The sequence below is a fragment of the Leuciscus leuciscus genome, assembly GCF_965113295.1.
Source record: "Leuciscus leuciscus genome assembly, chromosome: 23".
Taxonomy (NCBI): Eukaryota; Metazoa; Chordata; class Actinopteri; order Cypriniformes; family Leuciscidae; genus Leuciscus; species Leuciscus leuciscus.
The window spans coordinates 9,754,419-10,042,776 of NC_138747.1; the positions used below are offsets into that span (position 1 = coordinate 9,754,419).

A 288,358-nucleotide genomic window follows, 5' to 3' on the forward strand; every position below is an offset into this window, starting at 1 on the left:
CCTTTTGCACCTCGCAGAACGTTCAGCCAAGACAAACAGTGAAGTGCTGCAGTTTGTTTATTTATTTGCTGAGGGTAATGACAGTTTAACGGAAGGAGGCCAACGATCTATGTTTTGTTTTTCTTTTTAATGAGGTTGCATGAAGTTGTATCTCCATCCAGAGGGAGAGGCATTAAAACGTACTTGTATAGATCAGTACAATAAATTTTTATTTCACAGTTGTATGAACGATTCAGACAACATCTTCCCATTAACATACAGAATGCATTTTGTGTTTTAAAACACCCCTTAAAAAAGAAGTTTATTCAAGTGTGCCATCTTTTAAACTACAAATAAGAAAGTATATTTTCAGTCTACTTTTTATGTAGGCTACATCTCAGAAATATAAGTAAAATTACAATAAATTGACTTATACTAACAGAAAAGTCTAAGTATATTTGGCCTACTTGTTTTCAATATTTTGATCGAGTATTCAGATTTGGCTCGTTGTGTTTTCTTTTTTGATTGAGTAGCCTGTTAAATACTTTTTTTCCACATAATTTTACATAAAATTACATGTTTGGCATTCAATACAATAGATTTGTTTGAAAATATTGTTTGAAAATGATTTATAAAGAAACCAGATATTCTCCTAATTCTGGGTATGTGGATTTTTGTGTAGTCCACTGGTATACATAGAAATGTACTTCAAATCTACTTAAAGTGCAGTTAAATGTATATTTTAAGTATAAAAATGACCTAAATAGGAACATATACTTAAAGTGCAAAAATAACAAATAAATAGTAAACAATAAGTATGATGTTAAGTTCACTTAAAGAAAACTTACAAGTATACTTGCAGTAACTAGTTTAGAAAACATCTTCATCAGTTTCACAACACAAGTGACACAACCAGATGTCAATGCTAGAACAAAAATGAGATTTGTATGGTTTTTTTTGTGTAGACAAATGTAGTCATGTTATGTTTAAATAAGTTTCATAAGAAATTCTAGGTAATATAGGGTCCAAAGATGAGACGGCAAGTTTTAAAGTTGAGAAACTCACTCACAGATAACGCATATTTTAAAAACTGTTTTTGTATAAAATGTATGTATTTTTTAAACAGTTAGCCGATATCAACAGCAATAATAAGTTATTTCTGGTATTAACAGCTTTCTGCAGATGGACACCCTGCTACGTTGTTATGGGAACATCCCAGGTGAAAATAATGAGGAAATTACATTATCTTTTGTTGCTCCCTTCACCAAGTGCGATCCAAACTGTACATACATAATGGCACACAAGTGCCCTATACTCACTCCAAAGTGCCCACTTCAAGGGCTCTGCCGTCTGCCTTTCGAAGGGAGTAGTAGGGCATAGGGATGCTCACGAGCTATAAGCACGTCCCAGCCGGGTTCGTCACTTATTGGGGTCCCCTGGAAACATTTCCGTTGTGGTCTGTGCTATTTGCAGCGCGCCTCTGTATTTGGGTGGGTTGGGAACTTTTGCAGTGCGTTTCTGTATTTGGTTGTTTCGTGAGCATTTGGAACACACATGTGTTGTGAAACTGATGAAGATGTTTTCTTAATTTGCGGGTGTTTTTCTATTCAGTTGCAGTTCAGTATACTTCAGTTGCAGCGCGTTGAGCTCACTCGGGCACCATACTGACCACCTTAATTTATACCCTGTCTAAACTGACAAGGGAGTTCATTATTTCTGCATAGGCTAGCGAACACACAGAATAATTTATACAGCTTGTCATTTTCACATGTTCACTGCTTTATGCCAAAGTGCCAGTATACGAGGCCCTAATAATTATTAGTCAGTCTAACTAGGAGCACAAGCACAATGAACAGATTCAATGTTATAATTTGGTTAACAAGTTAGCCAACATGTACAAATTATATGTGAACTATGCAGTCTTCCTTCCTGTGTCAAAGTATTACTTTAAAAACATGAACACTGACATATTTAAGGTCTTTTTAGCCTACTCTTTTAGGCAATAGGCTGCGTTTTAGCTATGAACTAGTTTTTGCTAGTTGGTTGGTTACAAGTGTTATTAGGGAGAGGGACATTCTCTTTCTTGAAAGCATTTGATTGGTAAAAGTTGACATAGTGCAGAATGAGTCATCAGTATTTTTGGTCTGTTTCTTGGAAGAGGAAAACTGAATATTATATGTATGCATATGCTAAAAGTGAACATGGGAAACTTTTATGGCCTCAAAGCATGACACACAGACTAAAAGTCACAAAACTTACATTTTTATGTCATGGGATTTTTAAAAATAATGTGATGTAATCATTTATCAGGTTATCTCTAAAGGTGTTGGATGAGTTTTGGCCCACTTATCTTTACACATTTCTTCAGTTCATTGATATTTGAGGGCGGTCGTTCATGCCACTTATCAGTGGGTTTGAGGTTTGGACTTTGACATGGTCATTTGAAAACCGTCATTCTATTCTGTTCCAGCAATTGAGTTAATGTGCTTGTGCTCTTTCGGTCATTGACCTGTTGCTACTGCACAATTGCTACTGCAGCTGTAGGTGACCTGACCTTTCCCTGTATAAAGATGAGATCATGGTCCAATTGAGGACTGCAAGGTGATAGTTCCTCTGGCTGCAAAACAAGGCCAAATAATCACTTCTCCGCAAATGTGCTTGTTGGTTGACATGAGGTAATTGTGATAGTGTATTCAGTTTTGCCAAACATGCCATTTTGCACATTGACCAAACATCACCAATGTCTTGATTATTCAAAGTCTACAATTTTATTATTTTTCTTCACACTGCTGAATAATGGTCTTAAAATATTTCAGAAATGACATTATAGAGTGCTGAAATGGTGACATATGTTTCCCTCGACAAAAACCTAATAGGGTTTTTCCAGTTGGCTTTTGGATTGGGATTGTAGATAACAAGTGATAGCTTTAAAAAAAGGTGGTATTACCGATGTATTTATGTCATAGAATAAAATGTGAAAATAGAGCTTGTGTTAACCACCTTATTTCAGGCATTTAAAACACACACACACACACACACACACACACACACACACACACACACACACACACACACACACACACACACACACACACACTGACTTGCGATAGAACGTCATTCCTGCACCACTCTATAGTTTTTATTTAGGCATAGACACTCGATTGTGTTTTGGCCCTCATTTATTAGCTGTGCATTTGATACAAGCTGACATTTTTATTTATTGTTACTGGGAAACAATACTTTTGTAGAGTTCATTTCTAATAGATATTTCAAATTTTTATTAATTTTAGAATGATTTTTTCTGTTCATATGCATGATATGCATGAGTGAACCCATTCACTCTCTAGCTCTCACATCAGTAAAGCAGTTGTTTCTAATACAAAAAAAAAGTACTTTTTTTTAGGGCTTTTGTTGCACACACACCCTCGCTGGTGAGCAAGCACAGTAGTGTGTCAAATGAATTTCCTCTCCCATACCTTGTGGAGCCTCAGACAGAATGACAGAAGCCCTTGAGAAAAGGAGTATTCAATTTGTAACTCGCTTCGACACAAGGCCATTTCACTTTATGGGTAAAGTCACAGAGGCTGCAGGAAGAAATTTGAGGTAGTTACTATAGTAACAGACAGAACGTCTCCTAACACAACAAGGCAACAAGAACAATTTGGCCAAAAAGTTATTTTCTTATATATACACACACACATATATATAGGGGGGCTTTTATGCCTTTATTTGATAGGACAGCAGATCAACATAGGAAAGCAAGGGACGGTGAAAGGGAAATGGGATCGGGAAATGGGATTCAAACTGGGGTCGTCCACCAATTCCACCAATCAAATTCCACCAATATATATGTCTCTAATATGTAAGATATATATACATAGATGCCTCATTAGCATCCGTTTCAATGGGCCGCTATACATAAGCCATCCGCCATATTGGAGGGGTCCGTGAGTACTCGAGAGTGAGTTGACTGAGCGTCTGCAACCGTAGTAAGACGCATATTAATATCAATATATAAAATAGACTTCAGCAGATGATTTTGCTTAACTAACACAATACAAGACGAAGGCATCAGCTGATACGACATTAAAAAGTTACCAAAGTAAAAGTAAAAACGTTAAAAGTACCATAGTAAAAACTTGTAATATTGAGTTCACACATATAAAAACACAAACCAGCACATTCTCACCTGTGAAAGGTTATCCCATTTCTTCGGGAATTTAAATCTCGGTGGTTTCACAACCAGAAGCTGCACAATGTTACCCTGGTAATCCAGCTAGAAAGTTATTCTCACGAGAGCACAAGTTGAATTTGCTCAGCGAGTTACTCTGGTGTCGAGTAATGATGCTCATTAAATATGCCCCTCTATCTGAGCTGCACCAATCACTTCGGGTTATCTGATATAGGCGGGCCAGAGGCGAGATGACGACAGCACTGCGACGTCGAAGTCATTAGTAAACATTGCAAGATGGCTATGGATGAACACCATTTGTTTGAAACGGCTTTGGCCGCTACACTGAAAGATTTAGGCTTTTTCTCTAAAAGAGGAAAGAAGACAATGAAAAGGAAATAAGGAACACCAAGTTCGTTTTTTTCAAAAACGAGAACTTTTTTGGTGTCGGAACCGATAGCCTCGTTGGTAGCACTCCGACATATAGCCAAAGTCCCTTTAAGGCAAGTCATTTCACTTGGCAGCCATCGTTCCTTTGCACGATCGCAGGATCGTCCTGCGTTTTTGCTGTTTTGCGTAAGTCTACGGTAAGAGCGGTGGAATGTAAAAAATTAATTAAAAATGTATCCCTATGGGAGAAATGAAAAATACTGAAATGAAATGAAATGGAAAAAATACTTTATAAACAAAATTTATGAGACAGTTGTTGTCAATATTCAAATATGAAGCTTTGGAGAATTTGATATTTCCCCATTGAAAGAGATGCTGTACTTGCATGACTGAAACAGCTGCCTGAGGCCTGAGAAGTGTTTTAAAGATGGCTGCCAAGTGAAACGACTTGCCTTAAAGGGACTTTGGCTATATGTCGGAGTGCTGCCAACGAGGCTATCGGTTCCAACACCCAAAAAGTTTTCGTTTTTGAAAAAAATGAACTTGGTGTCCCTTATTTCCTTTTCATTGTCTATGAAATGACACAAGGCTACACTGTTTATGTTTTATCATTTATTATTTCATTTATATTATTGAACAAAATTGTTCAAAACAGTATTGAAAAAAAAGTCTACAGTTTTGCAAACAGAGGAAAAACGATAGAACAAGGATAAAGAAAGTATGTAAAGGCCTTTTTCATAGTCTTCAAGGTTGCTGTTGAGAAGTTGAGCCAAATTCTTATACTCATTGGGTCATGACAACCTGGTGGGCTGTTTCTGTGTTATGTTTATGCATGTCAGTAAAGGGAGGATGATTTACACTGAGACTGGATATAGTTACCAAAGACGTTTATGTAAACATTACTCTCTGTGCAGACTGCATGCATAAACCACTGACCATGGAAACATTTTCACATTTGAAAAATAATGTTGAAAATGTGAAAATACATAAATACAACACACACACATTAAAATAAAAACATTTAAAATCAAAATCTGAAATCAACGAACATGTAGTTGTGTTGACATTAGAGACATTGAAATTAAAATGCAAAAAACGAGTTTTTATGTTTGTTAATAAGGCTGACATGGTGGCAATGAAGTCCTGGAACTTTTTTAATTAAAAAGCAGATAAACAACATAATGAACTTGTTGGTGTTAAGTTCTGAAAATTCACTAATGCTAATCAACATCATATAGATATCAGTCCATGAAATTAGTCTATATAAGCACAAGCACAAATGTGGGCACACAGACACACAACCACACACGCACACACGCACACACACACACACACACACACAGACACACGCATGCACGCACACACGCACGCACACACACACACACACACACACACACACACACACACACACACACACACACACACACACACACACACACACACACACACACACACACACACACACACACACACACACACACACACACACACACACACACACACACACACCCCACACAAATCATCCAGCATGACCATGACCTTGCAATGAAGGGAGCCATGATTGGAAATGCAGTAACTCTGGCTTTTGATAAAATCGAAAATTCAAAAACAAGCAGGACACTTCAGATGGTCAGTCTTCAATTTGAGGTGTGCTGCATATAGGTGAAATTAAATATTAAGTCAGTTTCATTATTTTTCAAACCTGCATACTCATTTTTAGAAGTTCCTATAGGAAGCATGTCTGACAAGCTCCTAACAGGATAACTAAATAAATAAAAAACAGGTGTGCACCATATTCAAAGTTTGCTGAAGTCAAGTCACGCAATAGCTTTGTGTGAGAAAAAGACTGAAATTTAACTTATGCTTTGATAATTTTTTTCCTTCGCAGAAGCTTATAGCTTCTATGCTAATAGCTTAAATTGCATAGAGTTTTATACTGTGTGATGTCTGTATTTTCGTCCCAATTTGAGTAGTATAAATAGGGCGACGAGTGTAAGAAAAAGGGCACTTTAAAGTGTTAATTAAAATTCTAAAGTTTTGGATGTTTTGATGCGTCACAGTTTAATATGGAAGTTTGTTTCAGTCATGGAATAAAGAATAAAAAAGGTAACTGAGACTTTTTATCTCTCAAATGTGACTTTTCTTGCAATTGCATGTTTATATCTTCTCAGATTTGTAACTTTATATCTCGCAATTTTGAGAAAAAGTCAGAATTGAGAGATAAAGAATTGCAATTACCTTTATTATTATTATTTATTTATTTATTTATTTATTTTATTCTGTGGTGGGAGTGAACTTCCATAGTTTGACTTCTTGTCTAATTAATTACAAAAAAAAAAATCAAATAAAAATAAAGTCAGATAGCAAGTTGCATTCTATAATTTTATCACTTCCGCATATAGGTAGCTACTTAAAGGTCCCATGACATGCTACTTTTTGTAGGCTTTAATATAGGCCTTAGTGGTCCCTAGTACTGTATCTGAAATCTCTTTCCAAAAATTCAGCCTCGGTGCAGAATTATAGCCACTACAAGCCAGTCCCAGAATGAGCTTCCTTCAGACGGGCCGTTTCGGTGTCTGTAGCTTTAAATGATAATGAGGAGGAGAAAGGCGGCAAGATGGTCAAGGCCACACCCACCCTCCAACGGTACCGTGGCGTGCATGTTTATGGCACGAAGACACGCAGTCGTTCAAGCATTTCAGTTTGACCCAGAATCTGATCCGAATGGAGAAGCAACGGATGAAGAAGTTGCAACTCAGCGGCTCCAGCCGGATGTTTCCGAATGGTTAGTTTAAAATATTATGTCTGGATACGGTACTTTATTCGGATGGTTTACAGTTATCATGTAGCTAACGCTAACCTACTGTTGCCTTTTCATGAGAGATCTGTAACGTCTGTAATTTATCTTATTACAATTACATCAAGCTCTGCGATCTTGAAATGCGGATATCGCGCGCACCATATAACCAACAGGAAAACAGTTATCCAAATAACAAAGACGTGTACAACACTCGCGTTAAAGTGTGTGTATTCACACACATAAACTGCATAGCTGCATAGATAATGTTACAGCCACATTCTACGTGTAACAATCTAGGTAACCATAAACAGTAAAGCAACACACTTATATATCATTAGTTGACTTACTTGTCCGAGGTGTGTAACGTTAGCTGAGAAGAGATTGATCCAGACTTTAGTTTCAGACGTTCAGCAAGCCCGGCTCTGTATTGATCATATGGTGTTCATTTGTACATCCAATTATTGAGCAATTGTTATGCTTCGCTCGCTCAAAAGCCATGATATCTCTCGTGGACAAACTAAAATCGCGCGCGCATTCCTACTTCCTAGCTCATTTTCTCATGGGCGGAAAATATTCTCTGGGCGGGCAAAGCAGAGACAGGGGAGGTAACATTTCCTCCTTATGACGTCATAAGGAGGAGATTCAAGATCAGCGCGTATGAGCCTCCATTTTCTCAAAGGCAGAGAAAGATAGCAAAAGCTCGATTTACACCGATTGAAATTTCTAGAAACTTGGGGACCATATACAGGCTAGGGGAACTCATATTAATGTTAAAAAACCTCAGAAAGTGAAAATTTCATGTCATGGGACCTTTAAGAATGTTATTATTCTTCATTTAACAAGTGTAACTTCATCGATTTCCAACCCGCTTTGTATTGTTATAATATCGGTAGTAATATGTGTATATTTCACCTAAAACAGTTTGAAACGTTGACTACAAACACTGAGGTTTTTAATGTCTGTATGTAATGTGGTATGCACATTATGGGTGTTGAAGTTTTCCTACCTATTTGGCAAAAGGGAAGACAACAGCTTTTTTTCTCTGTTTTCTCTTGTGAGGTAGCACTAGTTTCAAAAATGTTTTCGCCTCTTTACTGTATATGCAGCCAAGTTTTATTGAAAGCCCCTTTAATGCTTACATTAGTAAGCTGGTTTGATCAGTGTTTGCTAAAAAAGTTGAAGGCTAGTCACTTTAGGGGTCAATGATCTTAAAATCATGTTTATATTCACACTAAACTCAGAGAGAACAAGCTTTGCACAGCAACCAAAGGATCAACATTCAGTTGGCAGTTCAGTTTAAATGTTCTCAGTTCATGACTGATGAAAATCTCTGCCCAAGTGAACAAGAAGAGGCTCTTGTTGCTATGTACATATAAACCATATGAATAGAATGAAATTCTGGCTGGTAAAAGATTATTACGATAATTCTATTCTGCACTTGAGAACGATTTTCAAAAATCAATGCAAGCATCTCATCGCATTGTAAGCTCAGACAGTACGTGCGAGTATTTTACATCATTATATTATCCTTGACGATTCTAAAATTAAACAGAGACATGTAAGCACTAGCCTTGTGATTATGTCATTATCTGGACCAACTCCTCAGATGTTCGTCCAACAGTAACTGAAAGACAAGCTGGGGATGTTGTTGACGTGTGCTTTGGCCCTCAAACTCACTAAACAGAACATAACTAAGAGCCTTCATTCAGGATACAGTCCCAGTTTCACAGATGAGGACAGGTAGGCGAAGAACATTTACACAAACTGGCGGTTAGACCTGCTGACCTTGAACAGATGCCGAGTTGGATCCAAAATTGTGTGTGAGTACATGTGCATGCGTATTGCTTCATTGGGAGGAGGGGGACAGGTGTTAGAGGAGGATGTGAAGGCTGTTTATTTGACATTGGCCTTGATGTAAATGGTAAAAAACATTTCTTTTTTTTTTAAATAGATCAATTGTGTGAGTTGTCTCACCACACAATATTCTAATGCTTTCATTACTTCCACCATGGCTTGTCCTTCGGCTATTCAGCATCAGGAGTGGCGCCTTGATGTGACTTTCCATACAGGCTGCAAATCAATATGCTTTTATTTTCTTCTTTAGGAGAGCAATGACATCAGTACACCCCCATCTGCCTCAGACAAACCCCGTAAACAGTGCATAATACAGATGACCCTGGACTTTAGTAACAAAACAAAAATGATAAATTATCACAAGGCATTTGGAGTAAAGGACACACACACACACACACACACACACACACACACACACACACACACACACACACACACACACACACACACACACACACACACACACACACACACACACACACACACGGGCTACAGTAAAATTGTCAAACCAGACAAGGCTAGTCTGGGACAGATGCCAATCTAGGAGGGAACATCTATGTCACCTCCCATACAGTAGTTCTCAGAAATGAATAGATAAATACCTTCAGGCAAAACATTGCCTGCAAACTTTGGTAATGCAGTCTGAAAACGGGCTAGTCGTTTTCTTGTACCATTGCATTTTACAGTAATTATTTTTACTACTATTATTGTTATTATTTATCGTATCTTTATATTTAGGAAAAGTGATTAAATGTGCTTTTTTTAAATTGTGATTAGATACATCAGATACTCAAATTAATAACATTACAATGGATATCATTTTGCATCATCATGAATAAATAAAAAGTCAAAAGGGATTAAATAAGAGATTAATCATGATTAGTTGTGTGTGTGTGTGTGTATATATATATGTGTGTGTGTGTGTGTGTGGCCACTTTACTCCAAAGATGTAATAATTTATTAGTTTTGTTTTGTTACTGAAGTCAAGGGTAATCTTTATATCAATGCAAGCATCTCTCTCTCACACACACACACACACACACACACACACACACACACACACACACACACACACACACACACACACACACACACACACACACACACACACACACACACACACACACACACACACACACACACACACACACACAATTAGTTTTACTGTTCATGTGAGGACATTTGGTGTCCATAATGTACATTAGGCAATACCTGATGAGGCAAAACCACACATCATACAAGATATATAGGGACTATAGCGCCCCCTATGTGTGCATCAGAGAGAGACAGTGGGAGGCGTCCAGTGCTCTTTAAAAACTCTAAACTATTTTGCATTTGGGTGGATGGTAACACAGAGACCTCAACTGTGCATGGACATCTCCAAGCGTAAAGCTCCTCATAGTTTCAGCAAGGAAACATAAGAGTTCCCGCAGCACCAGGAGGATGGCTTACTTCGACAGCAGCTGCCACTGCAGCAGTGAAAGACGACAGAACAGCATCTTGTACAGCATTTTAAAGAACGACAGTCAGTCTGCGCAACTTGGGAACCAGCCGAGGGCACCGAGACTCGCCGTGTCCATGCGCGCGTGTGCGTGCGGATCCAAGAGGAAGGTGTCTCTCCGTTCCCCTCAAACCACATGCAAAGCCGCCTCCGCGGTCCTGGTCAAGACCCTGAAGTTCGTGAAGAACGTCCCGTGTTTCCGAGAGCTGCCGGTGGATGACCAGCACACGCTGGTGCGGAGCAGCTGGGCGCCGCTGCTGGTGCTCGGCATGGCGCAGGACAGGATCGACTTCGAGACTTCGGAGACGCAGGAGCCCAGCATGTTGCAGCGGATTTTAACGAGCGGACAGGACAAGCAGGACAACCAGAGTAATAACAGTGGAGTGGCGTTGACCGACGTTCAGGGTATTAAAATGTTTCTGAGGAAATGCTGGGGACTGGACATAAGCACTAAGGAGTACGCATACTTGAAAGGGGCTATTCTGTTCAACCCAGGTGAGACATGCTGCACTGTCACACCTGAATTAGGACACACACTTCCTAACTGCCTGGTTTTAATACGAGTCACACTGTAATTATTAATATTCATAATAATACTGATAATAATATTAAAATAATAATTAAAATAACAAATACATGAATCAGGAAAGTTCATAGTTTGAAAGTAGGCTAATAATAGACAAAAGTAGAAAAATATTAATATTAAAAATCAGTGCTTTGTTTTCTGTATTATTAAAATCCTTGAATAATAAGAGTAGGCCTACACTTCTATTAATAATTATTGTCATTATTATATTAAACTAATAAAAGTAATATTTACTTGTTAAATTATTTAAAAGGACCAGTCAAACTATAAATAATATTCTTTGTCAAATAATCTAATTGTCAATTTAATCATAGTGATTTGATCCCTATAAGATTCCAAATTATGATGAAAATTCTACTAGCATTCCTATATTTAAAAAAAAGAAGATATTTTTTTTACTTTCTGGTACTTAGGTCAGTAGTTCAAATCATATTAAAATATGAATATATGACAATAGATGACTCAAAGTTTCAGAAACAGAGAATTATCCAATTATAGTCAAATATACAGGTAATCAAAAGGTATCTGTTTAGTGAGGGTAATTGAATGTTATTAAGGTGTTTCTGGTACAGGATATAACAAGTCTCTTTCCATCTCTTGTTCTCAGATGTTGTAGGGCTGCAATGTCAACATTACATCCAGGCCCTGCAGAGCGAGGCGAACCAGGCACTTAATGAATATGTCAAAATGATTCACCGCGGGGACAGTGCAAGATTCGCCAAACTCTTCCTCGCTCTCTCCATGCTGAGATCCATCAACGCCAACGTGGTGGCTGGTCTCTTCTTCAAACCGGTCATTGGAGCAGTCAACATGGAGGAACTTCTTCTGGAAATGTTTTATGGAAAATAAACTCTAATTCAAAAACCAGGACTGAATTATCAAAGTTGGAAAGAATGGCAGTCGGCAGTGGACGGACAGATATTGAAAATGACTGATTCCTTTTTACACATGCTATTTTTGTACAATATATGAGAGCTCTCTTTTTGCCTTCTGAGTTGAACTCATCGCTGAATCCAAAGTTGATGACAACGTTTTTCCCATTTGGGGAAAGAGCTTTATAACTTTTTTGTTTTTATGTTTTTGGTTACTTGCTTTTATGTGATGTTGTGCCGCCTTATTCTGGTTGACACTTTATAATAACTTTCATTAGGAGATCATTAACAAGCATTCATTTATATATGCATGGCATTTAATATATATTTTAAAATGTAATTATATTTGATGCAAAAATAATATATTACATCTAAAAATAGTGTTTCTCACTGTTTCATGACTATCAATTTGAATATATATATATATGAATTAATGATCTGTTTTGCATTACATAATGTAATAATTTTGGTTAGTATTGTTAATGAAAGTTATTATAAAGTTTAAACTGTATTTGAATATTAGAAAGTATTGTACATTTTTGTTATGCATTGACATAATAGAACATGGTTACACTCCTTCACATTTCCCACAACATAATGGACAGATATAGTTTTTTTTTTTTTTTTTTTTTGCATTACAGTAACAGTTACATATCGATAAACATGTCAACGGGTTGACAGACCTAAGCACAAATACAAAACAGTTATGAAAATAAAAATAATAATTAGGAAATCATTGTTGATGACATTGTTTCTTACCTCAATGTAGCAATATTGTTTACCTAACCTCTGCAGGCTACATAGACACGTCAGTAGGTGGCGACAAGGGACTGTCTTTATGAGTGAGTCGTTCAAAAACAAAACGATTCACTCAAACGATTCTTTCAATTACGCGACGCAGTTTTTGAAATATCACTAATTACACTAGGCCAACAGTTATATTTAAACATGTTTTACAGTATTCCGTTAAAGAAAGATACTCATTAGAGAATCATTTGGATGATCAAAACTAACAGAGCCAGACATAGGAAAACCACAAGGTTTACAAGTAGGCCTTCCAGGTAAGCATCTTTTACCTCTTCAACCACAGTAATGAGGAAGAATAACTAGGCGCATTGTGTGTAGCCTATTTATTTATGAAGACCTTAGTTCGGTAAGGAGAGATATTATAGGCCTATGAGTCATGACTGTTGTGAAAAGAGTTCTGAACTCAGTCCCTCCTCAATATTCGGTCACCAAATCAATTTTTCATGAGTCTGAACCTCCACGGTGTGAACTTGAAGGTCGCTGTGACCCCATTTCTTTCTCTGTATCTGTATAGCTGAGCACTCTTTCAGAAGTATTCACCTTGTGTATTGAGTTGTGGCTCCGTAGTTTCATTTTATACCACATTCTTAGTCTGGTATTAGTCAGCGCTGTTCTATTCATGCAGAAAATCATATAAAAAGAAATCTAAGAGGATGCATTGAATGGTCCTTGTACAAAAAGGTAGGGACAAGTGAGATATATAGAAGAAAGCTTGTTATTATAGGCAGTATATTATATTCTTACAATCACATACACTATCATTCAAAAGTTTGAGGTGAATTAATACTTTCATTGAGCAAGGATGCATTACGTTAACCGAAAGTGACAGTAAAGACAAAACATTTGTATTTCAAATAAATGCTGTTCTTTTGAACTTTGGAATTAAATGCAAAATACCAAGTCACAAACTAGTCTGTAAAACATTTTTTCACCATCCGATGCAATCGGTTTATAGCTAAGGTCCATTTGATTTGACACACTTAAAACATTATTCCATAAATACACCAAAACATATATTCCATTCATGTCCTTATTATTTTGAAGTTACTGGTATACCCCATGTTCATGTGTTGACATCTAGCACATGCTTGAAAGCACATGCCTCGTTTGTGGTCAGTGTTCACCATAATCCATACATGCAGCTCTATAGTGGCAGCTCTTTGCAGCAAGACGTTTCTGAAATATTTATCGGCTTTCCTTGCCAACAGAAGTCACTGCTCTTTAGTAGTGTCTCACCAGGCGGAAGGATAAGAGAGTCCCTGTCATAGACTGCTGAGCAACTCTTCTCATTGCAGCTGGTGGAAGAAATGACATGTCATTGTTATTGTTTTAACATTTGCACTTTGAGCTGTTAAACAGTAACATCAAGTACATCACCTGCGTTGTTCAGTAGTCATTGCATTGTCCTCACAGATTTTAACTATGGTGTCCATGCGATCATCCTCAGGCTTTTGAAACCTGTAAATACATCAACTATGTACTATTTAATGACTAAAATATTTAAAGGGATAGTTCACCCTAAAATGAAAATTCTGTCAGTAATTACTCACTCACATGTCGTTCTAAACCTCGTTTCAAGACTTTCATTTCATTTATCTTCGGAACACAAATGAAGATCTTTTTGTTGAATTCTGAGAGCTTTCTATCCAGCGACGCAACTACAACGTTGACACTTCAAAAACTTCATAAAGAGATCGTAAAACTATAAATTGAGCGCTTTATCGCTTTATTATGAACAGATTCAATTTAGGCTTTTGTTACATATAAACATTGATCAGCAAACATAAACAGAAGCACAACCGAACCTGCTTGACGCACGACAACAAACCTCATTGGTTCTTGTGGCAGCCTAAATGTACTGCGTAACACACGGGAATGAACCTGTATGAATAATGAGTAATGAATAAAAGCTCAAATTCAATCTATTCATCAAATAAAGCCTCTTCAGAAAATGTGGACTAAACCGCTTAATTCATATTAGTCTTACGATCTCTTTATGAACTTTTTGAAGCGTCAAATTGGTAGTTGGTAGCTGTCTAGAGACAGAAAGCTCTCAGATTTCATCAAAAAGATCTTCATTTGTGTTCCGCAGATGAACGAAAGTCTTGCGGGTTTGGAAAGACATGAAGGCGAGTAATTAATGAAAGAATTTTCATTTTTGGGTGAACTATCCCTTTAAATAGAGCTTGAGTGATCGAATGGAGCGTCACGTGTCTCATTACTCTGAGAACTAGCCTAACGTACGCCCGCTGGAGGAGACTGTAATCGGCAACACAGGATAGTTTATCTTACAGAAATATAATATATAAAACTGACATTTGGATATTTGACTCACCAGTGACTAAATGTTTAACTTACTGCACACGTGGTGTATTTTTAGTGCATACTGAGTGTCAGGATCCCACAATTTACCCATTGTTCCAGCCTGTATCCACTTTTATGTCCTCAAACGCTCGTTTTTTGGGGTCGACAGCTTATGAAAACTTATTTCTGGGTTTCTTAGCTTGTTTGCTGTACACCTTGTCACATAGCAGCTTTTAGGCATTATTCTGTCTTTTGTTAGAAGCAAGAAATGACAAGGAGGCAGCCTCTCGCAATGCAAAGTCAATGGAGACGGTTGGTTTGTTTTCTCCCTTGGTGGGCGTGGTCTTCAGATTATGACGCGTTGCGCTCTGTCTCTATAGAGCAGTGGATTCTGTATAGAATCTCTATGTACGTAATCATTGTATCTCCTTCTGTAAACATATGCTAAGAAACATTTGGTTATTAAAAGGCTTGGGGGATTTGTGTCTCAAGGATGTATCTCAAGCTGTCTAGTATGGCAGCTCGAGCACTTTAGAGCCTAAGTCTCTCGCCAAATCCAAAGATTGTCAATAAATTTCATTCTCAAAGTGGTACTGACTGAACTACCCATATTAAGCAAATGGAAAGCTGAAGTAAAATATATATAACATGAATATTTAAATATTAAAACAACCTGGGTTCAAGGCGCTCTTTCACTTTTGCAATTGATAAGATGTAGGGTCCAATTTGTCGTGTAATGGTTGTCAAGTAGGAATTTTCTTGCTTCAGCTGCAGAAGGTCATGAAGCTGTGCTGTAATTAGTAAATTAATTAGTTCACAAATTAATAGTTTAACTTGCATGATAAAATGAACCCTGAGGCATCACAGACAATTTGTTGTTTTTCCTCACCTTCATAGATCTCTTGCTCATTGGTTACTCTTTGAAAGGTCACATCCCATATCTAGAAACACAACCAAAATATTCTAAGGTGCACTGCTGTGTTTTGGAAAAAGAATATGTTTTTGCAGGAATTATAATTTAGCCTCACCTCCTGAAATACGGCCCTCTGGGTCTGCACGGCAGAGTACTGAGACGCGATCTGTTCATCAATGATTAGAGACCTTTCCAGGATCTTATCCATGGTGTCCGTGTTGATGAGAGAGTGATGTTTTGTCAGGTCTCTGTGCATCTCCTGAACCTCATCCTTCAGCCTCTGGACTTCTGTCTGAAGAACCTGGGGCATGAAATATTGGTCAAATAATACACATATAGCTACACAATTGTATTGTTTTTTGTTTTGTTTTTTTACCCAAAATACAAGAAAAGCATTGTTTTAATTTAGAGTACATGAATGGAATGAAAAGGCATTTGATTCTCTTGGTTTCAGCATTCTTGTGCAAAATTGTGAAATAATACAGTACAGAAGAGATTATTTAATGTATACAATATAATATACTTTGAAGTGTCTCTACACTCTTAGAAGAAAAGATTCTATAGAACCTTAAAGCGGTGGTTTACCCAAAAAGGAAAATTCGGTCATCATTTACTCACCCTCATGTTGTTTCTTTCTTTCTGTTGAACGCAAAATAAGATATTTTGAAGAACGTTGGTAACCAAAGAGTTGCTGGTCCCCACTGACTACCATTGTATGAAAAAAAAAAAATACTATGGAAGGCAATGGGAACCAACCATGTTGGTTACCAACATTCTTCAAAATATCTTATTTTTTTTGTTCAACAGAAAAAAAAAAGAAGGAAAAAAAAAACATACAGGTTTAGAACAACTTGAGGTACTTGAGACAACTTGACAGATTTGTCCTTTTTTTCTTTTTCTCTTTAATGCTTGTTTTGTCTTATTTAAATCATGACATCATCTTGAGGCCCCCTTTAAAGTTTGCTGAGGCCCCCAGTGGACCCTGGCCCCCTAGTAAAGAACCACTGCCTTAAAGGGTTCTGTCAGGCATTCATATATAGAACCTTTTAGGGATTCCCATCATGAGGTATTTCCATTTAAAACAGAATGATGAGGCTGACATATAATTTTTCTTTAATAGCAAAGAGAAGTTTTATTCTGTCCATGTTTAGGGGTGGACTAACGTATCAAAGAGGACTAATTCTCACCCTGTAGCTCTTCTCAAAGTTGCGGCAGTGCTCAGTAAAGGGTGACTCTCTGCCCTCGGCCAGCAGCACCTTGGTACAAATGTATCTGTGAAAGATGGGCCTGCGGCCAAACGGCATTTCACTGAGAGACGGAGACGGCCAAGACATAGACAGAGCTGACAGCCTGTGAACGGAAATGAGAGATCCTCAATTCATTCTTATTTTTCACCTGTAGTCAGAATTGTTTTTTAAAGGCAAAGATTGCTCTCGGTAAGATTTTAACCTGGCAGCTACTGACATAGAACGGACTTTAAGCCAATGGGAAAATCCTTAAAGATGCACATGATGCAAATACAAAAAAAAGGTACAAATTTTGTTACAAACAAAACAAAACATTATTTAAAAAAATTTTTTTTTTGCTAACACCTTATAGGATAAACAATCCTATTTATTTAATAAATACACATCTAAAGCAGAGTTGTCATTTATTAATATTTTTATGCTTTTAAAATGCTTTTGTCATTTGTATTAGTTTTTTTATATTTATTTTTAACTTTAATGGTAACACTTTACAATAAGGTTTAATTTGTTAACATTAGTTATTGTAATAATAACAAACATTAACAATGAACAAAACATTTGTTACAGTATTTATTCATCTTTGTTAATATTAGTTAATAAAAATACAGATGTTCATTCATTTTAGTTCTAATTAATGTTAACAAACACAACTTTTGATTTTAATAATGTATTAGTAAATGTTGAAATTAACAATAATTTAGATTTATATATGCTGTAAGTATTGTTCATTCTTAATTCATGTTAACTAAAGTAGGTAACTAATGTTATTTATTTAATGTTATTTAACTGTGATTTATGTAGTTTATAATTTGTATTTAATTTTAGTCATTTTATTTCAGCTTTATTTCAATTGACAAAAACTATTTTTAATAGTTAAAGTTTATGTTAACAATAACGACACTGACCTAAGCAACGTAATTCATATGGCTGAAGCAGAACATTAATATATTATGTAACAACTATCAAAACATTGACATTCAGACCTATTTTGGCTAAAATTAAACTGGTGCTTATCCATTTTCAGAGCTTGATGGACATTGATGGTCACTAGAATTAACGATGCACAGAAATGCAGCATTTCCACCTCAGTCCACAAACCTCAGCTGGAAATTCCTGAGGTTCAGGAACAAGAATTAAAAGATCAAGAATGAAAAGCCCTATTGAAAGCTCATGATGTTACTAAGAAAACAACAAGAATAAAGACAGTTACCTTAGTTTCAAAGCTCCTCTAATCTCTCTTCCCTAGTACTCTGGCGTTACAAGTCCCTCGAGTGAGTCTGGACAATGTATGTTCTCCGAGCCTAAGTGACAAGCGTCCCACCCCCCTACTTTTACCAATTTAAGATCCTGGCACCAACGGTGACATCAGCAGCTTTGGAACAAATCGCTTTGTGTGAACTCTGTGCAACGAGCAGAATCCGAAACACTTCTCTGAAATTCTGTTAAAAATAGTGAGAGAAGCCTGACGCCTGTACTGTACTGTCTGTTGTCATGGGGGCAGATGGGGGAGGACGTTTGTTTGGTGGAGGGCTTCACAAACCTGAAAACAGTAGGGATGATTGATGTGGAAAGTTGTCACAGGGACTTGCGTCATTGAACTCTCTATGGAGAGATGGAGGTTGTTGTGGTGGAATAGTTGTATACATTCTGATCTCTTGTTATCACCATGGGTATTCCATGTAGATGCATTGAGGCCGTAATGCCGGGTCTTTGAAAACTGAAAACGTGCAGGGCATATAGTGTGGCATGCATGACAATGGGAATTCAATATGGAAACTTTTAATCATGATAATAGCTTTAGAGGATTAGGACTGATATTGTGGAGTGGCTCCAACAAATATTTGGATGCTTAAGCCACATTGGAAAAATTTACAAATGCCACTGCATTATAACAAAATATCAAACCAACACATTCAATTTATTAATATTGACAGTAAAGACATTTATAATGTTACACACGATTTCTATTTCAAATAAATGCTGTTTTTTTTTTTTTTACTTTCCATTCATCAAAGGATCCTGAAAAATATTTTACGGTTTCCACAAAAATATTAAGCAGCACAACTGTTTTCAACATTGATAATAATAAGAAATATTTCTTATTAAACATTAAAGCATATTAGAATGATTTCTGAAGGATCATGTGACACTGAAGAAAGGAGTAATGGTGTTAAAAATTCAACTTTACTATCACAGGAAAAAAATCCATTTTAAAATATATTAAAATAGAAAACAGTTATAATATTTCACAATGTTACTGTTTTTACTGTATTTTTGAACCAAATAATTGTAGCCTTGGTGAGCATAAGAGACTTCTTTAAAAAAAAAACATTAACAAAATCTCTCCGATCTCAAACTTTTAGTGTAAATTAGAGTTGTCATGATGATACCAAAATGATGACTTTGATACAATTGAGTGACAGAACTTTAAATTCATTGTTGTATTAATTAATAAAAAATAAAAAAACCTCACTTGGCCAGCTTGTTGCTGCCCTGCTTTTCTACAATTCCTTCCCCTTTATTAAAAAACATAAAAAATGTACATGCCACAGTGTGAACGTTCTTATAGAGAGGTTTGCAACGATCACAATCATGTTATCAATCACTGTTGCTAATCTTTCACAATGCTGCACAGGTTGGGATAGGGGTGGGTAATGTGACCTATTCACTGATTCTTAATAAATAATAAAATAATAATCTAAAATAATCTAATAAAAATACTCAAATACTAATGTCCAAGTACATTTGGAAAAGGCAGAACTGCATAGCTAACATTTATCAGTCCTGAAAATAACTGCTACACTATGCAGATATACAGGAATATATGAAGGCACTAAGCGCATATTCCCACAACAAGCGCCTCCAGTTTCTCAGAAAAGTGCTTATAAAACTCCATATAGTTCACTCCATAGCAACAGGACTTGAACACAACCTAAAATTCTATGCAATGAGATCAGAGGTGGATTCGGAGAAAAGGAATTTAGGATCACATCCCTTTCTTTTGTAAGCTCTGTTCATATACGTAGATTTGCACTTATACCAGAACATGTTCACGTCTACTGCACTAATCTTACTGCAATCTAAAGAGCTAAACTGATCTGGAAACAGTACTCATATAAAGCTCTATATTATGAATAAGGCTCTGAAGTGGTCCGTCAGTGGCATAACTCTCTGAGCCCTTCTCCCGAAATGAGAGCTTTCCAGGAAGTCAGGCTCCCTGTGCCTCATGTTATCAGCTCCTGGCCCCTCACAGACACAAAACTAACTCTAGCTATAACAGGACAGTTGCCACCTGGTGCATTGTTAGGGAGAGTTATATAAATGATTTTCTGTTCTCTTTCATAGGTTCACTCAACGCTGCGGATAGCGCAGTGGGATATACTCTGAATGTGCCGATTGTCTGAAGCCCTATAGAATCACGCCAATTCATTGGCTGATGGCGCCCGCGCAGTCTGGCTCCGCCCCGACGCTCTTACGTCGCATCATTACATATTCGCGCGCGCGCCATCTGCTCCTCAGATTTCTCTGCCTTCAGAACGAAGCGGTCACGTTTGCCCTTCGCTCGTGATTTTTCTGAGCTCTAAAAATACGACTTCTGGATTATTCTCGGCGCTTCTGCGACTGTTCAAGCGGAACTCTGTTTCTCCTTACGGTGAAGTTGCCATGGAATACCGACGCTGTACTCCGCCATGTGCTCGTTACATCGCTAACGACGACCCACACAGTAAGTGTGTTAAATGTTTGGGTTTTTCACATGCGCGCGAGGCAGTCATAGGATCGTCTAAATGCAAATTCTGTGAAAATTTGTTGCTCAGAACCCTCAAATCGCGGCTCGCGGTTTTTGAGAGGGAATCATTCGTCTCCCCCTGTCGCGCTCCCGAGGCCGCTCGAGGATCCGCGACTTGGGGTTCGGATGTAGAGCTTGAGGATGTGGAGTTCGAGCAGACGAGCCCCGCTCTTTGTCTCCCTCCCTCCCCTCGGCACGCGCGAGGCATGCCAGTCGAATTTTCGCACGATTATTTGCGCCCCAGCCCGGGAGCACGCAACGCGGTTTCTTTCGGGCTGGAGGATGTACTTTTTACCGAGGCTTCCGACTCAGAGGATTTCGGGCCTTCTCTCACCGACGAGGTTATCCCGCCGAGCGGCCAGGAAGCGCGGCCTACGCGGAGCTCGTTGACGTACTTTCGCGCGCTACGGAGAAGCTCGCTATTGATTGGCCCGATGAGCCCCGCGAATCTCAGTCGTCGAAACTCGACGAGAGACTTCTCAGTGGCCCTAATTCTAGGCCTCAACGGAGAAAGCTGCCATTTTTCAGTGATCTGCATCACGAGATTTCCAGATCCTGGAAGCAGCCTTTCTCTGCGCGCCTCATTAATGCGGCAGCTGCTGATTTCACCAACCTAGTAGGTTCTGTGGAACAGGGCAATTCCGCCATTCCGACGATTGAGGAGACTTTAGCCGACCATCTTGCTCCGTCGTCTGCGCCATCCTGGAAGTCGCGCCCCCTCCTCCCCTCTAAAGCATGTAGGACTACTTCCTCTCTCATTGGGAAATCCTACATAGCGGCTGGGCAGGCAGGCATGACCCTGCACACTATGGCCATTCTTCAGGCCTACCAAGCGGACGTCCTGAAGGAAATGGACGAGGGCGACGGCGTGACCCCTGAAGCGGTCAAGGAGCTTCGTAAGGCTACAGATTTAGCCTTAAGAGCCACCAAACATACCGCACGCACCATAGGTCGCTCTATGGCTGGTTCCGTTGCGGTGGAACGCCACTTGTGGCTTAATCTCACGGAGATCCGTGACAAGGAGAAGGTTTTCCTCTTGGACGCCCCCATTTCTCAAACGGGGTTGTTTGGTGAGGCGGTCAACACAGTGGTTGAGAAATTCCGCTCCTCCAAATCCCAATCGGCCGCGTTCAGACAGTTCATGCCCAGGAGGGTTAGGGAACCTTCTGCTCCCTCCCCTGTTAGGCCCAGAGAACGTCCCTCTCATAGACCGGAGTTCTCTTCCAGGAGGAGCGAACCGGTGCATCCCCCACCTACACAGGTTTGGGGAGCCCGCGGTCGCCCATTTCCCCGTCAACGGCCTCACAAGCGCCTCCAGTTGAAGCGGTCCGACAAACCGACATTTCCGGCGGCCCAGAGCCGTTCCTGACCCTCCGGTCGGGAAAAGGAGAGCTCCTCTGCTTCCTCAAGGTTGGGACAGACCGCGCAAGCGTTTCTGCCCACCTCCCAGCTCTCCTTTCCTTGCCCTGTCACCTTCGCCACTCAGAGTGTCTCGAAGTGCAGGCCATTTTTCACCATCTCTACTCAGCCCGGCGTGGGAGGAAGGAGACGCTTTTTGCTTTCTCCCCTCACCCCCGACGCTCTCTATAACTGCCGGTCGCATCCTCGGAAGAACTTTTCGTTTTCCTCCGGAGCAGGCAGACCTGGTCACCATGACCCCAGCATCGATGCCTCCCATCACGTGCCAGGACGCCAAGGGCTCTCCTGCACAGTCAACTTCTCTACCCCACGAACGTCAACACGGCACCCTCACTCAGGTATGTCGTCTGCATTACAACATCCCTCTTCCTCTTTCACATTTCTTTCAAGAATGGGAGCGCTTACCAGGGGTATCGTCTTGGGTTCTTCGCACAGTTCGGTTCGTCTACACTCTTCAGTTTTGCTGCAATCCCCCCTGTTTTAACGGGGTCTTTCCTACTGTAGTGGACAGCGCCACTCAGGCTTCTGTACTTCAGCAGGAAATTTCATCCCTCCTTCTCAAAGGAGCAATAGAGGAGCTTCCTTCAGGGAAAACCGAACGGGGCTTTTACAGACGTTATTTCCTGGTCCCGAAGAAGGGCGGCGGTTTGCGTCCCATACTGGACCTCCGCCGACTGAACTTCGCCCTTTACAAAGGGAAATTCAAGATGTTGTCGCTGAAAGCTATCATATCTCAGATTCGGCCAGGGGATTGGTTCGTGACAGTGGACATAAAGGATGCTTACTTTCACATCCAGGTTGTACGGCGACACAGGCAGTTCCTCAGGTTCGCCTTTGGAGAAAGAGCGTTCCAGTACAGGGTCCTTCCCTTCGGCCTCTCTCTGGCCCCGAGGACATTCACGAAGTGTATGGATGCAGCTCTGGCCCCATTGCGGCTCCAGGGCATCCGTATTCTAAATTACCTGGACGATTGGCTCATTTTAGCCCAGTCCAGGGAACTAGTGACCCACCACAGAGACATCGTCCTGAGTCATATCCAGTCTCTCGGTTTGAGGTTGAACTCGGAGAAGAGTGTTCTTGCTCCGGCTCAAAGCACCGTTTTCTTGGGGGTGAACATGGATTCCGTTCTCATGCAGGCCCGCTTGGCTTCTGCACGGATTTCCAGCCTCACGACATGCTTGGCCCGTTTTTCGCTAGGCCATCATGTGTCTGTGGGCACTTGCCGCAGGATGCTGGGCCTAATGGCCGCGGCCTCCTCCGTGCTACCGCTGGGCCTGCTCCACATGAGACCCTTCATGTGGTGGATGAAGCTCTCAGGGGTTCGGCCCTCCTGGCCAACCCTTCGCCTACTGAAGGTATCGCGCAGTTGCTTTCGAGCCCTGTCAGTTTGGCGGGACCCTCTTTTTCTTCGGAAAGGGGTCAGCATGGGTACGGTATTTCGTCGCCAAATGATTACGACGGATGCCTCTCTCACCGGCTGGGGAGCAGTTTTCGAGGGCAGACCAGCGTGTGGGGTCTGGACTGGCAAGACTCTCTCTTGGCACATAAACTGCCTGGAGTTAAGAGCCGTTTTTCTGGCTCTGCATCATTTTCTCCCTCTTCTGGAAGGACACCATGTAATTGTCAGAACAGACAACATGGCAGTGGTGTCTCATGTGAACTGGCAGGGGGGTTCTCGGTCGCGCACCCTAGACAGGCATGCGCGTCACCTTCTCCTGTGGTCTCAGAGCAGATTCCTATCTCTGAGAGCAGTTCATGTCCCAGGGGTTCTGAACCTCGCAGCAGATTTTCTGTCGAGGCAGAAACTCAGATCGGGAGAATGGATGTTGAACCGCCAGACGGTGGCCCTGATATGGGAGGTTTTCGGAGAAGCGGAAGTGGACCTCTTTGCATGTCAAGAGTCGTCCCAATGCCCGCTTTGGTTCTCCCTGAGTCCCCTGGCTCCATTAGGAATAGATGCGTTTGCTCACCCTTGGCCAACGCAGAAACTCTATGCCTTCCCGCCCATCAAACTGATCCAGGCGGTCTTGGCCAGAGTGAGAGAGAGCGGAGTCCGCCTCCTCCTGGTAGCTCCGTTCTGGCCGTCTCAGCCATGGTTTTCGGAGCTAATTCCTCTGCTGGAATCTTCCCCCTGGAAGATCCCGGTCAGGGAAGACCTGCTGTCCCAACTGCAGGGCAGGATATGGCATCCTCGCCCAGACATATGGAAGCTGTATGTTTGGCCGATCAGAGGCCGTTAGCATTAAGTTCTGATCTCCCAACTGACGTTCAGGAGACCATTGCGAGTGCTAGAGCCCCTTCTACAAGGAGGCTATATTCTTCCAAATGGAAGGTTTTTGAGACATGGTGCTTAGCACATGATAGGAGCCCGGTTAACTGCCCTGTTGGTTCAGTACTGGAATTCCTGCAGGAGAAGTTTGCTTCTGGAGCAGCTGCTACCACTCTCAGAGTTTATGTCGCAGCTATTGCAGCACATAGGGAATCGGACGAGATTCCCCTGGGGAAACTAAGGTTAGTTTCGGCCTTCATGCGTGGGGTTAAGCGCCTGAAACCGGCTCGCTCCCCTAGAGTTCCCTCATGGGACCTTTCTATTGTCCTAGAGGGTTTGACGAAGGCCCCCTTTGAGCCCTTGGAGTCAGCTCCGGAGCGGATTCTGACTCTCAAGGTTTCTCTTTTGTTGGCCTTGTCCTCATTAAAGCGGGTAGGAGACTTACAAGCTCTTTCTGTTAGCGAGTCTTGCTTGGACTTTGCTCCTGGCTTGGTCAAGGTTTCCTTGAGGCCGAGACCAGGGTATGTCCCCAAAGTTCTTTCCACAACTTTCCGCTCGCAGGTGGTTAACCTTAACGCTTTCCACCCTCCTCCATTTTCTTCTGAGGAAGATAGGAAGCTTAACTTGCTCTGCCCAGTTCGTTCTCTTAAGATATATGTAGACCGCTCAGGCGGTTGGAGGAAATCTAACCAACTTCTGGTTTGCTTCGGTGCTGGCCGCCGTGGGCTTGCTGCATCAAAGCAGAGGATTTCTCACTGGGTCACAGAAGCTATCTCGTTGGCTTACGAGGTGCGTGGCTTGCCTTCACCTCTTAGCATTAGAGCACATTCCACCAGAAGTGTGGCATCTTCTCAAGCTCTTTTTAGAGGAGCACTTTTGGAGGACATTTGTGTTGCGGCAGGCTGGCCCTCTCCGCATACTTTTGTAAGGTTCTATAATTTGGATCTTGACATGACCCCGGGTTCCCAGGTTCTTTCTGTTTGAACTCATCTTGGTCGTTGTCTCATTTATGTACCAGTCATGGAAAGCGCTCTAGCTTGGCGAGTTTGGTAGTCCGTTCCCACTGCGCTATCCTTAGCGTTGAGTGAACCTATGAAAGAGAACGTCTCTGGTTACTTACGTAACCTATGTTCTCTGAATAGGGAACGAGACGCTGCGTTAGCTGCCAAGCTCCTCGCGCTGCTGACAGTTTTCTTTTCGGCAGAGAAATCTGAGGAGCAGATGGCGCGCGCGCGAATATGTAATGATGCGACGTAAGAGCGTCGGGGCGGAGCCAGACTGCGCGGGCGCCATCAGCCAATGAATTGGCGTGATTCTATAGGGCTTCAGACAATCGGCACATTCAGAGAATATCCCACTGCGCTATCCGCAGCGTCTCGTTCCCTATTCAGAGAACATAGGTTACGTAAGTAACCAGAGACGTTTTGGAGCTTAATAACCGGCTGAGAAAGCACCAGCTAGTGTCTCCTTTCTGTGTCATTAGACAGAATTCAGACAATTTGAGCAGTCCAAGTGCATAAAAAAATGGCATATCCGTGCATATTATAAATTATAATGAAAACAATTGTACTAATTGTGACAAAACTTTGGGGTTGTTGAGATTTGAGATTTGGTGAGACCACGACTGTATTTGTTTGATTATATGGTAAAAACAAACAGTTCAATATTATTAAAATAAATTTTTTTTATTTTAATATATTTTAAATGTAATGTATATCTGTGATGACAAAGCTGAATTTTCAGCATCATTACTCCAGTCTTCAGTGTCACATGATCCTTCAGAAATCATAATATGCTGATTTGGTGTTTAAGAAATTTTGCTTATTATTATCAATGTTGTGCTTCTTATTACTTTAGGGTAAACCATGATATATTTGGAATATAAATCTTTTGTATCGTTATATATGTCTTTACTGTCACTTTTGATCAATTTATTTGTCCTTTCTGAATAAAAGTATTAATTTATTTTAAAAAAGGATCGCAATCTCACTTACCGTAAACTTTTGAATGGTACTGTATATATCATATTATTAGATTTACATTATTATCTTATTTAAATTAAAATGGACTCCAGCTACCTAAAAAACATTGTTCTATTTATATATATTTTTTTACATTTAATGGGAAATCGATTTGCAGTTTGAATTTTTACAGTGTGGCCATTATTACTGCTCTAGTTATAAATATCACAACATCTGATTATAAAAATGAGATCAGATATATTTGCATGTCCTTTAATCACACCAACATACATTTATGTTTTTTCATAAGTACTTCAGCAAAGTAAGCAACACAGTCAGGTTGAATAACAGCGCAGTCATTTAATCGTTTTCATGCTGTACTTGGTAACATATAAACTGCTCAGTCACCTGTCACTCAAGGCAGTTCCTCCAGTCACAGAGCCCGGCCTCCGCTGGCCCATCATCAGAAGAGGCTCCAGACAGAGGGCAAACTCAGCATGGTAGTGTGTGTTTATCTGTAGAGTTGATACACACACTTTGTTAGTGTCAGAGGTCTGCAAAAAGGGCAGCAGAAGTTTGGTATTCAAACTCACCTTGCTACTCTGGACAGGGCGGAACTTGTGAGGTAGCGTTACAAAGAGTCTGTCCATCAACTGCTGTTAAGGGTCATAGGGCATACATTTAAACTTTTTTTCTTTTTCTTTGAGACATTATTTAAAGTGCCCCTATAATGCTTTTTCGAATATTACCTTTCATGTAGTGTAGAATATAGTTGTTTATGTAAAAGCTCTGCCAAGTTTAAAAAATCAGAGTGCACAAGTTATTGTTTTCCAAAAGAAAGAACCGATTCTGAACTACCTGAAACGAGTCGTCAGTAATTCCAGTCTTACTTCCTGCACAAACCTGCGTAAGTTCGTTACAAATTCGCATAATTCCAGCCTTTGGTCTTCATTGGCTGCCTGCGAACAGCGTCTAATTCGGCCCGCCCTCAAACACTTGTAGCTGAGGCCTCAATGTCGAGAAGACGCTGTTTTCTGTGCTGCGAAAGCAAACCACTTTGCATGTACTTCCAAAGGATGAGGACTCAAGCTTGAATTGATATGGTAAAACCGACGCCATTGTTACTGTTCTTGTCACTGTTTATGCTGAGGAAGCCTCCAGAGTTGAAATTTGACCTATGGTAATGACTATTTGGTTTCCAATATGCACTGCAAGCGGTAGACCAATCACAACAGACTGGGCCAACTGGACACTGTGAGAATAGAGGTGATGCTGCAATGTATACTGTGAGAAAATAAAAAAGTTTTTTTTTTAGGTACCTTTTTTTAAACAAAATTAGATACCTTTAAAATAGAACAATAGGGGCACGTTAAAAGTAATGCATAAAGGATAAATCTACTAACATATCCCATATCTAAGAACTCATCCTTATTGGCTGAGCCGAGAAAAGCGGAGCAGGTGACCAGGTGCACCTGGGAATAGAGATAATACATAAATCAGAGTATCTGCAGAGCTTTTAAAATCCCATTTAAGACTTTTAATTGACTTTTAAATACAACTAATACATAATACCGTATGTCCATACAGAACAAACCAATACAATCTTAAAATAAATCATGTATCTCAGATTTTACTTAATTAAACATGCTGTGGCAGGAAAACCAAGTTTAAATACTCAAGACGTGTTTTTTTTATTTTTTTTATTCGTATTGATATTGGTTTTATGTACTAATATATCAAATTAGAATTAAATTAATATTGGATTTTGCTGATACAATAATAATGTGTCCAAAAAAGCCAATAAACAGATTATTGTGCTGATACTAGTAAAAACCATATAATAAATGTGTTAAATAATGTTTTTAGCCTTTCCTTCCTTCCTGTATATAGATAAAGTGGGACTTTTAATTATAAACAAGCCAGTAAAATACTGAGACTCTTATTTGGAAATGTCTATGCTTTACTACTTTGATTCAAAAGGATGGATAAAAAGGAAAAAATAAACACTCTTGCGACCTACAACATATTACAATATAAACACCACAAAGTAAACATGATCATAATTCATCAACAGTTAATCATGAGCAATCACTTGGCATAAATAGGTGGTATTAGTTGATTGTATAGTGCCGTGTTTTTTATTTTTTACTTTGAACGTTCAGTGCTCACAAAAATGTTTGGCCTATTAAATCATCAGCTTTTTAATAATACATTATTTAATACCTCTTAAAATGATAATCAATACTTTTTTTTTTTTTTTATACCATTAAAGACATTTAATATATTTATGACCTTAAATTAGTAATGGGCCTACGGTTTGTGAACAACATGAGAGTAAATGATGACAGAAATCAAGTAGCATCAGTTCTGGCAGGTCACGTTAGTCAAGCTCGCATCAGCTGACTCATCACCACGTCTACCTATAGGAATACGACACCTGTATACATATATACTGTAAGCTCCTTCAGTATTATCAGCAGCTATCGCGTTTCTAAGGAGCTAATTACCCTCCTCCATCCCCAGCTCCTCCTCTCGCCCAGTCAGGATTTGGCATTCTGTTTCCCTTTGAATCAGAATAAATTCTCGAATTATGTTGTACTTTATAGTCTTGAATTAATGACATCTGCATACATTCATGTTGGTTCTGTTCTGTTTACCCTAAAGGGGGTTATTGCTGCTCTCCCTGCTCTTATCCATGCTAGGCTGCATGGATGCGCAAGGAGTTCTCGCCCAGAACGGAACCATACCGCCAATTCAAACTGTATGCTAATTGTCAATCGTATTTGACGATAGTGGTCCTGACAGAATTTAAATTTTTTGGCTAAACTATCCTTTCAAAATACCTGAAGGGTGGGCAGGAGGGTGGACAAGTGAGAAAGTTGTTCCTTGAGTGCCTTCTCCTTCTCTTCATGTTGACTGTTGAGAATTTATAGGTGAAAAAATATATTAGTACCCTCTGGGCCAATGTATACACAATGCATAGACCTTTCCAACACAAATACACTGTATGGGCCCTATTTTAACGATCTGAAACGCAAATATCAAACGGGAAACGCAAGTAACTTTGTGGGCGGATCTCTGGCGCTGTTGCTATTATACCGGCGGGATAAATTACTCTTGCGCCCGACGTAAATCTAAAATGGGTTGGTCTGAAGGAGCTACATTAGGTGTGGTTTGGGCGTAACATGAAATAAACCAATCAGAGCATCATCTCACATTCCCTTTAAAAGCAGGCGCGCTTGTTTTATGGCGGATTCCTATTATAACGGCGGATTTGCCAGGCGCATGCCAGGAGCGGTTCACAGCCGAGGAGACCGACGTTCTCGTCAGGGCCGTAAAAGACAGAGAAGTGACATTGTATGGGGATGGGAGAAACCCACCCAAATTAGCTTCGGTTAAACAGGCATATAATAATTTGGGCAAATGTGTAAGCTAGATTTATGCCTATTTTTTCACATCTTCATGGACACCACAGTGATTTCCCTCGTGTGGTAATATTTTTCCTTGTAATTATGTATGGTTTGCAAAAATGGCAACTGCTGCATCTGTGTAGAGTAGAGAAGCAAAGTGTATGCGCGTTGTGCACATTCTACATTATGGCCAAGCATGCGCCCTTAAAATAGCATCTGAATAATGTGCCACTGACTTTAGACTAGGTTTTTCCTGGTCTGTGGCGGAATTGTTTTCTGGAACTGCAAATTAGCACCAGGAAATGTTTGCGCCGGAACACGCCTCCTCTTTTCGCTGAATCGCCCCTGGGAGCGCAAGTTCATTCCCTAATTTAACGATGTGCGTCTGTGGAGGGAAAAGTCAGCTGTGCGTCGGGTGCAAAATAGGAATGATACATGCGTCGGTGTACAAAGTCAATTGCGCTGGTTGCAAGTTAGGGCCCCCAATGTCCATAAATCAGCCTGATTTTAACATTTCCTCCTTTTTTTGCTCTTGCATGTCCCTGATATAAAAACACAAACGCACACGCTGAGTCCTAGATTGCAGCTTGACATAAATAGCTTAATTCCTGGAAGACATCAAGCCAGCTTCCAGGCAATGATGGAAAGGGGACAGAGGAAAAAAAAACTCTTAACAAATAACAGGACTCATGAAACAAAACCAAAGCCACTGCTGTTCCAACATTGACCACAACTCTGTGCTCTGCCAAAGCCATGTGGATAAACTGGCACGGATAGACCATTTAGACTTACGGGATCTATTAGGACAATATTTACCTTTCCGCCGCTTTTAAGAGGTCCTTTTTTCTCTCTAAAAGTTTTTCCTGGGAAGAAAAGAACAGCTTGTACTTTTGGACTAAATACTATTTTGTATTCTCAACATTCAATTTTCAGTGATGCTTTGAGCACATATTTAGCCTGTTTAACTCAAATTACATTATCCTTAAATTGTATGGTTTGGGTCATGATCTTTGTCCAAGAATTCATCTCTGATGCTCACAAAGCTGCCCATTATTCTGGTCTGTGGTCACAGTGTGCCCCCTTCTGGTGTGTTACCTCACCTGAATACTGTTGAACTGAGTACAGATGGCACTTTCCTCCTCTTCTACATTTGTTCGCACTTCACCCAGCATGGCCTGAAGCAATACGATGGCCTCTCGCACTGACATCTGCAGCTCCTTCACCTCCTTCAGGGGTAAACAGGTCAGTACAAGATGCATCCACTTGTCGGTACTCCGCAATGAGGTTCAGTTGTACTTTTTGAACTAGATGTTGGTCGTTCACCTTAAGAGCTTCAGCTCTGTTCTAAATCTAACACATTATATTCTCCTATAATCACATACACTAATGTTAAAAAATGTGGGGTTGGTAATTTTTTTTCTCTAATAATCACCAAGGCTGAAATGATTTGATCAAACAAGTAAAATCAGTAATAAAGTGAAATATTATTACAATTTAAAATAATTGTATATAAAATATAATTTATTCCTGTTATGGCAAAGCTGAGTGTCACATGATTCATAAATCATTCTAATATGCTGATTTGGTGACCAAGAAACATATTGTTATCAATGTTGAAAACAGTTGTGCGTGTTTTTTTGTTGTTGATACATTTCTTAAGGATTTTTTGGGATGAATAGAAGGTTCAAAGAACAGCATTTATTTGAAACAGAAATCTTTTGTAACATTATGAATATTTTTTACTGTCACTTCTTATCAATTTAATTCATCCTTGTTAAATAAAGGTATTAATCACACTTTAGTTTAGGATACAATTCTCACTATTGACTAACTATTAACTACGACTTTTGCCTCAATAAACTCCTAATTACTGCTTATTAATAGTTAGTAAGGTAGTTGTTAAGGTTAGGTATGGGGTTAGATTAAGGGATGTAGAATATGGTCATGCAGAATAAGGCATTAATATGTGCTTTATAAGTACTAATAAACAGCCAATATCCTAGTAATATGCATTCTAACAAGCAAGTAGTTAATTGTGAGAATTGGACCCTAAACTAAATTGTTACCAAAAAATCATACTGACCCCAAACTGAACGTTTATTAATATATGTAACATCCACTGTACATGTGTACATTCTGTAGTATAAGATGATATGAAGCATTTATCATTTTCAGTTAATGCTTTAAATATTATAAGATTCTTGGAAGTTTCTGGAATTGAACAATCCCTACTTACTTATTACTTACTCACCAGAACAGCTTGATCCAGTATTTCACATCCCTGCCCATATGCAGTCTCAATGTCAATGCAGTGGGTGCGATTCTCACTATATCAAGAAATAATTTTTTTTTTGTCAGATTCATTTTATAAACATTTACAATTCAAATGGCAGCAGTCTTACTTTGGCATGTCTCTGAAACACTTGATGCACAGCATGGACTTTTTCTCTGTCGAAAACATGATGTACAGCTCTTCATGGAGCGCTGATAAGGAAATGTGAAACATCAGAATTTAGTCTGACTTTACACATGTTAATGGTATATGGAGGAATAAACTCACAGCACCTTCTTTGGTGCGTTTGGCCAGGGACACAATATCATGCTGGGAAAACATCCTGGCTTTGTGTGTGAGCTATCTGCACTCTCCACACAGTGGTTGGCTGCAAGTGTTAAAGTAATACATCACTCCAGCATCCATATGCACATATATACATGCACATTCAGTCAAAAAGATGTGCTGTTACTGCTGATGCCTGAAAATAAATGAATGCATATTTTTTCATGTACCTGTGCTTTGCATTCCTTATCACAGTTAGCACACTGTACTACACTGTCTGTCGAATTATCCACCAGAAACCCCAGCAAACGGTCCTCTGGGGGAAGTGCATTTGTGCCCATCACGACTGAGGGGTAGCCTGTAAGAGACAGGGGTTGCCAGGTTTGTACAATAAAAGCAGCCTAATGGCCAGTCAAATGTAGGCCAAAAATAGCCAATGCAATTTTCTCTGTCTGCGGTCAAATTCTCTTCGGAATTTGTACTTCTGGGGGGTGTTTTAGGGTGTTGAAGCACCGAAATCGTACGTACGAGGATGGAAATCAACCTGCAGGAAAAAAACTAACCCGCATGCATTTACATTTTGTAATGTAATAGCTACTCATTATGATGTTGTGAATATAATACATCGAATTATAACACATTAAATATGTTGGAATGAATGGAATAGGATAATTTCTTATTTAATTAATTTGTAATATTAATATTAAATATTATCATAATATTATAATATAACAAATTTAATGATCATGCTTTGAGAATGATCCAAAGTGCGTCATTGCAAACAAGAAAATGTGAAAGAAGTTAACATGGTCACAAATTTGCTTACATTCAACCAGCGACCTAGAAATAGTCCAGAAATGGTCCTAAAATCTTCTTGTTTCTTCATAACCTTTCTTTGTGATACTTTTTAAAAAAATTCTAAAAGTTCTTAGGGTAAAAGGAATAACAAATGTGTTCAGTGTGTTCTCAGACACAAATATGTTCATCCGTCAGTCTCCACATTTATCTTGTTTTCAGTATAACCAGCTTTTCTGTGCCAGTAATAGCATCAAAGTGGTGAATTCCTAGATTACACTGCATGAGGGAGTGTGTGGTACTGCAAAGTACAAAAGCTTCATTATCTGCAACTCATAAGTGACAAAGCTAGATCCCACACTCACGCTAAACTGAGAAAGATTACACCGCCACACTCACGTGCAAACAAATAGCCTACCATATAATAGAATCTAAGCAATGAAAAAGTTCTACAATTTGGGAAAGCACACTGCATTTCTTTTATGTTAGGCTGTGGTAATGGACTGCATTGTTGAAATGAGCTTTGCTTTTACCCACTGAACCACAGACTGTTGGCACTACTACACTGGTCTTATAAAGCCAGGCTACTTAGAGACCACAAATGCAAGTTTGCTGTGGGAAACAATGGATAAATATAGCAAGCTTTGCTGCTGTATCATTAGATACTTGGTGCTCAAAACATGGCTATTACAACAAGCTACACAATATATGTTTTTTTTTTCTAAAATAGTAGTTGGATCAGGACATATCATTGAGACCTGCTATATTAGGAAACAATTCAGAAAGTATTCAAAATACCTTAAGTTCAGTTTACACTTTTAGTGGTCAATAAGTATGGTTTTTATTAGCTGATGTTGATCTCGACAGGACACGATGCCAAATGGCCGATATAATGTTGATATACAGAAGCTTACAAAAGCTGAACTTTCTATTTCAAATAAATGCTGTTCTTTTGAATCCTGAAAAAAGTATCATCGTTTCCTCAAAAATAAGCATTAAGCATCACATCACTGATAATAATGAGAATCCTTCTTGAGAACCAAAATCTGAATGTTAGATTGATTTCTGAAGGATCATGTGACACTGAAGGCTGGAGTAATGAAGCTGAAATTTCAGCTTTGCATGCCATCACAGAAATAAATTACATTTTAAAATATATTCAATTAGAAAACTATTTTAATGTGCTATTTTAAAGGTTAAACTTTGATTTGAAGGTCTCTTTTTGGAGCCTGGCTGATATATAATCTCTGTCATGAGAACTCTGTTGTATCATGTGTTTGGCATGGTAATGGGTATGACAATGTTGATATGTTTAGTCTTGGTGGAATAGATCTGTTCTTTCCTGCTGCTGCAGAGTACAAGTACGAAGTAATAATACGGGACTTGCTACTGCCAATACACACATGACACACTGCTGTGAGCAAGCAAGACATGCTGCTGTTGTACAATATAGCATGCATGAATTACCCATAACAGATCTATACAGGCAGAGCTGGGGAAGGTGGAGGGTGCCAGAATTTCATGACAGAACTTTGTATCACTAATTATTTACTTTTGATTTGCCCTGCACATTGTAAAGAAACGCATAAAAATAGCAGATCTGTGAGTCATCTCGAAACAAGATTAAATAGGTCAGCACCAGATTGTGTGTAATTGCTATAAGCTGTGGGATCAATGCACGGAGAGCCCATCATGTGGAGTGCTTGTTGTGGTGCTAAAATCAGAATGCTGGGGTCGTCCTGCAGCTGTCCAAACAGCAACAACCCTGCGCTGCTCCTAACTGAACCTCACTGGCCTGGAAGAATGATGTTTCTTTGTTGCCTGTTGCATGAACTTGAAATTTAATTCAAGACCAAGAAATGATTGCAACAGCACATAAGACTAAGTTGTTATTGATCAACAAAGAGAAACTTTGAACCAAAGAAAGATAAATTGAAAATGATGAAATGTAGCATCAACCAATGAGAAGAACATTTGTTAGTCATCAAAACCTTGGAGAGCACTTCAAAACAGAAGACTTGATGGTTATATATACAGAGTGTAATGAGTGGGTGGGTATAGTACAAGAAAGATTACAGGAATCCAGGTTTGGCAAAGATTCATTTTGGAATTAACACAAGCTCCAGCTTGAAGAAAACTAGAATAAGTGGAGACCCAGATGTAACTTGGCTTCAGTTTGCTGTGGCTGGTTCTGATTGAACGCTTCTGTCATGATTTCCATTTCCTCACCCAATCCCCGAGGTAAAGGTTTCTGTATCTCAATAAAGCAATTTAAGTTTTTTCAGCATCTTGTCTACTTATGGTATTTAACTTTTAGTAGTATTTAAAATGTTTGCTATCAGAACAAATGTTCACATGAGGCAGATATGTCGCATTAATTGGTCAGGCATGATTCTTGCACACTTTTTGTATTTTCTTTACCACTTGTGTCTTTTACCTCCCCATATTTTTGTGCCTACCCACAGAGGGGGCAATTGAGGCGATTGTCATTGACTCTGCCACGCAGGCAGCTGGCACAGAAGATGTGGTAGCAGTCCAGAAGACATGGTTGGCTGTATTGCTCATGACACAGGTGACAGACGAGGGGATGGAGCCTGTAATAGTCTGGATCCCACTGGTCATCGTGAGAGAAGATGATTCCTCCTGCCATCTGTAAAAAAACTGCGAATACCTTTAAGTATTTGGGATAGTTCGAAATGAATATTACTATAATAATATCCAATGTCTCTGCTTTTTTTTAAAAAATCCGGAATTAGTTAAAAAAATGTTTAAAGAATTGCTATAATCTATAGTTTTGTGGGACATTATTATGTAAATACCAGTTTGATTTTTGTAAGCAATATGCTTTTCTGAATTTCTACAATAACATCAATTAAAACAAATAAAAATAAAATAATAATCTGCATTTCTTAAAATACTTTTTTTATTCAAACTAATTATTATAACATTAGAATCTTGTTCTCTCTCTGACAATTTGGGTTGGAAATAAAAACAAGACAAAAGGCAAATTGTCATAAATAAAAACACAATAAAACTAACAAATTAAATTCAGTAACCTGCAGTCAAATCTATAGACTAGTGTTCTAATATAATATATTCACTTTTAAATACAGTGGGTGATATAGAAAAATCAATCAATCAGTAAATAGTGCTATAAATTCTTCATGTAAATCCATCTTTCTCATGATTTTACTTCAAAATTAGTCTTTTATTGAAGCAAAGCAGTTCACATAACACTATATGCAATTTAAAAAAAAAGCCTTACCTGATCAAAAACAAACAAACAATGCGGTCCGATATTAGTTCACAAATTTGTTATTCCAAACATACTGCAAAAGTGGCATTATGAACTCCATAATGTGGCCGACAACAAGACAAATCTCTGTACTATGTCTCCCTGAGTGCTTGGGTGCATGTAAAGACAGTTCTCATTTCCTCTTCACAAGCAAAACGCAGTTGCTCACTCAGTAAATTTGGCTTGGTTCAGGAGGGGCCAGTGGATTAACACTATGGTCTTGACCACTATCTACAGCTGGAATGACAGTAATGCTGGGACTCTTCAACAGGAGCCTGATGCCAAGCAGCTGACTATGATGGAGGGGAGGGGAACTGAATGCAAAAGGAGAGACTAAGGGGGTTGCCAAAGGTAAAGCTGAACTGCAGTCTGACAATATGAGAAACCAGAGCCTGTGTACCCTGTAAGGGTATTAAATAATAATACTTTTATTTGTGGAATAGGATATCAATGGTCTCTTAAGTTATTGTTTTACTTTTACCAATAGTTTAATAGCCTATATGTTCATATTGTCTGTAGCCTATATGTCCATATTTGAGCTAGCTATATATCAAGTCTTTCCAATAAGCCATGTGAATTAGTAATCTCAGTAAGTACATATAAAAATAGTAAGTCTTGATAATTTTTTACAATTTATTTCGAGCGATTTTTCCACTTAACAACATACTTTAGACAAGGCAGTATATTAGGTACAAATAAATACAATAGCTATTTTCATGATCCAGTGGCTGTACTAATCAATCTCCGAATAACTGATTCTATCGATTGTGTTTGGAATAGATTATAACGGGAAGTTTTCAATGCGCATGCGCTCCCTCTCCTCTCTCTTTCTGCCAAACTGTCGGCCATGGCCCCGATTGTGAGTACGAGCAAATTTTCTGAGAAACGACAAAATACGTTTTGTCACGTCCCTCCAGGCTCGCAGAAATCAGTGAATATTAAAGGCGAATAATTGAGAGTTTGAGTAATTTGATTAACGAAAGAATGTGTGCATCAGTGTTGTTTTTAAAAGCGTTTGTTTACCGGAGGTCTGGAGGGAGGCCTGCTCGTGAGCAACCACGTTGTAGCAACCTCCAGTTAGCAGATTAGCATTTCTCATAGAACCGACACAGGATCTACTATAATACTGAGCGTTTCTCGAAAATACTGATGTATCGAAATGTAGATAGTTATATTTTTTGGTATTTAGTTTTTAAAGCAATTTTCTAGCCAAAGAATTAAAACCACGAAGCTAACTTAGCCAAAAATGATATGCCTGCGTTGGAGATTTATTTTCACGTTTGCCTCAACGTTTTTAAACTCATTTCGTTATTGCTTTGAAATATGTGTAACCGTAGGTCGTTGTCATATATGCTGTCAGATTCCCGTTTTGCTAGAACTATTTTTAATGAATGATCGGAGAAACGTGATTGATTCATGTAACTTAGATGTATTTACATGAATTCAGCCATCCAGTTCTTTTTTTATGGAAACACTGATCTCTATTGATTTCATCCTGTGTTTTTGATTGTGTCTCACAGAAAAAGCAGGTGACCAAGGGTGGGAAGAAGAAAAAGCAGGTCCTAAAGTTCACCTTGGACTGCACCCACCCTGTGGAGGATGGCATCATGGATGCTGCTAACTTTGTAAGTGTACACTGGTTTTCTGATGCATAGTGCACACAAAACTGGAAATCGCCAATCTTATTACCTGACTGACAAGCCATTTTGAGTGTTGTGTATGTTTTTAAAGTTTGCATGAAATGAAAATTCATCCCATCCATTTTAAATGCATGTTATATATCTTATTGTGAATATTTTATCTTTGCATACGTTTTATTTTTTCAACCTCATAATATTTAATCAAAATATCAGAACTGGATCTTTATGTAACGTTACACATGTAAAACTGCATTTCCTGCTTGTATCCATTTCAGGTAGATCTGCCCCTAAATGGCACATGAAACAAAAATATAATTTGTCTGTTATAGAGCTGCAACTAATGATTATTTTGATAATCGATTAAATCAATTATTTATTGGAGGAGAAATATAATTTATTATACATTCAAAGATATTTTTTAAATAGATTCATTTTAATCCACTATTTTAAACTATTGTGTTTATTAAACAATGTGTAATGTAAAGTCTATGAAAACAAATATAGTGAATGTATCTATGGCAAGGCTGTAGGCTCACACACATTCACTCATCTGAACATAGTAATTATATTACATAAATGGGCTACTCCAACAATATTTCCTTTACTGTTACTGATCTCATAAATGATTACTTGTTACATGTCGAATTTTAAAACTACACCTTCTTTCGAACTATTTTTATTTTAGCAGGGTGTCTGCAGGGTCTTAAAAAAGGTCTTAAAAGTTATTCAATTTAACTCTCATGATTCCTGAATATACCCTGTTTAGGCAGTATTAATGCACTCCTATTCTACTGCGCTCCGTCTGTTTGACGCGTATGTGCGCACCGGCGCTCGTTCATTGAAATCTGTGAAGAAAGACGCTCGTTGTCAGAATATGCAAAATGGCAATACTTTTTTACGTTTCGTCCATAGAAAGGGTTTTTTTCACTACTGTAAAGCGATGTGACTGGCTTATGGTTTCCCAGGCACAGCGCGCAGACGTGACTAATCGATAATCAAATTCATTGTCGATAATAACTGATTTTATCAATTAGTTGTTGCAGCCATAGTCTGTTAATGGCTTAAATAAGTGGCAAAGTGTACTTGTACTGATAGTTAAGTCTCTGTAATTGTCTAGTCTAATTTTTCATTCATTCTGTAAAATTGATTTTGATTTTATTTCATTTTCAAAATAACTGATGGATGTTTGTGCAGCTGTGATAAATGTGGGGACAAGGGTTGATGGCTTGCAGTTGTATTTCTGTATGATCTTATATGCATGTCTGTATGTCTCTCTCTTTAGGAACAGTTCCTTCAGGAGCGCATCAAAGTAAATGGGAAAGCTGGTAACTTGGGAGGTGGTGTGGTCTCCATCGAAAGGAGCAAAAGCAAAATCACAGTGACATCAGAGGTCCCCTTCTCTAAAAGGTGAGTCTGAGATTAGAGATCCACTTTCCTGAAGTTAAATGCTTAGGAAGGGATGCTAACTATTATCTTATTGATGTTATTACTCTGTGACCATTATGTTGAAAATTTAGATAAGTTACAACTAAAATGAGATGTAAAAGTAGTCAAGATAATGGATCTGAAAAATTCTGTACATATATTACCAAATGGCAAGAGTAAATTTGTGCACTTTATATGGTCTTTTGCCATTATCACTCTGTTGCTGTTATTTCCAATGCAATCCAATGTCCTTTATTAGTACATGTACAGTATTTATTATTAATCTTAGTTCATATTAATCTAAACATTTACTAATATATTTTTAACATCAAAAATTGTATCTGTTAACATTAATGCACTGCGAACCAACATAAACATGTTTATTACCTAACCTTAGCAAAGTAAAATGCTGTAAAAATGTATTAAAATATATTGCCTACTGTTAATGCAAGTTAATGCATTAATTTTAACAAATAAGACTTAATTGAAAAGTGATAACGAAATCTTATATTTCCTGCACCATGAATATGGTCATGCCTGTTTTTTCTGTTGATTGGTCAGGTAAGCTGTTGATAGAATGCTGTCGAGTAATTTTGTAAGATGTTTGATCATTTGTGGTTAACAAGGAGAATTGAAAGGTGCAATATATATATAAAACGCCGTTGTTGTGTAAATGAAATGCATAGTTTTCCGTTTTTAGATTAAAACGGTGTCGTGCAAACAGCCCCTTAGTCATCAAAACTGGATAGATGTCAATGAAAAAAAAATATTTCTCTGTAAATCAGTGTCCATTTTTCTCAGTTAGAATGTTGTCGAATCATAAGCGTACACATTTTGCAAACTCTGAACTGTAGCTTAAATGTAAATGTCGTCATTGACTAAACAGCCCATATTCTGCAAACTGCAAGTGTTGTGTACTGCCAGTTCAGTCACTGAGATGTTTTACATTCATCCTTGATTTATTTAATGACAAACTGAAGTATTGTGCTTGCATCTTGCCATCAAACGTGTATTTTAAGTGTAAGTGTAAGTACTGTCAAAATTCCTTTTTTCTATTATATATAGACTACAATCATGCATTTCTTTTGATGCGTCTGGATGCTGAATTCCAGCCTGTTTACTAGAAAAGGCTTTTCAGAAGAGCTGTTATAATATTAAAAACATAAAGCAACCCATACTGTGGCTTTAATGTCAGCTTTACCATTGTTAGTGTGTTGGATATACAGTATTAAATCATTTTGAGAGTGGTCATTAAATCACTTTTATTTTGCAGTGGCTTAGAAGTTAATTGTTTAATTGGTGTAATTCGGATACATTACTATGATCTTTGTGTAATGACTATTATTCCACTTATACTGTGAAAATTCAAGCAAGGCATTACATGAAGGATGCACCGATATTACAATTTTGGTCGATACGGATAATCCTATATATTTGTAATCTGGTAACCGATATATTGGCCAAAAATAAAGACTCCCCATTAAAATCCATGTCCCAAGCACACAATTATAATATTCTCATAATTCTATGTAGCCTATGTGACACTCGAGTTGCGCTTAACTGTTTTCCTTTTTTGAAGTGTTATTAAATCTTATTTCAAGCAAATAAAAACCATTATGGTGAACATCTGAAGTGTCTCAGTTGAAGGAAATAATCCATTATTTATCGGCTTCAATATATCTGCTAAATTTGCATATTGGGCCGATAACAAGAATAACTGACAAATGAACGTATATCGATATGGTAGCCGATATATCATGCATCCCTAAAATACATATTAATTATTGTATTGCTGCTGCTTTTTAAATATTGCATCACTTTTTTTCTTCTCTTTGTGGCATGTCATCTACGTCTTGTCCTTGTCAAATATATGTCTGGGAAGCAAGATCTGACTAAGACCTTTTTGATTACCATAGGGATTTTTTTTTTTTTTTTTTTTTCAGTAAAACAAATGGTGTGAATACAAAGTAGTTACTTATAAAACCTTAATCTATATTTATAAATAGATAAAAGATTAAAACATTCTAATCATATATATGTAGGGTTCTGATCCCCCCCCCCCCCCCCCCCCCCCCCCCGTCATTTGTGGTTATTTGAGAACCTGTATTTGTAGTTTTTAAATGCACATTGGAAAAGGCTGTAAACTCAGACTTCTTTAGTGTTTATGTCCATATTACCATATCATTTGAAACTCAATGCCATTTGTGAATGGTCACACTTAAGTGTTTATTTGTTGTCTTCAGGTACCTGAAGTATCTCACCAAGAAGTACCTCAAGAAGAACAACCTGCGTGACTGGCTGCGTGTAGTAGCGAACACCAAGGAGAGCTATGAACTGCGCTACTTCCAGATAAATCAGGATGAGGAGGAGGAAGACGATGAAGATTAAATAATTCCATGCCACTCTTTTGTAAATTCAATAAATTTTCAAAAGAAATCTGTTTCTTTGTGTCTGGTGTGCTCATTTCAGTATGTTCAACACATTGTGTCTTTTGCTCTGATGGTGCAAAAGTGCTGGCAAAATCCATTTGATTTATAATTATCCATTTTCTTTCTATTTTTAGAGCAACAGAAGTCTGTTCCTTTATGTTCCATTAAAGCATATAAAGACTCTTACCACCAGTCAGACAGGACCAATAATTTCCATAGCAACTGAAGTTTGTGCACTCACAGGGTTCAGAGAGTTCATTTATCAGGGAACAACTTAAAACCGGCATGAAATGGTTGATTGTTTAGCTGATTTCCCAAGCTTTTGCTCAACTCTTCGGACCAGTTGAAAAGTGTCTAAAACCACTCTAGACAGGGAGACCACAGCAAACCAGAAGTTGGTTTATGCTGGTTTCTACTCCGACGTTTTGAATTGTTCTTGATTGTTGCAGCTTCACAACATTATTTTAAATGTCTTGTTTTATTACGTAGAGCGTCTGGCAGCAGTATCCTTGACAACGGCTCATGATTCGCGGACTGTCCTGAAGGAGGTTCACAAGAATAAATTGAATATTTATTTGCTTTAAAAATATTAACATTTCGTTTAAATAACAGAAACCTGGTAATTTTTTGTTCACCCAAAATGCGAAAGCAGAATGACAGCCTCAGTCACCATTCACATTTATAGAATTGCAAGAAGATGCATTGAAAGCGAATGGTGCCCGAGACTTTTTATTTTTATTTTTTTTAGCGAACCGTCCCTTTAAAACGTCAATAAACTCCGGCGTCAGATTTTGTGCGTTCAGCCGTGACCTTGAATGTATAATTTGGTCGACCTAAATTTGTAAAATAAAAAAAAACAGGACAACTATTCAGCCCCCCCCCCAGCTCTTATTATGCGTTTCCCTCGCCTGACTGAAAAGGGATTGTGAGGGAACTTTCTCCCGTGTGTCTCCCTGTATAACCTCGCATTCCTCGAACTTGAGCGGGAAAAGGGCAATGCCAGCGCGAGACGGGTGCACGCGCCGCCACTCTCAGCACTAGTTAAGCTGGTTACCAGCAGAAAAGCACTAACTAGTTGTGTCGGGAAACTATGGGATGGATTGCCATGGCAACCGACCAGACGTCACAATCTGGGCATGTGTGTTCCATTTTTGTCTCTTTCTTATTTTCAGACTGGAGGATTTGGATAGAGAAGAGGGAGAAAGGGAAAGATGTTTTAAAACAGGGCAGCCATCTTTTATTTTATTGAGAGCATATTAAAAGAACATTTTTACCTCACCTTTAGTAGACGTCTCCTCTGAATCTGAAAATCTGGGCATTGAGAGGGTTAAGTTTCAGGACTTTATCCCTGTATCTCGGATGTGATTTTCTTGTTATGCGGTAAAGATGCCCGGATCGCTAAGCAATGAAGATGAGGGGCAAGACGATGTGGATTTTGAGGACGACGTGCCAGGTGAGGGGGTAAAGAGTCACAGGGGAGGGAGAGTTCTGCCCTTCACAACTGCGCTGCTACGCCTAGTTGAATGCGGAGGAAAAGGGGCTTGACGCGCGTGCGATTTATTATAGTCTCAGTAGCTTCTGTTCTCACACCGGACACTGTTCGTCCAAAAATAACGGTACACTGTCCGACTGTATTTGAGTCATTAAAGCGCGACTGTCCTCCAGCAGACCATCAGTCTGCGATTCTCATTTCTCAGCTATGTTCGTATTCCTTCATCCGGCGGGTTGTTTTTACAGGCGCATTTGTCTTTGCATATAAATGAGTTATGCATGCACCCACTGTCTTTTTTTCTTTCCAGTCTGGCTGCTCTGATATTGCACCCACTGTGCACAATGATATCTTATTGTAAAATATTGTAAAAATAGTATGCAAGACCGAGCTGTTGTGATTTATGCATCGTTTAGAGCTGATCTAAACACAAAAAAAGGGAGCATCATCAGTTTCCCAAAAAGGTGTTATGGTATTCCTCCGAGGAATATTTAAGGGCTGATGGTGACAAAGCTTCTCTGTGGTCACACTGTCTTGTAAAAGTAGTGCATGTGCTTGACAGAGCCACGTGTGACAGGAAAACATCAGCTACAATGATCCTCTGCCTCTGTGGTCTATTGGACACAGACTTTAGCCAAGACAGTCCACAGTATCTTATAAGAGTTTAATTTCTACACTGTAAAAATACAGTGGGGATTTTATAGGTTTGATGATTTTAGATTTTGCAGTTGGATTATATAATGATACAAACCTATTTGATTTATTATTAATCTGTTTGTTACTGTAAAATGTACTGATAATGATAGGCTACAGTTCATCAGAATTGGAATTACAGTGTAGACTTGTGGTGTTGCCTGAAAGAGGGGTATTTGCTTAATTTAAACGAATGTATGTAACAGATTTTTTGTGTGCAAAAGCTGCTTTACAGAAAATTGTTCTTCTTGTTGTTATTATCCTTCACGTTGATGCTGGGTATTTGGTTCTTTGGTAATATTCAAGGTTAACTCCAAAGCCAGCCTTATCCATGGGTTCATCACTGCTGTTGACAATCTCTGTTTGACTGTATTCTTATGATGTCACACTGTCTGTTTATGCTTCTTGTGTAGGTGGAAGGCATGCATCTTATTTAAAAAAAGACTCATAAATCTTTTTGGTTTTGTTTTATAGATTGGTCTCAAAAGCTATAGATTGTGAGAGTATGGTTCTCAGTGGTGTGATCGAGAAGCCGCGTAGTAAAGACCCAGTTCTGCCTGCATGCCTGCCTTTTATACATTCATGGCCCTCAGTTCAATAAAATCAATACATTTATAGTTTTTCGCTCACAGCTCGGTCTAGGCTGCCTCTGAATTAGTCACAAATTAATCACGTGACCGACCTGTGCACGACTATCTCATTTGCGCCCCAATCACGTATTTACCTTCTTTTTTTCTTTTTTTTTTTACTAGGCAGCAACATGCCAGAGATGAAGCTGCTGCGGGCTGCAAATGGTTTGAAATAATGTGCAGTATGCAGAAGAATTAATAATTGAGAAATAATTTATGAGCCAGCATGCTCTTTCCGTGTAGACAGTAAGCCCCCGCTATGTGCTAAAAATGAGAAATCTATGCAGTGCAGGACTAGCCAGGATTTTGGGTTATGCTGTTTAGTCCCATTCACTGTGATTGCTTTCATTGTGCAGGCCAGAACACGTTCACTGGTTCCTATTCTGAGTTGGCTGATGAATTTTTGGTGAGATTATTAAATACAACTTGAATTTAGCTATATTTAAGATGTGAAATGAGCTTTTTAATTAATTAGTTGCAAACCACTGCATAATAATTCCTGTACAATACGATTAGGCCTACATTCAAACAATTCATCTCTAGCTTCTCCGCAAAGAACCGTAAAGCATATTTTTCTTTATTTTGAATTCATTACAGTGAAGCTAAGATGCAGTAATGTGATAGGACTTATATTGAGAATGCAGTATAGTAGGCCATCGAAGTGAGATTTGCAAACAGTACTGTTGTGTTTACTGCACGATCCAAACACTGCAGAACACATGACTGGTGCCCACAGTAGGAGCAATGAAGTGATCACTGGTGCGTGCCCTAAACGCAGATACAAAGAAACAAACGGATGATTTATAAGAATGTTAAGAGAATGAAACGTGATAAAGAATTCAAAAGCAAGTTCAAAATTTGCATGCTATTTCACCTCCATCGGATTTGGTTAATGGATGTGCATCAGCTCTGTTAAGATATGTACATTTTAATCAGTTACTTTTAAATTGTTGCAACTTGACTCCACATTCCTCGTGTGCCACATCAGGAACAAAGGATGGAGCGGCTCCAGAGAGAAAGAGTGATTTTTCCCAGATTTCCAAAGGTTTGCAGTCTCAAAATTCGTTGCAAATTCAATGGATAATTTATCCACAAATTAAATTCTCTAATTTACTCGATCTCATGTCGTTCAAAACCTGTATGACTTTTCTGTAGATCGCAAAAAAGAAGATATTTTGAAAATATGTTTTGTTTTGTTTTTTTCATACAATGAAAATCAGTGGGGTCCAATGTTGTTTTGGACCCCATTGACTTTCATTATATGGGCAAAAACATTCTTTTGTGTACTGTTTAGAAGAAAGAAAGTCATGTAGGTTTGGAATGACATGAGGTGAGTAAAATGATGAGAAAAATAGATCATTTCCTGCTTTGTTCTTGTTAGCACTCTTTCATTTGTACGTCGTGCCCCAACAATGCTAGTTAGAGTTCTGTTTGTGGTGATTCTCATTAGGACGCATTAGGGTGAAACTGATCCAAAGTCATTTGAGTGTTTTTTGCCTCCTCTATTTCCTCCACTCACAGTCTGGTTTTCTTTTACATAGTCTTATCTTTGAAATTGAAAGATTATCATGAGCTTCCCTCTGCTCATCACTCTGATTGGTGGGGGTTATTTTTGGAAGCTGCGCTGTGAAAGCTGACACCCCTTCCTTCTTTGCTGGAGTTTGTGCATGCGTGTAAATCATTGTTGCATCACACACATATGTCTGTGTGTCATCAGTCTCTGCATCAGACTCCACAGTGTGTGTCAAATTAAAACATCTTATGAATTTTACCAACAAATTACTGAAGTATAGAATATGCATGCTGGAATAAAATAACTAGAGCATCTAAACTCAATTTCAGTGCCTTTGTTCTAGTTTTATGGGTTATTAGGACATTCATTTTAGACTACTTTGCTTGTGTACTTGCAAGTTTTGCCACTATGTATGTCTTTGCAAAGCAAAGCAAAGGATTGTGAATGAGCCTTGGACTTGGAGAAAGGATATAGTCTTCAGAAAGTAGAGATAGCGCCTATAAAAGTTGAAGGTCTCAATGAGGGGGTGTTCTAACCATGCTGTCTCATCACATTAACGGTGGGGGCACTATTAACATACACACTCTGTCAGACAGCTAATGCATTTTCCTGTAAACGTTCCCCTTCTTAACAGCGAGCCCGGCCTTGAATCCCATCTCTAATGGAGTGTGGCAATGACCCAGCCCTTGTTACAAGGTCAAAGTTACCCCAATGTCCGTGCTTAGCTGACACAGAAATGTATGGCTGCATGTCATGACATTTTCAGGCTTGGTACCAGTTAGCAAATGGCAGCAGCACAGCTTTTAAACACCTGGCGGTTCCTGGCCGAGGCTCTGTTTACCCGGGAACATTGCACAGAACGTGACCGCCTATTGCAGCAACTTCAGGATGCAAAAATAGCATTCTCTTTGCATATTAAATGGGAATTTAATAAAGTCTTAACATTGAAAAAAACACACACTTCAGCTTATTTGGATTGATATATTAATATTCACATTGGTTTGATTTATAAATGTGAATTTTCCCCTTAAAAGTCAGATGACAATGTAAAACCTTTGCCAGATATCCCCACTTCAAGAGTGCTGTGTTGCATCACCGCGACTGTAAGTGAGAAATGAATGAAGACGAGATGTGAGCTTGATGCGCCTGGCAGGCAGCAGACATATTCTGCCGACATGAAAGAGCCTCCCTGTGAGATGTACTGCAGACGCACTGCCCTAAATATCTGTCATCTCACAGGCAACTGCTCTGTTTATGTGCGGTAGAAGATTGAAATAAGAAAAAGCCTCCCAGCAGCTGACAGAAAGATGGTGAGCTTTGTATTTTACGTGAGTAAATACCCGAAATGCCCTGTAGGGCTGCAAGCTGGGCTTGAACCGCGTAGGGGCTGCTCTCACCGGAGCTGAAGTCCTCAAACAGTAGCAGCTAAATGAAGGTTAAGTGGATTTTGAGGATAGCATCCAAGAGGCTGGGAAAGCCCCATCTCTGGCAGCTCCCACGGGGCATGGTGGGCTGCGGGACAGGGCTTTAGCTGATTGACTCCACCACACGCGCTGCATATTTCATGGGCCGCCGTCTGAGCTGACGATAGACAGTCGGCAGGAGTCGTGCCGTAGAGTTTCGGTTGCAAAGGATGCCTCACTGATGTCTTTTTTTCCTTTTTCTTAGCTTAGCCTTTTTGACAGCGTGGCATTATTGAAGTGTTACAGTGAATGTGTGCTGCTAGACAGTAGTTTTTTTGTTTACAGTGAGAGATTCACAGTTCAGCAGGTGGCAGAGAGACCTCACCTCTCTATTTTCGCTCCCCTTTCAGTTTCAAATAAAATCTTTGCTTTTCCTCTAAAAGGAGTCTCCGCTTCACAGGCAAGCCCCCAGCAGAAGACAGACAGACAGACAGACAGACAGACAGATAGATAGATAGATAGATAGATAGATAGATAGATAGATAGATAGATAGATAGATAGATAGATAGATAGATAGATAGATAGATAGATAGATAGATAGATAGATTTCTTACTATTTCATATGAATTCACCAACTCATAATAAAGATAGATTTTGTATGAATTCATACATAATCGTAACATAGTTACTTTTTTCATGAGATTGGGATGGACGGATGGATAGATGGATGGAGAGATGGATAGATGGATGGATGGATGGATGGATGGTGGAGATGTGATGTGTCTTGTAACTAAACCTCCTCTGTTTTTTTCTCAGGGATGGACGGATGGATAGATGGATGGAGAGATGGATGGATGGATGGATGGTGGAGATGTGATGTGTCTTGTAACTAAACCTCCTCTGTTTTTTTCTCAGATGAGGATGAGGAAGGTGAACGTCAGAGCGTCCCCCTGTCGCCGCTAGAGAGATTCTTCTCTGAGGATGATTCGGTTAAACAGCATAAGAAGAAGAAACCCAGCAAGATAATGGAGGGAAAGGAGCCCAAAGTTAAGAAAAAGAAGAAGAAGGAGGTAAGAAACTTTATAAATGTTATCTGATTGTTTGAAGCATGGATGAAATATACAGTTTGTCATTATGTGACATAATCAGAATGCAATTTATTTTCATGTGTCGTACATTTGTTAAACCTGCAATTATGGTATTTATAGCATCTTTGTTTTTGAATGGCTTTAAATGTAATGATCAGTTACTATAAATGTGTCATCAGTGAGGTGACAAGATTTGTAATGGGAAAACCTGGGACAGTTCAAATGTAAAGTTCAGTCAGATACTACTAGTTTGGTCAAGTTATCATTAAAACTTTTATTTTTATGAAATAAAAAAATGGAACAATTCCAATTCAATGCACACTCAAGGGGATAATTCCCCCCAAAATCATTTACTCATCCTCATGTTGCTCCAAACTCCAAAGCTTTCTTTCTTCTATGGTTCATAAAAGATATATTGAAAAATGGTTGGGGCATGACGTACAAATTAAACAGTGTTAACAAGAACGGAGCAGGAAATATACTGGATGTTTTTCATCATGAATATATATTTTTTTCTCATCATTTACTCACCCTCATGTCATTCCAAACCTACATGACTTTCTTTCTTCTGAACAATACACAAAAGAGGATATTTTGAAGAATGTTTTTGTCCATAGCCATAAAATGAAAGTCAATGGGGTCCAAAACAACATTGAACCCCACATACTTTCATAGTATGATTTATTTTTTTTCTTCTGAACTATCCAAAAAAATATATCTTCTTTTGTATTCCACGGAAGACAAGGAACTAAAAATGGAAACTATCTTATGAAAAACAGGGTTTCTTCTCAGAAACGTTACGCTGACGTTATACCATCCATATAACAAGTGGCGCCCTGGTCTGACTTCAGCATACAAAACATAATAGCACTCATAAGAAAGGCCAGGTGCGCTATTGTCGACAAGGCTGTGGCATAAGCGCTGCTCTCATGAGGTGAATGATCAGTATGAAACGACTCTCCTGACCTCGGGGTATTTTGTTGTATTGTTTACCGATCAGCTTTTTTTCCTTCAGTCAGTCCTCCCTCAGTCAGTCCTCCCTCCGCGCCTTGGCGAGAGATAAAACGTTTGACAGGTCAGTCGGTCACAGTCCCCCCAGCTGACTGTGCTTACCATTGAGATAATGAGAGGGATTCCTCTCTTTCTCCGCCCTAACCCTCCCTCACTTTCTCTCTGCCTCCTTGCACAGATTCAGTCTTTCTCTCAACCCTCCCTCCTTCTCAGCAGTGTTAAATGTGCCGTGGAGAGGGCAGAGAGGTCTCCCCTCAGCAGCTAAGAGCCCCGCTTGGCGTCAGTCATGCTCTCCCTGCAGTGCCGTGTCAGACACAGGCTCAAATCAATGCGGGTCAAAACCTTCGCCTGCCCTTCTGCTGTCCGCAAATCTAACAGCTCAGCTCGCCAAAGCCGGCCACCTGCGCCGGAGCCTGATAGACTGTGGAGAGTCTGGGGATTGTAACAGGAGAGTGAGAACTGATGCTTTCTCAGATGTAAACAATGATAAGTGACATATCAGTTGTACAGATGAGTGTTTTTTTTCTTTTTCTGGTCTGGGTGTGTTGAAGATGAGGATGTTTTTGGAAACAATATCTCAAAGGAAAAAAGATCCTGAAGATGTCTGACACTATTATGCAGTGCATTCCCAAAGAAAATGCAGTATTTAAAGGCATATTTCACCCCAAAATGAAGATTCTTTCATCATTAGCTCACTCTCATGTCTTCCTAAACCCGTGTGACTTTCTTTTGCAGCAGTGTTCACGTTGCTTTTTTCTCTCTCCATACTTTCTATTAAAGTGAATAGTTACTGGGGCTGTCAATCTCCAAAAAGGACAAAAAAGTAGCACAGAAGTAACACTGCAAAATAATAATAAAATTTCATTAAATATTTGTATTATTGTGTTGTTTTCTAGAAAAAAAAAATCAAATGTCAAATAAAAGATGTTAAAACATCAATATTATAAGCATATAAACCTTAATAAATTTGGTTTGTTTTATGTTTAAAACAAGACAAAAGGTAACATTTTACAATAAGTCCCTTTTGTTAACATACGTTAACTACATCAGTAATTTTATTAACAATGAAAAGTACTTCTAAAGCATTTAATTAAAGCAACTGCAGTTAATGTTAATTTCAGCATTTGCTAATACATTATTATAATCAAAAGTTATATCTGTTAATATTATTTAATGGGCCTTGAACTTGAACTTGAACATGAATTTACAATGAACAGTTGTATAAATACTGTAATAAATGCTCATTGTTAGTTAATGCATTAACTAATAGGACCTTATTGTAGAATGTTAAAAAACAAAAATACAAATTGGGGTAAGTAAAATCAGATTAATTTAAGATATTTTCTCTGGAAATGTCTTAATGCAATATTGATTCAGGAATAAATGTGTTTTGTTTTATGTATGTTTAGTAAGTATATTTAAGTATAATTATATTTTTACTGTAAAATAAGATGAAAATACAGATTAATAAATTTTTTGTTTACGACTTGTGAAGCCATAAAATAATGTGGAAAAGTCTGAAATTGTATTTGTTTGTTCAATATCTTCCCATTTTCCATAGGTCACTAAACTAGATTTAACATTCAATGTATTGTTGATAGTCACAAGACACAAGAGCCGATGATGCCTGTAAAATGGCAAATCTGCCTCACATTTCTTTTTCGGGTTACACAGATGAAAGAAACTCAGGTTTGTAATAACATGAGGGTAAATAAATTATGACAGAATTTTCATTTTTAGCTGAACTATTCCTATAAAAGTACAGCATTTTCTATAGGGAAGAACTGCAGGATGGTGTCGGCCTGAAAACCTCTTTGTGGCACATTATTTACATTGGATCTTTTTTCCCTTTGTGGTACATTGTCAGATTATTGTGGTTTAGATTTTGGGAGACCTTTCAACTCCAGCTGTGGAGCTTTTTAGTGGTTCTAGTCTTTGCCTCTCGTACAAGCATCCCTCCTCTTTCCCTCTCTCACTTTCTCGCTCTCCCTCCCCCATATACGTGATTGAGATTTGTCTAGACGGGCCCTAGAACACAGGCACTGCAACCATGGGGACTCTTCATAACAAGCTCGTTATGCAAACGCATCTGATTGGATGGCGCTGTTCCATTGGCTGCTGCAGTGGAGAGAGCTCCCCCCCCCCCACACACCCAACACTGCACAGTTTGGTTTCCATGGCAACTCCGAACGGCTGCTGGTGGAGCTTGTGCGCTCTGCGGCAATGCCGGCCTACCCTGCACTGAGGAGACGTCTGCCAGCCAGTGCACAGCTGCAGCACAGCAACAGGCTTTCTCCAATCACACACACACACTCACACAGTAATTCACCCACAGAAACGTGCGTTCTCTAGCAGTATGATCATTTTGATTGGTTTCCCTGCTTCCAGATGTTACTAATAATAGTGTCGTAATGATCTGTTTTTTTCCTTTATTGAAAATGTGGAGTTGATTGTACATTTATCAATAGTTATGCCATAGTAAAAGCCTGTTTTTAATTAGGCCTAAAATCTATGGATGCAAGGTCTTTACCAGTTTAAAGGATCACTGTTTCAATGCTCCTTCAAAGTACTGAAGTTATATTTTTCCAGAGGCAAGACTTTTGTGCTCCTGAATACTTATATTGTCCATTATAAAGTTTATAGTGCTATTTTTAATAAGCCTGCATCAAAGTCGCTTTAGGACAAGTCAGTTGACTTGATAACTAGCTATTTTCTGTGTACAGTGGACATAAGCATACATAGCTACAATGAATGGGGTAATTCATATAATAATAATAATAATCATCATCATACAAAATTATAATTATTATTATTATGATCTCTTAGACAAATATATATATCACTATTGTAATACAACTGTACTGTAAAATAAATAAAGTATTTTATATTGTAATAATTATTTTACAGTAGTGAAATTACAATTCTTATGTCTTTATTTCTACACTTGCAAGAGTTAAATCTTGAACATTTATTTTGGCTTAAAACTGCCGGTAGACCTTTAAAGGGTTAGTTCACCCAGAAATGAAAATTCTGTCATCATTTACTCACCCTCATGTCGTTCCAAACCCATAAGACTTTCGTTTATCTTCAAAACACAAATCAAGATATTTTAATAAAATTTGAGAGATTTCTGACCCTCTATTGACAGTTCATGCAGCTACCACTTTGACCCTTCAAAAAGTTCATAAATCTAGTTAAGTCCAAATTTTCTGAAGAGACATGGTTGCTTTTTATGATGAACACATTTTATTTAGGCTTTTATTCACATATAAACATTAATCAACGCACACATCAGATATGGTAGCTTGACGTGCGAGAACCAATGAGGTTCGTTCTCGTGTTACGCAGCATGTTTGAGCTTCTGCAAGAACCAATAAGATTTGTTCTTACGCATCAATCACATACAGTTGAGCTTCTGTTCTGTTTATATTTGCTGATCAATGTTTATGTGAATAAAAGCCTAAATTCAATCTGTGAAAATTTGGACTAAACCGCTCGATACATATTTATTATTTTACAATCTCTTTATGAACAACCAAGCGACAAAGTGGTAGTTGTGTGGCCTGTCAATGTGGGGATGAACTTGCCCTTTCATTTTCTGTGACTACAGGTTGTCAAATGCTTCTCATTGCAAATTTAGTGAAAGGCTGTTTGGCCCATCTGGGAATTATGGTTTATTATGGGAATGTGAAAAGAAAGCATAACTGGCACACGTTGTGTTCCCAACTGCACATCACACAGCATCATCATGAGCTGTTCGTGTTTAAATGAACACAGTGCTGCGCTTTACTCTGAAACACGCAGCGCATCAGCGATTTTATAAGAGCACTGAGCCATATTGCTATTTCAGTGTTAGTTTGACAGATGCTTTGCTAAAGCAATGGCACAAAACATAACGGTAAAGATCTTTTATTTTATCATGAGAAGTATATTTTCGGTTAATTATGAATCATCTGGTTTGATTATCATTATGGTAATTAATGGGAAACACTGGCTACTTTGTTAAAGCTACACTGTGTAACTTTTTAAGTTGATTCTTAGCAAAAAACACTTTGTTCTATCAAAAGTATATGTGCTCATTCATGTGTAATTACTTCCACCAACTAATAAAGTATTCTCGTAAGCATAAAATCTGCCATTTATAATACATACAAGCGAGTCGCTCAAATGGCGGCAGCCATGTTGCGCCTCCATCTTGAAAATACATTTGCCAAAGAGGGACATACCTGGAAATGCAAGCTTCGCCTTTCGCGTTTTACACTCAGTGACACCGTGACGAATGCGAGGAGGAGATTACTCGCGACTGCTGGCAGATTTGAAAGATTGCTGAAGATGGAGGATCACGCCTATTTTCGAGGACATGTAGCAAGGAAGCGAAAGAGAGAATTAAAACGTCAACGTGACAGGCAAATCAGCAAGACCAAAGTCAATATTGGAGTAACTTTTCCCAGATGGAAAGAGCTCATGAGGAGCAAAGATTTTAAAAAGGACGCTGAGGTTGCCTGCTTTCTTCTCGACAGGTAATTCAGCCTATTTGTGTAAATTCGAAGTTTTATAGTTGCTTGTCTAACCAAACAAGTAACCTCATCACTTGAAGGAACACTCATGGACGAAGTCGAACTGGAAGCCATGTTAATCTTGGAATAATACGGCCACCGTAGGAGTTAAAACGCCCTCGGAATTGAAAGGAACAGAAACTAATATTCACTGGGTAGTCATATACAATTTCACTGCTAGATGGGGGAAAATATCACACAGTGTAGCTTTAAAACTGTTTGTTAAGATCATGTTCGAATCAGCAATAATTCAACAATGGTATCATAAATTGTGCTTCACACTAAAATCATGCTTAAACCTGAAAAGTATCTTTCAGGTGGGTCCGGGAAATGTATGTGTAAACTCCACTAAAAAGCAGATTGGCTCTTTTAACTGAAAAGCTAGACTGGACATTCATTCCTACAGCCGCCATATTGAGCATTACAATTTCTCCCATTAATGTCTGTGCTTGCACCCACAGGGGCTTCCTAGCGGGCTGGATGACATGTCAGATAGAGAGGATCGTGGTCACAGGTCGGGGAGTGAGAGCAGCACCTATAGCACCCTGAAGAAGAAAAAGAAGAAACCCAAAGAGAAGAAGGAGAGGAAAACAAAACAGCGAAAGAAAGAGGATGATGAGGACGATGATGAGGACGATGATGGAAACATGAAGGTTCTCACATAGAAATTCTCTATTATGCTCTATTAGCCAGGGGAATAAATGAATAACGGTTTCTCATGTGACACCAGGAACCAAAGTCATCCAGTCAGCTGATGCAAGAGTGGGGTCTCGAAGATGTGCAGTATGCCTTCTCAGAGGACGACTATAAAACCATCACCAACTACAAAGCCTTTAGCCAGTTTCTTAGGTAGGATTTTAAAGTCCTTCTGCTTGGACGTTCTAAAGCTCTGCTGTCGAGACGTTGTGTTCTATTTTAAAACATTCCTTCTGGCAAGTGCTAATGCCTGTATGAAGTAATTACATTATGATGACAGGTTTTCTAATAACAGGGATTGAAACAAGATGAGCTGTCAGACCCACACAATGCACGTCTATTGTAACCAGCATGATATTTGATGTGACACTTTTTTAGTATATATTTCCAATTTCTGATTCATACTTCCTGAGAACGTCCTTTACCTAGAGTAAAATCACCACAATTCATGGCATATTGAATAGGTTTTTCTTTGCCATTTTTCTTTGTGGTTAGGCCCCTCATTGCCAAGAAGAACCCCAAGATCCCCATGTCAAAAATGATGACAGTGCTTGGAGCAAAATGGAGAGAGTTCAGCGCGAACAACCCTTTCAAAGGCACCTCTGCAACTGCTGTGGCGGCTGCTGTGGCGGCTGCTGTGGAAACTGTCAATGTGGCTCCGCCCATTTGTATTAGAAGTATCCAACAGATCTCACCATCTGGGCCAATCAAAAAAGCCAAAACCAAAGAGGGAAAGGGTAACGTAATAATCGTTTTGTTTATCTAGGGTTGGATTTCTAAAGCAGTTAGTGGAGGTTTTTACATTGTTTACATATGTAACATGATTAATGATTGACATTTGGTAATTCTTTATCCAAATGTGCTTGCAACTTTAATCAGAATCAGAATCAGAATCAGAATCAGAAAGAGCTTTATTGCCAAGTATGCTTGCGCATACGAGGAATTTGTCTTGGTGACAGTAGCTTCCAGTACACATACAATATAAGGTGACAAGACAAGTGACAAGTAACATAGGTATAAATAAAATAAAAAAAATAGAAAAAATAAAAATAAAATAAAAATAAAAGATTATAAATTATAAATATATATAAAGTTATAAGGTGCTAGAGTGTGAAGAGTGAAGAGTGTAATTTCATCCTATGAATGGTTTATTTATATTTTACTGGATATTAAGCTGGGATAAGTGGAAGTATTTTAACATCGAAATATTAATTAATTAGTATAATTTAACTTTGTTGTATACATATATCATTTCAGCTTCTTTACAAAAATGCAGCTTTGCAAACGTAAAAATGTGTTTTATTTATGTCTGAAGAATGGAGTATTGTTTTCAGATCTCACAAAAAACTTTTCTGTTTTGTTTATCTCATCTGGACTGCATTGCAGGGCCTGGTGCAAAAAAAAAAAGTAAGTCAGTGAAAGAAACAAAAAAGAAAGGGAAACCGAAGAAGTCCAAATCGAAAGCAGGCCAGGGTGGAAAAAGGAAAAAAGGATCTTCGGTGAGTGCCTTTTCACTGTCTGAAAACTTACAAGGGCTTTACCTATATCACATGGAAAGATTCCCTAGGTTTTTTTTTTCCGTTCCTAATAGTTTCCACTTCCCAGAACAATTAATGAATTGTTGGTATAGATATACTTGCCTAGATTTCTGGTTCCACCCAGTTTTATTAGGTACTTTCTGCAGTTGCTTTTCATGTTGTGACCTTCTCATTTTTAGTAGCTTCTGATCTGAGACTTTTTAATGTTTCATTTCTTAGAGCGAGGAAGATTTCCTGGATGACTTTTCAGACTTTGATGACATCAGCATTCACAGTGCCTCGGTACTCTCTGACACTTCAGCGGCACCAAAAAAGAAGTCGACCCGCCGAGGGCGAAAAAAAAGAAAAAGTGAAGTGGTTTTACTATTTATAATAATAATTATAATAATTATAATTATAGTAATTTTGTAATTTTGTTATGTGCGTTTGTCATTATTGTTATTACTATTATTAAATATTTCTGAATAGTTTTTCTTGATTTCAGTTTCAGTTTATTTCAGTTTTAGTTTGTTTTATTTCAGTTTCTAATTTTAGTTTAGTTAAAATTTTTTATCTAATATTTATATTATATTTTATTTCAGATTTATTTCAAATAACAAAAAAGTTTTTTTTATGTATAGTTTTAGTTTTGGCTGCATTTTTTTTAATCAACAATGTAGTAATATCTGTATTATTGTGAAATATTATAATAATTTATTATATATTTTATATATTTTATAGAATATCATTCTAATAAGCTGATTTGATGCTCTAGAAACTTTTCTTATTATTATCAATATTGAAAACAGTTTTGCTGCTTAACATTTTTGTGGAAACTGATCAATTATTTTCAGTAGTCTTTAATGAATCGTCTCGGTTACATATGGTAACCCTCGTTCCCTGAGGGAGGGAACGGAGACGTACGTCGTGGTGAACGACGGATAGGAATCTCGCTAGAGAGGCCAATCTACTTCGAGTGAAACTAAAACAAGCCAATACACATTGGCGTGCAATCATTTGCATCAGCTGCGCAGCCTCGCAGCGCGGGTATTTAACGAGCAGCTGGTGTGATTGCACTTCAGTTTTTTGCTGAGGAGCCAAGCCTGAAAGCTGGTCGCCCCGGCGGGTAGCAGCAGATGTGGCGACGGGACGTACGTCTCCGTTCCCTCCCTCAGGGAACGAGGGTTACCATATGTAACCGAGACGTTCCCTATCGTCCGGTCACTACGACGTACGTCGTGGTGAACGATGAATAGGAATCCCTACCAAAGCGCCACAGCTGCTGCACCCCATCCAGCGCCCCGTGTAAGCCTCCACACCTTCTTGCCTGGAAGGACGATAGGAGAGGGCTTACGTCGAGAGTATCCGTCACTGTTGTTCCATGATAACCCATACAGTGAGATATTGGATAACACTGGGAAAGCGTGCCCGAACTGAGGGAGGGGAACGCTGCGGGAGCCACATTCTTAATGAGATTTATGTGGGAATGGACATATGGACTAACCCGAGGGTTGGACTGCATATGAGTAATGGGTGACTTAGCCCAAGGGAAAGACACGGGCTTCCATTTAGGAGCAGCGGTGGAGAATATACACATATGGGATCCCCGTAGGGTCACACATATGGGACCCAGCCTAGACCCGGTTCTCAAGGATTCAGCGGACAAAGGCCTGGCACCGGACACTCCGCCATGTCCGGGCCGAGGGTGTTTGGAGGACTCAACAGGTTTTGACTCTGGAGTAACAGTAGGATGCAGCAAGCCGACAGAGCCGGTACTCACAGTGCTTCTACCTGTTTAGGGTGAGAACACGGGAGGACACAGGATCTACACGTAGGCTATAGAATCTAGCGAACGTGTTAGGTGTCGCCCAGCCTGCAGCTCTACAGATATCTGTTAGCGAGGAGCCACGTGCCAACGCCCAGGAGGATGCAACGCCTCTCGTGGAGTGTGCATGCAACCTGAGCGGGCAGGGCATGCCTTGAGCTTGGTAAGCCAAGGCGATGGCATCCACTATCCAGTGGGCCATCCTCTGCTTGGAGACAGCCTTTCCCTTCTGCTGGCCTCTGAAACAGACAAAGAGCTGGTCTGAGGTCCTGATGCTTTTAGTTCTGTCCACGTACATACGCAGAGCGCGAACGGGACAGAGCAAAGCCAGGGCTGGGTCTGCTTCCTCCAGGGGCAGCACTTGCAGGTTCACTACCTGATCTCTAAAGGGAGTGGTAGGAACCTTGGGCACATAGCCAGGCCGGGGTCTCAGTACAACATGGTTGTCACCCGGCCCGAACTCTAGGCATGATTCGTCGACCGAAAATGCTTGCAGGTCCCCTACCCTCTTGATCGAGGCCAGTGCAATCAGCAACAAAGTCTTCAAGGAGAGAAGCTTTAAGTCTGCTGACTGCAAAGGCTCAAAGGGAGCATCCTGAAGTGCTCGAAGCACCAGGGAAAGGTCCCAAGAGGGTATGGAGGGAGGACGAGGAGGATTTAATCGTCTCGCCCCCCTAAGGAACCTGATGACCAGGTCGTGCTTTCCTTCTTTTTTGCAATCTATGTGGTCATGATATGCTGAAATAGCAGCAGCATGTACTTTAAGAGTGGAGGGAGACAGCCTTCGCTCCAACCCTTGCTGCAAGAAGGAAAGCACTGACCCTATCGAACATCTTCGGGGGTCCTCTCTACGGGAGGAACACCAATCGACGAACAGGTTCCACTTCAAGGCGTACACACGTCTCGTAGATGGCGCTCACGCAGAAGTGATGGTGTTAAGTACCTCTGGGGGTAAGTCACCTAGAACCTCCGCGTCCCGTCCAGGGACCAGACATGGAGTTTCCCGAGGTCCGGACGCGGGTGCCATAGGGTGCCCCGTCTCTGAGTCAGAAGATCCTTCCTCAGAGGAATGGGCCAGGGAGGGACTGTCACAAGGAGCATGAGTTCTGGGAACCAAGTCCGGGTGGGCCAATAGGGAGCCACCAGAAGGACCTGCTCCTCGTCCTCCCTGACTTTGCACAGGGTCTGTGCAAGTAGGTTCACTGGGGGAAATGCATATTTGCGGAGGCCCCAGGGCCAGCTGTGTGCCAGTGCATCCGTGCCGAGTGTTCCCTCGGTCAGGGAGTAAAACAACTGGCAGTGGGAGGTCTCTGAGGAGGCAAACAGGTCTACCTGAGCCTCTCCGAACTCTCTCCAGATAAGCTGAACCGCCTGGGGGTGGAGTCGCCATTCTCCCGGGAGCACAGCTCGTAATAGCTCGTCGGCCACACGGTTGAGCACACCGGGGACATACATGGCTCGAAGCGACCTCAGATGCTTCTGACTCCAAAGGAGGAGATGGCGGGCGAGTTGCGACATGCGACGGGAGCGTAGATCACCTTGACGGTTGATGTACGCAACGGTCGCAGTGTTGTCCGTACGGACCAGAACGTCTCTGCCCTGAAGAGGCCTTTTTAAGCGGCTCAGAGCGAGACGTACTGAGAGCAACTCGAGGCAGTTGATGTGCCAATGCAGTTGGGGGCCCGTCCACACCCCTGATACTGCATGCCCGTTGTACGTGGCACCTAGTGTTGTTTTTGGCGGCCTGTTTTAATTTTAGTTTTAGTCTAGTCTTTGTGTCAAGCTGTCGTTTTAGTTTTTATTAGTTTTAGTCACGTTCACACTCTTTTTAGTCTAGTCAAGTTTTAGTCGACGAAAACTGATGACATTTTAGTCTAGTTTTAGTCAACGAAAACTGATGACATTTTAGTCTAGTTTTAGTCAACGAAAACTGATGACATTTTAGTCTAGTTTTAGTCGCAAAAACTGATGACATTTAAGTCTAGTTTTAGTCAATGAAAATTGTATTTTAGTCTCTTTTAGTAATGCAATTCTATTTAACCCAGTCAATATAGAATTTCAAACAAGGTTATCTTATTATATTTAGTATATTTAGGGCTGTGACGGTGGCAGTTTTTTTTAGTTTTTTTTTACCACCGCGGTAATGGACCAACTACCGGCGGTGGTTGGGGGGTTATTTAAAAAATAAAAAATAAAAACTCGTTTTATATTTCCACACAAAGACGCGTGATATAGCCTATACTCTGCGCTCTGAGAGGGATGTGGGACACGAGCAGGAAAGAGACCATCGATCTCTTCATGATATCTTCGTGTTTTCTACTTGATGTGAATTGGTCTGAAGAGCGAATTTTATCCTCCACAAGGGCGAGATATTTAGGCTATGTTTGAGATTGCGCTGCCAGAGAAAGTGAAACTAAAAATCACCCGCGCGTGTGAAAGGCGTTTTACAACTAAACTTGACGCGCCCTGTCTAATATAACAAGCACAAACGGTGTTAAAAAGAATTTGACATGCAAGTACAAATGTAGGCTATCTGTCCTACAGCCTTTTTCTACTTTACCACAGTAAATAATACGAATATAATAGGCCTAATTAAATGCGAGCCAATGAAGAAACGTTTATAATCCCTTTAGAAAATGGGTGAGACGTGAGTGAAGATTTGGGAAAAGAAACAAGAGATTCCATGCAGGGATCAGTCACGATTTTTGGATATTCGATTAGTTTATTTAATTATAGAACATCGAATAGGTTGTGCGATTATTCTCTAAAATAAAATCTCCATGTTCTGGTGCTGATGCGGTGACGCGTTCATGTAACCAGAGACGCTGCCAATAACATACAGCTGTCACAAAGAACCGGCAAAAGTAATGATTATGAATGTGTCAAATATATCAATGAGACATTTTAATAGAATAACTAATGGAGTAATATTGTTAAATTCGCTGATAATCGGGTGACCAGGTCGCAAACCAGAATTTAAACCCGACAAAGCTATGGGTTCACGCACAACTCTCTCATTCGTCGTGACGTTATAACATTTCGTCTCGTCTCGTTTTGGTCAACGAAAATGAAGAAACATTTTAGCATAGTTTTTATTTTGTAAACCACATTTAGTCTCGTTTTTATTCGTCAACGATATTGCATTATACATGTATTTTAGTCATCGTCACATGACCAGCATTTACGTCTCGTCTCGTCTCGTTTTCGTCAGGTGATAACGGTTCGTTGACGACAATATTTCGTCATAATTTTCGTTGACGAAAGCAACACTAGTGGCACCCCAGCCGGTGGCAGAGGCATCTGTGAACACCACAGCATGCCTGGACACCTGTTCCAAGGGGACTCCTGCCCGAAGGAACGAGGGGTCTGACCGCGGACTGAAGGTCTGGCGGCACTCCGGTGTGATTGCCACCCGGTGAGTGCCGTGATGCCACGCCCATCTCGGGACTCGGCCGTGAAGCCAGTGCTGAAGCGGTCTCATATGAAGCAGCCCGAGCGGAGTTACCGCTGCTGCCGCTGCCATATGCCCCAGGAGCCTCTGAAAGAATTTCAGTGGGACCGCCGTCCTGCCTCTGAACGTGTTCAAGCAGTTCAGCACCGACTGAGCGCGTTGCTCTGTGAGGCGCGCTGTCTGTGCGACCGAATCCAACTCCATACCGAGAAAAGAGATCCTCTGCATGGGGGCAAGTTTGCTCTTTTCCCAGTTAACCTGAAGGCCCAGCTGGCTGAGGTGCCTGAGCACGAGGTCCCTGTGTTCGCATAACTGATCTCGAGAGTGTGCTAGTATGAGCCAGTCGTCGAGATAGTTGAGAATGCGAACGCCCTGTTCTCTCATGGGAACAAGGGCCCCCTCCGTGACTTTCGTGAAGACACGGGGAGACAGGGCCAGCCCGAAGGGCAGGACCTTGTACTGATATGCTCGACCCTCGAACGCAAAGCGCAGAAACGGCCTGTGTCGAGGAAGAATCGAGACATGGAAGTACGCGTCCTTCAGGTCGATCTTGGGGACGGATGCATTCGAAAATGCGTTTTTGCGTGAGCATTTTGAAGGGTAGCTTGTGAAGGCTCCGATTCAAAACTCGCAGGTCCAAAATCGGTCGTAACCCACTACCTTTCTTGGGTACAATGAAGTAGGGACTGTAGTGCCCTGACCTCATATCAGCTGGAGGGACCGGCTCTATCGCGTCCTTCGCCAGTAGGACTGCGATCTCCGCGCGCAAGACATGGGCATCGGTTGCTCTCACTGTAGTGGAGTGGATGGCCCGAAACTTGGGGGGACGCCGGGCGAGCTGAATCGCATAGCCGAGCCTGATGGTCCGAATGAGCCAGCGAGACGGACTGGGGAGCGCTAGCCAGGCTCGCAGAGATCGTACAAGCGGGACCAAAGGGACCGTAGGCGTACCCGGAGTGGGGCAGCGAGGTGGAACACAGGGGCTCGGCTCGGGAGGCTCTCTCTGGGAGGCGGCCCGTAGCGGAGTCTGAGTGTGCTGTGCAACACTTACCTGGTTCCACGAGGCCGGAGGTGCAGGAGTTGCGTTCTCGAACTGCACACTGCTGCCTGCTGGCGATAGAAGAGGCGGATGAAAGTGGTGAGGATTCTCTCCCCCCCACTGCTCTCCGGGCCCTCTTCGGACCCAGAGACGGAAGAAACTGCTCTTTTATTGAAAATTTGGGTACCGCTGGTTTTGAGGCCAGCGGCGGAACAAAAACAAAAGGAAACCAAGGATTTTCCACCCGGCCCTCTTCCGGGGGATGGAGCGATGCGGTCATCGTCTCCTGGAGAGCAGTCCCTGCCATCTCTGGGTCGCCTGTCCTAGGGCCGCTTGCTCCTGGCTTTGCCGCCCTTCTTTGCGGCCCGCCTGCGACTGGCTCCACGGCGCCGATTAGATGGAGGCTGCTGCGGCGGCGCGGGAGCAGGGGCAGACGCAGGAGGCCGCCCTCGGCGACGAGCAGACTGAGGGGCCGCAGGCGGTGGGGTGGGGGCAGCAGCTGGCCGCCGCGGCAGGATGTGTTTGATGGCCTCAGTCTGCTTTTGTACAGCCGAGAACTGCTGGGCGAAGTTCTCGACCGCGTCGCCGAAGAGGCCGGTCTGGGACACGGGGGAGTTAAGGAACCGGAGTTTGTCGGTCTCCCTCATGTCGGCCAGACACAGCCAGAGATGGCGTTCCTGGACCACCAAGGTGGACATCGCACGACCCACCGACCGCGCGGTCACCTTCGTCGCACGAAGCGCGAGGTCCGTCGCAATGCGAAGTTCCTGAAGAACTTGGGGATCGTGACCACCCTCGTGCAGGTCCTTCAGTGCCTTGGCCTGATGGACCTGCAGCAACGCCATAGCGTGCATGGCAGAGGCAGCTTCCCCACAGGCCTTGAAAGCCTTGCCGGTTAAATCCGACGAGTACTTACAGGCCCGGGAAGGAAGACACGGTTCTCCACGCCAAGTGGAGTTAGGGCACAGTTGCATCGCAACGGCCCGTTCCACTGGCGGGATACGCGTGTATCCCTTAGCCGCCCCGCCATCAAAGGTGGTGAGGGAGGAGGAGCCACCGGGACGGTTTCTGGCAGTGAAAGGTGCCGTCCATGTCCCTGTAAGCTCCTCATGCACTTCCGGGAAGAAAGGCACTGGGGTGGGTTGCTGAGAACCAGCACGCGCCACCCCGAGATACCAATCGTCCAACCTCGAGGGTTCGGGACACGGTGGAGGATTCCACACGAGCCCGACCCCGTTGGCGGCCCGGGAAAGCATGGCCATCATCTCCGGGTCCGTCTCAGGCACTGCTGGCACACCCGAAGGAGGCAGCGGTGCCGAGTCGTCATCCGCGGAGAAGTCTGACCCACCCTCCGATGCAGCGATCGACATCTGATCTTCACAGGGAGCCCCAAAGGAGACAACCGGTACACACCACGAGGATGGTCCAGCTTTCTCCAATGGGGGCTCAACTGGCTGCGGAGCGTGAGAGGGGTGAGGGCTCCTAGGGGGTTGGTTCCCCGAAGGAGACGCGCTCACCGTAATCCTCAGGTCACCCGTGTCACTGCCCGAAGCAACCCTCTGAGGAGGATTTGATCGAGGCAGAGGCACGGGGACTCCGCCCCTTTGCAGGAACGTGAGTCTCGACCGCAGCTCCGCGATGGTCATCTTCCCACAATGGGTACATGACTCATCCACAAACGCCGCCTTAGCGTGTTTAATGCCCAGACACACGAGGCAACGCATCCAAAAAACACACAGATAGAAAGTCATCTTTAAAAAGACGCTGTCTATCTGTGTAAGCTCTTTTAGGGACTGCTCTCACTGGTGCTGAAACACGCAGGGGAACAGTCACTGCGAACACAGACAGGAATGTGCACCTGTCTGTGCACTGTCTCTCTCTCTTGCTGGCTCTTACCAGCTGTAAGAACAGCTTTTGAGCGCTATAATGGCGCACCTTACCAGCTGTTATAACAGCTTTTTTGTTTGCTCAGTATGCAAAACAAAACAAAAAAGACAGAGAAAAAAGAAGAGAGAAAGAAAGAAGACTGCTCGCGCTGCCGTGCTGTAACGCCCGCACCGGGAAGGAGAGGTCCGAAAAGGCTCGTCTTTGAAGTCACTCTGTGTAGAACGCATCGAAGTGCTTGGCTCCGAAGCAAAAAGCTGAAGTGCAATCACACCAGCTGCTCGTTAAATACCCGCGCTGCGAGGCTGCGCAGCTGATGCAAATGATTGCACGCCAATGTGTATTGGCTTGTTTTAGTTTCACTCGAAGTAGATTGGCCTCTCTAGCGAGATTCCTATTCGTCGTTCACCACGACGTACGTCGTAGTGACCGGACTATAGGGAAAGAAAGTTCAAAAGAACAGAACTGATTTTAATTAGAAATCTTTTGTAGACATTTTGTATTTACTGCCACTTTTGATCTACTTTGATTCAATCCTTCCTTGCTGAATAAAACTAATCATTTCTTTCTTTCAAAAAAAGTCTTACTGACCCCAAACTTGAGCAGTAGTGTCTTAATGACAGAATCATTGTTGTACTGAAATATTGTTTTTAAAATTATAAAGTATTATGTGTTGAAATTGCACAATACTTATGTTCCATAAAACAATAACAGGTTTCTCATTAAACTGTATTCGTGTAGGAGAGGATGGAGATGGCTACGAGACAGACCATCAAGACTACTGTGAGGTTTGTCAGCAGGGAGGAGAGATCATTCTATGTGACACCTGTCCGAGAGCATATCACCTGGTGTGTCTGGATCCAGAACTGGAGAAAGCCCCAGAAGGCAAATGGAGCTGTCCCCACTGCGTGAGGAAATAGCTTCCTGCTTAACAACAAGCACACACATGCAAAACAATACATTCTAGTATATTCAAGGCCACAGAACCTGTGCTATTTGAATTGACAGTTTACCACCTCATCTCTCAGGAAAAAGAAGGCATTCAGTGGGAGGCCAAAGATGACGAGGAGGAGGAAGACGAGGTTGCAGGTGAGGAGGAAGATGACCACATGGAGTTCTGCAGAGTGTGTAAAGATGGAGGAGAGCTGCTGTGCTGTGATACCTGCCCTTCCTCTTACCACATCCACTGTCTCAACCCACCTCTTCCTGAGATTCCCAATGGAGAGTGGCTGTGTCCACGATGCATGGTGAGAAACGGATGCATGGATCAGTTCAGGTCAATGCAGTTGCAAAGCAATCATTTTCTCTGAGACAAATCGCAGTCTCTCGAGTAGCTGAAAATAAAACTTGCTCTGAAGATGATATGTGTGATATATTTCATGATAAGGTTTTTAAAAGTGTCCATTTTCATGATATCAAACATAAAAGTCACCATCAATTAAAAATATTTATTTTTTTATGTTTATTAGAAATTATTTATCTGTGCACACCATTATTATTACTATTTAAAAAAAAAATGTATTCATGTGCCCTCAAAAATAGCTAAATTAAAAAATATTATTACAATGTAAAATAACTATTATCTATTTTAATATTTTAATTTTTTCAGCAGCTATTACTCTTCAGTCTTCAGTGTCACAAATATTCTTCTTGATTTTAATATGCGGATTTGGTGATCAAGAAACATTTCTTATCAGTGTTGAAAAGAGTTGTGCTGCTTAATATTTTTGTGGAAACCATGATACATTTTTTCAGGATTCTTTGATGAATAGAATGTAAAAAAAAACTGCATAAGTATGACTTCACAAATGTTTATGTATATATATATATATATATATATTTTTTTTTTTGATATGCTTGAATGAAACACAAACCGCAAGTAAATATAGAAATTGTTTTGAACATTGTTTGCAGTTGAACAATATTCCTCATCCACATTTCCCCTAGTGCCCACCGCTAAAAGGGAAAGTCCAGAAGATTCTGCACTGGGCGTGGGGCGATCCTCCTCTACCACCTGAGGTTCCCCCTGGGCAGGATGGAGAGAAGGTGGATGGTTTGGCCAAAATACCATTGAAGGGCCGTCCAGAGAGGCAGCTGTTTGTGAAATGGGCTGGCCTGTCCTACTGGCACTGCTCCTGGGTCAGCGAACTTCAGGTGGGATTCCCACATTACCTCAGCAGAGCCAACGTTAATTAAATCATGAATGCTCTTTTGGCTTGTTCCTGTATCTCAGCTTAAGTTCTTTCCCTTGATGCAGTTGGAGCTATATCACACGGTAATGTACCGTAACTACCAGCGGAAGAACGACATGGACGAACCGCCACCGTACGACTATGGCTCTGGGGAGGAGGAGCTTAACAACGAGAAGAGGAGGAGCAAAGACCCTCAGTATGCAGCCATGGAGGAACAATTCTACCGCTACGGCATCAAGCCGGAATGGATGATCATTCACCGGATTCACAACCACAGGTACGGTGGGCCACAGTCACTTGTGCTAAAGCTACTCTGCTTTTCTTGCTGAAAATTCAGATTTATTTAAATGCTTTAAGACTGTGTTGTGTATGTTGAAGTTTTGATAAGGATGGAGATGTACACTACCTGATCAAGTGGAGAGATTTGCCATATGACCAGTGCACCTGGGAGACTGATGACTTCATTGTCCCAGATTATGACAGCTTTAAACAAGCCTACTGGGACCACAGGTAAGCCGTTTCAAGTTTGTATGTAGATTTAGATGGTACGTCAACATGAATGTAGAACTTTCCTGAAGAGGGTACTAAATATTGTATGGCCTGAAGCTCTTAATCATCAGCCTTAGAAATTCAAGCGAAATATTTTATATTTATAATGTTTTTTATTAAGTGGAACAGTAAAGAATATTTTTAGCTGAAACTGTGGTCCTTGGTGATTCATATAATGCAAGTTAATTTTATTTTATTTATTTTTATTTATTTATTTATTCATTTAGCTGACGCTTCTATCCAAAGCGACTTACAATTGCTATATATGTCAGAGGTCGCACGCCTCTGGAGCAACTAGGGGTTAAGTGTCTTGCTCAGGGACACATTGGTGTCTCACAGTGGATTCGAACCCGGGTCTCTCACACCAAAGGCATGTGTCTTATCCATTGCGCCACCACCCCTATAGCTACCATCACTTTGAGAGTTAAAAAACAAACATATATTGGCAAAACAAAGTTTATACCTGTAACTGAATATTATTACAATAACTTTGGTTGAATGGTTGAACTTTAGAAATGTAGTAAAAACTATAATGAATGGAAAAATTTACTTGTTTACTGGTCATGCTCTAGAAAGTATTTCATAGTATATATTTTTTAATTCAAATATTAATGTGTTATATTTTAATGGTAGTTTTGCTATTTAGAATTAGTTCTTTTTTTTTTACTACAATAACAATACAAATACATTTTTCGTTTTTTATACTGTAAACTACATATCAGTTAAATAGGTCAAAATTATGACATGGTTGAAAGACAAAAGGCAGAAATACAGATATTTGATGTGTTTAAAACTAAACTGTTTATGCTAGGTTCACTTTATGTTAAATCATATTTTATCTATATCTAATACGATAAACTTCTCACAATCATTATTTTATATATATATATTTTTTTATGCCTCTAATACTTAAAAAATAAAGTAATGGAACGCTATGTGTGAAAAGCACTTACACTCACACTTTTTCCAGGAATCAGGTGCTCGGTGAAAGTTATCACCCCCTGCTGTTTAGAAAGGGAAAGAGACTCAAAGAGGAAGGGAAGAGGAGAGAACCTCCACCAGACACTCCAGTTGTGGATGTGAGTTGCTATTTTGCTTAATGTATTTTTGCTACTTTTTCAGTTTTCACTTTTTTTGCGTAGATTGAATCCCATTATCACTCCCTCCCAAATGTATATGTCATTGGACACAGCCCACCATCAAGTTTGAACAGCAGACATGGTACATCGATGACACAGGGGGAACTTTGCACCCATACCAGCTGGAAGGCCTGAACTGGTTGCGCTTCTCTTGGGCCCAAGGAACCGACACAATCTTGGCTGATGAAATGGGCCTTGGCAAGACTGTGCAGACTATAGTGTTCCTGTACTCACTCTACAAAGAGGTCTGGGCGCCACTTGAACTTTCTTTCAGATGCACTTGAGAGTGGAAGGAAACAGAGTGTAACTGAGTTGCTTGTTTCAGGGTCACTCCAAAGGGCCGTTTCTGGTCAGTGCGCCACTCTCCACCATCATCAACTGGGAGAGAGAGTTCGAGATGTGGGCTCCGGATTTCTACGTGGTGACTTACACCGGGGACAAAGACAGCAGGGCCGTCATACGCGAGAATGAATTTACCTTCGAGGACAGCGCCGTCAAATCGGGTCGCAAGGTTTTTCGCATGAAGGTGAGAGAATATTGTTATTAACGTCAACCCGATGTTATAATTAATTCACAGTGAAACATTCTAATGCTTTTTACCATGTTCCAAACAAAACAATATTTGGCACCAAAACACTTTTTTGTTCACAAAATTCAAAGATGATTTTTACTGGTACCTGAGTACATTTTTCAGCATCCAAACAATTTACAAAGTATCCTAGCTTCTGAAAGGTTTAATTTAGAGATGCATTGTTTCTGATCAGAGTCAGTTGTTATATCGCACTTTTCCATCACAGAAGGACACGCCGATAAAGTTTCATGTCCTGCTGACATCATATGAACTGATCACCATTGATCAGGCCATACTTGGCTCTATTACCTGGGCATGTCTGGTTGTGGATGAAGCCCATCGACTGAAGAATAACCAGTCAAAGGTACAGAATTCAAGGAAAGATTTACATTTGCTTTGCTGACATCATCATAGTCATAACAATTGTAAAATGTAAAATAAAAATAATCTTTTTATTACTAATATTAAATATTTGATTTATAACCAGTTTACATATTGCATATTTAAATTTTTCATTTTACCTTAGTTGTACATTGTTTAAAATCCTAAAAAATTTATGTAATATAAACTAAAACATTTTCAGGTTTAAATTAGATTTTGAATAGCAGATTTTTCAGTGTCTCTGACTTTTGTGCCCCACTTTATATCGTAATATTATAATGTAAAGCTTTAGATATTTTTAAGGTTACTTAATAAATTATAATCAATAAATCAACGCTCAGTTTTTCAGAATTCTGAATGGCTACAAAATCTACTATAAGCTGCTCCTGACCGGAACCCCTTTGCAGAACAATCTCGAAGAGCTTTTTCACCTGCTCAACTTTCTCACCCCAGAGCGCTTCAAGTAAGATTGCAGACTGCATGATTCACCTGGTGATTCATACTGTAGATCCGCTCGTAGAATAATGATCCCCCGCAGAGCAATCTCAGGGCTTATAATGGAACATGTTTTTCATATTTTCAATTCTATCTTCCCTTATATCCAAATGAAAATGTTGCTGTGCGCAGTAACCTGGAGGGCTTTCTGGAGGAGTTTGCGGACATCTCGAAAGAGGACCAGATTAAAAAACTACATGACCTGCTGGGGCCACACATGCTCAGAAGACTGAAGGCAGATGTGTTTAAGAACATGCCGGCAAAAACCGAGCTCATAGTGCGAGTAGAGCTCAGCCCCATGCAGAAGTCAGTCATAGTTTGTCTCTTCCTAATGCTTAAGTTTTTTATTTATTTCCATTATTGTTCATTTATTTCAAGTAATACATAAAAAAAAAAAAAAAAATTATGGTTTTACTTTTCCATTAACTATAATACCCCTGTTTCACATGCAAGATCATTTAATATTTTTTCTCTCACAGAAAATACTACAAGTTCATTTTAACACGTAACTTTGAGGCATTGAATTCCAAGGGAGGAGGGAACCAGGTGTCCCTTCTTAACATCATGATGGACTTGAAGAAATGCTGCAACCATCCCTACTTGTTTCCAGTGGCTGCAGTGGTGAGGAGGGGAGGGGAGGAGAACATATGGAGGCCCCCAATTTATACCACTGCTGTTGTTTATTTTTAGCACATGTAATGGCAATACAGTTTCTGTTTTATAAGAGCTATTTAAAGGCTGTGAAGCTTTTGTTCAGGAGTGTATTGTTTCTTAGAGTCTGAAGCGAATTTGATGCATAATACTAGCCTTATATTACATTGTCAAGTCCAAGGACAAAAAGTTCTGGCATATTAAAGTTGTTTAGGTCACCTTTATTTATATAGTGCTATTATTCAAATCAGCTTCACAGTAATAAACAGGAGAATAACAGAATCAATGATGCAAACGTCATCAAATATGATCTTTAAATTAATTATTTTACTATCAGAAGTTAATATCAAATGTTACAAAAGATTTGTATGTGATATAAATGCTGTTTTTTCTTTTAAACGTTCTATTCATCAAAGAATCATGACAAAAAATAGATCACGGTTTCCACAAAAATGGTATTATTTTATATTATTTACTGTTATTATAATTTTATTGATAATAATAAGAAATGTTTCGTGAGCATCAAATCAACATATGAGAATGATTTTCTAAGGATGATGTGTTGGATCAAAAATTGTAAATGAAATAGAATTTAAATTGTAATATTTCATATTTAATGTGATATTTCTGGGGTTATTTTTTCATCAAATAAATGCAGCATTGGTCAGCATAAGATATGGCATTATGTTAAAATAGTGTTTAAAATACTTCATTTTTATGCATGCAGGAAGCTCCGGTCTTACCCAACGGTTCTTACGATGGTAACCTCCTGGTGAAATCCTCAGGGAAACTCACCCTGCTTCAGAAGATGCTAAAAAAACTCAAAGACGAAGGGCACAGGGTTCTTATCTTCTCTCAGGTATAGTGTGTGGTATTTATTCCCTCTTTTGAAGCTCAAAATGCCATGTGAATACGGACTTGCCTCTATTTCAATGGAAGATTAATTAGATGGTAAACTGTGAATAGAAAATAAAAGTGGAGCTCATTCATCTTTTAAATGGAGTTGACAAATGAAAAGGCGGAGCCTATATTTATCTCTGCTTTGTTGTTTAGTCCTCTGACTTTTTTCCCTCCCATTTTAAATTGCCTGTGGAATCAATGCATCCATTAATTTGATGAATGGCACAGGTAAAGGGGGGTTATCTCGATGAGACTTCATTTTTCCACCCTTTTCTTTTCTAAGTGCTTGAGAATAAACATACATATTAATGTTATAGTTGTTTCTTCGGTCTTTTAAGCTTGATTAAAGGGGAGTGTCGTACTTCTGTCCCCTCTTGTTGTTGTATTTTGCATGGATGGAATTAAGTATGAGCTGGCAAGCCAGGTTTGCTTTACATTGTGCTTAATGCTGCCATTTTTCCCTTTGTTGGATAACGGTATCTTTGTTTGTGTCTTATCCTGCACTGTTGATCCCTCTCTCAGATGACAAAGATGCTGGATTTGCTAGAGGACTTCCTGGAGTTTGAGGGGTATAAATATGAGCGTATTGACGGGGGCATCACAGGGGGGCTGCGACAGGAGGCCATCGATCGATTTAACGGTGAGGATGCCGGCAGTAAACCTGCAGTGATGTCTGTGCGTGTGTGGGATAGTGGATACTAAGGCACTCATACTGACTGTGTGTCACCCTGTGTGCAGCACCCGGGGCTCAGCAGTTCTGTTTTCTGCTCTCTACACGTGCTGGAGGATTGGGCATCAATCTGGCAACCGCAGACACCGTGATCATATATGACTCTGACTGGAACCCACACAATGATATTCAGGTAATGCAAACAACAGTGCTGGGGAAGTAAACTGTGTAGTTAAAATACTATTAAAAGTATTTAACTGCACTACAAGCTACTAGCAAAAACTGAAGCTATCTAAAGTGATCTATTATAATTTTTTTTATATATGAATTGTATAAAAAAAAAAAAAATGTTTATGTATATGAGATATTTTATATATATGTATATTAATATATATAGTATATATATAATTTTATTTTTTAAATTGGCAGTTTAATCTGGATGCTTAATGTTTACTGCTAGACAATATGAAAATAACAATAACTATATATATATATGTGTGTGTGTGTGTGTGTGTGTGTGTGTGTGTGTATATATTAAACATATAATATTGATATATTACATATTATGAAATCGTGTTTATCTATAGCTCTCCATTATTTAATTATCACTTATGTTTTTCTTGCTTGTGTTCTTCTTTCACTTTGTCTTCATCTATTCTCTTTGTCCATGCAGGCATTCAGCAGGGCACATCGTATCGGGCAAAATAAAAAGGTGATGATCTATCGCTTTGTAACTCGGGCATCCGTAGAGGAACGTATTACCCAGGTGGCCAAGCGAAAGATGATGCTGACCCACCTGGTGGTGCGTCCTGGCTTGGGCTCTAAGACAGGCTCCATGTCCAAACAGGAACTAGACGACATCCTCAAGTTTGGCACTGAGGAGCTTTTCAAAGACGATGTGGAAGCTGCCAGGACGATGGGTAAGCTGAAGTGGTTTAAGATAAATGCTTCTGCACTTTGTTTGTGGATTTGATGGATTCCAGTAGTTGACGTCCTAAATCTTTTTTTAGCAGGAGACAATAAAGAAGGAGAGGAGGGTAGTGTGATACACTATGACGATAACGCCATCTCTAAACTGCTGGATCGTAGTCAGGATGCCACTGAAGACACAGAAATCCAGAACATGAACGAGTACCTGAGCTCATTTAAGGTGGCTCAGTATGTGGTGAGAGAGGAGGATGGAGAGGTGAGATACAGATGCTTTACTGTCTGTTCCTCATGCCTCTTTTTTATTAAACAAGGGATCAAAGATGAATGGTAGCTCATCCTTTCAGAATGACTACCTTAGAAATGCTTTATTTATTTGACTCTTCTATGCTCAAGAGGGCATAGTTTTGCAAGTTGCAGCTTTTTCACAAAAGCCCCTTGGATTGTGGTTTGCTTATGGTTTTAGTATTATGTGGAGCAGCATTGTTCCTGCTGGGGAAAAAAAATCTGATTATTTGGCAACTCTGAATTGTTTTGTTTTTTTTGCAGTCTGAAAAGACAAAAAATTTGCAATGCAGTGTAAACGATGTTTACACCTGTTTCATAATTTTTTTTATTATTAAAATAATTTTTCTTTTCAATTAAACATTGGGTTGTAATTGTAAATCATTTTCTTTATTTTGTGACCTGACTGCCGGTCAGTTTTTTTTAATACTTCTATTTAACAAGGAGGGATTCAATTGATCTAAAGTGGCAGTAAAACATTTATAATGTTACAGAAGATTTCTGTTTCAAAAAAATGCTGTTCTTCTGAACTTTCTATTCATCAAAGAATTCAGCTTTGCCATCACAACAATAATTAAAAAATAAAAGAACAGTTTATTTTTTAAATTGTAATAATATTTCACAATATTACTGTTTGTACTGTATTTTTGATCAAATAAATGTAGCCGAGGTCTTAGGAAACTTCTTTCAAAAACATAAACAAAATGTCTATGTAATGTCACACAATGTACGCAGTATTTGGAGCTATGTTCGAATGCGCTCATTTGAACTCTCTCTGGCTTTTTTTCTATGTAGTGAATAGTCAATTGTGAGTAAGTGAGAAAGTCAGCAGTTTTAGACATGAATGTGGAAAATGTCAATTATTCTCTCATGTACCTATTGGGAGATGTCATGATAGAAAATTGTCCAGTTTTCCATCCTTTTCCACACTGACAGACAGCTACTATCAATTTGAGAAAGTTTTTGGGGATCATGCTGATGCTAACATCATTACTTTAGCAACCCACATATACACCGCTGTCTGAACGAAGGAATTTGATTTCAGCAAGAGATAAATGACAGTGCAGACAGTAAGTCCTAAATATACAGATTTGTGTGGATTTTCTACCTTGGAGTACCGTGGTATATGAATATGGTATTCATTCGGTACCTTGTTATCAAAGTACCATTAACCATACCTTCACTGTACCATGGTGCCAAAAACCTGTATTATGGAGGAAAGGCTTCATGTAGCTTAAGGGACTAAATAATACAAACACAATTATATTATCTCATATACAAATCCCAAATATTTAGGATTATTGTTAATCTATAATAATTATAATTATCTTAACTTAAGTCAATAAGAGGCTGTGATGTATGATCTGTATTTGTGTTGGTGTTCCTGCAGGAGGAGGTCCAGAGGGAGATTATTAAGCAGGAAGAGAATGTTGATCCAGACTACTGGGAGAAGCTCTTGAGGCACCATTACGAGCAGCAGCAGGAGGATCTGGCCAGGAACCTGGGCAAAGGGAAACGCATCCGCAAACAGGTCAACTATAATGACGCCTCTCAGGAGGATCAAGGTACCCAAACATAGATGCTGACAGTGCTATAACTCAGCATAAAACTGCATATATATGTGTACAAGAATTTCCGTCTCAATCCTGTTCTCAGAATGGCAGGATGATCTTTCAGATAATCAGTCAGAGTACTCTGTCGGGTCCGAGGATGAGGATGAAGATTTTGAGGAACGACCTGAAGGTAGGCGTCCTAATTTACACAGTTCTGTTCAAAAGTTTGGGATCAGTACGATTTTTTTTTTTAAAGAAATTAATAATTTTATTCAGCAAGGATGCATAAAATGTATCAAAAGTAACAGTTAAGATATTTCTAACATTACAAAAAGATTTCTATTTCAAATAAATGCTGTTCTTTTTAACTTTCTATTCATCAAAAAATCCCGGAAAAAAGTTTGGAAATCTCGGTTTCCATATAATATTAAGCAGCTCAACTGTTTTCAACATTTATAATAATAAAAATTGTTTCTTGAGCACCAAATCAGCATATTAGAATGATTTCTGAAGGATCATGTGACACTGTAGACTGGAGTAATGATCACAGGAATACATTTTAAAATATATTAAAATAGAAATAGTAATAAGTAGAAATGATTTGTTATTTTATTTATAAATAATTTCACAATAGATTAAATAAATGTAGCCTTGGTGAGCATAAGAGACTTCTTTCAAAAACATAAAAATACAAATCTGACCCCACATTTTTGGACAGTAGTGAATGCTTGATGGCAGACATCAACGTACTTGGAGACTTTCAGTCAGCTAAATGAGTTACTTTTCCTCCAGGAGGACGCAGACAATCTCGCAGACAGTTGAAGAGTGATCGGGACAAACCGTTGCCGCCGTTGCTGGCTAGAGTTGGTGGAAATATAGAGGTGAATCTTCTTACAATATTATGAAAAGTGTATTGTGTAATTCCTTTCATCAGGTGAAGCTTTGGCTATTTACCTTTGGGATTTTAGGTATTGGGATTTAACGCCCGGCAGCGGAAAGCCTTCCTGAATGCGATTATGCGCTGGGGAATGCCCCCACAAGATGCCTTCAACTCTCACTGGCTGGTCCGTGACCTGAGAGGGAAAAGTGAAAAGGAGTTCAGGTATGTGTGTGTCTCTGGGTCTCTGTTCATATTTTTTTCTGCATTTTCATTCGTTGGTCTTTATTCTTGTGTGTTTTTCAGGGCTTATGTGTCTCTGTTCATGAGGCACCTGTGTGAGCCGGGGGCAGATGGAGCAGAGACATTTGCAGATGGGGTCCCGAGGGAAGGCCTGTCCCGCCAACACGTTCTCACCCGGATCGGTGTCATGTCTCTGGTGCGCAAGAAGGTGATGAATTACTTACTGCATTTTATGTGCACTGTTTTGATGGAATTATTATATACTCCTGGGCAAAAAACAAAATGGGTCAAAATGGCTAAACACTAAGCTTTTAATTGTCTTAACCACAAATTATTGGCCAGGAAATTAACAAAATTTAAGCAAATGCACTACTTAAAAAAGCCACCCATAGAAAAATGTATTGCTCAGAGGTTGCTCTTTTTAAGCTCATGAGACTTAGTTGTGATTCTCGTATATCTCTTATTTTAGTATCAACAATGTCTCAGATGTTTCTCCTAAAATTACTTAGGATAAATAAAAGTAGACACAAATGAGACGAGGAATGTTTGAGAGAAAAAGAGCAAAAACTGAGAATGTGGTAGAAGAAACAGAACATCTCTTTATTGTCTTGCTGCAATCTCTTTCAAGACTCCATTATAGGAATATTTTATTGCTCAGATGTAGCTCTTTTTAAGCTTAGGAGACTTAGTTGTGATTCTCAAATATCTCTCATTTTAGTATCAACAGTGTCTCAGATGTTTCTCCTAAAGACATGAAAAAGTTCTGAGAAAAAGGAGTAACATGGGAGATCTCTTTATTGTCTTGCCAAGGTTGCTCTTTTTGTGTTATTATTATCATCATATTATTATTATTGTTATTATTGAGATTTTGTCTGAAACTTTGGAGGAGACAAATATGAGACCACCGGGGTCTTTAGTTTAGGAGAAAAATCTGAGCACATTGTGTGATATATTGAGGTCTCTTCTAAACTTTTAGAGACAGATATGAGAGCTCCAGTTTCTCTAGCTGAGGAGAAAAATATGAGCATAGTGTGTGATGTTGTTGAGATCTTGTCTGAAACTTTAAATGAGACAAATGTGAGCGATGCAGAGTCTCCAGCTAAGGAGAAAAATATGAGCAGTGTGTGATGATGATGAGATCTCTTCTAAAACTTTAAAGGAGACCAATATGAGAGTGTTAGAGTTTTTGTCTCAGGAGACAAGTGTGAGAAGCAGGAGACTCAAGCAAAAGTCTCCTTTTGATGTTAAATTAACCTCATTTTTGTCTAAGAGAAACATTTGAGATGTTAATGATCTCATTTTGTATTTGTATTTCCTCTGGGCATTGCTGTCTCAGAAAAACATTAAAGGCAGAATGAAGTTTTTGCAGATAATGGGAAATTGTGTGTGGAGTGATGAATCACAATGAAACACGAGTTGCATGGTGATGCTACAGAGCTGTGTCTTCAAAAATCTGCTGAGAAATATTATAATAAATGCATCTTTACCACAGTGAAGCATGGAGGAAGAGGTGTCATTGTGTGGGAGCCTTTTTATCTGCTGGTATTGGTGAGCTACTTCACTGTGAATAGTCATTTAATGGTTTGGAGTACAGGAGAATATTGCAGAATGGCTTGCTTCCCACAATTGATCAGATGTTATTTTTCAACAAGACAATGTTCGTGCAGTTATTTTATCTACAGTATTTGTGCTAATTTCCTGACCAGTGATTTGTGATTAAAATGGTTAAGCCCATTAAACTGTTGTAATTTAATGTAAATTTAGGTTGTATAAACACACACGAAGATTAAGATTAAGGCAAAAAGGTAATATTGTAATAAAGGGGACATATCATGAAAATCTGACTTTTTCCATGTTTAAGTGCTATAATTGGGTCCCCTGTGCATCTACCAACCCTGAAAATGTGAAAAGTGACAACCCAGTAACCCAGTTGTTTTGGCTAGCCTTTCTCTGCAAGCATGTCAAATAAGCCGATCAGATTTCGCTCCCCTTCTGACGTAGAAAGGGGATCTTATTATAATATTTCCACCCCTTAATCTGCATGTTTCCACCCACGGCGGCGCCATTTGGTTTATAACAGTGTAACCAGTTCTAACGCAATGGCAAAAGTTGGAGCAAAGCATGCAAACTGTTCTGTCGTTGCTGCACAGACGAGCACAGAACACTATTTGACCAAAAAATATCACAGCTGTCTTATAAAGACCTCAGGGAACTGTCAACTTGTGTAAAAGTTAAACATGACAGTACATGCAAGTCGATGAGATGAATCAATGTAACTCTACAACAACTACATAAATGTATCCACTAACCATTCAGAAACATCCAGGTGCTTCTAATAGTTGCAACCTCTTCCTGAGTGTCTCTGTAAGGCTGCACTACGCTACTGGTTATTTCTGAGATTTGACTGAAATTCGCTTTTGTTATTACCGGAGTATCCGAAGCTTGTACAAAGGATCAGCCCTCTTCTGAACAGAGGCGGGGAGCAGCAGCTCATTTGCATTTAAAGGGACACACACAAAAACGGCGCAATTTTGGTCACACCCAAAAAGGGGCAACTTTGTCAAGCTATAATAAATGATCTGGGGGGTATTTTTGAGCTGAAATTTCACAGACACATTCTGGGGACACCATAGATTTATAATACATCTTGTTAAAAGGGGCATAATATATCACCTTTAATAAATCCAACGGGTAATCCAAACAGGACCATAGCAACATACAATACATCCACTAAAGACAACACCAGACACTTAACTGACAGAGAACCGAACATACAGTACAGAATATACAGGTGATGATGATGATTGAGTTCACAGCTGAACATAATTCAGTGTTCGTGACAAAGGCAGAAGATGACGAAACACAACGAGTCCAAAGTAACGTGATTGTGACACCCAGGAGTGTATATGAACTGCATAAATATGTATTGTTAGCAAATTATTTTTAAATACCCTTAAAAACCCAGATTTTTTTTTCAAGCAATACATATTAAATATGCATCCAAATTAAGCAGGTCTTTAAAATTTAAATAAAATACATATTTAAAAATAAAATAAATTTTATTTTATTTTTAAATAAATTTGACAAACGAAAACTACTTACATTTTCTCTTGCTCTTGTTTTTGTTTTTGTTGTGTATGTAGGTTCATGAGTTTGAGCATGTAAATGGGAAGTTTAGTACACCAGATTTGATTCCTGTGGGATTGGAGCTGAAAAAACTCACTGAAAGTGTCTCATCGGACCCCAACACGCCTGTTCCTGCCAGTCCGGTTCCGACTCAACCCAGCACACCTGTTCCTTCAGGTGGGTGAGAGTGTATGTGTTCTATATAATGAAATGCTGGTGGTTTGTGGTTAATTAGACAGTAATATTTGCTTTTCGGTTTTTTTTAACAAAAAAGATAAGACGGAGTCGGTGTCTGGTTCTCAAGAAGACAAGGAGATTACAGAACCAGAGAGTACCAAATCGCTGGACCCTGAGGTCAGACTGAAGTCATCAAGAAATATCTCCTCTATCTCTCATTTCACTTGTCTTTATTGAAATGTATCTCTTCTCACATCAGCCAGTTATACCAGAACCCTCCCCTGCACCAGAGAAGACCAGTGAGGGAGAAGAGTCAAAGAGCGGCAGTCCTGAGGAGAAACGAATAGAAGAGAACGAGAAGAACGACACCCCTCCTGATCCTTCCGAGTCATCGTCCAATCAAGCACAGCCGCCCACTAAGCCCAGTGAGCAGTCAGCCAATCAGACACCTTTGGGTAAGGATTCTTCACCATGCATATAATGATTCTATGAAACATTTCTCTCAATAAATAAAATATTTAAATATTTTGTGTATTTAAGACTGCGGTAAAGGGAAAGAAACTTCTCCGGAGAGAGGGGAAAATAAACCCAGCCCAGTAAAATTAGACGAAAAGGAGCAAAAACCAGGTCAGTATTTGTGGCATTTGTTTATGATGCTAAAAAAAAAAAAAGAATAAAAGGGGTCACCGAGATTGCAGATCCATTTTATCCTCAAATTAGCATCTTAAAATGTGCACTTTCTACACAATAGGGCCTGAAACTTTTTTTTCAACCAATGGTCAGTAAAAAGAGGTGTCTTCAGATAGTTTGTCTCCCTCAGGAGGTCAAAATAAATATTACTTGTTTTATGTTCTATTCATTTTTTTTCTTTTTTTTCTTTTTGTGAAACCCTGCAACCAAAATGTCTGAATATTGTTTTAAACCCTGATTTGTGATTTTTGTATTTTTCTAGCATTACAAATTATACAGACATCCAAAATAAATAGACAACATTTGGAAAATAAATAAAATTAAAAATAGAATAAAATGAAATAAATTCAGACCAAGTATAAATTGGGACCCAATAGACTGGGACCAAATGTTGGTTTGTATTTATTGATAAATTTATATTTCCCATAAATAAAGGTAAATAAATAACTAAATATAGTTTTTCTGCTTGCTGAATTTGTATTTTATTTTTTGCAGCCATTCCTGATGATTTAAAGTCTGAAGAACAAATTGTGAACCAATTGAATGGAGAGAAAGATGCGAGGGACGACACAGACGAGAGCCACAGAGATGACAAGAACAGCGTCAAGACTCGGTTCATGTTCAACATCGCAGATGGAGGATTCACAGGTGAGTTGCAGTCTTATTGACGTCGTGTTGATTTGCTGTCTCGTGGACAGCGGATTCAGAATTCCATGTGAATTTTTGCAGAGATAAAGAATGCATGGATGTGCATGATTGTTTTTGTGTGTTCAGAATTACACACACTCTGGCAGAACGAGGAACGCGCAGCTGTGTCATCTGGCAAAATATACGACATCTGGCACCGTCGCCATGACTACTGGCTGCTGGCTGGCATCGTAACGTATCCTTACCTGTTCTTTCCATAGAGCTTTTGAGCTGTCTCGATATTGCTATAATAATGCATTTTAAAAGAAACTGCCATTTACACTGCCATTTTTTTGTTTTTGAAAGGTGTGTAATGCTCAAAGGCTGCATTTATTTGATCAAAAAGATATTAAAAACAGTTACAAATTTATAATTGTTCATTTATTTTAAAATCAATGTAATTTATTCCTGTTATGACAAAAGCTGAATTTTCAGCAGCCATTACTCCAGTTTTCAGTGTCACATGATCCTTAAGAAATCATTCTTATACAGTATGCTGATTTTGTGCTCCAAGAATCAATTCCTATTACTATGAATGTTAGAAACGGTTGAGCTGCTTAATATTTTTGTGGAATTCAAGAAACATTTTCAGCATTCTTTGATGAATAGAATGTTCAAAAGAACAACATTGATATGAAATAGTAATCTTATATAATATTATAATTATCTTTACGGTCACTGAACAATTTAATGCATTCTTGCTGATTGAAAGAATAAAACATAAATAAAATTAAAAAACTTTTACTGACCCGAAACGTTTTTTTTTGTCTTTTAAAATAGCTCACCCAACGTGTTCTTTAAAGTGCTGTTTTTCAATACACACACACACAAATCTTTACCACTTTGGGTTGTGTGCTTTATTGCAATTGTGCGTAAAACCTTTTTAGTGAATAAGGTAATCCTTAACCAGGTACTCTCAGACATGGCTATGCCCGCTGGCAGGACATTCAGAATGACCCACGGTACACCATTCTCAATGAGCCTTTCAAGACTGAAATGCACAAAGGGAACTACTTAGAAATGAAAAATAAATTTCTCGCCAGACGTTTTAAGGTACAAGTTATTATGTGTTTTATTTGAATTCAATAAAAAGAATCTATCATATTCACGTATTCTTCATTCACGTTTTAGCTCCTGGAGCAGGCTTTGGTAATCGAGGAGCAGCTACGGCGCGCAGCGTACCTGAATATGACTCAGGACCCCAGTCACCCTGCCATGGCCCTCAACACGCGTTTCGCAGAGGTGGAGTGCCTGGCTGAGTCCCATCAGCACCTCTCCAAAGAGTCCTTGGCTGGCAACAAGCCAGCCAATGCTGTGCTGCACAAAGGTGTTATTCTAAAAATAAAATTAACACGCTGATGCTTGGAAGCTTTATAAACCGAATAAAAAATAAATGTACACTACTGTTCAAAAGTTTGGGTTCAGTAAGATTTTTAATGTTTTTGAATTAAGTCTCTTAATATGCTCATCAAGACTACAGTTTAATTTTTTTTATTTATAATTATGTTTTTTGAATTTTCATTATAATACAAATATAACAAGACATCACAAAAAAACAACACAAAAAATACAATAAAATAAAATAAAGGAACACCAATAGCTCAGGTTTGATATAAAACAGGATTACACCATAATAAAACATTAGAAAATAAAACAAAACAATAACATATTTCAAAAAGATGCAGAAGAGGACAAAGGTTCAATGTCCAGAGAGTTATATAATTCCTTGTAATATGTTAGGGCAAATATGAGTTTCCAAATAGTCCAGATATGGGGTCCAGACTTTATAAAACTGGCATGTTTTTTTTAATACATAGGTAAGATGCTCCAGGGGAATCGACTAAAAAATTAGCTTATGACAACCTTTAAGAAATAGAGATTTATCACTGATCCAATTAAGTAAAATATATTAAAAAAAACAGAATATTATACAATGTCTTATTTGCAGATGAAACAATGCGTCCATCAGATATACCCAACACCAGTGACACTGGGTCAAAATCCAACTGAATATTAAAGATCTTTTCACATTTTAAAATGTAATGTCTTCTTGTGGTGGCAAAGCTGAATTTTCAGCAGCCATTACTCCCAATCTTCAGTGTCACATGATCCTTCAGAAATCATTCTAATATGCTGATTGTCACTTGTTGCCATGTAGTTAATGCAACCCTTAGGAAGATGCGTGACGCAGAATGAGCGATAATATCATACTTTTAATGAACATGATGAGAACTCAGGCACTACACGACCAACATAATGTTAACGAGAGACTCTGAATTGAGGAAGACAGAAGGCATAAATACACAGCGGAAGGTAATCAAAGGAACAAGGAGCAGGCGCTCAACTAATAAGAAACCATGACAACTAATGAAGAACTCGGGCAATGACAATGAAAAACCTAATATTTTCATTATTTGATGAATAGAAAAATGGTTCAAATTGTGATTTATTTAAAATAGAAATCTTTTGTAACATTATAAATGTCTTTACTGTCATTTTTGATCAATTTAATGCATCCTTGCTGAATAAAACTCTGTAACTCCAACTGTAAATTTCTTTGATAGTTTTATTTTATTATTATTATTTTGATATTCACTGGTGTTGTTTCAGTGTTGAATCAGCTGGAGGAGCTGTTAAGCGATATGAAGGCTGACGTGACGCGGTTGCCCTCCATGCTTTCGCGGGTCCCACCCGTGTCCGCCCGGCTCCAGATGTCAGAGCGGGGCATCCTCAGCAGGCTCACCAGCCGGGGCAACGAGCCGCCACCTCAGCAGGTGACACGTCTCTTGCCATATGTGTAGTCCGTACAATATGAATAATAAATGGGCCTTATGTGAATGAACCTTTATATTAGAATGTTCTGTTTCATCTCCCCTTAGCCTTTCCCTCAGGGCTCTTTCAGCTGTTCTCAGATGTATAATAGCAGTTTTGCCGGAGGGTTCCGTGGACCTGGAGGCACAGCGATGGTGAACTACAGCCAGATGCCCCTGGGGCCGTACGTCAGTGGTTAGTGGCCTACATTAGTCTTGAAATGAATATGTTGTTGCTTCATGCATTCAAAAGCTTCATGCATTCTAGCTTCATGCATTCTTTTTTTTAATCAACACTTGAATTGTAAGTTTAATTAAAACAGCAACATTTTAAACAAAACGAAAAAAAAAATTCCAAAGACTACAATGCTTTAATCGCTTGTTTATGCTCCTTTTATTCCTGTGTTTCGATCCGGAGATTCTTTACTCTTTCAGAAGATGCATAATAGCGTCCCCTACCGCATAACAGTGAAAGCGCGGAAAGCCGGAACATTTTGTAAATGGAGGGGAAGCGTTGTCTCAAAAATGAAGGAAAATTCTGTCAATGCCGGGGAAAGAGTTAATAATGTTTTCAATACGTTAGCACAAAAACATTATCTATACATCATTCATCTAACGTTTTTTTTAAACATTAAGACTTATCTAGTCTCCCTTAGCCAGACTTTTATGTCTTTGAATTCTTATTGCAGCATATTCTGTCCAAGAACCGCCTACTTGAAAAGGAAGAGATCACCTGACCGACATGTAAAGCAAGCAGCCACAGTTAGTCTTGTTTTTACATGCCTTTTACTTCTCTAAATTAATATCTACTTCACTACCAGTACCAAGTGAACTCCTTGAGATTACATTTTGTAACCTTGTAGTCAAGAAATCTGATAGGAGCTTGTGTTTTTCACAAGTGCCTTCCATTTTTGTGTACTAAATGCAGCTAACAGCCATGTTGTTAATGTAAACTAAAACTATTAAATATTAAGCTATAAAATATGAAATATATGAAATAAAATATAAATATTAGGAGGAAAAACTTTAAAAACTAAAATACGTATAATTCTGAAAAATGGTAAATAAAAATGTGAAATGTGAAATAAGTTGAAGTACTAAAATTACTAAAAAGCTATATAGAGATTTTTAAATTATGACGTAAGCACATAGCAAAATTACTAAAACAAATGAAAATAAAAAGATAAAAACTAATTCTATAATGACACTGATTTTGGGCATTTTTTCGGCAAGCAGTCTGAGAGTAAAGGCCCATTCACACCAAGAACAATAACTATAAAGATATTAGCGTCCACACCAAGCGTGCCGCACAAGCCCTGAAAAGTGAAGCCAAAACGTCTCGATCGCCCCCCGGTGACTGGTCCTAGTATAGGTCATAAGTCCCGCCTCCCCGTGTTTTTCAACGGGACGTGAGACCAACTAAACAATTAAATTACACTTCAAATATCTTTTTTCCAAAGGTGGTTTCTTTCATTTGCTGTCGTTTTTATCACGCTGATGTAAGTTCAAGTGTCTGTTTCAAAAATAAGTTGGTTTTTAGTTAGTTACGTGATGCGGTGGTGTAACGTCATGATTGACAGCTGTGATTGACAGGTTCTCTGAGCGAAGTAGTCACTGAAGCACCAACGGACATTTTTTTCGGGATCTTCGGAGGACTGAAAAAAAAAAAGTGTGCAGCATCCACTCTCCCTGAGTGCATTCTGCGAGAGTGAGGGCGGAGCGCTGATTTTGCGGCTTTACTTCCTGCTCACTACTGCGCAGGTCTGGTCCCGAGATCGCTACTGCGCAGACTCAAGTTCCAATATGTCAGCGCCATATCGGGACGCTGGCGGCTTCAGTTCTCATCAATGGAAGAGAGCAAAGGGGCGTCGTCCATCTTTTTTTACAGTCTATGCGGACGGTATCGTTTATTCTAAGCGTGTGCTTGTCCGCCGCTTCAAATGCTCGGGCTTGTTACAGCAGGATGGATTCTGATTGGCTGTCAATATTTTATTATTCATCAGCTGGATAAAAACGTTCTGAAAGTGATTCCAACTATATCGTTGCCGTTATCGTTAAAGCTGTGGTGTGAACTCTGCTATTCTTTAATATTGAGAACGATTTTTTAGAACTATATCTTTATCGTTCTCTTTATAGTTATCGTCCTTGGTGTGAACGGGCCTTAAGACTTACCTGGTGACCACTGAGAAAGTAATAACTAAAGGCAGTAACTAGGTTTAATATATGGAAGTATAATTCTGCTGTTTTCTTCTTAGCGTCCTCAAACGGACCTCCGGCACCAACCAGCTACTTGGAGAAGAAGTCCAGTGATGCTCTGCGAGATGTGGCCACCCCTGATTTGAAATCAGGCAAACCCAGCGATGTTATATGCATCGAGGACTAGCCCGCAGCCATTCCATCCTCTATCTGTACGACACAGACAGAACCGTGGAGAACTCCTCCAAACAACAAATATTAAACAGCGAACCTTATCAGTTGCACTTTTCGTCTTTCAGAATCTGTACTTGTATACGCCTACAAGTTTTATCCGGTAGAGTTCCGTTTCTCTTTCATTCTTTTTTAACTTCTGCGATACGAAAGTCTTGATCGATTAAGGAGAGACTGAGGACGCTTATGTAGAGGGCACCATTGTTCTGACAGTCCTTTGAGCTTTGTTTTTATATTATTATTTTTACATCATGATGTGTTTTTCTTGATGGCCATGAAGGACATTTTCATCTCTGCTAACATTGAGCCATCTGGAGGTGCTACTAGTTCCTGGCCTGCTCAAGGACCGGACGTCCCACCTCTGGGTTCATTTGCAGCCTCTGCTTTGCTCCTGGTTCTGCTCATGAATGGTGTGTTATTGCTGCCCCTGCAGGTTATTGCTGTGTAGTGCATCTAAAAACAGAATAGTGCAATGACTGTCATTTTTCTCTGGAATACTTAAGATGATTTTACAGTATGTCACCACTAATGTTTTTTTTTTTTTTAATTGTACTATATATATATATATATATATATATATATATATATTTTTTTTTTTTCAGTTTACATTTATTCTTTGAGAAGAAAAAGAGTGTTGACCCAGTTTAAATGGTGCTTTTATTGATTTTATTTCATAAAAAAAAATTTTTGCCCTAAGGAAATTAATAGTAGGCCTATTTTTAAAAAACAATTTAAAACAGTGTACACTCAAATGAATTAGCAGCCTAATACAAGCTTGGGATGCTTCATTCAAGATCACATGACCTGCTAAATAATACGCACTAAACAAAAAATTCAGATTGCACCTAAAAGCGGTAATAAATCAATGGCTAATGGAATGTTTTCGTGAACTGAGAGCTGATAGCTTTGAAAAATCAGAAAAACATCCCAATTGTGGTGTTTGCTGTCAAACATTAGAGCTTACCAACAACTTTAAAGGAATGTTTAATTTTAATTTTAAATGCAATGTGAACTCTATTGACATCATCTGTGGCAAGCGGTAGAATACCACAGAAATTATTTTGTCCCTCGGTTTGTAAAAAACAAAACAAAAGTATTTATAGTAATTCATTTGCAATGTAAGTCTATGGGGAAATTGTACAGGGTCAGAATAAATGTTAAAATGTACATTATCGTGACTTTTTACATGAAACAAACTCAGCCCATAATTCCATGTCTGGAAATGTTTTGGTAACATATAAAAGTAGTCTCACTTAAAAGGACAATTTATAGATTTAAATTTATTTAAATTTATGTAAATGTACATTTTTATTTATTACGTTTTTTATATTATTCATAAAATTATTCATGTAGGTGCTTATACAAAAATAAGTTCACGTTTTTGCTTTTAAACACTCTCAAACGATACAATGCATTTTTAAAGACCTTTGTAAAGACCTTTTGTTTGATTTTACAAATTGAGGGACAAGCCAAACTATATTCTGTAGTTATTAACAGCATGGCTGAAATATTTCTACAAGTTTTTAATTTCAAAGTGAATTCAGATCCACAGGAATATTTGTGCAGTGTTTCCAACTTGTTCCTGAATGGGCTCACATGCGGATACACTGAATTTGTAAACTTAATTACCCACATTTTGTATTATTATCATATTCTTTCTATTGTCAGATGCAGTTTGCTTGACATTTTGTAAAAACTTGGACCCCAAGTGCGTCGGTTTACTAAGCCGAGCTTATGGATAGTATTGACATGATTGTTCTGGTGCCATAAGTGGTGTGGATATGGATTTTTTTTTGTTTAAATCTGAAATGATATGCCTTGTGTAACTGTGTTTTAAGCAGCGCACTTTATATGGAGATCGGATGTGACCATAGAGATGACATCTCCTATGGGCCATTTCAAACGCAGTAGAAACCTCCTTCAATAACTCGTATACTCAGTTTCAGTCTGTGATAGTCATGTTAATTAATGTAGATGAAGTATTTTGTTTGTTTTCTGCATCTCAGCATCAATGTAAATGGCACTGAAGTGTCATGGCTGACCGTAAATGTGATCATAGTTTCTTTTGCAGTAGTTTTAACTTAAGGGGTTCAAGATGATGGGGTGTGTGTGTGTGTGTGTATGGGGTGGGGGGACCAATGAAATACAAAGGCAGCCTCAAGAGTCAAGGGAACTTAAACCCAAGGTTATAAAGAGAGAGCCAGCAGCATAAAATGTGTTGTGAAATTAAGTTTGGTTTTTATCCTGTGTGATGAGTTTACACCATTTCATTTATTCTTTTTTATAACAGTATTGATATTGACATTGAACTCCATTTAAATGCAATCAAACTGAAGCCAAAATGAATGTATGAAGTATTTAAAAAAAGCTTCAGTCTAATGTTAGAAGTCTCTTCATTCAAGTACATACTAGGCTTCAAAAGCTACCAAAAGATCCTGGTCAAGACACCTTTGTTGCAATGAACGCACTGCATGTGAGATGTCTTCAGATTCCTTTGGACCAGAGAGATCTTTGTCCTGGTTTCTAAACAGCTATGAGCAAAACAATATTGCTATTCTGCAGAGATAAGAATATGGAAAACACAAGTGAACTACCATCATTTCACTTTGTACTCAGTGTATTTGTTTAATGTGTTTTATTAAATTCTCTCCAATAAGATTCATGATCTGTTTCTTTTTAATTTCAATGTTTTCTTCTAATTCAAATGTGTGTGGATTATGGGGGAATAATATATATATATTTCTTTCATGTTTTAGCATTCTGGTGGGCACTCTGACCCCTTTCACTGCAGTGCCAGTTGTTGGAAGACTGCATGCATTTGGAAATCTAAGCAATTCATGCCGCTTGCCATTCTAAAGTAAAGGATTTAGATGCTGACTGGTGCTCTTTTGTCAATGACATTAATTAAACAGTGTTTACAAGGCAGATATCTGAAACTCATTTATTTGTTCACATTTGATGTAAATAAAACTGCACTTAGGTTGAACCCTCTGGGCCCTGGAGGTGTTCTGACATTTGTGCTTATTTCAGTTACTTGTAACACTTTCATGGCTAAACTCTTCTACAATATGTGAGCAGCATGTATGTAAAATGTTGTACTGTTGAGAAAATGACGTTTATGCGTGGTTTGTACAAAAACAAAAAGCTTTCCTCAAGTGGATTATGTTAAAATGGGCGGGTAAATGAACAGGCTTTTTCAGATCTTTCCGTCTAATTTCCGTCCGACAAAATAAGCTAATGCAATTCACACATGAACATTACCAGAGATGACCCAAAAAACAGCAGCAGGATTTGTTTCTGCCTTGACAGCTGCAAGAACATGTTGAAAAGTGAGCAAGTTAGAAATCAGGAATGGTAAGAACATCTTGGGTCTTCAGCCAACAAAGTTTAAATTCAAGCTGGCTAGCATGCTTCCCATAATGTTAATGCATTGGGTCAGTAGGTAGTCTTTTGTGACCGTTTGAATGCATTTGACCACACAAGCATTTACACTATGAAAGCAATCCAGTCAAATGCATTCAGCTACCTCTGGAAGATGTTGAAAGTGGTCAAGCTCAAAACATTTTAGACCCTGTATTTAACATCATCCACTTGTTCGATCTGATCAACCAAAACTCATCTTACCACCAGGTGTAAACGGGTTATAAGAGAACAAAGCAGATTATGTCAAACAAAAATTAGGTCACACTAATGCAGCACAAAAAATTAAAAATCCTAAAGACCATCATGGATCAAATACCTCTCTAGTAGACACTTGAGGTTACAAGTCTGTATTCTGTATTATGGAACACAGACTGGTAGCGGGCTTGTGCTGACTGCAGGCTAATGTGATGGACCACAGACTGGTTGTGGTCCTGTCCTGGTTTTTGGCCACTAGGCCAGACCACAGATTGGTATCTAGATTGTGCTAACTGCAGGCCACTGGACTCATCCACAGACTGTGAGCTGGCTTGTGCTGATGGCAGGCAACTAAGCTTGTACACAGACTGGTAAGAGGCTTGTGCTGACGGCAGGCCACTGGGCCGGGACACAGACTGGTAGCGGGCTAGTGATGAATGCAGGCCACTGGGCCGGGACACAGACTGGTAGCGGGCTAGTGATGAATGCAGGCCACTGGGCCGGGACACAGACTGGTAGCGGGCTTGTGATGACTGCAGGCCACTGGCCCGGGACACAGACTGGTAGTGGGCTAGTGATGAATGCAGGCCACTGGGCCGGGACACAGACTGGTAAGAGGCTTGTGCTGACGGCAGGCCACTGGGCCGGGACACAGACTGGTAAGAAGCTAGTGCTGACGGCAGGCCACTGGGCCAGGACACAGACTGGTAAGAGGCTTGTGCTGACGGCAGGCCACTGGGCCGGGACACAGACTGGTAGCAGGCCTGTCCTGGTTGTTGACCAATAGGCCAGACAACAGACTGGTATTTAGCTTGGCCTAACTGCAGGCCACTTGACTGGTCCACAGACAGGGAGCCAGATTGGGCTGGTTGGTTGATGCTGGACTGGTTCACAGACTGTGAGCTGGCAAGTGCTGACAGAAGGCCACTGGACAGATCAACAGATTGCAAGACAGTTTGGCCTGATTGTTGGATGCTGACTGGTCCACAGACTGTGAGCTCGGTTGTGATGACGGCAGGCCACTAGACTGGTCAACAGATAGTGGGCTGGTTTGGCCCGATTGTTGGATGCTTGACTGGTCCACAGACTGTGAGCTTGGTTGTGATGACAGCAGGCCACTAGACTGGTCCACAGACTGTGAGCTCGGTTGTGATGACGGCAGGCCACTAGACTGGTCCACAGATTGTGGGCTGGTTTGGCCCGATTGTTGAATTTTGACAACGTTGTCGCCTGTACGTTAAAAAACGCAAAGGACAAACCTTTCCGTTTTTAGTACATTGTTGTCATGTAAACGCACCCTAAGATGGGAAAACTGATGCATGGAAATGCGTATTTGAGATTGTGGGGATTCAAAGTAGGTTTAAATAATCGAAAAGTCTTTAGAATGAACTAATTACTTAAAGCAACAAAACGACATAAATCATTAAATGTATTATAAATGTATATTTTGATTAACTTACTAATATTTTTATAATAACTGTGAAGATTAAGTGCTGTTAGACCCTCTACAGATGCACATATTATGACAACCAACCATACAAATGCCCACAAGCGACATCAATGTATATCAAATAGCTACCTGTGTAGACAGACACATTCAAACAAATGGGGGAATGACTCTAAAAAAAGCTGCCAATTCATTCCAAAGCATTGTTGGATCTCCTGGTCAGTAAATGACTGTACTAGTAGACTACAAGTTTTGATTTGGAGCAGTTTATACTACTTACTAGTGATGTAGTACTCGAGTCCGGTCTCAAGACCGATTTCTGCTTTCTCGGACTCGACTCGGACTTGTTCTTTTAAAGACTCGGTCTTGACTCGGACTCAACCCTTCAAAGACTCGGTCTTGACTCGGACTCGGCATAGGCGGTCTCGTCCCCAATCACTAGTCCACTAGAATACACACTAGAAAATTTTAATTTGCTCTGCATGTCCTAACTATGATGAAAAAAGTCAGGGTGGGCTTAACATGTTGATGACAGAGCAGCACTGTTGAAGCAGTTTAGAAAAATAGGCAGAAGATGATGCATGTGGTAGGATTTTTTTAATGACAGTAAAAGCATAGTCCATATTAAGACGTTAAGACTGCTCCTCTAAACAATTCCCAATCTAGCTTAGTCTGTAGTCCTAACTGTTGATTATTAACTGGGGTGATTTTAAATCATGAATATGAAAACTGACATGTTTTTATGGTCTTGGTCTCGACTCCTAAAGACTCGGTCTCGACTCGGACTTGCTTCCTCAAAGACTCGGTCTTGACTCGGACTCGACTGAATTTGAAAACCAACGGACTCGGACTCGACCCTTCAAAGACTCGGTCTTGACTCGGACTCGGCATAGGCGGTCTCGTCCCCATCACTACTACTTACCACGATTAACCATGAAATAAGTTAAAATTTGGACCAAGAAGCTATGTATTGTTTTCATTCCTTGACCTAATCAGTTGTAATAAGTTCAATGGAATTACAGATGTGCCTATATAGACAGTAAACTTCGAAACCAATTATATAACATGAGACCGTTTACACATGGTATTAACATGCGTTTTGGTCGATCCGATCACAAGTTGACAAGGGAGACACATTCCCATTTACACCAGGTGTTTTAATCCGTCTCTTTTGTCCACTTTCAACCACTTCTGTCCTGATTTCTTTGAGGGGAGGGTCTATGGGTGCCACATCTAGTTTTGGTGTGGTTTCATGTTCATGTTTCATGTCTTGTTTTGTGGTTTTCCCAAGGTGTGTTGGATATTGGCAGCGGCTGGATGTAACTGATCAGCGAGAGTTGCCGTGTGCAGGTGGGGAGGAGCTGAAAACTGAGACGTGAAATCGGACACTTTCTGCTTCCCGTAATGACCGTCCACGTGGTGTTTGCATACTTTATCAAGCTGAGTTGAAATAAATGCAATATTTGTAAAATACAGATGCTTTCCATCTAATACTTTATTCTTGTACAAACAGACGCTGTATTAAAGGGGTGGTTAAGTATGATTTCACTTTTCTAACTCTACGTTAGTGTGTAATGTTGCTTTTTGAGCATAAACAACATCTGTCAAGTTACAACGCCCAAAGTTCAAAGCAAAGGGAGATATTTGCTTTTAAAGAAATCGTTTTTTAAGGACTACAACAAACACATGACATTCCTCCAGGGATTAGTGACATCACCAACCCTAAAATTTACATAAACCCCGCCCCCGGGAACATGCAGTCCATGTTGAGAAGAGGAAGAGTTGTAGTCAAGTACATTTGTGAGTCAGCTCAAACTGTAGCATCTGTCTTTTCACATGCAATAGAAAGTAACTCTGTGTGCATCTCATAACAGTTCCTATACGATTATCATGACAGAATATGCTAATTGAAGATAGTAAACTCCACATCAGCAACATAAATTCATCAACTAACCATTCAGAGACGTTCTGTTGCATTCTACGTGTTGTCACTTCTTCTTGAGTCTCTCCATCTTTGTCTGACTCCGTTTAAACATAAAAGGTAGAACAGTTTCTGTCATTTTAGTGTGTGTCTGCGTGAGGTAATCGAGCTGCTAACACACGAGCTCTTGAAACCCTGTCCTCTTTGCTGGGAGCAGCAGAATATTTGGATTTAAAGGGCCAGACACAAAACGGTGCGTTTTTGCTCACCCTCCAAAAGTGACAACTTTAACAAGCTATATAAAAATATCTGTGGGGTATTTTGAGCTAAAACTTCACACACACACTCTGGGGACATCAGAGATTTATTTTACATCTTGTGAAAAGGGCATTATACCACCCCTTTAAGCAGTACATATAGTTTAACATAAGCCAATACTATTTAAATACCAATGTAGTGGGGTCTACGTTTTTTTTTTATCAGTTTTATTTTGATAAACATGACTCAATATAATATCGCAACTACATAAAAAGAGATTTTACTGTTACAAAAAGGCTGATTTGTGAGCATTAGTGGAACTGAAGGTGTTCAAATAAACCCACTTGATCGTTGTCATGCAGTGAATCCGGCAAATCGTGAAACAGCTGGGACATCATAAGAGCTTGTGCAGCCGCTCTTGAGAAGCTGCATAGAATGAACCAGCCGGCTGCTCTCAAATCCCTTTAGTGTTTGTCTACCTCTGGAAATTGTTGAAAGTGGACAAGCTGAAAACATTTTAAACCACATTTTAACCTGTATTTAGCATCATCCACTTTTTTTTTATGTGATCAACCCCAGATTGGCCCCAGCCTGGCAGCAAATTTGTGCTGACTGGTGGCCACTGGATTGGGACAGCGACTGGTAGCTGGGCTGTCCTGGTTGTTGGCCACTGGGTTGGTGAACAGACTGGTCACTAGCTACTTTGATTTCTGAACAGAAAGACAGCACACAAAATACTTTTTGGGATGAATTAAAATACTTTATTTTTTATTTTTGTATTGAGAATAAATGTTAGCATTTAAGGGAACATATATAATTTATATGCTGACTGTTCAAAAGTCTTATAACATTGATTTGGTCAAGCAGCCGTATATATTTTTATATTAAAATCGAATTCATTCAATGATAACAGATGTTATAAATGTTTTTTTTCTCACAAATTTGTACTTATGGCTTTATGTTGTGTTAATAAATGTACAGTTCTGTAGAGTAACTTTAGGAGATACTATATTATCTGCAGTTCTCAAATGCAAAAATACAGATATTTTTCGTCTTTATTGAAATTGTGTAAAAACTAGAGCAAAGTGCACTGGTAATTTTAGTCCAGATTTGTTATGAGGAAATACATGCCAACAGAAAAATCTAGCAGGACTATTCCTGTGAGCTTTCCTGTGGTGAGAGCTGTTTTCAGATGAGACCCTCATCAGCTTATACTTTTGTATTCTGCTGAATGGACATTTTTATTACAGAGATGTCAACACTGTGCTTGGAGGTATCACTTGTCTTTATGGACTGATGGGGTGTGAGTCAGTCTGACTCAGGGGTGATTAATCTGACTCCAGTGAGTCATAGTAGCCACATTTTATATATGGCACGTTTATGAAAGTAAAATAAATAAATAAATACTGTGTGAATGACTGTATCCATTGAGGACAAGCCTGCATCCATTCCGTCTTCACATCAACATTCCTATGGAGAAAACTCTTGAAAAAAAGTTCAATGAGATTTGAGTTGGGTTTCTTATGATGTACCGTTATATAGGCCTTGTTCATACGTGGTGTCAAGACCTGTTTCAGGTGATCTAATTACATGTGTCCAAAACGTGTCTGTGATCGGATTTCAATCTCTGATTTCATCATTTTTACGAGCACATATAGCATGCACGTCAGTGTGTTACTGTTGGTTGATAAAGCAGAAATTGTGGATTGTTCTTCTAAATAAACTTCAATTCTAATCGAATCACAAGCATGATGCCTACTTTTTCCAAATGATTGGACTGGATGGTTATTTTTGTTTAAAGCTGCATGTAACCTTGTAAACTTTAAAAACTCCCTTCAGCTCAGTTTAGTGGATGATTGAGCAGTGAGTAGGTGGTCCTTCGCTGATGTAGTGGGAGGAAAATTAATATTCATGAAACAGGCGATCAAGAATATTAATATTTACATTTAAATTTAATCATTTAGCAGACGCTTTTATAAAAAAGCAACTTACAAATGGGGAGAACAAAAGAGCTTATACATAGCAATGCCATGACAGGTATAAAAGCGAGGCTGTGAAGGATAGACTTGCCATGTTTTCAATAGCATCCTCTGTAAAAAGCTGCAACCTCATAGATCACAGCTCATGTTGTCTGGAGTTTAAAAAAAAAAATTTATGAGGTTAAGTGCTCACAGAAGAGATGAGTTTTCAGTTGTCTTTTGAATGTTGTCAGGGATTCTGCATTCCGGATGAGGGTGAGGAGATCATTCCACCAGCATGGAACCGTGAATGAGAATGTTCTGGAGAGTGATTTTGTGGCTCTTTGTGATGGTACCACATCGCACGTTGACCGATTGTAGGCTTCTGGTAGTTTTGTCTACTGAAATTTCTTAGAAAGATAGTTTTGCAGTGTTTCGTCAGTAGAACATTCCAAAATCACATTAAATAACACTACAACCCTGAAAAGATGTGCCTATCCCTCACAGCCTCACTTTGATTCCCTTTAAAAATCAAAGATGATGCTGCTGTGAATGATGTGTATAGAAGCAATCGAACGAACAATAGATGACAACAACAATAGTCTATAATCGAAGCCACACTTATAGCAAGGTTTTTTTTTTTTATAGCTTTTTTAATATTTTTACAATAGATATAGTAAGTGTTAGTATTGATGGGTCATTTCTTATAAGTGGCTAAAGACTCCGGTTGAGTTAGGCAGGTCATTCCATCAGCTTGGAACACAGTCAAGGTATAATTGTCTGTGAAAGTGATTTTATGCCTCTTTGAGATGGCACCACAAGGTGCCGTTCATTTGCAGAACACAAGCTTCTGGAGGGCACATATGTCTGAAATATACACATTTTTAACATTTGTACAATTTGTTATAATTATTATATATAATAATTATAACAAATATATATATATATATATATATATTATTTTTTTTATAATAAGAAAACATGACTACTTACCCTTACAAAAAAAAAGTATACCTCAAGTTAATTTTATTAAGTATACTTAAGTAAAGTTTAAGTATATTTTAACATGTAGTAAGTATACTACTAGTAGGCTATTTGTAAGTGTATTACTATTTCAAGTATTCTTTTAAGTATACTTTAAGTGTACCAGTAGTAAAGTACTCTAGGACTCAAGTTTACAAATAAGCTTTTTGTTTGTACTGCAATATAGGCCTATTATGAATGAATGTATAGATATACTGATCATTTTAGTTAAAGGTATAGTGGAGGATTTTCTTTTTCCGGGTGGATCATCAAGACTATTGGTCCTCCTAATTGTCAATCATTCTGGTGATATGTTTACGTAAGGCCGTTGTACGTGCTCGTCCCTTGGTAGTTTTCGCTTTCTGCGCATGCGCACTTGCAGGTGTATATGCGTGGTGAACTACGGTTTCAGCCATTCATTGAAGCTCGCCGTTCTCACCGGGTTTTTTCAAAATGTCTGAGGGTCGCAAGAGAAAAAGTGTCTACGAATTGTATGACAAGAAGAGAAAGGCCTCTGAAGAAAGAAACAAGACCAGAGTATTTTTGGGAGAATATTTCACACGCTGGCCTGCGCTAAAAGCACAGGTTGGGCTTCCCACTGATGCCTCACTCGACAGGTAAAGTTTTGCATGCTATTTGGAGAAATCCATTTAAAATCACTGCTAGTAAAAGTTAAAGCTCCAATATGTAATATTTTTTCACCACAAGAGGGCGCAGTTTCCAACAATAACAAAGGCGAAGCTTGATGACGCTATGAAGGAGGTGACGATGGGAGATGTCGTTTTTAATGCGTTTTCACCATCTAGTGATGTATCTAAACGGAATTAATGAATCATGATCACGGATGAGGTAATTTATTCGTTTTTGTATTACCTGTATGTCTGATCGTATTATTTTATGTCATCATAATTAATGAACTGCAAGGAACGTGAAATGTTATGCTATATTATTACAGGCATGTGGTGTAGCCTAATTCATATCTATTAAAATCATCTTTACTGTAACTATTACGTTACTTGTACAATAATAAAAAAAAATATTTGCTTACCTGTCTATCAATACACTCGCGAGAGCAGAGTCTCTGTCAAGTCCAAGATTGTCGCGCAGCTCTCTCCATCTCGAAAACGCCTGGCGGATATTTATCCGGGTTTTATCCCTCCGTTTGTCACACAGTCTGCGTGTATCCGAATATGGACGCTTTCGTTTTGTTGTTTCAAATTGTCAAAATTTGAATCGTATAATAAAAAAAAATCTCTATATATATATATTGATCAAAATGTGAGAAATATATGAAATATTATCATTGGGGTGAAATAAAAAACATTTTTTGTCAGTTTTGTTACCTGACTCGATCATGTGGAAGGGAAGGCAGAGCTACTCGGTACTTTAACCTCGGTTCCCTGAGAGATAAGGGAACGAGTATTGCGTTGCAAACGCTATGAGAAAACTCCTTTTCTCGAGAAAATAACGACCATGGTGTGTAAAGCAGAAGCAGCCTGGCCAGCGGCGGAGTATGCACGATCCGCGAGTACTGAAGACGTTCTGCACGGCTTTGATGGGTGCGCAGGACACAAATGGGCGGCGACAGCTTCTTCCAGTGGCGGGAGCTTTTCCCTCAGCGCCGTCAACAGATAGAGCGTTAACTGTACGTACACACCGCCGCCGACTTGAGCTGCAAAAAAGCTCTGGCCGCCCTGTCAAGGACGCTTGTCAAAAAGTACGGGGAAGCTTGGCCGCTCTGAATAGTGAGTGAGTGCGCGCGCGCGACCGGGGCTCTCTCTCTCTGTGTGTGCTCATTCTTAGAGGCAGAAGAGCGCGTGCGCGCTTAAAATTTCATTTTTGGTAAGAACATTCACCCGCCAGTGTGGTGGATAGCCTTTTGAGATTTACTCGCCAAACAGAAAATCTACCCGCATTTGGCGCTTGGCGGGTGTTAATTTCGGACCCATAACCACCACTTCCGCATTTGACCATGTGATATTCTGGTGTGGTGGAATATCACATGGTCCACACCGGAAAAAAGCGGACATTGCGTCACTGAGAGGCGACATGTCTTTTCCGGGACGGCCAGTTATTTAAAATCGGAATTTCTCTGAAATAAAAAATCTTTGGAGACTTTTGAGATATTGTAAGTAAACAACTGGAGGAAATATATCACACTGTGCAAGTTATTTTCGGAAATTTTATTACAAAATTGTTACATATTGGAGCTTTAATGTAAGCTATGATTAGCGAAGCTAGCCCTGGCACAAGTCACACACCGCGCATGTGCATTTTTTCAAAAAGTGGAGAGGGCGGTTCTTTTCTAAAATTCTGGAAAATCCTCCACTATACTTTAAAGGAACCGGATGTAAGATTGTGGCCAAAACTGGTACTGCAATCACTTTCAAATTACTGTTGAGCGGTGTATCCCCTCCCCCTCCCCCTGACTCGAGGTTGCCAGTTAGGCTCCGGGATCCAGCAGGAACGTAGGCTGCTACAAGGAGCTTCCAATGGCAAGTGACGAGTCCTACACAGTAAGTTTTTTTTTCTGACTTTGTCACGACACGTTTTTTATCCGACACGTTTGTAGCTGCAGCTGTGGTAACTAGAACAGAGCTGGCAACCCGGATGCCGAAACACTACTGACTTCGTGATTGGTAGATAGGTGGAGGGTGGAGCATCAGGCCAAAACACAACATGACAACATCAACATCAGTTGAGGGCTGCAACTTCACTTTTAAATGACAATATCCTGGCCGGACTACTGTTGTCAGTGATATAAGTATTTGAAATGAACATGATTTCTTAATGTCTAGTGACATATCAGGGCCATTTTATGATTAATTGAAATACATTTCTTACTTCAAATGCTTGTAGCACATTATTTAGTTTATGAAAGGACATTTTGAAGTTTACTCTCAGCAAACTACTAGCTTAGTAGTTTTATACTGCAAGTATACTTGTAAGTTTTGTCATTATAAATCAAGCATACTTGTGCAATTTAAAGGTGCATTAAGCAACTTTTCATGTTAAAAATACCCGTTTTCTAACCCATACATGCTTAAACAATTGCCTGATGGGCTGAATGAGCCCTTCTCTGATCACTGAGATTGTCTCTATAATCCTGTAAAGTAAAATAAATAAGAGGGATTCGGGCCGGAATTTTAGACTGGGCGTGACGTCATGCGCGTTCACGGTACGCTCACCTGGCTGTCTGGCAGGTTTGTGTATTCGCCGCCATTCTCCGTAGAAGATGGATTCTAAGAGACCGGCTTGTAGTTCATTTCAAACACCAACGCAAACTCCACGTAAGATAAAAAAAAGAAAACTTTTGTCCGTGAGCGTGCACACTTCTGGTTGCAGTTTCGCTTGCCGCCAGAGGGGGCATAGTTCTGCAAAAACTCAGAGACTTGCGCAATGCACCTTTAAGAATATTTCTGAGATGTACATAAAGTAAATTTCCGAGAAGTAGTCTACATAAAAAGTAGACTGAAAGTAGACTTTCTTATTTTTAGTTTTTAAGAAGTACTCTAGCACACTTAAATGAATTTTTTGTAAGGGTATTGTATATCAGTGGAGAAAGATAATTGTGTAGTTGTGTATCTTTCCATTGAACTGAATGCAACAAATTACCTAAGAATTTAGGTACTGAAACGTTACATACCTTCTGCACAAAAATGGTGTGTGTGTGTGCCTATTGTGTTTTAATTAACCGAATCCAGCAAGGTTTAAACAATTTTTTTTACCATTAATTCTTAAATGTTTACAGAATCGTGGTGAAATTGGCAGCTTTTAAAATATTTCAAAATGTATATTTCAAAATGTTGTGTTTTTTAATCAGTTTATGTCTTAGCATTTTTTCCACATAAAGGGTTTTTTCTTAGAGGGGTTTTGCATTATAAATGCATGCCCTCACATTAAAGTCTGAAGTATGCGAGATGATTCCCATTGTCTTGCTGACTGCAAGACGAGCTAATTTCTTGGTCATTGATACATTTGTATAGCCTGGGAAAACCCAGACAACTTCCGGCAAATTTAGATTTGCTCTGCAAGTAGTCTGGCAAAGAGCTCATTCAATCCCATTTCTAATCCGTCGAAATCGCGGCACCAATCAGAAACGTTGGGGCGGGCTTTACACGATGACGATCGCTCTGATTGGTTTTAGGTCTATCCAAATGCGCCCAGAGGCATTTGAGCGACGTCCGTTGGTGAAGCGCACTTTTAAATGCATTATTATATTCAAATTGCAAACACATGAGGACAGTCTCCATGAGAGACCCACTGGCAGATGAATGTGCTACTACATTTCTCTCCGAAACGGTAGGAAATTAAATTAGATTTAATAGAGGATTTTAACTGTGACAAGATGATTGACAGGGCAGTTTACGTGACAGGATGCACGCGACAGATCCGTCCAATAAAGATGACGAAGTAGTATGTCCCAAAGCTTGCCTACTTTTTTGCTACACATTCAAAAGTAAATACCTTTTCTTCACAAAAAGAGTACATACTTTTATGGCGTAGTGTAACATGGCTTTACACGATGACGATCGCTCTGATTGGTTTTAGGTCTATCCAATTGCGCCCAGAGGCATTTGAGCGACGTCCGTTGGTGACACCCCTTTGGAAATGAGTTATTAATGAAGCTTTGCCAGACCATAACTCAGTTACTACTGAGAATGGTCTGGTTTTAACCAGGCTAACATTTGTAGGGACTGTGTTGAAAATGTGTATTTTTATATAATTTACGTATACATTTATAGAAGGGTAGAAATTAGTGTTTCCCACAGCATGTAATGTATCCTCAAAACTGACAAAAATCAATTAAAGAAATATGCTTTAATGCCATCACTGCACAATACTGAATGACCACCAACTCAGTTAATACTATTTACTCCACTTTTGCCCAGCTTGGAGATGCTGTAATCCCTGTGTCTGTTTCTGTCTTTCTCTCTCTCTCCCTCCCTCCTTCTCCAGACTTGTCTTACTCTTTTTTTCCCTTCTAGACTCTGCCCCTTGACCAACTAACCTGACTTTAATTGGACGACAAGTCTGCCGGCGGCTCAGCCATTGGTGGAGCTTAACAGCTATTATGCTTGTTCAGAAGAGCCTAACTGTCCAACAGCAGGGGAGGGAAGGAGCGAAAGAAAAGACGGGAGTGACAGAGGCCGGGGGAAGAGGGGGGCTCATTTAGCCTATGAAAGCAAGGAGGAGTGGAGCGGTTTGTGCGCAGAGTCGGGAACTTGCTGCCTGTGGGAAAGTAAACAGCAGTATTTGCCGCCTTCTCAGAGGCCTCAGTCCGACAGCAGCGGATAAACAGAGGATGAGGATGTGTTCAAGGAGACAGCTGATTTTATAGCAGGAAGTGCATGGGAGGTTGTTGGGATTAAAGACACTCTTGGGAGGTGCTGAAGCTTTCCTGTTGTAGTACTGAGAACAAAAAGGTGAGTTGGTCTGTTTATTGATCAATCTAACATTTTCTCTCACACACTAACATGCAACAAAGGCATGGGCACCATGAAAAGGGGTGTTTTCTGTAGAGTGGGGGTAGGAGAAGAGAAGACAGAAGAGGAGGGTGTGCACTCTTTCTAATTTCAGTGGCTCACTGGGGAACAGAGGGATCTTACAAAACTCACTCAACCCAAAGAGACCCTCTCACAGACAGTTAAAGCAATAGTTAACCCAAAAATGAATTTAAAATCCTGTCATCACTTACAGCATCACCCTAATGCTGTTCCAAAACTTGCCCTGAAATATATTTGGTGTAGAAACTATTTTCACTCAGATATTGTTTATAAAATTCCCAAACAATTACAAAGAAATTTAGAAAAACTGAAATAGTATTTTCCTGTAAAATATACTCCAATAATCTTTGTTTTGTTTACAACTTTGAAAAATATTGTATGACTTTTTGAGGAACAAAAAATATGATATTTTGAAAAATATAATTTGGGTCAAGTGCTGAGGCATTTTTAAATATATATATTTTTTTCTGTGTTTAACAGAGCAATAAAAGTCTTGCAGGTTTGGAACAGTACAAGGGTGCGTAAATGATGAAATATTCTTTTTTTATGGTGAACTTTCCCCTTAACCCAGTGTTATCCAGCAGAACTTCTAACACAGATGCAACTCTGAGGTGGTAAACGCAAACCACATATCTGATTTAAAGAGAAATTAGAGCAGATTTTTTCATGGACTAATTCCAATGTAAATTCCACAATCACACTTTGTGTAGTACTGAGGGGCCTCACAATCCTGGAACTCCTAATCTGCATCTAGCTGCCAGTCAACAATCACTGACTTCCTTTTGCATTTCCAGAATTAGATGGTTTAAAAATGGGCAGTGTTCCGTTTCCCTCCTTTTCTCTCTATGACAGTTAAGCATCATTAGCAGTCCATGCATGTCCGAGAGAGCGAGCTGCAGTACAAACACACTCTGTCAGTGGTCTCTCCAATCCGAAGGGACCCCAGCTGGGGCTTTTTGGGCCCTCTGGGATGACAAAGGCATATGTACGATTGCATGGGCCTCCCAGCGGATGTGATACTGGATATTGGGTGGAGGGAGCTCCATCCACATGTTAGCGAGAATTTGAAGGGTTCCTGCCTGACTCCCTGTGGAATGTGAGCTCTTCAAAAAGTGAAAGGTGTTGTATGAAGACCTCTGCTATTTTTGAGAACACATTACACAACAACATGAGAGAAATGAAATACTATACTGTATGTTTAGAAGGTGAAAGAGGAGCTTGTGCTTTTCATGTGATTCTTTCAATCGACGTAAAGGCAGAATTGAACAGATCTTTTGAATCTGTGCATGCCAAACCACATCATGCTTTGAAGGTTTGAAGATGTGAATGAACAATCTGAGTGAACAATGACCTGTTACATGACTCTCTTTGTTGTCGAGTTTTATGGCTATACCGTGTTTTGGCATCACTATTACCCGGTGGCCAATGGAATTCCTTGCTTCAGTCATTTACACGTTGATACTGCATTTTTATTGTGGTGCCAGATCTTTTCCTCTGTATTGTGACATACATCCAAGTTATAGGCTACAGATTATCAAAAAAGAAACAATTTAGGGCAAGTACTTGGTTCTATGCACCGATTGTTGATTGGATTTTGAGTTTCTCTCAGAAGTGGAGGCAAATGAACATGAGCTTGAACTGGTGGAGTTTAAGCTGACTAAATGATTGGAGAAGTCCTGCATACATCATCACAGAGATGTCTGTCATTTCCACTGGAAGGTCCAGTTATGACATTTTAAATGACAATTAATATTCAGTAATATTATCGATTTAACTGCTCTGACACTATATCGGATAGATGAGAACCAACAACACTATGTTGCTCTCTGGGAACAAAACTGAGCTGGATAATGACACTAACTTTGCTACATCGACACTGTTCTCTCTTTCTCTTTCTTTCTTAGCATTATTCCCTCTCAAAGTCCATGGTCCACTTCATACACACATGATATGGCACAGGTTTTACGTCGGATGCCCTTTCTGTCACAGCTACATCGACACTGTTATTTAACTGAATTGAAACAACACTGAAAATTTAGCAGAATAATGACACCGTTTTCTTAAGTAGAGCTGATTTAAAGCTGAAATTATGGTTTCATAATGGATTACATTTGCAACATTTACACTGTTATTTTCATGTTTATTAATGTATAGCTGCTTTGAAACAATCTCTGTTGTATAAAGGACTAAATTAATGTGACTTGACTTCAAACTATGAGGTCAAACCGTTAATAAAAAAACCCATATGCACAGATAAATTGTTCACAGCAAGATCTTTAACATACATTTAAGAAATAAATAGGCTTAATTTTCATTCCATGCCAACTTTAACGTTAATTTGGAAAAGTGCATTACAGACAACCCCCAGGATGATTAATGCATCCTTGGATGTCTGTGGTCTGCAAAATCAGCCATTGCTGAGGTGGCACATTTCGAGGATGTGTGCTTGTGACAATAGAGGACATGTAGAGGTGTGTACACAGCCATTCCACGGTTTAAGTAGAAGGTTAAGGTGCTGTTTCCATGGAACCTGCAATTAAGTCAGAATGCAGTGATGTTATTGTAAATACATCATGCTTTTTTTGTCTGTCATCTAAAATTGAAAAGCAGATTGTGCAAAAAATACACATACTGTAGCAACACACATTTAAAATTTGACACATTTTAAGATTTTGCTGTGCATTCATTCATCCTGAGCACGGGTCGGTTTAATACCCTGTGGGCAAGGATGACATCATCAATCTGAATGAATCACAGACAGCATATCTCTGAGCTGTCTTGCGATAACTCCAACTATTTCATGAGATGGACGCTTGGGACACTGATAAGAAGTGGAAAAGGAAGTTTCCTCCTTGTGTTGATACACTGCCCCCTCAATAAATTTATAGCATGAACCGGTAGTTGTCAACTGGTGGGTTGCGACTCAATGGGTTGCAGACTGCAGGAGAAAAAAAAAACTATACTAACTATGAATATGCAAGTTGCTTCAAAGTCTTGTATTAAAAGTGATACAGTACATTTGGCTTTATAGGATTAAAAATTAATCTTTCACTTACTGTAGTTGAAGCTAGGCAAATTAGGCATTTTTAGCAAATTAGGCCAAATTAGGCATTTAGTTGTAAACATAAGCAGATATTGATGCTGCAGGGAAGCTGAAGACAGAAGACTCAGGTTCACACACCACTAATACGTTTAATTCTTACTCAAAAAGCAAGTAAACAGGCAGTGCAAGCAAACACATCTCAACATAACAATGTACATATAAAACGTTTATCATAACATCTCTTCACACATGCACCCAATGAAGGATGCTACACTTTTTCAAGAGAATGAAAGCAGAACAACATGTACATAATGCTTTACATGAACAGCCAAACAGAACTTATGCTGGGTTGCGACAGGTACTATTCTCCCAAGTCCAGGTAAAAAACACAATTGACCTGCCCCTGAGGAAAATATTATTGGTTTCTCTTTCAAAATACAGTAGACTTCATGGAGTTCTCAGGTGTGTTTTAATATTAACTTTGCCTTTGATGCTTTGCCTAAAGCAATTAATTTGATAAATCTCCAATTATTCATTTCATCTCGTTGCTAAAACAACTACTATCTCTTTTGAAGTGTCTTTCCTATATGGGACTGACCACAACTGACATTAGTTTTGGACATCCATGCTCTGTGTTTTGAGTATGGATTCAGACTGACCTTTACTGCACAGTCAATGCCAGTCTGCATCATGTCAATCGTAATGCTGTATTGCATGAGCAAACCAGTTTGGTCTGCTTTATAAAAATATAAGTGCATTTTTGATTGTATGTGCTTGATCAGACAATAAATAAATAAATAAATAAGGTTCCTCCATGCAAACCTTCATTATATTGGTGTTGAGACCAAGGGGTGACGGTTTGGCTGTTATGCTGTAACTACAGCATCTGCAAGCCATTTACAGCCATTCAAAACTAGCTGTATTCTTGCTAAATAAGTATTTCTGAAAGCAACATAAATATATATATATATATCCGTAGTAGTCATTATTATTGTAAATGTTTTACCAGTGCCTGGTTATGTTTCCAGGACTATTGAAAGTGTGAAATGAACATATTTCCCCATATCTGCTGTCTTGGACATCACAACTCAGGATAGTCACTATTGAAGGGTTTGACTGCGCATATAGGTGCCATCAGCCAATCAGCATCGTCATGACATACATGTTCTGTGGCTCTCATTGGTTGAGATGCCATGTCATACATGTTATACAGGAATGGATAAAATATTGGAGACAGACAATCCTTTCTCTCCATTAGTGCTTGGTCCCACCATTTCACACATCACATAGCACTGATCTTTTGACTTGTGATCTAACAAACAGTCAGGGATTCCTCAGTGATGAATGCATCATGGCACTCTTGTCTGATCACAAGGGTGCCATTGTGTGTGGTCTAACATGAAGTGGGTTTGCTGGAGAAACTGTGTTTGTGGTCCACTGTAAGGGACAGAAGGACATCAGAATGGACATGAATAGTGTTTTTGAAAAACATGTCTGGAGTCATTCATGCTCCCTTCCTCACGTTAGCATTTTTGTAACTGATTCAGTATTAGAATAATAGGCAAATGTACCATTTGTGGTTAGTTCTTCAGAAACCCAGATCTTGACTCAAAGTGACGATGTCCATCATACACAAGACATATAATTAATTATTGAATATTCCAATGAGCCTGCCTAATGGGTTAAATTAGTGACATAGTATGCAAAGCAAACAAATAATTCTGGTGGTGCCTTTTACTTTAAACGATGTTTTTCATGCTTGTTCAATGAACTATAAACAATTACTGCACATGCATCTTTGGAACAGTCCTAAAGACACTAAGACACTAACAGTTTGCTGGAGGTAGACAATTAAAGTCACAGTTACAATAACTTGGGACATTGAAGAGACCATTCTACTGACTCTGAGAAAACACCAGGAAAAAGATGCCCAGAGTTCCTGATCATCTGTATGAACATGCCATAGTCCTGCTGCAGGAGTCATGAGGACTGCAGATGTGTCCAGAGAAGACCCTCTGCTTTAGAATGTAAAGCATACCCTTGATAGACCAATCTCTGTGTAACCAGTTATTAACACATCTACTCTTCATATCCTTCGAAATGATTATACCTAGATAAGTGACTTTATCTTTCACCGGGATGCCATCTATATTTGTCAAATGACAGTTTTTGATTGAAAATAACTCACATTTATTAATATTTAAGTGTAAGCCTGTTGCTCGAGAAAATAAAGTAAATACATTAATAACTAAAGCAACCTGAGCAGAGTTACTTTAAAAAAAATGTAGTATCATCCGCAAGTTGACTCAGTATAATTTGCCTGTCTGCAATATTAATGCATAAGAAGACATATCGGGTGCCAATTATCAAGAAAAATAACATCTTAATTGGGCTTTGAGAGTAATGTAATAAGGTCTGGTGTAAGTGTAGGTGGAATAGAGCCTTTTAAAATACTTTGTCTGAAATCTTGCAAAAGTAAAGGAGCTAATTGTTTTGCAAACAATCTGTAGAACTCAGAAGACAAACCATCCACCGATTTGTTAAGTTTAAGATGATTAATGGTTTCAGTGACCTCCTCTAAACAAAGAGCTTGGTCACACATGTTTCTATCTATCCCACTAATTTTACAACAACTAAGTAGTGAATTGAAAAAGCATGTAGATGATCCATGATCAAAAGAGGAACTATACAACGTCTTATAAAAATCATCACAAAATTTTGCAATTTCTCTTGGATTCTCAGATATATGTCCATTAATCTGTAATCTATGAATGGTATTATAATTATAATTACATCTCTCAAGTTTATAAAAGTAAGATGAATTTTGTTCTCCGTGCTCTGACCAACGCTGCCTAGATCTAATAAAAGCTCCTTCAGACTTGGTTCTATATATAACGCCTAGCCTACTCTGCAAATTATATAGTTCCACATTTTCATGGTCAGACAATGTTTCAATGGGTTTTTGGGAAAGAAATATTATTTTAGAAATGACATCATTTTCTTCAGATCTCTTCTTTCTAGCTAAATCACTACCATATCTTCTTAGATATTTTCCCACCTCAGATTTAAACGGTTCCCGATAAAGGCTAAAATTGTTCTGATTTGTAGCTTTATCTACATGAAAATCTGAAATGAAAGCTTCTAAACCAAGCTTAAAACAATCATGTTTCAGATGAGAGCTGTTCAATTTCCAGAATGATGCTCTGTAATTATAATCCTGAGTGAGGGACAAAAAAAAAAAAAAAAAATATATATATATATATATATATATATATATACATATATATATTTGTTATGTAGCTCTGTGATCAGTGAGAGGGGTCACTAAAATACCAACAGATGACCTTCTCAATAAGTTGTTTGGAAACTAACCAAAAATCAATATGAGACTTAAAGGTACAATATGTAAGAATTTTGCATTAAAATATCCCAAAATCTCAAGGCCAGTGTTATATATTTTGTTAAGTTGATTACTTACAATATCCCAAATGTTTCCAACTATTTTTAAATCGTGAGAAAATTGCGATTTTAACCAAGGAAACGGGGCGTTAGAGCAGGGGTGAGCTGGGAGTCGCCAGTCAATTGCGTCATATCCGCGTTACCCTCGGTTTCCGCTCGTACTGCGTGGAGTCCTGGACAAATGCGGAAGTTGTAACGTTAGCGTCTATCAAGCTACTACAAACTTTAGCTTGTTTCTTGCAGTCGTTATGGTACACAATTATTCTTTACCGATTGCAGCTGGTTCTGTCGACAAAGCATGCTTAATTTTATATTTTCCAAATGTAGCATTCGGTAATAGTTATGTTTATGTAAGGAAAGTATTATTGCTTTAGATTTGTGTTTAGTTTAAACATTGTTTATCACGTCTGGTGTTTATGGCCATGTAAATAAACATAGCATGTGTTATACATAAAGATTAATCAGTATTTTGGCAAATGATGTGGGTATGTTCGAATGTACTTTTACAACAATTGTTTAGAACACGTAAAACTGCGCAGCGTTATCACAACAACGAATTCAACAAATACAGTAACATCTATGATAACCAATGTTAAACCTTACTTTTCTTGTGGTTAATTCATTTTAATGAAATAAAAGTGTGATGAGGTTTAAGAGTCAGGAAGGAAGAAGACAGGGATCGGCGTGACTGGGACTCGTACTTTATTAAAATAAAGCAAAACAAACAAAAGCCGCGCACAACGCGCATTCACCGTGGCAACCGCGACGGCACAAAACAGTTCAAAAATGAGAGCTCGGATCCACCGGTTTTCTTCCTCTGCGTCCAGTTTTCTCTCCAGTCTCTCTCTCGTTCCAGCGCGGCTTATAAGCGGTCTCTCCACGCCAATAATACTGCAATAAGACACAGGTTCGTCATTTGCACTTGACCTACTTGCTCGTCTCTTCTCTCTCCCATCACAGACCGCGCTGAGCCACGCCCCCCTCGTCACAATAAGCATGTAATTAAACGCAACATTTATAAAAATAGAACTTAGCCTCATCCATGAACATGATTTTTCGATTCCCCTCTGACTGATTTACATCCAGGGTGGAGTCTAAAACGACAGTTCCCATCATTCCACGCTCCTTCACATCGTCATCAAGCTACGCCGTTGTTGTTGTTTGGAATGTAGCGCCCTCTAGCGGCAAAAAAATTCTTGCATATTGTACCTTTAAAAGAGTAATTTATTTTGCCATATATATTTATTTTAGAAGGAAATTTTTCCCTCCATCCAGAAGTTCAAATCGGTCCATAAATGCTTTATTAACACATAAAGCATTATTAAAACCTGGAGTAGACTGTGGAGATTGAAGGTTGAAATACATTTACATTTTTTGTAGTTAAATGAAGTTGACATAAGCAACACTAATGAGTTGACTGGCTTGCAATACTAGCTTTAAATAACATACACATTTCAATTTAAAAGGGTGGTATAATGCCCTTTTCACAAGATTTAAAATAAGTCTATGATGTCCCAAGGGTATGTATGTGAAGTTTTAGCTCAAAATACCCCACAGATATTTTTATATAGCATGTTAAAATTGTCACTTTTTGAGGGTGAGCAAAGATGGACCGTTTTGTGTCTGTTCGTTTAAATGCAAATGAGCTGCTACTCCCAGCACAGAGGGAGGAGCTACAACAGCTTGCACTCACACAGACATGCATTGAAAATTTCAAAAACGTTTAGCCTTTAATGTTTAACCCGGATTCAGACAATGATGGAGAGACTCAAGAAGAAGTGACAACATGTAGAATGCAACAGGACGTTTCTGAATGGTTAGTTGATGAATTTATGTAGCTTATGTGTAGATCTTCTAGTCATTGATTAGCATATTCTGTCATGATAATCTATAAATCGTGTTCCGGGGGCGGGGTTTATGTAAATTTTAGGGTTGGTGATGTCACTAACCCGGGAGGAATGTTGTGTAGTCCCTACCAGCTGTTTGTTATAGTCCTTAAAAAGCGATTTCTTTAAAAGCAAATATCTCCCTTTGCTTTGAACTTTGAGCATTGTAACTTTGCAGATGTTGTTTACGCTCAAACAGCAACATTACACACTAACTAAAGTTAAAAAAGTGAAATCATAATCAACCACCCCTTTAATCAAATTCTATGAAGTTAAAATAACTCAAAGTACATAGTTATCTACTCCATTTAATTTCCATTGTCACAAGTTTAAGCTCCCTACACAAAACACTGTAGCACTTATAATGAAACAAGTGCTTTTTGTGGTACTGACTATGTGGGGCTGATGGCATCTGAACTCTCCCTTCTCTCCTACCACCCACCACCCAGTCTTAGGCTTGAGCTGATCTCAGTACGGTCTGTGAAATTTGTTCAGTTAAAATCAGGCGCGGATTTATGGGTGGGCCTGGGTGGGCACGTGCCCACCCAGATTGACCGGTGGCCCGCCCAATCAGATTAATAAAAACAATTTAAATTTTTAATTTTAATAATAATAATAATAATAATAATGAATTAATAAATAATGTCATTGTAATAGTTTCCTGAGGACATTTATGTACAATAGCTACGAAAAATAGCTACAAAAGAAAATTATTATGTCGGCATATCATGTGTCAGTCCAGTGATGCTATCACGCAACACCGCTCTCTGTGCGCGCACTGACTTAACGTTGTGATAGTCTACATGCGAGTCGCATAACAGACAGATGAACTTCAGGTTTAAAGCAGCCGGGAGGGCTGACTGACATGAGTACAAGGTAGTTAAATTCACTACCTAAGTACTGATCTGCTATAGTTGACATATTTATCAGGCGTGTTACATAGGCGTAATTTGCGGGTGGGGCGAGGGACATGTCCCCACCACTTTTTTAAACATCTCGCGGCACTAATGTACCAATTCTACAAATACATTAAACATCTCCAGTTAACCAGCAGAGCATTCATTTCGTTCGTTTGTTAAATAAGAGACGATCTAGCACTGAACTGTGTTTTTTAAATCAAGTGATGAAAGTGCTCGTTGCCGCTGCGATCAGTGGCGCTGATACAGTGTTCTCTCGTGTGGCTCGTGCTTCAATCCGGACGCGCGCTTCAATCCGTTGCGGATACTCTATTCGTTCTGGTGAAATCACACATCATAATGCACACATGTCCCTCCTTGATATACAACCACTGATGAACATAATCAGTTTTGATGAGAAAAAAAACTAAACTGGTGCGGATTAGATCCCACAACCTCTGACACTGCTGGCGAAAGTTCTACCACTGGACCATTTAGGTGTACGTTGTTTGAATAGGCGAATCTATGTATTTTAGTCACACAAAAATTGTCAGCACTGACTAAATATATAAGGCTACATCTCATTAAACGACAAATTAAACACCATGTAGCCTACTATTTAAATCGATTGCTGGACATCGTAATGTTATTGTACAATGTACATATATCTAATTTAGCAAAGTTACGCCACTGGGCGTGTATATAAGCTTAAAAATCCGAGGCCCCCCCGTATATTCACCAGGCCCACCTATTAATGACATTCTGTATCCGCCACTGGTTAAAATGTTTCCATTTTTTTATATGTTTCCAGAAGCAATCACTGCTTGAGGAAAATGTGACAGATACATAACTAATCAATGCAGAACAGCTACACCAACAAAAACTGAGTGCTTCTGATTATTAGTTTGTTTGATATGCATTTAAAATGAATGCGGAAATCATTGAGGTGCTCATTTTATGTTGAGCGGTAACTCACCACCTCTGTCAATTTATGAGGCCTTGTGAAGCCATGCATTGCACAGCCCATCCAACAGGTCTGGTTGTTATTTGTGTCATTCCTCTTTCATAAGTAAAACAAGTAAAAAAAAACATTTGGTAAATTAATAAATGACTGGACTTTGTACCACATTCACAGCACAATTTCCAATTTTGTCAGTAATGAGATGCTGCCTTCTAAATTTATATAGCATGATGTACAGAATAACATTTGACCCTTGTTTTACAGAGCCTATGTCCAAAGGTTCATCTCACCAGCAGCTGGAGGAGGATGTGGAGAACGAAGAGCAGAGAGAGAAATTTGAATTTGAAGATGAAGATGATATTGGCAAACAAAAGGGCAAGACTGCCTCTGGAGATGAGACATCAGGCAAATGCAGTGAGCTTAAGACACATTCAAGCAAATTGAATGACACTCAGGAAAAACATGCAGATCCATCTCAAGCCATCACTACAGTTTCCCCTGCTGGTCAGGAGTGTACCAGTTCTCATAGCACTAGTAAGTTCGTTTTTTCAGTCATTCTCACACATCTTAAGTATTCACCGCAGTATTCAACTAATTTGTTACTGGGATTTAAAGGGATAGTTGACCAAAAAAAAAAAATTACCCCATGATTTACTCACCCCCAAGCCATCCTAGGTGTATATGACTTTCTTCTTTCAGTCTTGGCTCTTCCATGCTTTTAAATGGCAGTGAATGGTAAATGAGATTGAGGCCCAAAAAAGTGCATCCATCCATGATAAAAGTACTCCATATGGCTCCAGGGAGTTAAGGCCTTCTGAAGCAAAGTGATGCGTTTGTGAGAAAAATATCCATATTTAAAACTTTATCAACTACAAATAACTAGCTCCAAACAGACAGCCTATATGCAAGTCGACTTATGCCAAAAGAGCAACCCTTGACATGATGCATGACATAAGATGTAGGCCTCCTATGATTCAAATAGGGCTGGGCAACAAACTCAAGCTCCTCTGACATTTCACTTTAAAAATGACTGGTGTTTTGTTCTATCCTCTGCGCTTCCACATTCATCAATACATTATGGATGCTCTTTTTTGGGCATCAAAATCTCATTTACAATTCACTGCCATTATAAAGCTTGGAAGACCCAGAATTTTTTTTTTTATATAACTCCAATTGTATTCATCTGCAAGAAGCTCACACCTAGGATGGCTTGAGAGTAAATCATGGGGTAATTATTTTTGGGTGAACGATCCTTTTAATGAACTGTTTTGAGAAAAAAAAAAAAACTGCAAGGTTGTCATAGATGGCTTACCATTTTAGTACATAAACCTGTTCAGTGTAAAGGTTATACCAATTAAATTAAACTAGTTGACTGCCAGAATCCTTACATTTTTCCCCACCTCTTAATTTCTTTTCAGATTTGTCAACCACCAACAAAAGGTAAGTTACAAAATTAGATTTCACTTCAAACAAACATTTGCTTATGATATTTTATTAAAATATTAGCCAAAAATATGAAACAGCAAACACAAGTAAAAAAAAAAAAAAACAGCCTGAACCTGCTCTGAGATGAATGTGGCCTACATTGAACAGGTCTATGAGCTCTTTGACAGACTGGTAATGCCACTGTGCTGGAAACTGAAGTCTGGGTTGTACTGACTGCAACAGACTCAAAGCTTGAAACAGAGACTGCTGGGGTGCAGAACTAGATCTGGTTACAGATTGGTAACTCGATTGCCCAGGCATTTAAGAGGTCTGGAATCCAGGCTCTGAGACAGTCTCATAACTTGACTGTACTTGGGGCTTGTCTAGACTGCGTTGGTATGCCTGTGGAAGAGTAGCCAGACTGAGCTAAAGACTGGCTTCTCATCAGCATTTCAGGCTGGGAATCTGACTGCCCTGCTATGGAAGTTGTCTGGTCTCCAGACTGAGAAATGGTCTCAGAATTTGACTGTGCCTGGTACCTAGATTGCACTGGCATGGCAAGGTAATTGTTGCTGGACTGACCTAGAGACTGGTGGCTAGGCAGGATTTGAGGCTGGTAGCTGAGATTTTCCAGCTTGCTTGAGGGTCTGTAGCTGGATTGTACAGGTTTCACTAGGGGCTGATAAACCCTTTGCCCTGGCTTGGCCAGAGGCTGCAAGCCAGGCTGGTGCAGTTGCCACGAAGGCTGACCACTGGGCTGAGATATAGCACCATAACTGGATGGTCCAGGCATAGCAAGAGGCAAGAAGCTTGGAGGCACTAGGACCTGGTAGCTAGGCTGTTCAGGCAGGTGAGCTGGTCTGAAAAGAGACTGGAGTGTGGACTGCAATGGTCTTGGAGGGATTTGGTTGATGGGTTGCACCACAGACTGGTAGGTAGGCTGCCGAAGCTTCATTGAGGCCAGGTAACTGGGTTGTACAATAGACTCGGTACGCTGAGTTAAGTATGGAGAACTAGGTCTGGATAGAGGTCTGGATAGAGGATGATACCTAGTCTGTCCTGGTTGGGCTGCAAGCTGGTAACTGGGCTGTGATGCAAACTGCTGGCATGAATAAAGCTTGGACCCAATCTGAAAAAGTTGTCCCCCTTGAGATGTCACTGGCTTGAAAACGGTTTGTCCACTATCCTTGACTACTGAATGGTAGCTGGCTTGTTCTGGTGGCAGCCCACTGGACTGACCCACAGACTGGTAGCCAGCTTGTGCTAGTTGGTCAGCAGGCTGGGCCACAGACTGGAAGCTGACTTGTTCTGGTTGTTGCCCACTTGGCTGACCCACAGATTGGTAACTGGCTTGTTCTGGTTGTGGCCCACTTGGCTGACCCACAGATTGGTAGCCGACTTGTTCTGGTTGCAGCCCACTGGGCTGGCCCACAGACTGGTAGCTGGCTTGTCCTGGCACACTGGCCTCACTGACAGGCTGGTAGCTTGCTTGTGCTGGTTGTTGGTTACTGGACTGAACTACAGAGTTAAAACTAGGATTCTGGAGTGGCCCATTACCAGAAAAGACTAGGGAGCCAAGTTGAAATGTACCTTTTTGGGGCTTGAAGAGGGTCATGCCACTGGGCTGAGTCCCAGACTGGTAGCTGGCTTGTACTGGTTGGAGCCAACTGGGCTGGCTCACAGATGGGTAGCTGGCTTGTGCTGGTTGGAGCTCACTGGGCTGGAAACTAGCTTGTTCTGTTTGTGGCTCACTGGGCTGGCTCACAGATGGGTAGCTGGTTTGTACTGGTTGCAACCCACTGGATTGGTCCACAGACTGGTAGCTGGCTTGTTGGTTATTGGGCTGAACTACAGAGCTAAAACTAGGTTTCTGGAGTGGCCTGGTACCAGAAGAGACCAGAGAGCCAAATTGAAATCTACCTTTTTTGGGCTTGAAGAGAGTCAACCCACTGGGCTGAGTTCCAGCCTGATAGCTGGCTTGTACTAGTTGAGGCCCACTGGACTGGCCGACAGACTGGTAGCTGGCTTGTGCTGGTTGTTGGTCAACAGGCTGGGCCACAAATTGGTAGCTGGCTTGTACTGGTTGGAGCTCACTGGGCTGGCTCACAGATGGGTAGCTGGCTTGTTCTGGTTTTTGGTTATTGGACTGAACCACAGAGCTAAAACTAGGTTTCAGTAGTGGCCTGGTACCAGAAAATATCAGGGAGCCAAATTGAAAACTATTTTTTTGGGGCTTGAAGAGGGTCAAGCCACTGGGCAGAGTTCCAGACTGGTAGCTGGCTTCCACTAGTTGAGGCCCACTGGGCTGACCCACAGACTGGTAACCGGCTTGTGCTGGTTGTTGCCCACTGGGATGGCCCACAGGCTTGTTCCAGGCTTGTTCCAGTAGTGGCCCACTGGGCTGGCTCACTCGTTGTGGCCCACTGGGCTGGCTCACAGGCTGGTAGCTGGCTTGTTCTAGTTGTGGCCCACTGGGCTGGCTCACTTGTTCTGGCCCACTGGGCTGACTTACTTGTTGCAAACTGGGCTGGCTCACAGGCTGGTAGCTGGCTTGTGCTGGTTGGAGCTCACTGGGCTGGAAACTAGCTTGTTCTGTTTGTGGCCCACTTGGCTGGCTCACAGATGGGTAGCTGGTTTGTACTGGTTGCAACCCACTGGACTGGTCCACAGACTGGTAGCTGGCTTGTTGGTTATTGGGCTGAACTACAGAGCTAAAACTAGGTTTCTGGAGTGGCCTGGTACCAGAAGAGACCAGAGAGCCAAATTGAAATCTACCTTTTTTGGGCTTGAAGAGAGTCAAGCCACTGGGCTGAGTTCCAGCCTGATAGCTGGCTTGTACTAGTTGAGGCCCACTGGGCTGACCTACAGACTGGTAACCGGCTTGTGCTGGTTGTTGCCCACTGGGTTGGCTCACTCGTTGTGGCCCACTGGGCTGGCTCACAGATGGGTAGCTGGCTTGTTCTGGTAGTGGCCCACTGGACTGGCCGACAGACTGGTAGCTGGCTTGTGCTGGTTGTTGGTCAACAGGCTGGGCCACAAATTGGTAGCTGGCTTGTACTGGTTGGAGCTCACTGGGCTGGAAACTAGCTTGTTCTGTTTGTGACCCACTGGGCTGGCTCACAGATGGGTAGCTGGCTTGTTCTGGTTGTTGGTTATTGGACTGAACCACAGAGCTAAAACTAGGTTTCAGTAGTGGCCTGGTACCAGAAAATACCAGGGAGCCAAATTGAAAACGATTTTTTGGGGGCTTGAAGAGGGTCAAGCCACTGGGCTGAGTTCCAGACTGGTAGCTGGGTTCTACTAGTTTTGGCCCACTGGGCTGGCTCACAGGCTGGTAGCTGGCTTGTTCTAGTTGTGGCCCACTGGGCTGGCTCACTTGTTCTGGCCCACTGGGCTGACTTACTTGATGCAAACTGGGCTGGCTCACAGGCTGGTAGCTGGCTTGTTCTAGTTGTGGCCCACTGGGCTGACTTACTTGATGCAAACTGGGCTGGCTCACAGGCTGGTAGCTGGCTTTTGCTGGTTGTGACCCACTGGGCTGGCTCACAAGCTGGTAGCTTGCTTGTGCTGGTTGTTGGTTATTGGACTGAACTACAGAGCTACTCTGGAGTGGCCTGGTACCAGGAAAGACTAGGGAGCCAAATTGAAAGCTACCTTTTTTGGGCTTGAAGAGGGTCAAGCCACTGGTCTGAGTCCCAGACTGGTAACCAGACTGTGTTGGTTGTTGGACACTGGGCTCGTCCACAGACTGGTAGCTGGTTTGTATTGGCTGCGGCCCACTGGGCTGACCCACATGCTGGTAGCTGGCTTGTCCTGATTGTGGGTCACTGGGCTGACCCACAGGCTGGTAGCTGGCTTGTTCTGGTTGTTGGACACTGGGCTGTGAGACTGCCTGCACTAGCTGTTGAATGATGGGGTTTGCCATACGCTCGTTGCTGGTTTGCAGTGGAATTTGGGAAACTACCTGTACTGGCTTGGGAACAGAATCACTGCTTTGCTTCAATGGCATAATGCCCATGCACAATGCACTACCCATAGAGCCATAATCACGACTCCCATTTACAGCTGAAGCAACTTGAGATCCCAGACTCTGGCCTCTAGTGTCAGAATGAGAACCAGGTTTTCCACTTGTCACTGGACCACCTGAAGAGCCAGTCCGTGAACTATGGCTTCCAGTGTCATATCCTCCCTTAACTGCAGTATTATAAAGGTTCTTGAAACCCAGGGGCCTGATTGGTCCTGCAACAGCTGGGTTATACCAGCTGTAGAAACTTTGTAGCTTAACATCTGCTTCAGGGCTATAATATCCAGGATAGCTTCCATTGGTTATAGAGCTATAGCCATAAACTACAATAAAAAGACAAAAGGGCATCATTAAAATAGTATTGAAAATTAATTTGCCTAATTCAACTGAATAAACTTACCAATCACAATACTGCCATGAACAAGGCTTAGTATTGCCAAAGAAAAGCTGAAACAAAAATTATTTTTAGCAACTGGTAGAAAACTTAACTAACAAACAGATATATTAAACCAAAACAACATACTTTAAGATTTGCATAGTAGTATAACCCCTATCCAGCCAAAACTACCATCAGCCACCCTCAACTCACCAACTTTTAACTATGTAGAATTTTTTACTGAACTCGTCTTTTTATGGTGCCTGACTCACCAATCACGATCACCCATCACAGTTTAATAGATTATTGTCTTAGACCAATCAGTTGTTGCAGGAACCAGATCGTTATTAGTTTCAGGTGTCACCATTTTCACATTATGGTAAGTGATATTTGTTTGGTGTCATTAGGAGACCCTCTTAAGATTATTCTCTATTATTGTCTGCTGAATTAATGTTTCCACCATGAAGTTGTCAATACTGCTGCAGATTAGAGCTATCAATAGCCTTTTCCATTGGTGGGGTGTGTGTCAGCACTGTTTACATAGACGTGCTGCTGCTATTTCAGCATCTGACTCAGTTTGTACTGCATTCAGTATTTTATTCCTGTGTGAATACACTGTAAAAAAAAAAATATCCTAATTTAACGGAAATAAATTGAGTGGATCCAAATGGCTTTACAAAGGAAATTGTGAGTAGAGATGAGAAAAGCACACATAGTCTTTAAGCTCATACTTCCCAAAAACCACCCATCAACTTTCATAAACTCACTCATGGTATACAACCATTTTAAAGTACTGATTACATGCTGTCTGATCAGAATGTGCATTTGTTATTCGGAGTTGTGCAAGAAATCCCTATATTGAGAAATTTGAAAGAAAAAGCAGAACATGGAGAAAAGGGTCTGAAAGTACTGGATGCAATGCGATGCAAAGCATGCAATGTGTGGAAAACACATTAAAATATGGAATTTTGTCAAATGTGCATTATGGAATTGTATTATGAAAACACCTTGCTGAGAGGTGCCATCATGCACTTCAGTGTTGAAAAGAATGACAATATATTATCAAAGTGCTCAATTGTTGTTGAATTAGTTGGACAGCATTTCAACATTTTTAGTTTACATTGTCCCATACAACGAATGCTAACGGCCTTAACTGCAGTCAACAGCTTGAAGTATCTATGCTGTTAAATAAAAAGTCTGTAGACAAATGTTGTAACTTGTATGCAATTATGGCAATGTTTGCAATAAGTGTTACGTTGGACTGAGGAATAACCCTAAAAACCAACAAGTTGTGCAATACAGAAAAGGACCAGATACAGAAAATGCCACAGTTGTGTGCACAGCTGCATTTAGGCATTAGAGTGGTTCTATAAAGGAAAGTTAAGGGATTTGTTCAAATGCAAGAGGGTCATTATTGGTCATGTGAATGTGACCGTAAGTCACAAGTATAGCCAAACATGTACACACAATGGGTGCTTCTCAAGACTCAAATTGATGCTTCCTCGTTTCCTCGCTCCTCCATCCTCCAGCCCGTGACCCGGAAACCAATCGAATTCAGCCATCTTGAAGGACATCTCAATTCTCTAATTGCACCACAGAGGAGGCGAGGAACGAGGAGTGAGGAAGCTTCCAGAGGAGCTATGAGCGAGGATGCACAGGTATATCCTATGCGGAAGTCTTTCTTGTCGAGAAACCTGATGCAAGTATAAATTCTCCCCCCTCTTCTCTTCTGTCACAATAATTGTATTTTATGCTTTACCTTTGGAGTTTAAATAAATCATATATCACACATATATCAACAGGGCATCTGGCTTTATCTTTATTATTTATTAATTTCTTAAATAACCAAACTTTAACATAAGGGCAGATCCTTTGAGCACAGCTGATGACGCTTTGAAGTGACGCTCGAGTGACTGGTTTCTTTCCTAGTGTGGCAAAAGCCGTCAGGTAGGAGGAGTTACAAAGTAACAAAGGAAACAAGAATCCTATAGTCGATTACACACAAGGTCTCAATCGCATCGCAAGTACAATAAAAAGAGAAATAAAGACGGAGATGGCCAGAGGCTTTCGGATTTCTAACCCCCCACTCAATACTCAATGCCAACAAAAATAAAAGTACAGTTACACTTTTGTAACTTAAATAAAAAGCAATTACATTCACAATAATCAAAATAAACTAAACAAAAGTAAATAATTCACGCAAAAAGGAACATACAAATAGAAAATCAATTCAATAACATTATATAAACAAAAATACAAAACAAACTCAACCACAGGGACTGAGGGGAGGAAACAAAAATGGCCAGCTTACTTAAACTTAGCCTCCCAGCTAACTCACACTAACGCAGTGCTGTGTCAGTGACCTCAACACACAACACCACGAACAAAAATAACAAAACGGACTAAGGTGAGATCCAGGCATAACTGGAAGATAAAACTATAACAAAACAGCAGTGCGGTCATGTCACTTGATGTACATTTGGCTTAATTTAAAAGTACTGGAAACCCCTGACGTGCAGTGACATGCCGAACATGAAACAGGAAAATTACTCATAAAACTCATTAAAAACAAACAAACTCCCATCATACGTACCGAGACAGAGAGATTCACCATGCTGAAATACACATGGTCACTCGCCACACAGGGTTACAGCTACTTACATGCTCATGACTAAAAATACGCAAGTTAGTAAGCCTCCCCATTTAATGGACAAAAGTCCTTTTTGACACAGGGAGACTAATGCCGAGTTCACATTCCACGATTTTCAAAGTAGTCAGGTCACTGTTCTTTTCACACTGTGTGACTCTCTGGGGTAACATTAATTTGCTGCCATGCACTATGGATCGGCGACAGGAGGTTTCACACTGCATTCTGTCTGGTCCGCAAACTATGTTTCACAATGAAACACACGCGAGAAGTGATAAGGAAATAACGCATGTTCTGGCGCGAGAAATTCTTATTAAAAATGATAGCCCACAAGAAGCTTGCGATTTAAATTGCCTCTGTGCTGATTTGCAGCGAAAAGGAGAAGAACAAAAAAGATTATGCTGGAGGAAATGATTGGGGAGATGCGGGGAGCAAGGATTGTGTGTTCTGCAAAGAGAGTAAAGAGCTAAATAAAATAAATAATTTTGCAATGTGCTGCTGTTGCTGCTGGTCAAGCAAATGTTTGTGCTTTGTTTCCATTTTATATAATTGTAAATATATCTATTAAAATAGTGATATTCTGGTCTATAACTCCTCCCCAATCATCCCGCTGCCCAGTATCTTGCTCTCTCATTGGCTGTATACATCATCGCCGATGTAGTTTTCAGTCAGAACAAATTCACACAGCAGGATTTTGAATCGTTGGCGTCAGCGACTCGTCAGCGATTGTCTCAGATCGCGTCTTTGATCGCGTAAATCTAACGAGCACAGATTTGCCTATGATTTCGGGCATTTGTTTGGCGATCTCCCAAAACCTGTCGGCGAGCGAAAATCGGGCTTAAAATCGTTCACTGTGAACTTGACATAACCTGAAAGCTTAGTGCACAGCTAATGGAAGGATACTCAAACTGCCATCCCTCGTTTGCAATGCTGAACATCAACAAAAAGGGGCAGTCCAAAGGATGATGCATCCTAAGCAACCAAACACTTCCCTTTTTTATACTCTAAGGCTCCAATAGGTTCATCGAACTTACATAATACTGACCAATCATAATGTGGTAAAAACACTGATTGGTTCACAGGCGTTGGTGACACCAGCCAATCGTACCGGGGTTATACCTCACCGGGCTACATCAGTAGCCTTCCCTCTCATCCTAAAGGGGTGGAGCTGAGACTCGAGGAAAGGAAACGAGGATGAACAAATAAGAAATGAGAAGCACCCACTATCTATACCCCTGAATCTAACCCTAATTTAACCCTGAATTCAGAGGGAAATGATTGGTGAATAGCACAGAAGCACCTAACCCTGGTTGTAAGCAGGTTTGACCAATAATTAAATGTAACAGTAATAGCCATAGTCACCAGGGAATCGTACTGGTTCCCTGGAATGGATAAAGTTATCCAGACTCAGGTATCCTTGTGAGAGTTGTGTCAAAAGTTGGATAAATCTGTTCAGACTGTTACCGCCCTCGTTCAGTAAAATGGGGATGGACATTGTTGGCCCATTTGACACAGCTTGGGACTGTAAGTATGCTATCTACCTTAAAGGGATAGTTCACTTTGAAATACAATTTTGGTATGTTTTAGCTTACCTCAAGGGCATCCAAGATGTAGGTGTCTTTTTTTCCGCAGTAGTTTCAATTTTGATATTTTTAGGTCAAACCGTTCTTGTCTGTCAGTCATATAATGCAGGTCGATGGTCACTGTCTCAAAGAGCATGCACAGAGTCCAAATTAAACTAGATGTCGCATTGGCTACTGCGAAAACCGTACTAGCCAATGCGACATCTAGTGTATATATCTATACCCGCCCGCGCTCTCAGATCATTTGGACGCAGCTGTGTTCAAGAGGTAAAAACGATATAAATACTGTTCGTTTTCTCACACAAACCGCTCGTTTCGTGTCTTAGGCCATCAATGTGTACTTACGATGGGGAATTGTTTAATTTGGACGATGGGGAATTGTTTTAATTTGGACTCTGTGCATGCTCTTTGAGGTGGTGACCATAGACCTGCATTATATGACTGACAGACAAGAACGGTTTGACCTAAAAATATCAAAATTGAAACTACTGCGGAAAAAAAGACACCTACATCTTGGATGCCCTTGAGGTAAGCTAAAACATACCAAAATTTAATTTCAAAGTGAACTATCCCTTTAATTGATTACCATTCCAAATGGCTGGAAGTTGCCTTTTACATCGTTTGTGACCATGGGGGTTGTGACTGACTTTCTCAACAGCGTCTTTAGTCACCATGGATACCTGGTAGAGTTGGTTACGGATAATGGGCAACAATTCACTTGTATTGGCGACCTTTCTGCGAGAAAGAGACAGTACTCCAGTCCACAACGCTGTGTATCATCCAGTGGCGAATGGTGCCATAGAACGCTTTTAACAGGGTTATTAAGGACTGCGTACAGTCAGCTATAGTACAGTCAGTCTAGCTAAGCCATGGAAGCGTACTGTTACTGACTTTCTCCAAGTTTAACGTTCTACTCCACGTGCCACCACGGGAGTTTCACCCTTTGAATTGCTCCATTGGCAGAAGATGAGGACAAAACTGAATGTTACCCTTCATCCTCCAGCCAGCACTCTCCGGCCAGCGGCTGTTCGCAAGCGAGTTGTTCATAAGCAATCTCAGATGAATCACTACACTGACGCAAAACATAGCGCACAACTGGTTATCCTGAAAAAGGGGGACAGGGTGGGGGTGTGCAAGACCTTTCATGTTCCGAAGGGACACTGCAAAGTTTCCGACCCCTTTGGAATTGAGGAACTAGAGGGTCCAGATACCTACTTACTAGAGGATGGAAGGAAATGGCTAAAAGATTTTGAGATGTAAATGTATAGTTTACATTAGTTACATACATTGCCTATACGTTGGTTCTGTTGCCTGTTATAATTAAGATAAGCTTGGTTGTTTTGTTTTCTGTTTAGGAAGTTCGTAAAGTAAAAAGTAATGTACTAATGTTAAAATAATTGTAGGCCTACTTCCATGGATACATTGTGTAATTGCTTGGTATGGACATTTTGTCATTGTTATTTCATTATAATTAGTTGTAAGATTAAGGTAGAGAGACATTTTTTTTTTTTTTGTCTTGGGGGATGTTGTCTACATAGACTGTTATTACAAAGAATTAACATTAGGGGGAGATATAGGACTAAAGAAGGTGAGCTCATTTATATTTGGCATTTGGCATGTTTACCTTATTGCATCATGTGAAGTGCATCTCTGCTCTTGAAACGTGTGATGACGTGTCATTGGAGGCAATAGATGATTACTCTTAAAAGCAAAAAAAAAAACAAAAAAACCTGGAGTAGACTGTGGAGATTATATGCTGAAATACATTTCAATGACCAGAAGCTCTGTAACATTTTGAAGCATGAAAGCATTATTCCATGAACAGAATGATTTTTCATCATATTCTTTCCTGTTATGGTAAACCTTATAAAGAATATATGCCTTTTTTCATATAGCACAGCTCATAGATAAAATAAGTTAAATGAAGTTGACTTAAGCAATACTAGCTTTAAATAACAAACATTTATTTAAATTTAATTAAATTCTATATAAAATAACTCATATTGCACTGGTTATCCTACTCTCTACTTATACTTTGAATACTGTACCACATTTCCATTTTCACTCTACACAAAACACTGTAGCATTCATAATGGGAAAAAAGTGCCTTTTGTAATACTGACTATATGAGGCTGATGGAATCTGAACACTTTCCCTTCTCCTACCACCCACCACCCACCACCCAGTCTTAGGCTTGAGCTGATCTCAGCTGATCTCAGTATCAGTGATCATGAGGTCAGCAATAATATGGCTCTATTTTTGGGGAATGTTCCAGAGATCAAGCTTTCACAGACTCTGCTGCACCAGAGGACTTAAATGAAGAGGAAGACCAGACTTGCACTGCGGTGAAGAAGACCGAGAGGGAAACTTGCTCTATTAAAACTAACACAGAAACAGAGAATAGCAGACACAGCCCAGCACAAAATGCCGAAGGTAAGAGACAAAAATCAAATGTATTACAGCTATAGCGTTTATATAAAGTAGTGTACAATGGGGCTTAAGGCACACCTTAAGAAATATGTGCTTTTCAATACTCCCATATGGTTGGTTGCAGAAAAATATGTTTTTATTGAACATTGACAGAGCAACAGATTTTGTGTTAAAATAAATCATAAAGGTGTATTGTTTGTTTAAAAATCGTATAAATTTATAAGGTGGGCCTTTTTACCCTTAGTTAATACTTGTTCAAAACAATCACTTTAGCAAAGTTTGTAGCCTACTATTTTCGGTTTATTTTGATAAATAAAATAATTCATTTTTGTTCAATAAATATACTGTCATTAAAATGTTTATTAAAAACTAAATTACTTTAAAAGTAAAGATTCTGAAAGCATTGAATGAGATCCCATAATAAATTATTATAGCTTTAGAGTAGTAACAAATACATATTACATTTTATTATATCATATAATTAATAAAACAATTTTTATTTTATTTTTTTATATTATGGTTTAATTATAAATTTGGTGAATATTTCTAAAGTGGATACCCAACTTAATATAGGGTATAGGCTACCATCTGAATCTGAAGTCAGCCAGCTATTTTTATCATGTTAAATATTGTGCCTTTTGCCCCAACAGCAGAGGAGCTTTTTACCCCAAATACCATACTGTTACATATTCTTCCGTTATTGAAAATCTGTTGCTTTAATTACCTTGAACAAAACCTGAAAATTAGAGATGCACCGATAATCGGCCGACAAAAGCATTTCTTTTCATCGATAAAAGCAATTGATTGTTTAAAAACAGCAGTGCCAATTACAGTATATCCTGTCAATCAAAAGGGTGCGGTAAAATACAACTCACTGTGTGTGAAGAAAATCTCTCGTGTTGAGTTAGTTAGGGCAAGTTAATGACAAAAGCGAAAAAAAGCTACATCAAATCAGGCTCTATTTGACCCTATGAATCACTCGTAGTTCCAGCCAGGGTTGCCAGATCTGCAGTTTGTCCCTATAGCCAGAGTGCGAATTACCCCACCATAATTGGGGGGTACTGCTCCTTCACTTCTTCTATGACCATCATGGTCCACTACCATATCAATCCCCACCGTGATCGACAAGTGCAACGAGTTGTGCAACACACATACAAGGTCTAAACATGCGACAAACTGATAATCAGTAGGCTACAGAATATCTCATTGTTATTATATATCCAAAAGAGAACTGTTTTGATCAACTCCCAAAAGTTAGAAGTTAAGTGCACTGAAATACCATTATAATTACTAGTAAAAATAATACCTTTACAAGAAGCCTACTGCCTATTTCAGGGTTTTTCCTGGCTCAAAATGAGGCGGAGGTGGTAAAATCATAATAATGTATTTTAGTAATAAGACAATTAAATGTGTATTTTTTTTGTAGATCACCATATAGCCTAATGTGTTTCCCACATTTTTTTGTTGGTGGAGCTTGGTAGCCTATCTCTAGGGGGGTCCGGGGGCATGCTCCCCCTGAAGAAAATTTTGTACATTTTAAAGATAAATTCATTAATCTGGTGCACTTTGAGTCACCCGAATCCACTATTAAAAATAAATAATCCACCCGCAAACAATAGGTTACTGTCGTAACCCCGGTTCTCTGAAACATCGAGTGGAGAGATCCACCTATGGGAAGGGCATCCGTACCTGACCTCTGCAGAAGCATCCAATTGCACCAAGTCTGGCTAGACAGACAGAAGCGCGCAGCCAATGCCAGGTAAGGCCACACCCCCTTACCTAAGGCATATAGCTGTCAGGCGCGCTGCTATTCCTCAGTAAGTATATTCGCTTCTCGTGCGGCAAGCGGGGCGAAGCTGGTGGATCTCTCCACTCGATGTTTCAGAGAACCGGGGTTACGACAGTAACCTATTGTTCTCTTTCATCATCTCGTTTCGAGATCCACCTATGGGAGAGACATGGACAGCTCCCCGATTGCCCAATACACTCACAGTGAGGTTCTGAAGGCCAGAGAAGGACGGTCACCTCAGAGAGGCGGTGCCTGACACGTCCCACAAACATGACCCTGCAAGGGTGACGCCACGCTAAACTGCTGTGGACAAGCAGGGCATGAAACATGCATGAGACCCATACATGATAATGGCCCCCGCACCACCAATGCACATAGCTAAACCCAAGAAGGAATGCGAATGCTTGGTGACAGGAATGAACATGGCCAGCCGGCCCATTCACTCTTCGTTGGTTAACCCAACGGGGCTGTGGGAAAGGGCTAAGAGGACCCTACCCCTAGGACCGAATGTGCCACCGAGGTTCTGGTGACATCCAACCGGTAGTAACGCTCAAAGGTATGAGGAGAGGCCCAGCTGGCCGCGGAGCAGATGTCTTGCAGTGGCACTCCCCTGAACAAAGCCCAAGAGGCGGCTAAGCCCCTTGTAGAATGAGCTCTGATGCCCCCTGGGGGCTGCACTCCCTTTGCTTCATAAGCCATAGTATAGCGTCCACAAGCCAATGTGAGAGGCATTGCTTTGAAATGGGACTCCCCTTGTGCGGGGGAGCCCTTGAAACAAAGAGCTGGTCGCTCTTGCGGAAAGCACTGGTCCTGGTCATACATGCTTGCAGAGCGCGACCGGGACACAGAGCATTCAGCCCCTGATCCTCCGAGGAGGCAAAGGGTGGAGGGTGAAAAGCGGATAGCTCCAAAACCTCCGAAGTGAACACAGGGAAGCATTTCGGCATGAAGGCCGGGTTAGGCTTTAAGGGAAACCTTATCTCCACTTAAGGAGAATTTGGCGCACGAGGGTTGAACCGAGAGTGCACGTAGCTCACTGACCCGTTTAGCAGATGCCAAGGCCGAGAGCAAAGCTGTCTTGAGGGACAGCAGCTTAAGGGAAATACTTCCCAGAGGCTCAAAAGGATAAAGAGACCGCGCTTCCAGCACCATGGAGAGGTCCTACCCTGGAACAGATCTCCTGATGACCGGCAAAGAGCGGCGTGCACCCTTCATAAAACTGCGGGTTAGAGGGTGCTGCCTGACGGTGAAGCCCTCAAAACCCACATGACAGGCTGAAAACGCAGCCAGGTAGACCTTAATGGTGGAAAAGGACCTGCCTCTTTCCATGAGGTCTTGCAGGAAACACAAAATATCAGGCACCGAGCACTGATAAGATGTGAGACCACGCCCATCACACCACCCTTCGAACACTTGCCACTTCCAGCCATATAGGGATCGTGTGGAAACGGCCCTGGCATTCTGAGTGGTGGCGATTACACGCGGCGGGAGCCCCAGTGCATTTAGGTTCGTCCTCTCACAGGCCAGGCCCAGAGAGTCACCCTGTCCGGGTGGGGGTGGTAAATCTCCCCGTTGGCTTGGGACAGTATGTCCGTGCGAGGGGGGAGGCGCCATGGCTCGGCGTACAACAGAGGGATTATCTCTGCCAGCCACGGGGCTTTGAGCCACCTGGGTGCTATCAGAATGAGAGACAGGCCGTGCCCTCTCACCCTGGCCAGTGTGAAAATATCAGGCACAGGGGAGGAAAACCATACAGCAGCACTTTGGGCCATGGGTGGGCCAGTGCGTCTGCCCTGAGGGGCGCGTCCACGTCCTTTAGTCGAGAAGAACATAGGACAATGGTGGTTTTCGCGCGAGGCGAAAAGATCTACGGCTGCCTGTCTAAATCTCATCCATAACATCTCCACTATCTGCGGGTGAAGACGCCAATCCCCTTAGATTGGGTTTCCCCTCGATAGCAGATCCGCGCCTCTGTTCAGAATGCTCGAACATGAGTCACGCGTAATGACAGAAAAACCCGTCTGCTCCACACCAACAGCCTGTAAGCTAGAGCGTGGAGTTTCGACGAGCGCATGCCGCCCTGACGGTTGATATAAGCCACTGCCGTGGTATTATCGCACCGTACTAGAACGGGATGTCCCTGCAGGCGAGGCAGAAAATGATTCAGAGCTTTCCAAATGGTAAAAGCTCTAAATAGTTAATGTGCGCTGAACGTAGTCTGCTCAGCCACAGACCGTTCACCATTCTGCCTTCCTGGGTGGTTCCCCAGCCTGTTAAGGACGCATCTGTCGTCACAACTTTCCGCATCGTAACCGTCCCAAGGGGGTTCCCCGAGCGTAAAGTTCTCGCTCTCCCAATGGCGCAGGGCCGCCGAGCAGGCGCGCGTCACTGTTACCGAGCGGCAGAGATCGCGAATCGGGCTGAAATGTAGTGACAAAACCCATTTCGTGAACGCTCTCATTCTCAGGAGACCCAACGGCACAACTTGGATAGATGAAGCCATGAGACCCTGCAGCCTGAGGCATGTGCGATATTGTACTCTCGCCCCTTCTCTGAACTGAGACAGACAGTTCATCAGAGAGCGAACACGCTCTTGAGAGAGACGCGCTCGCAAGGAGACTGAGTTCAATTCCAAGCCCAGGAAAAAGACATTCTGACTGGGAGTCAGATTGTTTTTGCTCGCATTCACCTTGAACACGAGGGATGTGATGTGCGCGAGCACCCGGCCGGTGTCCAGCGACACCTTCTCCTTCGATTTGGCTATGATGAACCAATCGTATATGTAATTCAGAATTCTCAGCCCTGATAGTCTCAGGGGCGCCATGCCCGCCTCCGCACACAGACAGAAAGTTCGGGGACTCAAATTTTGCCCGAACGGAAGAACTGTGAATTCGTAACAAATGCCTTGGTAGGCGAGACGAAGATATTTCCTGTGTGGAGGGTAGATACTTATGTGAAAGAAAGCATCTTTCAGATCGACTGATGTGAACCAGTCGTTCTGCTTTATGGCACGGGCGAGAGAGCCTTGTGTCACATTCTGAAATTGTATTTCCTCAAATGTTTGTTCAACATTCGAAGGTCCATATAGGGCGGGGGGCACCACGCCTTTTGGAAACATAAAAATACCAGGAATAAAAACCATGGTTTATAAGATTGGGTGGCACCATCTGAATCGCTCCCTTGTTTAGGAGGGAGGAAATTTCCTCTTTCAGAATGTGTGAGGCATTTTCTTCTGTGTGAGAAGAGAGAACGCCGTTGAAAAGTGGAGGTTTTATTGCAAACTGCAGCCTGTAACCCTAGGTTACGGTACGCAAAACCCACTCGGGCGCTGAAATGGCTTGCCAAGCCGCTTCGTGACTCGAGAGCGCCCCCGCTCGGGCCGGAGCGGGGGTGTATGGGCCCAGCTGGTTCATTCGTGATGCAAAGTCGCCATCTAGTGGGCACACTAGAGGCGACATGCTGGGGTTTGGAGGGATTTCCTCCCTCTGCAGTGAGAAGTTTTCTCTGCGGAGAGAGGTCTTCTCTCCAAAACGAATTCATTTGATTCGTAACTTTGTGTGTTTTGTGTTGGGCAAACACTGGGGCCGGAGCCTTTATTGACAGAGTGAGGGGAACATAGTGTGGTGTCCACTGTGCTAAACTTTCCCTCACAAGGCCTGAAAGTGGGCGGAAAACACACATATCTCCTGAACACATGAACTGGGCAGTCTTAAGTGCAGGCAGAAAAATAATATCCGCGGAGTGAGATATTCTCTCTGTAACGGATTTATTTAATTTGTATGTTTTAAAGTGTTATTTAGTTATGTGTGTGTTTTGTGTTGGGGAACACAGGGGCCGAAGCCTTCCACACACAACGTCCACTAAAAACACACTGCAGGCAGAAAAATAATATCCCCGGAGAGAGATACTCTCTCTGTAACGGATTTATTTAATTCGTTTGTTTTAAAGTGTTATTTAGTTATGTGTGTGTTTTGTGTTGGGGAACACAGGGGCCGAAGCCTTCCACACACAACGTCCACTAAAAACACATGGCTGGGCAGCCGCAACTGAGCTGTGTGAGCCCAGCTAGTTGATTTGTGAGGCAATGGAGCCCTCTTGTGGACGGACTCAGGGCGACATGCATGGGATCAGAGAGATTTGCTCTCTATGTTGGCAGATATAAATCTGCACGAATTCATTTGATTCGTTTGTTAAATGTGTTGTTTAGTAATGTGTGTGTTTTGTGTTGGGAAACACTGGGGCCGAAGCCTTTAATAACTGGGTGAGGGGAACCAAGTGCGTGCAGTGTGGTAACACTGCTACGTACTTTTCCTCACGACAGCCCCGCTTGGGGGGGTACACACACACAACGTCCACTAAACGTCCTCGTGGCCCGTGAACGCGGGCTCGATACTCCCAACGGTCGAACAACAGGCAGGCCGCTTGCGTTCGGGGCCGCCTTCCTAGGAAGGCATAAATTGAAAGCCTCAACACGTAATCGTAACACATCAAGGCCCGTGAGACCGTGTTAACAGTCTAGCGGGACGCTCCAGTTTTAAGAGTTGTTTCCTCAGACTGGGCGGTGGTCTCAGCGCTTACCCGTCGTAAATATTCCTATCCTGGTCGGTGGCGCTCTGTGGAGCTGGCCACACAATATTGAGACGAACGGCCGCTCGCTCACAAACTTCCAGGAGGATGGACTGAGGCAAAGCCGCGTGAGCGCTAGCCTAGGGAACGCTAAAAGGACCGCGTCATCCCCGTCGCCGGAACCGGCCGGTTCGTCAACGAGAGTGAGGTTTTCCCGCGAAGATGTCCTCTTCAGGGAATGCGGATTGGGCTGATGTCAGCTCAAATATTTAGAGAGGTGGCGCTCCGGGAGTCCCCCGGTAGTGCGTCATCATCACCGTGTCCCCCATCCGAGTCAGAAAGGCCGAGCACGGCGCGCTGGGTCGTGCAACTAAAAGCCGGCTTAGTAAAAAGCTACATGTGCAGCAATTACAATGACCGCAATTCTCCGGGTTCTCCAAAGCTTCTTGAGCGTGTTAAGCTCAAGCAAACAGCGCAGAACGAGAGGTTTCTTAGCGGCGATTATTAGAGCACCACACGCGGCCGGGGCAGGCTCGTCGTGATAGGCTGTTCCCCGGAGAAGCGGCTGTTTAGACGGTCACATAGCCATGGGTGGGCTAGCGGTGAAGAACTCGGAAAAATCCGTGGCGGGCAGCCATGTAAGGAGGAGCAGGTGAAGGACAGCGAGAGCGCGGGCGGCTCCGGATGCAAAATACACAGCGGATAGGCTGAAGAAACGACTGTCACTCACGTCTGGCGGAGGCTGATCTGGCGATATGTCCTCCTGAAGACTCGAAAGTGAGCAGCGTAACGTTAATCCAACCGAACTGTGTCAGTGCAGAGATCGCGAGAAGCGAATGTCAACTGAGGAATAGCAGCGCGCCTGACAGCTATATGCCTTAGGTAAGGGGGTGTGGCCTTACCTGGCATTGGCTGCGCGCTTCTGTCTGTCTAGCCAGACTTGGTGCAATTGGATGCTTCTGCAGAGGTCAGGTACGGATGCCCTTCCCATAGGTGGATCTCGAAACGAGATGATGAAAGAGAACCGCCTATATTTAGATATCTGCATCTGATCATCACATTACAATTATTCAAATTCTTAGTGTTAAGCATGATAATATGGTAACAAATCACACTGAAGTAGGCTGATTTAAAATGAACATTTATTTAAAATAAAAGTTCTTCTTTTGGCAAAATTACATTTCCTTAATAGCCTAAACCGAGGCTTTACTCCCTTCAAGCTTAAATTGTCAATGTTTCATTACATCACTGTTTGAAAACACTCTTTTTTTTTAACCTTTATAAAGGGCATTTTCCCCTAATTTTATTAAATGTATGCTCCATCTTTCATTTCAAATTCTTAAATTTGATAAATATATTCAATTAAAATAATTAGACACTAGGCTGTTACCAATACAATTAAATAATTTACATTGAAAAATTATAACTGTATTAAATTAGATTATTTTAAATATTTTTGAATATACAAATAAGGAATGTTGACAAGAATGATACTTTATGAAACTAGCGTTTTGTTATTCAACGTTGACACTTGCTTGAGAAGTTGAAGTCGTTCTCTATCTCCGTTACTTCCAGCCACGGTGGTTAAAAATGGTACGGTCCACAATAGGGGTGTCTGAAATCGCTTTACATTAAAATGTTCCTACAGTGAAGGAGTTGGAGTAGGAGTTGACTTGTATTGTAACTGTAATTATATTTTTTCACAATATCAGAAAAATTATCTGACCCCCCCAAAACTGATATTTCTGTCCCCCCAGTACCCCCTGTAATTCGAACTATGCCTATAGCTACTAAACATTTTTTTTTTTTTGTAGGGCGCCTCTCTCATCCAATAATCGCAAATAGATTTGTGCTTTGTTACTTCTGAAAAGAAACAAAGTGTCATCTCTCAAATTCTGTCCATTTTATCACGAAATTCAAATAATAAATGGCGTTTTTGACGCTCTTAAATGTGACGTGACAAGGCTGAGTTCGAGGCTACCTCTACTTTGATACAAATTATAGCCTATCTAGAAAAACATGCATGAATATCAGAAGGTAAGTTGAAAGATACAGTACAACTCACCGAAATCCGTATCATGTCTCATGTATTCGCTCAATCAGTGTTTCAACCACGGAAATATGTCAATAAAACAGTTTGTGAACAATATCACTTATGTTGCATTTAACGTTACCTCAGAAAGTCATCCGTTTGTTAGTTAGCTTTAGAGAGTAGCTTATTTACTGTTAATTATATATGTAGTATGTTTGAATAAATTTGCCATGAAGAAAATTGCTTATGAAAACTACCTTATGTGTAAGTTGTATACAAACATTTAAGCTTTTATTTGAGTGCAAATATTATATATCTGAAAATAAATAGTAGTTGAATATAATAGCTCTGTTGTTAATTTTAACCTCTAATATTATAGTGTTCCAAATAAGAGGGCTTTATAGTTTATAGCATTATTTGGGAGAGATTCTTTTTTCCAAAAGAAAAACCAAACTATCGGCAGTGGCCGATATCATTCTGAATAATCGGGTATCGGCTGAGAAATTTCATATCGGTGCATCTCTACTGAAAATAATTTATAACTGTATCAGTTCAGTCAAATCAATAACATTGCTGAATATTAAGTGTATTTGCACAGCCAGAAGTGTGCTTAGTTTTAAAATGCACATCTTCCAGTTTTTTTCTCCATTCCAAATTGGTTTCCATCCGTATACTGTCCGATTGGAAGTTGTGTTGGGTTTTCTGATGTGGTGCCAGATAAGGTCATGTCCTTTCGTAGTATAATAATCGTACCAACATTAAACATTGCGACAGCTTTCTGCTGTTTTACCTGGCTTTAGTTAAGGTTTTCTTCATAGTTCACTTCATGTCTGATCAATTGAAAATTGCTTTGGGTAAGTTTAAAAATAAATTTTTCTGGGCAAATATGTGGCCCGCCAAGTTCAGTTTTGTTGACTTGTTTTGATTGATGTTGACTGGAGCACTACAGTTTGGGAATACAGTGAAAAGGTGATCACAGAAGTAGCACAGAAATTGCATAAAACTCACAAGTAATCATATGAGCATATGTTTGTTCCTTAACACTGTGATGTGTGGAAAGCAGCTCTTAGATCATAAAATCCTTTCTTTTTTTTTAAAGCAAAGAACAGCAATTTTGTTTTTGATGCTCTGTTCTGTATTTTCTGTCAAGGGAGTGTCCATAAAAATTCTCACTAACAGACTTTAATCTTCCATTTTCTTAAAGTCACCATGAAATCAAAATTGACTATTCTTTTTTTTATGGAGTATTGCAGTATTTATTATAAAGGTTTTAACTGTGCACATTATTATTAATAATATTATTATTTAATTTATGTGCCCTAGTAATCTATAATCAAAATCAAGTCCCGTTTCACACGTTTGATATAGCTACGTCACAGACTATTGCTTGATTATTATTTTTTTATTTGCAGGTGATGCCTCGGCTGAGTCTGAACACCAGACGGCTGGTCTGGAGGTGATCTATGATGATGTACCCTGTGAAGATTTGTCCTCAGGAGAAGGTCAGTCATGTGTTTGTATCTGTCTTTCAGCATAATATAGATCTCTCAGTTCCAGTGTTTTAATGTTGTGCATATCTGGGTGTTTCTTCAACTTCAAGGCAAGCAATTTTATTCAGGTTGGTTAAAATAACAGATTCACATTTAAGATTTTTCCTCTTTGTGATATAAAACTGTTTTGGAATCTTTTTACTATAATTTTATAATTTATCTTTCTACTGTTCAAATACATTTTATAGTTTTACTCTTTCAGATCCTGACAAACGGTCTTAAAATATGAAAATTCATCATAAAATATACATTTACAAATGATGATAAACCATTTTAAATGATTTATATCTGTTTTTACACAAATTACGACCAACAGATGTCGCCATTTCCATCAAAAGCAAAAAAAAAAAAACCCTCCAAATAAAGTTAGTGTACTTGTTCACCGGTTAATATATCATGCTTGAAATAAAATGAGATATTTGATATTAAACATAATGTATCATTTGAGATATGGTGGAAATGACATTTGCTATATGACAAATTTAAAAAACTATTTCACAAAGTCCACATGCCCATAGTTGAAGAAACACCCTTCTAGCATATGTGTGATTTTTATGTGTTATATTAGGTAGATGTTTCTTTGTATCAGCATGTCATTGTCAGAAGACCTACAGTATTAACAGGACTGTACTGAAACCTGCATTGCTTTGTGTGTCAGCTGACTTGATCTATGAGGACGTTCAGAAAGAGGAGGGCTTGCAAGGGCCCAAAAATGGCTGGAGCTCAAGTGAGTTTGAAAGCTATGATGAGCAGTCCGACTCTGAGAGGGCGCCAACCCGTAGCAAGGTGCGTGTGTGTTAATAGATTCCTCACAACTGCAATAATTACATCCTTCCAAACATCTGATTTATCTTCAGACACATTTCCACATTCCTCATAATGATAAACCACAAAGGTCCTTAAAAAGATTCAAACCCCCCAAGGTTGCAGGCTGATTGATTGGTATGTGATAATTTATTTGAGATGCAGGTTCTTGTGTTACTTCGATGGTGAAGGTTTGCTTTGCCACCACAAGAGCGCAGTGTTGGCCAGCACTTGCCTAATCGCTACTGGAGCAGGGGCGTGACTGACACACTTTTACACTGCTCTATATTGCTGCAAATTTGAATTCTGTGTGCACTGTGTTATCTGCCCTTACACGTTCATGAGGTCACACTGGTATGGAAAACACTTTGCCCAGGCGGCAATCCCTCAGAAACCAATTTCCCATGGCCAGACTCACCTTTACCTCCACCGAATTAGGCTCCATAAGATTCCTGCTGCCAGACGACTCGCGATAAGCAAGAATTAGATTGCTGAGTCTAATACCACAGTGATTTGAGCTCAGTTTAACCAGTTATCCCCCCTGCTTTTTTCAGTGCTTGTATAATTGGAATGGAATGGCTTTCTTTCGAAAGGTGTCAAAAGTTTTTATAGTGGGCTTGTTAAGAATAAAACTAACTCAAAAGGACAAACAAGCAACAACTGACTTCACAACAACATGGTATAATTGGGAATGAGTCTTTGCGGTTATTTCAGAAAAAAATAATAACAGACGAAATGTTGAATGAATACAATGCCTATTTCTCTGTAGAAATAGTTATAAAATATTTATGAATATACAATATCGTTCAAAAGGTTTTCTTTTTAAATAAATGTTTTTATTTAGCAAGGATGCATTTAATTGATCAAAAGTAACAGTATACTTTTACATTGTTATAAAGGATTTGTATTTCAAACACATGCTGTTATATTGAATTATATAAATATATAAATATAAATATATGTTTATGTATATATATATGTATATATATATATATATATATATATATATATATAAATGATATATATATATATATATATATATATATATATATATATATATATATATATATATTCCTGTGTTCTCCACACAGTCTCCACAAAAATATAATGCAGCATAACTGTTTTCAACATTAATAATAATAAAAGTTATGTTTCCTGAGCAGTAAATCGGCATATTAATGACACTTAATGTAATGGCTGCTGCAAATTCATCTTTACCATCACTTGAATAAATTAATATTTTTAAATATATTAACATAGAAATATAGTTATTTTAAATTGTAATAATATTTCTTTTTTTTTCTTTGGTGTGCATAAGAAATTTTATTGGCATTTATAAGGCATTTTATTGCCTTATTTCTTATGTACACAAATCATTACACTACAAAATCTTACCAACCCCAAACTTTTGAATGGTATAACTTATTTAAAAAAAAAAAAGTGTATTCTTCTGAAATTTTTTGAATGCTTTTCGAAAATGTTCCATCAGACACGATATTGATTCTTTCCACTAATCGCGAAACTGCACTCAAAGGATTCAGGAATATCAGAAGCAGTTAATGCATTATAGATGCATCCTTGTAAAACAGATCAGACGAAGGCATCTTATTTGACTGTATGTTTCACAAACAGTGGATTAGGACGAGATGACTTCCTACCTTTCTGCTGGACACAGCCTGCGGCTTTGTTTTGGAAATAAGATGAGATTCGCATTAGCAAGGGTGTACATGCTGTCATAATTGTATCTTCCTCTGTCTATCCCATGCTGCTTTGACTTAAAATTTAAGCCACGTCCCTTGTGCTAGTCATCTTGCATATGCTTTTGTGGTTGATCCTGATTTTGCCTTGCACTCATCCCTTAGTTTCCCTCACCTTTATGCTTACCCCTTCGTTCCTTCCTCTTCCCCATGTTACCATGTTAATGCACTGTCACCCATGGCCTGTGTTGTTGCCGTGACGATATCCGTAGCTCTCCCCCGATGTGCGACGACTGAGAGAACGTTACACCAGGACCAAACAGGAGCTAGCCATGAGACTGGGGGGAAGACATCAGGTACACTCAAGCACGTGTGGGGAAGAATGGGCTTCAGGGGGGTCTACTAGCTCAGAGCTGTCAATAGAGGCGATCACAGTCACCTGCGTTCAAGATGACATCTTCTCTTTCTCACTTTTCCCTGCTGAAAAGACTAGTATGAATTGAACAACACAGCCATACTGTTCACTAGACAAATGTATTAAAAAAGCCTGGTGGCAGTGGCACTGTGACATCCCATCCTCCAATGCTTAGGACCAGCATCCAAAGCACAGCAATATGCTAGTCTCTTTTTCAGCAGGGTAAGTCTTCATTCTTCATTTGAGTTGTCTGTCCCTGTCTTGCTTTTCTGTCTCTCTTTTTTATGTGTTTTAAATCACAGGGTCTGTATGTGTTCACTGTTCACTGATCTCTACAAACACAGCTGGAAATACCTGTAGATGTTCACTGCACTTGATAAGAGTTTTCTCATATGAATTCAAGTCGTGCAGATAGGTGTTGTCTACATTGTGTATTTATATATATTTTTTAAATTACATTTAAAAACAATATATTTTACTATTGAAATATAAAAGGACAAATAATAGATTGATTTAGAGTATATATGAAGAGTTCAGATGCAAAAGCCTCTAAATGCCATCTGAAATTTTCTTCTAAAATGATCATTTTTATCAAGCTCGTATATTTAAATTAAATAATTTCACTTAAATGGCAATGAAGATTACCTATTAATTATCATTTAAGTGAAATTACTGAACTGAAATATACAAGCTTGATAAAAATGATCATTCTATAAGAAAATTTCAAATGGCATTTAGAGGCTTTTGCATCTGAACTCTTCATATACAATACCATGAAAACGTTTGGGGTAAGAATTTTTTTTTTTTATAAAGCAATTGATACCTTTTTCAGCAAAGATGCATTTTGGAAGCATGTTTCCGTCACAGAATAATACAATAAAAAATATAATTGTGACTATTTAGCTTTATTTATATTACGAGATATAAAGTCATTATTGCGAGTTATAAAGTCAGAATTGCGAGATATAAACTCGCAATTGCGCTAAAATAAATTGTGAGATAAAAAGTTGCAATTACCTTTTTAAAATTTTATTCAGTGGCGGAAACAAGCTTCCATTCATCAAGGCCCCGATATACTTCAATCGAAGAGTGAACTAGTGTGACGTCATTTAGAGCAAAATCGGGCCAAAACGAAGTTCGTTTTGTTCATTTCAGGGGTTCAAAACAGCTTGCCAAAGCGAACTTTCCGGAAAATTTCACTCTAGTTGGTAAACACCCTTGAACTATCATTGGTCCATGGTGATTACATAATAGGTAGGTGTGCTCTGACTGAGGCTTCAAAATCTTCGCCGGTTCATTTCTTCTGTTCAGTCCCTCGAGGTCGGATGTCCACGAGTAAAAACATGAACGCACTGGAGAGCCGCTTTATAGTAGAAAATGTTGTAATTCTAATTGAAAGAGAGCTTGTGCAAGAGCTCTTAACTACTGTTTTCTCATCGCTGTCATTTTTGTTGTGTGTTTTATTTTGTTATTGAAAAGAAAGTGCGCAGAACATATTAATCTAAACGCCGCTCTCAGCATTGTGGGCGGCGTCAGGATTTTCTCTAACAGTATACCACTGCTCACGTATTTCAAATTTCTTTTTACCCCTAAGCGACGAACGAAAAATTACTTTGGAAGTGAGTATATCGGGGCCTTCAAACCAATCAAATGTGGCAATAAAGACAAAAAAAAAAAAAAAAATGCTGTTCTTCTCAAGTTTCTGTTCATCAAAGAATCTGGGGGAAAAAATGTAGCGCGGTTTCCACTAAAATGTTAAGCAGCACAACTGTTTTTAACATTTATAGTAAGAGAGATGTTTTTGAGCACCAAATCAGAATATTAGAATGATTTGTGAAGGATTAAGTGACACAAGACTGGAGTAATGATGCTCAAAATTCAGCTTTGCCATCACAGGAATAAATTATATTTTAAAATATATTTAAATAGAAAATTATATATTATATTTTAAATTGCAATAATATTCCACAATTCTACTGCTTTTACTTTATTTTTGATCAAAGAAATGCAGCCTTGTTGTGTATGTGTGAAACATCTACTAACCCCAAACTTCTGAACAGTAGTGTGTTTCTACTTACCACTTTAACAGTCACATATCTATCACAAGTCCACTTTCTAAGGCACTTATTGTCAATTTGGAACCCTCTGCCTTTCCTTTTGCGTTGAAAGTCCCTCTCTGTATCATTCTCACTTTCTTTTATTCTGTTGTAAACAAACCACTAAAGCGCTTCCACTATAAAAAATTTTTTTGGATTCAGCTTCTAATCTCTAATTTAATTTGTATGAGGGTGGGATATGGGCACACTTGTGTGTATATATAAAGTAAACATCTCATGTGGTTTAAGCAAGACATTTCCACATGCTCTCCATTAATGACCTGCTTTCGAAGATGGGCTGTCTGCCTCCTTTTTTCAAATTTAAAAATATCTCTGTAGCTTGATGTTCTCTTACACACTTAGGATCTTGTGGCTTGTGGCCATTGAAGCAGACCCTTAAGCACACACCCAACTGCCGCCATGCTGCACTGAACTGGTGCCTCACAAATGGCAGGCAAACCCAAGCATGGCTCTTTACGCTCGAGGGCTTGAGATGGTCAACCTTTTTCTATAAGGGTGTACAACGTCACTGGTTATAGAGAAACGCCAGCTGGACTGCCTGTGATTTTCTGTTCCCCTCTGGTCCCTTTGCAGGTCCATCAGCTGATGCGGGCGGCACGTAGCGGAACGAAAGATGGCCTGGAGAAGACTAAAATCGCTGTGATGAGGAGAGTTTCATTCCTACATAAAAAGGACCACTCAGGTAATCTAAGAATATTTTTGAGAATTTATCTTCTTTCAAGCACTCATCCTGTCCACTTTTCCTTTGATAGAATCCCATTCAGGAAAGAGGCAATTATACATTTCGAATGCATTTTTTTCTCCCTCAAAGACACGGGTCTGTTCATTGAATTAAGTTAGACCTCTTTAGAGATGGCATATGATCTGACAGCCACAGAGTCAGATGCGATAGAAAAGGTTGATGGAATGCTCTCTTATATTCTGCTTTTAAGTAGAGAATTGACTCCTGGAGGTAGAGCCTGAAAAACAAAATGATGTGATAGATTTGTCATGAAGCAGGAAAGTATTATAAATCAGACTGGGTCTTTGATATAAAATGGTAGGCATATGAGCTGATGAGGACATTTGATGCACAGGAAAATTGGCTGGGATTGGTCCCCATAATGCCCTTCTGCACAATGGGAAAATTACTGTTTGGAAGTGGAGACTGGTGTGATGCCTATTGAAACACCACTTTAAACGACATACCACACTGCGTATAGTGCTAAACATTTGATTTGGAGGTTCTATTATAATTTCTTTTATCATTTAGAGAGCCTGCAAAAACTTGTGTGAAGATTTTAAGTCTTTGGGAAAAGGTGCAACATTGAATGCAGGATGGTTTTCTTTTGTAACCGTCGAGTGAAAGAATGCTTGGATGTGGCTTAGAACACCCTGTTCCCTACTGAGTTTGTATGTTCTTTTTTTCTGTTTGAGCATCGCTTCCGAGTTGAAATAATAGGTGAATTTGTATTCTTAGCTTCGCAGGGATATATAATATGTTTGAATGTTTTTTTTTTGTGTGTGTATCCTGACAGATGACACTGAGGAGGATACAGGGTATCTGGATGTAATGGTATCGGAGGCAAAACACCCACCTGCACAACTGGGACCAATGCCAGATGGGCTTAGTAGCCAACAGGTGCATGTATATGTATTTATTTCTATAAAAAATATTTTAAATTGAGTATGTACGTAGTATGTATATGTGGTACACACATTTGAGGAAACTCATTTTAGTAGTAAAATGTGCATCAATATTTTCTCAACAAAAATGAAGTTTTCTTTTCAAATTCATACAGCTATGCCATTGTAACTAGGGATGTCCCGATCCGATCTGCGGCATCGGTATCGTGCCGATACTGGCCCAGAACGCTAGATCGAATATCGGAGGGGAGAAAAAAATATATCCGATACCTATGATCCGGTACGTGTATTCATATTGAACGTACGTTCGGTACGTGCGTCACGGTTCGGTGCATGGATTTACACGGATAATACACGGTATAAAAATAAATAAAACTCGCGTGCACATTAATTAATGTAATGCGGAACTACTGTTAGATACACGCATAGACATATGCGGGTTATTTAGGGACACCTAATCTGTAGCCCCGCCTTGGCTCTGAACGCGCGTCTATTTCGCTTCAAACACTCGCTTTATCATTATACACGCGAGTGGATTCAAACTGTTTAACCCTCTGAGGTCTGAGCTGTTTTCTGGGCTCTGGAGGTGTTCTGACATGCTCTGACATTTGTGTTTTTTTCTGTTACTAGTGACATTTTCATGGCTAAAGTCTAATTACACTGTATTCAGCACAAACTCTGCTACAATAATATATCAGCAGCATGTATGTAAAAGTTTGTAGTTTTGAGATAATGACATTTATGCGTGGTTTGTGAAAATACAAAAAAAAAATTCTCACTGAAATAAGGCCATGAAACCCATACTGATTATTTCTTCACAAGACTTTTGAAAATTGTATGACATAGCCTAGAATATTTGCTCCAAAACTATGTGAAAATCACCCTGACTGCTCATTCAGATAAGACAATATATTGATTTAAAATTTCTAAGACGTGTTTTGTGTGACAAAGCCATATGCGAAGAGGCGTGATCATCTCATTAATATGTATGCTTTTCACACCCGAGAAAGACAAAGACACTCCCCTAACTGCCCTATTAGGAGCGATCAGGCCCTGTCAGTCAGAGCAACCTTGCACAAAGAATGAGGAGATTTAAAAAAGAATGGCTTTTAGATTGTTTGGATTTATTTACAACACAACACAATCCAAAAATACAAATGACAAAAGAGCACATTGAAAACAATGATCCAAAGACAGAGACCTTTGTGCCATTCCTAAAAACATTGTACATGCCTTTAAAAGTTGATTTTCACTTTACCATGTTCATGTACAGAGACTCATGTGAATGTTGAAGTCAGCAGGACTCAGTTGCATCTGGTCCCTGAAAGAAAAAAAAAAAAGAAAAAACTGTGAACATACTGATATCAAGAGAAACTATAGGGCTGCACGATTTTGGGAATAGATTTTAGATTTTTCTGGTTAAAATTTAAATTTTAAAATTCACAGAATACACACACACACACACGTTTCCAACAATATATAATGAACACCAGGTTTGTTGTGCCTTGTAGGCATAGGCTACGCAGTGCTGCATAAAATAATAATAACAATAAATTAAATCTTCCAAAAGATTTCAAGAACAACTACGCTAGAGAAAAATATATTGATTATCATATGTTACTTCAAATGTTTCCATTCGTTATGATGATATGAAATGAGATAATAGTAAAAACATAAAGCCTAATGTTTGGTGCATTTTTCCTTTCAAACGCAATCGCGCTCCAAAATATGATACATTCAAACCCACAGCGCGCTCCAAAATATGATACATTCAAACCCACAGCGCGCTCCAAAATATGATACATTCAAACGCCATCGCGCTCCAAAATATTAGACATTATGGTTATACATAATTGAGCAGATATCCACAAACAGTATTTAACAGGAAACACGGGTCTAAATAGTATAATATTAACCATATATCTAGCAACAGTTCAACTGCAATGTGAAGTTTATGCAACAATACCATAAACTAATAAGTAAGAATTTCTTACCTTACATCTTTCTTGTCTTCAAATCGCGTTCTTCTTCTTCTGGGGGTAAATCCAATGTAAGCTCACACGTGTCTTCCAAACTCGACGAAAAGCAGAGACTTGTGAAGTTTTTTGGTGTTTTGTGTTTGAGGTAACGAGGGCGTTCGCGTTCCATGTGGAGATTTGCATGTGAATCTCTTTTGCGCGAGTGGGCGTGTCGAATTAAAAATTAATTAGCAAGCGTTTGAGATACTGGACATCCTGTTGGTTTTATACAAATTACTTAAACAGAGAATATTTGTTTTCAGTTTGAATCCGATCATTTAAAAGTACACACTTAAATGTGTATAAAGGTATATGGCTCATAAATGTGTGAGAAGTATTCGCTGAGTTTTGATTCAGTTTATAGACGTGCTCAAGAAAAAAAAGTTCACCGCGACGGAGAGGCAGAACGCACACCCTGTTTATTTTCTTTATTTTACAAAAGCACAATGTTTTGATTTGATTGTAAGTGGACACATACAAAAGTAGAAATATCACAGATTATTTTTTTATATTTCTTTTTTCTGTATAACCATAAATGACGGAGTAATTTAAGTTTATGTTGCTGCTATGTGAAAAAAATCCAGCAAAACGCGTCGGCGCGTTTCTCTACCTCAGAGGGTTAAGCATCGAACTAGACGCGATAGACGCGAATTTGACGCTCTATTCGTGTTTGGTGTGAACGCAGCAAAATGAACAGGCTGTGATGTCAAGATTGCAATGCTGGAATGTGTGTGTGTGTGAGAGAGAGAGAGAGAGAGAGAGAGAGAGAGAGAGAGAGAGAGAGAGAGAGAGAGAGAGAGAGAGAGAGAGAGAGAGAGAGAGAGAGAGAGAGAGAGAGAGAGAGAGAGAGAGAGAGAGAGAGAGAGAGAGAGAGAGAGAGAGAGAGAGAGAGAGAGAGGCACGGGCGCGATCGAACAGTGGAAACATAAAAACATACTCCTTCATTTTGTTCATACAGGACATCATTTAAACTGCAAAAAGTGTTTAGCCTACTTATATTTGTGTAAAACACAACATTGTGCTTTTGTCAAACTGTAAACTCTTGTCAAACTGTAACCTACAACTGTCATCCAACCAAAATATCACACACACACGCTGTTTAAAAGCAAAAATAATCTCATCTTTTGTACATTCATCATATTGCATTGGTTTTCATTTATTGTCCTAAAACAGAGCACTAATCTGTTTATTTTTTATTTACACATTCTACATTGATTAAAAAAGAAAATCAAATGTGTTTTTAATGGTAGTATTATTTTATACAGAAATAAATTATTTATAATTCAGATGAGAATAAAGTTAAAGTTAATAAAAATTTTAAGGAAACAAATATATTGATCTGAAATATAGCAAATTCATTTTAAATTCATTCAGGTACAATTACCAAACATATCTCAAGGTCTTTTGAATAAAGGGTGGCAGTCTTTTATTATCAACTGTTGTTGTGGACTATATACTGGAGAAGTATTTGTTCTCCATTTGAGTGAGATGTTTTATGTGGCTAATTGAGCAAAGTGCTTCCATATATTTTATTATTAGTAGTATTAGTTCAAGAATAAAATAAAAATATCGGATTGATATCGGTATTGGCAAATAGCCAAAGCTGCGGCATCGGTATCGTATCGGAAGTGAAAAATTGGTATCGGGACATCCCTAATTGTAACCATAATGCATTGAACTTTAATTTCTCTGTTGTCCTACTTTGGAGACCTCTCATTTTTAACCAAGAAATCTTCCACAGTACAGCTTTAAGATATATAGGCCACATACACACTGTAAAGTTTCAGGAGTGACAACTGCATTTAAAGGGATAGTAGGGATAGAAATTCTGTCATCATTTACTCACTCTCAAGTTGTTCCAATCCAAACCTATATTAATGTCTTTCTGCTGAACACAAAAGAAGATATTTTGAAAAATATGGGTAACTAAACAGTTGATGGACCCCATTGACTTCCATAGTATGGGAAAAAAAATACTATGGAAGTCAGTAGGGCCCATCAACTGTTTGGCTTCTGCAGGGTGCTCTCTATCGTTGGCACGCTGGCTGTTTTCAGAAGAGCGTCTGTTATTTTTTTAGCTGGCTATAAATGCTTTGGCGGACACACATTAATTGAACATTTTAGGCATATGGCCATTAGTCTCATTTGCATTCATGCAAAATACTGGAGGCAAACCTGAGAAGGTAGTCCAGAAGATTCCACAGCATTCCTGGTCATGTAATTTACGTAGTTGTCATTCGTAGGTGAAGACTATGCTAATTTTGAATGAGCGTGCAATGCACACCCTTATTTACGAATGATTGGAAGTCATTAACATACTGTACAGAATTTACTCATATATTTACATACATTTCATGAATGAGGCCCTTTGTTCATATTTTTTTCACTGACTCAACATGTCTTCAGTGAGCTTTTTAAAAACAAATTATGTTAGGCTGGTATTAGTTTTTTGAAATTGGTGATGACATTTATGGAATTTCAGTGGTACAATTTTTTTTATATCATAACTTTATTTTAAGCAAAAATAATTATACTGTGATAAATATCATTCTCGGGAAATAAAATAACTCATATCGTGATATGAGATTTTGGTCATATCGCCCACCTCTATGTATCACCCAAATAATTTATTATTATAATTACATATTTTGTTTCTTGAAACTGCACATATGACAGTAATTTGAGTTGACAGTAGCTGTAGCTTGAGATGTGGATGTAAATTAATTTATTTTAATAATAAAAAATCTGTAAAAATTGTAACACCCTAATTTTTATGGGGTAAAATCTAAATATTCTGGTTCAAATGGGTAGTGCTGTTTCGTTCTGCTTTTGCAGCGTTTTCTGTTTAATGTTTATCATATGCAACAGAAATGGCAGCGTTTATCAGTTTAACAAATTTTTAGTGGCACCAGGATGACCTCTAACAAAAAGTAGTTGCACCGGCAGGAAAAAAGTTAGCAAAATGCGACCATTTAGTTGCAGTTAGAGACCTGGCATATTTATTGTTTTAATAAATATAAATATTGTATTAAAAATACACTGATGTGTAGCAAGTGCACATCATAATGATCAAAAGTGATGCACTCAAACACATTTATAGTGTTACAAAATATTTCTATTTCAAATATAAATAATATTTGATTTCTCTGGTGTCCTACTTACTATGAATGTTTTTCATCTCATCCACAGATTGTCCGACGCCACATTTTGAGCTCCATTGTGCAGAGTGAGAGGAGTTACCTGGACTCTCTTAAACGGATCCTACAGGTAAAATGGATGATTTCACATGCCATTGCATCTGTTCCAAGAACAGCTGTGTTGGTGAAATAAAAAAGAAAGAAAGAAAAAAAGATGTTTTTGTAACGTTGGGGTTGAATGATAGGAGGAAGCAGGATCTACATGCAGCAAACTTTATTAAATAAATCCAAAACTAGACAAACTCAGACTCGGGACACAGGAACCAAACAGCCAACATACAATAACAAGAACTCACAAAGACTGAGGCCCCGTTTACACGTACATGGTTATTTTGAAAAACGGAGACATTTCCCTTCGTTTGCACCCTTCGTTTACACGCAAACGGAGGATTCGCCAATGAAACCGATTCTTTCTAAAAACTCCGGCCAGAGTGGAGATTTTGAAAATCTTCGTTTGCACGTTTGCATGTAAACTGAGAAAAACTGAGTTTTAGGCAGCGACGTCACAGAATGTGACCATTTTCGGGATTCTGATCGGCTAAGGTGGGCTTGAGCTTCTCGTTACACTGCCACCTACAGGTTTGGCATGCTCTTGACAGCATATACACAGGTTCGTGTGCACGATGTTATTTTTGAAAACGAAGAGGGGAGAAATGTCCGTTTATGAAAATAGCCATCCACGTGTAAACGTAGCCTGAGACTAGACACAGGGCTTAAATACATGGGCAAACAATCTAAACAAGATAACAAGGGGGCGTGGTTAATCAGAAACACCTGGGGAGACTAATCAACATAATGGGGAACTGCTAAACACGGGACAAGACAGAGGAACACAGACATGAATCATTACAGTTTTCACATAACAGAACGTTTTGAGAACTTTTGTAGGTCTTGGGTGTCTTTTTATTTTCAGCGTACTAAGATCAAACTGAAACTCAGTGCTTTGATACGTCAAATAAATTCATACTCAAATAAATGCAGAAAAGTAGTTAAATGCTAAATATTATTGCCATGTTAAGTGTTTCTGAAAATGCTTGTTTAGCATACATTAAAACATTAAATGTTGCTACTTTTATCTTAAAATGGTTAAATAACTGGTTAAATAAAAAATGGTTAAATTATTATTTACAACAAAAGTCTTTGGAAGGGTTACAAATAATGTCAAGGCTCCATCTTAATGTGAAAGTCCAGCTATTCAAAGCCTTCAAACAAAAGATAACTCTATACATTGTCTTTAATACTGAATTTGTGTTCACATTCACATTCCTTTAAATGGAAGCATGCAGGTCTGGTGGGTTTTCGCAGTGTGAAGTTTCATTACACATAATTCTGATCTCAGCTAGTGGAGGAGAGAAAAGCATTTGTTATCACACTCCTTTGAAGGCACAGGCAGAGTATAAAATTGAATCACTGATCAATGACAGCTTTACGCTCTATGAAATCTAGTCATTCAGGATCTATCTCCAAGCTTTGTTGTCAAATCAAAGCTCTGTCGGGTGTATTTTACAATTCCTGCTCTCTTAATAGCATGCTAGACATGGTCTAGGGTGGTTAGATCAGGTAAAGTTGCCCAAAAGCAGGGGGATGGGGGTCTGCATAATTAAGTTTAGTACAGCTGTTGTCGGCAGTCAGACACATCTTTAGAAAAAGAAATAGTCCCATTGCCTCATCCTTTGTCTTATTTCTCTTTGTCGATAATTCATTAGCGCTGGAGACTCCAGGATAGGAAAGAAAGCAGCCATGAAAAATCTATTGTGTCCACAGTCTAACTAGCAAAGTGTCTTTGTTTTGAAAGATTAAGTCTTGGAGTTTATCTATAGACATCACTAGCTTGTTTTGCAATTTGAGGAAATCAAACCTATCAAACATTTAGCAGAGCACAATTTGAATTTGATAATGTGGCAAGACAGTCGAAGCAAATTTCAATGGGAGAATTAACAGGTAGTTCACCCCAAAATTTTAATTGTTTTAACTTTTACAAACCCACTGTATGTGATGTAAACCTTTGTTGTTTTTTCTTCTTTGTCATTTTAGGTCTTATAAAATGTGAGAGAAGTTATTTAAAACATTAATCTCATAATATGTTTTATGCTGTTGTAATTGCAGTATAAATGCATTTATGCCACCTCTAAGATTATGCATTTATTTTAATGGGAAAGTCAATTTCTGTCACTGTCAGATGATAAATCCTAGAAAAAATAAAAGCAAAGTTAAACAAGACTGATGCATTCACCTTCAAGTGATTTAACCTTCAACATTTTTCTTCTTATAGCGTTATTGTTATTATAATATTTATAAATGAGTATTATAAGAAATTATTATTTATTATTATTTTACATGTATAATTAAAGTGAATAATTTCTAAGGGAAAAATAAATAGGACTTGACTGGACTTGCTTGATGTAAGCTACTGACTTGATTTGGTTGTTCCCACCTCTGTCAAATACATGCATTATTTAAAAGATATATTCATATACGCAAATTGGACATTTTGAATCTTGTATTCAAATGAATGAAATGGATAATGCATAGTGAGACTTTCAGTGATTTTTTTTTTTTTTTTCACTTCACTGTTAAGATTAATTCAGCACATTTTTAATCTCCCTCCCTTGTCAAGGTGAAGCAAGTCAGAGCTGTAAATGAATTATTCCTCCTGTATAAATATACAAATGTTTTAGTAATAACATACATAAGAAATGTCTCCATTTCCCATGATCCTTTAGGAATACCAGCGACCTCTGATGGAGGCCGAGCCTCGGATCCTCAGTGTCAGGAAGATCCGGCCCATTTTTTTCCGTCTGTGGGAGATCATGCAGTGCCACTCCATGTTCCAGATTGCCCTGGCATCTCGGGTGGCCGAATGGGACTCTTGTGAAAAGATTGGGGACCTGTTTGTTGCTTCAGTGAGTACGAAAACACTTGAAAATGATTGACTTCTAAACTAAACTTTTGAACACTGTCACGTTTTGTCTGTGGTCTTTGAGTTTAGTTCATTCACTCCAAAGTTACTGATTTGGTTTCCAGTTAATTACGTTCACCTGTTTCTAGTTTAATTCCTCGTTTTGTACTCTGTGTGCTTATAGTTCAGTTCATTGACCGATATTGTCAATGTTAAGGTTGGTTTGCTTTACTCCTGTGTGTTTCCTGTTGTCCTACATTCTACAGTTTTTAACTTTGTTTAGTAAGGACTGCTGAATTTAGATCCATGCCTCAAATCTCTCCTTTGCCTGGAACAACCAGTGACAGAATAACGGACTCTCATAATGGATCTAACAGCAGCCACCATATACCTGGAGGACCAGCTACTTTTTTTTTTTGAAGATTATGTAGAGGAGTTCCTGGAGTTTAGCTATCAGGTGTCCTGAAACGACAGCACTCACAAGGTCTGTCACTGGAGTGGGCTGGATGATTCCCTGTTGAAGCTGGAGAAAACACCTTTACTCTGGCCCAGTACATAGTGTAACAAATGAATCCTCTGGAGGCAAGATGGAGCGGACCCAAATGCAACTTTAATAATAATAAACAAAATCAAACATAAAGACTGCAAACTGGTAACTCAAAACAAGAACCTGGACAAGGCATAAACACAACTAGAAACATTCAATACTAGACAAAGACACAGGGCAAACATTGGGGGTTAAATACACAAGACTAATGACAAGACAAGGGACACCTGTGAATAATATCAGACGATAAACCAATGACAAGACACATGGCAGGATCACATGACAAACAGGGAATCACATGACAAGACGAGTACCAGGAACAAGATACAAAACCCAGAATGTGACATAGCCAAATTTTCTTGGGGAGGTTAACGGCCTTAGGCTCCAGGTAGGAGGAGTCCAGCGGCGAAGGCGTGTCAGGGCTGGATGAGACAGGCGGTGAAGGCGGGTCAGGACTAGACGAGACCAGCGGCGAGGACGGGTCTGGACTGGACAGGACCAGTGACGAAGAAGGCTTTGGACTGGACAGGACCAGCGACGAAGGCTTTGGCAAAGAGGGCTTTGAGCTGGGCGGGACCAGCGGTGACGAGGGCTTTGAGCTGGACAGGACCAGCGATGAAGAGGGCTCTGAGCTGGCCAGGACCAGCGGCGACAAGGGCTTTGAGCTGGGCGGGACCAGCGATGAAGAGGGCGTTGAGCTGGGCAGAACCAGCAGCGAAGAGGGCTTTGAGCTGGGCGGGACCAGCGGTGAAGAGAGCTTTGGCTCTGGCTCGGGGGGCATGACGCTCACAGACTCTGGCTTGGCAGGCATGACGCTCTCAGTCTCAGGCTTGGCGGGCATGACGCTCTCAGTCTCAGGCTCAGCTGGACTGGCGTGAAGTGCAGGTTCGACTGGACTGGCGTGAAGTGCAGGCTCGGCTGGACTGGAGTGAACAGTCTCTGGATCGGCAGACGTGACGTGAACAGTCTCTGGATCGGCAGACGTGACGTGAACAGTCTCTGGATCGGCAGACGTGACGTGAACAGTCTCTGGATCGGCAGACGTGACGTGAACAGTCTCTGGATCGGCAGACGTGACGTGAACAGTCTCTGGATCGGCAGACGTGACGTGAACAGTCTCTGGATCGGCAGACGTGACGTGAACAGTCTCTGGATCGGCAGACGTGACGTGAACAGTCTCTGGATCGGCAGACGTGACGTGAACAGTCTCTGGATCGGCAGACGTGACGTGAACAGTCTCTGGATCGGCAGACGTGACGTGAACAGTCTCTGGATCGGCAGACGTGACGTGAACAGTCTCTGGATCGGCAGACGTGACTTGAACCTCTGGCTCGGCGGGGCAGACGACAGGCTCTGGCTCGGCTGGAGTAGCATACTTGAAGGCCCCCCTGACAGATATAAGGGCTGGGTCGAACATTTTAGACGACAGATCGGCACTATTTGACACCAGCTTGCGGGCTCGGGGCCAGATGATCCCAGCGTCTAATCCAGGGCTGTTACGGGGCTCTGGTTTACCAGGCTTGACAGGGCTGACGGGCTGAGTGGGTTTGGCTAGGCTGACATGGTGAACGGACTTGGCAGGGCAAACGGGAAGAGCGGGCTCAGCTTCGCCCACTGTGAAGGGAGACCCACAAAATAGCAAAACAAAATCTATGTATTGAGCCAGAGTCCATCTGGGGTCAACCTCAGGCAAATAAAGACTCACGTCCTGATCCAGTCCCATCCAAAAACAATCTTGGAGTTCCCTGTCGTCCAGCGGGGCCCGGTGGCAACAAGCCACAAACTCACCCACATAGTCCTCTATGGGACGGCCATCCTGGAAGATGGAGCAGAGTTTAGTTACTGGGTCCATGTTTTGGTCTAGTATTCTGTAACAAATGAATCCTCTGGAGGCAAGATGGAGCGGACCCAAATGCAATTTTAATAATAATAAACAAAATCAAACATAAAGACTGCAAACTGGTAACTCAAAACAAGAACCTGGACAAGGCATAAACACAACTAGAAACATTCAATACTAGACAAAGACACAGGGCAAACATGAGGGCTTAAATACATAAGACTAATGACTAGACAAGGGACACCTGTGAATAATATCAGACGATAAACCAATGACAAGACACATGGCAGGATCACATGACAAACAGGGAATCACATGACAAGACGAGTACCAGGAACAAGAAACAAAACCCAGAATGTGACACATAGTATGTACTGTGGCAGAGTGGATCCTCCTTTACCATTGGTGAAGTGGAAGAGGACAACATCAAAGATCGGCAGTCTCCCCCCAGTCCGTTATCCGGGTGTCATCGATCTCCAATCCAGAACTTTTTAGTTGTTTAATAAAGACTACTAGATCCTTGCCTCAAATCTCTCCTTTGCCTGCAACAACCTGTGACAAACTGAGCATTGTCTGCTGTTCTGCTTCTCTGCTGGCAAGCTGTATTTCAGGTACTAACAGTGCTCAGTTTACTTAAAAAGCATAGCCAATTACTATAAGTGAGGATGGCTGTCTCTTAGCAAAGCAAGCATGCTGGCACCATTGGGCTGCAGGGTGTCCAGTGGACTAATGAATGAGGTTTCTGTAGTGACCCTCCTCACAGGCAGCATTCATAAGCTGCTCTCATTATTCTTCTGTTAAAAGAGTGCGTTTGGCCCCTCTGACCTGCTTTTATTGCATAGCACTATTGGTCTTTGTAATGTCCCTGGAGCACAAAGTAGTACCATAGAGAGAACACTTACAGCTGAAGTTGCACTGCTGTGCATTGAAAAGCAGAAAATAGACCCACAAACCACATGACACACATAATATTGCATCAGTTTACAATATTTCTCTGTTATTGAGTACAGATGTACACACTGTGTGGCACATTTGCTAAGGTTGAACTGCAGACGCAGATAGCATAATTTATTTGCATGCATTGTCTTTGTTGTTTCAGCACCAGATTTATTATGCAAATCAGGTAATGGCACAAAGAAAATACCAAATAGGCTTTTTTTAAATGCAGAAATTGTACTCATCCGCTCTGTGCATGCTTGGTTATGACATTATTTTGCCATGATCAACCGAAAACGTATACAGATGTCTCTTATTAATAAAATTCAGTTAAATAGCTGTTCATAGCACATTGCTAATAGTTTTTGCACTGAAATACTGCACGCTGCAAAGTGCTTCAACTGTTTCGTGAATTTGCCCTGTATGTGTGTTTGTTGATAATAACATCTTTACCCATGTGTATCATTTCCTGCCGTACTTGGCGGCCCCAGAGGGAAGGTACAGTTTGACAGGGGTTAACGTCTATTTGTGGCTCGTTAATGTCCTCTCCAAGTCCTGCGAGCACTGCTGCTGTCAGCAGGTCTGTTCAGCTTCAATCAAAGCAGAGCGAATGGATGGCTGCCATTTTGCCTGCTCTAAAACACCCGGCAGTAATGGACTGTCAAAGATGTTTAGGTCCCTGAGATGGCAAACAGTGCTGCTGCACTGCATAAATACCACACTAAAATTACTGTTTACTTCCATCCCTTTGCCCTTTAATCACCTATAGAGTGGCCTGCCCGCCACAACAGGAAAATTTAAGAGCAGTCTCAGCTCCGAAGGAGGAACTGTACATATTGAGAGATGCTGAAACAATGCAGAAAATGAACATAAAACCAAGTGAAATGTGATTTATCTAAACAATCTTCTCTCTGCATTCCCCATAGTTCTCGAAGTCCATGGTGCTGGATGTATATAGTGATTACGTCAATAACTTCACCAATGCCATGGCCCTCATTAAGAAAGCCTGCATGTCTAAACCAGCATTTCTGGAGTTCCTCAAGGTAAGAGCTGATATTTGCTGCCAAAAGCCCTAAATCACCTCTGTTCATTGCTGTGCTGCTGTATGGATTATTGGCTTCTTTCCTGTAATTTTCCCTTTTGCACGGCAACAAATTATATTGGGAAGTATGTTTTCTCTTGTTAAAAACAATTCAATTTTTTCGATAACACTTTACAATAAGGTTCATTAGTTAACATTAGTTAATGTATTTAACTAACATGAACTAACAATGAGCAATACATTCGTTACAGTATTTCTTCATCTTTGTTAGAGTTAGTTAATAAAAAATACAGCTGTTCATTGTTTCTGCATGGTAGTTAACAGTGCATTAACTAATGTTAACAAATACCACATTTGATTTTAATAACGTATTAGTAAATGTTGAAATTAACATAAAAACTAAGATTAATAAATGCTGAAGAAGTATTGTTCATTCTTATAGCCTAGTTCATGTTAACTAAGGTTAACTAATGAACCTTATTGTAAAATGTAGCCATTTTTTCTTCTACGGAACATAAAAAACGAATGCAGTTGCTTAAGTAATTTTACCTTTTTTCAAAGATTTTTCCACATTTTAACTGAAAAATGTGTCACAAAGAGTAATTATAAACACGAGAAGTCATTGGACATTAATTTTAATAGCTTCGAGGTAAGTCCGAGAGTGAAAACATCTTTTGCTTGGATCATTTCAGGCAAGCCACTTGTACTCTAATGCTGAATGTATCATATCTCTTAGTGTGGTTAAGTGTAATTGAGGTTATCTGTTCTTTAAAGTTACATAAAACACAAAATATGTGTGTGGTGTTGTCATGACAACAAATTTTCACTGTGACTGGAATCTTTAACATCTGTAAAAGCAGCTGAACTCGACAAATACACAGTTGACCGTAGTCTAATATCCCTGCTTTGAAACCTGCTGGAGGGCTCTCAAGTACACCTACTCTCTGACAGTGCGCAGTCTAATGACCGCCACAGTCTGCTAGCAGGCATGAAAGAATCAATAGTATAATGCTAACCTCCACCCACCTCTCTGACTCCCTTGAGTGTCAAGATTCTTCTGCTCTGTATGTGGAAATGACCTTCAACATGATCTACCCTTTTTCTTTTTCTATGATTTTCCCTCAATGGGCATTTGTTCTTACTTTTGCAGAAGAAGCAGGCATCCAGCGTTGACCGCATAACCCTCTATGGTCTGATGGTGAAGCCTATTCAGCGTTTTCCTCAGTTCATACTCCTCCTGCAGGTCAGTATTTATCCATAAACTGTTCACACAGTGCCATTGTTCAGAGTACTGGAGGGCACGTGTTCCTTCAAGTAACTGGAAATTAGTTGCCATGCAAGTTTATTAGAAACTGAATGACTGGCTAAGACCATGCCAGTTCTTCTGGCAGGCTATTGTCTCAATAGTTTACTCTCCCCATGACTCACGGCCATGACTTGGCATTGGGTGTGTACCATGGACTCCAATGTCTGATGTTTATATAGAGAACATGAATAAACCAAAAACAAGCATGCACTTTGCTTGAATAAAAGAGGTACTTTACCCCAAAATGTTCTTCTGTGAAACCCCAAATAATAAAAAAAAATATATATATATACTTGTCACTTTTTTCATGTACTATAGTGCAAAAATGAAACTATATTCCAAATATTCTGAAGCCATATAAGCCATATGGAATTCACTAATTCATTTTGAAACTTGACAAATTATTCCTCAATAGTTTTCAGCATATAAAAATGAACGGTCATTGCATGTTTCTACATTTCTCCACTTGTGTCCCAAAGTCAAATGAGTTTGGAAGACATGCGGCTGAGTAAATTATATTGTAATAAAAAAAAACAAAAAAAAAACATTTCAAATATCCAATCTGTCACACATACAACTTACATGCTAAAATGTCAGAGAATTATCTAGATCTACTTCAGAAATATCTTCAGCCAGCAGGTCTCAGATGACAGTGATATGTCATGGAATTTACCATATTTCCATCACCAAACTGTTTGCACCACCGTTTTTCTTTCTCTCAAGTCCTTCCTTCACTTTTGTTCGTTTCTACGGACAAGGAGCAAGCGAGGAAGTCAGTGCTGAACTTTCCCATGCGAGAGGAGCTGTGGCACTTCATTTCATACCTCAGTAGGCATCGATTATCTGTGAATTTTGATTGATAAGTTATGAATGTGAATACGAAAAAAAAAATGTCTTCAGTGCTCTGACTTTAGAGTAGCTGTGTTTAATCACACATTAAACAGAACAAGATCTGATGACTGAGAGCTGAGAGCTTTCTTTTATCTGCTTTCTATTTTTAGTGGCCTAAATCAACCACAAAGGTACACATTTTATTTGAAACATGAAAAGAGATGTTAAGCAGAGTGTCTAATCTGCCCTTTTCCATACAGTATGGCTGGTATGTTAAATTTATTTTAAAAGACCCAAAATAAACACCATAAAAGTGTCATAAAATAGTGACGTTTGTGCTTTTAAGTAATTTTTAAGTAGTAAATAAAATAAATTAAAACAGTGGCGTTTGACATTGGTGACATCAAACCTGACACTATTTTGTACTGAATATTAAGTGCATATGAATTATGCTTCAAACTAAACTAAAAAATAAATAAAAATCCCTGTGAATATAAAGAAAACGTTAAAATCAAGATACTATATTGTCTATAAAATCTCATTATGAGTAAATTCTTCTTGTTTTAAGTATGTTTGGATATTTTTACTGAAAATCAAAAAAATACAAGACAAATTTCTAAGAAAGTAACTTTTTTGCAGTATAGTATTTGAGGATTTATTGACTAGAAATAATATGTAGAAATAAAATATAATTATTTCCATTATAGAGATTTTTCATTTACCTTTACATTTATCACATCTCCATTTTAACTGTACAGCATGGGTGTTATGAATGCAATACTGGCATTTTTTTCTAGTTTAATTGTATCTGACTCAAAGTTGTCCATTTTAATGACTGCTGATATGTCAGTTTATGCTATGAAAATAGATTTTTTTTAATAGATTTTTGAATGAAAATAGTGAGCAAAATGTTTGTGTAATAAATGTCGCCACTGTCTATCCGCTCTCCACTCTTTGGGGCTGTTTACACCTGGCCACTTCATGTGTTTTCTCAGATCGGATAGCTATCTGATTTATCAAAACGATTCCATTTACACCTGGTCACATAGGCTACGTTCACACTGCAGGGCTTAATGCTCAATTCCGATTTTTTGAAAAAAATCGATTTTTTTGCAAGGCCGTTCACATTTCCAATTAAATGCGACCTTTTGTGATCTCCTGTGTGAACGTGAAATGACCCAGAAGTGACCCGCATGCGCAGAAGAGTACTCAACGACGTCACTTATTGTTTGCGGAAGTAGCTAAACTTTAACTGTGATTCTCTCTCTCTCACACACACACACACACACACGAGCGCGCGTAGCGACCGTTACACAAGAGCCAGACAGCAGCCGCTGACCTATCTAATATCAGATTCAGCACAAATAAGTTAACATAACGTATATATAATGGCCGTGGGCTTTTATTTATTTATTTATTTTAATTAACGGGCTCGTCGAGGTCGACCCGTTCGGCAGATTTACCTCAGCTCGACGAATATGCAGTCCGTTTTCAAACCGACGACTACTTCAACGCAGGATTATGACGTTTTTCGCGTATCAATGACGTGCGGGTCGGATACATGCGACCTGGCCGTTCAGACTGAAGTCGCATTTGAAAAGATCGGATATGTATCGGATTTGGGACCACATACCCAAGTGGCCTGGGTCGCATTTGAAAAGATCGGATCTGTGTCGTTCAGACTGTCATGAAAAGATCAGATACAGGTCGCATAGGGGCAAAAAAATCGGAATTGGGTCGTTTCAGCCTGCAGTGTGAACGTAGCCTAAATGTGTTTTTGCGAAACGGATTTAAATCCGATCTTCAATTCCCGCGCTATATGCAGATTTAATGGAGTGTACGTCACCGAAAGCAAAAGATATGAGCTGCATTTTATTGATCATCAGCTAAAATTTCAAAGACCGCAATAAAAGAGAGCGGCAACAGCCCTGGTAAGATCATTTCGTTTCTTAAGAATTTACTTTTAATGATGATGATTGTGTGTTAAGCGTCTACGACTTACTTTCACTTTGATTTGCGATAGTTTGCACGTTGGCTTAATGAATAGATGCTCAGCTTCTCATCTGAGGTGATGCGTGTTCCAGTAGCGTCATCATATCTGGCTATAACATTACATATAGCCTATAACACGCTCTCACACGTTTATTTTTTTAGCATTTTTGGGAGGAGTACAATTTACATGTGGTTTCAACAACCAGCTGCATTTACACTTGTCCAGTTTCGTCAGGAATGCGGCCCAGACCACCTCCTGAAGTGGTTTGAGCGATCGGATTCAAATCCGTCTCGAATGCGTTTCAGAGGGCATTTACATCTGGTCTTTTCACGATCGGATAGCTATCCGATCTGAGAAAACGCATGAAGTGGCCAGGTGTAAACAGCCCAGAGAGCTTGTGAATGATTGTTGTTTCAGTGCACAGCTCTGTGGTAATGATTCCCAGAGAGCTGGCTACATGCTTGTCTCCTAAACATGAGATGTACTGTTATTCTGACCCTCTTTTCTTGCTGTTGAGTGGGAGTAAAAGTATTGGAAGCTTTAAATGAATGCTAATAGTACTATACAACATCACAATGGCTAATCTGTTGTCTGTGGTAGAGGTGCAGTCATTACGCTATGCCATTAGCTTCCTCAATTGATTATTTGTGCTTCTTTTACCTATTCACTTGGTGTCTTTCTTCCATCCTCACTCTCTTATTGCTGTTTCATTCATTCTCCCTCTCTCTGTCTTTAGGACATGTTGAAGAATACTCCCACTGGCCATGTGGACAGGCTGCCCTTACAATTGGCTCTGACTGAGTTGGAGACCCTCGCTGAGAAACTCAATGAGCAGAAAAGGGTGGCTGATCAGATCACTGAGACGCAGCAGCTGGCTCGCTGTGTCAGTGACCGCTCTCTCAGCAAGGTGAGAAAACACACACATGCGCACAGTTACTCTGCTGTTATAGCAGGATGCTGTTGCCTTGATGTAATCACAACAGTATAATTCCTAATCCCAAAACCATTTCATGGTTTCATTCTGACTTCCCTTTTCGTAGACATTTTTGCAATTACTTTTCACCAGCTGGTCCCAAGGTCATTATGTTCACACAGCTCTCCTAGCAGAGAGCTACAGATGTGGTTCATCACATTAACTATAGGCATGTTCCCCTTGCATTTGACAACCAGAAAGTGTCACAATGCTTTTTGTCTTAATTTTGAACAGTATATGTCTCTTTTGTCACTTTTTTATGTATTTATTTTTTTTGACATTTTTTGTGAAATGTCAGAATATTTTTCATATACGTTTTTTATTTATTTATTTTTTAAGAAATCAATACTTTTATTTAGCAAGAATGCATTTAATTGATCACACAGGACATTAAAGGCATTCTATTCATCAAATAATTCTGAAAAAAAAATAACATATCACAGTTTCCAAAATATATTAAGCAGCACAACTGTTTTGAACATTAATAATAATACGAAATGTTTCTTGATACCAAATCAGCATAAAGGATTTCTGAAGGATCATGTGACTGGAGTAATGGGTGCTGAAAATTCAGCTTTGCCATAACAGGAATAAATATAGCGATCAGCTCTGCATTTTCCACAATTAATTCTGAGCTTCCAAAGAAGTTCTGAGAAATTTGTGTGACTGTGTTTGTGTGTGTGAAAGAGAGAGAAGGAAAGGGATAGGTTTTCAGTTAATAATGTTAATACTAGCTTGTCTATTATATTATTCATCATAAATATCTTGTTATTTAGTGTTCCCTTCACATTGTGATCATGTAACTGAACCTCAGGTATGGTCTGAATAATGAAGTCTACAAATTCCCCATTATTTGTCCAACACGACAGCCTGTGGGAAGTCTCTGACTACTTTTTATCTTTTCTTTTCAAAGCTAAACATTGCAAATATTACTGCAAGGTCTTGCTTAGTTGTAGCAAGTATTGACTTAAGAACCACTTATATATTTTCAATAAATCATGTTCCCATTCACTCCGGTGACGAATTTTAAAATTAATTAAACTAAATTCTATTTATAAGGTAAAACTTTTACATTTTTAGGCATTAAAGTTCTAATGCCAATGCCTAATGCCAAAATGTTTTCTTTGTTCACCAAGTAATTTTCTGGTCAGGCATTATTGTTATGGATTTTGATGGATAATTTAAATATATTCTGTAATCACATTTTGGCAATTTATTAATTCCACCGTCACATCTGAGCGCGAAAATAATGTTAAAAATAATGAATGATACATAATAATTTAATTGTTCATATGTGTTTATTCTTGTTAGATTTTATTTTAAATTTTTTACTGATTATGAACACAAATGAATCATGACAAACCAAATTAATTGTAATTGTATTAATTATACCATTGATGAAAACAAGCTGAAACCAAGGTATTTTAGGCCTACAATTCTAACATAATTTTTCATGAAAAATCATGATTGTATTTTTTTTTCTCTCGAAAGTAAGGTTAATGTAAGCAGTAAAGAAATTAGCAGAAAAAACATCAAGCACAGGGTTCACACTAATTTTCAAATAAATCATTCTGCTTTTTCCCTGTTAATGTTCTCCGTTGGAAATAATTTATAAGAATGCTTCTTGTTTGCTGACTGGCTGTTCGCAGTACAGCTGCTGTTAATTACATTTTGAATGTCAAATTTGTGTAGTAAGGGACCTGGATAATGGATAGGGGGCGCTGGCCCAAAAAAGGTTGAGAACCACTGCTCTAGAGTCACAAATAGTGAAGGCAATTGTAGACCTTGCTTAACTAATAATCTAAGAATACCGAATATAATTTAATAATGTGTTATTACACATCTAATCTTACTGTATGCTCACAAGTAGGGCTGGGTATCGTTCAAAAAATTTCAATACCGCTACCTTGATTTCGATACCGGTTCCTGAACGATACTTTTTTCAATACCAATTTTATGAAATCCATTTGAACAAGATTACTAACACATTACCTCAGAAAAACTTTGATTTTATTTTTTCAGTTTGACTCATGCTCCTTAGCCAGTGCACAAAGGAAAAAAAAAAAATTATAAAGAGCTCATGCTCACCAAAGCTGAATTTGTTTGATCAAAAATACAGTAAAACTTGTAACATTGTGAAATAGTATTACAATTTAAAATCTTATTTGAATATATTTCAAAATGTAATTTATTCCTGTGATGTCAAAGCTGAATTTTCAAAATCATTACTTCAGTGTCACATGATCCTTCAGAAATATGAAAACAGTTTACTGCTTAATATTTTGGAAACTATGATACATTTTTTCATGATTATTTGATGAATAAAAATGTCAAAAGAACAGCATTTATTTGAAACAGAAATCTTTTGTAACATTACACGTTTTAAGGTAATTTTTGGTTACTTTAATGCATCCTTACTGAAAAAAAATTCTGACTAACCAACACATCTTTGAAGGGCAGTGTACATTCAGTAGGTCATTATTGCAGTATAAACACAGTCAGAGTGATCAACAAGGTATCTCTTCATTTACCAGTCGAAGACGGAGCAACTTTCTGCTCTTATGTTTACTCCGTGCACTGTCAAGGTCTTCATCATATTTGTCGTGGTACCGGTCAAAATAATTGCTGCAAAGCAGCAAATACTGCATCGCGCACTGTTGGCATCGAGCCTGGAGAAATGTAGCCACACTTTTGATCGACTTTTCCACATCTTTAGGGTGTATTTTGTGTGTGTGTGTGTGCTCGCATCTCATATGAGTATGTGCTCGGAGAGTTTGTGTGTGTGTTCGCGTCACATTGAGTATGTGCGCGAGTTTGTGTGTGTGTGTGTGCTCGCGTCTCATATGAGTATGTGCGTGGAGAGTTTGTGTGTGCGCGCGCGTGCGCGTCTCATATGAGTATGTGCGCGGAGAGTTCTGTGAGTCTCGTGTGTGTAGAGTTTGCGTGTTTGTGCGTGAGCGACTTTAGGTGTGTCGTTGTGCATTTCATATTTGTTTGAGCACTGACGTTGACGAGTTAACCCCTTAGGTATCGAAATCTGGTACCGAACAAGAAGTCATTTTTCGATACTCGATAGTATTCGAGGCAATTCGGTCGGTACCTAAAAAGTATCGAACTCGGTACCCAGCCCTACTCACAAGGCCACTGTTGGTTCCATCTCCTGACAGTCAGCCTTTAAACATGCTGCCAAGTACTGTACCTGGACATAGAGTGCCGAAGTAATGACGTCACTTTGTAGGCCAACCCGGAAGTTAGCGGCGCATGGGTTCCCTCGATCAAAAAGCAATGCATTTTCCCCATAGACTTTTGGAAAATCGCAAAAAATAAGATCTGTGTTCAACAAAGAGTTGTGACCCTTACACGTTTTGTCTATCAAGATAATCTTTACAAGTTAATCCAAAATGTATACATTTTGAAGCCTAAATAAAGCCGTCGGATATAAAATGCTAACGGTAGGCTATCAACGGACTACAGCACACCATGGTCGCGGATCAACGTCATCATCAAGCTTCCTCAAACTCACTCACTCGCTCGCTCATTATGATCTGCACTGTGTATGAACCTGTGTTTTACAGTCTATGGTATGAACCTATTTTTACAGTCTATGGTATGAACACTTATCCACTTTTTCATGAGAAATACTGCCCCTTCTGTTTTTCAAAAAATGTTAGAAACTAATTTTGTTTATGCGTGCCTCTCTGAGATTTTTTAAATCTTTTGTTAATGTTTTATTTATTCGTTTATTATTTTGTTAGTTTATATAAACCTTAATATTATTTTCTTTGTGATTAAGATTATTATGCCTGATCATTGTGCCCCAAATAAACTTTAAAGATTATCTTTCACTGTATTATGTTTGATTGTATGTTTGCATACCATTTGCTAATTCGCCAGAAAAAAAAACGCGCTTTAACCATCTCAGAAGCACTAACGTTAGCTATGGCCGTATCAATTTCCATGTCCTTTTTCTTAGACGATAGAAAAACCATAGATCGAAGAGAGAACAACTATAAATCTGGACATGAACAGTGCAGCTTAGATGCTGGTTTACTTGCCGGTATTGTAAGGGCCAGCATGAGGTACAAGGTTAATCGAGTAAGTAAAACTAGGGAGAGATAGAGGAGTTATAATATGTATTTAAGATAACTATGTATTTAAGATAACTATACAAATAATCTCTGAACAAGCATAACGCAGTTCAATTCCAAACATTTAATATAATAGTTGTATATAATTATATATGTTGAATTTAAAGAGAATTGTAAATAGCAAATGCTTATTATAATATATTATAATTAAACCATATATGTTCCCTAAATAAACCTCATTTTGTTAACATTTTCTATTTTTACCTGGTAATCCACAAGCCCCAATGTGAGAGCCTGTGTAGTAAATTTTATCTCACATTCACATTACTGTGAGCTGACTGGAGTGTAGTTACAATAGTATACAAGTAGTATGCAATAGTTTAACATTTAATTTGTGTATTTGTCAGACAGTCAACTTACAGTGCATTAAGGCTATACATATCAGCGTGTTCTCTGGGAATTGTCCACGTTTATATAGCACATTAAATATAGTTAACATTTACTACTAAAATAACAAAGATTAATATCATTGCCTGCTTTAACTACCGGCAATGCTGTTTACAAATACAATCATATTATTATAGGTGGGTAAAAGCCAAGTTCACAAGGTGCAGGACCCACCCTATCTATAATTATATCCAAACAAGTTACAATAAAAGTCAATAAACCAGGTATTATTTTGAATATTTTAATTAAACACATTTCTCAACGTAACGTTAGCCTTTAATAAAACTGCAGCGGATCTAATCTATTAAACAGTGGCAAAGTAAACAAGCTTTTAGATATTTAAGAATACTGTATAAGTCTGAATATAAGTCTGAATACATGGCAGGGGTGTTTCTCTTCCATTACCATGCTCATATCACAGGCCAGCTGCTGCAATTCTTAACAAATGCGTTTCTGAATAAGAGGAATTAGAGAGTAAATGAGACACTTAATTGGAAAGTCTAAGTTGCTCTCAGTATCTCTTGTTTGGTTCGCTTGCTTTTGCTTTCTCTCTTTATCTGTCTATATCGCTGCATGTCACGCCTCCCTCTGCTGTAGTCATTTGTCTCTCTCTCTCTCTCTCTCTCTCTCTCTCTCTCTCTCTCTCTTAGGGCTGCTCGATTATGGAAAAAATAATAATCACGATTATTTTGGTCAGTATATTGAAATCACGATTATGTAACACGATTCTTTCACGTCTTTGGGAATTTATTAAAAAGACACCTTTCAACAATTCTTAAAAAATTGAAATGTGAACATGTATTGTACTTTTTGAACTATTAAAATAAATAATATAACAGATAATACTTCAAGTGTTTAAATTTTCCCGCAGGTCTACCACTTATAATGCGGGAAATTCCCCCACAAACATTGATTCACTTTAGCAAGTAGATTGTATGAGTAGCCTAAATTAATCCACACAGATTATAAAATCAAATCTATCATTTTAAAACTTCCGCAAAGACGTAATTTCACAAACCGCGTGAGTGTTCAGCGGTGCAGCGTCTTCTCTCTCTCTGTCTCTCAAAATGGGTTGGACAAAGCAAGCGTCGAAACTACACTCTAGCGTTTAAAAGTCGGGACATGACGGAATTGTCACTTGCTCAATCGGGCCAGTCTTGCATCGTAACTAAAGTTGATCATTTTCACTTCTTTAAGTCTTATCAGTTTAAACATTCAAGCTGAGAGAGTTTACGGCTTCGGGAGGGGCGGAAGTGCGCGTGTCATTCAGAACACATGACAAAATAAGAGTTTTTACTCGATTGTACTATTTTGGTGATCGTTGGGAGCCAAAATCGAAATCGAAATCGAAATTCAATTAATTGCACAGCCCTTCTCTCTCTCTCTCTCTCTCTCTCTCTCTCACTCTCTCTCTCTCTTCTTTAGTCTGCATCTCTCTCTCTCTCTCTCTCTCTCTCTCTCTTTTCATCTCACTCTCTTCTTTAGTCTGCATCTCTCTCATTTTATGCTTCTTTTGGACTCTTCTTCTGAAATCCCAGAATGCATTGCGAGCTTAGTGAAAAATTTACTGTCCCATGTACTGTACACTGCTTTTACTGTATGTATTGTGATCTTGTGCACGACTGTGCAGTGGCTCCAATCTTACCTTTTTTTTTTTCAGGGATTTCAGCTGCATTCCAATGTGAAACAGTCAGTTCCATTACCCGATATACACGCAATGAAATATTCATCGTCTGTCTCAGACTATCTGAGTTAGTAGGCCAGCAAATATAGTATGGTGCACAGGCTAAGACTGCAGCGTCTCCCTGTCGCTCTTCAGCAAGCATATCACATACACCTCTCTCTCTCTCACACACACACACACACACAAACATCCATCCAAACTTACAACCCATTTCAGTCACAATCTCAAGTCTCTGAAAAGGATATCTGTCCTTTCCGACAACATTCTGTTTGCTTCGTCAGCCTTTGGGGGGCGCTCTTACTATATAAAAACACAGAGCCTGGAGCATGCCTTCTGACTGACTGAAGGTCTAATTTTCAATGCATTTCAACAAAGGCCAAGCAGTGTTGCCAATTCCCTTTGGATCCGGCAACTCATTTTGTGTGATGCGGGCTACAGAAGCAGATGCATTATTTATAAAACTACTCTCCTGACTGATCAAACACCAACACGCAATATTTATTTGAGCCGCTGGACAATGTGTTTCGCTGCTGTGATGCCGCTTATATATTATTGCTGATGTAATGAGGATGAACTCTGGGACTGTCTCCTTACACAAAAATATTTTTTCTTCCCCATCTTGTTATGCATTCAGGAAAAATATACCTGTTTCTTCAACCAGTGGCAGATTTTTGCTGTTCTGTTTCTGTGATGTTGGTGGTGCAGAAATTGCACACTTTAAAGAGATAATTCACCCAAAAAGGACAATACTGTCATCATTTATTCACCTCATGCCCAAATCGGAAAGATTTGGAACACAAAAGAAGCATATCTCAAAATAGATTTTTCAAGAATGTCCTACAAGAATGTCCTACAAGTTTGGAAATGTATAAGAGTGAGTAAATGATGACAGAATTTTCATCTTTTTAAAGGTGCACTCTGCCGGAGTTTGTTACGTTCAAACTTGAATGAATGAGAATGAATGAATGAATTAATTAATTAATAATGAGCTATTTTGCAAAAACATTTTTTTCAAATGTTGTGTTTATCATGCATAAATAGCATTTTTGTGCAAATGAAAGAAGGGTTAAGCTTCTAGTTAGATGACTGTAATTTATGAATTAGTTTAGTCACCTTCAGTCTAGCTCGCTGTAAACAATAATTACATGTCATAATAACAGAGCAGTTACAGAGCAGTCAAAAAGGCATAAGCAACCAGTGTTGTGGAAAGTTACTTTTAAAAGTAATGCATTACAATATTGCATTAATCCTTAAAAAAGTAACTAATTGTGTTAGTTACTTTTTATGGAAAGTAATGCGTGGTTATTTTTTGCATTTCTTTTTCTCACCTGTGCTGGACTTGCTTGTTTGTTTTCTGATAAAACCAAAACAAACCAAAAGTAATTTTTTTTGGCAAATGTAAAGGCCTTTTCATGGTAAAAGTGAAATGAATAAGCCTCAGGCTGAAAGAAGTGCAAATCCATGCCTGTACAACAGAGGCCGCATCTCAAACAATCCTTTTAGCTGGGTTGTTATTCTGGATAACACAATAATAGGATGCTGGAAAATAAAGTCCAAGAGACTTTTTTTTTTTTTTTACCAATAAAAAAAAATTAAACACAAATGTGATGTTTATCTAAAGTCATTTTTGCTTATTCGTATGGTTGAATTGGGTCATAAAATGTCAGCAGCAAAGACATTGGTTAATAAAGTGAGATTAAATACATGGAGTATATTTGTTATTTAATTATTGGAGGTTTGCGTAATTCTGAATATCCATTTCACTGTTCTTATTCAATTTAAGGAATTACTGAATCTTTTTTTTTGTTTTGTTTTTTTTTGCAAGTGAGATGAGTGAATGCATGCTCACATTTAGTCTAGAACTACTTTTTGTTGTTGTTGAAAATCCTGCATAGTGCACCTTAAACTTTTAACTTTTAAAAAAGAAAATGTAAGTAAAATATTAAGGCTCTCAAAAAGTTACAATAACTGATTTTATGTGATTTTATAAAATTCACCTTAACACATTAAGTTCTTTTGAAGAAAATCCAGTATAACATATGACCTGCTCCATCATTTTGAATCACAGAAACACATTTAGTTTTATTCTCTTAAAAGGGTTAAAGGGAATTTTAACTATTATAATTATTATGTTTCTTCTCCAAAGTGTTTCAGATATATAATTATCATTTAAATGTTACCTCTTTACTTTAGTGCATAAATCTAAAAATGTGTTTCTCAAATTTATATCAGATTGATGGGGCAGACCATCTAAGGCAAAACAAGATTCAGAAATTCTGCTGATTCAGAAAGGAGCTTTATTTGAAAGTACAGTTTTTATTCAGGAAAAACAGATAATGTTCTAAAATTAAGTATTTACATACTTAAAAAACCTTTAGGAACCTCCTTTTTATAATGCACATTTAAATGTATGTAGTTTGTAGATGTAAGTCTACACTTCTCAATCCGATTTAAAAGGAGTATCTCCTTTAAGATTGGGTTTTCCCCAACCTTTTCCACTTCAAATATACTGCCGTTTCCAATCTTCTGTGCTGCCTTTCTGTGAACCTTCAAGTGTCTTTTACGCCACAATGTGGCCTCTAAGTAAGCGTGTAGCCATGTAATTGGTAGCCTCTATTTTGTAAGACTTACGTGTAATCAGTGTCTCCCCTGTCTTTTCTTCAGCTGCTGAACTCTGAGCAGAGCTCTTTGATCCTTTGCGAGACGCTGATTGAGACGGTGTATGGTGAACGAGGACAGGTCCTTAAGTCTAAGGAGAGGAAAGTCTTTCTCTTCGGTGACATGCTCATCTGTGCCAACATCAATGTCAAGTATGTGTCCAGGACAAGGTCGATTGACTTTCTCTTTGTCACTCCGCCCCCCCTTTAAGCCACGCTGACTGATTGATTGCCGATCTAAATACAGACTTCTGAGTCTCCAGGAGCATTACTGTGATGTTGCCCCAATATTGAGGGGGTTAGCCGCTAATGTTTAAGGCACAGGACAGAATTGGGCAGAGTCAAATGGGCCTTCATTATCTGGGAACAAATAGCAGGGTGTTTAGATACAGCGACAGAAATTATCCCCATAGATCACAGGCATAAAGGCGCTTCTCTGTTTCACCCAAATAGATTATCTATGACAGCTCCATTGATCACATCTCAGCAGTGCAAAAGGTAAAAAGCTAAGTGAAAAAGCTTGCGGTGATACTGAATCTCAAAGCTTTTGAGCTAGTTCTTCCACTGCAGCATGTTAGGTCTCTGTTCTACTAAAGTGTGGCTCGACATGCTCGTTTAGAAGATCTAAACGAGGTGATTGTGATTACAACACAACATGAATAATAACAACCCCCCCCCCCCAACAGCTGGAACTCCAGATTTCCACAATGTACTCACAGTTGATCTGTAAGAAAAGATTTTTCGAATTTGTAAATAAAAAAATAAAGAGTATTGGGGTATGTTTAACAAGATTGCATTCGAGTGAATCCTATACCAAATGATCTGTCAGATTACTTATTTTTATGACTATGCAAATACATTTTGACATGTTGTTGTTCTTGTCACCACCAGGGGCCCCCCTGACATCAGCAGTCTGGTTCCAGTAGGTCCCAAGTATAGCCTGAAGTGGAGTGCCCCCTTGCAGCAGGTTCAGGTGGTTGAAGTGGGTCAAGAGGGCTCCCAATCTAAGGACACTCTTTACCAGCTTGGAGGCGTCAAGCGTTCGGGTGGCTCTACCGGACTGGGTAATGGCAATGCTGTTGGCGCTGCTATTTTCTAAACAATCAGATAGCATGTACCCCTTGATGTGAGTCTCTGAGACATTTTGAAATAACTGTCTATTTTTTGTGAGAAATGCAACTTTTTATGGCCTCAGATACAGATGAGTGTATCTCAGGTGAGGTAGATAAGAATAACAGAGGAACGGCCTATGCAATCTTATTTCACTGTCTGATAGACCACAAACATATTCAGCGTGCTGTCATCAGTCTTGCCGCATTATTTCCACCTCCACTTCCAATCAGAGAGAGCAAGTTCAGGAGATTGGAATCAGGGCTGAACACTCTTACAAAACATTATTGTGTTTTGAGTTTGAAGACGAGGAGGAGGAAGAGAGCAATTGTGGGGCACCAAGATAAATATGCTGACAGAGCTCCAGGTACAAAATGTTATCAGGATGTACAGGTTCTGGCTGTTTAAGCCTTTTGCTTTCTGAGCCGAAATATTAATGGTGTTGTCTCTGGAACACCCATGTTGGATTGTGCACACAGGGGAGCCAGGAAATTAGATGACAGAAGATGTTTAATGCCAAGGCCTAGCAGAAAGCTCGCGGGGAAGAGTCTTTAGAAGACCTCTTAAGTCCCCTATGCCTTATTTCTCTCTGAAATCATTATAAAACAGCATTCTGTCCAATTTATCTGCATCCGTTCTCTTCCTGCTACTTTATAACTCAGCAGTAGCCTCCCATCTACTTCCTATTTCTCATTCTCATCATTTTCTCTATCATTTCCCTCAATTTAAATTTCAAAATACTGGCATGATTGTTTGACATAACATGTTGCCAAATAATCAATACAAGAAATAAAAACAGTGACGGAAAAAATAAAATAAATATAGTATAAAGATATAGTATAGAATAAATGTTTTTCTTTTATTAAAGCGCCCCTATGCTATTTCGAATATTACCGGCCATTCAATGAATATTGCCGGCCATTTTACATTCACAAACGATTATACACTGCATGCCATGCAGTGTATAATAGCTGTTTGTGAATGTAAAAGGTCTGCAAAGTTTTAAAGATCAAAGTGCACGACAAATAAAGTTATTGTCTCCTAAAAGAAGGAATCGAACCATCAGAAATTCAAGTATCACTTCCGTAACATATCATCTCGACATAAGTTGTAAAAATTTGCATAATGCCAGCCTATGATCTTCATTGACTGCCTGCAAATAACATGTACATAGTACTTTGACCCAACCCTCAACCATTGTAGTTGTAGCTGAGAAGCAACATGTTGTAGCAACCTGTCAGTTGGTGGGGTCCCCCTCGGTAGAAATCGTGTTCCTCCGGGCTCCGAGATACGACCGAAAAGGCCACTTTAATGATTAAAGGGGCAGGGGCTCGAGCCCCCCTGCATAGACCCCCTGTGCACGCCACTGCGACACACTGTTAAGTTGTCGACCAGTCAAAACAGGCTGGGCTATCTGATCAATTAGAGCAGAGGAAAGGAGGTGTTTAGAGAGACTGAATCCTTTGAGTCGTTTCAGGCACTGTGAGAAAAGAGGTGATGTGCAATGTATATTATGAGAAAATTAAAGTGTTTTTTTTTTTTTCCTTGAAAGCATGTAAGCCTCTTGTATGAGACCTACAAATGTTTAAAATAGCACAATGAGGGCACTTTATTATATAGCCTGTATTTTTATATGCACTACCGTTTAAAGGTTTGGTTAGTAAACGAAGTAATAGTTATAAATACTGTAATAGTATAAATAGTTTTTTAAAAGGAAATTAATTTTATTCAACAAGGATGCATTAAATTGATGTGAAAATTGAAAAGTGACAGTAAGGACATTTATAATGTTAACAGTAGATTTCTATTTTAAATAAACGCTGTTCTTTAGAAATTTCTTTTGAAAAAATTAAATGTCTGTAAGGGTAATACACATAATATTTACAATATACTATACAATTCAATTGTATTGTAACATTGTACAATAAACATTCAAAAAGACATCAGAATATTGTTACATTTGAAGACAAAATATAGACTGTTTTTTGAGGATGTGCAGGTGAGCTTTTATTGCAGCTTCCCTCAGTACCACCTATATATTTATATATATATATATGTGTGTGTATATAAATAAATAAATAAATAATATAAACTTATCACAGTGAAGTATGCCTCTGTCTCAACCTCACTAGTCGTATAGAGAGCCACAGACTTCTTCTTTTGAAAGCCTTTTTCTATGGCTAGACTGGTCAAGGAGCCTGTATTTGGTGAGGATACGTTTCGGTATTTCTGTCTGTGACGAGATTTAAGACAGATCGTGTCCCTCTCTTTTATTATATTCAATGACCTGTTTGAGCTGTTCGCACACACTTATGGTTAAGTAACAAGAAGCCGCCACTTTAATCACTATTTTCCAGACTCCTTTGTTGTAGTCTGGTCTAGTCTGAATATCTTTCTTCAGCTATTAATAGCAGCACATAGACACACAACCCTGTTTTGCCTTGCCCGCGCCACATCTCTCCTCCCTTGTGATGTCACTCCATGGGGCTCCTCGCCCAAATCAGATCCCATGCTCCCCCAGCGTACCTCAAAATGGACTCATTTTTCATCTCCTGCAGGCCCCAGTGCCCTAATTTATTGATGGAATAGGCCAGCATTCCAGGAAGAGCAAGGCCTTTGCTGCTGCCACTCTAAAGCAGTATAAAACAGTAGCATATTGCAAATCTTAGAGGCCTGTGAGCAATGAGATGTATTCTTAATGGAGACTTACTGTACAGTGATGCTATTTTGGACAATTAAGCCCTCTCTCAAATAATTTATCCTGCTGAAATATTTCTAGACTTCTGCCATTTAGACAAAGTAAATATGGTGGACAACATGAAGTAATAATAATAACAACACTAATATTTGTATATTATTTTAATATAAATTATGTATATTATATTATATCTTGTATAGTATTAATAAATATACTACTGCTGCTGATAATGATGATTTATTACAAATTATATAATAAGATTAATATAATTATTAATATGAATATTTATTTTTACTTTTTATATTGTTTTAATATGAATTATATATAAATTATGTGTAGTATATTATAATCTAATATAACATGGTATAATATATAAACATTTGAACGGTAGTGTATATTCAATTGTTACAAAATAATTATATTTTGAATAAATGCTGTTCTTTTTTTGTTTACTTTTTATTCATCAAAGAATCCTGAAAAAACTATCAAAGGTTATAAAAAAATATTAAGCAGCACAAAATAATATATCATATATCATATATCATATCATATCATATATCATATATCATATATCACATCACATCACATCACATCATTAATATACATGTAATATACAATATATAGTTATTAAAAGGATGTAAAGTAAAAGAAAATTGTCTCTCTTACCCTTAGCTGGTTCGGTGCAATATTAATTGAGCACTTTAGTCCCTGGAAATGATCACAGACTAGTTTCCTTAATGGCCATGGCATGCACACCTTTTTACTATTTGTTAAAACGTGGCAGATAGATCCTTGCTAAAAAAGAAATAAAAAAGAATGTTTAAAAAGCACACTTATTATAGTTAATGAGCATAGATTTGAATGAGAAATCCAAATTTGAGTGGCCCTTCTGGCAACAGCTTGGTTAACTTTAGGCTTTGGACTACTGTATTGTGCCTGCATAGGCCTCTGCTGGTGGCCGGCCAGCGCGTGTGTCCGTTTACATATGACAATGTGTGTGAGAGAGATAGACTAGTGGAAATGGTGGAAAACCATGCAATAGTGTGAAAACCAGATCCCAGCACACCAACTGGATTAGTCTGGATTACAAGTCAGCACATTCACCTGAGGCCAGGGTGGGCCACAAGCCCACAAACCTGTAAGCCCGCCTGAGGCCTTGCCACGGCAACCAGAAGAGCATGTAAACTCTGCCAGCTTTCGCTGTAGGGGCTCACTGTGCCTATTTTTATTCAAATGTGCCTGCTATTGATCAAGTTGTGCCAGTGACAGATGTCTCTGTGGCTGTGTGAGTTGAAGACCCTATTAAATTTCTAAAGGTTAGAGAGAGACAGACAAAACAGTGGAAGAAAGACGTAGAGGTGTAAAGAGAAGTGGATTGAATCCTAGACAGACAGTGAAAGGCAGAAAGACAGGCAGGCCTATAGAGAGAAAATAGAGAGAGAGCGAGAGAGAGAGAAAGAGATGGCGTGTCAGAGCCTGAGAAAGATCTCTGACAGAACCTTCCAACAGTACTTCGAAAATTAGGTTTAGCTGGGGGTCAACAATTGCCCGTGCTGCCCCAATTCTGCACACAGGTCATGTGATTATGCGGAGGTGCTGAAAGGCCAGACGGTCCTGCAGTCTTCGGATCCAGCTCTGGGATTTAATTACACTCCTCATTCCTGGGCTATCAGTCGGACACATAGAGCTGATTCACCCCCCGCTATTGATTCGGCAGGCAGAGACCAGAGACCGCAAAAAAGGGAATGGGGATTCAAATCGATGGTACATTTCACGTCTAATGAGACACCTGTGTTCGTTTCGTCACCCTTAAAGGGCTTCATATTTCCAAATGGCTTCATTTTATACTCTGCTCCTTTTCCTTATAGCGTTAGCCTCTGTGGGTGCACAAACAATGGGAACAATCGATCTATCTTCTGTATTGATTCTCTTTGTTAGTGGAGCTACTGGAGAGTATTGACAAATGAAAGTTTTGTGATAGTGCAGAAGTCTTTAAAAGTTAAGTTGATTTTGTTTAGATTTGCATTAGGGTTGCATTAAGTTCTTTTAAGAGAAAGCCCTAGAGCACAACGAGTCTTCCTATTTAAAGGTCAGGTATCATTCTGAAATTTCTGTCATTGTAGACCACTATGCAGGTCTCAGATCGATTATTTTAAATGGAGGAATGTGCATTGTATAGGAAATCCTTAAGTGCTTTTTTATTTGAGCATAGCTCACAGTGTAACCGAGCTTTCCTGACTCGATTACATATTTAAATGATTCAGCACCTTACGGGAAGCCATATCTGCAGAAATACCATCTCATCTAACGAAAACCCTGGAGTGCAGGTGAATGTTCTGATAAAGCGTGGTGTGCAATTTAAGTGCTGGATAAGTGAAGCTGGTTATTTTTGATTGACAGGAAGTATCATTCTGGGTCCGCCCCGTCTGTATCAGGAACTGCAGGAGTTGCAGCACGACCTCTCAGTGGTAGAGCAAGTCACTCTGCTCGTGGGGACTTTACAGGGAACGTACCAGGTAAATAATGTTCACTACCACACATACAATGGGCCCATAATGTATCTGAACCCTTAAGCAGAAACTTGAAGGGAACTGACGTGAGACATTAAAAAATGACTTTGAAGTGGATCAAAACCTTTCATCAAAGTTATACATGAATTTTGAACAATACGCGTTCTTGTCTTAGGACAACTTTGATTAACTTTTTTGATCCACTTCAAATGTTGACTACTGTATCATTCATATAAATATTAAAATACATGTTTTTACATAAAATACTGTTCAAAAGTTTGGATTTGGTAAGATGTTTTTAAAATAATCTCTTATGTTTACCAAAGCTGCATATTTGATAATTTATCTTAAAATGTAATTTATTCCTGTGATGGCAGTCTTCAGTGTCACACGATCCTTCAGAAATCATTCTAATATGCTTATTTAGTGCTCAAGATACATTTCTTTTTATTATCAATGTTGAAAAGCGTTTTGCTGCTTAATATTATTTGAAAAAAAAAAAACATGATACCCTTTTTTCCAGGATTTTTTGTTTGAAATATAAATATTTTGTAACATAAATGTCTTTACTGTGTTTTAATTGAATGTGTCCTTTCTCTCTCTCAAAAATGTAAATGAAAAATAAGATAAGCTGTGCTTTTGGATAATAAACAGAATTTTCATTATGAAAATATAATATCCTAACACTGTCCAAAAATTATAAAAAGAACAAAATCCAGGAAAAATCTTGGTGGAATATATTAAGCAGCAAAACAAAAGCAGTATTAGCCACATATGCTGCAGCCATCTGGGGATGGAAGCCTTTGGGGTAATTCAGCGTTTTCAGCGTAATTAAATTGTGATCAAAGTTCAGCAACCAAAGACGTGGATCATCAATTGATTATCACGGCATTGGTTTGATAGTTGGACGTCAACGCGGGGAAACCTTCATAATCTGATCCGCAGTCGATTTTCAGATGGGAGATAGCTCTGAACAGCATGTCTGCACAGCACAAGGCTGTTCTCAAATCAGGACAGCTCCCCTGATGCCTTGGCAGCTACTAAACCAATACAACAGCTAGTTTGCTGCTTTTACCTCTGAGTGTTATGAAAACAGGAACAGTGCTTTGTCTTGCATGCTTTCTTGTCCATAAACATGCTTTTGGCCTCTCTCCAAATGACTAATTCCTACCACAATCTAATCAGAATGTAAATGTGAAGTGAATAGAGAATGGGTGAACTTTTGCAGACCTCATTGATTTTGCAGATGTATTTCAATTGGATTTGGCTTTTGGGAGGTGTGAATAATTTTGTTTATAAGAGGGAAGCCTTTATTATTTCATCAATACTTCAAGGCCAAAGCCAAAATTAACATAACAAAAAACAGTGATTTCTGCATTTAATGTGATATAAAGCTGTAGTTTTCGACTAGTTACAGGTCTGTTCTGATATGTTCTGTGCTATGCATATAAAAATGCAACTAACAATATACAGCACACTATGATTAAAAAGATAAGATGAGAATAAATGTTTTTGGCAAAAAAAAAAAAAAAAAAAAAAAAAAAAAAACTTTTGGCAAGGAGACATTAAATTGATCAAAAGTGACAGTAAATACATTCATAATGTTACAAAAATAATTTTATTACAAATGAATGCTGTTCTTTTGAATTCTCATCATCAAAGAAGGAAAAAAAGTATTACAGTTTCCACAAAAATATTAAAGGGGTGGTTGATTATGATTTCACTTTTTTAACTTTAGTTAGTGTGTAATGTTCTTGGGATTTAAGAATCGATTAGTCATCCTGTTCTCAGTTGATGAATGAATGGAACATTGTAGCGCGCATCCCATCCAATAAATCGCAATAATCTTTGTGCTTTGTTACTTTTGATATGAAACAAAGTTTCAGATTTCAAATTATGTCCATTTTCTTACGAAATTCAAAAACATAAATACCGTTTTGGCGTTGTGACGTGAGATCACTCTAGAGAAGCAGCAGCGCGGAACGCACGTGATCTTCTCTTCCGCCTTAATACCAGTTACCGCGCGAGATAAACATGAACGAGCACCTGAAAGTGTGTTAAAAGGTAGAGTACAACTTATCGAAATCCGTATCATGTCACATGGAATCGCTCAATCAGTGTTTCAACTGTGGAAAGACGTCAATAAAACTGCTTTTGAACAATGTCATGTAACATCACATTTACCTCAGAAAAACCATATCCGTGAACATAAACACGTTAGTCAGCTAGAAAAATTTACTCTAGAGAGGAGCATTTTGCTAAATATATGCACCATATTACATATTCATTATAATTTTTAATGTTCTTCAATATTTAATGCATGTTTAAATAAATCTGGCAAGTTTTTATGACAGCCACCATTTAAATGTTTATATTTCATAACTTAATTATTATAAAATAAATAAGTGTAATTTAAGTGTTTGTATACAAATCAGTAAATTTTTACCTTCAATAATAGTAGGCTAATGAGGCTACAACTGGCTCCCATAGTTTACAGCATTAGTTAGATTTGTTTTCATTGCGTAAATGTGCCATGTGTTGTGCCTGATATCCAAAATAATCAATATTGAATCGAATCGGAATCGAAATCGAATCGAATTGCAAGCTTGTGAATCGAAATCGAATCGAATTGTGAAATTTGTGTCAATACCCAGCCCTAGTAAATAACGTGTTTGCTAGAATCACACTTGTCATTCTTTGCTGTGTTTATAGAATCTGAACACCACGGTAGCACAGGACTGGTGTTTGGCGTTGCAAAGGCTGATCCGCATCAAAGAGGACCAAATTCAGAGTGCCAACAAGTGCCGTTTACGATTGCAGGTCCCAGGCAGACCAGACAAGTGAGTAAACGGAGCAAAAGCTTACATTTTCTTTAGCACCCTCAATAAAAAAAAAAAAACACATATGAATGGGTTCAGATATTTGTTATAGCTGTTTCTAATCCAAAAACACATTTTCCTTTCCTGATCTTCTCCTGATAGATTACATTTGCCTCAAGAATGTTAGTAGTAAGACATTTTGCTAAATGGCTTCTGAGATCTAAACAAGAAAAAACTATTTTGATTACTCCACAGCTTGATTTCAGACTCTTATAAAGTCCTGCATACATTCTCTGGCGCAGGTGAACCCAAGTGGCATTGAAACATAATGGCAGATGACAAACATGTTAATGTTCATCTGCAACAACGTTAAGATGATGAAGGAGCCTGGCACCATGTTAATTTCCCCTAATGAATGTGCATTAACTGGCTTTATTTGCGGCCTGCGTTAAAAGCCTTCCCCATGTCACCTTTAACGTAGCCAAGCGGCAAATTACAAGCCTAATAGCATGACGGGAAATCATTAAGTGATAGTTCTCAGATTTGGGAGATCAAGAAATGCTGGAGGTAAAGTTACAGACCCTTTCAGTCTGGGAAGTTCTACATTATGGCGAGTCATAGAGCTTGTTCAATTCATTTAACTTAGTCTGGGAGCTGCTGTTTCCCATTTGGAGCACTAGTGTCATTTCTCTTTGATGCGTAGACAGAGGCTTTAATGTACTCTTATTATGTCACATTAAAGTCAGTGAATGTAAATGTGTCAAGGCGGAGGCTGCACATTTTTCACAGTGCACTGCACCTGAATGTGCTTATCTTAATGATGCAGAGTGCGAGCGGAAACTTCACTCATAGAATCGGCCGTGGAAGGAAGAGAAATGAAGATAGATTAGTGGAGGATTCAACTAAGAAAAGAGCTGAGGAGACGGGGAGAACATGACAGAAGAGAAGCAGAGAGAAGTAGAAGATAAACTGTAAAGCACATACAGCAGTTGACATTTATTTAAACTTCATGTTCTGATTGGAATATGTTTGGGGCCCAAGAGACTCCAATGATGTATCTTTTATTGGATGAACCTAAAGACATTTTTCAAAACATCTTTAATGTTCCAAAGTGGAAAGAAAGTCATACAGGTTTGGAATGACATGAGGGTGAATAAATTGTCAGATTTTAAATTTTTTAGTGAATTACGCTTTTAATAAGTCTTGGTTTCTCTGAGAACCCTAAGATAACATGAGGGTTGAATCAATTCTTGTATAATCCCACTTGTCATGTTCACATGAATTGTTTCAACATATGCATATGAAGCATATGAAACTTTTCATTTCATTTGATCCTTACTTACCCAACTACAAAGACAAATAGTGCCTTGCCAGCTGAGAGGAGGTACAAGGAACTGATTTTTTGCCTTGGCACATGGAAGAGACTCGGCAGAACATTTAATCTCTGTGTGCTTTCTCAACCTAATGTGACAGCCCAACCGGCCCTAGAGCGGCTTAGTACCCTGCAGTCCTCCCAATATCTGTCAGACCCCTGCTCTTCAGGCCTGCTTGGTTGGCTCACGTTCTGGAGAGCCTGCAAAAGCAATATGCTCAGTCAGATGTTCATCAGAACCCCTGCCCTGCTTCCAAAACAGATCTTCCAAAACAGTCACACTCCCTGAATTTTCCAATGCCTGTGTCAGAACTGGTACTGTTTTTGAGAAAACAGTTAAACCAAATAATTTACTTGTGGTTCCATTAACAGTTTTATGAATCTCCAGATTTAAACGTGTAGTGCGACCAGACTGGTTCAGACTGACACAGCAGGGCCAATGTTGTCCGATCCCCAACATAATTATGATTTTTATGAGCTACCACAGCCGTCTGTTATAGTGAATCAAGAATATAAAATGTAGTCTGAATTCCAAATAGGATTTATGAGCCAATCCTTTTTAGTGAATCAAAATCATACAGCACAGCCAGTTTAATATAATTCCAGATTGAATGACTCTTATGATCCGATACATTTTTAGTGAATCAAAAACCAGTGTAATTTTAATACTGAATGAACAGGGGCACTTTTTTTTTAAGTGTTTATTACACATACATTACTAAACGATAAAATGAATCAATGTAAATGAACAAACATTTGCGTAGCATTTACATTCCTGTGAAAACACCATACTGCAACACCTATACAGTGGCGTATCCAGGACATTTTTACTGGGGTGGCCAAGATGGGACACAAAACTAGAGTGGGGTGGCCATATATACTATAAAGTAATGTTATGTAAACCTTTAAACTCTTATATGTAAGGTGGGAGGAGTTGGATCTAGATTAGAGGAAATAGAGGATTTTAATAATAGTAACAAAGTGCAAACTTTATTTTTAAATAATGGTACTATTTCATAAAATGTAAGATATAGTCACAGGCCTATTTAGGAAATGTGTTTACTATAGTCTGTTATTAATTGCCATAGTGGGGGATATTATTTACTCAATTAACTTGGCCATTAACTTGTCCGAAAATGCATTTGTGTTTATCTGCAAAAAGGTTTACATACACTAGATTGCAGCCTAGGCTACTGTTAATGTAAATATAATGTTAGTGGTTTGTTTTTAAAGTCTACATTAGAGACCTGCGCGGGACGGATTTCTCACTTAATAATTCCTAAAAAGCTGACATCTCAGTTCATCGCCATCTCACAAATCTCTGTTATTATCAATGAAACTGGCAGCATAATTAATCTTTCATATTATCTACACTTTGTTTGATATAATAGATGATTTGCCAGTATGCAGAATTCAGCACTGAACAAAAAGTCCATTTTGAGCGGTGAGGGGATTCTATCTTAAATGCATCTGATTGGCCATTGCGTTCAAGAAATCAACACATATGTCTGTGATTGGTTACATTGTTCAACACTGCAAACATGTTATAAATAGAGACTCTGGCCTGTAAATAGTTTCTATTTTGTTTTAGTTGTTCTTGTTGCTTTTGTGCAACAGATGAATGACAATTTATTTGTTTTTATTTGTTCAATTTATAGATCATTCTATTTTGCGGGAGTCCCTCCCGCGAATCGACACACGAGTGCATTACCGCCCGCGCCCGCACTCGGCCATCAGATCTATATTCCCGTGCCGCACTCTGTTGCGTTGGGTCCCGACCATACCTCTCAATCGACTGATTCCAGCGTTTTTATCGTTGTTGTATTGTTGCAACTGTGTGACGTCCTCTTGTTTCACGGACCAGCAGCAGCAGGTGCACCGTGCAGCGCGCGTGCTCTTATCTCATGGGTCATCTGACCTGCATGGCCAAACGTCCGCTGAGCAGAAATCAGCTCTCACAGTCTCAGTACGACCGTTCCTGTGTTAGTTAAAAATGTGAAACTGGCCCTAAATCAGTTGATCAGCTGTCATCACTGATTGACAACATTTCTCGTTTCTTGTGTTGACGAACTTGACCTACCTATCAGATCTGGGGTGGCCGCAGGGGTGGCCAATGAGCTTTCAGGGGTGGCACCGGCCACCCCAGGCCACCCCCTAGAATCGCCACTGCACCTATACTTCCTGCGCCCCTGTGAACGAATTTCTCTTATAAACCATTTATTTTTAGTGAATCAAACACACACAGCATGACCAGTGCAATTTGATTGCCAAACAAATTATCCTTATGAGCCAGCTCTTATTAGTGAAGCAAAAACATTTAGCGCAGTGAATGTTGTCTGATACCCGAACTAATGAGCCGCAATATGTTCCTTTTAGTGAATCAAGAATTTACAATGAAATTCCAAATAGCTTTTATGAGCTGATTCTTTTTACAGCACAAACTGTGTAATTTTTATCCTGAATTAATGACTCTAAGCCATTTGTTTTTAGTGAATCAAAAACAGCACGACCAGTGTAATTTGATTCCCAAACATATGATTCTTATGAGTCTGCACTTTTTAGTGAATCAAAAACATACAGCGCTGCAAGTGTTGTCCGATCTGAATCAAGATTATAGTGATGTCTGAATTCCAAATAGCTTTTATGAACGGATTCTTTTTAGTGAATCAAAAACCTACAGCATCACCAGTGAAATTCGATTCCCGAATGAATGACTTTTGTGAGCCTATTATTTTTAGTGAATCAAAAAACATACAGCACGGCCAGTGTCTGAGCCCTGAACTAATGATTTTATGAGCCAGCATGGCCAGTGTAGTCAGATTCCTGAAAATGTTTTTGTTATGAATCGGTTCTTTATTAATCAAAAACATAAAGTGAGACAAGTGACATTTGGCAAAAAACTTCTAAGGGTAGTAAAGACTGTAAGATTTTCATTTAGTTTTTTCTAAACATTTGCTCCTCAAAAGTTTTTAAACAATAATTAATGGAACCACTAAGGAACCAGAATAGAATAGAATGGAATTGCACTGAATAGAGCTGTCAGAGCTATAGTGCTCATTTGGCTGATGTTAATTGAATCCGGCTCACAACATTTCCTGATTTGGTTTCGCCCTCTTTCCCCATAATTTACTCTCATCTCTCCACTGGTCTATAAATAAACTTTTTGGCAACAAGGCCAAAAAGATCCTGTTAAGGAAAAAAGGAGAACCTGATCACAGAGAGGCAGAGAAGAAAATAAATCTTTGAATACAGAAGAAAAAAACTAATTTAAACCATCTCTTTCTCTCTTTGGTACACATATACAAATCCGCTCTTTCTTTACCTATCCTCCTTTTTGAACAAACACACGCATACAGACCCAGGGAGAGCGGCAGTTCCCAGCTTGCATCCCCTGTTCTTTGTTTTTCACCTGCTGTTAGTCTACGAGCCTTTTCTACCTTCAGATAACTCCTCTCAGCAAGCAGCAAAAGGGATGGTGACACATGGAATTTCAAAGCGCTGCCATGGAGGCTGATGCACATTCAGGAAACAGGATAATTAACATCACCCATTCAACTTGCTGCAAATCTGTGTGTGTGCGCCTACGTGTCCTGCCTATTACACATTGACAAAAAACATGGCGGATTGATTGAGAACAAAAATTAATGTAGTAGACACACAGATGTCTGAAACCGAGGAAAGCCTGTTTTTTTTCGTACTATATTGTTTTTCTTCTTGGTCTTCTGAGATATATTTCATGCACTGTATTTAAATGAGCTTTTTCGCCATATACATTTTTTTATGTTGTGTCTAGTGGGATTTTCACACCTGAAATTGAAATTGAACATCCTCTAGTCATCCTAGGTGTATATGACATTCTTCTTTCAGACGAATACAATTGTAGTTATAAAAAAATGTCCTGGCTCTTCCAAGCTTTATAATGGCAGTGAATGGCCGTTTCTGTTTTGAATCAATCATCAATCTGACGCTGGGTTCTGACGTCAACCCGATTTTCATTTCCAACCAAAATCCAAAGTCAATCTGACGTCATATTGACGTCCGGTGCCTGCTGGGCATAGTTGACGTTATAGAGTGCACTCATTCGATCCCACATTGCACCGCAATAACGAGTGTACAGCCCATGTACACTCAGCAGCTGCCTGAATTCACTCCTTCAAGTGAACTGTATTAGTGGACTAACATAGGGAATAGTGACTGAGGGTTTAGGGGGTGATTTTGGATTCAGCCTATGTGTATTAGTCTGCATCAGGTCAGTAACAATTTGGCATGTCTGTCATATGTGGAGTAGTGTATCAAATTAATTAAACTATAAATCCTTTAGTTTAAACATGCTCATGTGAATAGCCGTCAGTATTTATAGTTCTGTTGTGTTCTTTATGTTTGATTTAAGAATAGACATGACTTTCTTTTCTTTCTTTTCTTTTTTGCATTCTCTGTGTGTCTCATGTGTACTTAAAGCCTGTCAATCAACATTAGAGCGCCACCCTCAGGCTGAATAATACAACCTCTCCCAAAAGTGTTTTGCATGTGTTCAGCATATATAAAGCTTACAAAATGTTTATCATAAACTAATGCTAAGACCCAGAATCTACCTTACAATCAGGAGCTGCTACTGATTAAACGTGTACATTTTATCACTTCCATTTTATCATTCCCTGGGAATCAAACCCATGACCTTGGTAGTGCTACTGCCTGTTTGAGTTTCAGGAATTTGCATATTCATGTGGTTAGTAACATTGATTGGACAAATACAGATTGGCACATAGATTCCATCCTCTAAAACACACTACACAAATCTCAACAAAAAAAAGCTACAATAATGATAATTACTCCAGTTAATGCATTTGCTTTCACTTTTTCACTTACAAGCTGATTTTAAACTAAGTGAAACTACATGAATATTTAATAAGGTAAGCAAGACTCCATCTTCTAAAACACTCTACAAAAATCTCAAAAAAAGCCACAATAATGATAATTACTCCAGTTAATGCATTTGCTTTCACTGTTTTACATGCTGAAATTAAACAAAGTTTGAAAGCACATGCATATTTAATAAGGTAAGCACTGATACAATTTATGATTGGTTGTCAGTGGCTTTACAACTTCAAAGGAGTGCTAACCCACTTGTGTGAAACTTTGCTTGAGTTTAAAAAGGCCTAACCTGGTTTTTAAAAGATGTTAACCCAGGGTTAAGTGTGAAATTGACAGATTAATTGATCTTGGATTAATGGGCATAGGGTTTATAGAGCTTATAGAGTGCTTTCTCCAAAGCCACTTCCTCTGTGATTTACAGTCACCTCCAATCGGCACAGAGAAGAGCTGAGTGTCTTGCTTCCATTCCACCATCTGTCCTGTCATTCTGCATTAGTGTCACACACATGCCACAGCACTGACCTGCAGCCATAAATCAGTCTGTTGTCTGCTCTCCATTCTGCCCTTTCTGCCTGGGAGTCTGCCTCCTCTGCTGTTTCTTCATTCAGGCCGCACAGAGACACACAAACTCGCACACCTTCTCGCAACCACCCAGATTTTCAATCAGCCAGCTGGAGGAACCCAGGGCCTTTCTGTTTATCATGTTTAGACCAATGTGGGAGCCCAGCTTTATCCTAGGAATCAAATTAAGCATGGAGCGCACTTACTCTGCTCTGGAAAAACAGCTCTCCCCTATCCCTCCTCTTTTTGCTTATTTTTCCATGTGAAACCATTGTGCTGAGTGAAGGAAATATCTGTGAGTTGTTGTTTGCGTTTGCCATTCTGGGAAGGAGCCAGGCACCACATGAATTTCAGTCAGAATTCGCTCTCTTTATCTCTGAGCGTCTTCGAAGGTTTCATTTCATTCTACTATATATGTGTCTTCGCACTTCATGCTTTTCTTTCTCTCTCTCTCTCTCTCTCTCTCTCTGGCCTGGATTGAATGCAGAGCAGTCAGAGGCTGCTGGTGTGACAGTAGCCAAGGCAGGCGTCATCATATTCTCCAGTCAATTACCTTCTAATGATGTTTGAATGTGAATTGCTTTCCGTGTCCCTGAGCCTTTGCTGAGAGACTCTCTTTAGCAGGCAAAGTGTTAGAAATGAAGTCAAAGTATTTTTACAAGTGTTGAATGGGTTCCTGACTCATTGAAGGCCTGGACAGCTGTGTTAAGGCGAGTGCAAAACTACTTTTTAGCTCATAGGTTTGTGAACTGCTTGCATAAACCGCACTCTACACTTTTTTTTTTTTTATAAGAGGAATCATAAAAACTAAAATGTTTTTTTTTAAATGTAGTACTTCCCTTATAACATTCAATTCAAGCACAGCAATTATATTCAAAGAACTGTTTGCACCAATGGTTCCATGAAGTGCCGTTTACTGGTCATCCATGGAACCTTTCCATTGCACTAAAGTTTATTTGTAGGTTCTTTTAAGAACCATTTCATGAAAGGCTTTTTTGGGAACACAAATACTTTGGCATGATCTTACTGTTTTGACTTTACAGTATTGATCTGGAAAAATGCATTGAGATTATTTTCTCATTTCTGAAATGAAAACTGAAATATAAACCGTAACATTTAGGATTAGAAATGTCCCATATGTTAATGCTCAAGGGGGCGACACAGTATATACATTATATTTAGAACCAACGGTTGGCCGGTGTTAACATTCTTATATGAATTCTAACAATGCATGAATGTGAACAAATGTGAACGACGCTCGGGACAGTTGACGGGCCAGCGCTTCATCGTCACGAAAGTTTAAGCCTTGATAATTTAAATACCAAAGCCAAGAAGACACGAAAGGGAGCTCATTCCGTAACTCACGCTGTTTTCTGACTGATTTATTTTCAATTTAACAGATAAAATACCCTCATTTTAAAATAAATACATTTAAATTTAAAATAAATTAGATATGTGAAAAATTGGATGTTAGTGCAAAAATAGATAGAAATACAACTGAAAACACTGAAAATTAATGAAAAGTACTCTAAATATGAAACTAAAATCTGCCAGTAGGTCGCAGCAAGTCACTGTCTTAGTAAGTGAGTCATTCAGTCATTCATTCAACCGATTCATTCAAATGGCTGATTCGTCGAGGAGCTAAGCAAGGGACCATCTTTATAAATGGTTCACTGAATAAAACCCTCAGATTCATTCAGTAATGAAACACGGCTGTACAACAGTACACTCATTATGGCTTTGTTTGGAACTATTTTCATTGGCAAAATTGAGCAAAAAACAAACAATACTGGCAATAGTGTGTCTGAAATGTAACACAATATTAATTTCTTTATTGAACTGTTGGATAAAATCAAAATCACATTTATAATCATGCAGATATTCGGGAGGAAAACAGCAATCTTGCTCGTGTGATATTGCTAAACTATATCATATGATATAAATATAAAACAAAAACCATAGAGGGAAATTGTTTGCCCTCATATCTAGAATTTTAGTGGCTTTATTAACTACATTCATCGTGCAGTCAGTTGTTGCTCTGCATCATGTTCGTAACCAAACTGCATGCAATGTAAGATGACATACATGTCTAGGCCTAGGCTGGGTCTTTTAACGCATCATTTTTTCCATAATCGCACCAAATCGTTGCGTTAGATCGACATCCCTAATATACATAGTTTTTGTTTTAGATATTTATTATATCTGAAGCATTTATAAATACCTGTTTGACGACTTCTGCAAAAGGTGTGTACTTACAAGCTTATGAGCACAACTGTTCTTTCCCCTAATATGGGTATATCTGAGATTCAGATAACAGAATTTATAATGATCGAATCCAGAAATTGAATCACATTTTCAATTTTAAACTGTCAATCTTCAAAGTCAACTCCAGATCGATTTCTTGTGGCCAATCTCCTTCAATAACTCATATTAAGAACCTCATCCCATCTAGAAGTACACTGTGCTCAGTCATGCTCGCTCATTCCCCCCTTGTAGAAGGAATTGCTGAAAAGTTCTGGTCCATTAACCTGGCTAAACATCTTGGCTCAGAATGCAGATGAACTCAGCAAGCTCACAGGCCTGACACTCTCCATCCTTCCCTACATAACCCTCCATGCCACCACATCCTCTTTGATTTAATTAAGAAAAAATTATCATGTGTGTAATTGTGGGGATCTCCATTTCTCCTTCTCTACTGTCTGCTTTTTCCTCCTTTAAGCTCAGACTTCATGAAAAAATTAATAATTTAATAAATTGATTAATAAAATTCCGCACACAGATCCAGACTCAGCTTGAGATCAAGCTGTATTGGGGAGAGTGGCAGCTGCTCTCCCCAGGGCTCCTTGGTGCACTGCAGCAGAACTATTTTACTGTATTATTAATACTGACAATTAAGGTGCCACCATGTTGTGATGTGTTTTATGGAAATTTTACAAGATTATCTTCCTCAAAGGGCCATAGCAATGAGCCCATGTTGCATAGATCAATGTATCTCACCACCTGTCCAATGTTTTTATCATGTACTGTAGGTCTGGGCGTCCTGTAAGCTTCACTGTGGTCTTCAACACACCAAGCCCTGTCAGCAAGATCTCCTGGGTCAACCGGTTCCACCTAGCGAAGATAGCACTGAGTGAGTTTGAATTGTATCCTCCACTAACCCATGACTTTAGTCCTTTTGATCTGAAACATTGACTATGATTATTAAAATCGAAATAAAATTAATTAATAATAATGTATTATTATTATTTCTAATATTAATTAAGAAAGATAAATTATTAAGCAAATGGTTGTTTTGTTGTGGATGTTTATTCTGACCAGATAACTGCATGCAGTAAAATAACTGACAATATAAAATACAATTTCAAAATCTCATTGCTTTACACAGTTGTGACTTCTTGACTTGTTTGTCACATCAATGGTAAATGAGAGTGCAGCCATGTTTTATTTTGGTCTTATCAAAGCATAAACCTTTTTAATATGCTTTAACCTTAGGGCAAATATATATAAATTCAGCCACATCATCTCTAATTCCCTGAAGAAGTAATTTCTCCTCCTCATATCACATGCTAATAGAAATAGCCTAAACCTTTTGGTATAACAAAATATCATAGGAGTTTCAGTTTTTTGCAATATCAACTTCAAATTTGGATCACAACTTGGTTAGACATATGGCTCTGATTTTATAGCAAAAATATTTCGTATAAAGTAAAAAACTTTATTTTGACATTTATTTGGTCCCTTTTACACATTCTGTTGACTATGAGTAAAGTTGCACCTACCTGTCTACTAACTCTCATTAGAGTGTTAGTAGAATATTAGCAGACTTGTAGGGTTAGGGTTAGAATAAGTTGACATGTACTTGCAATGTTACTTAGTCAGTAGAATGTCTGTTAAGGGAGCATCACGATGAAGTGTTAGCAAATTAAGCAGACAGTCTACTAATACTCTAATGAGAATTAGGTGCAACTTTTCTAACAGTCAACAGAATGTTCAAAGGGGACCATCAAAATAAAATGTTTAATACAGTAGTACATTTGTTTTACACTAAAATTGTTATTTAAGTTTGGATAGTTTGGATTGCATTTTCACATCTACGCTCAAAAAGGGGGGTGACAGTTATTGGATATTTAATTGAGCATGCTTATTTTCCAATTTTTTTTTACATCTAGTGTTCTAAGAAAGTAAGTCTTTAAAAACACTAATAATTCAATAACACTTAAAAATGAAATCTTTAACAAATCTCAAAATTATTTTTCATCCTGTACATTAATAATTTTGTGATGCTTCACGTAGCATTTAAATATGATGTTCATATGATTGTGCATTAAAAACATCTGGGTATTAATGTGTTAAATGTTGCTATCAGGGTCAAGGTGCATTAAGCTATTGAGGTTGTAAATATGCTTTATTGAAATGGCCACAGTGAGGCACCCAGATTGTTGTAAGTTGTGATAAAGTCTGTGCTTGAATTGAATGTTGTAAGACAACTCAAATCTAGCATCTTGGATTGTTTCGTTTCATTGATGCCATGCACGAAATACTTGGGCAGAGTGTTTCTGTCAGTCTGCAGACCGGGTCAGAGGTGTGGATAGTTAGAGATGCATCAAAACTAGTGACTGATGGGAGTCTGACTTCTCAGTGCCCTGCTTTTGCAGTTTTTCCCACACCAGCTGAAGTTTAACAAAAACATGAGGGGTTTTACTTCATGAGGGGCATAATCAAAGTTTACACCATCCTACTTGATGGAAAAACAGAGAAATAAGCAGGAATAGGGCGAACCTGAGCTATGTTTTTGAGCCAAGATCTGCAAGAGCCTTGACTGGAACCTGTTTTTACCTCTTATTTCTAATCATTCTAAATGCAAGGTAAATTGTTTCAAGTTTTCCAGTGTTTTGTCTTGTTTTCAAAACAACAATAATTGCCTTACATATGCTGCCTATGGCTATTTGTGAGCTGTTATTGAAAAGAGTTTTATGGCAATAGGCAAATAGCAATCTCGGCTGACACTAAGTGGATGTTGGCAGCGTAAGTGGCAACATCCCTCCAAAAAAACAACAACAAAAAAAAAACACACAACAAAACAAGCTAGATAGCAACTGAGAGAGAATGACAAACATTTCTGAGAGCCTTTTTCACTGGAAACTTTTTGTTTTTTTCAAGAAGCCATTTGGCTTTTTGTGCATTCCCCGGTTTGCTTTCTTGCTTTTTCTTGGAAAAATCCACCGCAGCCAAGCTTGTTGACCAAAAATAAGATTTAATTCACAACTCGCAGTGTATCTTTCACACTTCACTTTGCAGAGTCATAACATGTCACATTTGGAATGTGCAGAAATGATATGTATTTCTTAGAATCATGTCAAAACATTCCAAGCGTTTTGTGCTGACGGTCGTTATCCAGCCTGCTGAAGATGTCAGTTACACCCTAATTTCATTACACCCACACATTTGCTCGTTTAGCCAAATGAAATTACAATAACAGAAATGCTGGTGCAATTTCATGGGTGGCCTGTTGTTACCGAGCTCTCTTACATCCTTTGAGGACGTGTGGGTCGGATGTGTGCAAAAAAAACCCTTTGATTGTGGTCATTTGAGACCCTTCATAACACATCTGGCAGTGTATTAAAACCCAGCCCACTTCCTTGTGTTATCAATCCCTATGTTCATCCATCCCCTGTATCCTCTTTGACACGTATTGATCCTTATCAACAAGCTGCATAGGGTCTTTCCTGAGTCCTCCTTCCCAACTGTTTTCCGCTACAAGCCCTGCTTTGATGTGCAACTTTTGTGTGATATAAAATGCAGCTGTTTTGTCTGTTAGGAGGGCCATTAACAAGGTTCTGCAATGGGTAACATATGCTTGTATCTATAAAAAACATGCTGTCAGAAAACAGTGTTTGTGATATTGTGGCGGCATGCTGGGAACTCATGGGGCGTGAGATCGAGAACTTCAACATGACTGTGGATGAGTGTGTCCTGAGGGTTCCATTAATTATGAAGATGTGGTTCAGAGATTGCCACGACAACGTCATGTGGTGCAGAGAAAATACCGGGTTATTTTTCCAAATGCTCCCTTGTTGCATGTTCAGAGATTTATAACTATATTTAATATATATATATACACAGTGTGGAGAACAAGTATTTGATACACTGCCGATTTTGCAGGTTTTCCCACTTACAAAGCATGTAGAAGTCTGTAATGTTTTAATTAACTTCAACTGTGAGTGACGGAATCTAAAACAAAAATTCAGAAAATCACAATGTATGATTTTTAAGTAATTAATTTGCATTTTATTGCATGACATAAGTATTTGATACATCAGAAAAGCAGAACTTAATTTTTGGTACAGAAACCTGCAGCAGGGATTTTGGCCCACTCCTCCATACAGATCTTGTCCAGATCCTTCAGGTTTCTGGGCTGTCGCTGGGCAATACGGACTTTCAGCGACCTGCGATTTTTCTATTGGGTTCAGGTCTGGAGACTGGCTAGGCCATTCCAGGACCTTGAGATGCTTCTTACGGAGCCACTCCATAGTTGCCCTGGCTGTGTGTTTCGGGTCGTTGTCATGCTGGAAGACCCAGCCACGACCCATCTTCAATGCTCTTACTGAGGGAAGGAGGTTGTTGGCCAAGATCTCGTGATACATGGCCCCATCCATCCTCCCCTCAATACGGTTCAGTCGTCCTGTCCCCTTTGCAGAAAAGCATCCCCAAAGAATGATGTTTCCACCTCCATGCTTCACGGTTGGGATGGTGTTCTTGGGGTTGTACTCATCCTTCTTCTTCCTCCAAACACTGCGAGTGGAGTTTAGACCAAAAAGCTCTATTTTTGTCCCATCAGACCACATGACCTTCTCCCATTCCTCCTCTGGATCATCCAGATGGTCATTGGCAAACTTCAGACGGGCCTGGACATGCGCTGGCTTGAGCAGGGGGACCTTGCGTACGCTGCAGGATTTTAATCCATGACGGCGTAGTGTGTTACTAATGTTTTTCTTTGAGACTGTGGTCCCAGCTCAGTTCAGGTAATTGACCAGGTCCTGCCGTGTAGTGCTGGGCTGATCCCTCACCTTCCTCATGATTATTGATGCCCCACGAGGTGAGATCTTGCATGGTGCCCCAGACCGAGGGAGATTGACCGTCATCTTGAACTTCTTCCATTTTCTAATAATTGCGCCAACAGTGCCTTCTCACCAAGCTGCTTGCCTATTGTCCTGTAGCCCATCCCAGCCTTGTGCAGGTGTACAATTATATCCCTGATGTCCTTACACAGCTCTCTGGTCTTGGCCATTGTGGAGAGGTTGGAGTCTGTTTGATTGAGTGTGTGGACAATTGTCTTTTATACAGGTAACGAGTTCAAACAGGTGCAGTTAATACAGGTAATGAGTGGAGAACAGGAGGGCTTCTTAAAGAAAAACTAACAGGTCTGTGAGAGCCGGAATTTGTATTGGTTGGTAGGTGATCAAATGCTTATGTCATGCAATAAAATGCAAATTAATTATTTAAAAATCATACAATGTGATTTTCTGGATTTTTGTTTTAGATTCCGTCTCTCACAGTTGAAGTGTATCTATGATAAAAATACAGACCCTCTACATGCTTTGTAAGTAGGAAAACCAGCAAAATCGGCAGTGAATCAAATACTTGTTCTCCCCACTGTATGTATATATATATATATACCAGTACATGTTTATATAATATATTATTCATTATGTATTATCTATTGTCTATATAGTTATATATGATATATATGATAATTGTTGTAATATAAATTATATATTAAAACTATATTTTACTTATTATATAATAAATTATATAACCACTGTGATATTTCATAAAATACATTCAAATATTTGAATATGTTAAAGGTCCCATTGCATGGATTATTTCATTATTTTATAATGTTTCCTGGGATGCCCTTATAATGTTAGTATGTTTTTTAGATTAAAAATGGTCATAATTTAGAAATAAAAGGCATTTTTCCTATCCTGATTTTAGCCTCTGATTTGAACGCTCTGTTTGAAGGGGCATGTCTGCTGAGACTTCAGTGTAAACGCTCACTGCTGTGATTGGCTGACATGCTTGCATATGAAATAGCAATATTATATGCATCTAAAGTATTTAGATCTACAGTTTTGGCACTCTCACTTATGCTTTCACCAATGCAAACATGATGTAAATACAGTAAGAGCTTCAATGTGCAGTATAACGTCATTTATACAAGCATCATTGATTTCATAACGAGTTTTGGCCTATAAGTGTCCAGATAAACTCGTGATTGACAGCTTGGGCGATTGGAAAGGGATTGTTCTTTGATCGCTTTCTGTATATATTTTAATCACAGTTTAAATAAGATTAATTTCATCCTACTAAGAGAAATGATGTGAAGTTTATATTTTAGTCACTGGCTTGATTTACTGATGCATAAACAGTATTAAATGATTTTGAGAGAAAGATTATCTGTCTGAACTTGAACAATTACACATCAGAAATTCACATATCCCACTGGTTCTTCAGAGGCTCGGATGAAGGAACTAAAAAAATACTTTTGTGTTCATTTGTACATCCAAACACTGAGCACCTGCCATGCTTCGCTCGTTTGCAAGCCATGATGTCTCTCGAGGAAAAAACAATATTGCGCTCGCACAGCTCATTTTCTCTTGGGCGGGCCAAATTCTCTTTGCGGGCAAAGCAGAGAAAGGGGAGGTAACCTTTCCCCTTATGACGACATCAGGGGAAGATTCCAGATTCGCCTGTCTGAGCTTTCATTTTCTCAAAAGGCGAAGCAGGATACCCAGGGCTTGGTTTATACCTATCACAATTTCTAGCCACTGGGGGACCATAGGCAGGCTAGGGGAACTCATATTAATGTAAAAAAAAAAAACATAAAGTGAAATTTTCATGTAATGGGACCTTTAATATAAATAATATGTATACATGAATATACATTACTAGCCTACATAGATTTAGAGCATTTAAACATTATTATTTTATTTTTTTGGCTTGTAGTTAAATACTAAATGACTTACTTTTATCTTGGTATACTAGTTTCAAAGTAGCTTTCTCAGTACTGGACTTGTGGCAGCTTATATTGTCAGTTGTAAGTACATGAACAAACACACACACACACACACACACACACATACACACACACACACACACACACACACACACACACACACACACACACACACACACACACACACACACACACACACACACACACACAGAAGGCAGATTGGTCACAGCTGAAGGAAGAAAGTTTGGAAAGAAAAAGTATGCGAAACAGCAGGAGAGATATGGAAAAACGTATATGAAGGTAAATTCTATTTGTGTGTGTATCTACTCAATGTGTGATAGTGGTAGATAAAGAACAAGAGGATGTGACTGACAGCAGCAAAGCATTCTAAATTAAACACAGAAAAGAAGAGTGGGAAATCATTTGTAAACCTATTGTTGAGATCAGTCAGGTAATGATAAACACTGTTTGATACCTCCATTTGGAGTTTAGGATGTGTGTGCATATCTGAGGAAGGGAAGCATGTGGTAGTTTACCCCACTCCACTTGAGTGACACACTCCATCTCCTCTCGCTCCTGATCAGTGATCACTGCTGTGGTCTGTCTGGCACGGCTACATAATGAGAGAAGAGAGGACTTTTAGAACCAATCTGTGAGGTGCTAGTGTCCTTAACCTGTCTTCTCTTTCACTATACGGCTCAGAAACCTGGCAAGCAAGAACTAACGTCAATGGATGTCATAGCAACTGATCCCCCCCCCCCCCCCCCACCTTCAAATGTGACCAAGTTAGGGAGCTTTCCTTCAAAGCACTTTCTGAAACCCATTGATGCTTCCTAGGAAAACAGCATATGGAAAAAAGCTCATGCTAAAGTGAAAGAAAAGGCATGAGAGGCATTGTTCACTCCTTGTGTATTCTAATGCGGTTACTGCACACAAAGAATCTTTTGTAACTATTCAGCATCTTATGCTTCCAAACGACTGACTAAAGTGTTTATTAATGGATTGTGTCTTTTTACTCTTTGTGTAGTACACGTTTGATTCTATTTCTCGATTTGTCTTATGATTTCATCTGCTGGAACTGTAGTCAAAACCCAAGCAACAGGATAATTTTTTTATTCTCTCTTTATTTATCCAATTGTTGAATTAAATGAATATTATTTAGAAATCATAAAGCATGCACAATACAAATATACTTTTTTATTTTCTTCTAATGTGAATCTATAACCGCATTAAGCCATGCTGTTATACATTCCTAAAAAAAAAAAAGTAGATTTTTTAAGATTTGTAAATACACTATAATTGGAATTCAATAAACAATTGTGCTGCTCAACATTGATCCCTGAAGTGTCGAGCAACATCCTGTGAACTCTTTTGATTCGGCTATATCTTTGCTGCTTTTGTCAAACTGCTTATAGATTGGCCTGCTTTGTAATTAATCATCACAGTAGATTTAAAGCCCACCGCTGTTAGTCGATAATGCCAAAGCATAATTAAAATTGAATCCCTATTATGCGATGCTTCTGTATATTTGCTAAGCTTCTTCTGGAAAAAACTGTAAGGTCCATGAGTAGTTACAGCTATTATTGTAAATGACAAACAAGTTAGATGAAGTTCAGTGTATTCTTTTGGAGTACATAGCTGTTAATTAAAAATGGTGTTTTCACATCTTGTCCTAAATAGTTGTGCCTGCTTGTTCTCTCAAAGAGTCAAGGCAGCAAACCTCTAATGAAAGCAGTATAGTCCTCACCAAGGCCGGTGGTTCAGCTATTCACAGCCTCGCTTTGTGCCGGTTTGCTGGGCCATTCTGATGAATGTTTTCAATTATGCATTTATGGTACTAAATAGCAATTTGGATGTTTGAGGAAAAAAGAAACACAAGGGCATTAATAGTTTGGGTGCTTCTTTTAGTTGGTTGTGTGAACCTTAAGAATGGCACAATACATTCCTAAGTTGTGGGACAAAGTACTTACAATTTATCCGGAGTGGAGAGATGTCATGCAAACTACTTTTTGTGCTACAGAAGGAACGTTTTTGATTATGGAGGAGCATTTACATTTGTGACAATATAAATGTCATAATAAAATCTTCTCCAGGGGTCCAGGACCACTGTTTGAAAACCCCAGATTTAACAACTTTAGAGTTTTTTTTAATGTAAGTGCAAAACCAAATATAAGCTTCCTTTTTCATTCTTTTAAATTTTCCAGACACCGTAATCCATTGTAAATACCTTACTCTAAACACTATAAAAAACAAAACAAATAGCCGAGGCTAAACATTTTCTCTCGTAATTGACATTATGCAACTAATGCTGCCAACTGAGCTTCTCTCGTATTGAACCAGAACATTTGTGCAATAGCAAAGCCTACAACAGTTCCAATACAATTTGTCTGAAATAAACTGACAGCCCCAATTCTTATCATTTTGTGTGTGTGTGTGTGTGTGTGTGTGTGTGTGTGTGTGTGTATACTTTTTTCCTATGTAGATGTATTCCAAATACATTTATCTTTTTATTTTATCCCAGTTTCTCAACCATTGTCTGCATGGTAGAGATACCCGTTTGCCTCGAGCTCCAAATCCTCTCTCCTGTCCATCATTCTCTCACCTTCATTCTCACTTTCTGCTTCTCCTTTGTCTCTCTTTCTCTCACGCTCTGACAGCGGCTATCAATGAGCAACCCCTGGTTAAACCCCAGTCTCCCTGATGAGGTGCACACTTGTTTGCTTATCCTTTGCTAAGCGGCTTGAGTTTTACTACACAACATGAATAGAATGATGGTTGCTGCATTGTTAATGAGGGAGTGAAGAGAGTGTGTTTGGCCGCTGAGTTCTGGCTTGTTCCTCGCATTGTGTTAGCCAGGATATTGGGAGCTTACACAGACAGAATGCATTATGCCAGAGTCATTAGCAGTGCTAGCCCTTGCTATATGCAGGGGCATAAGACAGTTCTCAACGTTGCTAATGTCTCATCTAACTTGCCACGCTGCGTTTATTGAGAGCGAAACTTCAATTATGTTCATTATTAATATAATTCAAAGGGCTGAATGTCATTGCTACAATGCGTCCTAGTACACCAGCAATGCCAGCGTTTAATCTTCTCCAGAGAGTTTGATGATGCACGTTTGGACAAACTTGGGTAGTTACTAATATCTAAAAGTGTGTGAAACATGAATATTGACCTTTTCTGACAAACATATCAGCAAAGAGCACATTTCATTAGCTAATTTAATAGCTATCTTAAGGGTCACAGTATGCGAGTGCAGTGCAAGGCAGGTAAACAGTGAACCTGATGATCAGTAGCTGACTGACATCTAGAATTCAGTTACAGTGATTTAGAAGTGAACTATGCTTCTCAAGCATCCCTCTAAAGGGCAAACTTGAGATCATGGCATAACTGTTTTATTTAGTAAGATATAGTGAATTTGGTCCTGATTGCAAATGAAAAGGAGATGTTGTGGGGGGACGGATTAGACGCTTTTGTAAGTTAGTAGAATTCGCTTTCATGCTTCATTGTGCTGTGAAAATATAAACAGCCACATCGAAAGAAAAGCAGGTAATATCTGTCACGGCTCTGCTTTTAAATGACTTAAGACATCAGGGCCTTGCTTTCATTATACAGTATCTATCTGACATTTACTTTTATGCTAAAATCATATTGTGATATTGTCATATTGTCGGATTCTGTCGGCATTTTAAATAGTATTTGACAGACCTTGTTGATACAATGTTTGTATACAATGTTTTTCCTCTTTGTCACATTATGTGTAATTAACTTAACATACTAATTATAAATGAGAACAGACTTGTATGTATAAACAATCTGTCAGAACAAGCAGTGATAGCAATTTTTAGCCTCAAATTACTCACAGAAGGCCGTATGTTTACTGCAGAATGCAAAAATGAATAGGCCTAGTCTCTTTTTTCAGTTCTTCATGATCATTATCACAAAAAATATATACTCATTCCATAAGAGGAGTGTTGTTTGTGTCCACAACATTTGATGTTTTAGGACATGCAATAGTTAACTAACTATTAACTACGACTTTTGCCTCAATAAACTCCTAATTACTGCTTATTAATAGTTAGTAAGGTAGTTGTTAAGGTTAGGTATGGGGTTGGATTAAGGGATGTAGAATATGGTCATGCAGAATAAGGCATTAATATGTGCTGTATAAGTACTGATAAAAGCCAATATCCTAGTAATATGCATGCTAATAAGCAACTAGTTAATCATGAGACTTGGACCCTAAAATAAAGTGTTACCCTTTTTTCTAAATCTCTCACTCAGTCAAATCAAGATTTCATTGACCAGGTTGATTGTCAGTCAAACTATTTGAACAGATATGCAGAAATATTCCTTTAGAAATGATCCTAACAGTGTGATCACGGCTATAAAGGCATGGAGAAATCCTATTTCTCGTCGGCAAAGTTCATCAAGTTCATTCAAATTTTCTCTTCAAATGTTGATGAATTTCTGTTTTCCCTTTGTCCTTCAAAAAATTCAATTACTTTTTTAATACTTTTATAAATAATGCATAGATTTGCCATAGCAGTAGGATCAACTTTGTATAAAACGATTAGATTAAGAATTCTCATTTCTGGACTTAAAGTATTGAAGGGGATTATTGCAAGGTGTTCGCAATTATCTTAAGAATTTGTGTGGTCTTATCCATAGTCTTACTGTACTTACTGGCAAAAGAAGTCCATCTGAGAAGTTAAGTAGAAGTAGAAGTTTTAGAAATCTGACCTTCTGAAGTACGCCATTGATTTCATCGATTTTAGAGAGTCGAGTTCATCGTTAGTGGGGAGAGAATGGAGACAAAATCAAATGTTAACGCCCCCTTAAGAGTTTGTTGACAACAAAGCACAGATATACAGAGATGTCACACTATGGCTGCTTGTACTCCCTCTATGAAATCGGAAAGAAATCATCCTGAAGCTCTTGAGAAACAGTGAGACTAACCTCAAGCTAATTGGCCCTTAAGTCTCCCACTCTGACTTGAACATTGATATGGCTATGGTACATCGGCCGTCAGACCGTGTCACGTACCTTTCACACTGTGAAAACAAATAAGCTGAGTCCAATCTGACTGCATTTGTTTGTAGCCTATTTTCATGGTTTCTGGGGCTAATTTTGAGTTGATGCGCTGGTAAAGACGCAGGGGACCAGAAAAACACGAAATTTTTTATGCAAACGTAAGATGGCCATGATAGGTAATTACTGAATTGCTTTTATAGAGAGTGGTTACTGGCAGGCATGTATTGTGCTTTGCAATTGTAAATACCTGTCAAAGTGGCTGTGAGGGAAGACCTAGGTGGCCCACGCTTCTAGAATTTAGACTTCATTAATTGAAACCTGGAGGTTGCATCTTCACATGCTGAGATGGACACCTGCTGCAGGAATGAAACTTGTGAAGGCTCATTAGTCTGCTATACTGAAAATATCTTCAGAGAGTGCACACCGGGAGCCTCAAACATCTTAACTACTGCCATACTTCTGTTTTCATAATTAGATAGACATATGAGATGATGTCACTCTGCATGATCTGCTAGGGAAGAATGAATAATAAACTAAGCCAAATATAATCTCTTGCAGGGGACGAAAACACACCGGGTTGGTTCTCTGCAGAGGATTTTGGGAAGACAAAAGCTCAGTTTTGGTGTCCACTTCTGGCCTATCGCATGCCTGTTTTCACCTCCAAAGCCCAGGAATGGAAGGTAAGTGACTACCAGTTACAAAAAGCATGTATTTTTTCTGCTTTGACAACCAAAGACTGTTCAGAAACTTCCCTTGAGCAGAAAAAAAGATTATAGTTTCTTTCCGGAAGACAAAGTACTTTTAGATACTGCTGTACACCTTGCAATCATTTTTTAAGCTAGGTAATTAAAGTCCCACAAAAGCAACCTCCACAGACCGAGTCTGACCATGGGATGATCTTATGGGAGCATTGCCAGGATTGTGGAATTACAAGGTGACATGGAAGCTTTCCAGTCACACTTGTAGGATAGGGAGGTTGTGGATCAATAGGAGCTGTTAAGAGCAGCAAGCTCCTCATATATCAAATAGTGAACTCGGGTAAGAGACAGACTAAAATGGCTTTAGAGTCAGTCAAAAAGGAATGAAATCAATTTTACTGTCTGGAAGATGATATTTCGGGCTAGATTTTAAGACCTAACGAAGTTAGGTGACTTACCCCTGAATGGTGAGTATAGTTGCCAAATTACTCCAGTCACCATGTGAGGGTGTTATAAAGTGATCATGCAATTACGTTAATGACTGTTGGACACTCGAGAATAAATCAATCAAGCTGCATTAAATAAAGATTATTGCAACCCAATAGATGGGAAGTCAAGGCTGTTGGAAAAATTGCTTGATCATATGTTTTTTTGCAACAGCTTGGAGCTCTGACTAACAGATCGACGGTGTACTTTTTCCACATCATTTCTTTCCACAGCTGCTTAGGAGTTTTTTTTAATTGTGTTTCTCTTGTCTCAAACTTTAGGGTGCCATTGCTCTGTAAAAACCAGCTGCAATGTTTCAGCCAGCTTTAACAAGAATTGTTATATGGGTTGGGGTAAATTGAGTTGTGCTCTAAAATTCTATGAACAATGTTCCTGGAAAACCTAAAAATATCTGTACATTTTAAAAGTGTGCATTCCTGGCTTGGAAAATTTATTAAATCCTATAAAATGATTTATAAAATCCTAAAAGCTCATGGACATTTTTGTATTTAATGCAGTCACAGGACTTTTTGTTTTTCTCAGTTGCAATGTTTTTCTTTGACTAGAAACACTCTTTGTGATAATATAATTATTCAAATGATATACTTTAGATACTCAAAATATAGTAGATTTCAAAAGTCATTGAGATTTCTATAGTAATTTTTTTCTAGCTCTGCTTAATTTTTTTGTCTGTACATTGTGAGTATAATATAATATGGGTAGAATCCTGCCACCAAACATATAAGATCCGAATGCCATCTAACGGTAGTATGACATTTGGTCCGGTTATGGATGGTTGTCTTTAGTAAAGTCTTGTGCTTCTATGTCTTGTTGACAAGAAGGAGGTTCTTGAGCAGGTGAGATGGATTTAAAGTGAGTGACTTAAAGTCATCCTGGCAGAGATGTCTTTTGTATTACTGTGAGTATCTATCCAACCTTGCTCCTCAACTGGCAATACCACTACCACTGGGAATGGGCAGCATGTGTTAGCCAGTGCCAAGGCCTCCAAACATCTTACTTTTAGGTTTTGGCATCTGATGCGCTTGGCAGAACATTCATTGGTGCAGGGATTGGAAAGGGGGCACTTGAAGACCAAGATCAAAAGAGAAAAGCTGTTGGGGACTCATCGTCTCCAATAATAAAATAGAAGTTCTGTAGCATCACACCATGAACAACTGATCTGCACACACACAGTTCTGCCGTTTTTGTAAGCCTGGTGGTGGGTGGACTTGTTAGGCGGAGGAGATAACCGTTATCAGGTGTTTCACTTCTGACGCGGATCTTTGGGCTCTCTATATCCCACCCCTAAGCAGTCAACCAGGCAATATCTGACCCACTTCTAAACCTTACGAAAATCCTGTAATACTGCACAAACAGGCACTCATTTTTCCTGAACTGCAATACTAAGTGAAGAGGAACAACGTTTGTTTGCATATGCTTTCCTAAACGGTATGCTAATGTTAAACCTACCTTGATTGAACTCCTTGTCAAATCATGTCATCTTAGGCAGTCAGATTGTAGATTTTCATGTTTGCATCCTTCAAGTCTCCATTTTGTTGACCCGTTTGGCATTTTTATTCATGAGAATAGATTAGAGATACCGAGGTGATGAAAAGGGGAATGGAATTGGCAAATGCCATGTGTGCTAACTGCCAGGCCACGGCTCTAACTGTGAAGTTCCGTTTTTAGCTTTGTGAAGTTTAACATGCTAGATTGTGTTTCAAAGAAATCTGGAGTTTGGTTTTCTCATGTTTCCAGCCTGGTAGCGTTCACATGGATATTACGGAAGCCTGACTATCTCTTAACATGCTAAAAACCCTCCACTTCAGCTGTAAAAGCTCTACGTTAGAAGTACTGAGAAGTATAAAGATGTCTCGTGGGAAGAGAAAGAAACAAAATCTGTTTCCCGATGAAGCATTAGGATGGAGAGAAGATGGCTCTTATTTGAGTGTTTTTTCAATACCGTGGAGATCCCATACCGGGTGCTTTGAAGTGTGGGAAGACATGCTGGAAAAAGGATTTTTTTTGGAGGTATCAGGTTTGACTTTTCTTTTTTTTGGATTAACACAGGGGAAAATGGATAAATGTTTTCTGAATCTCTTTTATAGTACTTAAACCCATGTCATGGTTCTGTCCAATGAAGCGTGCCTACAGAAACAAGGGCCTTCTTCAGCTTATTGTTGTGGATATGTGCCCAGTATAACTTTGGATAACTTGGATATTTTTGCAGTTTAAATACTATTTTTGTGACTCATGGTTGTGCTTTGATTGCAATAGCTGCTCAAGTTGTTAAAAGCAGCTTTGGGCTTCAAGCAATAAGCTGAACGCATCACTGATCTTAAGCAAAAACCAGTGTGGCTTGTTTGCATGCAGATTCTTCCAATTTTCTGGCCATGTGTTATGCCTGTGAAGCATAGAATACATTTGTGAACAGTTTGTAAGTTGTTTTTTAATAATATAATTTGGTATTTATTTACAGCTTCATCTTCATTATCAAATCAAATGGTTGGTAAAATTGGGCATTCAACAGCCACTGTGGTTGGTGGGTAAAAAGTGAATATCCCACTTTGTTTGCATCCCTCAGACTGATATAGAGGATTGATCTGTATAGGGTTTTAAAACTACTGTGAGTTCTGACATGGTCTGGACAAACTTGTTTTGTTTCCTGTCCACATTCTATCAGTAGTGCTAGCGTACTGTTGCTTGAGAGTGGACCAATTGTGGTCCATAACTAATGTGATACCTCCATAACTCAATGATTGACTACTGACTGCTGACGAGATGGCACAATGACATCTCTTGCAATAGTGAATGTGTGGATGTAGTCTATTTATAGTACCGTTTGGAGGGGGACTGATATATGACACCAATGACTTGAAGCTGTTACAGCAGAAAAAAAAAAACATCTCAAGCTGATGCTCGACACATGAGACCAAGACAGAAAGCACATGAAATATAGATCAGAAATGTCTTGGAGAAAGGTGCCCTTCCCCTTACATGGCAGCACTCTGTTGAATCTACTTTTTTTCTCCTTTGTTTTTTGTCAGCTTGACATTTTTTTCCCATAAAATCAGACAGGGTTATGCCTTCTGCAATCTTTTCTGTGCATATATAAGGATTGCGTTTTTTCTCTCTCTGCTTCCTTTCGATCCCTCTGTGAGTTCTGCATTTCATCTTCCTCCTCGTCTGTGAAGAACAGACGCCACAGCATGGATTAAAAGCTTTTTCCTTCACATCTCCGCTGGACTGCTGCGACACTTTCTCTCTTATGCTGCAGTATATCCTGCAAGTAAATACAAACACGTATACAGTACATTGAGCTGAATTTTAAAACCCCCAACCCGACTTACAGCTAAATCCAGGAGGCTTCATCGAGGCTTTGCTATTAATTGCTGATAGCTTAACCTCATCTTCATCTGGCCCTTCATCGCCAAGGATCAGTGTAATTAATTAAGAGCGCTTTTGTTTTTTGCTCAAATAGCTTTTCCCTAATCTGTCACTTGTTCATCTGCAGAGTTCAGGCAGGGCAAATGTATTGGGCCCTCAACACATTTGGATTATGTTGGACAGCAAGTGTAAATCTGATTTCCTTTCCTTTGTCAAGATCACAGAGCACCTGTCACCAGTGTTGATATAAACTCACCATCTCGGTCAAGGCTTCAAATCGCTGCACTCCGCGGAAGCTCCCGACACACGACTGGAGCTTGTCACTGTCCATTGCACAGTTTGGTGACAGCACGCAACAAAAACGTCTCAAAATCTCTTGTTCTGAGGGTGACTTTGGTCATGTCTGGTGTTAAACATTGCAACCTTCAAAAGTAACGAGTGCTGCTCTTGACAGCAGTCATATTTTGAATAGGCACTAGAGCATTACTGGCAGAGAAACTAAAATTTCTTCATGTCATTTCAAACCTGTATCAGTTTCTTTCTTTTGCAGAAAACAAATGAAAGTCAGTGGGGTCCAAAACAACATTGGACCAAACTGACTTTTATTCTATAGACAAAAAACACTTCTCAGAATATATCCTTTTATGTTCCACAAAAAAAAAAGAGAAAGAAAATTCAAACAGGTCAGGAACAAAATGAGGGCAAGTAAATGATCCAAAAAATGATCAAGAGTAGTGAGTGACTTTCTCTTTTTCTTTTGTTCTTAGATTAACATTAATGGCACAGACTGCAGCAGGTAAATTCAGCTGCTGTCACTTAAAGTGACGTGACACACATGACGCAGATCTGACACATCCGATTATCTTCCAACATTTTACGTTAATTTAAAGACTTTTGAACTCATTTAAGACTGTGCTTATGAGGATACTAGCCAGAACAGGCATTTTGACATCATTTTGTGTGTTTTTGTACGCTCAAGTGCACTGTCTGTTCCCGAGACTTGTCTGTCTGCATGTTCAGGGTACAGCGTGCAGTATTGAATTCTCTTTTGCCTCTTTTTGCTCTTGAATGGTTTAAAGGCACTTGAATGAATCACTGGCTGTTGACATTCATTTGCGTCACAATAGCCAAAGGATGAAAGGAAATAAACAGATGCTGCGTTAAGTGCATGAAATATTTTGTAATGCGTTAGACAGAAAGAAAAAAAATAGCACATATTTGACAGCCCTAATAGTTATATATTTACTGGGGTTGTTAAATGAAAATCACTATAAAAGTAGTCCAGATAACTATGTGTGAGTCATTATTCACTGAAAATCTTCCCCTCCATCCAGTTCTCAAATGAAATATGAACACAAAAGTTTGAGTAAATGATGACAATCTTTTCATTTTTAGATGAACTATCCCTTTAATGTTTCCCCATACCAACCTTGAGTCTAGTCTTGTCTAGTCAGGTAGTTCATATGGTACCATCGCCAGAAGCTCCAAGACTGCCTGATCATAAATTGTCCCTTACCTTATCAATATTTCCTGTATTCATAACCATCCAGCTAGGCTCAGAGACTCTTCCAAGCAGCCCAGGAGTTTTCAGTGCACTGCAGTAGGCACCAAAAAGCCCAATAGCACTGTGACATATCTGTTATGTGCTTGCCTCAGGGTTGTGACCAGGATTTACCGCATTACGCTATGTGAATAGCCCATGGCAGCAAGGCTATCATAGCATCTGTGTGGAGAGCTTGTTCTACGAAAGGCCAATTTGGTAATAAGCCAGGATGACTTTCTGGCTTTGTGCTATGGCCCATTTGCCCCCCACACACCAAGTCATAAGAGTTATATTAGATTGTAATGATATCGGAAGTCCAGAAATGGTGTAAATAGAGGACTTAAGGCTTATTAGGAGATAGATAAATGTTGTGTTGTATAAGTGACACCAAAAATGCCTTTTTATTCAGAGCATTGACAGTAAAATTATCTCCAATGTATGAATGGTATTACTAAACAGACAGAAAAGACTCTAACAAGATCTTGTTAAAGGGATAGTTCAAGATAAAAAAAAAAAAGCTATATATATGGACTCATTGACTTTCATTGTATGGACAACAGTGGAAAGATTCTTCAAAATGTACAGGTTTGGAATGACGTGTGGGTGAGTAAAGGAAGACAAAATTAAAAAATTTCTGTTAACTATATTTTTTAATTCTCAGATGAATAATATCAGAAATCTAAACTAGCAGTCCCTCTCAGATGGATGAGATATTCACATTTGTCAGATTTTCCAGTTTTGCAGCACAGAAGTTTGACTTGGCTTCTATATTGTCAACTTTATTCAGCAGTAGAGGGCAGTGTGGATCTGTTCTTCTTATTCTGGAGGTGGCATTGCAGCACTCTCTGAGAGCGAGGTCATCTGCAAAGGGGTTGATCTGTTGCTTTGACAGTTACGTGCTAATTATTGGAAATCATCAGTGCTCAAACATAGCCTTTAAAGCAAGCAGTCACAGTCTTGTCCTCCACCCCTTTTCCTCACGCCCCCTGTGTTTTTTATGGAGAAAACAAAGGACAGGGACTAAAATAACGACAAGGAGCAAAGCATAGCGCGCAAAAAAAGACTATTAGAGACTAATTTAAACATTAACGCTTCCTTTGATATACTTTCAGTGGTGTATGGGAACATTTTAAGTAATTGTTTAACAATGGGAACTAAAACATTCTCAATGTTGGACTTAATCTGGTAATCGTATTTCTGTGAATTCCTTAGTTTGTCTTTTTCTCAGCTAATTATGCTGTCAGTCTTCTTCAACCGATCACCCCACACGGGCTGCTGCAAATTAAGCGCTGGTTGCACATCAACTTTAAAGCGCTTTGCATGCTTGTCGCAGTGTAAACTCAGCCTCCACTGGGGACCCGAAGAAACCTGGATCCTTGTGTTTTCTGCTGAAATGTGGTTCATTAGCATTCCACCACCATTAATGTGGGTACGTCTCCACCTTACCTGTCCCTCAAGGCTGATAAGGAGAAATGTACTGGAATTGAAAGTGAAGCAGGATATTTGGTTATCTAATGTTACCACTCCCTTGTCAGCACCTGATTAGTAGCTGTTTCTTGTAATTATTATGATCAGTCGAATAATTTTAAGCAGTTTTTCTGGGGGCACAGCTGTGCAGGATGAAGGGTAGTTTAAAATGGGAGCTTAAAGCCTCGGATACGTTCCTTGAGCCAGCATGGCAGCTTGGTAACAGTGCCTGCTGCTCAGCGCAATAGGGATTTGAAGACCTTTTGTTCTGTGTTCCATGTCATCTGATCAAGGGTATTAAAGATACCTCTCGTCACACCCCTCTATGGTCCCTTGCAGTGGCATTCTCCAATTAGATCCCGAGGGCTGGCCGAGATTTTGGTGGCTCACCACTTTACTCTGTGCACACGTTCCGCTTGGTAGAGATATAAGGAAGGAAATTAATAGAGATAGATACAGAGACGGAGAGATTTATATGATCCAGACAACTCTTGGCTTCCACTCGTCTTTTCAAGCCCATTATTTGCAGAACAGTCCATCGCTTTCATCTCAACGATGCTGGGATTGTCACGCCGTGTCAGTGAAGTTGTGCTGGGCGGAGATGAAGAGATGTGTTGGATTATCACATTAGCTGGATGCATCACAAAGTGCTGAATGACCGAGCAGGACATAAGGAGGGAAATATCAATGCCTGCATGAATATGAATGTTGCTTAGTGATGTTCTGCCAATGTCAGATGGTACTGTGGTACACCAATATGCTAAATGACTCGCAGCGCCACCTGCCTAGCAGTAATGTGAAATTTTCAATCAATTGTTGCAGAAACCAGAGCACCTCATTTAAAAGAAAGAAGAAACATTGAAATAGTTGAAAGAATAGTTCACCCCCAAAAAATATAATTTTGTCATTGTTTTACTCACCCTCATGTTGTTACAAGCCTATATACAGTATATTACATTTTAATGTGGAATTTTAGAAATACTCTTTTCAGTATGAAAATGAATGGGGATGGGGCTGTCAATCTCGAAAATTACAAAAAAGCACCATAGTACGGTGGCCGAGAGAGCTCAACGCGCTGCAACTGAAGAAAACACATGCAAATAGAAAAAACACCCGCAAATTAAGAAAACATCTTCATCAGTTTCACAACACATGTTTGCTCCAAATACTCACAACACAACCAAATACAGAAACGCGCTGCAAAAGTTCACAACACAAACAAATACAGAAACGCGCTGCAAATAGGACAGAACACAACGGAAATGTTTCCGGGGAACCCAATAAGTGACGGACGGACGGCTGGGACGTGCTTATTGCTCGTGAGCTTTACCTATGCCCTACTCTCTTAAAAGGGCAGACGGCAGAGCCCTTGAATTGGGCACTTTGGAGGGAGCGGGGCACTTGTGTGCCATTATGTTGATTAAGGGAGCAACGAAAGACAACGTAATTTCCTCATTATTTTCACCTGGGATGTTCCCATGACAACGCAGCGCGTGTCCATCAGCTGAATAGCTGTTCTTACCAGAAATATAGTATTATTGCTGTTAACATAACTGTTGCAAATAAATATACATTTTATACAACAAATTTTTTTTAATATGCGTTATATCTGTGTGTGAGTGTCTCCACTTTAAAACTTGCCGTCTCATATTTGGACCCTAGCTGCATTCTAACATTTCTTATGAAACTTATTTTAACATAACATGACAAAATGTGTACAATGTAACTGATGTATAGATTAATGTCTTTCCCTCTTTCTCTCTATCTTTTTTTATTTATTTATTTATTTTCGTCTTCAGCTCATTGTTCTTTTTAGTATTCGTATGACATTGAACCGTCTATGCATTGAACATATTGTAAATACATTTTGTATATTGTATACAAAGTTGTATGTCATAAACGTGTCATCTCTGTATGTTTTGCAAAAAAAATTAATAATAATAAAAGTAAACAGCTGTAAGCACGTCCCAGCCGGGTCCGTCACTTATTGGGTTCCCCGGAAACATTTCCGTTGTGTTCTGTCCTATTTGCAGAGCGTTTCTGTATTTGTTTGTGTTGTGAACTTTTGCAGCGCGTTTCTGTATTTGGTTGTGTTGTGAGTATATGGAGCACACATGTGTTGTGAAACTGATGAAGATGTTTTCTTAATTTGTAGGTGTTTTTCTATTTGCATGTGTTTTCTTCAGTTGCAGCGCGTTGAGCTCTCTCGGCCACCGTACCATAGTCATATTTCATAAGCTGAATGATACTGTTGCAACTGAACAAATCTTAGGTCATTATTCACCTAAAATCTTACCCTCCAATGAGCTGGCAACAACCACAAATTAATCATTGAGTTAGTCAGTTGAACACAAGAACCATTTTAGTCAGATTTGGGAACAAATCATTCAGACCAGTTTTGTGAACTGGATCGAGTGAATCATTGAACAGATCTGATTGAAAGAATTGAAGCAGCAGTCCGCAGTTTTTTCTCTCTCTGTTTGAAATCTGCAATTGCAGTTATTCGCGGAATTATCAACTTTACGTGCGTTGTGCCTCGGCAGGGCACAGCGCGGATGAATCCAATGTTTTGAGGAGAATGTGCGGCTGTCAGTCACCACGCTGGTGGTGTGGATACTGTCATTCGCAATCACAGATTCTACTTTTTGGAAGTATGACCAACATAAGGGGCCCTATCTTGCACCCAGTGCAATTGACTTTGTACACCGACGCATGTATCATTCCTATTTTGCACCCGCGCAAAGCTGACTTTTCCCTCCACAGACGCACGTCGGTAAGTTAGGAAATACACTTGCGCTCCCCAGGGCGGTTCAGCGCAAAGAGGAGGCGTGTTCCGGCGCAAACGTTCCTTCATGCTATTTTGCAGGTTTAGAAAACAATTGCGCCACTAACCAGGAAAAAAATAGTTTAAAGTCAGTGGCGCGTTGCGCATGTTATTCAAATGCTATTTTAAAGGGATACTCCACCGTTTTTTCATATTAAACTATGTTATTCCCTTAACTAAGACGAGTTGATACATACCTCTCTCATCTCAGTGCGTGCACTTAATCGCTCTGACGCGTGGTGACACTCTGATAGTACTTAGCTTAGCCCAGTATATTCAATGGTATCTGACAGCAATGAATTTAGAAGTGACCAAACACATCAACGTTTTCCCTATTTAAAAACAGTTACACGAGTAGTTATACGATCAAGTATGGTGACACAAAATAAAACGTGGCGCTTTTCTAAGCCGGTTAAAAAGGATAACTATAATGTATGGCGGAATAGCACTTTCGGGAGTAATTCGACTCGGCGCAGTAAAAAGTCACGCCTGATCCTCTTCCTCTCACTTCTGTCAATAGTGGGAAGAGGATCAGGCGTGACTTTTTACTGCGCCGAGTCGAATTACTCTCGAAAGTGCTATTCTGCCATACATTATAGTTATCCTTTTAGATTTGCGCCGGGCGCAAGAGGCATTTATCCCGCCGGTATAATAGCAACAGCGCCCGAGACCCACCCACAAAGGTCTTGCGCTTTGCGCTTGACACTTGCGTTTCAGATCGTTAAAATAGGGCCCAAGAAGTTTAACCGGAAAATGTCATCTGAACAAGCAAGTAACATCCACTTTTGTTCTGACCAACTAAGGGGAAAGAAGCATTGCAGTAAATCGCGCCGATTAAATCTAACGATCGCTTATATATCACGTCAAACCGTGCAAATTATACTTTGTTCTCAAATTGTTAATGTTAACAACATCAGCATTGTGTGACTACATTTAATGTCCTTCCGATATTTATCCTTGTTTTCGTATGGGCCCATTGCAGTCTTTTTTTCTCCGAAGTCTTTCGCGTTTTACAACGGGTGAATCTTCAGTTGTCACTGGTGATTGTCGTTTGAAACTTTCTGGATCCGCCATCAAATTGATAAGTTTAATTACATCAAGTGCTGCGAGAAAAGGCTATAAATCTCCACCTCCAACATCCTCACAGGCAACATAGCCTACTAGCCGAGACACCTTCTTTATGTGTACAGACGTAATGGCGCAAAGACATGCTCGAATTTCCCCTCGGAAATCCACCAGTACCACTGGAATTAAAAACATTATTACAAGCTTACCATTTTGAATCGAGCTAAGGCAAGCAGATAGTTTTGAACACTGGGTGGTTATGTACTTGCTCAAATTTATTTTGGATAATTTTGAACCCAAAAAAGCTACGGACTGCAGCTTTAATTTATTGCTGCTACTCTCATGAATGTGCCAAAGATATTCAGTGGATTTTCAGGGAATAATCACTTGTTCGTTTCTCACACAGACCTATCATATTTAAAAAAAAAAATTTGGATATAGTGCATGAATTGTATGAACAGTTATGGCGCTTTTTGACATTTTGGAACTTGACAGCCTGAAAAGACAAAATAAATACAGTCCACATGAACAAAAGTGGGCAGGTTATTCATCTTTTTTTTTATAAATTCTTTTTTGATTTTGGAGGACAAAATCTCATACAGGTTCGGAATGACCCAAGGGAGAATAATGATAACAGGATTTTCTTTCTGAGGTGAACTATTCCTTTCAATTTGCATACGTTACTCAATACCTCAGCCATATGTTCCACCACAGGCCATAATCCAGCTCGTAAACCCAACACTAAGTAACTGGAGGGCTAAAATTTGAGAGGTCCAACTGAAAACTTATACTTCTGCTCACATTACTCTAAATATTCTATGCAAAAAGCATAACAGATAGCACAGCAGGTTGACACTTTGATCTTTGCTTATCTTGGTCCTTGATATTTAAATGATTGGATTTCATCCAGCTCATGAAATCGTAACACTTGCAGCTCATTTCATCGTTGATTCTGTCGTCCATCTGTGTTAGAGTCCTTCATTGGATACTGGGAAACAACTAACAAGTCTTTGAGACAGCGTCATTGTTTCTGAGGGTGGGACTTGGGCTTTTTATATTAATTTTGTCACATTGAGGCTAAACTGCCACAACCTCTCTAGAGCTTTAGTCCTACTGCCCTGTGACCGGTCCTTTCCCACACATGTATTGAATTCCTATAGGCTAATCCACTCCTATTTCCGTCTTCCTAATCCTGTGATGAAGCAGAATGCTAAACATACCCATGTCAGCCTTGCATTATACAGCGTTTCTCTGGGTTCCCAGTGTCTGTAGCTCTTCTCCACACCACAAGGATTAGCGTGAACTCTACAATATAGCATGAGCCCTGGACTAGCACTGATTTAGCCTGTGTCAAACAAATACAAATTCAGTTTGCTTTTCTAGCAGTGATCAGGTTAACATTGGCACTTTTATTGTGCTATCTTGGCTCTCCCTGCCTCACTTCTTCTACCCTGAGGCTAAGAGCGAAGACGAAGTGGGAAAGAGGGCTCTAAAGCCTGGCAATTATCAGTTAATAACCAACAGAAGAGTTATATTAGTGTTTGTTAGCGTGTGGGAGCCGCCTGTGATGCTGTTGTCTGGAGGATTTGAGATTTCTTTCATCTGAGTGAAGTGTTGCTTTGCTGTAGTGACTCAGGCTAGACTTTTATTCGTTTTGCTACGCTCCATGTTAACCAAGCTTTGTGGATTAAATGCTAACCAGAGTTCATTTAATGATGGTCTTGTGGAGTCCCAGCTCACCCTAGTGTTTTAATATGTGGTTGAGTTGAAGATGAACTATGCTGTTTTGGTATCATCGAGAGCATCTCCCATTTGTCAGTTTTTTGCATAAGGTTTAAACTTCCATAGTCAAAAATTAGCAAAAATATGATGTTTTGAATTCAGTGATGTAAAGCATGCAACATAATTACACACAATCAATGTATTCATATGAATTAACAAATAGGCCTATCTGTAAATAGTTATTTTTGAATATAACTATCTTTGTTAGCTAACTGGCTATCACAGTTAGTTTGCTTGGTTGCAGCTTTATTTTAAATTTGATTATATAATAAAATGAATGTCATTATAATTTTATAAACACTATAAGGCAAAAGCTTTTTTGTAAGGATGCATTAAATTGATCAAAAGTGACATTTATAACTTGACATTTATGAGTGACATTTATAACTTAAAATTCTGTTTCAAATGAATGCTGTACTTTTGACGTCTTATCAAAACATCCTGATGGTTTCCACAAAAATGATAAGTAACACAACTGTTTATATAAAATAGTTATATAGAAAACAGTTATTTTAAGTAATAACAATGTTCCAGATCATTGTGGTTTTTACTGTAAAACCCCAGACTTTTGAATTGTATACATTTAAAAAAATATATCATATATACTGTTATTGTGACTACAATCCAGTATTTATTGTGCAGTTTCAAAAATAAATGTTTCATAATGTGTTCAGACATCATACTTATAAACTGTATGTTTTATTTAAGATGTGGTCCCTTAATGAGTCATAAAAGGAGACCAAAACTGGCATAATTCCTTGTTAACTCAGAGAGGGAGGATCCATGTCCTTTTGTGTAACTTTAATTGCATCTAAAATGCATTAAATCACAGGTAGAATAGAGATTTAAATGCTGTCACAGAAAATGCACCTCAAATCATAACGCTCCATTTGTTTTGCTCTAATTATTCTGTCCCGAAACCTCCTCAACCCTGATGACTCATAATTATTGAGTTGATGAGTTTCTTGATGGGTTTCTTTTATTATTATGCATATCAAGGCTATTTTGTTAAAAACAATAAAATATTTCATCAGAATCTTATTCATTTACATTTTCTGATGTCTGCCTTTTAGAAACATTCTCCTGTTTTTCTAGATGCTGTGACAGACTATCCTTGTGCATTTGATTACAGGAATAAATACAGACACATTGCAGACAGGATAGACTCTGCAAGGGAAGCTAATATGGGTTTCCTCCAGATGAGTTCATGGCCTATGGAAAGGATACTCACCACCTGGAGCTGGCATAAGGCCCGTCACCCAGAAGGGTGGGGTGGATAGAGACCATGTAGAGCAGTGGGTCACTGGGGCCAGCAGCTGTGTGGCGGCCTCTTTCTTCATCAACAAATCTCTCTTTAATTAGCTCACCTTTTGCCCTTTCCCCAGACGAGCACCCAAACAGAAGTCTTCCATCAAATCTCTTTGCGGTTTTTCTCCTTCTCCCATTGGGATCTCCAGTGTTGCACCTGCATCTGAGCAAGAGGCTTAATGGAATAAGGCACCATGATGCTGATGAAATGGCCTTGCAGAGTATTTATTCAATTTGAGTTGAGCTGCTCACTATAAACCAATGATAATGTGAACTGAGTCTGAACATTTTCTTTATTATATTTTTTCTGTTCGGTATTATTTTTCTGAAATAATCTCATCATTGTCGATGCATGAATAATTATTTCCACTCTGATCATTTTTTTAAATTGCAAAAAAAAATATATATATATAAACAAATTTTTTTTTTTAAATGAATTGTTATATTACTTCACATACTTCACATACACAGTACACAACACAGTGTAAAATACAAACGTGACATATGTTGCTTCCTTGTTCTCGGCCTATCTCTTTAATGGGCTGAGCAAACTGAGGGTGATGTTGATGATATCTCAATTATAAGTTTTAGAGTGTTTTAAAGTCAAGACCTGTCATATAAATACACTCTTAGCATCTTATGCATTTAAATTTGCCCATACTGTGTAATAAGCATAGACCCGTAGACCCACTCTCTGAATGGTTATTATGAAGTGCCACAGGTCACAAAGCATGTTTGAAATTCCATACATAAAAATAAGCATTCAGGATGGACCAGACTCCAGTCTTCAGAAGCAGTATATTACCGCCGCAGTTGGACAGTAGTCTTGCAAACTGCTGTTTGAGAACCCAGAACCCAGAAACCAGTGTTGCTGGAGAAATCATGTAGCATGTGTCTTAGACCCCGGGGGACTGCGACTGAAGCAGATATTCAGGCAAATGCACTTGCTATTCATCGGAGAATGGACAAAGACAAAGCAATCTCCACCTGTGAAGATTGCCTGTGCTTCTCACTGAGCAACAGTGTTCCCAAGTGACTCAGAAGACACAGTCTGTCCCTTTCCTCCACCAGCCGAGCTCTGCTGCCCGCAGGCTGCCATATGTGCTCCTGCCACGACTGGCATTTAATTACAAATTAGACATTTTCTGTCACCGCATATGGAGGAATTATATAAAAATGGGATAAACCGTAAAGATGCAAGAGGAATCTTGGTGTGCTTGTGAAAAAATAAGGGAGTGGTTTTGAGAAAGGAGATGCAGAGGTTTTGACTGACTGTTTTTCCAGCATTATTTTGGACCTGTTTATATTTGCACTTTGAGAAAGTGGGGGAAATGGGAAATGACTGCTGGAAATAGCTAGCGATTGATGCCCACCAAACACCCCCCCCCCCCAATTAAATTAGACGTGCTTCTACCATCTCTCCCAGCCTTCTCACAATAAAAATAAACATTCCCAAACAGCGGCTGTTTGTGGTCTGTTAATATGGTGTGATATCACGCAACATTATGGTCTCCATAAATATGCCACCCACTATTTGAACTGAGCCACATTGCTTCTTTGTAATAATAGAATCATTTTCTTAATCAGTATATTTCCTTGTTTTCCTGTAAAAAAAAAAAAAAAAAATCTAAACAGACTTAAAATGAGATACATTTACTTGTGAAGAATTTTTTTTTTGCATTTATATTTATGGATTTGGCAGACTGTTTAATCGAAAACGACTTACCTGGTATCTTTTCAGGTCATGCATTCCCTGGGAGTCGAAAACCCTGTGACCTTGTAATTTCTAGTACCATGTTTCACTCAAACAATATATTAAATATTGAAGACAATTGTTTGTTTTAAGCATAAATGTAACCTAACTTTGTTGAAAAAATGCTTTTTTTTGTTTAATTCTTTTTATATATTATTGATTGCATGTACAATTCTCAGGTCTAGTCATTAGGCAAGAATTTAATTCAAACATGTTATTCTTTTTTTTATAGCTGGAGGCTGCTCTTCATAATCCTGTTCAGTGTGCTTTACTTGGTGTTTCAGCAGTGAGCACTTCACTTCCTCAAGGCTACCTCTGGGTAAGTAGAAACACAAGCACATAAAATATACATGTCATAAACAGTGAACTGGTGACATCAGATATGGAAAGGACTGTAATTCCATTTACACTTGATCGTTTAGCAGATGCTGTTTATCTGCTAAATGATTAAATGCAATTATTATTCCTCACCATTAAACCACAACTACAAGCATTCATTTATCATTAAGTTAAGTTGGAAGTAACTTGTATTCTGCAAAGAAACTTTCCTCTGCAAATTAAAACAGCTTTTTATTATCCCGACAAGCCAGACCCACATCAAAATGTTGGGTCTGGGAACACACCATTGGCAGGGCTCAATCCAAGGGGCGGGATAAACGGTTGTCTCTCAAATTCCCTCTGCACGCATAGGATAGCGCTACAACCAACCAGAGTGTTTTCCCACCAGTGGAGCTAGTTGATAGATTAAACTTTTGCCGTATCCGGTCGGCAAAACTCCGAACACATCTTCCTTTTTTAAGAATGACATCAATGCTGTTCTATGTTCTTTTCTCATCAAAGAAAAGCTTAACTCCAAGTCTTCCAGAGTCGCGGCCAAAGGCGATTCGAAAGACCGCAGTTCGCCAGCAGCAGCAGCCATCTTCTTTGTTTTCAAGTAGCAGGAAATTCACGCGGAACCGTCACAACTCTGCCATCATTATGTTAAGCCCGCCCACCAACTCTATACACGATGTGATTGGCCTGAATAGAGTTTGGTTTTTCCAGCTCGCAAGCCAACGGAGAGTTGCTAGACGACACTGGCTGCAAAATAAAATTTGCTGCCGCTAGGGTGCGTCTAGATTTCTAAGCTAGCTTTTCATAACAAGCCCTGTGAAATCACCTTTAAAAGTTTCACACAGTAGTCTTGTTCTCCTCCCTCTTCTGGTGCAGTGGGCAATTTATCACATAATCCCCCAAAGCAGGGGGATAAATCCAATTCAAGCCTTGGTTGGACACAAAAGGACGCCCTTGCCTGTGTCTTTGAGTTAATTGTTTTTGTGGGTATTCTAAAGAGCACTGAGGGTGGACTTGGGTGGATTTAAAAGATACAAGGAGACATTCAGTGGGAAATTATATCTGGCTGGATTAGTTTCTCTTTCCAGTGCCAAAAATCCTTAGTATTGCATATCCAAAATATAATTTCGTCGACATCTGATCCTGAATCCAAATCTCACTCTGTAGCTTAAAGCGCAGGGGTCAGTTTTTTAATATATCTCAGTGCATCCATTTAGTCTCAATGGGGTTGGCAGTGTTTCTCATTAAGTGTGTTAAAATGTGCTATTATGCAACATTTGTTACAGTAGCTGCGATGTGGACCAGACTTTATCCTGCTAGTCAAAAGTCTTGCTGTACATCTTCGGCTTATAGCGGGTGTCATTTCTCGGTGAACTCGACTGGACTGAGAGCGGAAATTATTCAGTCGTTTGCTACTTCCAAACTTATAAGTTACTGATATCACATAATCATCATCACAACAGGCAGTTTTCACTGCTAGTGTTCCAAATGAGCAGTGACAGTAATCAGATCACTCTAAGATGGGCTGATGGAATTTTTCTCTTTGCTTAGATCAAAATAATAACATTGTTTCTAATCAGTCCAAGACAGTAAGCCAGCCAGTCATCCGCCAAATGCTGCGTTCACACTACCAGCGACTTTGTCGCTACATGTCACCAGTGGCTGGTGGTGAGATCGCTAGTGGGCGTTCCCACTACTGGTTGCCTAGTAACGTTTGTGAATGACATTCACAGATGTTACTCCAAGTTGTAGACATCGAATCACTTTTCTCGCCACTACAAACAAATATTTTGAAAGGAAAATTCTTAATACAAATGGAATCAGTACATAAAATGCCTAATATTAAGATGTATGAGATTGTGGCTATTTATCTGCAGCAAAAGTGCAAATGCCGGTCTATCTTGGTTCACGAAACCATTCAGGCTTGGAGTCAGCACAGCGAGTACCATTGTATGTACATGGAGACGTATCATAAATCCTTATTATTGCATATCCAAAATATAATTTTGTCAACATTTGATTCTGAATCGAAATCTCTATAAAGATTTCTATAAAGTTGAACATATCTCAACTCGAAATCGCCGACTCTCCATTGAAATGAATGGGATCATGTCTCTTTGTCGCTTGTAGTGTGAATGCAACTAAATTCACTCTTCTTAGCCTCTTCACCTCTAGCTGAGGCTCAGCTATTGATTTTTGCCTGTGTTCACAGTGTACTTCCTGTGATTTTATTCATATAGTTAGTTGGTTAGTAATGACCAAAGTAAGTAGTTGCTCTGTATATACATAAACTGTATGTTGATCTATACACAAGATGTGTATGATGATAAGATGTAATGAGTTATTACAATTATTAGGCTTGTATGAATTTTGAATTTATCTAATTATACTTCAAGAATTGGACTGGAATTTAAAATGCATAATGATCCGATTGGTGCGTACATCATTATTTACACTGTTTGCCATCCTTTATTTGTCATCCTTAAAGCCAAACAAATCTAAAACACTTCGTAAGGATGTCAAAGACAAATGTTTGAATTTTCCCAGTATGTACAAATAGACAGATGAAGTCTTTCTCCCTAGGCAATCTTTGCTCCCTTTAGGCTCTTAGTCAATTTTAGCCTAATTAATGCTCTGCTGTCCAGAGCTTTGGCTCTAAGGCTGGTTTTCATGGCTTTCTGGCCAAAAAAACAGGGATGCGTCCAGGGCATGAATCCAAATATCTACTCCTCCAAACAAGTACTGATGAGTTTGTCAGGGAGCTGTAATTCCACCTAGTCTGTGGAGGAATAGAGTTAAAAGAGTAGAGATAGATCATCGTCGTATTCACGCACATGAATTTGCGTCTGTGTGTTAAAGCAGGAGAACGAGGGCCCGCTGGAGGTTGCGGAAGCAAAAAATGCAGGCAGCTTCAGTTATTTTCCATACCTCTTGCCTGAAGATAAGTCCTCCCTATCTCCCACTGCGTTGCCTTAACAGGCCGATATTTGCTCTTCCCGGCCCACGAGACCTTGGCCGTCCAGATTCTACACTGTGATACAAATCAGACAAATGATTGCATGCAAATTAGAGGGGAACTGTAAGGTTAAAGACTATATTTAGCCAGGCCATTTTGCTCACATAACATGACTGAGAATGAGAATTAATCTCTGCTGTCCGGCAGCATCCCTCCCACTCTGCCGTTGTTTTCTTTCTTTTTTTCTTTCTATTTTTTTTTCTTTTTTTTTGGTTGGGATTACACTCCAATCGGCCAGTGACTGGGCTCAGTGTCCTGAGGTAATCATAAATGATGGCCCCTAAACAAGGGCTATTTATAATAAGGCCAGCAGACTCGCTGTAATACTCTTCCCCTTTATCTCCCTCGGTTAAACCACCTCTCGAAGGCTTTTTTGTATGGATTTTGTAATTGGAGCAGTTTAGTGCCGCACAAGGAGAGATGAGCCAATTTATGTGGCGGGCATGATGGGACGCTGATCAGTTCGTTTAATTTCTAATAGCGAGCGGATTGCTTCCCTTGCATTATGCATGAACAAGTAACCATGAGAGAGTGTGAGCGGCCGTGCAGGGGGCGAAGACAAACACTATTTTTCATGGAGGGGGGATTATTAATTTATGATGCAATGCAATCCAAATGTGTTACATGAGTCTGCATTTTAAAGCAACTCGGTAGGAAAATGGATGGGTGCAGAACCTAGATCAATTGTTGAGGAAAGGCACCAGAGGATGGATTTATGAGCAGCACTGTGCTGAAGTCTTATTCTGTCAACTACATGTAATTTCACCAAGGATCGAGTTTGTCATCTCAGTCTCTGTCTTAAGAAGGCGATCAATCATCAGCCCAAAGGAAACCCTCCATTGTCAAACAGCTCAGCAGCTTTCAAAAGACATCTCTCCACCCCACCTTTTCCTCTGCTTCAGCGATGAAAAGATCCCTGGAGTTACAAAAAAAGATGTTTGAAGTTATCTCACTGAGAATGCATTATGGGTGATAGCGTATGAATTTTAGAGACTTTATCAGGCGAGAGACTATGAGTTTGAATTTTACGAGATATATGATTTTAACTTTGCCGTTACCATGAAATTGAAATTGACAAGAATAAAATAGCAGGGCTGGGAAGCTTTAAAAGTACACAGGAAGTGCAAAAGTTTTCTGCTGTTTGAAATTTTCTCTGTGTTTCTCGGCTCTGGAAGTGAAAACACAAAGCTGAGGGAGTGGTTGAAAATGGCAGAAAAACAGAAAGACACTTTCCTTCCTCTGTTATTTTCTTTCCCTACCTGTACAGTCATGGATTTGAGAGTGGTTTTGCTTGGATGATTACCTATAATGGTGGTGTCCTTGCTCTGTTTTTGCAGGTAGCCAGTGGAGGTGATTCCTCTCAAGGCCAGGTGGACATTTTCTCCTTGAACAGACCCACACCTCGGCCTGTAAAATCCCTCCAGATGGGCGCTCGAGTGATGTGTCTGGAGTATGTGCCTGAGCCCACCCCTTCAGAGGATGCTGAAACCGGCCCTCACAACTCCACTGGAGTTGGAAATACTATCTGTGTAGGACTTGATGATGGCAGGTAAGACTGTGTATCATAAAAATATGTGTATAATGTCTCCCAGTTAAAAATATAAAAAATGTACCTGTTAAATCTGTTAAAAATGGGTCCTAAAAAGTCTTAGATTCAGTTGCATAAAATTCTTAAATATCTTAAAGATATAAGAAAAGTCTTATCTAATTTGGGGACAGAAAAACAGGAATCTCAATATGGCTTCATGTGTATGTTAATAATTTATTAACTTAATAATTTATGACAATGGTTACCTTATGGTGTTTACAGTATATCATACCTGCAAACTAAATGCATTTCTAAAAGCACAGCTGCGTTTTTTACATGGGTTAAAATTATAAGGGGTTATAAGCGCCACCTACTGTCAGAGAGTGAAATTGCATTTTCATTCAGCCTGTGGATTGGAAAGAAAATAATATGTATTCTAAAAATCTATAATATAATCATATTTGAATGAAAAAAATATATAAATATAAAAGTAATCGACTATAATATTAATTTATTATATTTATTTTGACTCATCCCTTTTCTTAAAAAAATTGTGTTAAATGGTGAAATGTGAGGTTAGTTATTTAAAAAAAACGGATTATTTTTGTCAAAACCTGTATTATTTGAACTGTTAAGTCATTTAAATCATCGTTTTTACAGTGATTTTATGGTTTGGATGTTACCATAGACATTGCTCTACCCCAGCCATATGGTATAAATTGTATTTGTGCAGGTTTTAAAGAACATCTTGAAAAGTCTTAAAATATGATTTTAAAAACCCTGCAGATACCCTGTTAAATATATAAAGGCATCTTTTCACAGCCAAGTTAAGATTGTTCCAAGGAAACAAAACCCACCTAAGCCTGTAAAATCAAAGATATTGATGCTGCTTTGGTTCAATGTAAATGAAATGCAACATCAATGCTGCCTTATTTTCCTGTCAGTTCACTCTGCAGTGTGAGAACCAAGCGCTAGCCAAGACTAATAGCCTAATAGCTGTTTGTTTTTAAGCACATGTCTAGCAATAGGGGAAGTGAGAGAGGTAAAATCCTTTCAATCAGATTTAAGGTGTCATTACTAACATTGCGGACGGTGTACATAGATAAGAAACAGGTGACAACTATGCTCAGAAGGCTAAAAAGAGTTTTGCATGCGTTTTAGGGAAGAAAAAAATTTTTTTTTACAAAAAATAAATAAAATAGTTTTACTACCAGGTTAAAACTTTTAGGTAGTTTCACTGTGTTTTGTGGACATTTTTGAACTGCAGTAATTTTAGCAGAAATTAAAATAATTTCTCTTTTAAAATCACTGTGATTTTTCTCACTAAGTTCAATCACTTATGAAGGCTGAGAAGAACAATAGGTATTCTGAGAGATTCTTTAAGCAAATGAAAGGGACTGATTAGCTATACAGTGGACACATTTCCTGAAATGGCACATTTCCTTTTAGAATATCATAATATCAAGGCAAATGCACAGTGGAAATAAGGCATTAGCTTTCTTTTCTTTCTTTTATAATACTTCTTTTCAAATAGATGTCCTTTTATATTTAGACGTCCTTTTAGATGTCATTGTTTTTCTCCCAAAGCATCCTGTTCTATGGCAGTATGGACACGGCCGCCCAGTGTCTCCTAACTCTCTGTAACCCCGAGGGCTGTCCAGTTCTGTGTCTCAAACATTCCGGTAACTTCCTGTTCGCTGGCCTGCGGGATGGAACGCTGATGGTTTACGGGAGACATCTCAGAGGTACGAGTTACATAATGCTTGATGTCTCATTATACTGATATGGAGTTTGCCATGCTTTCTTTCACATCCTACACTCATGTTGCCTTCAAGTGCAGTTGGAAATGAAATACTAAAGTAGCCAAACCAAACATATTTAAAAAAAAGATTTTTTTTTTTACTCTTGGCTAGCTTTTATTGTTGCTTTTTACCTTGTTTTTTTATTTGACCAAGCCCATTACACTGTCCCAATTTGGATATCAGAGAGTTTCCCACTGATAATTATGACTGTGCCTACTGTATGTGAACAAAACTCATAAGTTGCGATATATTCTGATTAATTTAAGGGCTTATCACTTGCGTGAGGATTTATATAGTTGTTTCTCTTCTGCCTTTATGTATTATGCTAAACAAAGCTCATTTACTCTGCAGACACTGCCGCTGTTTGTTTAGGATTTTGGATTTAAACGTCTATGTTATTTCTATCCTATTAGGCCTGTTTTTTCTCTTTATCACATTAGCACAGAAATGGACAGTTGCATTCAGTATGTTTTCTCTTTTCTTTTTCTCACTAATGGGATTAAACACTAAATGGGTGGGATAATTAAGAGTGGTAATTATTAGTATCCCCAAATGAAAGGGACTCAATAGAGTGAAAGGGTAATCAAATCAAATTAATAGTACAAATGAATCTGATTGTCCCCGTGTTCAATTTGCTCTTTCATCAACCTTCTATTCAAACATTCAAGGATGTTTTTTTGGGTCCCTTCTCTGTTGAAGCTGAATGCCTCGGTGAGTATGTGAAAGATATTAGTTCTGTCATGTATTCTGAATGCATTCAGAGATGAGACAGGGGTGATAAGATTGTTCTGGGTATGTATTAGTTAGATAAAAAGCCAATGGATTCGGGATTACCTTGAAAGCAATTTATGATTTCACAAGTCTGTCCTCTGTCCTCGTCTGCGCCTTATTCATTTGCAGTAAGTAAGTGTGGGCTAATGACAACATGAGACGGGCGGGCATGCAGAACTCTTGCATTCGGAGACATGATAGATAGCGAGGGACTGCGCTGTGTGTCTACGTGTAGGTTGGGGGTGGTGCAAGGCAGACAGCCCTGGCACAATGGGTTTATCACATTGCACTACTTACCTGGCTGTCAACAAGGAATTACCTCCACTGAAGTGGAAAGTAAGATTAATTATACTGATGTGCAGTGTGGTGATTGAATATTGCTATTCATATTCTGGAACGAAATAAATTACAAACAAATACATATTCCTGGGGAAGTACAGGCAGGATATATATATATATTATTTTATATATTAGCAAAAAAAAAAAAATCCTTCAAATTACTCTGAGGAGTAATACATTGCCCTCAAAACACTGTAATAAACACTGGAGTCTCACATGAGATTAATCAGAAAGCTTTTTGAAACGTATGAGCAAGCCAAAATTGCTCGGGGGGGAGATTTCTTGTTTTTCCCCCCTTTTTTCTTAGATACATTAAGAGGGTAGGATCATTTTGTTGTGTTTAATCAACAGTGCACAGAATTTATAAGGATAATAATGAGGTGTCTAACTTTCCGAAGAAAATACGTAAATATATTATACCCAGAAGCAATAAGGGCCCATCTGAATGAAACAGCATCTCTCCCGCTTCCAGTTTATTACTTTTGGAGCAATAAAGACTGCATCTGCAGATGCTTTGAGTGTCCAGATAAGTCCTCTCCGCCCCTGAAGGTCCTTGTCTCTGAAAGAAGCAAATCTAAGGCGGCCTTTATTTGAGAATTAAGGGGTACAGAGTGGCTGAGGGGATGTTTTCAAAGCAAATGCATGAAAAAAGTGGGAAGACTGACATTTTGAATATGCCATGCAATTAACCTGAGGAAGTCGGAAGTCATTGTAAAGCTATTCTGGTTTCAAAGGTAGAAATAAACAACTCGAAATGTTAATTAAATGGCTCGCTGCGCTTCCCTCTCCAATTTTGCTTCATTAACACACTGTGATGGGGGGCGAAATAGACAAAGAAAAAAGCTTATGTAATGCATCCCATAATGGTGTCCATGGTGGCTATGGCGCAAACCCTGTGATTAAAATTCAAGGAAAAAGTCTGGCATGTTCTGAGCACACTGGAGAGAAACTTATAAATTGGATTACACAACACGCCGCAGTTATTAACATGGTACTGTTAGCGCATTAGCATAGAAAGCACTAGTTTTTTTTTTTTTTTTTGAGGGAGATATGCAGTCCACAAACACACTTTGCAGTGCTTACTCTAGCTGTATGTTTTTAAGGCATAGCCACAAATTATACAGTTCCACCACCAGTTATACATATTTGTCTTGAAAACACAAGGATTTACTCTTGAGTATTAATGAAACCAATTTACTTTAAGTGACTTGCTCAGGGCTAAAGCAGTGGAATTAGCATGCAGCACATTTTTGTAGTTCTGCTGTTTGAAGTATTATTTTTTTAAGGGAAATAACATGCGAATTTACTAGCATTGACTATCTTTGGCCATATTTGAAATGTTCCACCAGATAGGATTAGCGATTTGCCCTCAAGCAAGGTATTTCACAGGCCTCGTTGTATGCTACCCGTATACTTTTACCTCGTTCCTCTCTTTTCGGTGTCATAAAACTTACAGAATATGCAAGAGGAAATATTTTTGGGTATTTTCTGGGTATTACATTTCTAAAGCTGATGGTGATCAAAACAAACATACACCACTTTTTAATTTTTTTATTTGAGAATGTTTTTTATTTTATTTATTTAAATAAATAATTATTTCAATCATACTTTTTAACAAGGACATAGCAGTGTGAGCTTGATATCAGTTATGCAGTGTAATGGAAAAACTGAGGTAAATATCACTCATGAGCTGAATGTTTTTATTGTGTGTGATTTCCAAATAAAGTTGTAATTTTGGTCAGATTATGCGTAGGTGTAAAATATATTTCATGTGTGTATTTAGACTATATTAAATCCTAGCAATGAAATAACTATTAGCAGTTCATTGCTATCATTGTCATTTCCACCACAAAATGCAATTAAACGCAATAAATAATTTGAGAAATTGTGGAAATGACACTGTGCTAAAAAAGAAGAAGAAAAAAAAACCCAATTCTTATGTAAAAACTAGTATAAGGTTTTTTTTTAAGAGCTTAAACGTGCCCTTATTTTAAGAAAAGTCCAATAATGTTTGATAGATGCAAATTGGTAAGTTGAAATTGTGTTTTTTGTGTTTCTGTTTTGTAGGGGAACTGTGGAGCCAAGACTCCTGTAGAAAAGTAACAGTTGGTTCAGATCCCATCAGGACGCTACTTGCTTTGGAGGACTCAGTCTGGGCTAGCTGTGCTAACACAGTTACCGTAGTTGATGGCTCCAGTCTGTCCACTCAGGTAGACTCATCATTCCAAAGCTCTACTCATGCTGATATGTGTTCACACCAAACTTTAACAAACGGAAGAGCAAATACTATGTTTCATGGGCACTTTGCCAACACTGACTGACATATTAGCTTGTGTGTGAATATCAATAATCCTACCGAAGAGCTGCGATCCATCTGGCCAGGGTGTCTCTTCTTCTGTTGTTGCTCTCCTTTTTTCCCTCTTACCTTTAAACCACACAGGATGAGTTAAATAGCTCTGACATGCTCATAATCTTCCCCGGCTGTCTCAAATATGGAGGAGACATACCCTAGGGATCTACCCCATGGGCCTCCATAACCCTGAGCCTTCCTTTAGTTCTGCCTTCTTGGGTTTTATCTTTGGAATCAAACATCTCTTTTATCCTCTGAGATTTCTCTGGATGCGCCCATCAGAGAGGAGATTTGAGCTAGTGGTAGGTGAGTGGGCCCCTGCTGCTTTTCGGTTGATCCTCCATGGTTCAGGCCAGTGCTCTGTTTTGTTCGACTGATTACATTGTATCCCTTTCCCTGCGGAGCCATGCTGGCCCAGCAGCTGGAGGGGGAAGCATCGGCGTTACAGCTGTAAATCTGCCCCTTTGGGGCTCATGGCAAAGTGGCGTACAATGATGTGTGTCGGTGGGATAAGCAATAGAGCCTGTGTGAATTTGTCTCTCTCGTCACTGGTTTTTAGGTAATAATTCCACACTACAGTGTGCCACCTTGTTCCCGACCTAAAACTATTGAGGCTGCTGGATCGCTATTGATGTAGAATGTTAAAAATATATCAACTTTGTTACTGCAGAAAAAACAAACATGGTCGGACACTATGTTGAGCAAACACTTTAAAATAAAAACCTGGGACTCCAACCAACTTGATATCCAATTTTGGCTCATAAACATGTAGAACAATAAAAGCTGAGGAGTGAAGTCCCACACTTGGTACAATGAGAGGTTGTTTAAACATGTTGCTCTCAGAAGCACTGTCACCTAGTATTATAGTAGGCTAATGAGGGGTTAGGTGTGAGGCTTGCTGTGTTTTGTCCGCTGGTAGGGAAGAACAGTGATCTCCTGCTGTGATATAGTGATGTAGTATCTTTAGGGTGAAGCGGTGGGGGCAACCTCTGTCTCTGTGTGAGACTCAGTAGCTATGTTTCCATCCACCTATTTTAATGCACATTTTGGGATATTGCATAAAAAACACTGGATGGAAACGCCAAGATGTGCATAAATTCTAAAAACACGCATAAAAAGCATATGTGTTCAATCAGGCTGATCTCAAGAAATGAGAACGGGTGGGTTCAATTGAGGCGAATCATTTTTTTATAAAAAAAAACAACAAAAAAAGACGTGCATAAACTACGACGGAAACACATTTACCATAAAAATATCTTTATGCGCAACAAAAAAAAACTCACATGACTTTGCCTCGACTGTCAATGTGACAGGAAAACTGGACTGACCAAATTCATTGCATAGCATCTCAAATGTTGGTTTGATCATTCTGAAATACCTGAGCCGGAATGATTTGGTGTAATGACCTCCCAGAAGTCTCACATGATTGCATTCCCAAACACCAGGCATCGGAACGCAAGATAACATGACAACGTTTATTGGGTTTTGTTTGTGTGCTCTGAGATACAAGTAATTTATAATGTAGGAAAAAAAGAGCCACAGTTGATTTCCCGATTGCTGCAACTTCCATTTTTATTACAGATATTCTGCGGCAATTTCCCAGAAAGTGACAGTTTTGTTGTCTTGAACAAATTGGATGGAAACGCTGTTTTATTCTCAAAATTGCGCGATTTTCTAATTTAGTTAGATTAAAGTTAAATTTGTGTGTATGGTATACTAACAATTTTGTTACAGAGGATAAGTGGGTTAGTGAATGGATGGATATAATAATAACAATGATAATATACATGTAATAACAGTAAATTATTATTATTAGAGTATAATAAAAAAATGGATATTGTGAATAAGATTGTGAATAAGATGACATGATCACTAACAGTCATTAGATAAAAGGAAATTTCATGAGCCACTGCATGAGCTTAAATATGCACTTTTTATAAATGAGGACACCGTTTACACCTGTATTTAGCTCTGTCCACCCAAGACAGATTTAAATTGGACATATGTTTCTGAAAGCGTTTGCATTCAGAGATCAATAGGCCTATGTACTAATATACACACTACCATTCAAAAGTTAGTTTGGGGTCAGATTTAAATTAAATATATTTTAAAATGTAATTTTTTCCTGTGATGACAAAGCTATGATTTTCAATAGTCTTCATTGTCACCTGATTCTTCAGAAATCATTCTAATATGCTGATTTGGTGCTCAAGATTAATTTCTTATTGTTTTTAATGTTGAAAACAGTTGTTCTGCTTAATATTTTTGTGGAAATCATGATCAATCTTTTTCAGGAGTCTTTGATTAACTTTTGTAACTATGTAAATGTCTTTACTGTCACTTTTGATCAATTTAAAGCATCCTTGCTGAATAAAATTATTAACTAATAAAAATCCTATTGACCCCAAACTCTAAAATTAGTTTTGATAGAATTATTCTTCTAGTGTCTTGTCTCTAAAGAAATAGTCCAAGCAATATAAAACACAAACATAGAGAGAGCAAAGGCAAGCACTGCCGACAAGTCAATTAAAAGCGAAAACACATCAAAGGCAGTTTCAGTCTTCTCCCTTGCTCTCAAACAAAAGAAGCTCCCTTTGGCAAGGGCACGCAAACAGGTGCTAATCCCTGTCCGCTAGTGTGCAGAGGAGAGAATGGTCTCTCGCACCCACCTCACCCCCTCCAACTAATCTGCCTCAACCCCAGACTGGAGAACTAGCTGTTTGTAAGAGCTCTCAGGGCTCCTCGGTAGCACCACAGACCTCAGGGGGCTGCGTGCAAACCCTCGATAAGGAGCGCAGCTCCCTCATGCCTCATTAGAGGATCAGGCATGAAATGGCTCCTCTTTCCCTGTGGACTTTTAAAAGGTGCTTGGGAGGGGGTGTATTGTTTTCGGAGACAGTGGCTCCGCTGTGAATCACTTTGAAATCAAAGAAAATGGATCCTGAGTCATTGAAACCTTCATGATGTGTGGCCCTTGAACCCACTGGTCGGAAAGTGAGTTTGATGGCGCAATAATTCTTTGCATTGCAGGAAAGGATAAAAGGTGTTCGTTTGCATTGGAATTTGCTTTTGTGTTTTGTAGAACTGAATATCCTTAGACTTGGATCTTTTCTTTTATAGCAATTGCTTTCCATTTAAAATAAAATGGTAAGCAGAAATGCAGATTGCAAGCAAAATCAAAGCCACTAGTGAAAATGCATCTTCTAATAAAATAAGTAAAGATGTTTTTTAATGGTTGTAACAGCATGAGCTCTTTTGGAAAACTCTTCTGCAAGAGAACCATAGACATTGAACGTTGGATCCTCATAAAACAAAACAATGATCCCAGTGTTTGTAGACCAGGTCTGGCCCTGGTTTTACTTGGTGTCCCTTGCATCAGCCACTGATCATTGTGATCATACACATACAGAAACTGCATATATACTGGAGAAAGAAAGACCATTGGGTGTTACATTTATATTATATTATATATATATATATATATATATATATATATATATATATATATATATATATATATATATATATGTATATATATATATATATATATACAGTATATAAAACTGATGATGGTGAAATATATACAAAAATAGTGAATTTTACATAAAATGTTGTTATTTTAGGGTAAAAATAACTGGCCTCAACTCTGGCTAGATAGCTTTCAAATTAACGAACGTTACTTGATGCATCGGACTGGGGTGAGTCATGTGCCCAAGCAATGTAGTTATATTTTAGTGGGTTTTTTTATTTTTATTTTTATTTATTTTTTTACAATATTTTGAATTAATATTAATTAAATAGTATTAGTAAAAAAAATATGGATGGGCGGCACCCCTGGCATTTGCCTATTTCGCCTTTGCCACAGGCCGGCCCTGTAGTAGACTATTTAGAATAAGCTCCATGAAGGATTATAGCATTTTGAAATAAATTCTACAAGTTAAAGCCAATAAGGGGACTTATAAACTGCTGTAATGTATGTTCCCCTTCTGGTGTTGTGTGTTTGAAATTTTTAGTCTAGAAAGGACTTTATTCTGGAAAATCGGACAGAACAGTACTGTGTACAGTATTTGTAGTCTGCCACTGACACTATGAAAGCCTGTTTTCTTCTCTTTATATCTCAGAATTTAACTACATGTATGTCATAATTGTGACTTTACATCTCAAAATGTTATGTTTTATCTCATAATTTGACTTTGTAGCTTATAATTTCTTACAATGGAACTATTTCTTGTCATTGTTACTTATCTCATAATTATGACTTAATTAAATAAAGAAGAATTTTTTTCTTTTTTATGTTCAGACAGGATCTCTTAACCAACTCATAACTGTCCCAAATAAGTGAACCCACCTCAACAGTTTTTCAGTTAGACTGATGGAGTCTAATGCATCAAAGGCTGAACTTACATTTCATTAACTTTAACTAAGAAATTAGAGAGTTAGATTATAGTCTAAAATGAAGATTTCATTTATACCAGTCTGTATTACAGAGTAGTACTTAGGAGGCGGTAATACCAGTGGCCCCTTGGGGCATTAACAGCGAGCTGGGTAAAATGTTAATAAAGAACTATTTTAAACATGTAGTAGGTCCTCTTGTCAAATGATTTCTGGAGTTACTTCAGTCAAAAGTGTCTTTTTTAAAATTCAAAGATCTCAGTTTATGGATATCTTATCACTTTAAAAAGCTGCAAAATCATCATAGTTGAGAATTGAGCCCTTCAGGCTCCCGGAGACCAATTTACAGAACTAAACGCGTTGGGCAGCTCTAACTACCTTACTGAACAGATCTGCGTTGTCTTAACATGTCATAGTCTATTTGTAGTTTTGCTTTATCTTATTTACACTCAGCTCCGCTTCAGTTTGTTTTGAGATTGATAATATTTCCACTGTGTAGTGGAGTTTTGTCTGTAGCCGTTCATTTGACTGGGTGCAACACGTTATTTAATTATTTGGCAAAATGATTGCAGGACGAATAAGAAATAGTTGGGGGCATATTATTGTGGTTTCAGGTTTTAACATTCTCAACAGATTCAGAGATAAGGTGACATTTCTCATCAACCTTCTTTGAAACAAACTGAGCTTTTTTACACAACTGCAGAGAAGGAAAATACAAATGTATCCATGGTAACCCATGGGTTGCTAATGTTTTTACCATTTAGGTTATTTTATATAATAAATTCTGAAATCAGCGATGCAATAGTTTGCACTGACAGTAAACAAAAGCATTATGATTTCATCTTTCACTTGATTTTCTTTCTTCTATTTGGGAAACAAAATCAATGTAACATTTTGAATTATTAATGCTGAAATTAACATTTTGAGGAATATTTCACACTTCATGTTTTGGTCCATACAATGAAAGTCAGTGGGATCCAAAACAACACTGTCGATGTCACCATTTTTCAGATTATCTTCTTTTGTTCCACAGAAGAAAGTAAGTCATACAGGTTTGAAATGACATGAGAGTGTTTAAATTGACTGAATGTTCCTTTTCAGGTGAGCTATCCCTTTAATAGTAAATATGTTCTCCACTGAATTACATATTTAACTCAGATGCTTCTGATACAGTGAACTGGTCTTTACCAGAAAGGGACACCCAAATTAACCTCTGGATGAAGAATCTGTTTCTCAACTGGATATATTTTGATGGAGGGTGACCAGAATAATGCCTGCTGCTTAACTCTTTAGCCACAGGCTAAAATTCAGGGTTTCCCTGGAGCAGAGCAATCCAAGTACTTAGGTTTTGCCTTTAATGGAGCCCTGTGGTGTTTTGCAGGGATCAGCGCAGGAACACGACCAGGGAAAAGAGAAATGTGAAGATGTGAATGCCCTTATCCACCTCAGTGGCTGCTTTTGAGATCTACTTTCATTGTTTTGTGTGTCTGGTAATACAGAACACCATAAATCAGCTCTGAACTATTTTTCAAACTGAAAGTTTGGACTTGATGCAGGCACACTGTGTTCTCAGGAGAATAAAATGATATAAAGAGCCTTAAATTGCTCGTCATTTTTGGATCTTTCAGTATGTAGAAAATAGCCGCGTTATCATTACAGATTTGTGCAAAACTTTTGCGAAATTTTCTAAATGTTGATAAAAAAACCATTGAGAAATTACGGCTTTTCTACTAACCGATGTTATGCATCTAAAACGTCATTTTTTCCTTTCGCGACAAGTCATTCCAAAAATCATGGCGACGGATGTTGGTAGGTTTATGTAAATCCCAGCCACCGCACTCGCCATTATTTTTAATCGAAGGAGACGTAGGCTTGTTATCTGAGCATTAATGTCAAGGAAAGCCCTTTATATGTAGGAGCGGCCACGTATGAAGTGTTTCTAGGTGTTTCTCCCTCCTATCTGCTTCATGGTCTTGATGAATTGTGGCATTCCTTTGTTGTTTAGTGTCCAGTCTTCCCGTAATACTCTTCTGTCTAAACATACTGCATCATCTTTAAAGAATGATCGACTTGTACGTACGCCAGGGTACCTGTCAATGCGAAAAAACTGTTTGCAGTTTTGCAAAATATTCCTTTTTCGAATTGCCTGAAAGACAACCTCATGTAAAAACTTTTTTTGCGATTATATGGGAGTTTTTGCTAAATTTACGTGTTTCCATTGGGCGTATTTTCAATTCACAATTTCAATTTGCACAATCTGAAGGGTAATGGAAACACAGCTATTGACCTGCACCATATCTGAGCATGATCTTATTAAATAAGGGGGAAAATATGAAAATATTCTTTAAAAGCAACTCTCTAAACATTTCATATTATGCTAGAATGTGTTACTTCAAAAACAAGATTTTCCCTCTCTCATGCCACCTTGAGTGGCTGAATGCTCATTGTTCTGATTTTCAAACCACTTGAGTGTGAGGGAGTCCTTGCAGATGTACTGCACTGAGAATAAAAGGGGATACAAAAAACGAGATACATTTGCAACAGACCCTTTGTCATTATAGTTAAATTTTCTGTTTGTGAGGTAATGGGGAAGTGAAAGCAAATGAGAGGAAAAAGGAGATGGAGTTTTTTAACTGCTTGTTTTTGTCATGCCTTATTGAGTTCTGTACCAAACTGTGTTCCAATCTTTTCTGCTTGTTGATTCTCATTGGTCGCGGGTTCTCCAGTTCACCTTTTAACACATTAGTAAAGCTGTGTGACTATAGTCTAAAATGAATTAGCATTATTATGTGGGTAATATTAATGTCATGTTTATACTTCCCTGGTAAGGACATAGGTCAAACGTCTCAACTGCAACCTAGATTAGGAGGTTACACCTTTCTGTTAGGCCGGGAATACACTGTGCGATTTATATGCGATTTCAGCAAGGTTAGCAACTCACACTGTACGAGTAAATCGCTTGCGATGTAAACTCACGATTTCTGTGCTCACACAATACGATCCGATCATCGAGCTGCGACTTGACTGCTCACACTATAAATGTGAAATATGCGCGATAACCCCCATGCCGGTTGCGCCAATAGACCATGAAATCCTGTATCCAGATATATTGTCAAAAGCATCGGCTATAGATATCAAGAGGATTTAGCATTTCCAATTTATGTATTAAATTCTTAATACTGCCATTAAATTCTGGCATGTCTTGAAATTCTTCTGACCATCTGATTGCCAGTCGGAAGAGGTTAATCACCTTTCGTTTAGGCTTTACACAGCATTATTATAGTTTTTTTCTTGCTGTGCACAGAATTTGGTACAATTTCAGTGTGAATGTTATATTATCATCCCTTTGGAAATTAGTATTTGCTGAATTCCCACTGAATAAATGTAACTCAAATGCATAATGGGTCTTCAGAATTCAAACAAAAAAATTTCTTGCACAATTTTAAATGGCAGAAATGTCATAATGACCATTTTATGAACATACGATTTTAGTGACTCGTGTCAAGATTCTTAAAATTCTGTATCATTTGACGTCGTCAAAGAGGATTTCTTCTGAGAAACACAAAAAAAGATATTTGACATTTGTATTCTCTCTGAAGAAAGAAACTCACCCATGAGGGGAATGACATGAGGGTTTGTAAATGATGATAGAGTTTCATTTTGGGTTGAAATTTTGCCTTTAATATTTTTTCTTTTTCCTCTCAATAGTGTAGCGGAGACTATTTTGATGTGAGAAATGTGACATGCTGTTCCACTTGACCTGTATCGATATGAAGTTAGATAATTCCAATCTCTCTATTGTAGTCTCATTGTCCTCCATTCTGTCCTAGAGATTTGAGGTCCATCAGGACCCGATGGTGAGCGTGGCCCACATGGTACGAGCCGGAGGGGGCGTATGGATGGCCTTTTCAGAAGGTTCCTCTATACGCTTGTTCCATACGGAAACGCTGGAACACTTGCAGGAGATCAACATTTCCACACCCTCGTCGTTTTACAACCCCAGTGAGTATCTCTCCTTTGACCCTGTGAATCTCCATTCATTTGAATTTAGACATTTTTGTATGCCTTCACATGCTTGATCAGTGCTTGTTTCCATCTTTTCTTTGAACCACTCTTCTAGTGATAAAAAGGTAATAACGGAGAAGTTCTTTTTGGAATGGTTCCTGTAGGCTGGCTCTCCAGGGATAGACCGTGAATAAGTAGCTAACTTAAGATCCCGCAGAGCAGTAATGGAGCTGTGGGGTTATAGGCAGGAAAAGTCAAAATGGCACAGACAAAGCTTTCCATTTGAAATGTTGCCATGGCAACGCTCTGTTCATGACATCAGCAGCCGCGGCATGTTGGTAATTTTTACCTCTGAATACTCACCTTTGGCCGTCTTAGATCCACTTAAATCTTAAAATGACCAAATTCTTTTTACTTCATCCCTCCTTTACTGTTAGATGAAATGTATACAAGGCAAAGCCTTCTGTGAAAGGTGGCGCATGTAAACATTCATTATAAGCAAGGACACCAAAAAGCGTAGTTTATAAATATTGTTTACATATCCACGCAGAAAACTGTCGCTTCAATTCAATTCCGCGCCACACATCAGGCTATATAAAGAGAAAATCTGCGGCATCGCTCCAGTTGCTCGCAGAATCCTCCGGAGCAGAATAACTCCTTTCAGACGGTCTAATAATGTTTGATTTCACTTGAATGCGATCGTCCACGTTTAGCCACGATTCTCTGGTTGTCACAGACAATTGCGATCAAGTGGAATACAAAGGAGAAGGAGAAAAATAAAACCAAAGTGGTGTTGCAGACTTGAGGAACTGGCCAGAGCAAATTAATGTCAACTGGCCTGTTGCTATAGCCGCATCTCAATAAAAAAAGATAAAAAAAGAAAAGATATACCTCAGGGGTTTTTTTTTGTCAACGAGCGAGAACTTCAAACCTTTGGATCAAATTTACTGCTGTATTTCAAAAGACACTTGAGGGAGAAAAGGTGAGTATTGCGGCAAAGGTCCTGCAACCCTGAGGCTGTTGTCAAACCTGTGCAGCTAGCTGTGTTTAAATATGTAGTTCATGTTAGGTGAGGTAACGCTATGATTATGTGTTATATCGGGGGGTTTACAGTCCACGGAGCACAAAAGTGAAAATAAGCTTTGGCAGAAGCCTTCTTCCCCTTTTTTTACCCTAGGCCTACAGAACATCCCATTGGTTTTCCTGAATATGCTAATCCGCACACATCACACATAGGAGGACTGATAGAGTTATTACAGATCAATGGTCTGCTAATCCCACAGGTTTGCTCGCAAGTGATGGGTGATGAATTAATTATTGTCTTAAAGCAACCGATTATTCTGCAGTTCCTTCTCAGCTAGAAAACGATAAGCAAGCCAGACATCTCTTTAACACACTGAGGCTGAATCCTTCCTCTTTAATAATAGCTGAAAAAGTCAGATCCTTAGGGAAAGTTGATATTATACAGAAGAGAATCTTTGAAACTTTTACATTTTTTATAATAATAAAATATTATATAATAAAATAATAAATGTACATATTTAATTTTATATTTAAACTGCCCTTAAATTAATATTGTAGTTAGTTATTTTGTCAATTATTTTGTATAATAATAATACCATCACAAATAAGTGTGACCTGCAATGTAAAAATCTTAAATAATTTCTATATTAAACATGCAGCTTTTATTACCTCATATTAATTGAAAGTCAACATGAAATATTGAAATCAAATCAAATGCATTGAAAAGAAATTGAAAATTGAGACTACATAAAATCTTGAAATTAACTTCAGTTAAATGAAAATAACTGTTATGACCAGTTATCTAAGACTCACACTTTCCCTTATATATTCAGATGAGAACAATGGTTCAACTTGTTAACATAAGTTATGCATGTCTTGAACTAACAATTATTTACATTCAATTAATACATTTTACAGCATTAATTAATCTAGGTTAATGTTTATTTATAAATATACTATTGTTAATTCATCTTTGATTACAATACAATAATATTACTTTATAAAACATGAAATGTGAACATATTTGAATATATGTAGAAATGAACATTAATCAAGATTAATCAAATAAATGTTGAGAATGTATTCTTGATTGTTGATCCATGTTGGCTGTTTCACTACCTAATGTTAACGGATTAACTTAAAATCTCGATGATTATGATGCAGAAAAAGTTCTAGTACACATTATGCATCAACTACAAGGACGTAGTAAAATATGCAATATGCATTTTTTTTTCCCAAACCTCAGCATCTTATGTTTTCAGCATTCATGAATTCATATGCATTACTGTAGTACTGCAGATTTATTTGACAATATATTATCAAGGTGATCCCTCTTGCACAGAAACAGAATGTATAATAGGTGAATGTTCTGCAGAACTGGACAGCTGACATTTCTAAGAATGAGCTCTTCCTAATGCAGTGCATTCGCTAATGTTTTTTCATGACCTTCAGTGATTTTCTGGTGACTAACTACCATGCTGAAAATGCTTAATTTACACATTAGCCAAAGACTCTCCAAGTTCTATAGCAAACTACAGACAGCATGCCGTGAAAATTAATCAATTAGCCACTTGCCGTTCATTCATGCAAAGCGAGCCACCGTCTATACCTGCTGAAGACTCTGCTGTGCTAATTCTTCTTTGATTTAATTATACTATGGTTGCTTTCTGATTTCTGGGGTATTGGGTATTGTTTTTGGGTATTGTGAATAAAGTCATTAAAATGTTCCATGTTGCTTTTTGTCTAAACTACAGCAATCTAAATGTTGTCATACCACTGCTATAATTGACCAGTTCAATAGACCTGATGAGAAGAGCATAACGGTGTGCTGTTTTTTTGTAAATTTGTAAAAAATTGTATCTGGGTCACAGAAACGATGATTGTTGATATAAAAGCAGAAAAGTTTTTTGTTTTTTTTATTCTATTCAATTCACATTTATTTCTATAGCACTTTTCACAATGCATATCATTTCAAAGCAGCTTTACAGAAAAATACATGTTTCTACATTACAATTGAAGTAATCTGTTATCAGAGGTGACTGTCAAAGTAATGTCTATATGTCAAAAATGTACAGTTCTAAGATAATAGAAATCATGCAGTTAGTTAACATCATGTATTCATTTAGACAGAAACAATCATCTCATTAAAGCAATTATTACAGGTTGTGATCATAATGATTACAAAATATAGTAAATTTGGCAGTGGCGTATGTTGATTCAGAGTTTGCGTCATCTGAAGTCCTTGCATGAGTTGGAGTCATCTCTTCACAGGTATTGGGTCATCTGAAGTCTTCGTAATGATCCAAACTGGAGCTGGCATACTCTCTAGTTACCTCAGAATGGACATTCTCGAGATAAAACAGAAAAGCAAATGTAAAATAATTAGAGTAGCTGCTGTTCATAACATTAAGTAAAGATAATCATGTGCACTGAATCTGATATAACTGGAGTACAAGGTTATGAGGTGCATTATGTGAATGCTTAGCTAAAGAAATGTGTCTTTAATCAAAATTAAAACTGGGAGAGGGAGTCTGAGCCCTGAACATTATCAGGAAGGCCATACCAGAGTTTAGGAGCCAAATGCGAAAACGCTTTTAAAAAATTTATATTCTCTAGCATAGTTTGTTCTTTTCAAAGTTGGCTAAAAATAGTATCATACTACATAGATATAAAGAAGTCGTGATGGTGATACCTTTTTTTTTTCTTCTTCTTTTTTCTTCTGAAGGTCAAAGGAGCATGAGAGTTACCAGCCTGCTGATTTGCCAGGGGCTGCTATGGGTGGGAACTGCCCAGGGCATTATCATCACCCTGCCTGTGCCCAAGCTGGAGGGCATCCCCAAAATTACAGGTACACAGGGGGCTCTTCATAATACATAACTTGCCTTTAGTTCTTTTGGAAAGTCTCCTCTGCAATGACAGGACAATTACATAATGATTCAAATAGTTAGCCCTTTGTTAAAAGAATATTTAACCCCAAAATGTAACTACTGTCATTGTTTACTCGATACCATGTTGTTCCAAACCTGTGTGCTTTTTCCTGTGGAACACAAAAATATAATTTTGTCTTTACAAAGTCTTTTCCGTTTGTCAGTTCATTGCGAAGCTCTCTAAAAGTAGTTTAAAATGTCTTGTAACCAAATATTTTATATGCAACTTGACATGACACACACATAAGTGTTGTATTTGCTAAGAGCTGAAGCAGGAAGATTGCCATGAATAAATAAGATTTGGGTCGATAAGATTTTATGTAATGTTTTTGGAAGAAGTCTCTTGTGCTCACCGAAGCTGCATTTATTTGATCAAAAATACAGTAAAAACAGTATTGTGAAATATTATTAATGTTTAAAATACCAATTTTCTATTTTATTATAAAATGTTATTTTTTCCTGTGATGTAAAACTGAATTTTCCGTATCCATTACTCCAGGCTTCAGTGTCACATGATCCTTCAGAAATCATTCTAATTTACTGCTAAATTCTAAAATTATGGAAGTTTTTTTTTTAAGATTTATTGATGAAAAGAAATTTCAAAAGAACAGTATTTATTTGAAATATTTTGTCTTATTGTCACTTTTGATCAGTTTAATACAGCTGAATATTTTATTTATTTATTACAAAACAGCAGTGAACGGCAGTGTAATTTAAAAGTCAATTGACTACCTTTATGAGTTTTTGGGAGCAAGACATCTGGGGCATCATCACAATGAATTGTCTTTGTATGGAGAAAAAAAATCTTCAAATTTGTATCTTTTGTGTTCTGCAGAAGAAGAAAAAACTGTCTAGGGGATGGGAACAAGCGAAGATTAGTATAATGACCAATTTTCTGAACTATTCCTTTAATTTAAAGTCCTTTTTGTATGTAATATGCATTTAAATGTGTAATAATAGAAATCAAATTTTAAGGTTTTTCTTACCCTCTGGCATTGCTGTTTTTTTTTACTGATTAAAGCCGTCTGAGCACTGTGTGTTTCACTTTGCAACAGGTAAGGGGATGATATCCCTTAATGCACACTGTGGGCCTGTGGATTTCTTAGTTGCCCTTTCCAGCACTTTATCTCCTGATCTTCTGAAGCGGGATTCTATGGTGGAAGGGCATGATTCGGCCTGTGGAGTGGAGGATCGGAGTGACTCGTCATCTCAGGAATCTCTCCAGCAGCCCAGTGTTTCCGCCCATGTGGAGGGCAAAGGGAAGGGGCGGGGCTTGTTGCTACAGTACCGCCTCCGCTCAACCTCAGGGTTGCCTGGGCGACCGTTAACCGCACGAGGGGACGAAGCCTCAGACTCGTCTTTAGAATCTCTGGAACACAGCATGGAAGATGGCTCTATTTACGAACTCAGCGACGATCCAGACATGTGGGTCAGGGGTCGGCCCTGCGAGAGGGAAGGGGTGAGGAGGGACAGGGTAACCTCGGTAGCGGTCATCTCAGGCGGGAAGGGCTTCCGTCGACTGAAGGAGGGTTCGATAGCAGCCACCACAGAAAGCATGCTTATGATCTGGCAGCTTCCTCTCGCTGTTTGAGTTGAAATTATGTTTAAGGAATAGTGAAATTAAAATGTTGTCATCATTTACTCACCCTCACGTCATTCGTACTGATGTACCGGTGACTCCTTTCAATGCAGTTACAATAAATGGAAACGGAAGATTTTTAAAAAGTATCATTAAATATGGCCGTACAACGTATTCTTTTAAGTCATATATTTGTGAGATAAGCACTAAATAATTAATTTAGTGCTCTTTTTTCTCAAGTGCATCAGTGTTACTGGATCATTGAGTCAGTGTCTATGTTTATATGTCACAAGCTTTAAATCGGAATTGATTTTTTTGACATGCGCACACTGCACAGTTTCCCGCTGTTTGCGCATAATAACAATCATCCTACATTGGTTCTTTATTAAACAGCAGACTTAATATCCATCTCTGGTCATAATTTGGAGACCATGAGTATATGATCCATTGTGCCATGCTGCTTATATTTCTGTGGTCTGTGGATGAGAATCCAAAACAAGGACTGGTGGGACATTGTCCTGCAACTCTTCACAGTGAAAGGAGAATTTTAGAATGACGGGACTCTCATTTATTTCACTCTTTATTCAACAGGAATAACAGCTCGTCCAAACAGTCCTTTCAGTTTAGGTTTTCAATCCGATCAAGCGTTTACATGTCCTCTCGATCGGATTAGACTACCCCTTTTCGAAATTTAATTCTGATCGAGCTCAATCGGATTAAGGTGTTTACATGAAGGCTTTTCAGTCCGTTTGAGCTGTCAATCCGATTACTAATGGATTATTTGGTTGCATGTAAACGTAGCCAGTGAGTTGACCTTGAGAACTGATTCTTGAACAAGTCATCCAGACCAATTTTGTGAACTGGCTCACCTGACTCAAAAGAAGAGTGGTTTACAAATCAGACATCACTAGGGATTGATGTCAAGATTTTCGGTGAAGAATTATGTACATTTTGATCTGTCTCTTCACACAAAGCTATCTGCGCTCCATTTTTGTGTGCTTTATTGTCATTTTGGACCCTTCTAGCTCTAGTCCTCATTTATTTTTATAATACTGAAAAATGGTAACCAGGATAGTCGGAGTGAACAAGTAATTTGGGTTTGGAAAGACATGAGGATGAGTAAATGAAATCATTTTTCACTGGGCATGTGTGGTACAAAATATGAGGCTCGCAACTCTACTGTTCACTATTCCAGAAAAAGAATGTCTCCTATATTAATTGATCTTGTGATTTTGGGAAATCCAGGTCCTGGGAAGAGGTGGGAAAAATATCCCATGACTCAAAGGCTCATGATAAATTGTCAGTTAATTCTGCCTCTGTCAATACATAGGAGGTGTTTTACTTACCGGTAGAGAATGCTGATCCATGTATTAAATCACATTCTACCATAAGCATGGCCTAAACTATTCAGACAGAACATTTCCTTGAGGGCCTCAGTCTGGTCGACCTTTAGTGAATCATGTTCTTTGTAGTTAACCACGCCACAGAGCTGCTCGGGTATTTTATTCCCTCGCATCCTAAGAAATCATATCAGTGGAAAGTAAGAAGCAAAGTTAAAGGGTTTTCCATGCTCTTGTGAGTCACTCAGAGAATTCTTTCACCCTTTGACTCTTGATAATGTGAACGCATGATTCTCAGTTGAAAGTCAAGCCTGAGCAGGTCAGTGTTAAAAGCTTGTGCAATGGGTTTCAAAATACTTGACGGCCTAAATTTCTGTGATGGCGAATTGTAAAGCTTAATTAAAATTCTATTTTAGTGGACACATTTTTTTTTTTTCTCATAGACACAACCTGAAAACATTTTCACCATATGGCAGTCATTATGAAACTTCTGCTTAAATCACCATTACTTAACAAGCAAGTTCATTAGCAGCTGGTGGTAGAAAGATACAAGCACTACTAATTGCAGGAAAGTTGTGGATCTTGTGAAGCTTTTGATGTTTATTAGATCTTGTTGAAGGGCATTTAATGCTGATATTTTGTGTAATATTGCAGTTCCATCTGCGAGCAGTTGGTTCTCCTCATTCTTTGTTCTTGTTTAATCCACATTTAAGACATTCAATAGTCTTCCATTGGGAATTGTGCCAGATGCACATTATATTATGATAAAGGGAATTGACTGAAGTTGTTTTTGGTACAAATGAACAAGCAGATAAATAATAAATTCATTAATGAATAAAACTCTTAAAAACACCAGCTTGGCCAGAATTGGAGCCCAACTGAACCAGCATAGACCAGCTTGTTTTAAGCTGTTTTGACAGCAAACACCACTAGTATTCTTCAGAAATAGCTACTGAATAATACAGTTAAGTGATTTATTTTTCAACCCCTCACTACTTTGTCATCATTCATTTTTCATACCATGCAACATTATGAACGTACGAAATGTATCATTTGTCCTGGTACTGCAAACTTTAAAAAAATTGTTGAACTTAAATTGTTTTTTATTTGCAATTCAATGTAAAACATTTATGAAGGGCATAGTATCCCACTGGATATAATAACTGTAGCGCTACAACAGTCATTCATTGTTTGGATATTAAATTTGTAAGTAAAAGTGAGTTAAGTTTAACATGAATAATACAAATTGTGCATTGTCCATCCATATGAAGTAACCACTTGAAGTTTCCAGTTGTGCCCCAAATGCACTGAATATTTAGGATTTTTTAATACTAATAAAATGTAGTCTATACAGTATGTTTGTCAATTCACTGTTACTGGAATAAAAACGTGTTAAAATTTACCTCTGTGTTTGATTCTTGTTAACAGCCGTACTGTTATCCGTGCACATATTAGACTGAAGTAAATGTGTGAAACCCTGAATATTGATATATTCTTGGCTTTTTTCCCCCATCTCTTGTTGACCCACACAAAAGAAAAAATCCCTGTGATTACATACGATTTACACAAGGATGGTGGTTAAGTACGGTGCATTAAATGACATGCCACACTGGAAAAACGCACAGGCTGCATCAAAAGGTCAGATCTGAATAAATGTATGTGTGTTGGGACGGTGACAAACTCAACCGTTGCTGCTGCCAGAACATCTTAGATTTGAAAACAGAGTTCAGCACCTCTGTGCCCAGCAGAGTTACAGAAGTTTTTAATGGGGTTTCTTCCGGATTTGAATTATTCATAATGTCCTAATTTGCAAACTGCCTTAATTACTTACGAGTATTATCTTATGCATGCTATTTTGAACATAGCCAAAGACTGTGCTAGTGTATGTCTGTTTCTGGTCATAATTCTGCTGTCAGAGTTAGAGGAAATGAGCAGGTTCCGAAGTTCCGAAGACAGATTCTCATGTCGAGCACCAGCTCCTTTTTGTTTGAAAAAGGGGTACTTGTGTAACCCAAGGACCCTTGGGTGTATTCAGATGGCGCATGAGAGGTGTAAACACAGCTGTGAGAGTGAAATGGAGGTTCTGGGTTGTGAGGACAGACCAAATCTCCTGCTGAATCTCTTCATCCTACTCCTGCTGGCTTCAGAACGCTGGCCTTAGGCAAATACACGACTCAGAGCCCACTTAACCCACGTAAGTGTAGTTTACAGCATTAAGGGTGTTTGCAGTTGTGATTTGCGACCAAATTGATTGGAGATCGCAGTTCTGTGAAACAGTTTCACTTACATGCTGTTTCCCAGAGAGGTTTTGTTCGTTACAAAAGAAAATCACCCAGGCAGGTTATTTGCTGAAGAGAAAAACATCAAACGTACTCGGTTACTAACGTAACCTCGGTTCTCTCTAGAAGAGAGAACGAGTACTGCGTAAGATATCTTACGCTAGGGGAAAATCCTTTTTCCGCGAGATATTGAAGCCAAAAATTATCCTTAATTTTGTAATATTGCAAAACGTGTTGCGGCAGCATACAGACATAGGCGAGGCAGCTCGCGCGCCTATTGGCTGTTCTGCGGCAACTGCAGCAGCCTATCGAGCGAGGCCTGGCGTGACGCCAGACCCAATGAGGGTGCTTCGCGCCCGCTGCGTCACATCCCGCCGAAACGGGCGTGGTCTAGGCCTATAAATACCGCTCGCAGGCAGCTATTATCTGGTTTTTCATCATCGAAGCAACCAGAGCGTGTGCATGCACGGCAAGATACGCAGTACTTGTTCCCTCTTCTAGAGAGAACCGAGGTTACGTTAGTAACCGAGTACGTTCTCTTACGAGAGGTCTCTCGTACTGCGTAAGATATCTTACGCTAGGGGACCCAATGCAAAACGCCGTGCATGCTGGGATCTGACACCAAAGAACCAAGGGCGAAAGTGCACAATCACCCAGGGAACTCACAGGGAGTCCGGGAAGAAGGAGGGGCGAAGCCGCACTCTTCCACATATGGCAGCGTCGCTTAGACGCTAATTTCATCATACAGACAGGGCGGGGTACGGCCTGAACTGATGGGGAAATGTGGGTCTTACACAGTTTGCCCAGGCACATCTTTTACCCCTTTTCCACCAAGGCAGAACTGGTGCTGGTTCGGAGCCAGAGTCTAGTTTCAAATCGGTTCTTTGTTTTTCCACCGCCAAAGCACCAGCTCCGAACCAGTAAAACTGGTTCTTAAGTAGCACCAAATCATTGCAGGGTCTAGAACGGAGCCAAGAAAGAACCGCTTGCGTCAGAGGCTGGGGGCGGGGTTACCGTGGCCAAACAAGACTGAAGAGAAACTTGTGACCGCCATTTTTAAATAGCAGCTAGTCGAGCTAATAGCAGCTCGATTATAATATCCGTCTATGTAAGTTACGGCGAGCTGCACGAACGCGTTGGATTCGCCGTGTTTGGATGCCGATTTATTTTCGCAAACCCATGAGCATCCATAGTAACGCAACGTCTATTATTGTTGATGCCTTGTTCGAGATGCATCGGAGCAGCGTGGACCGATCAGAGCTGCGGGAGTGTTTGGAGATCATACGACTCCTTGTGCTTTTTGATCGCTTTCGCAGTGCTTTGATTTCATGTGCTGATCGTTCTGCGAGAAGCCGATGCATCTCGAACAAGTCTGGTGTGTTTGTGTTTGGCGCTGCCGCACTAGCGTTGCTGGGCAACATGATACGTATGCAGTGACGTAAGATATAGCTCTGTTGTGGCTCTCTGGCCGGTGGAAACGCAAACCGGTTCGTCAGTCGAACCAACTCCGAACTGGCAATAGCTCTAGCTCTGAACCAGCACCCGGTTCTTGTTGGTGGAAAAGGGGTATTTGTGCTACTGCTTTTCACTGTCGATCATCGAGCTGTGCTCAGTAGACGCAGCATTCTGAGCTGATAGCATCAGGTCAGATAATACTGGTTAACTAGACCGACAGCAGCCTGGCCTGCAGGGCGGGAACCTCTAGATTGTAAAACCTTATAAATGTAGACGGGGAGGCCCAGCCCGCCGCCGTACAAATATCTTGCAAGGCAATCCCACTCGACCAGGCCCACGAAGAGGCCATGCCTCTCGTGGAGTGCGCTCTGACACCCAACGGGCACTGCATGCCCTTGGAGGCGTATGCTAGCGCTATAGCATCAACTATCCATCTGGATAGGCTCTGTTTCGACGCGGCTAGTCCCTTAGAACGCCCGCTGAACGAAACAAAGAGCTGCTCTGTCTGTCTGAAAACAGACGAGCGAGACACATAAGCTCGTAATGCCCTGACTGGGCAAAGGAGGCTCGCGTCTCTTTCCTCATCAGGGACCGGTAGGGCTGACGGGGAGATGACCTGCGCCCTAAACGGTGTGTTGAGGGATTTTGGAACATAACCGTGCTTAGGTTTGAGTATAACCTTTGAGTCGTTAGGCCCAAATTCCATGCACGTCGCACTCACAGAGAGCGCGTGTAAGTCCCCTATGCGCTTCACTGAAGCGAGAGCCAGCAGAAACACAGTCTTGAAAGACAGATGTTTCAGATCAATCGACTGTAAAGGCTCGAATGGTCCACCTTTCATGGCTTCCAGCACCGTAGAAAGGTCCCATACGGGGACTGAGGGAGGTCTGGGAGGATTCAGTCTCTTAGCCCCTCTAAGGAAGCGGATGACTAAATCGTTCCTTCCTATTGACTGACCAAGCGTTGTTCTCGAGAACGCTGCTATAGCCGCCACATAAACTTTGAGCTTGGAAGGGGTCCTGCCCTTATCCAACAGCTCTTGTAGGAAGGAAAAGCACCTCCGTCACTCCACAGTCTGTGGGTGACACGCCACGGGCTGTGCACCAGCCCGAAAACACTGACCATTTCAAGGAGTAGAGACGTCTCGTAGACGGAGCTCTAGCCTGCGTGATCATGTTTAACACTCCTTTAGGGAATTCAACATGTACCCGTTGATGGCCCAGACATGAAGGGACCACAATTCCGGGTGAGGATGCCAGATCGAGCCGTGGGCCTGAGAGAGGAGGTCTCTCCTCACTGGCACTGGCCACGGGGCAGTGCTCGCTAGCTGCATCACAACTGGGAACCAAGGTTGGTTTTCCCAGAACGGTGCTACAAGCAGTACTGAGCATCCTTCTTCCCTGATCCGCTCTATCACCTGAGGCAGGAGAGAGACGGGGGGAAAAGCATAGAGCGGGCGGCGGGGCCATACATGAGCCAGCGCGTCCCTGCTCTTGGAGAAAAATTCCGGACAGTGAGCGTTTTCTTGAGACGCGAACAGGTCTACTTCCGCTCTGCCGAATTTCTTCCACAGCAGTTGGACTGTCTGTGGGTGTAGAGACCATTCACCTGCCGGAACATTGTTCCTGGACAGTCTGTCTGGTCCTATGTTTAGGAGCCCTGGCACGTGCGCTGCTCTCAGCGAGCGCAGGTTGCGCTGAGCCCATACCAGGAGGCGTTCTGCTAGCCTGTGCAGGTTCCTGGACCTGAGGCCGCCCTGGCGATTTATGTAGGACACCACAGACATGTTGTCCGAGCGGACCAGGACGTGGCGTCCTTTTATTTGGGGACAAAAACGCGTCAGCGCGTTGTCTACTGCCAACATTTCGAGGCAGTTTATGTGCAGAAGCTTCTCCCGTTCTGACCACTGGCCGAAGAACGGTCTGCCCTCGAGCAGCGCTCCCCATCCCGAGGTGGATGCGTCCGTAGGCACCACCCTCACCCTCGAGGAAGTCCCCAGGCTTACACCTGATTGGTACCAGTCGTCCGCTTTCCAAGGTTTCAGAGCTGTGACGCACTTCTGATTGACCTTGAGACGAAGCAGACCGGATGTCCACGCTCGGCGTGGGACTCGCGCTTTCAGCCAGAACTGCAGTGGGCGCATGCGGAGCAGGCCCAGCTGGAGCACTGATGATGCTGAGGCCATGAGACCCAGCATCTTCTGAAATTTCTTGAGCGGGACAGATGCGCCGCAGCGGAAAGAGTTCGCTGCACGCTGAATGTCTACCGCGCGCTGTGGTGATAGTCGCGCTATCATGGACAGCGAGTCCAGCTCTGTGCCCAGGAAAGATATCGTCTGACTGGGGGACAGAGAGCTCTTCGCCCAATTGACACTGAGACTCAAATTCTCGAGGTGATCGAGTAAAATGGTCGTGTGCTCTATGAGCACTGAGCGAGATTGCGCTAGAATCAGCCAATCGTCCAAATAGTTCAGTACTCGCACGCCCCTCATTCTGAGGGGTGCGAGCGCCGCATCCATGCACTTCGTAAATGTACGGGGTGCCAGGGATAAACCGAACGGCAGGACTATGTACTGATATGCCTGGCCCTCGAAGGCGAATCTCAAAAATCGCCTGTGACGTGACGCTATCTGTATTTGAAAGTACGCGTCTTTCAGATCTATTGACATGAACCAATCTCCTCTGCGAATCTGCGCGAGGATTTTTCTGGACGTGAGCATCCTGAACTGTCGCTTCACAAGCACTCTGTTCAGTTGCCTTAGATCTAGTATGGGTCTGAGACCCCCGTCTTTTTTCGGTACCAGGAAGTATCTGCTGTATAGCCCTCCTTCGCTCTGAACTTGAGAGAGAGGCTATATGGCCACTTTGCTCAATAGTTTCGCCACTTCGGCTCGAAGTAAATGTGCTACTTCTGTTTTACCGTGGTCTCGACGTGTGCCGTATAGCGGCGAGGGCGTCGGCGAAACTGCAGCGAATAGCCTCTTTTATAATGTTTAGCACCCACTTCGAAACCCCAGGCAGCTTTGCCCATGCATCTGATTGAATAGCTAGGGGTTGAATACGAAGCGTGCTCCGTTAGCTCGGCAATGGAGAGGCTTTAGTGTGCTGTAACACAAGCGTTGCGCTCGTGACATTTGTGGAAGGGGCGCACTGATAACAGCGGGCAGATTGCCCGCGCTCGACGACTCTGCGGCGGTCAACCGAGAGGGGGAGGGCTGGGCGAGTCCCGTAGGAACTGTCATGTCTGTGTGTGGATGTGGGCGCGGGATAGCGGGCACATTTACCACACCGAAAGCATTGTTCGCTTGAGTGAAGCGAATGCACGTTGGTTTCGTTTTTACAGAAACCGTGAGACATGCATAACGTAGTGTTTGTGGGCACTGGGTAGTGGGCACATTTACCACGTTTGATGCGCAATCGATTTATGTGCGTGAGCCCTGTGTGACGGGCTGTGCTTGTGTGTAGAGATGGGCACTGGGCAGTGGGCATTCTTTCTACACATAAAACACCATCGGCCGTGGCCGGGACACCAGAAAATTCACTCTTATGGGATTTATCTGGGTAGCCGTAAAAGCGGCGTTTGTGTGCAGGCAAGCGTGCTGCGTCGCCGACTTGTTTACTGCAGAATACACTGGAACAGTCACATTTACTGGAACTGAACGAGCGAGAAGTTGCCATAGAAACAGAGAGCGTCAACATGCTGGCGTTTATTGCAGGCCTGCGTGCATTACAACAGGCTCGTTCACTGCAATATTGACATTTCCAGTCGCCTGAATTTCAGAGGGGAATGAGAAATGTATGAGAAATGGAGGTCGGTCCGTCCGCAGCGGGACCAGAAACACTCTCTTTTCTCCTTACGCCAGTGACGCACGGAAACCATAGAAACGGTGTTTGGGTGCAGGTGAGCTGGTTGTACAACGCGCTCGTTGGCTGCAAAATACACATCTGCAGTCGCCTTTCAGGGAACTGACAGAGCGAAGCATTGGCGGCATAATTTATCTGCCGCTAGACCGGAAGGAGCAGTCTCGGAGAAGGATGCCAGGTGAGTCCTAAGAGTCACCATAGGCAGTAACTAGCTCGCAGTGAGGGCAGTCGCCGTCAGCGAGCGCGAGAGCTGCGTGATCAAAAACATACTACAGGCCTTTCTTTTCGCCCAGCTCTTTTAGTGCAATGAGAGTGTGTGTCGCGGCGGCGAGCACACACACATACATAAACACAGTAGCAGAGAAAGGATATAACGCCGGATAGCGCAGCAGGAAGGCAAGGAAGGCGGCGCGGCCAGCGACTTCAGTGACTCGTCCCGCTGAAGGTGCTCTCTCTCAGACGGCGCGGCTTCTCTCCAGCTCCAGCGATGCGTGTGCTTCGCTTGAAGGATGAAAAATCAGATAATAGCTGCCTGCGAGCGGTATTTATAGGCCTAGACCACGCCCGTTTCGGCGGGATGTGATGCGGCGGGCGCGAAGCACCCTCATTGGGTCTGGCGTCACGCCAGGCCTCGCTCGATAGGCTGCTGCAGTTGCCGCAGAACAGCCAATAGGCGCGCGAGCTGCCTCGCCTATGTCTGTATGCTGCCGCAACACGTTTTGCATTATTACAAAATTAAGGATAATTTTTGGCTTCAATATCTCGCGGAAAAAGGATTTTCCCCTAGCGTAAGATATCTTACGCAGTACGAGAGACCTCTCGTAAGAGAACAAGTCGAACTTCTGATACATTTACATTTAGTCATTTAGCAGACGCTTTTATCCAAAGCGACTTACAAATGAGAACAATAGAAGCAGTTAAACTAACAGTAGGACAATAATATGCAAGTGCTGTGACCCTTCTCAGTTCAATCTAACGCAGTACATGTAAAAAACGTACATGTACATGTTTTTTTTTTTTAAGTCACATTTATATAGCACTTTTTACAATAAAGATTGTATCAACGCAGCTTCACAGTGATAACATGAAAATAATACAACAAAGTTTGTTTCTAGAAGAAAATTGCGTCATCGTATAATAATATTGTTGAATATTAAATGTCCACAACTAAGCAAGCCAAAAGCCAAGGCAACAGTGGCAAGTAAAAACTGTGACGTTCAAAACGTTTGTACCAGTGTGAAGAGAGGTACTGATGATGTGCGTGAGTGTGGGTACAACTGAGGAAGAAATGTCTAGAAGTAGATTAGTGGGAATATGATCATCTCTGCATATTTAGTTTTAAAGACTAGTGTACTAAAATCACTTGTTAGACAACTTTGAGACAAGTGAAAGCACTTAAGATTCATTCATTTTTAAATAAATAAATAAATAAATAAGTAGGGATGCACCGATACCACTTTTTCCAGAACGAGTACGATACCAATACTTAAATTTTTGGTACTCGCCGATACCGATACCGTATAACCGATACCTGTATTTTCACTGCATTTGTAATTTTTAAATGTATTGGTAGAGAAAACAAACGAATATAAATCATATTAGTTGGCTTAATTTGTTCATCAAATAAATATTTCCTTCAGTTATTTTGATACTTAATTAAGCCTGCTAAAATGCATTGTATGAGCTTCTGTTACGTTCACTCTTCATTCTATTGCTCTATCATATTTTATCTTTCATTTAATAGTACAGCACATATTTCAACGCATTCTCATCCTTGGGCGTCATAATACTGACGCTTTTGACATTTCGTCTACATCGAACGCACATGGCACCCTTTAGCGTCAATATGAGATGCACAGAGCTTTGTTCGGTTATGGGTAGGTTTAGGTGTAGTGTAGGGATAGGGTTAGACCGCTAGGAGGCGCCTTCTGGCCCATTTCTATCTGCGTCTCATATTGACGCTAAAGGGTGCCATGTGCGTTCGATGTAGACGAAATGTCAAAAGCGTCAATATATGACGCCTTGGGCTCAGTGCTGAGGATTGTGTCAGTGGTACAAATGTTTGGACACAGTAAAATATCAATTCTTTATTCCAATTTTGATACTACAACAAAAACTACAGTCATTTTTTACTTATGATTTAGTTTGAATCCAAATAACACGTGCTGAGTGAACAATCAGCAATCAAGAACATTCAACAGAAGTGCACCCTCTCTCTCTCTCTCTCTCTCTCTCTCTCTCTCTCGTCAGTTAACGTAAATAATAAGCTATATGGCTCGTTCTACTTTATTTGCCATAGACATCTGACTGAACTACAAACTTTCCACTGACGTCATGAAAAAGGGATGCTCGACCAGGTCGCGCGTCTGTGCCGCTGCGCGCTCAATCCAGTGTGTGTTTTTCTCTTATCAGCTTGCGCACCACAGCTATGTGTTACTATATTTCGTTTAATATTCCACTAATAAGATACATTTACTTCATGGACAGCCTTCTATTTATCCCCATTATACTCTATGTTGTCAGTGTTTCTTTGTCTGGACACAAGTGTACAAACGCTGCCTGGAATCGGTTGTTGGTATCGGAGCATTTTTACGAGTACGAGTAGCCTACATGAACTCAGTATCGGCCGATACCGAGTATCGGTGCATCCCTATCCCTTGGCACTGACCTTGTCAGTTTTAAGCCTGTATATTTTTGCCGTAATATTAGAAATTTGCCACATAGCATTACAGACACATTCATCTTTGCAGAAAAAGCAAGTCACAGCAGTGATTATTTCAATTGCTTTACAATTTGCATAAGTCATTTGCAAAAAAAATTGCGAACCCTTGTAAAATATTCCAGTGGGACAGCAGCAGCACAGACAAACCGAGATCACATGGTGCCACATGCTGAGTCAGTCAGTAAAGCATGACAAGTCTGAACGTTTATTCGCCCAACATAAGCCAGTGATTGTACAGCAGTGCTGAATTGCATTATAATACAGAGTTTAGATCTAGAACGGTCGTTTACCAGCCGCACTTTTGCCTTGGATTCAACAAAGAGAGCTAGGTTGCAATGCCGCCGGTTTGGCTGACAAACAGACCCGAAAACAGCAGATACACGTGCGTATTGTGGCACTAAAGGTGTCAATTAACCGCGCCCGGGGAGAGTTTTGCCTATCACGCAACACAGCTGTGAGCGCACCACATGCTCCTCAAGCCTTAGGAATAATTTACATGCAGATGAATATACTGCTGCAGAAAGCTTGTTTTATTTTTCAAAAAAATTATAATTCACAAATGCATCTGTTGATAAAGAACGTCAGAGTTAATGATTCGAACAGAGAATGCAAAAGGCTATACTTCTCTGCTGCCCATATCTGTATTTTCCATTAAAAATGTGTTAAAGAGGCATGTGACGTGTCCAAGACGTTTAGTATTTATGATTTTTGGCTGAAAAATCTAAAACAATGTTGACGTCAATCAGACCTGTATGAAAGCGAAACGTACACTGATGTATTAAAGGATGACAGTTGGAGCATGAATTGGTAATGGCAGCTTATAAAAAAATACAAAACTGAATTTGAATGGTGTTTTTCTAATTCTATCAATTGTTCATTTTACTCTGTCGTCTTCACTGACCATTGGCTCCAATGGTTGGTAAAAATATATATTTTATTTGAAACCAATTAATCATGTACAAAATGAATAAAAATGTGATCGTCCCACACTGTGTTAGACACCTAGGAAGAGACTTGTGGCATATCCATCACATGTATAATACAGTGGCCCCAAAAAGTAGTGGGACAGCTTGTTTGAATAACAAACTAACTTTTCAATCAATCAATCCATCCATCTGTTTCCGCACCTTTACCTTATTTTTATTATTCTCTGGTTAGGTAAGTCGAATCTGGCCTAAATTATAAACACTTTAAAATACAATCGGACCGAAGACTTCTCTGTGGTCTATTCTGGCTCAACAACATAAATCAATGCCCTGGGAGGCAGACTTTATTATAAAAATAGAAGTAAATTTATTGATTACAATTAGTATCTCTAGCAATAGAAATATTCTACATATACTACTGTATATATAAGTATTAAGTAAAGTACAAATATCAAAACGTTTTTCAATCAAGGCAATATTGCCGATGGTTCTGGTGCCGGAGACGCTCTTCAGGTAGTCACGAAGCAGCATCTGATGTCACTGTCGTTGTCTCGGATATTTAAAGATAAATTAATGACAAATGAGGTCATCCAGACTGGGAACACTCCCTTTAAAAAGGCCTGTAGTATGTGTTGTTCTCTGCATTTGGCGAGTTCCTCTCTTGTCGGCATCACTTTTCATCCACAGCAACGTACTTCCTGCATACTACTTATAAAGTTGCTCTAGTACATGTTTTCTTCTCTACTTTCAGCTCAAATAAGTCCTCTGTAGAGTTATTCAGTATGCAGAGCAGATCTATCTATCCATCTACAGTACAGGGATAGTTCACACAAGATGTTTCTGATCGACTTCATTCAATAGACAAATAACAGAGACATTTCTCTAAATATTTTCTTTTATGGTACAGAGAAGAAAGAAAGTTATACAGGTTTTGTACAACATGAGGGTGACATAATTTTCATTTTGAGGTGACTATCCTTTTAAAAATAAATAATGTGCAAAATACGATCGTAGTCTTTCTGCTTAATTTTTTTTTTTACTTTTACTATAATGCAATGCGTTACTTGCTGTTTCTTCGTAATTATTTGTGAAATGTACAAGCAATTTCTGAATGAAAAACTTTTTTCTTTTTTGTGTACTTAGTCTTTGTGCAATATAAAATCTCAACCTTTTCATTTTTGTATTTTATATTCCGAAGTAAAAACTGGCTTCCATGTATTTGAGTGGATGTATGAAGTCAGAATTTCACACGGTGTCCTAGCAGAGTAAGCACTTGTGTAATCAACAACACGTTCTCACACCTAACTCGCCACATATTGATGCTTGATCAGGATGCCTCAGCATCACTTTTTAACTCACATGGTACGCCTTTAGCATAATTTTTCGATATGCAGGGACTCCATTGCTTTCAGTTGTTTGCCTTATCATCAGATCAAGACGCATGATTCTTTGCATTTGTAAATGTAGACATGGTTTTAGAAATATTTGTAGGCTACTTTTATACTTTGGAGCAACTAACCCCACTCATACCCTAAACCTATCCACTTCTAAACAATATAAAATGCGTAATCAGGCAAATAAAAACACAGTCACGGGTATTTATTGCAAAAACTGGCCAAACTGTTTCTTTCATTAAAACAAATGCTATTTGGTTTGATATTTTATGTAATGCAAAAACATTGTATCTTAAATGTTCATATAATTAGGATACCACTGTGCATAATTCAGTCATTTCAAAAACCTCTTCTTTCCTTGAAAAGGTAAGCTTAGCATTTTGTAGTGCTTTTTTAACCTTCAAAGTGGTTTACTGCTCAAAAATATTTAGGCCTTCACCTGAACTCTTTGACTACCTTCATAGAACCTAAATCAAATGTTTTTGTTAACCAGGGCTTTGTAAGCTAAGAATGTTAACATTCCAGACCTTCAGTTTTTTCTTGTGCTTTTCTAGGCTGCATTTGGATTCAGTCCATGGAAGAGTAATAATCGTCTTATCTGACATGAGTCTAAGATTCTGCAGGACAACAAAAAATATGACGCATCCTGAAAAACAATAACCGAGGGGCCAAAGCAATTTTTGCCATTTCCCCTGGTATTCTTTCTGAGAGGCTGTTGTTCTACTGTGTTCAGTGGCCTGATCTGAATCAGGCATCGCTCATCACTCATAGCTGACAAATAGATGGCATTCCCATGCCATTTGTTTTCAACTAACTCTTGTTTGACAGATGCACCCTGAGCAAAGACGCCTGTGAGGGAATGTTAATGGAAGAGCTCTTTTTCACCTGGCCTGTTCTTCCCACCATGAAAGCTTGCTTACATGTACAGCATAGCCAAATCATTCAGAAGCACTCATTCAAGAACTCCCTGGAAAAAAAGTCTTCTCGTGGTGAAAGAAGAGGGTTAGAATGTAGACATTTAAAAGTGCATAGTGTTTTGTGTTTTGACAATATGGGAATGACAATTCATGGAATAGGTCATCCCTAATAAAAAATAGGCTACACTTTAGTGACCACTTTTTGTGCATTAGAAGTGAGGATTTTTCAGTGATTCTTTCTGCTGGTTATCGATACACCTGTAGGTAGCAGCAAGTGACTGCGAGCAAATCATTCTTTCAAACAATTCGTTCAACAACACTTAAATACTTGAAGAACAGCATACCAAAAGAGTAGTATGTCTGAATACATTGTATTTGAAAAACAGCAAGCGAAAAGTACCCGGATGTCCTACTACTTTCGCCAAGATTCTGAAGTGCGCATTCGATGGACACTTCACTATCCCATGTGGCTATGGGAGAGTATATGAATGGTAGTATAGCAATGCAACTGGTTGTTACGTGACCACAACATGGCGTATATCGCATGTCCGAATGTCATTCATACTACCCATATTCATACTATAAATTCAAAAAAAATTTCAGAGAGTATTTGATTTCAGACGCACTGACTGATTCAGTGACGAACAAGTGACAATTTTTCATAGAGTCATTTCAGAGTCATTGAATCATTCACACTAATTATTTCAAAAACACTGATCTATTCAGAAACAAATCAAACAAATATCAACTCAAATACTTACCTACCACTGTACATGGTAAGTATTCAAAGTACTTCCGAATTCACAGTATTCATAAAACAGATGAAAAGTAGCCAAATGGCCTACTACTGAACTTCCGGTGAAAATCTGAAGTGCATATCCAATGGCCACCTTTACTATCCCATGATGCCAAGGGAGAGGATTTTTGAATGCCAGTGAAGTGATGCAACTCACACTGGTCAGTTACATGACAATGACAACATGCATGTAGTATGTCTTTATGACATTCATACTTGAATAGAATGTGCTTTTTAATGTTTGAAAAATAGGCTAATTACTTATTCAAAGTACCAACACAGTATACGATTTCAGAGTGAGTCAGTGAACCATTTTATAAATGTGGATCACTGAATAATTTGCAATTTGTTCAAAAACATTGATTCACTCAGGAACACCATTACTGCGTGTTGTTTGAAGTGCAATGGTGGCTTTGCTTGGAAATATTTACATCGGTGGAACAAAAAAAGACAGTAACTGTCAATATTGTGTCTAAAGTTTAAGTTATTCTGTACTCGTAATAGTGCTGTAAGTCTGACAAGACCATAGCGTTCTGCAACCTCTTCTTTCTCAACGTAATGTAATGCGATAATGTACCGTACATTACCACAAAATAAACCCTCTGGCCTGATCTCCCTGTCAGAGTTTGTTTTACGATAATGACCAGCTGACTGTACATACTTGCTAACTTAATGTAGTCATGCCGGAGGAGAAATAGGTGTGTAATGACATAAATGAGGAATGCTTGAAAGATTGCAGCTTGTTTGCTTTGCATTTGCTAGCAATATCCCGAGGACATCCCAGTGTGCTAAGAAAGCCCCTGTGCTCTTGTACTGCTGGTTGTTTTCTTAAGCATGAAAACAAAAGTGTTTGCCTGAGGGGGAAACAGCTGTCACCAGGGATACGAGCTGGCACACAGTTAGGGGAGAAATTCCCAAATCTGCTATCAATATTTTACTCTGTAAAAAACAGTGAGTCGTTGTCTGTACTGGTAAATAAATGCGCACTGTAAGGTATTTATATATCAACACATTTCAACATGAGTTACTAGTACCATCAACAAAAATATATCGACTCTGTTCAAGTGGATGGTTAGCTTTTTTTCTTCATGATATCAGGATAGTTGTATTACCCTCACATTTTTTGACTTAACGCTCCTTGAAACGTTCAAAATGGGTTTTAATTCAAGTCACTGTACTGTATGTATGAATTGCAGTTTGTTTGTTTAATAAATAAGTTGTGTAAGGTCCTTGACCTATAGATGTACAATAGTATATATTTTATAGTGAAAAGTAACTACTTGAACTCTGCACTTGAACAAAATTTGAACAGTTTGAATGCAAATAAGCTTAATAAGGTTTCAAAGCAAGAAAGTTAAGAAGTGCTGGATGGAATATTTAAACACAACCTTTCTTTTCTTTTGATATCAGAGGGAGGTTAAGCAGAAAATAGTTCCAGCCGCACTAAAGCAACTGCCTGACAGCAGGTGGATCTTAAAAGTAGTGCACAGGCTGTGTCTATTTTTATCCTAGAGCATCAATAACCCTCATTACGCAACATGATACTGTCTTGTTTTCTTGTCACATTAACAGATGTGTTGAAATCAAAGTGCTGAGCCATTCTGTTCACAGGCATCACTGAAAAGATTCTTAGAATCAGAATGAAAACTTTAATTATCTACATACATTTTTTAAAAAAAAGAAAAAAATCACCTCTGTTTTTGTGCAATCGAAACGTGACTCCCGTCTCGTTTTCAGGATCAGGTCCCCTGTTCCCACTGGGTGATTTTGTTTGTAATGCAGCCCAACAAATGTTCCATGACAGATGGGACATAAAACCCCAAATCCCCTGTTTAAAAAAAGAAGAGAAAAGATGATAAAAAGGAGAGTGTGAATTTTACATTTTAGCTTCAGAGCAAATGCTATTTGGATCATCTAAATGACCTATCAATCTGTCAGAAAGCATGACTTCTAATTGGGCTTTAAGTGGAAATGTACAACCCAGTTTTGAAACTAAATCGAGGAAATGGGAAAATCTTTCGGAGGATGTGACAGCCCAAGGTTTCTACTGATATCTTCAAAAGTGCTGCTAATGAAGTACATACTATCAAGCCCATCAATCATAAATGAAAGCTTTAGCGTAAGATCTACCAGGAAGACTCAATTGTTACGTCACTTATTACCTTCATCTACCCGACTCGTAGTATAAAAGATCGGTACTTACACGTCTGAGTTCGCAGATGCTGACGCCAACATCCACCTCCATCCTCCCCACCACCACCAGGATGGTCCCTTCCCATAGCTCCCAGGGCGTCGGCTGCGCCCCTGCATCAGATTGCGATCTACGGACGGGGCCTACTTCAAAGAACTTTATAACTCAATATTTATATATCAATAGTCAGAAGTCAAAGAATGTGGCCTTTAGTGTCAAAGTAACATGTTTTTACCTTGTGACCGAATCACGATGAGCCCTTTATTTTTTGTCTGGCAGTGCAATGCCCTGCTGTGTGCTTTTAAAGTCATGTCTTTCACAGAGAGCACAACAGGGTTTTGATCAGACAACAGCTCCGCATGTTAAACATGCCCTTCCCTGGTTTAAAGCGCTGTCATCTCTTTCAAAGAATGCTTTCATGATGTCATGGCAACTATTTCAGTAAGGCCATCATTGCCATTTATAGCAGCTAAAGGAATAATCAGTACAGTACAGTTATGGTGAAACAGGCCTCTAATAGTTCTCAGGGACTGGGTTATCCATTTATGGCTCAAATGAGGAGCAAAGAGGAAAAAACATAATCTTTTTGTTTTTTATGCATATCCAAGGGAGATTGGGGTAAGCTGTGCCAATTTTTATATGTTGCCCTTTAGGAGAACAGTGATAGAGGTAAAACGTATATGAGAAATTATATTCATAGTTGTCAACTAAAATAAGACATCCATAGCATAGTGCCGTATTAATATGACTTCTCTAAAAAGTGATTCAGTAATACAACCATAAGAATAAGTTGAATCATTGGTAGTACTTAAATGTACTAATATTTCAAATTATTTATACAAAGAGTTTTATATTGCTGTACATTATTCATATATTTTACATCCATAAACCGACTTGGAAAATAATATTTATTTTTATTATTTTTTATCAATAGAAATACAAGTTTGCAAAGTTTACAAAAAGCAGAACAACTTAAAATATTATTACTCCACATTCTATTCATCAAGGTTGCAGAGAAATATCACTCCCTCCATGCAGTTGTAAATCATTTTATGGGGGGAAAAAATCCTTTATAATTTTCTTTCAACTGTGGGATTTTCTGTGCCAGTGCCCTTCAGATTCTTTGAAGAAATTTGACTCCCACTTCACGTTCTTCAACGAAAACATATTTCCTGCATTTGGATTCAAAGCTATTCACTATTTTGTTGAGCCACTGGGCATCTGGCACACTTTCCCCCACAGCTTTGAGGAAAATGCTTCATTTAATAATTCATGCTAATCTTTAGCCACATAATTATACATTGGCAGTTCACCAACATGCATATTTTTAGATCTTTATACATTTGCTTTGCCATAAAATTCATTTTATGAATTTTGATTCAAATTTACTTTGACTTGCAAAAAGGTTTAAGCCTGAAAAAAATTATCATCATCACTTTCTTCATGTATCTGTCAGTTACAGGCAGTTGTGACTCTTTCTAAATAGTACCAAAATTTGCCCAGTTTTCTTAGATTAAGCAGTGACACATCTTAACTCCACATTGGAGTTCTACATACAACTCACACCACACAGTTCAATTTAATTCATTTGACAGCATACACTAATGAACTGTGAGTCCTTGTTTTCTAGATGACTTGATGGATGAATAATTGTAAATGTTCTGTAGTAGTTGGGAAACTCAATACACCTTTGCATTGTGTCTCATCTTTAATGAGGCGATGGCAACAGACCTGGATGAGCATGACTGGCCTTGACCGACACCAACGTGTGTTTCACCCTCGCTAAGTGAGTGAGTGAAATCTATACATCATATTGATCCTTACCTCTGGGTCATAGTGGTTTAGCTCGAAACCAAAAGGTCTGACACTACTGTAACAACAAACCAACAGTGCCGCCACGTAATTGCTCCAGTCAGAAGCTGTTCACAATCAATTCTGCAGTGACTTCATCAATATGGATACATTTCGTCAATGTTATGTCATAAAAGCTGTCCTTGATAACCACAGAAATCTGATATTTTATTCAAGGAGTGCTATGGGAATGAAGCACAATATACACTATATACTGTAACCAGTTTGTACTGATAACTGATAACCACAGAAAGCGGATGACATTTACACTATAGTTCAAAAGTTTGGGGTCAGAAGTTTTATTTATGTATGTATGTATTTATTAATTTATTTATTTTGGTAAAGAAATTAATACTTTTATTCAGCAAGGATGCATTAGGTTGATCAAAAGTTACACTAATGACTTTTACATTATTAGATACAAATTCAAAATAAAATATTCATCAAAGTATCTTGAAAATAATCAATTGTATCACAAATATTAAGCAGCACAACTGGTCTCAACACTGATTATAATAAGAAATGTTGGTAACAAGGGTCCAATTCTCACTATAGTTTCTTATTAGCATATTTCTGATATTGGGCCCTATCTTGCACCCAGCGCAATTGACTGTACACCGACGTATGTATCATTCCTATTTTGCACCCGCGCACAGCGGACTTTTCCCTCCACAGACGCACGTCGGTAAACTAGCAAATGCATTTGCGCTCCCGGGGGCGGTTCAGCGCAAAGAAGAGGCGTGTTCCGGCGCAAACGTATTTTGCAGGTTTAGAAAACAATTTGCGCATGTTATTCATATGCTATTTTAAGGGCGCATGCTTGGCCATAACCAATGTAGCGTGCGCACAACGCGCATACACTTTGCTTATCTCATCTACACACAGACGCAGCAGTTCTCATTTTTAGAAAACCATACATTATTACAAGGAAAAATATTAACACACGAGGGAAATCATTGTTGTGTCCATGAAGATGTGAAAAAATAGGCATAATCTAGCTTACACATTTACCCAAATTATTATACGTATGTTTAACCGAAGCTAATTTGGGTGGGTTTCTCCACCCCAATGTCAGTTCTCTGTGTTTTACGGCCCTGACGACAACGTCAGTGTCCTCGGCTGTGAACCACTCCTGGCGTGCGCCTGGCAAATCCGCCGTTATAATAGCAATCCGCCATGGAACAAGCGTCTGCTCTTAAAGGGAATGTGAGATGTCGCTCTGATTGGTTTATATCACGTTACGCCCAAACCACACCTATGAATAATGAAGCTACTTCAGGCCTACCCATTTTAGATTTGCTTCGGGCGCAAGAGTCCTTTATCCCGCCGGTATAATAGCAACAGCACCCAAGACCCACCCACAAAGTTACTTGCGTTTCGCGCTTGATACTTGCGTTTCAGATTGTTAAAATAGGCCCATTGTCTGTTTATTACTTGTATAATACATATTAATACCTTTTTCTGCATGACCATATTCTACATTCCTTGATCCCTAAACTTAACAACTACCTTGCTAACTATTAATAAGCAGTAATTAGGAGTTATTTGATGCAAAAAATAGTTAATAGTTAATAGAATTGGACCCTAATCTAAAGTGTGACCGAAATGTTTCTTGTGCAGAAAATTTGCATATTAGAATGATTTCTGAGGGATCACATGACAATGAAGATCACATTTTAAAATGTTCATATTCATTTTTTTTATGAGTTTTTACTGTATTTCTGATCAAATAAATGCAAACTTTGGGAGCATTCAGTAAAAGGGTTCTTTCAAAAACATTTAATGTGTTGAAAATTACTGGTAAGTTTGAACTTTAACTTTCACAGCTTTATTTAGATTATAAACAGTTAATGAGGTAGGAAGTGCCACACCCAACAGATGAGCTATTGTGTGACTGTGAAGGCAGGTGGTTATATAATTACATACACAGTATATGTTCTCAGCTACTTTTCAACTCCCTAATGACCCAAAATATGTTGGGTGGGAGAGCACTTGTCTCCTCGCCTCATTTGTGTTTATTACCAAGTTCAGCAAATGTATTCACTGACCTTATTTCCTGCTACATTTGTTTATCCGATGATTTTCACTTCAAATAATTATGGCCTTACTCACATCTTCTAATTTCTAATTTGTTAATACCGAAGAGCAGATGCTCCGGCAGGTAGCCACAAAGAATGGTTACAATCTACTCGCTCGTTTGAAAATGGAGGACGTCTCGGTTCGCTTCAAATCATTTTAAATACACCATATTATCCCCTTTGAAAATCCAGCCACACACTGTGAAATGGCAGCGCCAGTGAATTGCAGCAGAGGATTTTCTATAATCATATGGTGTTCTAAAACAAACACAGATGAGATTGAAGAGTCCTAATGACATTTTAGACACATTTAACAAGAGGACTGTGAATTGGAAAGGATCTCTCTAACCTGATTTGCAGAGATGAGCCTTCCTTGTTAAGAGGTAATGGTCCCATTTGTAATACAATAAAGGGAATATGAGATTGCTCTCCAAAAAGCTGGGGCTTAATTATATGTAATTAGGCACGTTGCTTTGGGTTGCTTGTATGAGGGGCCAACCCCTGGGTAAAAATGATGTTGTAATAACTCCGAACGTGACAATATTAACATCCAAAATAAAATGCAGCGTTGTCTATTCCTATGGGTTATGAATGCTTAATGAGGAAAGCAATGTTGTAGAAAGAGGCAGAATTGTGAAAATATGTTTTTGTCACTGTGAAAATGACAATTTCGGCATTAATTGAGGACAAATACAGACCTTTTGGGCCCTGACTTTAGATTTAGAGTTTAGTTTCAACGATGATGTGGCAACTCCCTCATATCAACGAGTCTCTTGATGCATTTTACGCTGATAAACTGCAAATAGACTATAACGTTCATACATTAGAATATTCCACACGCAAAGCGTTTGAAAAGCATGTTAGAAGCTTTCATAAGGAGTTTTTCCTTTCCTCAGTTGCTTTTGGCTCACAGGGGGCTTTAAAAAAAACAAACACTATTGTTAAGCTGGAGCAATATGCATTATGAACAGTGCTGTATAAATAAATTCAATTAATTTGTGTATTCATGTGTATATTTAACATGCTTGACCTGAAGAGCACCACTATGTTCATGGCTGCTTTATTTTAATTGTCACTAGGCTTTATTGAAAACATACTTTAACCTACTTTTTGCTTGTCATGCACTCACATGAATAAATATTTGCATCTCTGGAGAACAGAGCCTCAGGGATTATCCTAGCAAGTGCAGTACAGCATGTAAGGGTAGAAGTAACACTTGATGTTAAGTGCGTAATCCCTGATCACAGGTGCACTGTGCTTCATCAGGTCTCCGAAGAGAGAAACAGGAAAAGAAAGTGAAAGAGAGTAAATTAGAGAGAGATAGAGGCGGAAAGAAACAGGGATACAGTGAATGTGAATAAGCCAGACTGACAGCTGTTAGTTCCAGAAAGGCACAGCATGCAAATGTTTCCCTAGGCGGAGAGGTATGGAGTCATGGAGGACAGTCTATTGCTTTGACTTTAGCACTGCACTGTTCACTCAAAAATGAAATTGTGTCATCATTTACTCACCCTCATGTCGTTCCAAAGCCTATGAATTTCTTCCTTCTGTGGATCAACAAAGGAGAAAATTTGAACAGGTACTGGCTGTTCTCTGCCATGCAGTTACAATAAACTAAACTTTCTACACTGTAAAAAAAAATTATTGTAATTTTAAAGTTGCCATGAAATGATAGTCTTTTCTTCCCTATGACGTATATCCAGTTGAACCGGCTTCTTGAACAAAAACAAAAAAACTGTTGAGCGTGACTTAATTTTGTCCATCAGGAATTGCTTGGATGGTTGTGGTTTGGCATTGCTGTCATGTGAGTGACAATTACTATTGTTTTACATGCTTGTATTTTATTGTTTGCTGTCTGAACTTATGATGTTACTTTAGTATAACATCAATAAAGCTACTCTAGATGTAGAATATTATACTGTTATAAAGGTAATCCATATGATTTTGTTGAAGCCATTCAGCAACATTGTTTAAGGCACAGTCCAAAAATCAATATTTATGGAAAATTGTGGCATTCAACCTATCTACTTTGCAAGAGAAGTAGCAATGCCCAATTCAAGAGCGAATCAGGTCTGATTCACAAAACTGTCTGAAGGATTTATTCACAAACTGACAGAGAGGTTATCAGCTCACTGATAGGAGACATTATAAGAGAATAACAACTTAAAAGCTGTCATAGGACAATAAGATGATGATATAGTTCACTTATTATAAGATGACGATATAGTTCACTTATTATATAGACAACATTTTTGGTGCTTTTTTGTCTTTTTGAAACTATGATTATATATTAATGGATAGGTCTGGAACAACATGTGGGTGAGTAAATGATGACAGAACTATTACTTCATGGCTGAAGTTTTCCTTGCTTTACCCAGGCCAAAAAGTCCTTAGTTGGCTGTGAAACAGTGGACTTGAATTCTAAGTATTTATAGTGAAATGACTACATTTTGACTACATTGCTGCATCTGCACTTTACTGGAGTGAATGCTCCAACCTTCTAACATGGGCACTGATACAAATATAGTACATACCGCATACATAGTTGAATGCAGCTGCCATTGCGATGAATGTGAATGCTAACAGATAGCACTTTCAGGTATTATAGATCTCCTTGTCATCAGTTCAGACAGTAATTAACTTTCATTGCCACCAGAGTGCTCACAATTACCCCTAGCAGCTAGCAGTTTATTTCATTAGATGCAGCTACATTTCACTTTGATACTATGCTACATCCTGCCTGGATGATAATCCAGTAAAATATCTTATGTGAGATGTGATTTATCCATTAATAAATGTCCCAGGTGACTGTACATATCAACGAATTTAAGGGAATTTCCATCCTGGAGTAGCCAGCGATTGAATTGAATTCATTGAGAAAGAGAGATAAAAGTCCTGTGAGAAATGTATTCAGTGTTTTATAGATACTTTATGCAAATGAGGCTGTGATTGACGTGAAGTATAATGACAGGATGTTTTACATCAGAATGTGGACATATGGTGTTTAATTTGAAGTCATGGGCTGTTGATTGTAGAACAGCCTTCATATAAGCGTTGGCATAAGAGCTGTCAAAATCGATGTACTCCAAACCTTGTTAAAAAAAGTTTCCGTGAGAAGACCAGGCTCTTTCATCCAGATTCTTAAATTTCAATGGTTACAGAATAAAAATCTTTGCAGCCTTCTGAAATACTTTTTCTAAGTACAGAGGTTCCCTGCACAAAGTTTACAAAAAGTCTCAAAACTGAAGCTTTGTGTGATTTTGCTAGATATCTCAGCATTGATTTTTCTATTGTGGGGAAGCAAATTAATAATGCATGCTGTTTACACATGATCAATATAATGTCACGGTGGGGGGAGAGGTAAAACCTTTCACTTAAACGAATTGATTGTTATAGTTATTTGCTCGTTGCAAGCTTAAAACAGTGTTGGAAGAATTAGCTTGTAAAAAGATAGCCGGAACATCGGTTACACAAAGGAAGCGACAAGAACAAAAAGCAACAGAACACAATCCCTTATCTAACATGATAACATGGTCTAGTATTTGTCTCAGTGTGCCACTGCAGCACAGCGCTGTTTATGAACTGCTTAACCTCTTAGTGAACAGAATAGTTGTTTGAGACAACAAAGAAATAGCTGAGCAAATAAATAAGAAGCATCATCATTTAAAAAAAGAGAAAACAACTACACATTTCCTCACATTTAGAAAAACTAGGCAACGTAATGGATGTCACGTGTGTTCTTGGAGGTGATGTATGAGCAGCAGGATTTCTTATATGAAGTTTTAAATGCAAAGGCCATCATAGAAAGTCGACTGTTTGAATGGATGGTAAGTTTTAATTTAACCCTTGTGCTGTTGAAAATCCTTGGTGTTCACGGTTAAAAATAACAGGCATTTGAAATGATGGCCTGTTACAAATTGCTTATAAATCTCTCATGCTATATTATCACCAAATATTGGATCAACTCTTTTTCTTTCGGTTAGCACAGGTTTTGTATTTCTTTTTAGAACTGATAGATCATAGTTCTCATTGACCTGAGCTTATGCACCTCAGTTTAAGAAGTTCACTCAAGCTCATTCACTCATACTGTGTAAAGAACTGAAAACGCATTTGCAGTACCGCACACGGACTGCATACATACTGCAAACAGATGATATGTGAAACGGGCGTTATAATGTATTTGCGTATGATTTATTATAAAAAATGCACAAAAAAACCCATTTTGAAATCAGATTTTGAATAGCCACTAATGGAGAAAGATCATTTTTGCCCCCATAACGGTGATGTTGGGGGCAACTGAGAGGGCTAACTTTACCTTTCCAACCATCTAGATTTTGACCTTTGACTGAGGAGTGTACATGTCATCATTAGTGTGGAATACTTGTGGAAATGTTGGACTGAGGGACAGCTCATTTCACTTTAAGAGGGAAGGGCTGACAGGAAAACAAGATACATTAGCCTTGGTCATTAAAAAAGATTTTGCGGTTCAGATTTTCAGAGGAAGTTGAGTTTGCATTAGTGGTTACTTCATAATAATAATAACAACATTAAAAATACATTATGTAATGTTTCATAAATCTTAAATGTACATTAATACAGATGGAAATGTCATAAAACTTTGAGACATATGTATGGCATTCTGGGGTAAATTCTAGTAATTTAGAATATGAATGACACTACTATATATTAATGTTTCTCATTTCCTGGCTGTACGATCCATGGTGCTTAAAACCTAGCAAGTATTTCATTATTATTATTGTAATCGAATATATGCCATTGTGAATTATGAAATATCCATTTTATCTATATTTTAAAAAACTATGTAATGCCTTTCTGGGAGAAAGAAAATGACAACTATCTCATATAATGTTTATCCCCCGGTTCAACCTCAAAATCAATAAACTAAATTGATCAAAATTGATTTCAGACCAGGTAATTATCAAAGGACTGTCCAGATACACAGTGATTTAAAATGTGATTAATTAAAGAAGCATTACACTTGTGGGTTTTGGTGAGTCGCAATCCAAAAATGGATCACAGATATGTTCTTATAGAGTCGAAAAGCAATGTTAAATGCAACAAACTATGGAATGGTGCATAGTAAGGATAGCAAAATAAACTTCCTATATCTTTTAGTGCGAAACATACAGTATCAGCAGAAGCTAATGGGACCATGCTAACCAGCAAAACCTTGATGTCTAATGTAAAATCTGGGACCCAAAGCAAAATTACAATTAAAGTGCCCCTATGCTATTTTAAATTTTACTAATTTTGTTTTGGAGGTCTCCTACAACAGGGTTACATGCAACAAAGGTAAAAAAAACACTTTAATTTTCTCAAAATATACATTGCACATCACCACATTTTTCAATGATTCTCAAACAACTCGTCAGATACTGTGATTCAGAGGAGCAAGTTGGTCCAAAAATACTGGGTACTGTCCCATCTTTTAAGAGCAAGCATTTTGCGAATCCCGTGTTGAAGGGCGGGTCAAGTTGTTTGTGACACGAGTGGACAACCTAGAACATAGGCAGGCATTATGCAAATGTGTTAGCTAGTGACGTATAGCCGTAACTGATTGGGATTTGAATTCCAGACGACTCGTTTAGGCGGTTCAGAGTCGATTCTTTCTTTTGGGAAACAATAACTTTATTTATCGTGCACTTTCAACTTTTTACATTCACAGACAGCTATATTTCACACTGCATGAAAGAGAATATTCTTGGGGGAAAAACATAATAGGGGCCCTTTTATAATTAGTTAAAACCACTGCATAAAACCTCATGTGACTTAGTACTTTCTGTTTTTGTGCTTCTCCTATCTGCTTATTCGAAGGCCTACAAGGGTGTGCCTGATCACACAGTACAAATGAGTCACAACAGTACTAATTGGAAATATAAAATGGAATGCACGGCTCGAAAAGGTCGTTACAAGGCATTCTTACTATTACAGAGCATTCACAACACAAGCACACAAATAATGAGCCGAATCCTATTGAGGGTCTCCGTGCAGCTCTGTCATTATCAGATGAATGCACAACAGAAACATGGGCCAGAGACAGAAGGGAATGCAGGGGACCATGGAAAGACTTCATTAATAATCGGCGTCACCTTTTGCTATTTAATTGATTTGTTTAATTAATTCAGCTGCACATATCGAGAGAGCACACAACTGTCGCATTGCTCTTTAGGACTATTAAATGGCAAATGGTTTGTTTGCCGTCACGGAGGAAAATTGTGCCGTATGCTAATGCGGAAGGCAGATCATTTGTTTCGGGCTTTTAATGAAAAGAGCTCATCAAGAGGAGCCAAGGAGTCTGTTAATTATCCCCTGTCCATTTTTTATTCATGTTTGAGCATGCAAGTGCACAGAAAAAAATATCTACATCATTATGATTGGTATGGCTTGTTTATGAAGTGCTAGCAGCTTCTTTTATATAAATGGTGTACAGTATTAGTAAGGGTTACATTTTGAACATGGGAGAACTAGGCTCTGTATATGAATAAATATACTGTCACTGAAGACTATAAACCATAAGCAGGGTAGCGCCATGTTTAATTTCCGACAGGAAAGAAAACAAGGCTGTGAGGGACAGAAGTTCAGTGTGTTCAATGGATCGTACTGTACAGCAGTTGTTCAGCTGACGAAAAAACTTTCAATAGACAAAAACATTCTGAAAGTGTGATTTTTGCAAATTGCATGTGATCTAGGACCTTTAAACAGCTCAGCTACTGTAAAGACTGTAAGTATATCCCTCACAGCCTGTTAACAGAATGTTACAGACATTTAACCTGTCATAACTTGATTTTTATTTATTTATTTTTAGTTTCATGTGATACGTTTGACAGTTTTCATTTCGCCGTTTGTAGAGAAACGCAATTATAAGAAAATAAAAAAAGTCTCAGCTTTCAAAGTCCAATACAATTTGATCCTCACTGAAAATTCAACTCTCTATATATCCTCACATTCAGTTCTCACAATTCAGATTTAGATCACTAAATTAAATTTCAAGTTACTGTGACAGACATCCGGGTAGTTGGAGGATGAAGGAAGAGCAATCGAGCGCAGATCGATAGATAGAGTTATCTCTTATATATGCCTGAAGCCTATAACTATATAGTTATAGGCTTCAGGCTGATTCAGGCAGATATATATAAGGGATAATGTATATAGCGAGGTGGTTGTTATAGCGAATAACAACCCCGACAGGTCTTGAATCAGCCTGAAGGGGTTGTTATTCGCTATAACAACCGCCTCACAATACATTATCCCGCTTATTACATGGCTACCTACAAAATAAATAAATAATTTGACACAAATTATTGATTTAAAAAGGAGTTTATTGATTTAAAAACGATTGTATTGCTTCCGCTAAAGAAAATAGTCCGTTCCGCGTCCATAGCAACGCTCTGTTTTTCATGGCAACGGTGTGATATACTTTGCAGCGCAAAACTTTATCATGAAATAACAGACCGCATTCTACATTGGGATTCAACCAAGCCATGTAATAAGTATATCACACCGTTGCCATGAAAAACAGAGCGTTGCTCTGATCCTCCCGATCACCACTATGTCTCTGGCCGGTCCCATCTGGATCAGCGGGGACCGGTGCAGCAGCGAGGTGAAGCTGTGTTCCTGCCCGGGAGAAGAGACGCTGCCGCGGGCCACGGAACTCTCCGCCTCCCGCCACCCGACCTCAACACATTCTCACCTGTGAAATGTTATCCCTTGCTGTTAATTTTTTTTAATTTTTTTTTAATTTTTTTATTTCGTTCGAACATCCATAAGCAGCACAACAGTCTGGCATATTTAGTGCCGAGTGATGATCCTGCGACACTGAACTCTATCTATCGATATCGATCTGCGCTCGATTGCTCTTCCTTCATCCTCCAACTACCCGGATGTCTGTCACAGTAACTTGAAATTGAATTTAGTGATCTGAATCTTAATTGTGAGAACTGAATGTGAGGATATATAGAGAGTTGAATTTTCAGTGAGGATCAAATTGTATTGGACTTCAGTTCCAAACAAATAAATACAAATTATACAATTCAGATTCAGTTTTTCAATGCAATTATTCAAATTAAACAATACAATTTCAAATTATGTGATTCAAATTCAGTTTTCCAATGCAATTATTCAAGTTTAGCAATTCAAATTCAAATGTAAATGATTCAAATTCAGTTTCTGGTGGCACATATTTCAGCCCATACTAAACACCCTTAATTTGTCAGAAAACAAGACCTAATATAAAACTTAAAAAGTCATTGTGCTTCTCAAGTAAATGTATCTTGATGTAAGAATGTTTAGATATTTGTAATGGTAAACAAGACAAAAAAACACTGATTAAGAAAATAATTTATGGCAATGCGTGAACAAGTGTCACATCACATTTACCTCAAGAAAGTAAATAAATAGCATTAGTTAGTTAGTTAGTTAGTTTGTTAGTTAGAACTTTAGAGAAGTGCATGCCACTACAACTGTAAATATATTGTTAAATATTTACACTATTATGAATGATTGATGTCTAATTATGTTAATGTATGCATCAAATACAAGTTCTTATAACAGCCACTATTTACAGTAAATGATATGGAGGTTTAAAGTAAGAGTAGTAGAAGCAGAGACTTTCTCTTTTTATTCAGTCTATAAAAAATGTCTAATGGGCCAAAATGACTCAGGTCATGAAAGGTCTGGGATGCTCATCCGGATCAATCCTGGCCAGTTTAACCCCTGTGTACTAGCTTGTTTTGATATTTAAAAAAAGAAGCAGAGCGTGGTTTGTTGGGAGGAAGACGGAGGGAGAGGAAAATGACGAGGTGGAGGAACAGATGGGTGTACTCACACTTCCCACAGAGAATCCAAATCAAAGGAAAATAACGCCGCCAACATCCTTTAGTGCTGAATCATCACACTTCAAACTGTGGACAGAAAAAGAGAACACAAAATCTGGAACTTCTCCTCCATCCAGATCAAAATGTCCTTGTTGGACAGCTCATTTTGTTCAATTTGATTTTTTTTTCTTCCGCCAGCTGACTATGAAATGACAGATCTACCATGTGACCCATTAATTCCCAGAAGCACTCTTAGCATGACTAGCTTTCCCTCACAAATCAATCATCGAAGTTTAATTATGCAGTACTGTCTCAAACCACCTCTCAGGCATATCAAACTTATTTTCTGACCTAATTGTCACTTTGATGACATGTTTAAGGCGAAGAATTTCATTGTTTGACATTTCATTAGCTGCGTAATTGGAGCGGTTGATTAGACTGACTTTGATACACAGTGGATTTGCACTGATCTTGTTCTCCTAGTAGCACTTAGACACCTTTTCACCAGCTCTCTAGCACTGGTGGGAACTTGTCATCTGGAGGAGCTGAAGTGTCAAAACACTGCCTTTTTTATCAATGCTCTTTGTGCATTTTACGTAGTCATATCCTCCAGGCCTGTAGCTGGAAGTACATTATTCATGTTGGCCAAAAGCCCCCTCAGAACTCTGACAAGTTCTTTCTTAGCCTGCGAGGAGCATGACAGTGTTAAAATTCATTGTCCTTGTTAAAGCAGAGCTTTCGGCTAACAGGATTCGCTCATTACAAATTTCATTGGATACGTACAACCTTTTAGGAAAAACAGGGTTAAGTATCATCATATATAGTTCCTGTCACCGCATGTACAATATACTATATCCTCATAACCTTTAGGCTCAGAGAGTCTTCACTGCACATAATATATAACTTACAGTAGACAAATAATTATGGTGCAGTTATGAAAGATTGCGGTGGTCACATTTTCCTGAACTTTCCTTTCAAGGTAACAGAATTCAAAAGGATCTTAGATAGCGGACAGCAAGCTATGTAGAGAGAATTTAAGAATATATATTGTTTAACCTTTCTTTGGTCCTCTAAAAATGGCAAGAGATCACAATGTACTGGATTGGAGTCATGAAACAATCAGCGCCGACTTCTCACTTCAGTCGCAGCAGTTAAAAACAACCGCAGAGCTTCTGAAATGAAACTGTTGTAAGGGATTCAGGTAGACCAGACATTTATATGGCTCTGCATGGTGCTATCCTTTGGACATGATGTACCTAGGCACATGCCAAAATACCCATATGGTTAAAATAGCCTTGAGAGGACCACATGAGAAAATTGGTACATTAAAATGTGCTTTTTGTATATCAAAGTACATTTTTACATCAAGTAAAATGCCATGTGAAAATATTTTGAATGTAACCCTTTTTGAACACAAAGAGAATAAATTGCATACCCAAATTAAAATGGTTGCAGAATAACTTAAAGAAAACACTTGGATGTTTGGAATCCAAAAGTAGGAATTAATTAAAACCATAAAGAAAAGTAGATAGAAAAGCAAAAATGTATTGGAAAGTGGTCAGAAAAAAAATGATAGATATTTGTATGAAAAAAACACAAAAAAAACAACAACACCGTGACATTATTCTGGTCAAGGCCTAGAGTCCATGTCAAAGCCTCTTTGTTCTGACTGTTTTATACTGTAGATATATTGCGTATTGTGTTTATTTATTTATTATAACAAAGATACTGACTTAGTGTTTTTGGCTGCATTCAGCTAGTACTTTTCGGGGGATATTTTGTGTAAAATGAGCAGAAATGTGGACTTTGCATTGAGAAAAGATTTTTGCTCTGTTGTGCTGCTGCCACAGATTTCCTGCTGGCTTCTGTGTGGTTTGAAGGTGATCAATTCACACTGCAATAGGAAAGAGAAATCTGACAGGAAGAATCCTGTCTGCTCAGCTGAGACTCTTGACAGTCATTGAGTGGACACTGACAAATACATCTGACAGATCTGATATAAAACATATCTGCCTCTACTTGCTCTATATTATGTGTATATTTTACATGGGAATGTGTATTTTATATCAAAAAAAATTCAGCCCTGAAGGACATGTGAATCCGAAACCACGATAATTTCATCATTCTGTTGTCTGAAAACATTACCTCAGTGTCTCTGGCTGAACATGCTTTTAAATAAAGTATGAATATCAAAGGGTCGGCACAGGTAAACACGTGTGTGTAACAGGGCGAAGGAAACTACATGTAGTTGTGGCTGACTCACTGTGTATAATTGGATATGACAAAGTTCAGCGTTCCTGGAGGGGGAGATTAAAAACACATCAGTGAATGTAGCCCCCTTGGAAATGAATTGATTATGACAGAAAGCCTTGATGAATAATAAATTTGGACATTATCCTGGGAAATACGCCTAAGGTGCCCAATGCACTGGTGAGAGATCCTGGACAGTGAGAAAAGAGAAATGAAAACACAAGGCCGACGTTTTTTTTTTTTTTTTTGGTAAGAAGCCCAAATACTGGTATGTACTGGTACAAATACAAATCACTGTATGATTATTTATGTCCTACTAAAACGGTATACACATTTTATCCTGTATTTCTACTGAGGAGCAAAGGTTGATTCTGGAGAATGTGACACTTTACAATAAGATGCCATTAGTTAACATTAACTAACAATGAGCAATACATACAGTATGTTACAGTATTTATTGATATTATTTAAAAATACAAGTGTCATGTTAGATCTCATGTGCATTAAATAATATTAAAAGATACCAGTTTTGATTTTAATAATGTATTAGTGAATGATAAGTATATGATTAATACATGCTTTAAAAGTATTTTTCACTGTTAGTTCATGTTAACTAGTTATCCAATGTTAACAAACGGGGCCTTATTGTTAAATGTTACCGAAAAAATATGTACGGTCCAATTGAAAAATAAATTTAAAAAATCCTTCAAATATTAAAAAAATGTAAATAACTGCTTGACTTAATTAGTCAAAATATGTTACAGATAAAGTGTGAAAAAAAGATAGTCAGGTATAGTTCAATTAGGACGTTTAAGTAGCTTAAGTCTTTATGAGTGAGTCATTGAATCATTTTAACAGCTTCAAAAAAACTGCTTCATTCACCCAACAAAACAAGTGACTCTTGCTGCGTCCCAATTCGCCTATATACTACGCCCTAAAAGTATGTACTGTTTTTGTGATGAAAAAGTAAATACTTTTGAGTGTGTAACAAAAGAGTACACAAGCTTTTGGACATACTATCACATCATACAATTGCATCTTTAACGGTTGTTCTATGTCGCATCCTTGTATACCATAAACTGGCCTTATCTTATCACAGTTACAATCCTCCAAATTTAATTTAATTTAATTTCCTACTGTATCGGAGAGAAATGCAGTATCACGTTGATCTGCAGTCGCAGGTCTTTCATGCCGAGAAGTCTCCTCATATTAATACATAATGATGCATTTAAAAGTGAATGGCCAAACAAATCTTTATAAAAGTTCACATTGTTATTGCAGATGAAATATAACACGGATAACATTAAATAATTAAACTTTGATATAAGTCACTCAAACCTTTATTTAAACCTCTTACCGTCAGTCGCGCATACCTGCCATGTTTTGTAGGGTTTTTTTTTTACACTTTTTACTCTTGTTTGTAGTTCTGAACTGAATCATCCTCCAAAGCGCAATGGGTTGTGAGCAATATAAGCCTTTAGAGTGTGCACGGATCCACACTTCGAAAATATACCGGAAATAGTAGACCATACGGGGACTTTTGAAATATACTTTTCAACGTACTATGCTTTTGGACACACTTAGTGTGTAGTACTCACATACTATTTAGGATGGATAGTTTTGACATTGGGAAGCAGGGTGACTGTACGGGTGGGTCACAGAGTCATTCGCTCAACTGATTCAAGAACTCATTCAAAACACTGATTCATTCAGGACCAAAACAAGAGAATTCCTTTATGACCGAGTCACTGAATCGTTCACTCAAATGTTTCGTTCAAAAACACAGAATCGTTGCTCGGAGACATGGTGCAACTATAAATATTGTCTAAAATGAAAGTCACTTAATATTGTTTTCTTGTTTATTTAACAGTAGTATAAAAAAACAATGTCAGCAATCATGCTTTAGGGAAAATCATCCGGTGAATTGCTTAATCATAATTTTCTCTTCACCTGGAATGTAAAAACTGTGTTAACATCGAATTTCCAAACTTCTGCTTTAAGAGATTAAACTTACTGTTCTGAAATTGATGCTGCCAGGAAAAAGCTCAAAATAGCCTAAGATAGGACAAAGTACTTCATTAGAATGACAACAACTTACAGCATTTCTTGAGCAATGTATGAAGATGAAAGACCTAGGCTTGTCATCTCAATGACCCAACAACTTGCTTTTCAATTTGCCTTTCTGTGCCAAATGGAGTTGATTCCAGCTCAGATTCTAGATGAATAGCCCCACTCGTCTCTCTCTCTCTTTGGTGTTTTTTTCTGCTCCTCCCTGACCCTGAAGATTCATGAGTGATGTGAGTGAGCTGGATCACTCCATTTATAACAGAGACACAGCCTGACTTACTGATTTATGAAGAGTCATGTTCTCACAGGAATCCATTAACTGCAAGGGTCATGGTGGCTTTGAGACAGATAAATACGTAAATGAAGAGAAGGCCTGTCGCAGCCCAATGCAAGGTGGGAGAGGGCTAATGTATAAACTTGTATAAATGATATCAACACATGATGTTGAATCATTTCACATCTCACAAACTATGAGTTGATTAGCAAATGTACAGGGCAGGTCTTAGCCCAGGGGACCCTGGGCTTGAGAATATGTTTGCAAATGACCTCAACTAACATCATTATGGAGTAGAACAAAATACACAACAGTAATACTTTTAATACTTAAGTAGGCCTACATTAAAAATCAAGTAGGCTACTTTCACACTTTTTCTCAAGTAAAATCGAAAATGAGTACTTAAAAAAAAAAGGTTAAAAAAATTACTGTAGTTTTACTCAAGTACCAAAATAAAGGAAGAAATACCTAGCATATTCCTCGAATTACCAATTTACAGGGTGTAAAAATCTGCTCAAACCAGAATTTAAAATTATGAAATTATGTAAATTTGATCACATTTTCTCTTAATTGTGATATTGTTATAAAAGAAAAAGAATAAGTGATTGGGACACTTTTTTCCATTGAGATGACTTGTGTTCCAATCAACCTGAATTCACCATAATTATATATATATATATATATATATATATATATATATATATATATATATATGAAGAGTTCAGATTCAAAAGCCTCTAAATGCCATCTGAAATTTTCTTATAGAATTATCATTTTTATCAAGCTCGTATATTTAAGTTCAGTAATTTCACTTAAATGACAATTAATAGGTAATCTTCATTGCCATTTAAGTGAAATTACTTAACTTAAATATACAAGCTTGATAAAAATGATAATTCTATAAGAAAATTTCAGATGGCATTTAGAGGCTTTTGCATCTGAACTCTTGTGTTGATATATATATATATATGAAATATATATTGGGAGTTAATCGGGAGAATATTTTATTCAACATAAGTCACGTCACGTGTGATGCAGATGTGAAAATGTACTTCATAGTAGAAATGACCTCCTAACCTGATGACTCAAATGTGTTTGTAAGTTGCTTTATTATGCAACACTATGAAATCAAACTGCCTGTGCACAGCATATTTAACCATAGCATCATGGAAGAATAGCATTTGTATGCTATTCTAATATAGAATATGGCTCTATTAGATCCCATCATTGCTGCTAATCCTTAATTATATGTTCTTTATTTCAACAGGGATATGAGAATCATGTTTTTAAATATACTGCAACACTGCTCAGAGGTCTTTTAACCGGAAAAGCACGGCAGGGCCTGTAATACAACTCCCCTCTGAAATGTGTTGCAATTTAAATGCTTTGACAGATACAAGCGCTCTGTGACAGAGGAAGGCTATTACAATAAGTCTGTGATTCATTTTGCAGCTAAGAGGAGACAGCTTTGCGGGTTACCCTCACAGACGATCCTTTTCAGTCAAGATCAACCCCCCCTGAAAATACACTGGGAACCTCACCGGTCTCATTGCATCTGCTCAAGCAAACTCAGTTAGATGGTTACAACTCTATCTTCTGTCTTTGAGGTGGACCTGTGCGACTGGTGTTAGTGTCTGGTTGGGAATAGTACAGGCTGAAGACACAGGATTGCACAGAAATCAAAAAGATAAAACATTGCTTATTATTCACCCAGCGAGAGGTAATTAAGCCTGGTAGCGGTAATATCCAGCAATGAGAGAAGTAATGTATCTCTAAATGATCAGATGTCAAGCAAGTCCTGACAGGAGAGTGATAACAAACATTTCTCATGCTGTTTTACTCTTGTTTCAACTATTATCAGAGATAATCAAAGCAATTATCCTAACTTAATGTCTTGGCATAAGCAGTTCATTACCTTTAAAAACACTGAAATTAAAATTCTAAACTAATTACCACCAGCTAAATACATGATTTCTGTATTTACTTCAACAGTTTGATGTCTTGTCATTATTGATGCTTCCCCCTCCTCTATTATAATGCATTTCTAGGCCAGGCTGCTGAAGAAAATGTTTTCACATTTAATTTCCTTCCAGATAATACCACTTTTCGTGAGGTCTCATGGGGCCAAAGTCACGCTCGTCTTTATTTAACAGCAAAGATATTCACTTGTCCAATAGGATAACCCTTCCCTCCCTGAGGGGTTGTGTTTACTCTTCTAAATGACCTGTGAAAAGAAAAGAGTTGTTTTTTTTTGTCGATAAAAAGGCGAAGAGCACAATAGGCATGAGAGAATAATACATTATTTTAAAATATTCCATTTCTTCACCTCTGCAATACATAGCCAGGGATAAAAGCAGATCAAAATGCAAAAGAACTGTGATTCATTAAAACAGTTTACTTACTTTTTAAGCAGTCCTGTGTGAAAGGGGCAAAGGGCAGAGCTGAATGCATTTCATCCATTCCGCTTTCACCGCCCTCCTTTTCTCATCAAGCATTTGCTGCAAACGCCTAATGAATACTTCAGATCAAATAAAACCTCTGGAAATCTCTGGCTGATGGGGTGTATTATACATTCTCATTCTGCTCATTAGGTTAAGGTTTACAATGTATTGTAAGGCCATCAATACAGGGTTTAAAATCCACTCTCGATCCATTCATAACTGCATTTACAATATCAAAAAAGTCTTCATTACAGCTCTATAGTAATATAATGGCATCAAATTAGATTCCACTGTCTCCGGTAGCACTATCCATATCTGACTGGCGGCTAAATATGCAGCCACAAATGATTCATAACAGCTCTTTATGCGTCATGGCACTGACAGAGAAAATGTAAGACAGATAAAAGGAGACAATGGGATTATTTGATTAGACAACTGAACTTAGTGGTTCACTCCAAGTTTCAGCTTAGTTGAGAAGTGAAATCAACAGAAATGTTTTGAGCACGATTTCAATTCCATTATCTGTTTCCATATTTTTCTCTCCTAAAAATTTGACTTGAAGAAGGCTTTGAAGAGGACATCTGGTCCCTTGGCGAGCCCAGTTTTCATAGCTGTGATATAGGCCGCCACATTAGTCCTTGACAGGAAAGGGTTGTTTTTGATGAACTGCGGTGCTTCGGTGACAGCGTCTACTCTCATGAAGAATATTTACACTAGCACAAGTAGAGGGCTGTAAATAAATGGCTTTGTGGTACACCGCCAGACCACACCACAGAACAGCTCTTCCCTTGCAAGACTGATGGAAAGAAAGAGAGTGATACAGAGAGAGTATCTACGGAATACTGTACATACATTGTAGTAGTTCATAGGAGTAAAGCTTTATTGATATATTTTGCAATGACTAAATTATCTGCTAATGTATCTGTATTGAGATAGAATGGGGTATGGGCAGGGCTTAAGTGTCAATTCTAAATATATTTTTTATTTTTATTATTTTTTTTTTATTTGTAGTTTCACTATAAGCATGTATAGTTCACAAAACTATTTATATTTATTACAAATGTAATGGACATAGGCCAGTAAGAGCTGTGCGTGTAAACCTCACTTCCCTGGCCTCAAGAGGCACGGCAGATGCTATAGGCTGCAGTATTTGGCGTCATTGCTAGCGCGCCAGCCTCCCATTCCAGAGACCTTGGTTCGAATCCTGCTCAGAGCACATTTCCCACTCTGTTACATTTGATGCCGTGACCCGGATGGGAGTGAGGTTTAGGGGTGTGTGTAATGAACAGTAAGAGCTGTGGCATGTAAACCTCACTCCCTTGGCCTCAAGAGACGCACTTGCAGCTGCGGTCTTTAGCACTCCCACGCCAGAGACCCCGGCTCGAATTCTGCCCGGAGCGAATCGAGTCAGACCGGTTACATTTGGTGCCGTGACCCGGATGGAAGTGAGATTTATGGGGTGAGTGTAATGGATGTAGGCCAGTAAGAGCTTTACGTGTAAACCTCACTCCCCTGGCCTCAAGAGACACGCTAGTGGAGCAAGTTGAGTAGGACCGGTTACACAAACTATATGTAAAATGTCAAGAAACGTTCCTTGAACTGATTCTTTTAAATGTGTTAGCCAAAAAATCTTGCACTCACCCACCCCTAAACATCACACCCACCCGGGTCACGCCATCAAATGTAACCGGTCCTACTCGACCCGCTCTGAGCGGGATTCGAACCGGGGTGTCTGGCGTGGGAGGCGGGCACGCTAACAAGGATGCCAATGACCACAGCTGCAAGTGCGCCTCTTGAGGCCAAGGGAGTGAGGTTTACATGCCACAGCTCTTACTGGCCTACAGTATGTCCTTTACACACGGAAACAATAGACAGCACGTTACAGGTTTGGGACGAGATGTGGGTGAGTAAATGAATTTTCGTTTTTGGGTGAACTATTCCTTTAGGGCCTCTAACATTGGTCTTTTGGTTTTTCAATTCACTGTGAGAGACACCATAATCGGCCACAGGCTAGCTCCAGTCACCTAGAAAAGTAACACGTCTAATAAGAATGCAGATAGTGTATTGAATTTCTGACTGGTTCACCGTATTACTAAGAGAGAACAATTGCCAGCCCCTGACAGCAATGGCTGGGGAGTCTGCTCCTTCAGGGGAGGACACTCTTCCCTTTCATTACTGTTTGTTCAATGAGATGTTGCCCTTGGCTGTCAGATGTGTGTTAAGGACTTTGTGCGCTAAGGACTTTGAATGGTCACCCTGAAAACACGGCAGTAACTGAAGCGCCCTCTAATCTGCATGCCGACTGTCACAATGATTTAGGCGGATTCTTTAACTGTCTGGCTTGTACCATTATTTAATTAAACAAAAAGTTACTTCTGGTGGGTTGTCAATCCAAAGTAGGAGTTCACTTGTGTTATCCAGCCTGAGGTAATTTAGGACTTTCAAACTGTGGTGTGTGAGAAAGTCTACATTGAGTTCACACTTTTATAATTTTTTCCTCATTGCTGTCATGGATAAATATAGAATACATTATTTGATGTTTGCACTTCTTTCTGGCCAATTATGAGAAAAAAAAAAGAAAGAAAGTGAAGACAGAAGGGAAAAGATTACAGAATATAAACAAGTGCAATATATCTGTAATGGAACATAGAATGCTTCTTAATATCGTATATATTTATGGCAGGTCTTAGTGCAGACTTTAATACAGCGTCACATTGGTATAATATTTGAATCTATTTATTTTCATGCTTTTGTTTTTGGACAAAAACTTTTGTTCCCCTGAAAGTCATGTCCACTTCTGCCACAATATAATTTCCACAGCACCTCAAAGTATGCATTTTTGATAACATTCTGTTGTGGAAATTAAACTTTACACATTTTTTGAATAAAATGGCCAACTCCTTAGCATTTTATGGATACTAAATACACACGATAAAGTAATAATTTCAAATTATTTGGACACTTTCACAAAATGCCGCTTAATTGTAAAATTACATAATAATCACATTGAGCCCTATCTTGCACCCAGCGCAATTGACTTTGTACACCGACGCATGTATCATTCCTATTTTGCACCCGTGCACAGCGGACTTTTCCTTCCACAGACGCACGTCAGTAAATTAGGAAATTAACTTGCGCTCCTGGGGGCGGTTCAGCGCAAAGAGGAGGCGTGTTCCGGCGCAAACGTTCCCTGGTGCTATTTTGCAGGTTTAGAAAACAATTCCGCCACTGACCAGGAAAAACCTAGTCTAAAGTCAGTGGCGCGTTGCGCATGTTATTCATATGCTATTTTAGGGGCGCATGCTTGGCCATAATCAATGTAGCGTGTGCACAACACGCATGCACTTTGCTTATCTCATCTACACAGAAGCAGCAGTTCTCATTTTTAGAAAACCATACATTATTACAAGGAAAAATATTAACACACGAGGGAAATCATTGTTGTGTCCATGAAGATGTGAAAAAATAGGCATAAATCTAGCTTACACATTTACCCAAATTTTTATACGCCTGTTTAACCGAAGCTAATTTGGGTGGGTTTCTCCCATCCCCATACAATGTCACTTCTCTGTCTTTTACGGCCCTGGCGAGAACGTCGGTCTCCTCGGCTGTGAACCGCTCCTGGCGTGCGCCTGGCAATAATTATAATAGCAAACCGCCATGGAACAAGCGTGCCTGCTCTTAAAGGGAATGTGAGATGACACTCTGATTGGTTTATTTCACGTTACGCCCAAACCACACCTATGAGTAATGTAGCTACTTCAGACCAACCCATTTTAGATTTGCGTCGGGCGCAAGAGTCATTTATCCCGCCGGTATAATAGCAACAGCGCCCAAAACCCACACACAAAGTTACTTGTGTTTTGCGCTTGATACTTGCGTTTCAGATCGTTACAATAGGGCCCATTATGTTTAAAAGAGATATTTTCTTTGATGTTTCATTGTTTTCTTCACACATCACATACTATTTCACTTCACTGACCATGTTGTCTCCTTGTTTTCCACACTCTTGTTGTTGGGGCAAACTTGTTTGTTGTGGTAGAAATGAGGCCATAACTGTAAAACTGTGAGAAAATGGTTTATATATGTAATATTATATAATATATGCAAGGTAATATTTTCATAACAAATTTTCATAGTTTAAGATAGAAAGTCTGAGTCTGGAACAAGGGTAAAACAAAATCTAATAGACATTAAAAATGTATTAGTAGTAAAAACAAATGCACAAATTAAGTGTGATTAGGTGATCCATCTCATTATGCTTATTTTATACAAGGCCCAGTATAGCTATAAAGTTTGTGAGGATTGCTCATTTCATAATGCAAGATAAGTCCCTTGTGTATCCATGTCTCCACGGCCAATCTAACATGCTGGCTATGTCCTCTTTTCTATTTGCATCTCTCTGAGTCATGTATTTAATGTGGTTCTTTCTTTCTCGCTTTTATCTCTCATCTAGTTGGAGATAGCATCGGTAAGTGTCAAGCAAAATAACGATGAACAGTGAATCTCTCCATGCATGATTACACACGCACAAACCCTGATGAACATCGACACACACACACACACACACACACGTGTGGGAACTACACAAGTGCGCACAATGCCGATCCAGACATCTCATTAAAAACACTCCAGTTATCAAAGGTCTGCTTTTGTTTTCCATTTCCAGAGTGTGGTCACTGAACACTGACGCTTGTGATCTTTCAGTTGGAATTTGTTTATTCGTTCTTGGGGTAATCTTGTTTGTTAAACCTGATCAAGCCTTTAAGAAGACTTCTTGGACTATAATTCATGCTTTCTGAGGGCATACTTCAGGCCGCCCGTGTTAAATGAAGCGTTTCTCTACTATACACACGGGTCCAGGAACACAATCCAGGCCAAGCACTGTTTCGCACTGTTTGGCTGTAGGTCATGCATCACTGCTGTGCCCACATTGTGAGCTCTTCTTCACAAGATCCTCCAGTCCTCAGCATGGGCCCATCTTCCTGTCTCTATACGGGCCGCAGTTATCATACGGCCCAGAAAATGAGCTTGGCCTCCCATTCAGCCCATCACCGCTGCCCTCCTGGGGCTTCCCAGCATTCTTTTGAGAAACAGATGGGCAGGTTAATACCTGGGCTGTTTTTCGATGCTTCATACTATCTTATCGCAGGCTGGCAATACCCAGGGCAAAGGGATTTTACTGTCCAGCCATACCGCAAAAGCCTTAACTGTGTCATGGTGGAGGGCTTATCATGGTCTCAGCAGCCACACTCTCTACCTGGCCCTGTGAAGCTCAGGGAGGTCTGCTTCTGATTTACAAATGCTTCGTACTGCTGGCACCATCTTGGCTCCAATGAATAGGCATCATTACCATCATTATTACTGGTTATGTTGTTGATGGAGGAAGACAATCGCTGTTGTGGGGTTGTTTTACCAGGGTGTAAGTGGAAGGTTCATGACGTTCCAAGGGAGAGAATAATCTATTCAGCACCCTGTCGGGATGCAGAGCCTTCCTTTGTAGTTTTTTTTTTTTTTTTTTTTTTGGATGGGCACAAGAGAGAATGGCGAATAATGGTTTCAGATGAGCTTGATTCCTGCCAACCACTGTCTGTTTAGTTTTGAATGATGCCAAATGCAATATAAAGCCACTATAATTTATTTATTTCAAAGGCTATTTGCCTGAACCAAATCACTAAGTGCCAGACTGGCATGGTTATTATTAAAAATGATGAACATCCTGTCATGTTTTTGTATCAAAACTTGGACAAAAGAAATGTCTGTTTCAAGAGCTCTGTTTCAAGAGCTTGACATTTTCAATCGCAAACTCTTTTAGACCAAATAAGTGAGAATTGGAGATGTCATTTTGGCCTGAGGGTAGTGGTTTCTTAGACATTTATTTTTCACAATATTCCCTACCTGCAATACGCATTACAGTGTTCACATAAAAATAAAAAAAATCTAAATTCTAAGCACACCTCTTGCATCGGTAAAAATATATGAGAAAAAAACCCCAACAGGCATCTTTACTGAATTTGCTTGTATTTAAAGGCATAATTTGAACTATTCCCATGTTAACTTGAGAATGTTTTTGGACCACATTCTAGTTGAAACTCAAGCCACTCTGAAGGATGAAAATCATTTAATTAAGTCCCCATAGTTCATTAACATTCATACAAGGCCCCAGCCACAGATTATGTACACAACACTGAAAAGCTGACAAGTACTTTAATTCATAAGTTATTAACTTTTTAAGCACCCAATTACACCAACCGCATAACTTAAACTATTCCAAATCCACTGGGCTTTGTCAATAAATGTGTGTGGTCAATTCTAAGCTTCTTAAGCTGACAGTATAGATGAGAGAATGTGTTGGTTCAAATAACATTTTATTCAAGACAAACTGACACAACTGCCGTACTGTTGCAAACTGGCAGAAATATGCTTATGCTGAGCAAAAAATCATTTTTTTGATGCAGATGATTTCTGAGACACTGTGGAATATATCCAAAAGCTGAAACATGGAAATTCGCTTTACAGACATTCTGTCTGGCTGTGTTTGGTGCATATTGCTGATATTGTTTGTTCCACACAACTCATCATGGGTCAGTGAAAATGCTGGACAGCATTTGTTTTTCATGCTCACGTGGAGATCTATAACAGTGAAGAGAAAATTGGGAATGTTAAGCTGCGCCTGCTTTGACAGATATGACAAACGGCGAAAAAGAGGTTTAGATTAAGTGCAGGTTTTATATTGATCTCTGCATCAATTTAAAATTATATCTAAACAACAGAGCACTGAAATGATCTGAGAGTCTTAGGGGCCATTTACACGACATTGTTTACAACTAAAAATGGAAAACTTTGTATGTGTTTTAGCCATTCATTTACATGCATGACAAAGGCGTTTTGGCAGCCTGAAAATGCAAGCTTTTGAAATAGGTTTTTAAAGTGCACGTTTTTGAAAAACGTTACCATTATATTAAATAACAAAAAGGCAAATTTGTGACAACGGTGACGTCATGCGCATGTGTATTATGTGTTCATTCTATGGGTGATAATGTTTATTTACAAAATGACATTGCCGACAACTGGCCTGGCAGGCATAACAGTGTTTTTTATGTAATTTTTTGCGGATCCATTTGAATGGGGATAGTTTTGACAACACTGTCACCTGTATGCAAAAAAAATCATCAGGCGCGTTTTTCGAGGAGGAAAGAGAGGCAATGCCTCCTCAAAAAATTGGATGAGAAAATAATCCATATTAGAACAATTAAACAACACAAATATTACAAAATGTGATATTAAAAAGTGTATAGATCACTCGTTTTTCTAAAGTAACACTGTCCAACAGCAATACCAGCAGTTACAGCGGGAGTTCCATTGAGTTTTAATAGACCCCCTAAAGCATGTGGTGGGTTTGATGGGGGGTACAAAAAAAGGAAGAAAAACCGGCGGGGAAAGAGTTAATGAAGATTAATTAAGCAAGTAAACAACTCAGCAATTTAGATATCACCACTTTATGTCACGTCAAAATCCAAGTTGAAATGGACTGAAAACATGATGACTGTGGGGGGTATTTAGTGAGCAATCAGCATGGTAAAATTAAAGGTACATCTTTGACTTTGCCTGTGATCAGTGTTTACCGAGCATGATAACTGATGAAAATAAGTTGACTAATAAAAAGAACAGCTGAACATCATTATGTAATGTTTATTTAACCAGGAAGATGTGACAACATTAAGTGTAACTGGGACATGAATTTACATTTGAGATATAAATACTCCAAATTTTGTGAACTGCATCAACTGATTTATTGAAAAGTTCTGACTCTGAAGAATGATTCATTCACCAATTGGACATCACTTCCTTTAAGAGGTCTCCAAGGAAAGGGTGAATGTTTCCTTTACCATCCCATCTATCATACATAGCATGTACAAACTGTATTCTACCATACTCCACTCACATCATGTTGATTCCACACGCAGTGTTACAAGAGATGAAAATGAGTCTAAAAACTTCACCTGCCTTTCTCCTTTGATCTGCTAATTCTTACCAAACTTGCCTGATGTGTCTTAATTTCCTCTCTTTCATGTTTGCTGGTTCTGTCACTAACGCACAACCCCCAGCATTCCCGAAACGTATGAGCAGCACAGACACTTTGTTTGTTATTCCCAACCCTTTCTCTGTTCGCCCACAGTTAGTAATGTGCAGTAGTGTGATAAAAGACAGCGAGGCACGTTGGCATTTCAAATGCAACGCATACGCTCACACTCTGCAGCAGAGCATTTGAAGAAGTGTTTCCTTTTAACAATGTCTCCCGAAGAGAGGGGTGGATAGTTAAAACGCAGCTTTACAAAATTTTCTCCATGGGGTCTTCTGTACTATCTGAAAACCTTCTAAATGTGCTAAGTTGGTGAATTCATTGATCCATGTGAATGGAACCATATGGCACATTTCTCATATGGCAGAAAATCATTCAATACTTTGACCTTTTCAGAACGAGGACCCTCTAGCCTGTGGCCCTTTGAGGCCACTCTGAGGTTACTAGTCTTTTTTAAGGGTTTAATCACATTTAATCTAAAAAGAGTTATGTAAAATCTTATATAATCTATTAGAGACAAAATGGGTGTGGAATGAATTTTGAATGCAACACATAATGTGACAAAATCTCTAAGCAATGTGATCGTCTACAGGAAACTTGTCATAAAGTGACATTACACATGCAATATATATATACATTCACACACACATACATACACACACCGGTTTAGTCACCCGAATGAGTGGTTTAAAAGAATGGAAATATCTGAATGCCACGACTGACCAATATGAAATCAAGTATCCCAAAGCACTGTGTAATAAAGTGTTATATATTATAGAACACTTAATGTAAGATCAAAATAAGAACAGAAAATTTAAGAGAAACTCTTTGTAACAAACATTCAATATACTTGAAATTGTCATGAATTCCTAAATAGATATCATCAGAGGCATAATCATTGCTTTACTTCCATATTTGCATACTTGATTTTTAAGCAAAGCAGGAACTGAAAAAAATAGGAAACTGATGTAATGGAGTGGTTAATTGCAACATGAAAAAGATAAAGATATAAAAAATAAAGATAAAGATATTACAGTGATATTAGGTGCATTAGTTATATATATCTGCACTGAAGTGCTATTCAGTCCTATACAGCCTGCATGTGTTTTCTTCCACAGTTCTCACATAATGTCAGATTTAAAGTGATTCTTTAGGACAGTGGTAAGTTGCAGCAAAAGAGACTTAAATCCCACTCTAAGCCTGCGCCCAGCCCCGACAAGAGTCCAGAGCCCTAGACTTAAATCTGACGTGCAAGTGAATGGCCATCAGCCGAGCTCCTACTTTGACACAAATTTATTTGCTTTTAATCCTCTTAGGGAGTCCGAAAACTAGCCATTTCAAAGACAGGCCGAAAAGAATTTAAATTGCATACAAATGAGGCCTAATTCAGATTTCTCAGTCTGCTTGTCCCTCAGTGACCACATCCAATTTTCAACGTAATTTTATCAACTTGGGTGAAGCAAGTCATAGACGGAAAGAGCTAATATCTAGAAGACTAGCCACTCAGTCGAGCCAATAGGAGGACATTATTATAGGCTACATTTACTTTTACAGATATAGAATACATTATGTTTCATTCATGGCAAAGATTATATTTACAGCTTATATTTAGTCATTGGCCATATATAAAGCTCCCTGAAGGGCTCTACCTTTATACAGCATGTGTCGATTCAAAAGACGTAAAAAAAAAAAAAAAATGCTAGTTGGTACAGTTTTATGTTGTTAATGAGGGATAAAGTTCTCAAATCCCAAAGGGATTTTTTATTATTTTTTTTATTATGAAGCTAAGTACAGAGACTGACTTGCCTTTACAGAAACATAACTTGACCTGTACTGTACAACACTATTATTATCCCCCGCCCACATTTACAGTAGCAGATGAAGACATTTGTTTATGAGCAGAATGCTTTGACTATTTCTATGGAAAGCGGACAGACAGCAGCCAAAGTGAGACTGGGTGGAAAATCAAAAAATAACAGTGAGATTCATAATTCCTTTTTAGCGAGAGGGCTGAGTGAAACAAAGAGCACAATCCGATAAAACTGCCCCAAATATGAGGTGTGGGTCCATTCTCAATGGAAGCTGCTTCCCTAAAGGCCTTTATCACCTATTCTCAAATGATTGTTTCCCTATTAATTTGAACATTTATTCATTTTATAATGCAGTCCCATATCATAGCTATTAAAAAGAGAAAAACACAAAAATATAGTTTGGGCAAATGTGATTTTTTGTGCATGATGCTAGGCTTGCTCAGCCTTCGGAACTAAATAAAGAATGACTTTCAAATCTCAATTCAACTCCTGAATTTCAGTTAAATAGAATTAATATTCAAATTTGGATATAAGGGAAGGGATTTAAAATTTATTTAAATTCAAACTATAAAAAGCAAATTTCATCCAGACAATCTTTGAAAGTTGGCTTGACAAGTTTTGAAAAAAAAAAAAGAAGTTTTTAAAAGCCTTTATGTCTGAAGGTTTAGGTCTTACTCTAACTCTACCCTATGAACACCCCATTTGCACTCATCTCATTCAGTGGCTTCAAAGCTTGTGAATTTTGAATAAAATAATTGGCAGACCTTTCCATCACACCACATTTTCACAGAAAGCACACTCCCACTTAGACACAGCCATGGAAATTAAATTATAAATTATTAGAGATGAATAACCCCATAACTTCATCAACATAATTTCTATTTCGGGGCAACTCATTGAAAGAACTGACTCCACACTCGTTTTTGTAATTACAGGCTTTTCTTACTTGAGATAGTTATTTGGTAACTTGCCACTGAAGAATTGTAATTGGTAACTGATAAATGCCCAATTGAATTCAAAGAGCAAACTTAAAGCCATCAATAAAAAAAGAAGTACAAGCTTGCCTTGACCTTTTTTCTTCTCTGATTTATACACACTTTTATACCAAGGGGAGGTTACAGTACATTTTGTTCCATAAGTCTTGACAGTGGATTGAACTACAGATACCCTTCACAGAGCCATGATGACGTAATAAATAGCCTTTATAAGAAAAGCGGAAAAAAACGCCTGCTCATTCTCATAAGCACATGCCCCGAACATGATTGAGGCGCACAGATTAATGTCAAGATGAGTGCAGCGGAGACATTTAGAGATGAAAGTGCCCCGACTTAAATGTTGGCCATGATTTCTAAGCACTTATTCAAGGCTAATGGAGGAGTGAAAAAAGAAGAAATACAGTGCACTACATTCTTTATGATTGCAAGAATAGCGATGATTGGTGGAGCGGTCCGTTTGACAGGCCTGCGCTCTCGATCTTCGCATCGACGATTCGAATCCAAAGATCACCAATCCCGGAAAAAGGCATCCTGTCAGCCATTATCACAAACAGCATTATCTCAGCTGGGTGGCACTTGTAGAGAAATCCTAGCAGCCATTTTCACATCTAAATGACCTGCCATTCCCTTGTCATATTTAAGTTAAACTGATTCTCCATTAATCAGCTTAGCCCCACATCCCAAAGGACAGGGAGATAAAGGGAATCTTCTGGAATCCTTGTCATTACTCATAATGATTTTGGAATCCATAACATTTGTTAGAGGTTGTTTGACTTGCTGTACATGTTAATAAAAAGGTGCTGACTCTTGAGTGATGGCTAATTCCTTGTAATATGTTTTCCAGGAAGTGACAGAGTCTGTGTTGCATCCATCAGCATATCCAATATGCATGGGGGGCGAATGGAGAGTCTGATGGGCCTAATGTATTATTTTGGTGGAAGCCTTCAGGCAGTAACGATTGACGGCTCTGAGGAAAGTTTAAATATGTAATTACACAGATGGATGGGTATTCTAACTTGCACAAGCTAATCTTAAGTCCTAGTAATTAAGGGCTTCTTTTCCATCTCATGCTTTTTTAATGTGACATTCTGATGTAAACAAGTGTTCTGCATTTAGTAGATTTTGCACCATGTACATCTGCTTCTGTTCGGAGATAACTAATGTTAACAATTTGAACCTAACAATTTTATCACATGACATTAATATGGGACAATTTAACAACAAGCATGGGAATCATGCATTAAAAAGCAACCGTGCATGTAGAGGGCGCTCTTAGGTGTGATGGTTCATCGGGAAACATGGCCCTGGACATGAAGCAGCTGCTAAATGCTAATAAGTGCTCTTAAATT

At 39.1% G+C, this 288,358-nt stretch overlaps 6 protein-coding genes across 10 annotated transcripts; 4 read left to right on the top strand and 2 right to left on the bottom strand.

Annotated features, from left to right (window-relative positions):
• Nucleotides 1–10,517: 10,517 nt before the first annotated feature.
• On the top strand, nt 10,518–12,889 carry nr0b1 (nuclear receptor subfamily 0, group B, member 1). The gene is made up of 2 exons (XM_082155150.1): nt 10,518–11,190; nt 11,889–12,889. The coding sequence occupies exons 1-2, from the start codon at nt 10,638–10,640 to the stop codon at nt 12,128–12,130; spliced, it is 795 nt and encodes a 264-aa protein (XP_082011276.1). The 5' UTR covers nt 10,518–10,637; the 3' UTR covers nt 12,131–12,889.
• A 767-nt stretch (nt 12,890–13,656) lies between these two features.
• rnf207a (ring finger protein 207a) lies at nt 13,657–37,233 on the bottom strand. Its single transcript, XM_082155327.1, is given in 20 exon segments — nt 13,657–14,255; nt 14,338–14,418; nt 15,938–16,055; nt 16,154–16,205; nt 16,293–16,478; nt 17,365–17,527; nt 18,408–18,471; nt 18,965–19,026; nt 27,269–27,375; nt 27,454–27,516; nt 28,264–28,332; nt 29,704–29,776; nt 31,087–31,133; nt 31,371–31,496; nt 32,522–32,597; nt 32,673–32,754; nt 32,836–32,902; nt 32,906–32,965; nt 33,058–33,185; nt 36,086–37,233. Coding segments are annotated over 20 exon segments (1,962 nt in total). The 5' UTR covers nt 36,273–37,233; the 3' UTR covers nt 13,657–14,104.
• Nucleotides 37,234–37,696: 463 nt separating this feature from the next.
• Nucleotides 37,697–42,422, top strand: rpl22 (ribosomal protein L22). Its single transcript, XM_082156063.1, has 4 exons — nt 37,697–37,776; nt 38,438–38,542; nt 39,840–39,964; nt 42,226–42,422. The coding sequence occupies exons 1-4, from the start codon at nt 37,765–37,767 to the stop codon at nt 42,368–42,370; spliced, it is 387 nt and encodes a 128-aa protein (XP_082012189.1). The 5' UTR covers nt 37,697–37,764; the 3' UTR covers nt 42,371–42,422.
• Nucleotides 42,423–43,318: 896 nt separating this feature from the next.
• chd5 (chromodomain helicase DNA binding protein 5) lies at nt 43,319–89,214 on the top strand. 2 transcript variants are annotated; one of them, XM_082154990.1, is made up of 40 exons: nt 43,319–43,864; nt 49,055–49,209; nt 55,256–55,447; nt 55,525–55,643; nt 55,986–56,227; nt 56,877–56,989; nt 57,248–57,377; nt 65,948–66,114; nt 66,235–66,453; nt 67,154–67,360; nt 67,464–67,675; nt 67,777–67,908; nt 68,918–69,026; nt 69,140–69,331; nt 69,412–69,612; nt 69,884–70,021; nt 70,380–70,501; nt 70,666–70,839; nt 71,013–71,154; nt 71,912–72,043; nt 72,607–72,724; nt 72,823–72,947; nt 73,428–73,674; nt 73,768–73,940; nt 75,357–75,531; nt 75,644–75,709; nt 76,312–76,400; nt 76,488–76,621; nt 76,703–76,847; nt 79,783–79,942; nt 80,040–80,119; nt 80,202–80,397; nt 80,483–80,569; nt 81,128–81,280; nt 81,407–81,515; nt 82,240–82,372; nt 82,451–82,646; nt 83,930–84,093; nt 84,199–84,325; nt 86,385–89,214. In XM_082154990.1, the coding sequence occupies exons 1-40, from the start codon at nt 43,798–43,800 to the stop codon at nt 86,510–86,512; spliced, it is 5,970 nt and encodes a 1,989-aa protein (XP_082011116.1). In that variant the 5' UTR covers nt 43,319–43,797; the 3' UTR covers nt 86,513–89,214. The 2 variants fall into 2 exon arrangements, with proteins under 2 accessions (XP_082011116.1, XP_082011115.1); XM_082154989.1 differs by having other exon boundaries at nt 43,320–43,864; nt 75,623–75,709.
• Nucleotides 59,775–62,967, bottom strand: LOC309487385 (uncharacterized protein). Of its 2 annotated transcripts, XR_014201833.1 has the most exons (3): nt 62,245–62,967; nt 62,103–62,209; nt 60,340–60,532 (listed from the first exon to the last, which is right to left on the bottom strand). XR_014201833.1 is itself a non-coding variant. In XM_082155033.1 (2 exons), exons 1-2 carry the CDS (start codon nt 62,665–62,667, stop codon nt 59,793–59,795), a joined length of 1,305 nt encoding a protein of 434 aa, XP_082011159.1. In that variant the 5' UTR covers nt 62,668–62,967; the 3' UTR covers nt 59,775–59,792. The 2 variants fall into 2 exon arrangements, 1 of the variants encoding a protein (XP_082011159.1); XM_082155033.1 differs by having other exon boundaries at nt 59,775–60,532; nt 62,103–62,967.
• A 12,687-nt stretch (nt 89,215–101,901) lies between the features above and the next one.
• arhgef10la (Rho guanine nucleotide exchange factor (GEF) 10-like a) lies at nt 101,902–241,181 on the top strand. Of its 3 annotated transcripts, XM_082154997.1 has the most exons (27): nt 101,902–102,207; nt 112,798–113,067; nt 113,952–113,973; nt 124,864–125,021; nt 134,818–134,907; nt 135,614–135,741; nt 137,729–137,812; nt 140,562–140,670; nt 141,506–141,609; nt 146,822–146,899; nt 149,553–149,732; nt 153,978–154,094; nt 155,244–155,336; nt 158,960–159,130; nt 168,080–168,225; nt 168,964–169,136; nt 174,281–174,396; nt 177,103–177,230; nt 187,044–187,144; nt 198,623–198,744; nt 214,610–214,696; nt 219,064–219,275; nt 220,842–220,999; nt 224,234–224,376; nt 232,739–232,910; nt 236,662–236,784; nt 237,919–241,181. In XM_082154997.1, exons 2-27 carry the CDS (start codon nt 112,803–112,805, stop codon nt 238,452–238,454), a joined length of 3,816 nt encoding a protein of 1,271 aa, XP_082011123.1. In that variant the 5' UTR covers nt 101,902–102,207; nt 112,798–112,802; the 3' UTR covers nt 238,455–241,181. The 3 variants fall into 3 exon arrangements, with proteins under 3 accessions (XP_082011123.1, XP_082011124.1, XP_082011125.1); XM_082154998.1 differs by lacking the exon at nt 137,729–137,812 and having other exon boundaries at nt 101,903–102,207; XM_082154999.1 differs by lacking the exons at nt 101,902–102,207; nt 112,798–113,067; nt 113,952–113,973 and adding an exon at nt 119,994–120,016.
• Nucleotides 241,182–288,358: the final 47,177 nt, after the last annotated feature.

What these genes read in the sequence shown, in the direction of transcription:
- nr0b1 (XM_082155150.1), top strand. Translation starts at nt 10,638, where the DNA reads ATGGCTTACTTCGACAGCAGCTGCCACTGCAGCAGTGAAAGACGACAG. An exon ending in GGCTATTCTGTTCAACCCAG is followed by an intron (nt 11,191 to 11,888) that starts GTGAGACATGCT and finishes TCTTGTTCTCAG; the next exon opens with ATGTTGTAGGGCTGCAATGT.
- rpl22 (XM_082156063.1), top strand. An exon ending in TCATGGATGCTGCTAACTTT is followed by an intron (nt 38,543 to 39,839) that starts GTAAGTGTACAC and finishes CTCTCTCTTTAG; the next exon opens with GAACAGTTCCTTCAGGAGCG. An exon ending in GAGGTCCCCTTCTCTAAAAG is followed by an intron (nt 39,965 to 42,225) that starts GTGAGTCTGAGA and finishes TGTTGTCTTCAG; the next exon opens with GTACCTGAAGTATCTCACCA.
- chd5 (XM_082154989.1), top strand. Translation starts at nt 43,798, where the DNA reads ATGCCCGGATCGCTAAGCAATGAAGATGAGGGGCAAGACGATGTGGAT. An exon ending in TGTTTCCAGTGGCTGCAGTG is followed by an intron (nt 71,155 to 71,911) that starts GTGAGGAGGGGA and finishes TTATGCATGCAG; the next exon opens with GAAGCTCCGGTCTTACCCAA. An exon ending in TTCTCGCCAGACGTTTTAAG is followed by an intron (nt 82,373 to 82,450) that starts GTACAAGTTATT and finishes TTCACGTTTTAG; the next exon opens with CTCCTGGAGCAGGCTTTGGT.
- LOC309487385 (XM_082155033.1), bottom strand. Translation starts at nt 62,667, where the DNA reads ATGAGAGAACAGGGCGTTCGCATTCTCAACTATCTCGACGACTGGCTC. An exon ending in CACCGGCTGGGGTGCCACTA is followed by an intron (nt 60,533 to 62,102) that starts GTGTTGCTTTCG and finishes ACGGGCATGCAG; the next exon opens with TATCAGGGGTGTGGACGGGC.
- arhgef10la (XM_082154997.1), top strand. Translation starts at nt 112,803, where the DNA reads ATGTCCAAAGGTTCATCTCACCAGCAGCTGGAGGAGGATGTGGAGAAC. An exon ending in TGTGCCAACATCAATGTCAA is followed by an intron (nt 168,226 to 168,963) that starts GTATGTGTCCAG and finishes TGTCACCACCAG; the next exon opens with GGGCCCCCCTGACATCAGCA. An exon ending in TTCCTCAAGGCTACCTCTGG is followed by an intron (nt 214,697 to 219,063) that starts GTAAGTAGAAAC and finishes CTGTTTTTGCAG; the next exon opens with GTAGCCAGTGGAGGTGATTC.